Raw genomic sequence first — 247,177 nt, 5'->3', positions numbered from 1 at the left:
AACGTTCTTTACTTGTGTTTTTGTTATGTTTTGATAATGAATTTTTATGATATCGGACGTTCTTTCAGCAAAAAAGGATTTAACTGGCTTTAAAAGTTACAATGGATGTGTTGATTATTATCTTTTTTTCGGACGTCAAAGCGATTTAACAATTGCGGTTGTCCAATTATGTCATCTTTTAACTTTTATTTGGTCAAAATTTTATTTTAGAACGAATGCATGATCAACTTTAAAAAGTGTGCAAACACAAAACATATAGACAAAATATTATACTTCTTTCCTGTCTTTTTCGTACTTGCAAGTTATTAGACAGTAAAAAGGCTATTTGGATCAAGCCTTGTGAAATTTGCATTTACGTTTTTGAATAGGTACAGTCAAGTTTAGCGATTGATAATTCATTGATAACATTCTGGCGTATCACAAACAAACAACTTGTAACGTCTCATTTCATTGGCCGAAAGATTTAAATACAACAACAATTGTAGTGTGCACGCGAATCATGACACAGGTGACCGACAATGGAATGTACTACGTTACTACGAACGTAAAAAACAATGATTTTTGGTCGAAATAATTAAATAAGTATTTTGTGAATTTCAAATAGTGGGGTCGAAATATTATACTTATAATTTGTGTTAAGTAATATTCTTTATGCATGCAGCACTTGTACCGCACTATGAAAAATATAAGGATAAAATAAAATACATGTGCCGCTTTTATACGGATGAATGTATGAACCACTTTAATTTCTTTCATATTGACGCTAGGTTATTATCCTGACAATGTCGTAGTTACTTATAATAACTAAAGGATCTCATAATACTGATCCATTTCAAATTTATGATGGGTTGCACATTCCTCTTTTATTTTTTCATGCTATAAAACGAAAATAAAGTAGCTAAGCGTTTGGTCATTCAGAAATGACGTGTCATAAACGAGCAAATTGTCCCCGAAAGATCGTATCATGTGTGCACGTGAATAAAGATGTACTATGCAATGTACTATCATGGCCACCACGAAATTCAAATGAATTCAGTGAAGGCATGTTGGTATGACCGGACTATTTGGACTGTGCAGTGTGAAAATAGTTTTAAACAACATTTTATTTATTCAATTGTTTTAATGTATATTTAGGTTTATTATATTATTCTGAACTTTGTCGTAAATTTAGGCATAAGTGTTTTACACGGATTATGTGTCATAATCTTGGACAAAGGACTTAAATTCACTACTCTATTCATTTAATTATTTATTCTCTGTAACAGTTTAGACAATAATTTACTCATACGTGTCGGACATTAATTACTCTTCTAATCTATTGTTATTTCTATTTGGCATATGTTAATCTTCTTAATCCTTTAATTGCTTGTGCTTATATATATTGTTATTGTTTGTATGTTACTTTACATTTGGTTTGGAGTTTGTTGTTCGGTCTTGCCGGACTGCTAAAAATAAAAGTTTAAGGAGCGAAATATTCCTTCTTGATTTCCATTTAGCCGGAACGCCATTTTACCCGGCTATATTGGTGTAAAAAGGTTTGAAATGTTTCATCGGCGAAGATTTTATTTTTGCATGTGTGGAACTAAAAAATAAATAAATACTTGTGAGAAATGTCGTAGTTTATAAGGAACTATATAAATGTACTGTTTTCGATTTTAATTGGTTGAAAATTTATCCTTTAATTTCATACCGTAAGAATAGAGCTTTGCATAACATTGTTGAACTATCCGCCAAAGTAACGTGTGGCATGCGTGCGTATTAAAATGAAATACAAAATCATACATGTATGATAAACTTATAAACGAAATATTAAGAAATTAAGGATGACTACTGTAAAAGTATGTACAAAAATGGAGTCACCTTTTATCAATACATTTAGTGAATAACCACACTGTTTAAAACTGATTGTTTTCTATGATTTAATTTATGAGTTGTAAACACCAGCCAACTTTCAAAATCTGCCTTTGATATATTTAGCACTTTTCAAAATATGTTTATAATGGGTTTTTTATGCGAAGGAAGTCTGAATACCCAAAGTGAACTACCTACCTTTGACAGAAAAACAATTCCTGATATAATTGCTTGCACCAAGTTGACCATACAGAGACGCATGTATGGAAATACAGAAAATTTAATTTGAATCAACAGTATTTGTAGATTTTTATTTTTTTGGTTTAGTCTGTTTTGGTGGAGACATGAGTATTAATTAAAGTATTTTATTTTGGTAGAAAAAATACGTCGTATGCAATAATGGCACAGAGCAGACTGGGTTGGTGTGGTCTGCTTTCATGGTAATTCAAGTTATTCTTTAGTGCATTTTTTTCCACCTCAGAGCTATCAACTTTTTGATTTTACAGTTATCACTCAGATTTCATCTGAGGTTAAAGTGTTTCAGTCATCAATAACTTTGTCAAACCTTCATGGAATTTAAGGAAATTTGGACAGATTCTTTTTTAAGACCAAAAAACAGTATCCAGAGCAAAATTTTGAAATATTTATTTTTATTTTCCCGTATTTTACTGATAAATTGACATTTTTACAAATACATTCAGTCCGGGGTTAAAGATGGTAACACATTAATTAATTTGTCAAACCTTCATAAAATTTAATGAAATTTTAGCAGAGGTTTTTTTTTATGACATGGTTATTGCATTATACCATTAAAGGCACAAAATAATACTCTCTAAGTCCTCTGTTCAGAAATTCAACTGACGTCAGCATAAATTGCGTAGCACTCTGTTAGAATAGTCTAATATTATCCTTTGCCAATTAGAAACGTTAGATGCAATGGCGTTCGCAAAAAAAAATCGTTCTAAAAGGGTTCACTAAATCAAAATAAATTTTTGCGAATATTTTTATCTCTTTTTAAACTGTATAATATTCTTATGAGACTTCTGTATTGTTTAAGTTCATATTCTGGAGATAGTCAAATAATAATGGCAAAATAATTGTTACACACAGCAGAATGTACACGCATAAACTGAAAAAAAAGTTTAAATTTTCCACTTATATAGAATATCTCCAACGACCACAAAGATCAACAAAGAGCATACATAGTCACCATTTTCTCTAAATTCCAGCCTAGACAGAGTCTTGAATTTAGCCTCCTACCAAATATAATTAAAATTCGAACATCCTAACACCGGATATCTTCACCAAAATGGAATTAACCAGACAGAGTTCACTGAAATTGTAAGTAAGTTATTAACATCGACGTAATAATGTTACAGGACAATCAAGCGCTATTGCAATACAAACATACAGCTATTAATACTTGTATGCCTAGGCTATGTGCGTCAGATCTTTTGGTATTCTATGTTGACTTTATTCCCAACTTGTATGAATTAAGAGCTGGTCATACATGCGATAATCCATATTTCGAATCTGCAGGGTAATTTTGATTGAGGGTGAGGTAGTATATAATACTAAGTAATATATTTATGATATAACTAACTCATCCTGACATGATGGCAGTTATCGTAGCAAATGGAATTTTTTTTAAATGACTCCATGTTTTTTATTATGTTACACAATAAGAAGTTTTATTGCTGTAAAGAGCTATTCAGGTGACGAGTGGATTCGTATTGATCAATCAGGAGCGATGCTACAACATAGACTTGGTAGATAGTGAAATGGAAAACATTAATCTCGTATAGAAAGTAAAATACGATTTTTTGAAATAACTATTTTCAAGAGTGGGAGGAACGGTGTGTAATTTGCACTCATGGTTAGGTTTTTTGCAAAATAAACATACCCAATCTGGTACCATTGATCACTAGATTCCCTAAAAGTATATGTAAGCGTATTTTCTCCAGACGTCCAATTTTCGTCTTCACTGAAATCTGTACAGTAGAATTCCATAGTACCTATCTTTGCTGTGGAAAACCCACAGCCATCCAGGCATACCATGTCTCCTGTACCATCTCCAATAAGGTCATGGCTGTCTTTTGTACTTGCATCACATTGAGTATGCGTACTGAAATCACGACGCCATGATACTCTGAAAGTGATGCGAACCTGAAATAATCAAATATCGTTGATGATTGGTTAGTTGTATACCATTATGTATTTAGAAAAGGAAGGATTAAGAGGTGAGAGTATAAACATTTTGTTTATTTATGTATTACGCCTTTACTTTTCCTTAATCCTAGCTGCAGATATGGCCATTCGGTTAACGAGAGACATGGAGAAAGAAACAAACGAAATTGACTGAATTTTATTTTTGATAAATAAAATGAACCATCATTTGGTTTAAATGTATACTATAGATACAAAATTTATCTAAATTAAAAACCAACTTTTCAGAGAATAATTGAAGGTTTTTCCACATCACCTGTTGACACTCGATACCAAGACAGTGGTTACAACGCGTCTTGTGTAAATCACCATTACTACAACATGCTACAGAAGAGATGCAAAAGATACCAAAGGGACATTCAAACTCATAAGTCAAAAATAAACTGACAACGCCATGGCTAAAAAATAAAAGACAAACAGACAAACAACAGTACACAAAACACAACATTTAAAACTAAAGACTGAGCAACAAGAATATACAAACAAAAACTGGGGTTGATCTCATGTGTTCCGCAAGGGTAAGCAGATCCTGCTCCACGTGTGGCACCCGTCGTGTTATAAAAAAGAAGATATAGTATGATTGCCAATGAGACAACTCTCCACAAGAGACCAAATGACACAGAAATTAACACCTTTAGGTCACCGTACGGCCTTCAACAATGAGCAAAGCCCATACCGCATAGTCAGCTATAAAAGGCTCCGAAATGACAAATGTAAAACAATTCAAACGAGAACACTAACGGCCTGATTTATGTAAAAAATAATGTTGCTTATGTAAGTACAAAACCGGTATTAAGTCTGATTCGGTAGGTCACATTTTGGGAAAGGGTGGAGGGATTTTAGTTACGACAATTGGAATATATCCGCTATCATCTGTGAAACGGATATTCCATAACGGTCAACCAACTCATGATGGCCTCCGCAAAATTTACGAAGGGATGACATCAACTTTACTACTTGGAACTCTTGGTTTTAAATCTTCCTTGTGAGCAGCAAACCTCAATCAAGGAAATCATGATAGGAAATACAAGCCATAGAATGTCGTATCAACTGGGAGATATATACTCCGTATGCAGGCGCTGCTGGAATATTGCTACATAGAAATGGAAAGTTCACAATTGGGAAGCTGAAAGCATATCTTTTGTCGTAAAGTTTTGTTTTCAAACGGCCCTCATTGTCAATTTCTAGATTAAGTCAAGTTATGAGGCAGACTTAACTGTATCTGTTATATCCTTTATCTCAAGTTCGATGGGATAGATGCGTTCAACATAGTCACCAAATTTTGAGCTATTTAGTGAGATAGCATCATCTATATAGCGGAAAGTAAAGTTAAAGGAAAAGGAAACTGTTCACTTATTTTCTTTCTTCCTAAGAAGTTCCTGTATGAAATCAGTCTATGAATAAAGGAACAAGTCGGCAAGAAGATGAGCACAGTCGGTTCCCATGGGAATGATAATTGTTTGTTGAAAAACACGTCCTCCAAACGTAACAAATATGTTGTCAATCAAGAAATCAAGCACCTTGATAATGCCAGTTTCAGAGAATCTGTTATTAGAATCGAAGTGATTTTTTACAAAGAACGATTTACCCCCCTAAGACAAGATACTTGTATCTACGTTGGTCATTCTATTTTTATGAAACAAAACAGTGCCTACTCTTTCAGTTTGTCTTTAAGTTTGGAATGGGGTATACATGTGTAACGTGTAGAAAAGTCAAATGTTTTAAAACTTTTGCAATATGAAAGAGACTTCTGCTAGCTATTATTCGTGTGTTTCTTTGTCCTAATTGTTCTCCCATTTATTTGTATTGTGGTCCTGTCATGTGATGTTGTCGTTTTGGTGTTGTGTTTGATGTTGCCATAAAAGCGGGAGGTTTGGCATGCCACAAAACCAGGTTCAACCCACCATTTTTTTCTTAAAATGTCCTGTACCAAGTCAGGAAAAGGGCCATTGTTATATTATAGTTCGTTTCCGTGTGTGTTACATTTTAATGTTGTGTTTTTGTTGTGTCGTTGTTCTCCTCTTATATTTGATGCGTTTTCCTCAGTTTTAGTTTGTAAACCGGATTTGTTTTTATCTCTATCGATTTATGAGTTTCGAACAGCGGTATACTACTGTTGCCTTTATTTAGATTGTATGTGCTCTAAAAGATCTTTGGAATTCTTAGTATCCACATCTGATTCACGCCACTTCTAGGATAGGTAGTTTCACAATAAGTTTGAAGCCTGGCTTTGATTGCTGATAAAATTGATGTTAGTATTTAGAAAGAGGTTTCGTTGAGCACTTGGAAGGCTTAGCTTTATAACGTTGTTTGTAAGGACACTTATGTAGTTTGGGTATTCAATACAGTGATGGAAGATCCAGTTCTTCATTTTTGGTTTAAATTCCAAAGAAACATAGAACAGACCTAAGATAAACATTGAGGATTAACAACAAAGTCATAAAATCATAACGATGTCATAAACTATATTACAATGTGACGAATTTCGTTCAAACATTATTTATCTTTTAAAATTCGTTATCCAATAAGAAAGTTGTGTGTTTGTCACGCCTTTATAAATTGACGTTTTTTTTTTCAATATGGCCGTCAGTATTATTATTTTATTCTAACGTGATTTTTTTTGATATTTGTTAAGTTAGTTAATGCGTTTTACATGTCAGATGTCAGATAGGAAATTTTCTGCAAATGCCAAAATGCATGAAATATAGATATAAAAAACGAATACAATTTGTTTTGAAAAGTTTAAAAATTTTAATTGCCAACGTTTAGAACCTTAGAAATTTATATATATAGTTTTTCGCAAACCTTGTGCAAAACCCGCATGAATAGTCAAAGTCCATATATATCCCTCGTCGTTTTAAAGTTGTCTGAGGGTTGGCTACCAAATAACCGTGCTAATCATAATCTATAAAGTTAAAGCAACTGCCACAAACCCACCGTTTCATGTTGCTTCATTTCATGTTGCTCCATTTCATGTAGGACTCCAAAGTAAAAAAAAGTGCTAAAGGTTTAATTTGAACAATTAGATATAGATTTTGTTTAAACTGTTTCCGTTTCATTAATTTTAGAACATTTTAGCGTTATTTCATTTGGCATTTATCGTCAATCAGTCAATAAGCTTGTATTATCTGTGGTACAGATGTATAGTTATGTTGATTTTATAAATTTCCAATCAAGCTGTTCATAGCCGCGATCGTTTATTCGTTGGCAACGAAAGTCATTACGATGATATCAACAGTACGGAGTTTAAACCTTGTCTCCGGATTGAAAGTTTTCTTAGTAAATTTTTTTCAACCAAAATATTGTTTTAATCTTACAGGTATTATATAATTCATGTTCATATAATGGCGATGATTTTGTTTTTTTTTCCTGTCATTTCATTAGTTTTACGGTCGTGGCTTTTATATCACATTTTATTGAAATTAGAGTCCGTTCAATGTTGATGTGATGTATATTTGGACCATTTATAATCAAACAAAGAAAAATTGATTGATAGCATGATAAATTATCAAACTAAAACCATAACTAAGCATTTGCTTTGATGAAAAAGAACATTGAAAGTCCTTGTAAGTTCAAAGTGACAAGTGTAATGGGCATATGGATGTTTATTTTATCAAGGAATTGTACTGATATATACAATTCCTTGATTTTATAGTGGCTACAACTATTGTGTGAACACCACAATCGTATAAAGGTTCAGTTCATTATAATGATGTTAAGAATTGACCAATGTTCAAATTAAACATGACATTCGGAATAAACTCTTTTTTTTAAAGTGTTTAAGAAAATGTTTTATTTATTTTTTCTCTTGTTTCGGTGTCGTTCTATATTTTGATATTGCTATATTATTATATTTAAGAACGTTCAAATGTCAAACATAATCTTCTTTTTAAAAATAACACCTAAAATAAAACAAATCAAAAGAATTTGAGAAGAACGTGAACAAAACCAAGACATGATATTGATTACAGAAGCTAACTAAATTATGAACGAGTTTATTGTCACGAATAAACAATTAAGTGCTTCAAGAGTATAATTTAAATTTTACTTTATGTCAGCACACTTGGTTTAGTGCTTGCATGCATAGACTGAAGACTGTAATGATGTACGATGAAAATACACGCGAGTTCGAACCCTTCAAGTGAGACTCGTTTTTGAGATGATTAAAGATCGTAAGTAAAAAAGTTAAAAGTTATAATATAAGTTATCTTAAGTTAACACAGTGGACCAGTGGATTCTTAAAACATAATCTACTGATAGAACAATAGACTGACATCAGAGAAATGGGTTTTCTATATATAAAGAATTTTGATTATAGTATTATGAAGTTTTTTATTTTATCATTTCCTGTTTTTCCTAAATTTCCGAATAAAATTATATTCATGTTTAATGGAATTATTATTTATGGATGGTTATAAATCCAGTCACCGAGTCTTATCCACATATCTGCAATTTATGGCATGTCCAAAATAGCTTCAATCGCTTCATTGCAGAATGACCTTTTTCGCTTTGTTTTAACTTTATTAAAAAAAAATAGTGCCCAAGATTCTGTGTATTATTCCATACTGGAATAAATTATTTTGATTGGTAACTTATTTGTACCTCTTCGAAGAATTCTTGAAACCCTTTATATGAATTAAAATACATTTTATTCCTCATTTCTGTTTTCTGCTGGCTCCCATATTGTTAGTCCACCTATTTCTAATTGAATAAGACAAAATAAGAATCAAGAAATGCCTTCATATGCACTTACTTTTCAACAACAAATTCTCTAAATACTATTTATTTCTAAGCAACATTTCTTTATATCTTGCATTCTTTTTACAAATGTCATTGGAAAACATTTTATCTCTCTCATACAGTATTTAACACATATCTCAAGATCAAGGTTAAATTAAATAGCTTATTTTAAAATAATGACTCATGTGGACCAAAAATTAATCGACGAAGGCCGCTGTGAAACTGTAAATGGAAAATTTGATAGTTTTTAACTTCCGTGTCAAAATATTAGTTCAGTCAAAAATAAACGAAATGGACTGAATTAAATTCTAATATAAATTTGATTTCAGTTTCAATTCAGTTGTTTTTTATGCACAGAGTTAACTATTAGGAAATGGTATCTAATGTAATCTGCGAATAATTCCTGAAACCCTTTATTTTTATCAAAATACATTGTGTACCTCATTTCGGTTTTCTGTTGGTTCCCACATTATTATTCCACCTCTAAAATGCGACATTTGGATATAATCGAATTGATTGAAACAAAAAAGACACAGAAGTAATGCCTTCATTCTGACTTCCATTTTCCACCGCGGCAGACTTTGCAGGGGTACGACTAGTAGCAGGTAACGACTTTGCTAGATCAACCGTATAATCATTATAGCAATAAACGTGGGTGGATTATGTCATTTAATCGTTCATTAGAAGTTTTTGGAAAGTCGTCTATACATATATTCCCGATTGTCTCTATTTTTAAATTCTAGCGTTCTGATTGTCCCACTGCAAAAGTTCTGATTGTCTTACATTGTTTCACGATGTTAAATATTCTTAAATAACAATGTAATTGTTGATTGTTTTTCTCACATCAAAGTAAAATTAATCATTGATGAGCATATTGGTTGTTGATATCTTTAATTTTTCTAGTTCTTATTTAAATTTCAAATCATTAAATTCATTGATATATTCTCAAAAGTATCATGTTTAGCTAGTGTAACAGTACATTTTTTAAGGTTTCATTTTTAGAATTACAAAAAGGGTATTTAAAGGAGGTACTATTGTGATTTCTTTTCTTAAGATTAAATAATTGTAGGAATTCGAAGACCATCACTTTTTATTGAATAAATTCATTATCAACGTAAACCAGCTTTGAGAACGACTGACTAAAATACTGTAAAATGTGAAAGAATATTATTTCTCTATATATGCCTCTATACACATCCTGTATTATACCATCACATTTTTCAAATATATATTTGTTCAATTTATAATCTATCGTATTGGAGTCTTATTCTATATCTAATGTTTTGTATTATTTTTTACCGATGAACTACACTTTCTGAGAAAAAGAGATTGTTTTTCTTTTTCAAAGATGTAAAAATCAACCTTTCTTCGTGCTTACTTCAAATTGTATAATTTGTATTGATTAATTACTTGTATATATCTGCAGTCTACACTTACACAAATAAATTACTATCAAAACAATATCCGATTGTCCAACATTTAAACTTCCCAATTGTCCAAAAAACACCTTTTTGGTTGTCTAACATAATTTCATTACTTTTTCCCCATCAATTTTAAAAAGTGGGACAATTGGGAAGACATTAACTATACAGACTCTTTTATCGACACCCATCCCCTACGCTGACTAAGTTATACAGGGAGAGTATCAAAATATCGAGGTATGTTTCATGCTAAGCATTATCTGGCGTTACTTCTAATTATGTGAATGAACTTTCCTTTCTAATAGATTTCATCAAATATAAATAATCATTTGATAGGTTGATTGCAAAATAAAATAAAACAAAATTAGGTACAGTGCATTAGCCACTTATATTAGAGACACCTAAGTTTGACTCCTCCCTTTTAACATAAAACATCCTAAACTTTGTGTTTATATACTATATTTTTATTGCTACATCAACCTTTTAATATCTGTTTGGGTTACTCACCAAGTTTTGTCAATATAACGAAACTTTAAACAACTGTCGTACAAGTGGATGGTTTATCTAGCTAGGTTTAACCCACCACTTTCGTCGGAAAATGCAAATACCAAGTCAGGAATATGAAAGTTCGTTTTCTGTTCGTTCCGTTCTGTGGACAACATTTGATTTTATCGGATTTTATAGACTTCCCCTTTTTGAATTCTTCTTGATTTCGGTACTTTTGTTATAAAAGTAGAAAGTCATGTACGACAAGTTTTTGATAATTGCTAATTTTTTTCCAATATCTTTATAAATTGCAATTTTTAGTCATTTTGAGCATTCACAACTTGGTCAAACCTTCGAATATACGTGAAAAATAATCCTACACCCTATTTAAGTGTTTCAGAATAGAAGTTGTAAGAACGTTGTGTGGCTAATAAAGAATTATCAAACAAACAACAATCATAAAACAAAAACAAAACAAATCATATCTCGAAAGATTTAAAAATATACTCATTTTCCTTTTAAAATTATACATTCCTCCATTGGGTTGTTTTGCTATGGTCATTTTCTGTATTCTTGTCTTTTTTTTTTTGATTAAGTGCTTCGTCTATAGAGTGTCTATATGCCATTTTGTTTTTCTTTGTTGACTTTGATGTTTTATAGCGATTAAGATTATAAAAAACATGTTGACGGCTGTATCACTATTTTGGACATTTTTACCAATAACGTCTAAAATTGAGAATGGAAACGGGGAATGTATCAAAGAGACAACAACCCGACCAAAGAGCAAAAAACAGCCGAAGGCCACCAATGGGTCTTCAAAACAGCGAGAAATCCCGCATCCGGATGTAGGCTTCAGCTAGCCCCTAAACAAAAATGTGTACTAGTTCAGCAAAAATAGACGTCACACTAAACTCCGAAACATATTAATGGACCAAAGTTTAAAAAAAACGTAAAAGATTATTAAGGATGTTCACTCCTCTTTTTTTTGAATTTTTGTCAGATATTCGGAATCCTCTGGTTTTATCCATCTAGTACCCATTAAAAATTTTGCCCATTAAGCCCTACTTTTCTTTTCATAATTTTATTACATATAGTTTTAAAAGTCATATTTGAAAATCTTATAAAATCCTTGTTATTTTTTCATAGTTTTTGAAAGAAAATGCTGCCAATGTTAATTTTATGAAAAATCTAGAGAGAATCATTTCCCGCCAAATTTTCAATGGCTTATATCTCAAAAACAAGCACATGGACCTATCATTTTTTTCTTCTTTTTAAGTTCCGTTATAAATATACTATCAATTCATAACAGTCTTTTAAAAAGCTTGTTATTTTGAAAAAGAGTAGCAAACATCCTTAAAGGCCAGAGATTCCTGACTTGGGGCAGGCGCAAAAATGCGGCGGGGTTAAACATGTATTGTGAGATCTCAACCCTTCCACTATACCTCTAGCCAATGTAGAATAAACAAACATCCACTATTACGCACAGAAAAATTCAACTTAAAAGAAATCCGAGTCCGATGTTAAATCAAGTAACAGAAGAAACTAATCAAAATGTCACTGATGAACATGAATTAACAAATGGAATCAGTGGAAAAATGTTTTTATCAGATTCTCAGCTATTTTCAACATTTTTAACAGTTTTGTTTAATAAACTTTTTGAATTTAGTATATACCCCGATAATTTGATAGAAGGAATTGCTATACCTGTACCAAAGAAAGGGGATCTTTCAAAACCTAATACACTGAACTGCGGCCAAGCTTAGCGAAAGGTCGTACAACATAATCAGTCAAACAAACTTTATTAGATTAACTCGTTAAGGAACGATCGTTTTCATTGGTCAATTCAAACCTTCGACCTCACACCTGCGAAAATAGAACACGCGTACTATAAAGCTGAGTGGACTGATCAGTATTCACGTAGCCGGTCTAGGTCGTTAAAAACTTCCATCGTCGTATTCACGTAGATGATTGTGTTCTTGATTATCCCATGGCAATTCTAGCTTTTATACATGTGCATGTAAAATTTTAAACTTTAATCTTAACAGTCACGTCGAAATATTTAATTCAACTGTCTCCTCTCAATTGGTTCTGGATTAAGGGAGCTACCATTTTATTTTGATTGGGGGTGGGGGACTTGGATGAAACATTTTGTCCTGCATTTTTTTTTTAGTTGTTATCTCTGCCCTGTCTTTCTATTTTTCAGTCTGTTAGGTCCTGACTATATTTATTAGTTTATCCTGATTTTTTTTGTTACATAAATCGTCATCCTGCTTTTTTTTTTTGTCAAGTTGCTCACCCTGCCTTATCTTTTATTCAATGGACTTGATGAATTAACGTTGTACTTGAAATGAAACCGTACTTAACTACAAAAATAACCAAATTACATACTAAAGATATTGCTCGATTTTTATAGTAAATGGGTTTGTGTTATAAACTGTCATGTTCATTATTCATATTCTTTCATAAGTTTTAGGATAGTGTGATTTTTTTTCTGATTCAGTTTACTTGATTTTGAAAAAAAAATCCCGAAATTCTAAGTAAATTCAGAACATGTAACCAGCTATGCTTTGTTTAGAGAAAAAATGGAGATGGCAAACCATGGCACAGTGGAAGGAAATGTACTTTATAAACTCCAGCGATATACTTCCTTAATTTATAATTAACTGTTTTGCTATCCTCGGTTGAAAATTATATATTGTAAATATTTAAATAGTTGCATAGAAAACAATCAGTTTTAAACAGTGTGGTTATTCACTAAATGTATTGATAAAAGGTGACTCCATTTTTGTACATACTTTTACAGTAGTCATCCTTAATTTCTTAATATTTCGTTTATAAGTTTATCATACATGTATGATTTTGTATTTCATTTTAAATACACACGCATGCCACACGTTATTTTGGCGGATAGTTCAACAATGTTATGCAAAGCTCTATTCTTACGGTATGAAATTAAAGGATAAATTTTCAACCAATTAAAATCGAAAGCAGTACATTTATATAGTTCCTTATAAGCTACGACATTTCTCACAAGTATTTATTTATTTTTTAGTTCCACACATGCAAAAGAAAAAATCTTCGCCGATGAAACATTTCAATCCTTTTTACACCAACATGCCTTCACTGAATTCATTTGAATTTCGTGGTGACCATGATAGTACATTGCATAGTACATCTATATTCACGTGCACACATGATACGATCTTTCGGTGACAATTTGCTCGTTTATGACACGTTATTTCTGAATGACCAAACGCTTAGCTACTTTATTTTCGTTTTATAGCATGAAAACAATAAAAGAGGAATGTGCAACCCATCATAAATTTGAAATGGATCAGTATTATGAGATCCTTATTATAAGTAACTACGACATTGTCAGGATAATAACCTAGCCGCGTCAATATGAAAGAAATTAAAGTGGTTCATACATTCATCCGTATAAAAGCGGCACATGTATTTTATTTTATCCTTATATTTTTCATAGTGCGGTACAAGTGCTGCATGCATACAGAATATTACTTAACACAAATTATTAATATAATATTTCGACCCCACTACTTGAAATTCACAAAATATTTATTTAATTATTTCGACCAAAAATCATTGTTTTTTACGTTCGTAGTAACGTAGTACATTCCATTGTCGGTCACCTGTGTCAATTCACGTGCACACTACAATTGTTGTTGTATTTAAATCTTTCGGCCAATGAAATGAGACGTTACAAGTTGTTTGTTTGTGATACGCCAGAATGTTATCAATGAATTATCAATCGCTAAACTTGACTGCATTTCAGTGTAACTATAGGCCAATTATATTGATTAGTGTATTTTCAAAGATTTTTACTTCAATTTTGAATAACCGTCTACTAAGTTGGGCCGAAGATAACGAGATTCTTTTAGCAAACCAGTTTGGATTTCGCCGCCAAACATCAACCGTCGATGCTGTTTTCATTCTTCATGGAATAATATCAACAACCCTTTCACAAAAGGAAAAACTGTATTCAGCATTCGTAGACTCAGTTTTGTAAGGCTTTTGACAATGTCGACCGATGCATACTTTGGTATAAACTTTTAAATAGTGGAATTAGTAGCAAGTTTGTTTCCATGGTGCAATCAGTATATGCAACTGTTAATAATCGTGTTAAATGCGAGGGATTACTTTCAGATGTTTTTTCCAATAATATTGGCGTAAAACAGGGCGAACCCTTATCTCCTTTGCTTTTCATATTTTTAATAAATGACATTGCTGATGATCTACGTATGAATGATAATAAAACTAGTGATTACATAAACTTAAATGGTTATTTGATTTATTTGTTGTTATTCGCAGATGATACTGTGCTATTTGGAAAAACGCCGGAAGCTCTACAGTTTCTTTAAGATAAATTATTCGTCTACTGTACAAAATGGAAAATTGGAGTTAATAAGGAAAAAACAGAAGTTGTAGTTTTTCGTAAAGGATGACAAAGAGTAAATTATTCTTGGTATTATGACAATACGGAATTAAAAGTAGCCAATCAGTATGTATACCTTGGAGTGCTTCTACATTACAACGGTAAATTTCAACAAACTCAAAAACGCCTAGCAGAACAGGGTAGTAGAGCGCGTGCAGCACTGTTAAACACATTAAGATCTACTTATATATCACCAGAACAACAATGTACTATGTTTGACATTCTAGTTATGTCTATTTTAAACTACGCCTCTGAAGTATGGGGTTTTCATCATGCAAAAGAAATTGAATCTGTACATAATAAATTTTGTAGATTTGTTATTAACAAACTGTATTTATTACTACAAGTTCAAACAAAAACAGTTATTTACAATTTGATGTGTTTTTGTGTGAAAGTTGGAAACCTTGAACTTTCATATTAACGTAGTGTGGAGGTATAACGTCACTGTGAGAAAACCACCACTAACAAATATTATCCACTGTTTAAACATATTGATAGTTTAATCAATATTTGATTGGTTGAAACTATCCCACGTGTCATTGAACAAATCTTCATATTCCATTCTGAGGATCATATTCCCCTCTGAAATGTCGGGATTACTTCGTGCGACGTTACGCGCGGTTAATGTACATAACGTTTTGAACTTCTTATTCTTCTTCAAATAGCGATAGCAAAAATCATTATCATGTTCAAATTTATTTCAGACGATAAAACAAAAAGACTTATAATTAAATTTTGATCCTTACTGTTTATCAATGGGTATCTCGTGTTTAGCTTGACTTACAAAAACAAGCGGATAAGAAAAAAAAATGTATGCAAAATAATATTTAATGTATAGATAGTAAACAAAGCATAGGCAGTGGAATAAAACATTCATTTCCCTTTGCCTCGGGAGATTTGAAGATTTGCTCACCCTCGAAAAATCATATTTCCCTCGGGCAGAGCCCTCGTGAAATATGAATATTCTTGGGTGAACAAATCTTCATATCTCCCTCCGGCACGGGAAATAAATGTAAAGTGTTACGTCACATTTTGTAAACTTAATAAAAAGGTTTATTTCTATAAGTCAATCTGATTTAAATTCAGATTTATTGCATCAACTTATATGATTAAATTGAGAACGGAAACGGGGAATGCGTCAAATAGACAACACCCCAACCGAAGAGCAGAAAACACCCCGAGGTCACCAATGGGTCTTCAACACAGAGAGAGCATAACGAAATCAGAGATTTATGTCTTAAAAAGAGTGTTCTATAAGTCCATATGCTTTTTAGCTTTACATATGATGTATTAGTTAAAGCGTTTTATTAAGTCTTAGATAAATGATTTTTTTTTATTTCTAATTTGGTATTTGCTTTAAACAGCAACTGCGAGTGCTCTCAGATCTGTACTTTGTGTCTTTTGTGTTTATTATGGATTCTATTTATCGATCCGATGAGTTCAGCCATTTTCAACTGTTTTTTTAGAGTATTAAAATGTGTTGTACTGTTACACCAATGTCCCAGATTATGAGGAGGGTTTGGCACCTGTAACTCAGTGGTTGTCGTTTGTTGCTGTGTATCATATTTTTTTCTTGTATTGTGTTTATTGTTTTGTACATATATATTACATTTTACTGTGCTGTTGTTAAAGGAAGATGTCCGGTGTTTTTCTGTGGTTTACATGTTGAAATGTACTATTATATTGACTTATATGTTTCTCTGTGCTCTTGCGTTTGTTTGAACTGTATTCCTGTCACGTAGTGTTATCCTTTTAGCAATATTTTTTAACATTGTAATATAAGCGGGAGGTTTGGCTAGCCATAAAACCAGGTTCAACCCACCATTTTGTCTTAAAATATCCTGTACCAAGTAAGGAATATGGCAGTTGTTATCAAATAGTCCGTTTCTATGTATGTTGGCGTTTGTTTTTGTTGCACTTCAGTGCTTCTGTAGTTTCGTTGTTTTCCTCTTATAGATGATGTGTTTCCCTCGGTTTTAGTTTGTAACCCGGATTTGTTTTCTCTCAATCGATTTATGACTTTTGGACAGCGGTATACTACTGCTGCTTTTATTTATCAGGCCGTTAGTTTTCTAGTTTGAATTGTTTTACATTTGTCATGTCGTGGCCTTTTATGGCTTACAATGCAGTATGGGTTTTGTTCATTGCTGCAGGCCGTACGGTGACCTATAGTTATTAATTTCTGCGTCATGTGGTCTTTGGAAGAGAGTTGTCCCCTTCACAATCATAACACATCTGGAACTAATCACAAACCGCAACATTAAGTTTTAAATTTCTGTATATTTAATTTAAAAAAAAAAACATGAAAATTTTAGTAAAGAACCTATTTCTTACTATTATTTTCAATGGTGCATTATAAATCACATTTTTCAAATAAATATTTACTAAATACCAATCAATAATGCTGTACTACATTCTTTTTGTCACAAAACCTCACCAATGAAACTACTATCAATCTACAATGTATACTATGTGTAACATTGAAACACCTAATAATTAGAATGCAGTTATAAACATTCATGGATGGATGTATCGTTCCGATTTTTCTAAATGTTATTGTATTTTAATATGATTATATCTCTTTTGGAGTACCTTATTATCCAACTTTTTGTAAAGTCATACAACCAACCGCATTCAGTTAGAACTGTAACAGTTTTGACGACATAAATGTGTAAAATCAGAATCTTGTGTAAAATATTTAAGTTTTCATAATAAAATAAGTGACTTTAAAAGGATCAGTCTGGTTTTTTTTTCAATACGAAATGTATTATATAATTTTATCTGTGCTAGCTCTAGTCAGTGTATGTAAGCCAAAAGCAGTAAAGACATGTGCTGTATTATTAGATGCGCAAAGTCCTCAAAATATCCATACATTAGTAAACAGAAAGATCAGAAACAGTGTAAAACATTTATCATAAACGGCCAAAAAGTCGTACGATAGGTTAGCATGGTAGATTTAGAATATAATGTTCCTCAAAAATTTGTTAAATAATACATTTATATAAATTGAAAGTAATAGAATATAAGTCCTGTACGTAAATTCAGTTATCACGGTGTACCATATATGTTTTGTTTGGTTATTAGTGAGTTTAAGTATACCGAATCTCATTAGTGGTTACTGAACCTTAAAATCTGACGTCACGAGCCTTTTTCAATTTGGATCGAAGGAGTAAGACAGAAGACAATTTAGAATTATTTAAACCTTTGAAGTTATATTTGGTGGTTTTACTAACGAGGTGTTTCGTCATAAAGGGACGTCAATTATGAATTACTTTTTAACGTATGCTGACTGAAATACAGAAACACATGGCGACCACATGGAAAAAAGAAAAAAAAAATCATTTTTCGAAGTTTTTTACCAAGTTAATTTATTTGCCAGTATTGGGTTTTATTGATAGATTGGGCATCCTTTCGATAAACTATAGTTCCACACTTCTTATTCATCAGAAGTATTTCGACCATGCCCCACCCCCACCCCGAATTATTTTTTCACGAATTGTGTCTGTGTGAAATTTGTCGACGTATTAACCGGTTAATCAATTGGAAGTTTATCCAGGTAACCGCTTACGGCTTAGACAGAACTATTCAATTTTATATTTGATAAATACATTTGATTCCGGTCTACTACTACATTGTTGAAATGCAGAGTAGCATCCATCACGCAAGTACCAAATCACCCATTTAATAAAGTGATGTACATGTGTAGATTAAAATTATGATTTTTTTTGTAGACTACTCTAATAGATAAAATGTGACGCATTGTGAGGCTATTCTCGAATGCTTCTGCATCATAGATATTTGATATTTTTGTTGGTAAGCTGTTCCCTGCCTCTGACGATACGTGGAAATAATCTGTATGTGTGTGTGTTGGTTGATGCTAGATTTCTGAATTGATACATTGGTTGCCCTGTTTTGATGTTCTACATTATCTGGCATATTTATGGCTATTTAATGAGGTTATAATATTTATAGTGCCTTATGATACAGGCAGTGATTTTTGATTTTTACGTCTGGTTTCTTATGACTATCTCATTTCCTAAAGTATGGTAGTGATTGATACAGGTTCTGTACTGTATTAATGCTTATCGTCTTTGCACTATTTCAATCTTTTTATGAGATTTTCCTGGTATGGTACTATGGATCCGAAACACTTCTGGCATTTACTACATTTGGTCTTGCAATAACTTCAAACTTGGTATGCTTTATTTTCCTTTTTTTCCGGGAATTAATTGATATTTCTTCCCAGGAAGCCTAATGATTCATTTGCTTTAGCTACGATGTTAGTGATGTGTATATCTCGTGTGGGGTTGATGATGAATTGAAATCACATAAAAGGGGTTCGGTCTATCGGTATTTTCATATTGTAAGGTTAAATAATTAAAACAATTGATCTTGAATATATCTAAATTATGTTGTTTCCTTAAATTCTTTGACAAATTATGCCAGGAATTATTTAAATATTTAAATAGACCAGTAATAAACAAGGTCTAAGTGTAGAACCTTGTGGAACTCCAAAGTTACAGATATATAACCAGATTCAATTGTTCCTACTAACTTATTGCATTATCCGAATAAGTAAGAACGAAAGAAGTAAATAGCAGCAAGATTTCCATAATCCAGTACCTTGTACGACTGCATCATTTGTGATAGTTTTTAGTGGAAATTTAACATCATGGTTCATTTTAGATTTTACTTAGTTTTAAATTTCTCCAACTTGTGTGAGGATTTTGGATTAGATTCTCACTTTCTGTGCTAAATGATGAGTTTAGCAGTTTGCAATATCACATTAGGTTGCAAGACTCAATACGTTAACGAATTTTACAGTTTTTATCATTTATGACATCCATAAAATATTTTGCTTTTGTTTAAGCATTCATTAGTAGTCATTCAAATATGAATAAAATACAGAGTTTGTATATGTATGCATTCAATGCATTGCACATCACATTGTTTTGAATAAACAAATTAACTTATATTTATTTTAGTTTAATACAATATATGTTTAGTTTCGCTGTTCGTGTTGTATCCATTGCAATGAACTAAAATTGAGAATGGAAATGGGGAATGTGTCAAAAAGACAACAATCCGATCATCGAGCAGATCCACTACAAGATGTTTAACCCAGGATTGAAAAAAATACTAGTGGGCTTATATAGATTTTAATAGGCCAACTAAATGTGCTTTTAAAAGAAAAAAGAAAATAAATGAGAAACAAGCCTGTGGATGCAACATTCAATTGTGAGGATGACAAACATCATAAATTGATGGTTTTTGTTTTATCATTCATATCTACGGATGAGTTGTTTGTCATTATTGATTATTATTTCAAATTCAACATTGATAATTTGTTTCATGATATCATTGTATGTAAATGTATATTTGCATTACGGTAAGCTAGCAAAATGTATATCTCAAGAACTTATTTTTTTTTTGTAGTTATGAAGCAGTGTGTAATCTAGTGAACGAGACCAATAGAAAATTCACCCTTGTAAAAAGTTGAAAAAGTCAATAATAAAACAGTGCAGGTGACGCAACTATGTCTGCTAGGTCAGACAGTCGGCAAGAAAAAGCAAACTACACCAATAACTGTCAGTTGCAGCTTCTGTAAGAAAGTCAACAAAAGGCTAACAACTATATTGGTACCTGTACCACAGTTAAACAACAACTCCATCTGTTACAAATTGGGGCTACATAGTATTGCTATTTACCACATCAGACTTCTTCAACCGAATGTTAAATACAACTGCAGGGGTATACACCACTACAAGTACAGATGAAACTACGTATACTTTTACATTTTAACTCTGAAACCATTCGAGATCATTCATTAGGTAATGTTGCCTTATTCAGTCTTTTTAAATAACTAATGTTAGCATGCACACTATATAACTTTTAATGTTTCCAGAAACAAAAAAAAAACAAAAAAAAATTATAATATACATTTGTATGTATAAGTATATAGATAATTGACCAATGTGGACATTATTTTCAGAACTCCATTGAATGCTTGTATAATATAGCCACAGCAATAGACTAAATATTCTTATTGGGATCTAAAATAGTTTACATTTTGAGCAAAGCTGGTTAAAATTATAATAATGGGTTTTAATTGTATAAATAATGAGATTTTTAATATTACTGCTGATTTGGCAATGAAGGAAAAAGTGTTCCTCAGCATCTAAAACTTTGCAAACTTTGCACTCTCTATGTTCTCTTGGAATTTTCTTATATCGACCAAAGGTGGTTTTGTTGCTCATGCAAAGGCAATTGGTAAGTATATATTTTCAACTACAGAAGATTGGTATAGAAATATATGTATGATTAATTATCTAGCTTGTATAGATTAAGTTACATAAAAATGATTTTTAATTTTTCAGTTATTGACGCCACTTTATAATTTGATTTTAAGTTTGACATGTTTTGATTATTGGCTAATGTATTTGGCACACAGCTTGGCAGCGAATCCCCCATTTAATGGCGGTTGACAGTGTAACCAAGGTCTGGTTTCAATGTCAATTTGGCATAATTCGCTGCATCAAAAAACATTTCGTTTTATAAATAGCATCGTTCACTACAGATGAACAATGTAAGGTTTTTGATCCATCACCTGTGTTCCCACGGTGATCCAAATTGTTTTAATCTTATATTCAGTTACCACAATCTGTGGTAGTCATTATGTAAGGGTTTTGATCCATCACCTGTGTTCCCACGGTGATCCAAATTGTTTTAATCTTATATTCAGTTACCACAATCTGTGGTAGTCATTTATATTATATATTTGATAGTAAGGTTGCCATAATCAGCGATATGCCGGTAACCTCAGATTTCCAGATATACAAGTGACCGTTAAATTGCCAGCGATCTGCGGCACATACATACATTTTTACACAATATGTATAAATTAAATAATATTAAAGGCTGTGGACAAATACTGCCAATATGTTGTTGGGTTTTAACAAGCATCTGGGATAATAGAATTTAAGTCCTGTACGTAAATTCAGTTATCACGGTGTACCATATATGTTTTGTTTGGTTATTAGTGAGTTTAAGTACTAGTATACCGAATCTCATTGGTGGTTACTGATCCTTAAAATCTGACGTCACGAGCCCTTTTCAATTTGGATCCAAGGAGGAAGGCAGAAGACATTCAGCTAAAATATAAAATCAAAATTCAAGACTGTTTTCAGACAGTTCCTTCTATTCAATCTAGATTTAATTGAATGATGTGTAATAGTCGTTACAAAATATTTATGAAGAAGGTGTGTAACACTTTACTTTGATTACATTTTTGGCTGACAAGAACATTAATCTGAAGAAGTTTTAGTTTTTTGTTTGAAGTGGAAATTACTTTATCCTGCTTGAATTAATAAACAATTTTTCAATGTGTTTAAAATTCATTATTCTCTGCTCTATAGAGTTTTCAAAATTGCATCATTATAATAAGAAGTAAAATAACAGAAATTCCGAACTTCGAGGAAAATTCTTAACGGAAAGTCCCTAAGCAAATAGCAAAATCAAAAGCTCAAATACATCAAACAAATGAATAACAACGCACCGTATCGAATGTATTAAGTTAAAAGCAAATTTGAGATGTCAATTTGTAAAGTACTTCCAAAACTGTTACGCTTAGCATGCTACATGTATGTGTGGTAGACTGTCTAAATTTAAAGGAAATCAAGTACTACTAGCTTACACTGAGATAAATTGTCATGATAACAGGGCAGGATGTTATCCATCAGTATGTACTAGATGAATATGCATTAGCTCATTTTACACAGGTACTCCCCCCCCCCCCCCCCCCCCCAAACTAAAGCCGGGAAATCTCTCGTTGGCAGTCACATAAAATATTTGCACCTGGAATGCTAACTACACCAAATATCTATATATTAAGTAAACAACTTTATATTATGGTTTATCTGTGATTTCTATGTATTGAGGTATTTTTCATTGTGTCGTTCCATTTTTAATATTTTTTGTTGTTGTGCGAAATTTATCGCAGACCGAAACCGAATATGTGTTGATCAAGGATGGTTTGCGACTAAAGAATATTAATTAATCCCTGTATCAGCGGAGCGAAAATTTGATAATCGCCTAGGAAAACATTATGTTGTTGTAGTTGGCTTTGCGTCTTCGGAAGACAAGCTAAACAATTAAAGAATAACAAGTCGCTTAAAACAATCTCTGAATTTAAAAAAAAAATTCATTTAACATTCAATTCCTAAAGCGCAGTGGATTTGAAATGCTAGCCTGAAACATATTTATTATGAAAGCTATTTGTGAAAGTAAATAAGATATCAAGGAACAGTTGTGAAATAAAGATCAGATAAAAACAGTCAGAGGTAAAGTTGATAGCTCCGAAAATAGCATATCAACAAGTTACCATGAAAATCTACAAGACATTATTGCAATATCGAACAATAACGATCGAAGTCGAAATTATAACGGTCGTTGTCGTGATGAAGGTTTTCAGTACTCAACAGCTACAAAACTTTTTGAATCACTTGTTTGGTCTGAAATTGAATATGGGATAGGAAAGATTTACCATGTATCAATAGTGTGAAGAAAAGAACCATGCACTTTTTTGTGGTTGTCGGTGAAAATACACCTAATCTATCCTAATATGGTGATATGGGCCGGATGCAATTTAGTATTTAACAATGGAATTGTGTATTTAGAAACTGGTCCCGATTGACAGAAAAAAGGTGTTGCTATGGAATAAATCCTATTGAAAAGTTGAGAATACAAAATTGGCAATTAGAGTAAATACCAATTTTTAAAGTCTTGGAATGAAAAACCTATATAATACTAATAGTATTTTAAGGAAAAGTGATATCAAAGATATCGATAATGTATTATTTGAGAATTTTAAGCAGGATTGGTTTACAAAATTGATGTCTAATGATACAAGTAAATTACGAACTTATAGAGAATTTAAATGTATATATGGTGTTGAATATTATTTGATTAAGAATATGACAGGTAAATACAGGAGTACTATGTCTAAATGTCGGTGTGGCTTCACACCTATTCGAATAGAAACAGGGAGAAATGGAAAACATGTTTAGAAAAAGGATTGGGTTTTAATCGGAATGCAATTGAAGTTTAAAAACTTGTTCATGCAATGTCCAAAATATGCATATTTGGTTGTAACCTTTTTAATCGTGCTAGTCACTTTAACGATATTGTTTTGTTATCTATGATGATGAAAAATGCTTGTATAATGCATTACGTTTATGGTAATCTGTTTTAATCAGTGTCTCATTTCTCTTTTTAGAGTGGCTTATGTATATGATTTGGTTTACCTTTAATATATGTCTATTTAACAAAATGTCTTATGCTTGTACATGTATATACATTTCTTTTATGTACATGTGTTTTGATCAGTCTCTCGTAACTCTTTTTAGAGTGGCTTATGTATACACTATTTTACCTTATACATATATTTCTTTGTTTTGTATATATGTACATGAGGTGAGACTTTAATAAAGTATTTGTCTTGTCTATGTTTTTGGCAAATAGATAAATAACAAACAATTCAATCGATTCACTCAACATACAACAAATAAAAAAAATCAATGCTTTATAAAAGTTCATCATTAAAGATTCTAATTGAAACAAAAACATAGTTCATAACTATAAAGCAAATTTAATAAACACTATGTAAAACACGTTATTTGAAGCATTAAATGTAAAATTAGAAATTTCAAAATACCATATATATTTGAGAAAGTCAAATTACAATATATTTACAATGTCAAATACAATATATTTACAAAGTCACATTACAATATATTTACTAAGTCATAAATTACAATATATTCACAAAGCCATTCATTTCAATTGAAGTAGACAAGATGCTGCGTTAGAATATCACTCTGTATCGGCGTCTTTTCGGTGGACGAACTCCTTCTGCTTCATACCGGATAAATGTACATTCTGTTACTGCTTGGTCGTCTGAATTAGTTCGATTATCCCATATATGTTAGGGTAAGCAATGGCATGTGGACTCTTTTTTTCATCTTGTTGTTCTATCCTTCCAGTAGGGTAGGGGGTCCTTTGGTCAAGTTGTGGTTCAATAAACCGATATCTTTCAACCAAAGAACTGTGTCAAATAGTCAGTAACTGTTGTTGTATCGGGAATGTTGTCAGATGCTCCATCGTCTTCTAGTTTAAACAAGAAAATGCTAGCTTGGATGCAGAATACTGTTCACAGTATGTCATTTGTAAAGCTTTGCTACCGAACAGTTGCATTTTGTGTGATAATGTTTTGTTCTATTCTATATTAAATTTCAGAAAGAAGTAATTACAAAAAATTAACAATAAATAATGAGAATTTAAATTGCACTTTTTTTCGTGTTTCATCATTTTACTTTTTATATATACTTTTTGGGGGAATTTTATCAAAAACGTTTCAAAGTTTGATATTTTGTTAAATGATAAACATTTCTGTATATCTTGTTAAAAAATATTTGTCAAATTCAATGCACTTTCCTGGTGTCATTCTGGTTTGCCTACATTTAATTGCAGGTTAATAAAACGAGGTGTTTTGTTGATTTTAACAATTAAAGTTTATTCAAATAGAAAATTGGACAAAATAATTTGACCACTATCTGTGTTTTTCTTTTAAATACAAACAGTTAGTAATGTTAATTGTTGCATCTTAAACTGTAGGTACTTTTTACTTACAATTTTACATGTATTTCAACCAGAGGGACATCAGTCGTCGACTACAGCAAGTATGAACATGCCACCAGTTACATACAGAACCGTATAAAAGTATTATATTTGACACTCGCAATATACCTAATGAGTGGATAGCAGATGTAAAAAATAGTGGCGAAACTTATTCAGTTAGAATTATCAGGGATTAAATATTTAGAACTGGACAGTTATTCATGATAATAAACTCTAAACTTACTCAATGAAAAGTGGTTTTAATAATAAAGGTAGGAAAATGGGAAAACATACTTTGGTAGAACGATAATCTCAAGGTGCTGTGGAATGAAGTATGCGAAGCAGAACGAAAATGGAAAAGAAGCCATAACCAGGCTAAGAAAAACTTGCATCACATCTTCGTTAACAAACGTAATCTTTTTTTAAAAACTGCCAAAAGACATAAAGGCAATATTGATACCAAGGTCAAGATAAACTTTGGAATATATTGTGGAGGCGAGGGTATGGACTAAAGTGTATGCATTAAGCTTACCAAATAATTTTGACTGTCGTGAAAACTCGTACACACAAAGTGATAAGAAACGTCTGCTCAAGTTGGTGGTTAGGTAGTATGTTTATTGTACTGGTCTCTTGTGCTAGGGGACAACCGAAGTCTTGCAAGAATGATATCGGCTGTTTCCGTAATGGTTTGTAAATATAAAGGGCAGAAAGGGAAGTAAATACTGGAATGTTAACCTGGCTACGGCGTTCCACCCTTTCCTGAAAAAAACTACTAGTATCCATGTCTTTGAACAATCTCAAATGGGAGGCAATATGTAGTAGAGTAAATCTATTGGTTTGTTGGGTTGATCCTGAATTGTTTCCAGAAATTGCTGTTGTACTTTTACTAAGCAGATGCAGATTGTTGAACTAAATCCTAAGTCAATGTAGGCTTGTGTCTTCTTCGTGAATAGTGCAAAAATCTTCAAACATGGTATTTGTAAATTATTGTTGTGCTTCAATAAATATTATTCTTGAGGTTGTAGTGATGATTTTAAATGGCTAAGCAAAGGTATTTCAATCAAACATGAACAAAACTAGAATAAATCCCTCACAAATCATTTCTTAATTACATGCCAAAAATGCAATCTAAAGACAAGGTTTAATCATAAATAATATAACAATGACAACTATGACAACTATGACAAGCAGCTTTGCCTTGAACTCTCCTACTAGTCAACCCCTCATTTTTACTTTCTTCCGTAAGTTTCATTCACAGCTATCAATGAGCTCCTGGCAAAAACAAATCTATTTGGTTAATTGATCTGACATGATTAATACATATCGGTTGCCATTTTCACTTTCACTTTCATTAAATGTGCCAAAAATGTCCAAATTTAGGCTTTCTATTGGAGTTCCAGCAAGAAATTACCCTAATGCTTGCCAAGCATTTCTATTTAGTTTCTTGGTTTTTATTGCAGGTATTACAAGTTAAAACATTAGTGATATCACTTACTTTTGATGCCATATAAACGACTGTTTTACTCTGTGAAAAGCTTTAAATTTGCCTAAATGTGCAGCAACTTTATCATCATGAAAGTGTTCCAAAATTTCCTTTCGTAAGAATGCGGGGACTACCAAACATAGATTTTTTATCTATTCTTTCTATATACTTGTAACACAGGATTATGAAATTCTAAACAAAATCTACTCATCAATAAGAATCTTGTATTTGGACTACTTAATCTTAATAATGCTTGAGTTGGCTCTTGTCCTGTTTCTAACCATTGAATCACCTAGGATATGGCATCGTCTTCTTCTGTCATTCGCCTTATTTCTGTTGCTGAATATATAGGAAGCCAGTTACATGCGATTTGTTCATTGTCTTTCTCCATGTATGACCATGTAGCATCTTCGGTTTCTGCTTCCAAATAAAGTAACGTAGCGATATGATCTGCTTCTTTCAGTTGGGCGTGCAGCCCAGTTGGCGGTTTATTAATTTTTATCATTCTTACTACAGCTTCAGTTTCATGTCTCACTTCTTTCTTTGACAAAGAGATTACATCATCTACACCTATTTTTAATCTAGACTAAAGCTGGCTATGAGCTTGAGTGCAATATTTGCTCCTGCTCAGTAACATTCGTATACTAGTAGATCATCTGGAATTCTACTCATACCATCTGCATTTGCATGCTTTTTACCAGACCTAAAAAATGAAATAAGTTCCCGCTATAAATACAAAATAAATACCTTTGCAACATATTTCACAACGGAACATTTTCTTGTTACACTTAAATGATAATGCAAGCTGGATGATGGGTACATTTGCAATTGAAGGCATGACTGTAACACTAGGATGAAGAATAAAAATAAAACCGATGGTAATGTATCATAGTTTGTTTTTGTTTTTGTTTATGTTTTATGTGGTATTCCTCCTCGTTTCCTGTTAACTGTTATGGGTGTTCTAGTCATACTAAGGTCATGGCACATTTTCAAAATACTCTTGAGTTTGTCTCTTTCTTCTTCTTCTTTAAGTTTCTAGCGATTCTTCATTTATTGAAGATTATTCGCCGGGCGTCGACTTTAAAATGTGATTTATAAATTCACAAGGTAACCAGAAAAAAAACCCAAAACAAAATCGAAAATCAAAATAATATATGTATATTTGAAAAATAACATTTAGATAAGACTATGTACATTTGATAACAATAATAGTTAAGGGTAGAAAATGGGGAGGAGAGCAGATTTTGAGATCATAGTCTTGAATCTATTTACTGTACTGCATGAAAGTCCGAAACTATTTGTTGTGGCAAATGATTCTAATCTAACACTGTACGTGGATAAAATGAATATTTTATAACTGTCTTTAGATGTTTGTATTTGCCTAAATGAGTGTGGATTGCTATGTCTGGTTCTATTTTCTAATGGGATCATGAATGTAGGGACTGCAACAATTTCGTGTATAATTTTGTAGAAGAAAACGGTCTGCATCTTAAACGCCTAACTTCAAGTGGGTACCAATTTAAGCCTGTCATCATTTCAGTAGCTGAGCTGGTGTTATGGAAGCGGTTGCATGTAAAGCGGGCTGCTCTTCTCTGAACTTTTGCAATTTGTTAAATTTGCTGTTTTTGATGTGGATCCCAAATGGTTGAGCAGTACTCTAATTTTGGTCGGACAAGAGCTTTAAATGCATGATCTTTTACTTTAGGTGAGGCTATTTTAAGGTTTCTTTTGTCACTACATATTTTTAACTTAATTGATCAGTCACTACTTTGTCCTTTTCAACTTAGTACAAATATTCATCTTTAACAATATTTTCTTTCTGAGTGATTTTTCTTATTCTTCTCTTTCTGGCTCATTAGTGTAATTTAGGTATTTTTTTTATCGAGTATGTTATTAAACATTTGCTTTACTCCACAGGATTCATATTGGATTTTAAACTTTTTATTTATTACATTATTAATATAATACATGGTTTTATAATGTACTTGAATGATAACTTTAAACTCACTGATGACAAATGTTCAGTATTTAAGATAACTTGTATAACCAGTAGGTTTTCTGGTGGTATAATATCTTCTTTGAGGTTTAAGCACCATATGACTTGCATAACGAATAACATTTTCTTCTCCTTTCTCTATATGTAATAAATCAGCGCTTTAGAGTATTATATGAGGCGTAAGTGCCCTATATCAATTTTTCATCTGGTATTGAATAGGCTAAATAAGGTGCAGATGTTAGAGCTGTTGAAATGTTTCTTCATGGCGCGAAAGCCAGAAAAAGGCAGTTGTTGCATGTGCCAGTTCATATGAATAAAATATATAAAGGCAACAGTAGTATACCGGTGTTCAAAAGTCATAAATCGATTAAGATTAACAAATACGGGTTACAAACCATAACCGAGGGAAACACATCAAATATAAGAGGAAAACAAATGAACAACAGGAACACCGAAGTGCAACAAAAACAAACGCTAACACACATAGAAACGAACTAGTTGATATGGTATCTAAGATTGTTTGGAAATCCCCAAAAAATTACATTACCTCTTTGCTATTGGTTGCTCTAGGCCATTGCATTTCTGCATCAACTTTAGATGGTGCTATGGAGATTCCGTCTGCATTTACTAATTCTTCTAAAAATAGTTCTTCCTAAAATAATTCGCATTTTCTTGGTTTTAATTTAAGATTATGATCTCTTAACCTTTGAGCTTCCTCTACAAAAAAATAATTGGTCGCCGCGAAATAGCACACTAGTGCTAAAAGTGGCGTTAAACACCAATCGATCAATCTAGCGTTTGAAGAGCCTTCTGTAAGTGTTGTAATGCTTCGTTAAAATCTTTGCCCAGCACGCTGACATCATCTATATTCACTTATTCATCTTGATATTCCATGAGAACTTCTTCTAGTTTCAATTTCTGGTCATCGTTAAGCTTTTAAGAAGAATTTTGCCATGTTAGCAGGTAGTTCTGGTGTTGAGATTGTTGCTACTTTTGACTGCCTTACTTAAATTAAATTCTCTGATTGATCTATAACTTCTTCTATGGATTCAGCTTTCCCAATACATTTTCTTTGTTTAAGTTTGACTATAAGATTCAAGTCATTCATGTATTCATTACATGATAGTTTTCCTCTACCAATGGATGCTGATATCAAAACGATTTCGTTTACTGCATTGGGCTCTATGATGTAATCTCCTTCTTCTGGTCTTTTAAGTTTGAGAGGGATTACCATGATGAAATTCGAAAGGGCTGTTATAGTTTCAGGAACCGTAACTCTTGATATAGACAAACCTTTGTCTGTATTCGCAAAATTAAAAGGTACTGTTTTATCTGTAAGTGTAATTCTTTAAGATTTAATACTCCCTTCTGTGTCGATAAAAAATTCTAGTTCGAGCATTATTCTATCTATAACTTTAGTTGCACATACATCCCAGACAACTGCAAGTTTACCAATCTGTATCGCAACCTTTATAATTTATTTTCTTTATTTTTCCTTATTCCGAGACTTTTAAGCCTGATTTTTCTCTTGGCTCTCTTTCAATTGTTGTTCTGTAAACATACTGTTATCTGCTAAAGTAACCATTGCAGCTGTATCTACTGTTAGTAGTCTTAGTTTTATTAGATATGACAAGTATTATTAAATTTTGTCCTGCAGTTTGCATTACAAATATTTCTGGCTGTTCCGAAAGTACTTCGCATCTTTGAAAAGCGGCATGCGTTACTTCTGTAAGATTACTCTTTTCCTTAGTTTTGTTATCTTTGGATGATTCATTAATAAACGTTTTTTTTTATGTCGGGACTTTTAAAGCCGACTATACGGTATGGGTTTTTCTCATTGTTGAAGGCTGAACGGTTGCCTATTATTGATTTCATTCACTTTATTTGAAATTCGGTGGAAAGTTGTCTCAATGGCAATCATACCACATCTCCCTATTTTAATTTTGTATATTTACACTTTTGGCCCTTTTTTTCTTGGGCCAAACATCGGCTATCCTGTCTGACCCCTGTAACAACATAACATTTGTCTATTTGGCCTTCACTTTCCGGGACCAGATGTTAACCATCTTATCTGAAAACTGTTGGTTTAACTGTTCCAAGAGAAATTGCTTTACTTTGCCCAAAATAAGGTCTAGGTATTTTTTGTTCTCTCCGGTACATAGACTTGTCAGGTGAATAAAACTGTCGGCGATTTATTTGGTTTTTTTTGGACGGTTTCTCTGAAATCCATTGTTGTTTAGGCGTAGAACCGCTTAGTTGTCCTTCATATTGACCCCTATTTTGATTTTGTCCCCCGTACTGTGTTTTTCTCATTTGATATTGATATTGCTTATCGGTAGAATATTGACGTCCTACATACTAGGCCTGTCCTAATCCTCTATTAGGTGAAAATTGTTGTTTATCGTGTGAATACCAACCTGGTCTCAAATTAACCCCCTATGTTGGTGATCTATCACGGTTGTGGTAGGTGATGGGGAACGATATTGAGCGGTGACGCCTGTATTCAATGGTGATGATCTACAAGGAGACGTGTTGCCTGAAGTTGGTTATTTTGATCTTCGCTCCTCCGTTCTCTTTTCATTAGTTTCAATAATGCTACTATGTTTACCACTCAAAGTAGACAAATTCTTTATTTCATTTTCTAAGCAAGTTGACTGTCGAATTTTCATTGGTTTATTGTGTGTTGACTTCTCTGTATCTGAAAAAGTCACTTGTCGTTGAACGTACGCTGATATTTTCCCTGATCCTAAAATAGCTTTTTGATTAGCCACGGAAGTTTTTACATACTTCACTACTTTTGACAAAGACGTAAGATTTTTCCCCATTGCTTTCATAACTGTTTCTTTTTTCTCTACACCCTCTCTAGAAAGTTTCAACTGATGTATCTTCTAGTATTTCTTAGTCATTATTGTCAAAACCATGCATTGCCATCACATAAACTTAAAAACGTAAAATAACGAAAATATCGAACTCCAAGGAAAATTCAAAACGGAGAGTCCTTTAACAAATGGCAAAATCAAAAGCTCAAACACATCAAACGAATGGAAAACAACTTTCATATTCCTGACCTAGTACATGCATTTTTTATGTTATTATCTAGCTAAACCTCTCACTATGACAATCGCATAGAATTTCATTAGATTGGCGACAATGTGTGAGCAAAAAGGGGCCTCGGTGGCCGAGTGGTCTAAGTTGTCGAATTACTGTATCACTAGTCAACACTGAGGTTGTGAGTTCGAATCCCGCACGTGGCCGGTGCGCTCGACTCCAATCTTAATTGACTAGGATTGTCAGTTTTCCTACCGAAGGTTGGTGGTTCTCACTGGGCATTCCTGCTTCCTCCACCAATAAATAATGACCGCCACGGAATAGCACAATAGTGCTGGACGTGGCCTTAAACACCAATCAATCAATCAATCAATGATGTGCAAAATATTCTTAACTCTTATTTTCTTGTTGTTTAACATATTGCAATGGTTCTGACTTTTTACTAATATTTTTTTTTAATTTCTTCTTAAATGGTCATATTCATCATCGTTTTTAACTTTTCTTGCATACTCTACAGCAGTGTATTTGAAGCAATCCCAAAGTCTACATATCTTTTTCCTGTTACTTTATCTTCTACGGGTTGCTGTCCTCTCAAATTTGTAAATAAAAGATTTCCACGATGTTTATTTAATTCTATCAAATATACTAAGTAGTAAACTTTGGAATTTGAGGACCTCTTGAAGAATCAGTGGATGAGCTTATAAATTTGTCTGTATCATTAGACTCTGGGGATGAAGAATCCCGTGTTCAGGGGCGGAACCAGGATTTTTGAAAGGGGGCGTAGAATAGAATCTTTTGCCGAGCGTAGCGAGCCGAAAAATTTGTTTGACCTTTTTTTTTTGGCTAAAAAACATAAAATAAGTGTAAAATGCACTAATTTAACGGTTCAAGACGTGGGGCATGTATATTTTATAGTTAAAGTGTAAGGGTTTGACATTTTTGATGCCGTATTCTCCCCATTTACTATCTATTATAAATGATTGGATGGATCAAAAGCTATGTACCAATATATTTGATGTCGGATTTGTCAGTAAAAAATTGGACATGGAAAAATTCTCCCTAGCCATGTCAGTCACTGAAATAGAGGTCACAACTAGCATCTGAAGAATGCATTGCGAATTTGTGATTCGCACCCCAAGATGCATCTGATCATACATACTAATATAATTGATGTTTTACTTTATTCACTTATCAATAAAAAAAAATCCACAAAAACATTTATTGAGAGTTTCTAGTGATGACTCTAGTGAATTTGTGATTTGAGAAGCATCTTCCTCGGATTTCGTCGAGAAAAATCGTCAATGATTTATTCATAGTCAAGTTCAATGTTTTATGGACATACAAAAGTAACAGGGCATTTATACGTTCTTCTCCCATTGTACTGCGCGAGAAGGTTTTAATATACTTTAACGACTAGTTTGCACTTTCTGTGGAACTGGATGTTACGCTGGTCAATGAAAGTAAGCTCAGAACTTTAACGATGTTTGGAAAAATCGTGCTACACACTCTTGGGTCTGTTACGGTAGACTTTATTGTAGACGGTTTGTCGGTCTGGTCCAAATGTATGGTTGAAATGTTTCACGCAACAAGGGAAGTGAGTGGTTCCAAATCAACCAAAGGCTACGAATGAGTCTGAAATGACAATGAAGTTGTAAATGACGGTCGAGAAATGGAGACCTAAAGGTCACACCCAGCAGGCAGGTTGAAGTCGGTCCTTGAAAAAAGTACTCAGTATACCAGTTCGGCGAAATAGACATTCCGGTCACATCCCTCTCTTTAGTCTAATCTCCTTTTAAAAACATTAAGAAACACAAGAATAGTAATTCAAATACCAACAAGAGTTTAGGCACGGACCATTTGATTTTCTGAGGGTGGCCTGGGATTTTCATGCGAACCAAAAAAAAAAATTACGCCCGTATTTTATACATTTAATGCTAAATAATTTTGTTGGAAATTTTATTTTCTAATAGCAAAAAAGTGGGCAAGATTATTGTTTTCAACCCAGTTACGGCCAGATTTTTTTAAAAGCAAAAATCAGGGCCAGAATTTTTTTTCTATAAAATATCACAGACCCCCCCCCCCCCCCCGAAATTCAAATGGTCCGTACCTTAGACTTTTAATCTATCTAGAGATTACTGACTGGGGATCATTATTCAGCAATGTTATTAATGGGCTGGGGCGTGTGGGGTTAAACATGTTTTCGTAAGTAAATATTATAGCTGTGGAACTTTTTTTATCATGTGAGTGTAATAGTATTACCTTCTGTTGGGTGGGATTGTGAAATAGGAGTCAATACGTCCTTGCTCCATCCTTTATCGCTTTGAAGGCGTCATGCTTGTCATCCTCAGCCTCAGCAATGTGTTACTGTAATTTTAATTTCAAAATGACTGAGTACCGTTTTTTCGACGTACTCGTTAACTCCACGGTAGCGAATCACGTGACTTTGACATAATCAATGATATATTACACGTAAATACGAGCGATTAATATCTTTATAACTAATGAATTGTGGCATAAAATATACGGGAAATGGCAAAGTTAACGAAATCTAGTCTGATTAATCATTTTACAGTCTAAATTTAAAAAAAGTGCGCCCCCTCTGGATCCACCACTGGTGTTACTGTTCTCTTGACTGAACCTTTCCTTACTCCTGACGGTACTAATCGTGGACATGGTATTGACAACTTTTTTTTAGTCCTTTGCCTATCCTTTGATCTTGTTCCTGATTCATTGAATTGACATGTTTTTCTTTCCCTCTTTTGTTTCTTTATTTTCCTTTTCCCATGTTATACGGACTAGTTGAAGAGTAATCTTTGAAAAATGAGCCTTTATTTAACTTGGGGTACTAATTGTTGGACCATTAGATTGTTCATTAAATGAATTATTTGGTGGATGACGTATTCTCCATTAATTGATAACCTTTAGTAATTTTTCAGATCCTTTAGTTTGGACATTTTTATCTACTGTAGTGTTCGTCTGTGATTTGTTCTGTTCCGTATCACCTTTCATACATGCAAGTCCAGTCAGAATATTTCTGAATTCGATCTGTTTCTCCAAAATTGATCACAAGTTGCTATACATTTCTGATTGTTTTTCAAAATCTGTTTTGTTCATCCAATAGGATCTTTCGTATGAACAAGTTAGAGTTGACTTCATCTGAAATTTGTCTAAATTGCCGTTTAGTATCTTCTATCTGCTTTTCATTTTTCATTTCTATTGGACTGCATCTGATGTTTTAAATCTCCCATCTGATTGGAAAGATAATCTGTACACTTGGTTATTACAGTATTTACTTTATCCTTCAGTTTGATATAATTGTCATTTATTTTTACTCTGTATTTGTTTATTTGTACAATAGAAGTATGAATTTTAGATGAGGTACTTTGCATTACTTGTTCTCTTTGATCATTGACCTGCCTAGCTATGTCTTTTTTTCCAATCTGCGCCCACTTTTTCAAATTCTCTAAAAAAGAATTTTCTGAGGTATTAAATTTCGTTATCGTATTTAGTTGTTGTTTATTATCCAAATGCCCACAATTTCTTGCTTTAGACTTAACAACAGGTTGTTTTTAGGTACTTATATTTACATCCGATATCAAGTCTTTCTTTGACACTACTTGTTCAATGTTAATGGTTCCATCTATTGCTAATTGTTGAACATCTAGTCAAGTACATTCAGAATAAGTTTCTTCTGTTAAACAGTTCTCTTTTTATAAGTCTTCTTGCTTTTGATACATCTACCCCTTCTATGGTTTTTAATTTGTACATTGACTGAGGGTTTTGCTGCTATTTTAATAATTTATTAGTAATAATTCTTAAAATATATTTAATCTATTAGTAGATTCCAGATGGATGGTAACGTTTGATATTTACACAAATGCCAAACTTATAATACGATCAAGCGTGAAGCCTTAAATAAAACTTGTTTATATGTAGGAATATAAGAATTGTTTCATGGATGTATGTGGATATGTATGTGGTTTAGTCTCAATTCCTTGTTTATTGTGGAACTCTCAATTAACTTTTAATGATGATGCATGATAGATTTTTAAACTTATTATGTTGCTTATGTTATAGAATGTGAAACCTAAATAGGTGATTCTGCATGTCAGATATAGAATTTGCCAGTGCGGTTAATACACAAGTTATGTTAGGTGTAAAACCTAAACAGAGAATTACATCTTATATTAGTTGAAATCTTGCATGTACAAATCTTTCATACAAGTTGTTCTCATTTTCATGTTTTCAAAACCAAGAAAAAAATCATGATGACTGTATTTTATTTAATTGATTGAAGTGTTATCAGAGACATGAAGCCTTAATTTTGTTTCAAAATGCATCAAAATGTTGAAAAACATCATCGGCGGCTTGAGAATAAACAAAGTTGTTGTGATTGAAGATAATTTCCAGTAAACTAATACCAATAGATTCCGTACTATAGTTCAGCAATTTCTGACTTTCTTCTCAATCCAATTATTCAATACGGCGGATTGACTTAAATCGAAAATCTACGTTAACTCTCATGTAAAATCATAAATACAATAAATTTTCATATGACAACTTCATATACTCATGTCAAAACAGTAGTTGACTCATGAACTGCGTTTCACGTGATATTTTCACCGCGACGTAAACATTAAAAACAATTGACAATATGCAAACGTATTTTATTACGTTTGTCGACGACGTCATTTGTTGAAACGAGGGTAAGTGTAAAGCAAAATATTGTCCTATGAAATATTCTCCCACATGACAATATTTCATGACTATGTATCATGAAATATTGTCCTCATCTATGGAAAAATGTCCAGAGAAGGACAAATTTCCATTATGAAATTTTGCCTGTTTATAGAAAAAATAAGGAAAAAAATCGGTGCATCACGCATAAGAAAGAAATTTCAGCATGATATATTTAGTACCGATGTTTCAAATACTAGATATTCTGTAGTCGTAAATTTTACGAGATCCATGCATTGATTTCATTTGAATATGAAAACAGAGGAGTGATCAGGAGTTGTACGAGTGTAAGATTACATTGTACTTGCTTGAAACTATTGTGTATAAGAGGAAAGTTCTCTTTTGCAATAAAAGTCAGTAAAAACGTGCCTCTCTTTGTCAATTGAAATTTATACATTTTCGCTACGTGCGTGAATATATTTGGTTAAAGTGGCAATGCATTTCACACACTAGTCTTAGATGTTAATTTTTACTTAAAAACTCACGATGTCTTTTATGAACAAAAATGTGATAGATAAAAAATACCGTTTTCGTTAGATATTCTTCGGTGCAAAAAAGATGCGGACAATTTCCCCTGTATTTTGTTTTAACTTGCAAGCTAAATATCTAAAATTTTGCATCGTTAACCAAATTTAATTAGTTTTAATCCGAAAGACATTACATTATAAACCTTCTTTATCATGGTAAATTGGTAATAATTGTGTACTTTCGAACTTAATTCTTTGAATAAAGAAAGTCTGTGGTGTAATTTACATCGCAAAAAAAAATATGTTTGACTCGCATTTTTTATGTGCCTATCCCAAAGCAGGAGATTTTAATTTAGTGGTTGTCGTTCGTTGCTGTGTATCATATTTGTTACTCGTTTGTTGTTTTGAGCATAATTAAGGCTTTCGTTTTCTCGTTTGGAATGCTTTATATTTTGTTATGTCTGGGCCTTTTATGGTTTGCTTATTGCGGTATGGCTTTTGCTTATTGATGAAGGCCGTGCGATGACCTATAGTTGCTATTACATCTACGTTTTTTATCGGATATTTCTTTTAAATTCTATTTTAAAAGATATTGAATATCAAGATACAATCAATAAAGTGATTAATACGTTTAAAGGTCTATAATCAGTAGTGACAGAAGTGATATCCGTTTATTATGGGACAATCTAAAAGTCGAAATTAGGGACGAATCTATACTTTACTGTAAAAGAAAATCAAAGTTATCAAGGGAGACAACAAGAAAGTTGGAAAATGACTGAATTAGAGCAACTTTCGAAATTAAGAGATTAATAATTAAAGGAAGATGAAAAACTAACAAGTAATATAAAAACAATTAGAGGTGCAATTAGAAGCAATTTATGAATATAAAGCTAAGGGGGCTCAAATTAGATCAAGGGAAAAATGGGTAGAACTAGGGGTGAAGAATAACGCTTACTTTTCAGGATTAGAAAAGCAGCGACAAGTTAAAAAATCTATTAATAAGCTAAGAAACGATAAAAACGAAGTAACAACAAACCAGGAAGAAATTTTAGAAATGATAAAGAATTATTATAAACTATTATACACAACTACATGTCCAGATAAACATTTGCTACACACATACGTCATCTATCATTATTAAACGTAGATTTGAAAATACTCTCTCATGTTTTGGCACAGAGGCTTAAAAAACTGCTTCCTAAACTAATTTATGAAGATCAAACTGGATATGTAAAAAATCGTTTTATGAGATTCAATTTAAGGCAAATTCAAGACATAATCGACTATGCAGAACCATATGGAATAGATGGGGCTATTATATTTGTTGATTTTACTAAAGCTTTTGATTCTTTGGAATGGGAATTCATGTTAAACGTTCTAAAACATTTTGGTTTTAATGAATCATTTAAATCATGGGTGGAAACTTTATATAAGGGAATACAGACATGTGTAATAAATAATGGATGGGTATCTGAGATTTTTGCAAACTCTAGAGGAATCCGTCAAGGATGTCCTTTATCTGCCAGTAGAAATTATGGCTTTGCGATTACGACAAAGCCCCGACATTAAAGGTATTCGGATTACTATTGATAAAAAAAACATATAGCATAAAAATATCTCAATTGGCGGATGATACAACTCTTTTTTGTAGTTCAAAAACCGACATATCAAAAGCTATGAATGTAATCGAAACGTTTGGTTTTTTCTCTGGTCTGAGATTAAATCGTAGTAAAACAGAAGGAATCTGGATAGGGGCGCTTAAACATAGTATAGATAAAATTGAGGGCATACGCTGGACGGACAAACCAGTTAAAGCCTTAGGGATTTATTTCGGTCACAACACAAACGAATGTGAAAAGTTAATTTGGAAATCTAAAATAGATAAAATGAAATCCATACTTAAGACATGGAAAAAAAAGAAAACTAACTATAATTGGAAAAATATTCATTATAAAATCTTTGATGCTACCAAAATTTACATTTTTGGATAGGTAAAAATGACAAAGTAAAAAGAAATACACTTATCGGCGAATATAAAAAAAAAGAAGGGGGGGGGGGGGGTTAAAAATCGTTGATTTTGATAGCTATTTTACAGCACCGAAAGCTTCATGGGTTTCCAAATTAACTTCAACCACTCTGCCGAAATGGAAGATTATTTCTACCAAGTATTTCAACAATCTGGGTAAAATATTGAAATTATCTTCTCTTTAACATGAATTTAGATAATATTAAATCACTAAAAGAATTTGAAAAAATTCCGGACTTTTATTTGCAAATAATTTCAAGTTGGGTGAAAACAGGGGGAGGTTTAACAAAAAAGATCATTTTTCAAATATCAGAAAACAGATTATTTGGGGAAATAGATACATTAAACATTGCAACAAAAGCTTCTTCTTTCAAAACTGGGTAGCAAGTGGATTGATATATATTAACGACATACTGAATCGTGAGGGAAAGTTATCAGAGGTTTTTATTTTAGAAAAATTAAGCAATACTAGTAAACCAAATTGGATTGCAGAGTTTAAGATATTAAAATCCTCCATCCCGAAGGAATGGCAGCAAGTTCTGATTAAAGAAAAATCTATAGAGAGTAAAATCAGTATTTGCAAGGATAAATTGAGATGGGGAAATAAACAAATACAAACAAAAGATATCTATAATAAAATATTATATAATAGTTTAGTAGATCAAAAATATACACAGCCAATCGGTATCAATATGTGAACAAGATATTTAAAGTTAGATTACAGGCTACATATGTCATTCGTAAATTATTAAGAGAGAACAAGATGAAAATGTTTAGATGGAAACTGCTACATTATATTATTCCAACAAAGCAGTTGCTATTTAAATGGAAATTTCTAATAATAGTAAATGTAATTTTTGTAAAACAGAAGAGGAAGATTACTTAAATTTCTTTATTACATGTTCATTTTTAAAAGATTTTTGGGATAAAGTGGAACATCTTCTAACAATTTTTAAAAATAAAATATCAGTAAAACATATAGTATTTGGATACAAAATATCAGATCAGGGATATTATGTTTTTAACTATTTTTTGACAGTTTTAGGTTTTTGTATTTTCAAGTCGTACTATGTTTCAGAGCAAAAATTGAAATGCTTAGATGTGTATGAATTGTTTATAAAGGAATTAAGAAGGGTTATGAATGAAAGCAAAATGATTTCTCAAAATGTATTTTTCATAAATTTGAAGAAATTGATTTATAGAATAATTAATATATATTGTTATAGTTTATGTAAAGTTTTTTGTATTATATTCTGAGTATGTTCCTGGTCACTCAGAAGTATTTCACAGGAATACTCCACTGGCGCTTGGACAGTGAAGTATAATTGTAACAGGCAGTCTAAAGAATAAAGAATATATTTGTTGTTAAAAAGAAAAAAAAAAAGGATAATCACACCTATCACAGTGTTCTACGTTGCATCCCTGTGATCCATAGTGTTTTGGGGAATTATTTTAGCACCGCGTGCTTATAAATTGTATTGTGAACAATTTACTGGTAATTTGGTTAGACCACAGAGATTTTTACATGCTGAACAAAATAGTTTTTGTAAAAGTAGAAGCACCATTGATCGCTTAAGTACAATTACGTCTATTAATGAGACAAGGAAACTAAAAAAAACTGTTGCTGTCTTTATAGACTTCAAGAAAGCTTTTGATACATTTAACAGGAGTTTCTGGTTAGGAATTTAACTGGTCTTGGAATCGGTGTGCAATTAAATTGAATCGAAACATGATTGAGTGGTTCAAATTGAATATTAATTCAGGCTTAAAACAAGGATGTGTTTTATCACCTATAGTATTTAAAACTTTAACAATAGTTAAGTCGTAGACATCCAATGTCTGGATATCGGAATTGATATTGATGGTGATAATAGCGGTATTTATTTATTATATGGAGATAATATTGTATTAATTGCTGAAAATGAAAATTCTTTACAATTAATGTTATATATTCGTAATAATTCGCCTCTCTGTTAATACATGGTGTAAAAAACAAATTATTGAAAAGACAAGGATTGTTCATTTTAGAAATCCGTCTGTATAACCAACAAAAGTAATATTTTACTTCGTGAAAAACAATTATGTGTTGTATCAAATTATCGTAATGAGATGACGAAATCTGTAGCAAGGTCAGCAGTGAGAGCATCGTGTTTACGGATTGAAAAGAGGTTTTCACTTTGATATGTATACCAAACTTTTTGATAGCCTGGTCTTGTCAGTAATACTAGTAAGTTATAGTGCAGCCATCTGGGGCACTAGAGACTTTTCATGCATAATTGCTGTTCTGTATAGAGCTATCTGGTTTTATGGGTCTCGGTAAATATACACCCAGTGATGCCATTAATTGAGATATGGGTTTGAAACGACCATGTGTTAAGCAGTGGGGTTGTGGTTTTAGACACTGGGCTAGATGTAATGTTATGACAACAGATAGAGTGAATTATAAGGTATTTAGATGGGCTTTAAGAAATGATATTAATAAAACGAAAAACAGAATTATGACAAAATTGAAAATGCAATTTAGATTTATACACTGATTTAATGAATGTATTGCATGAAACTGATATAGAACAGTACGAAGGGTTTTCATTTTTTAAATATTAGGTAAATAGGCATAATTGAATTATATTGTGACAAAATGTAGGAAAAAATTACGGACTTTTAAATTGTTTAAAGATGTTTTTGAAACAGAGTTGTATTTGGATCTACTTTGATGAGCTGTACAATATACATGTACACTTATTTAACAGATGTTCATTGCTCAATGAAAGAAACGAAATTAATTTTTGTATATTGTGTAACTAATTTACCCCCTCTGAAACTAGCTTACGTGTAGCCGGATTTGAATTATTGTTTGACAACAATGTACCAAAATTAATATATAGACATTGTACAACTTTTTCTCAGATATTTTCAGAAACATTAAAAGCTTTATCAGTGTGCATGCTAACATTAGTTATTTGATAAAACTGACTAATTGTATTCAATGCCACTGGCATTGTAAAGTTTGAGGTAACATTACCTAATGATCTCGACTGGTTCTAGTGTTAAAAAGCAAAAGTACATGTAGTATCTTCTGTACTTGTGGTGGTGTATACATCTGCAGATGTATTTAACATTCGGTTGAAGAAGGCTGATGTGGTAACTGGCAATACTATGTACCCCCGATTTGTAACAGATGTAGTCGCTGTTTAACTGTGGTACAGGAACCAATATAGCTGTTAGCCTTTGGTTGACTTTCTTACAGAAGCTGCAACTGACAGTTATAGGTGTAGTTTGCTTTTTCTTGCTGACTGTCTGAGCTTAGCAGACATGATTGCTGAAAATTCAGAATTTTGTAACACAATATAAATATCAATTGGTATATTTTTTTTAATACTTCAAGTTGGAAATCGTGACAAAATATGATCTCCCCTGTAAACACTGAAAACTAGATCTTTTCAATGTTTTCCCCGTTTTAGCAAGGACTCTATCAATTATAAATAAGTTGAAATAAAAACAAAACTTCCAGTTAATGTTATTTCCCTCTGTAACTAGCAAACGACGAGTACAGCAAGCTATAGGAGCTTGAGGTAAAATTGGTTTAAAATGTAGCTATGCAAATAAATTCCCGGAGTACCAACTTCAATCTATTTTTCTACTGGCTGTATACCTCTCTGGAATATGATAATTATCCGTATATATATGCAGCTAGATCAGAAAAGTTCATGGAAAAAATTCTAAAGGAAATGATTAATATGCAGCAAGGATTAATACTTTGAAATAAGTTACTAAGCAAATTCAAATGGATCTTATCCTGATGTTAACATTGAATGTTAACATATCGAGACGACCTTTTCTTAAAAATGTATAAAAATTAGTAAAAAGATACCTACTTTATCAAAATTTTAAACTTTAATTTTTGAACCTGCACAGACAAACTTATAAATTGTTATATTCACGAAAAGACAATGTTTATATCGAATACTCACGTGACAAAAGCAGACCGGTGTACTCAAAAACTTAGGTGTGAAAAATAAGTATATTTGGGAAATTGTAACGTGCTTATGACTTTGTGGAACACTCCTAAAATGGGTGACCTGAAAAATCTTCAGATTTTGTATCAATATGCAGCGAAGATTAACATGTTTTAGACTTCAGTTTTACGAGCTTCTAATGCAATTAGCTCGATCTATACTGAACAAATACTTTCTTTAAAACATACAATAGTTTTTAAAAATAACTTTTGATCAGTATCGTCACCTGCATTGTTTTATTATTGATTTTCTAGACTTTTTAAAAGAAGGGTAAATTTTCTATTGTTCTCGTTCACTAGATTGCCGATTGCTTAATAACTACAAAAAAAATGTGATTTGCTCGTTAACAAAAATTACTAACACTTATAAAATTCTAAAGATTACATTTTGGTACCGATTGTTGCTTGCTTACCGTATACATATAATGAAATCATGAAACAAAATTGCATTGTAAAATTTGATAATAATCAATAATCACAAACAACTCATCCGTAAATATGAATTAGATAAAACAAAAACCATCTCTATATGATGTATGTCATCTTCACAGTTAAATGTTGCAGCCACAGGCAAGTGCTCATTTAATTATTTTGGTTTTCTTTCTTTTAAATGCATATTTAATTGGCCTATTAAATATCTATATTAGCTCAGTAGTAATTTTACAATCCTGGGTTGATCAGCTTGTAGTTAATCTTGAAAACTGAGAGATAGTAATGCGGTTCGTTGCAATAGATACAACACGAACACCAAAATTTAAACATATGCTGTATTTAAGAAATAATTCATGGAAATAGATTTGTTGGAAATTTACACATGGCCTGGGCCGTGATATTCGAATTTTATCCTGAGCGTTAACACGAAGAACAAGTCCTTACAAAGAAAGATGATATTGCAAACTGCTGAAATTATCATTTAGCACAGAAGGCGATAAGCTAATCCAAAATCATCACACAAGTTTTAATCTGAGAAATGCCAGATCTACGTAAAATCTAAAATGAACAATTATGTTAATTTTCCGCTAAAAACTGTCACAAATAATGAAGTCTTACACGGTACCGGACCATGGAAATCGTGCTGCTATTTTACTTCTATTATGTAAGATCGTTCATCCCAGCCCGTTCGGATAATGCAAAAAGTTAATAGGAACCATTGAATCTGGTTATATAGCTAACTTTGGAGTTCCACAAGGTTCTACACTTGGGCCTTTATTATTCCTGGTCTATTTAGACATTTAACTAAATAATTCCTGGAATAATTTGTCAAATCATTTTAAGAAAACAACATAATTTAGATATATTTAAGTTCAAATGTTAAAACTATTTAACCTTACAGAATGAAAATACCGATAAACCAAAACCCATATTTATAAGTTCCGTTCACCATCAACCTGACATGGGATATACACATCAATAACATCGTAGCTAAAGCAAATAAATCATTAGGCTTCCTGAGAAGAAATGTCAATAAATTCCCGGAAGAAAAAGAAATAAAAGTACATACTAAGTTATTGTAAGACCAAATGTAGTAGTGATCCATACCAGAAAAAAAAATCACATAAAAAAGATTGAAAAAGTGCAAAGAAGATCAGAGCGTTTCATTAAATATTAATACAGTAGAGAACCTGGATCAGTCACGACCATACTTTAGGAATTAAAATAATTTACCGTCATTTAAAACTAGACGAAGTATCAAAAAGCTCTGCCTGTTTCATAGAGCACAACTGTAACATCATAAAATAGCCATAAATATGCCAGATAATATAGAACATCAAAACAGGACAACAACCAATGTACATTCAGAAATCTTCCAACATCAACCAACACTCGCAAATACAGATTCTTTCTTCGTATCATCAAAGGCTAGAACAGCTTACCAACAAAACTATTAAATATAAAGGATGCAGATGCATTTAAGAATATCCCCACGTCTTATTTAATAGAGTAGTCACGCAAGAAAATAATAATTTTAATCTGCACATGTAAATCACCATATTGAATGGCTGATTTAGTACCTGCGTGATTGATAATAGACTCTACATTCAACGATGTAGTAGTAGACACAGGTGTATGACATAATAGTGTCCTGTGAAAAAGTGTCCACCTGGACAGTTTTTCATAGAAATTTGGTATTAAATAATGTCCATTGCCATGAAATATTGTCCCTCAAGTGGACAAGATTTTTACTGCAAAAATTATGAAATAGTGTCCACCCACAGGACAAGTTTTCATAGTAGTTTCTATCAAATTGTGTCCTCCAAAGGGAAGTAATACAAAGGTCATTATAAAGTTTTATTATACTTGAATTTTAATAAAATCTGAACGATTGATTAGAAATTGATTAATATACAAATGTAAACAAACAAATAATGGATGGAAGTGAATATAGAGACATTTAAGTTCTAAGAAATACCCAGCTAATGTTAATGACAATGCATGAAGAACAATAAGAAGGAAGTGTGTAAAGTATAAAATCAAATGTGAAGAACTTAATTATATTTATTATGAGTAGAAGGCAATAGAAAATATAGAATTTTGATAGTTATTTATGTCCATTGCCATGCAATATTGTCCCCCAAGTGAACAGCATTTTACAGCAACAGTTATGAAATATGGTCCACCTACAGGACAATTTTTCGTAGTAATTGTTATTAAATTGTGTCCTCCAAGGAAAATAATACTGAACAACATCTGTTACTTGTTTAAATTTAAATAATATACATGTATATATATTAAAAAATATAAATAAGAAGAAAAGGATGGTATCATATGAGTGCCAATGAGACAACTCTCTGTCAAAGTAACAATGCATTAAAGTTCGCAATTATAGGTTAAAATACGTCCAGTAATTACAAGGCAATGGATATCATTTAATACTTTAATCATATCAAAAAATGTCCTGTGAAAAAATGTCCACCTGGACAGAATTATAGTATTAAATAATGTCCATGTTCATGGACACTTTTTCATACCTGAGGACATATTTTCATAGGAAATTGTGTCCGGGACACATTTAAATAAGTAAATATTATCCATGGACAGTATTTACTATGAAATAATGTCCGTTGGACATTATTTCATGGGGGACATTATTAAATCCTACACAGGCACTTGTCTCAGAAAAAGAACTTCCTATATATACCTTAATATAACACAAGGTACTTAACTCGCATTTTTTGAAAAATGTCACCCGGTCGCGAAATTCTGTTATATTTCGATTTCTCGGATGTCAACCCCACTAAAACCTGTTATGCCGTAAATTTAAATTGATTTATCTACACAATGGTGTATATAACACGCCTACCTTTATTGTCGGAATCATTCGTAGCAGTCCTACCCAAGTATGTCAATCGTAATTATTTTGTCTACCAACACCCGATGGAAATATAAGACTCGCAGTAAATCATTAATTATAAAAAGTATTTAGAAAATAAATTGCTTCGCCGGGCGCAGCTGGATACGACCGCAGATTTCCAACCCTGATCAGTTGGGGCAAAAATAGACACAATATTCGCGCTTGATACAGGTCTGAATTTGGATTGTAATTAAATATTTGACACATAATGGGTTTCTGACACAGAATAACTGTAGTCAAAGAACTTAGAATTGGTTATATGATTTGAATTTATATTCAATTTTTTGCTTTTGTGCAATACACTGTGCCTGTGCGAATTGACCCCCCCCCCCCCCAAAAAAAAAAAAAAAAACTAAAAATTAACCCATTTATTTTTTGCTTTTGTGCAATACACTATGCTGTTGCGTATTGACCCCCCCCCTTTTATGTGAAGAAATTTTGTTTAATTTCTGAAATCTGAAATGAAAAAAAATTGCCCCCCCCCCCCTTTTTCAAAATAAAAATCTTTCCCTCAAGATATGGTCATAATCTCAATTCAAATTACCAATGGAGTTTGCAACCATAATTACCCATTTAAATACATCATAAAAGTCTTAAATAGATAATTTAAAAGCAGTGTAAGGGAGATATTCCAACATTGTACAATATTGAATTTGGATTACCTCCCTTACACTGCTTTTAAATTGTCCATTAACCAGGAAACCCTTGTTTTCCCCCCTTTTTTGCCCCTGATTCTTAAACGGTTTGAGCCATAACACCCCAAAGCCAATCCTAACCATCCCTTTGTGGTATGGAAACTTGCGGTATAATTTCAGAGAGATCCATACACTTAAGGTAGATCATAGGTATATATTTCTTGAGATAGAATTTTCTTATACTTTGCCAAAATGAAGATTTTACTATGCTTTTTTCAAAAATATAATAAAAAGTATGGGTCACCGTGCTATTTTCCAAGCTATGAGTCGTTGAAAATTGCCTAAATTTGGTTAGATTGTACATGAAAAAACACATTTGTGTGCATAAAAAAAATCTATTAGATAGAATTTTGAAATAAATTGTGAGTAGATAGGTTTTATATGTTTTAAGAAAATAAAAAGAAAAAATGGTGTCACCGAACTTGTTTTCTTGCTACAAGTAAAAATAAAAAATTTCCCTATCAGTCCAGAATATATTTTTTACTCAAAGAGTTATCTTCCCTGAAATGGCTTACTTGAAAAAATTGATTCTAAAAACACAAAATTTGATATTTGTTTAAATATTTTGAGTTATACAATAAATCACCAATTTTTATTTACATAAATAAACAGTCTAACCAATAAATTGTAAATCTGTCTCCAAATTTGCAGATTTAGGCAAATAACTAGACCGATTTTGTACTGGGATTGTACAATCCAAGATAGCGGTATACCATGAATCTACCTTAAACACAAGTTATTGTCTGGAAGTTACAAAAATGCTTATTTCTGGCCCCTTTTTGGCCCCTAATTCCTTAACTGTTGATACCATAACCCCCAAAATCAATCCCAACCTTCCTTTTGTGGTATTGAACCTTATGGTAAAATTTCATAGACATCCATTCACTTAAACTAAAGTTATTGTGCGAAAACAAATGTGTCTTCGGACGACGACGACGCCAACGTCATACCAATATACGACCGCAAAATTTGTTTGCGGTCGTATAAAAACTGTTAGTTTTTGTCTCAATAGAACTCATCATCCAGATAGTAAATTTGTAAAAGATTCCGTGAATAAAAATCTAACAAGTGTTATTTAAGGTATGTCTAATGAATTACGAGTTTCTTTATTTAGACTCTAATTTTCCCATTCCATCAATGTCATTCAGACTCTCTCTGGACTTTACATATGAAAAAAGATAAGATCAGATAACTCCGAGAAACATTTATTTTTAGCAATAGACCTTCCCATAAAATTTGACCAATTGGAAACCGAGATATATAAAGAGAGTGGAAAGATACCCTTTACTGCGAGTCTTATATTTCCAATCGAGTAGACGAAATAATTACGGTTGACATTTGACTTACTTAGGTAGGACTGCTACGAATGATTCAGACAACAAAGGTAGGCGTGTTATACACCATTGTGTAGATAAATCAAATTTAGATTTACGGCATAACAAGTTTTAGTGGGGTTGACAACCGAGAATTTTTCAAAAATGGAGTTAAGTACCTTGTGTTATATTAAGGTATATAGGAAAAAAATTTTCTGAGACAAGTGCCTGTGGTAGTAGACCTGAATCAAATGCATTTATCTAATGTTGTCAAATTGAACAGTTGTGTCTAAGCGGTTACTCGGATAATCTTTCGATTTCAAGAACGTCGACAAATTTCACACAGTTACAATTCGTGAATGAGAGAGAAAAAGTAATAGGGGGTGGGGGGTGGGAGCATGGGCGCAATACATCTGATGAATAAGAAGTATTGAACTATTTACTAGTTCATCTGCAAGAATGCCCAATCTATAAATAAAACCCTAAAGTCAAATAAATAAACTTTGTAATAAACTTCGAGAAATGATTTTTTTTTCTCTTCTTTTTTTCCATGCGATCGCCATGTGTTCTGTAATTCAGTCAGCACACGTTCAAAAATAATTATATAATTAACTTCCCTTTATGATGAACACCTCACTTGCATTAATAATACCGCCAAATATGACTTTAAAGGTTTAAATAATTCTAAATACTCCCTGAAAATATTAAAAATTATTAATTTCTTTTTGGTTTTATATAATATTTTAGTTCAATTGTCATCTGCCTTCCTCCGTGGATCCAAATTGAAAGGGGCTCTTTCCGTCAGATTTTAAGGTTCAGTAACCACCAATGAGATTATGGTCTTCTTGAGCTCACTAATAACCAAACAAAACATATATGGTACAACGCACCGTGATAACTGAATTTAAGTACAAGACTTAAATTCTATCATTTTAATCTTAAGTTTCATTATTTTACTCTTTTTTTCTCAGAATTACACCAATAATTTAAACATTTTGTTGATATTTCGTCAAAATAATAAACATTTCTGTATATATTGTTAACAAATATTTGTTAATTTCAATGCATTTTTCTGGAAAATTTATAAAATAGGATAATTCCAAAAAATTGCACAAATTCTGTAAATATATATTTTGCACCGTGATGACACTATTCAATAAGGCTTCCCTTGGTCACATCTTTGAGTCATAAAATTACTTTTTAACACTTTTGTCGATAAAAATATTCAATTCAAGTTACTAAAGATGATTTTCATTGTTTTCCTATTCTCAGGATTGAAAATTCATTTGGAATTTTCTTATAACCAGTTTTCAAGGCAAAGAGAAGGTTAAATAAGAGCAAATAACAAAAATTAACTGCGCTTTCATAACAGATTGAGAAATGTGCGGTGTTCAGCCTACCCATGTTCGATCAAATTTAATATGTATCTGAACGTATCTAGAATTAAGTTATAGATGTACATGTAACACGAAAACGAATATCCATACATGTAGGTCAAAGTATGATTTCCAATTCAGTGTGAATCAATGAGATTTTCAAATCCTACACACGATTGTGTTAAATCTGGCTTGTTTTAAAAGTGTTATGAAAAGTTTTGCATTTTTAAATTCATCTCACATATATGATAATGTCCCTTTATTGAAGCGATAAATTAACAAAACTTCACATTATTTGTTTCGAAAGTTAAAATGCGCGACTATGACGATTTTTTTGTATTTCAGTCTAATATACGGAGGGAAAGATTGTTTCTGCCTTAAGCCTATCAAAGATGTAACATTAAGAAATAAATTCACCAATTGGCAACAACAAACTATCAAACGAATTATCTGTTTAAGTAAATCATAGTTTGCATTTTTATCAATAAAAGTAATAACCTTACACAGGTCATTATTTTATGCCTTGAAGCATATTTCATTGAAACTTGGTATCGTCCGGGTTGATTCTTCGAAAGAATGACCTATCGTTCTGAAAGATCATAACTCCATATAGGTATATAATTAACAATGCATTATATGACCAATCAAAAGATCATTGCTACTATGACCACCAAATTAAAAAGGTCTAAGACCAGTAAATTTTTTAACGGACTATTAGATCGCAAAAAAAAACAACAGAAAATGAACAATAATCCGAATCATTATCCTAGAGGGAAAACTAAAGCCTTTTTTGTTTTATTAATGTAAAATAAATCAAACAAAAAGTATCCGAGACCCCCAAGAAAACAAAATTCTCCACATAAGTACAAACTATAAGATATGACAAAAGACACAAACAATTTTTTATCCTACACAAACTAAACATGTTTTGGCGTACAGTGATGCCATGTGGACACGTTTGGGGAATTGGACACGTTTGATGGGAAGGACACGTTACTGAGTGTTACATATGTACCCTGATAATGTACTCCTGGGACGGAAAAAATAAATTGTGGTAACCAATGATATACATATTGTCTATCATTTTTTATTTGAATGTTATAGAATAACGATTAGTGAAGACTGGATTTATACTAAGGATGTAACACGTTGGCCAATGGATGAAATGAAGTAATATTGTCAAACATTCTTGTTTCAGAAGAAGTCTATTTTCAGGATGTTTATCATCTTTTAACAAAAAATTACGGAAAAATTATCCATGACAGGGTGTTTTTATGTGTACTTAAATATGAAATTCTTAAGTCAACGATAGCAACTGTATTTGAGTTTTGAATTGCTTTTCAAAGTCTGCTGTGATTTCAATGGGATTATTTACTAAAAGTATTTGCTATAATAGCTCATTGACAAAATTTACTTTTTCCTCTGAAGAATACCTAATTTTAATATCCTAGAAGTTAGTAGATGATAGTTATTATATACTTTTTTTGTGTATTATATAATAGTTTTCATTTGTTCAGCCATGTGAGGATTTGTAACTGTCTAGTATTCCAGTATTCCTTCCTCTGGATACCATGGTATAATTTACGGGCAGTAAAATGGTTCCAGACTTTTCGATGTCCTCAATAGAGCAGAACGACTTGGATATTTAGTATTTAGTTGTCGAAGTCAGGATGATTCTTGCAGGTATATGGAAGAGGATCCCAGTTACACAGTTACAGGAATACAGTGACCCTTAATAAATCTACCATCCTTTAAATGGGATTTTGTACCGAGATGGAAATTGTGTAAAGATAGTTATATTTGTGGTATATTTAAAGGATATTCATTGTGAACTTTTAACTTATGTTCAATTTTATGTGATTCTGACATGTATAGGGTGGATTCTTTATGAAGTACTTCTTTCGCTTTAGAAACAAAGCCATGATCTAAGTCCAATAGAACATGAGTACAAAAAATTTCCTATATACCTTAATATAACACAAGGTACTTAACACCATTTTTGAAAAATATCACCCGGTCGCGAAATTCCGTTATGATTTCGATTTCTAGGTTGTCAACCCCACTAAAACTTGTTATGCCGTAAATCTAAATTTGATTTATCTACACAATGGTGTATAACACGCCTACCTTAATTTGTTGTCTGAATCATTCTTAGCAGGCCTACCTAAGTATGTCAAATGTCAACCGTAATTATTTCGTCTACTCGATTGGAAATATAAGACTCGCAGTAAAGGGTATCTTTCCACTCTCTTCATATATCTCGGTTTCCGATTGGTCAAATTTTATGGGAAGGTCTATTGCTAAAAATAAATGTTTCTCGGAGTTATCTGATCTTATCTCTTTTCATATGTAAAGTACAGAGAGAGTCTGAATGACATTGATGGAATGGGAAAATTAGAGTCTAAATATAGAAACTCGTAATTCATTAGACATACCTCAAATAATACTTGTTAGTTTTTTTTTTCACGGAATCTTTTACAAATTTACTATCTGGATGATGAGTTCTATTGAGACAAAAACTAAATTTTTTTCTAAATACTTTTTATAATTAATGATTTACTGCGAGTCTTATATTTCCAATCGAGTGTTGGTAGACGAAATAATTACGGATGACATACTTGGGTAGGACTGCTACGAATGATTCCGACATTAAAGGTAGGCGTGTTATACACCATTGTGTAGACAAATCAATTTAGATTTACGGCATAACAAGTTTTAGTGGGGTTGACAACCGAGAAATCGAAATATAACGGAATTTCGCGACCGGGTGACATTTTCAAAAATGCGAGATATGTTCCTTGTGTTATACCGGTATTAAGGTATATAGGAAATTCTTTTTCTGAGACAAGTGCTTGTGAACATGATCTGCGCGTGATTGACATTCACAATTGAATGCAACGTCTGGTGTATTTTAAACAACGCCGGAGATTAAAATAGAAATTTTTGTTGGTGTTGCTATCTAGGAAATTAAAATAAAATCATTCTTAAAGTAAGTTAATATGTATATGTTCATTTTTTTTTCATCGTGAAACGGTTCATTTCCTTTTACGTTTTTGCTTCATCAAATCAAAACGACCACCTTTCGAACGTTTCTCTTATGTCCGCTTCGAAGTCAAAAGTTCCAAATTTTCCTATAAGAATCGAAATAAGTAGCTTTGAAAAAAGATACATATGAGGGATGATGTGCTCTTTGTGGTCGAAATCAACTTTGAATAACATTCCGTGAATGGCATACGGTAGCATGTAACTTTTTGACGCTTAAATTAAACTATTAAGAGTTTTAGCTTATGTTGAAATGGAAAAAGAAATCTTTCCTTACTTGCAAATATTTTTAATGCTTTAAGTATATTCCCTACATTAGGTCATCTTATCTACAATAGTCAAATCCATTAAAATATATACACGTTACGACTTTTCTACTCGAAAGAATCCCGTATAACGTCTTTCTTTGTCTCGTCAGCACATGTTGTAAACTGTACCCAAGCATTTACAACCTGTTGCAAAGGGACTGTATCGTTTTTCGGCTCCATTAAAACAAAGTTTTGTCTAATCAGTTTCTCATTGTCTTGCCCAAATGCTTTGAAAGAAATGATTAGTTCTTCCACTGATATTTCTCTGTCAGCATTCGTGTCGAAGACGTTTAATATTGTACTGAAACATGTATTCATCTTCTGAACAAAGGCTTCTTTGTCGCTTTTGTATTCTTCTGCTAATTTCTCCAGAAAATTTTCCAGTGTAACAGTGGCATCCTTTGATGGCAAAATGAAAGTCGTCCACCATTTTTCTACATCACCTCTAATTTGCTCAATTTTCTCTGATGTTAGTTGGTTAAGCTCTAAAAATTTACGCTGACACTCTTTCACGTCGTCAAAAGAGACGCTTCCATCATGGTTGACATCGAGAGATCTGTACCACAAGGCCCATTTCTTCTTTAAATAGTCCATTTTCCTGTTCAAATATTCAATATTAAAATATGTACGTTACTTTTTGCACCCGTTTCGTGGTCAAAGTTTCTTTTTTGTCCACTTCTTTAACTTCAAGCTTTACATGTTGATTCATTGTAATATATGTATAATGAAATGTAATTTATGAACAATTAATATATGTGCTGTCTTGCTGTTCATCTTAATAACCACACTAAACTAAATCATTTAAAAACTTTATACACATTACAGGCAGTGGATTTTATCTGTTTCTTTTCCTTCCCAAAGTAAAGTAAATACAAGACAGAGGAGAAGGGACCAAACACCTATATAAAGTTTAACGGAAATAATTGAACATCCTATCAAAAATAAATTTATCTTGTTCAGAGTCAGCTGACAAATAACTTATCTTCACCTGAAAATTTAACAATGGAATTTAAGTCGCATTTCATACACCTATTAAAATCAAAGATGCTATAAATTTGATGAAAGAAGTAATTATGTATTTGTTTCTTTACAAAAACGGTTAATTTTAGGATACTCACCCAAAGTGTTCGTGTTGACTTCACCTGCTTAAGTGCGGATGTGCAAGTTAATTTGCAATTTGACCTCAGTATATCACTCATACTATCAGTTGACGTCATATTATATCATATCATTACCGATCACCAGATGTATGATCAACACAATGACCCACTGTTTGTCTGTCCTAAAATATTAAGGGAATTATATGTTATCAAATGTCTAGATGTTAGACGAAATGTAAATTAATATACGTAATGACGATGATAATTGTAATGATTTTATGGTTCTGGTCTTGCCTGGAATTAAATGTACTTGATTTATTTAAAATGAAGAAATATATGTACTAGTAGCTTTTTCTTGTCTATACCTATATGAACTTTTAATATTTCATTTCAATGTAAAAAAAAAAGATGATGTCATGCTGCCCATCAAGGGCCCTTGATTGGAATAATAAATATTCTTATTCTGTATTGTTTTCTAATATTATAGATATACCATTTTTTATTTTTCAAGTATAGATATCTTTTATAAAAATAACCCATAACAAAAGTTAAAAAAGGATGCGGAAGATATGATCAAAAGGGCATACAAAATTCAGACGTCGAAGAGAAGTACAAGTACAAGTAATAGCTTCTAAAAAACAAGACGTCTCTTAATTAATATTATAATCAATGTGAATTTAAGGAACTTCAATTAAAGACTAATTATAATGTTCATATTTTGGAAAATTACTGTAGTTATACAAACTTTCGTTATGATGCACGGGCATAGTTATCATTTAAGTCAGTTTTTTTTTCAAGTTATGCGTTGGTATCTCCAGCCTCTATTTTCGTATAGTTGCAAACGAATCAACTATCGATCAACTCCCAAAAAAGGGGGAAAATAAATCATCTTTTGAAAAGATACCGCGCGCCTTATTTATTTCGCTCGAATAAAACATAAAAAAGCAAATATAAGATGCTTGCTCCTGGGTTGCGACATGTACATATTTTAGTATGTGTCGTGTTAAATACATCAAACTATTTCATTCATTTTCCTTCTTTATTAAAATTCTGTATAAGAATTCAGTTTACCGTCTGGTAGTTAAAGAAATCTTACATTTTTTCAAACGCTAGAACAGTATGGTCTCAGTAATTTATTTTCAGATTTGCCGCACGGTTTCATTGACTGAGCGGCTGAGCTAGTGTAACAGTGGTTTGATTCCGCCAGTGTACTTTATCCGGCGGAAGAAAATCCCCAGTGATTTTTATCCACCGACGAAAATTCACTAGGTTTTTCTATCCGGGTCCAGTGTAAAACATCCACCAGTCATTATAAGGTTCTAAAAAGGGTTTTTTGAAGGGGAAATATATATGTTAAATGTGGCTTTACAGTTTTTAGTGTATTTGAAACTTGCATAGTTGATTTATGTAAAAAGTGGAGAGTTTTCATCCAAGGAATGTTCACACTAGTGTTTTTAAACAAGGAATGATTACACTAGTGATTTTGTACCGGAATGATTGCACTAGTAATTTTGTACCGGGATTAATTACACCAGTGTTTTAGATCCATACATTGATGAAGTGATTAGTACTCATTTTGAACGCACGATATAAACACAATAATGCTTATTAACGAATAAGATTTAAATAATTTTTCTATGCAAATCTATCAAATCATATGCTTTTAAATTGTCACTAATTGTAATATTTATTTTTACTGGATTGCCGAAGTTTTTCTGTGTATTTGCTTTTCGGTCGACTTGGATATAAAATCATATCTTCTATGTCAATATCAAAGGATGCTTCTATAATTGAAACTTTATGTAAGAACACATCTGCTCTTTAAATTTGGTTTATATCTTCAATGTCCTGTTTATTGATAAAGTATTTTGAGTTATAAAAACATCCTCCTCATTATCATCAATATTATTTACTAGATTGACTCAGATTAATTAAACTGGTTCCTTGAAAATCATTTTAATTTTAACCCATTTATTTATGTAAACAATAAACCGGTCTAATATCAACAAAACAACGATATCAAGATCGACGCTTTCACACTATTTACTAGTCCGAGATTACTCTGACGTCCAACGGCTGTTTTGCCACGGCCCCAGCTTGTCTGGCAAAACAGCCGTTGGACGTCAGAGTAATCTCGGACTAACTATTTACATCCAATATTCTCTAGTGAAAAACAGTTACCCGGAATAAATACACGGCGGAATGAAAGTACGCTTAGACTAGCTGTCTTTACTACTTCGACACCGGGGGATTGAAAGATTAGAATGAAACCTTTGAGGGACTTACGTATAGATATATCAAGGCCTGCTCCAAGGTTATATGTATATCCTGAGACTACTATAACACATGTGTTATAGTAGTCTCAGGTAACATATTACACAAATTGTTCTTTTTTTTAATTTCAATTAGTTTTGTCAGAGACATATATATTGTATTATATGTCTCTGGTTTTGTGTTTTTCTGTGTATTTATAAATAATTATACAAGAAACAACATTTGCTTTGGCAAAACAATATTGTCCTGTCCCAAGTACCTGTGAGTTTGTAAGTTTGCATTATTTCTATAGGTTCATTTTGCTGATTTGTACAATTAAAACTCAAATCGGTCTTTAGGGCATCGTTAATTAATTGGCGGGAAAGCACGTGCATGGTGGTACATCCAGTTCCTGTTTGGGTAGCAACGTTCAGATGTTATGAACGAACACTTGTCACCACTTCCAGTTCCAAACTATTCCTTCAAGGATCGTGAGAGTAGAAGAGACAAATACAGAAGACTTCGCTCACGAGGAAAAGATGTCCCACATGCTGATTTTATTCGTGGATTTGGGTTGTCATCACCAATTTCTACAGCTTCATTTATTTCTTCACATGAATATGATGAAAACGAAAGTAAGAGCAATTTATGCTATGAACAGGAATAATTTAAGTTTCTTGCAGAGTCGGATTTAGAATGGGATTGCCGCTCAATGATATGACCCAACCCATATAGAGCTATACTAAACTATCCTTTATCCAAAACCTTACCCTAACCCATACATAACACGTACTAGCCCGTACCCTAACACCTTAAAGAACATCCTCTAACACCTTAAAGGACATCCTCTAACACCTCAAAGAACATCCTCTAACATAACCATAACCATAATTAAATGAACCTGAACCCTAAAGTATAGGGACCTCTAAAGAAGAGTAAAATAATAGAAGGAAGAAAATAGAATTTGGTTTCTCCTAAATTCTGAAGTCTTGAAAGATTATTCTAATTTTTTGCTGTGATGCCTTCCTATGTATAACTTTGGACTGGGTTACCCTTACAAGAAAATTTAAAAAAGGTTGGCAGGCAGGAAAATCTTCCTTTTTTTCGAGAACATGGCACATGCAGTTTCATTCTACAGAGGAATTTTGCTTAACACTACCAACAGGAAATTCTTGAAAAATACTTGTCTTGATCTATACTGTGTTGTTTACATTTTTTAAGCAAGTATACTTTCGAAATGATAAATTAATAACTTTTTTAAGAAATTGTCAGACAATTAAAGTATTGTTGATCATTGTCTGAAAGTGTCTTGCTGTTTTACATCTGTTAAAAAAAAAGATTTGACCCAAAAATTTTTCCAAACATGGTTTATTTTGGAACTAAGAAAAAGGAATCTCAAAATTCAGGAAAGGTTTTTGAATTTTTTGAAACATAGAATGCATTTAAATTTTATTTGTCTAGTTCTTGTCATGTTAAAAACTTTTCTGAGTGCAAAAGTTTTTCTGATGTTGGTGTAAATGTTTAAAAAATGTTCTCTTCTGAATTTCATTCAGTTTAAGGTGAATACTGTAAAGCAGTTAATTTTACAAGGGATTTATTTGCATGACTTATAAGAACTTGAGAAGATGAAAAAATACAAAATAAATATGGAAAACTGAGACTTAAATCTAATAAGAATGATAGAAATTTCAGTATAATGAGATCAACATGGAGAAAAGTAGAGTTATCTGCCTTTGACCTTCAAATTCTATCTGTGTGATAAAGTTTACATCGAACAGTTATCACAGATCATTAACAAAGAATTTAACACAGTTTGAATTGTTGATGGGTAACAGATAGACCTTTACATTCTTGTAATTCACTCATTCTGTTAATTGATATAGCATTAATGTTCATAGTTTTCACAGTCGTCCTAAGGCTTTTTGGATTATAATTTGTTTGTTGCAACATGGAAGTTTGTTTATATGAGCCAAGTTTAGTACTTATTTTCAAAAAGAAACCCCAAGTTCAAATTATGTATCAGGTTCGGGTTAATTTTTTAGTTGACATGGTACATACTTTCTATTTTTAAGCTGTGGGCCATCTGCTCATCTGTCCGTTCATTTGGTCCTTCTCTCTCATTATTAATCCTATATATAATAATTTTTTGTAGAGTATATATATCAAAAGTAATAGTAAATAGTTAAAGCTATAATTTTTTATCAAACTTCTGACATATTATTGAAGTCATGAGTTGTGTAAGAAGTGTCTGCTAAATTATGAAATTCAAAAGTTAGATAGTTTGTCAATTAGAATAGACGTTCCCAGTTGTCTATTTGACAATTTGCAAATTACAAATTTTTAGCACAAGTTGCTTCCCTTTGCCTGGTTCTAACCTGGACACAATGTGTTACTGCCCATGCAAAGCAAGATAAGTTGAAATTGATGTACAGTATAGGCGTTTTAACCAATTTTTATTGAAAAAAGACTTGGTATCAAAAGTTTTTAGCTTAACAAAAGATTAGATGTTATTAAAACATTTGAAAAACTAAAAGATTACACACATTACGCACAGGTTAACATGATATACCCACTAGGTCTCATTGTTATGTTATGTCCCTCCTAAGGGAAACAACTCATACAAATAGATCTATAATTACAGGGTCACTTACTGAATTGGTAAATAGTCTGTTAAAATTCCTTTTTTGTCTTTAATTGTTTGTTGGTCATGTGACAGTTGTCAATCTTACTGATATTATATCAATATGTTTATGCTTACTTAATTACAATGACCAAACAAGCAATCACATTGATGAAACTAATGCCAGACACATCTCTAGATATATAACCCAAATTTTGAAGAAAAAAAAATCAAGTAAGGTCTTGGATGATTTGGATAATCAGTGCCAATTGATTCTTTTTAAAGGAGTTATGCTCCTTAGAAATTGAAATTATATGGAAAATTGCATTGTAAGCAACTCATACCTTCATTTTCTTGTAGGATATTCTTGAAAAATTAGAAAGAACCCCAAAAAATAATATTGAAATTATTGCCCTTGGACAGATAAGATATGTGCATTGGCGGAAGACGCTGGAATGCTGTTCTTTTATTCATCTTAGCAAATATAGCTTAACAGTAATATAAAACAGATCATTCAGCAATCTTATGTAATGGAGAAAATCTGATGCAGTTACCAGTATGTTAATTGATAACAATGATAGTATGTAATCTACTCTTAGTCTGCATTCTATAAGACAGTTACATTGTCAATATGTACTGCATAAAGTGATAGACTAATGGAAAATTGATCTTTGACAAAGACTAATGGGAAATTGCTTTTGACTACTTTACAAAGAATTGATTTTCATCACAACTTTTGTTGCTTGAGAAGACTGAAGTATGTAGCTATATTTTCTTAACACTAATTACAGTCTACCTCTACTTGTCTCATATATATCCTAGTTCTTTTACAGTGTTTTCAATTAATATAGTTATAGTTGAATGTAAGAAGTTAATAACTTTAGACCTTGTTTTGAAATTATTTACACAATCCTCCTAGTTTCTATAATCAAAGTTTTTTTTCATTATTTTAATCACCATCCCAATCTAGCCATGTGATCTATAGCCATCACCTTGAATGTGTTTTAAAAATTTGAGATGGGATTTGATCCATTAACAAACATGGCCACTGCTTCCAAAAATAGAACATGGTGGTGAGCTGCAGATTTTGCCTTATTTCTAAAAAACTAAAGCATTAAGAGCAAAATTGTCAAGGATAAATTGTTCAGCAGGTCAAGATATAGAAATTTTCACTAATGTTTAGCACCATTAGATATACAAATAAGTTGAAATGGCTGAAATCATCAATTGACTGCTTACAGGGGTTATTGCACTGAAAGAAGTACTGATTATAAGGTTGTCTGCATATTAATATTGTAAAATATCTGACAGCTGCAAGTCACAATATGAAGCTTTTTGTGGAGTGAGTGCAGCGAACGAGTTAAAAAAGGCATCATCTTGTGTCTGGTCAATTGATGATTTCAGCCATGTCAACTTATTTTTATATCTAATTGTGCTAAACATTAGTATGCAGACAACCAGATTATCTATTTATCAAGTCAAAATGACTAAAGTCATCAATGGACACCTTATAGGAGTTTACTTAAACAATGATTTTACACATGTTTTAAAGAAAATATAGCAGATAGAGAGAATCCTCTAATTGAAAAAAATGATAATCAAAATAAGATCTACACATCATGCATTCAACATGACAGAAATAGTGGACTGACCCCTCATAGGAGTTATTGCCCTTGAAAGACAATTTTTTTTCTATTTTTATGTTTTGGCAAAATCAATGATAAAGAAAAACTGTAAAAGGCAAAAATTTTAGCCCATTTCATTTTCAATTTCTGCTTATACAGAAACTTAGGCCAGCCAAAATGATGAGCAAGACTGATTTTGGTTTTCATAGTTTCAATTTAACACTCATAATCTTGCTGCATTGCATCAAATTATTTTTGGAAAAAATGCCAGGTGAGCAATACAGGCTCCTGGGAACCTCATGTTTCTGAGTAAAAAGTGGGGTTACATGAAACTACAGGTTGAGTTTAAGTTTATTTTATTTCACTTTCGATTGCTTCTGTAAAATAAATGGAGAAACACAGACCCAAATAGATCTACATTTTATTGGATGTTATGAGGATTATCTTCAATGTTGCTGATTTAAATTACATCATTTCAAAATTATTAATTATTTGCCTTTGATTTACCAAGTTTTAGTTTGATGATTTCCAGATTGTTAATAGAGAACACCCGTCAATCATAATGAGTTAAAATTACCTTGAGTTGTTGTGGCTGCTTAATAATTATATGTGATTTTCTGTGATTTTCGGCTAGGTGGAATGAGGTCCAAAACCTGCTTAAAGAATGGTGATGTTGGCGGGTAGATGGATTGGCAGGCTGGGTCTGGGAAAAATGGGTACCTAATTTGTGTAATCAACTTCTCCTATGTATAGTTTTCAACCCAGATCCCTGAAATTTCAAAAGAAGATTGCTATTATGGAATTTTTTGAGGAATTTTTTCCCATTTTTCCAGACTTTGACACTTAGTCATTTTTTCACCGAAGTTTATGAAAGAGGGTACAATTTTGTGTAGTCAACCTCTCCTACAGTTTTAAAGCCAGTTCCCTGAAACTTAATAAAAAGTTTGGACATATATGTTGAAGTTGTGCACCTGCTTTTATGGAATTATTTGAGGGATTTTTTCTCATTTTTCCAGACTTCGGAACATGATCATTTTTCAGCAAAATTTAGTCACAAATATTGCAACCTGATCATGTAAGACTGTGACCTTATTTCTTTTTATGGTTCCAGAGTTGTGGTCCTTGAAATCCCTCAGATTGTATTTTTATCTCACCTGGTTGTCGTTAACGTTTACAAAAATCTTCTCCTCTGAAACTACTCGGCCAAATTTAACCAAACTTGGCCACAATCATCATTGGAGTATTTAGTTTAAAAAATGTGTCCGATGAACCCGCCTGCTAACCAAGATGGCCAACATGGCTAAAAATAGAATTATGCTCTTCAACTTTTTACCTGTTTTGATTGAAGGGCTACTGATGAATCTTATGTAGAAGAAATGCTCGTCTGGCATTCCAAATTACAATCTTGGTATCATAAATGAGGTTTTACATTAGGTTACCAAATACATCAGGAGTCACTGTTATAGTTTCAAACAAATTGAAAATTTATCCCAAACTGATATATATTTTAAAGAGTTCTGCATTAAAAAGTTGGCATGCTGTTCAGATCAGCTTTGAAACTCAACTTTTCCTAATGATGTGCAGGTGATTTGGATAATGTTAAATACTGGCACTAGAATGCATGATTAAATATTTGTATTGGGATATTTTTCTTAGCGTTTTTGTGTATTTCCTGTATAAATATTAGTTATGTACAAACAAAGCAAATCAGATAAGTGAATTTGTCTACTAATATTATGAAGTAAATCACTCATGTCAGGTTGTTTTGCATGGGGAAAATGTTGCTAGAGCAATAAAATATACATAATATCTAATAATTGTTCAACCATTTGTTCATCAGTCTTTCTCTTGGTCAACCTGTTCAACCTACAATCTTGTCTGTTGGCGAATCCTGTCTTGCTTATGATTTCTTAAAGTCTAAAAATAGTTTTTGGTATTATTGGAGCCATGGCACGAGGAAATGTTACAAGTTGGTTTGAAATGCCTGTCTGCAAGGTCAAGGTGGGCGACCACTCCAACTGTTTCTGTGCAGTAAACTTATGAATATTCAACCAATGTTTTTCAAACTTTAAGATGATGTTACTGAGGACAAAACTGAGCTTAAAAATTTCACATTTGCTGCTCAGGAGTTATGGTCCTTGATTGTTCCAACAGTTCAACTTGTTGATCCAGGTAATCTGTGTCTGTGTCTGTGTCACAACTCATGATTTTTAGATGATGTCGAATTCTTAACTGTAGGCTTATATTTTAGTCTTAGATACATGATTATTTTATTAGTTGTTATTGACTTTGAACTTGCTGTCAGTAGCTGTGAGTACTCTCAGATCTGTACTTAGTGTCCTTTTAGTTGTTAGGGATGAGGGATGGATAAATACCCTGCCACGTTAGGTCTGTGTTCATGTTTTATGTTTTCTTCTTTGTATCGATTTGATTAGTTAAGCCTTTTTCAACTGAATTTTATAGTTTGTTCTTATGTTGTGCTGTAACACCACTGTCCCAGGTTAGGGGCAAGGTTGAGCGCTCACAAACATGTTTAACCCCGCCACATTCTTTATGTGCCTGTTCCAAGTCAGGAGCCTGTAGTTCAGTGGTTGTAGTTGGTTCATGTCTGTCATATTTGTTTTTCGTAAATTGTTTTGTTATGAATTAGGCCGTTAGTTTTCTCAATTGAATTGTTTCATATTTTTCATGTTGGGGCCTTTTATAGCTGACTATATTGTATGGGTAAGCCTATAATTGCTTAAATCCACTTCATTTGAACTTTGGTGGGTAGTTGTCTCATTGGCAATCATACCTCATCTCCTTATTTTTATGCCCCTGCCGTAGCGGAGGGGGCATTAAGTTTTACCCTTGTCCGTCCGTACATACCGAAGTTGGCTTCCGTTCTCTAACTTTAGTTTGCCTCAACCAAATGTTATGAAACTTATACACAATGCTTATTACCACAAAACACAGATCAAGTTTGAATTAACTTTATATGATATGCAAGCGGGGCATCATCTGTGTCCCATGGACACATTCTTCATTTATTATTATGATAAAACTAGAGTTTTATGATGTCTAAATAACTTTCTAAAAGTGTAAGACACCATTTTAATCATCTACTTCCAACTTTGACATTTAATTTGCCCATATATAAAAAAGGGTAGACCAGCAACTAAATGTTAAGTAAATACATTTGCATATGCAGTTCCTGTGTAAATCCAAATTCATAAAGGGCCGATGTGATCTATTGTTATCACAAGGCATCCACCTTCTGCCATTTGTTGTCTTTTTACATAAGCCATTATAAATATTGAAGTCAACTCAGTGGTCTGAACATTCATGATCCAGGTTTTACATCACAAGTGAATAAGTGAAAGATGATATTAAAGAAATTAGAGAAAACTGCTTGTTACTTAAAGCAAGCTCAAAATACTAAACCTTTGAAATGGAAATCATACCTTCCTACTTTTGAATATTTTAAAACAGCTTGCAGCTATTCTTCAGTTATCAGATTTCATATAGAACACCATGAACAGTGCTGGAAGACATGGTCTTGTGAAATTTATGCAGAATTTCAGTGAAATATTTTGTCTTGTTTCAAACAATAAAGAAGCAAATAGATATAAGTACAAAAATGCCAGATGCAACGATTAGACAACAGTTTTTTTGTCGAGCCTGCGACTTTTGTCGCAGAAAGCTCGACATAGAGATAGTGATCCGGCGGCTACGGCGGTGGCGGCGGCGTTAGCTAACTTCTTAAAAGCTTAATATTTTAGAGGGTGGAAGATCTGGATGCTTCATACTTTGTATATGGATGCCTATTGTTACGAAGTTTCCGTCAGTCACATGTCCAATGTCCTTGACCTCATTTTCATGGTTCAGTGACTACTTGAAAAAAAAGTTAAGATTTTTTGTAATGTTAAATTCTCTCTTATTATAAGTAATAGGATAACTATATTTGGTATGTGCGTACCTTGCAAGGTTCTCATGCCCGTCAGACAGTTTTCACTTGACCTCGACCTCATTTCATGGATCAATGAACAAGGTTAAATTTTCGTGGTCAAGTCCATATCTCAGATACTATAAGCAATAGGTCTAGTATATTCGGTGTATGGAAGGACTGTAAGGTGTACATGTCCAACTGGCAGGTGTCATCTGACCTTGACCTCATTTTCATGGTTCAGTGGTTATAGTTAAGTTTTTGTGTTTTGGTCTGTTTTTCTTATACTGTATGCATTATGTCTACTATATTTGGTGTAAGGAATGATTGTAAGGTGTACATGTCTAGCTGGCAGGTGTCATCTGACCTTGACCTCATTTTCATGGTTCAGTGGTTATAGTTAAGTTTTTGTGTTTTGGTCTGTTTTTCTTATACTGTATGCAATAGGTCTACTATATTTGGTGTATGGAATGATTGTAAGGTGTACATGTCTAGCTGGCAGGTGTCATCTGACCTTGACCTCATTTTCATGGTTCAGTGGTCAAAGTTAAGTTTTTGAGTTTTGGTCTTTTTTTCTAATACTGCATGCAATAGGTCTACTATATTTGGTGTATGGAATGATTGTAAGGTGTACATGTTTAGCTGGCAGGTGTCATCTTACCTTGACCTCATTTTCATGAATCAGTGGTCAAAGTTAAGTTTTTGAGTTTTGGTCTTTTTTTCTGATACTATATGCAATAGTTCAACTATATTTGGTGTATGGAAATATTTTATGATCTATATGTCAGTCACGCAGGTTTTATTTGACCTTGACCTCATTTTCAAGTCAACTATATTTGTTGTATGGAAGAATTGTTAGCTGTACATGCCTGCCTAGCATGGTTCATCTGACCTTGACCTCATTTTCATGGTTCATTGGTCAATGTTTAGTTTACTTGGTTAATGTTAAGTTTATGTGACAGTTGTAATAAAGCTTTATATTTAGGGCTATCAACATAATATCAATGATTAGTAAAGAAGGCGAGACATTTCAGCGTGTGCACCCTTGTTTTTAAACAGTTGGATAAATTTGTTACTTTATAAATGATAAATCTTCTGATTATATATATATATATATATATATACTGAAAAAAATCTATGCAATATTCATAATAGGTGTGAGCAGAATTTCAAATGCCAAAAAAAAAAAGGAAAATCCTGAAAAAAACATTTTCTACTTGACTCAAACTATAAGATTAGTGCCAAAAAATACCAGATGATTATTACTGAGCAGCAAGTCCTAAATCATAGCTCTCTGAATAGTATATCTTTTGATATGTACTGTTTTTTTGTCACTCATGCCCTAAATGTAATGATTCAGGGTTATAATGTAATTATGTGGTTGACAATATAAAAATTCGTAAGTGTTCTACGGAACCCGGTGTCTCGCCTACTTTTGCTGTTAGTCGCAGGCTCAACAAAAATGGGGAAAAAATTATTAATAATTTTCCTCTAGATACTATCTTTTGATTGTAAGAAGTTCTGTTCAAGTTTGGTAAAAATCCAAGAAGGTTTATGAATCTAATAAATGTTTTAAAAACTTTAACTGCAGACTGTACGTAATGTTAACTGGAATAAAACTTAGTCCATTTATAAGTAATATACGAAAAAACAGGAAATAAATTTTTGCAAAATTTCCTTCTAGATACTAGCTTTTGATCATAAACAAGCTTCTGTCCAAGTTTGGTACAAATCCAGGATAGTTTAAGAAAGTTATTAAAAATTTTAAAACTTTAACCACAGAGTGTATGTAATGTTAACTGGCAGAAAAACTTAAGTCCATTTATGAGTAAAATACGGATAAATAGGGTTTTTTTTACAAAATTTACTTCTGGATACTATCTTATGATCATAAACAAGCTTTTGTCCAAGTTTGGTTGAAATGCAGGATAGTTTAAGAAAGTTATTAAAATTTGAAAAACTTTAACCACAGAGTGAATATTTGTGGACGCTGCCGCCGACGACAAAGCCGACGGAATGCAGGATCGCTATGTCTCACTTTTGCGACAAAAAGGCAGATAAATGTTACAGTTTTCTGAAAAGGTTAAAGATCCTGTTATTTCATGTGTTTCTCATAGTAAATGAACAAGTGAGAGGTTTCGCTAGCTATAAAACCAGGTTTAATCCACCATTTTCTACATAAGGAAATGCCTGTACCAAGTCAAGAATATGAAAATTGTTTTCCATTTGTTTGATGTGTTTGAGCTTTTGATTTTTCCATTTGATAAGGGACTTTCCAATTTGAATTTTCCTTGGAGTTTGGTATTTTTGTTATTTTACTTTTTCCTTGTAGGTTCTAGTCTACTCAGAACTAAATATTCTAAACAGTTTTATATCACTAGTCTTTACAATGTTGATCAATGAGGAATTAGGTACTTGTACATTCTTTATAACTAGCTCAAAACTATACACCATATTTCTGCTTTGGGAAACTTTGCCTTCTAGACACCTACTGAATCCCAGCCTCGGTAAATATGATTCCTTAGTTACGTCTATGAGAGCACTACAGTATTATTTTTGGTATATTACTCATGCATTTCCATTAACTTGTTGCAAACAAATATGTAATTATTCAGTTATAGATTTTTGCATATGTGTGTGTTGATAAATAGATGTGTTTCATTTTTTTTAAAATTGAATGCTGAGAAGGTAAGCATTCTCTAATATGTTGTGTGCTATATTTAGATATAATTGGAAAACACCTAGCATTGCCAGTGAAGCAATGACTTTTATTGATGGGGAGTTTTTTTAATGCATTTTATTCTGATATAAGGTGGATAATCAACATCTCTCCTTACATTCAAAGGATTACATGATCCTTAAACCATGGATTTATGTTAACATTAGCCAAGCAGGCCTATATATATGCCAAAAAAGGAGAACTGCTTGCACTCATACGATTTAATTTGAATTTTGTGTTTTTCATATATTTACAGAAAAAAACATTCATTATCAGGTAAACATTATGTGTGTCTTGATAGAATTGAAGACTATAGTCATTTGGTAAATTGTGTCTGGAGCTATGCATTATCATATTAGTAACAATCCTGCAGTAAAGTCAATTGATGATTAAAATTGGAGATTCATAAAATATTTATTGTTTAAATTATTGACAGACGTTTTCTGTCTTAAAACATAATTCTTGACTTACTGGAATAGAAAAATTATAAGGATTTGTGATGATGGAATTAAATTAAAAGGATTTATGATGATGGAATTATTGGAGTGAATTGGATTTTTAACATGTATAGTAATAAAAAAACTTGATGATTTTTGTTAATGATTAGGATAGAATTATTACTGTATTTGTGTTAAAAGCACTGTCAGATTGATTTTCAAAATCAATATAACCTTAATGTGGTGTTTATTCTAGTCATTAATAATTGAATAAAGTGATGTATTTTATAAAGTAAAAGAATGATGTGATCATGTGGAAGTTATCGGCTGTGTACACCTGGAAACAATCATTCACCTGAATATCAAAGAACAAAACTATGGAGGAATATGACCGATCTAAAAAGTCTCCTGAGAAAAGTAAAATTCCAACTCTATTCAAAAAGTCTAAAACATTAAAGCAGAAAAAATCATCTCCTAAGCGTTCTTCAAAGGATGCTGCACATTCCAGAAGTGCTAGTTTGTCTCCCAGGCCACGGCACAGTAAACCAACTTCAGGACCAGTGTCACCATACAAATATTGTGGAGGTATATACATTTCAACTTTGTATTGTATTATAGGTTTGAAAAAAAAAGGTTTCTCTGAGTAAATATTAAAAAAAAAAAGTTTATACTAATATTTTGGTTATTTCAAAAATAAAAATTAATCATTTTTAAAAATCTAACAATATGAGCATAAAAGTGCATGCACTTGTATTTCCTACAAAAATAAAAACAAGTTATTTTGTAGACATTGAAACTAAGCAACATTTAAATCCTTTAACTGTACTGGAACAGTTGTCGAGATTTTACTCTTTGGTGTGTCATTTTAGTTTTTAAAACTTAATACACAAATTAATTGTATGAGACAAAATTCAACTCAAGTATGGTTGCCCCAGGACCCTAAGCATGTAATTATGTATATAAATTTGGATTTCAAACATTTTATGATGAACCAATCATAATTTAAGTTTGATGCATTTCAATAGATTGGATTCTAATGGCAGTATTGATGCCTCCTCCCTTGAAGAACATTAGACATTCCTAAGAGATTGATGTTATTTACAGGTAATGACACAGTCCTTAGTAATCCTCATTAATTTTACCTGCAGCACATGCAATCAATATTTGTTTCTTTGATCCAAATAGGTGAAACAGAACAGATAAGATAAATGCCAGTGATGACTTTGGTATATCTGTCTGATTTTTATGATAAAATATTGATTTATAAAGGAATTTCCAGACTCATTCTCTAATATGTGTCACCTTTGTCATTTGTATAAGATATACCCTTGAGGGCCATATTACTAAGGGGTATATCTAATTTACACTATGATATTATGATTAATACAAAATAATTTAGAAAAGGTTCTTACAGGAATTTGACCTTATTTTAGGATAAAGCATGATAAATGTCAGAATATCCAATTACATTTCATGACATCATTGTATAGCATAAGTTACTTAAAGCTTGATGGTACATGTAAGATTCCATCATTCTTTATTTTTATGCCCCTGCTGTAGCAGAGGGGGCATTAAGTTTTACCCTTGTCCGTCCGTACGTACGTACGTCCCAAAGTTGGTTTCTGTTCTCTAACTTTAGTTTGCCTCAACCAAATCTTATGAAAATTATACACAATGCTTATTACCACAAAACACACATTATGTTTGAATTTTGGAGGCGTCACCTTAGCTGTTCTTGAGTCATGCCCCTTTACGAATGGAAAAATTGCAGAATTTTTCGTTTCCGTTCTCTAACTTTAGTTTGCCTCAACCAAATGTTATGGAACTTATACACAATGCTTATTACCACAAAACACAGATGAAGTTTGAATGTTTAGGGTGTCACTTTTATTTTTAATTGAAAATACATCTATATATATATATATGTAAAGAGCCTAGAAAATCAACCTAACAATGTTGGAGTAGATCTGATTCTTTACTTCCTCCACCAATCCAGGCTGGAATATATATGTATATACATAACTTATGTCATCTTGAAATTTCTTTCAGGTTTTATATTTTAACATAACATGAAATGATGGACAAGTATAAAGAATAACAAACTTAATACTAAACTTCCTTCGAGTTCGGTATTTTTTTGTTATTTTACTTTCTTCTAGACAATTCATTTTCATACATTGTAATGAATTATCTCCAGCTTTGAAATGACCATCTGAAGATGATTGAAAGGGGGGTGCATATTTTTGACAGACATCAAAAGTAGAGCTAATATATAATTCATAGCTGCTTATAGATCCTAATAATTTGTATGCGACCAATTTATCAGTCATCTTATTGTCAATACCTATAGAAGGATAAAATACCAAGCGTGACTGCTTACAGAACATTGAAATCTTGACCGTCACAATATAGCCAATGGTCCTGAAGTGGCGTTAATCACCAACATTCATTCAGTTAATCAATAGAAATCTTGTGTTTCAACGTGGGACTCGTCAAATAAGTACGTAGGAAATTTTATGCTATACTAGTTGAAAAGTGTTCACAATTTCATGGAAATATGTGAAATTGAATTATATAATTATATTATTTGGAAATGAATTGCTAGAAAAAGTAATAATGTACTATGTGTAGAGTATCATGGCATTACTGGGAAAACTTATTTTGATTTAACATTAAACTAAACAGGATACCTATTAAGTGGAGTGTTTCCTAAAAGGAGATGTGTGGTATATATGTAGGACTCTAAAGTGCGATGGTACTATATAAAGTGCGATGGTCACGCTAAAGTGCGATGGTCTACGCTAAAGTATGATGGTGTCTCACGCTAAAGTGCGATGGTTGTTTGTTTGCTAAAGTACGATGGTATATCACGCTAAAGTGCAATGGACCAATTAGGGTAAGGTTCAAGGGATTAAAACGTTAAAGTACATGGATGTTAAAAAAATAGTCTTTTAGGAAAAGCTAGTATGCTAAGGTATAACATATAATTTACCTGTAGGTTTAAGTGATTGTTTCTAAATTTAGAAGACCGACCACGTAATAATTGCTAAAAAGATAATTTAGGTGTCACAAAATACTTTATTTCCTGTAAAATGAATTTTTAAAAGATCGGGTGTATTAAATATTTGGATAATTGGTGTAGCTTGCCGTTCACACAGTCTATCACTAATGTGAACACCTCCCTTACAGTCGTCATTGTAAATTACAAATACAAAATTCGTTCATTGTCGGAATATGTAAGATTTATTTGTGTGAGCTTTAATTTTAATGCGAGAGAAAGGCGAAGTTCGAGTACAAATACATGTTATAATTTCCTACACTGTACAAACTATGTTTTAGCCGACAATTTATAATTTACGCTTAAAATAGGTACCTTTATATTACTGACGTTACTTTTCAATAAAATCGACAATATTTTAACGGGGACCACAAAGTAAACTGCAACATAAACAATGATTTAAAATTAATGTATCCGTTCGCTTCCCATAGAAGCAGGATACAGGATACCTATGCGTATACTATTTTGTATCTATATAGTAAAATGGTCGGTTTAAAATTTGTCAATCAAATATTCTTAATTTGTCTTCAGGCATATTCATTTTTGGTTTGTATAAACGACTGTTAACGTCATAATCCAACTACGTTTCTTACGACTATACTTTCGCGGACCATCAGACTTTATCGTATGGAGGCATTGCACTTTAGCGCATACCATCGCACTTTAGCGTGACCATCATACTTTAGCGTCCCCATAGCACTTTAGAGTCCTACATATATGTCAATAAAACACACAACTGCAAACACTAAACAGCAACAATAATAAATGAATTCTAGATGTAAATTTTGGACTTTAATAGTTGATTGTTGTCCATAGAATATGCCAAATGCTAAAATGGGTTCTGAGTAGAAAAGTTTTGAATAACTTGAACAGAGGGTTTGAGACTACCAAAGATTTTACATCACCAAATAAACTAAAGAACAAAAATCTTTAAGATATGCTCATGACAACCATTGTGGTTGTTCCTGGCTTGGGACAGGCACATGAACATATGTCAAAATTAAACTTGGTATCTTTATAGATTTCAATCCCTCACCTTTGTAGTGATCAGTGGAATAGCCAAAGGAAGTAGGTAAACATCAGTTTAGAAAAAGCATTCCACTCTATTAAAAGCTCTTTCCAAAATCTTGCTTACAACCATTATCCAGTTTCTATGACAGAAACCATTATAATTACAGTAGGTCAGTATTGAAGAGCTACTTCAAAGTTCTGTATAAATTTACAAGCAGAATGAAATTACTGTTTTGAGTTCTGTATAGATTTTATTATGGAATAAAGCTATAGAAAAGAGTTATTATAAATAATTGCTGTAATTTGCCAGAGCTTTCTTTGAAGTATATTAAGAGTTCAGTTCAGTGTATTTTGTCTGATTTTAAACAGTTTTTATTCTATTCATTAACAAAGATTGGAATTGAGACAGAAGGTTTAAATAAAAGTTACAGAAGCTCTAATACTTCGCCAAAATATATATTTATCAAATTGAAACAAAAAGCATATTCAGTGACCTTGTTTTTATTGTCTCACCTGCGTCGAAAGTCTCGGAAGGCGAGACAGGTAATTTGCTTTACCAGTGACTTCGTCGTTGTTGGCATCAACAATTGTTAAGTTTTCTGCTTAAGTTAGTTTGATAGGAACAACTTGGGATAGATCAATGATATATTCTATAAATTTGCATTACTATCAGTACAATTATCAGTTTGACAACTATTTTGAGGCCCTGCACCCTAGGTCATGGTCCAGTTACTGAATTAATTCGAGGTTTTCAATGTTAAGTTTCCTGCTTTACAGTCAGTTTGATAGGAACTACTTATGATAGATTAATGATATTTTCTATAAGGTTGCATTACTATCAGTACATATCAGTTTGACGACTATTTTGACTCCCTGCCCCTGTAGGTCATAGTCCAGTGACTTTCTATTAATTACCAATTTTCAATGTTAAGTTTTCTGCGTAAGTTAGATTGATAGGAACTACTTGCAATAGACAACAATATTTTCTATAAAGTTACATTTCTGTCAGTACATCTCAGTTTGTTGACCATTTAGAGGCCCAGCCCACTAGTTCATGGTCCAGTGAATTAATTAGCAATGTTGCTGTCCATCAGATTGTATTTTTCTGATATTAATGCTGACAGGTGAAACATATCTCTGTGTCAAAAATTTATTCTTCAATATATTCAATATATTCAAAATTTCCTAATTTTGTCAGGATTATACAAAGAAAAGAAGAGAAGAAATTGTTATCCAAGTTTAGTGACCACTGACTTTGACACATTTAAGCTCATTTAATGAAAAAATGAATATCTCTAAAGAACTGCAGTTAAATGCTACTTTGTAATAGAGCTATATAAGATTTATCAATTTGTATTAATGTGTTCTTTAATAGGTTCTGAAAGAAAGTTTATCAGTACAAAGCAAATTATTGTTAATGCAAGAATTTGTTAAAAAAAGGTCACTATAAATGCAGAACATCAATAAAGGCATTTTTTCTTTGCTTTTGGTTTTCTCAAGTATTGTGTCATGAGTTAATTCACAACATTTCTTCTTTCCATTTAGATATTTACTGATTTTGAAAGGCATGTAACTTTTCCAATTTACACAGACTTTCTAGAATTGTAAATAGGTTTTCCTCATGCCATCATGTCCTAGTTTCTTCACTAAATCAAGTTTTCATTCTTTATTGGATTAGGTTTTCTTATAAACTGGGAGAAGTTGATAATTGTTGTTTCATTATTTATCAATTGAATGTTAATGTTATTTATATGTGCTATCTAGTGGTTCTAAATATAAAAATAAGGACATGTGGTATGATTGCCAATGATTGATAAGTGTCATGTTAAGTGTCATGTTGTATTTTATTTTTTATATTGAAATTCTACATGCAAATTTACATAGGCATGATTGAATTATTTATAGTTGAAATTGGACTTTGAACTATTTTTCAATTACTGCTACTCTGAGATGGCTGCTTTGTGTTTTTGTCTTATTAGATCTTTCCACTTTTCCCAGGAAAGACCTTTTGATTTTGTTCTAATTATTTTTTTTTTTTTTCTGCCTAATTTTTTTCTTGCACCTTGTTGTTTTAAAAATTGTGCTTAGATTTTTTGTATATGATATCGTACAGTTTATAGGCTTTTGAAACTGACCCTGTTTAAAGCGAAGGAGTAGTTATAACAAGTAAAACAGAGTAAGAGTTGTCTCTCCGGACACTGTTTTACTTGTTATAACTACTCCTTCGCAACCACAAAAGATAGCGACAAATTTAAAAAGGCGTGCGAAATTGATGATCTTTTCCGGTGAAAGACATGATTCCAGAAATGACGTATTTGTACATGATAAAGTCATATGATTTTTTGCATTAGGCTGTAAGACATATGACATTGAAAGGTCAACCGAAAATGACCTTGTATAAATCGGAAGAAGCCATTTTTTTTATTATCTTAATGTAAAATTTACTTGAACTTTATATTTTAGGAATCATTGTAAATTAAGGTTCATTCGATACCGGAAGTGGAATTTTGTAAACCGGAAGTACCTACTTATCTCCCTTATTTTGAGCACAAGTGTATACAAACCATATATTTTTGGAATCAGCGTAAATTAAGCTATCATCAGAAAGCAAAACTGACATTTTAAATCAGAATTGAATATTTTTCTATCAAAAGATGCACATTTGGGGTGGAAAGACCTTCAATTGTTCTGAGAACAGTTGGTTTTTAATTGTTTTCTGTTTTTGTGCTAAGAATGATCTATGAGTTTTTTTTTACAATGTGTCCTTATTGTGTTCCAGGTTAAGCTCTGGCAGACATGTTTAACTACATCATATTCTTTATGTATCGGTTCCAATTCAGCAACTCATTCCACAAAAAATCTTACAAGAAGATATACTTGCAAGTGATGAACATTTCAGTATAACTTTCAATCACTTTTTGTCATACAACTTTTTGTGAAAAGAACCCCAAAACCTTGTAATCTAGTGGTTGTTATATTACCGATAGTTTAAGGCTGTTGGTTTTCTCCTTAATGTGTTGTTCATATTTTGTCATCCTTGAGCATTTTATAGCTTCATGAACAGTAATGAGTATGAGTTTTGCTCATTGGTGTAGGGCTTTACAAATTCCTTTCAGAAGTTCACATATTTAGTGAATAGGTGTCTCATTAGTAATCCTGCCACATCTTATTTTTGCCTTGCAAACAAAGAAATTTTTTCTCCCTAGATGAGGCAAATTGATCACAGATTCAGTAATCAAAGTCTGAGCATCATCTACATGATATAGCATAAGAATTTGGAAATGTGGTATGATTGCCACTGAGACAACAATAACAGCCTTCAACAATGAGCAAATTCCATATGGTAAAGTATTTATAGTTTATCTTAGTAATTTTTGTCGAGCCTGCGACTTTTGTCGCAGAAAGCTCGACATAGGAATAGTGATGCTACGGCGGCGGCGCCGTTAGCTTACTTCTTAAAAGCTTTATATTTTAGAAGGTGGAAGACCTGGATGCTTCATACTTTGTATATAGATGCCTCATGTTACGAAGTTTACGTCAGTCACGTGTCCAATGTCCTTGACCTCATTTTCATGGTTCAGTGACTACTTGAAAAAAAAGTTAACATTTTTTGTAATGTTAAATTCTCTCTTATTATAAGTAGTAGGATAACTATATTTGGTATGTGCGTACCTTGCAAGGTCCTCATGCCCGTCAGACAGTTTTCACTTGACCTCGACCTCATTTCATGGATCAGTGAACAAGGTTAAGTTTTGGTGGTCAAGTCCATATCTCAGATACTATAAGCAATAGGTCTAGTATATTCGGTGTATGGAAGGACTGTAAGGTGTACATGTCCAACTGGCATGTGTCATTTGACCTTGACCTCATTTTCATGGTTCAGTGGTTATAGTTAAGTTTTTGTGTTTTGGTCTGTTTTTCTTATACTGTATGCAATAGGTCTACTATATTTGGTGTATGGAAAGATTGTAAGGTGTACATGTCTAGCTGGCAGGTGTCATTTGACCTTGACCTCATTTTCATGGTTCAGTGGTCAAAGTTATGATTTTGAGTTTTGGTCTTTTTTTCTAATACTATATGCAATAGGTCAAGTATATTTTGTGTATGGAAATATTTTATGATCTATATGTCAGTCGCGCAGGTTTTATTTGACCTTGACCTCATTTTCACAGTTCATTCCTCAGTGTTCAGATTTTGTGTTTTGGTCTGTTTTTCTTAAACTATAAGCAATAGGTCAACTATATTTGTTGTATGGAAGAATTGTTAGCTGTACATGCCTGCCTGGCATGGTTCATCTGACCTTGACCTCATTTTCATGGTTCATTGGTCAATGTTTAGTTTTCTTGGTTAATGTTAAGTTTATGTGACAGTTGTAATAAAACTTTATATTTAGGACTATCAACATAATATCAGTGATTAGTAAAGAAGGCGAGACATTTCAGTGTGTGCACTCTTGTTTGAGACAGTGATTCAAATGTGATTAACAAAATTTTACCATTAAATGTGACTTTTATGAACATTGGAGAGAAAAAAACTGCACATGGTTTGTTTACCCCTGAAATTTTCAAAGAAAAAGTATCTTCATAACTAAATTCTGCTATTTTGTTATGAATTTTGCTGATTTGACAATGTGTCTTAGTGCAGTGCAATGTCAAGAAAAACATTTGGCAAACTGTTTTTCTTGAAATATGAATAAAGCAAATGAAATGTAAGAGTTACGGTGCTATTTTGATTATTTCATTTTTTTAAATTTTGTGCAAAATACACTCAAATTATACCTTCCCCTTTAATCAAACACTAAGATACTTTGTAACTAATGAAATGTGACAGTATAACATGGCCTTGAACCTAGATTGACCCTGATCAGGTGAAATACTATAGTATAGCAGATGTTTATTTGTCAATTTAATATGGTTGAATTGATATATGATTTTAAAGTTATAAATTTAATAGCCTCGTGCAGTCAGTGTAAAGGTGTGAATATGTGTGGAGATGTACTATTATAAAAAATCTGTTGCATTGCTGCTTAATTTTTTGGGCCATTGTATTTAGAGCTATATTGAATTCATAATTTAATTTCTATATGTAATTTATGTGAGTAATTGAATTGGATGTAGTGATTGTATTGAGGCATAGAAAGGCTTAGAGACAGATGTTTAAAATGTCTTCTCCATGTAAGATATTAGCCATCAACTGGTGGCCGATATTAGAATTCTTGATAATTGGATTAGCTGACCATTTCTTTATATGGTCATTGAGATGATTCATTTGAACATATTCTGTTGACATTGTTGATGGATTATTGATGATTGATGTGCAAGTTCAACTGGTACAATTATTTTGTTATAGTTATTAACTTTGGATTGTTACAAATTTTAAATTTGGGGAATACTACCAAGAAAATATTGAGGGAAAAGCTTCAATTACTAATGTGTTAAAATAGTTACTTAACGGTGATAAAAAAGAAGAAACTGATGCATGATTTCCAAAAAGGATATGCTAAAAAATGTAATAGTAAATTAACTCTAGAATATGTGTCTTTATTTCTTTCTTATTGATCGGACTATAAATGACTTATTGAATAAAACAGTTATAGCTCCCAGGTGACAATTGAAAATACTAAGTAGAGTTCTGAATTACATTTGTGTGCCTATATCATTTAGTGATAGACATAATGTTGCTTATCTTCTATGATAGATCTATAACATATGATGTTGAGAATGTAGGATGAGTTGTCTGTCAAATCATGGATTTCACAAGAGGTAAGCAAATTACATTTTATCCCATTCAAGTTTAGAAATCATTAGCATTGATTGTGGGCTGTCCCATTATGACATGGGTTAGCAGCTATATTGTGGAAAATGTAGCAATGAAAGTAATTGAAATTTTCTGAAGTCTGAAATGTGATAGACAGATTGAATTTGACTTTGTTAAGATTTGGATTTAGAGACTTGTGTCATGTTTTGTGACTTGGAAGAGCTAAAAATGAGGATAAATTGTAACTATGCAATTTCTATAGCAAAAACTAAAACATTATTTCTTAATGTTACATTCAGTAAAAGTTTGGAGGCACTCTTAAGGCTTGAATTAGTGTATTAGTGTTTGTCTTGTGAGGTCAACTGTCAAGGACATTCACAGTATTGTAAAAATCTAACAATCAGCTTATGAAAAACTGAGTTTTTGCATTAGGTCAGAGTAAACTTAATATTCATGTTTTGAAGCTTAAAATTGGCTTTCAATTATCATTTTACCTGTGTCGCCGAAGGTCTGTCCGTCTGTCCAAAAGAAATCTTCTGTAAATGTTTTCTTGGCTTCTATGAAAGGGAATGATTAAATGGTTGGTCTGCAGCTTGATAATGTTGAGTTGTAGCGAGTAGGCAATCTTAACAATTGCAGTCTAGCCACTTCCTGTTTGCCATAGTTTGAAATTTTGCAACACTCATTGTACAAGAAAAGTTTTCGTGAAAGTTTTCTTGGCTTCAGGGAATGATCAGTTATGCTCCAGTATACATGTTAGCTCAATTAATAAATGCAGGGAGTTGCTGGTCCAGACCTAGTATTAGTCTTGTTTAAGATAGGCATATGGTGCATCAATATTTTATTGGATATCATGTACTTTTTTTTAGCTCATTATTTGCTAAAATATAGAAAGAGCAAATATCCTATTCACTGATTTTTGTTTTGCCTTGACGGAGTCAAAAAGCGAGACACATAGGTATGCTGTTTCCGGCATCAACAATGTATTAGTTTGTGATTAGGTCTAGTTTATGGTAAACCACTAGTGGTAGGTCAATGATATGCAGTTGTATTAGCATTGGCACATTTCATTACGATGGAGATTATTTGGCCCCTCCCCTCAGTCATGGTCTATTGACTTTGAAACTTTGCTTAGTTTACATGTATTAGTTTGTGATTAGGTCAGTTTATTGGGAACCACTATTGGTAGGTCAATGATATTTGGAATGCAGTTGTATAAGCATAGGCATATCTCATTTCCATGGAGATTTTTTGGCCCTGCCCCCTCAGTCATGGTCTATTGACTTTGAAACCTTTGCTTAGTTTTTGTCGAGCCTGCGACTTTTGTCGCAGAAAGATCGACATAGGGATAGTGATCCGGCGGCGGCGGCATCGGCGTTAGCTAACTTCTTAAAAGCTTTATATTTTAGAAGGTGGAAGATCTGGATGCTTCATACTTTGTATATGGATGCCTCATGTTACGAAGTTTCCGTCAGTCACATGTCCAATGTCCTTGACCTCATTTTCATGGTTCATTGACTACTTGAAAAAAAAGTTAAGATTTTTTGTAATGTTAAATTCTCTCTTATTATAAGTAATAGGATAACTATATTTGGTATGTGCGTACCTTGCAAGGTCCTCATGCCCGTCAGACAGTTTTCACTTGACCTCGACCTCATTTCATGGATCAGTGAACAAGGTTAAGTTTTGGTGGTCAAGTCCATATCTCAGATACTATAAGCAATAGGTCTAGTATATTCGGTGTATGGAAGGACTGTAAGGTGTACATGACCAACTGGCAGGTGCCATCTGACCTTGACCTCATTTTCATGGTTCAGTGGTTATAGTTAAGTTTTTGTGTTTTGGTCTGTTTTTCTTATACTGTATGTAATAGGTCTACTATATTTGGTGTATGGAATGATTGTAAGGTGTACATGTCTAGCTGGCAGGTGTCATCTGACCTTGACCTCATTTTCATGGTTCAGTGGTCAAAGTTAAGTTTTTGAGTTTTGGTCTTTTTTTCTAATACTGCATGCAATAGGTCTACTATATTTGGTGTATGGAATGATTGTAAGGTGTACATGTCTAGCTGGCAGGTGTCATCTGACCTTGACCTCATTTTCATGGTTCAGTGGTCAAAGTTAAGTTTTTGAGTTTTGGTCTTTTTTTCTAATACTATATGCAATAGTTCAACTATATTTGGTGTATGGAAATATTTTATGATCTATATGTCAGTCACGCAGGTTTTATTTGACCTTGACCTCATTTTCAAGGTTCATTGCTCAGTGTTAAGCTTTTGTGTTTTGGTCTGTTTTTCTTAAACTATAAGCAATAGGTCAACTATATTTGTTGTATGGAAGAATTGTTAGCTGTACATGCCTGCCTAGCATGGTTCATCTGACCTTGACCTCATTTTCATGGTTCATTGGTCAATGTTTAGTTTACTTGGTTAATGTTAAGTTTATGTGACAGTTGTAATAAAGCTTTATATTTAGGACTATCAACATAATATCAATGATTAGTAAAGAAGGCGAGACATTTCAGCGTGTGCACTCTTGTCATGTATTAGTTTGTTATTAGGTCAGTTTAAGGGGAACCGTTAGTGGTAGATAAATGATAATTGGTTTACAGTTGTATAAGCATTAGCACATCTCATTTCCATGGAGAATATTTGGTCTTTACCCCTCAGTCGTGGTCTATTGACTTTGAAACTTTTTCTTAGTTTACATGTATTAGTTTGTGATTAGGTCAGTTTATGATGAACCACTAATGTTAAGTCAATGATATTTGGTATGCAAATGTATTGGCATTTGCAAGTTTCATTTCCAGGAGATTATACAACCCCGCCCCCTCATTATGGTTTATTGACTTTGAAACTTTTACATAGTTTACAAGTTAATGTTTGTGTTTAGGTTATGCTTTGGTCTCATACCATCATTATACACCCATCTTATTTTCATATCTCCCTATTTTTCAAAATACAAAACCATGTTGTATGGAAAAGCTGTTAACTTTCACTGATCTGAGATCTATTATATGGGTCAATATCTTTAATTGTTCTTCCATAGGCGGTAATGGTAAGGTTTTTTCCTGTAGCTCAGTCCATATTGTAAACTTGGATATGTATGATAGCTCGTTTTGAAGCTGTGACATTTTCACATATGTGGTTAAATTTTCGGGGTACAATTTTAGTGTGATTACTTTTTCCGTAAATTAGCATACCCCGAACATCCTTTCGTGATGCGGCTCCTCATGGTAAAAAATCCCCTTTTTAGCACAATAAGTTTTTTGAAAATTTAATACTTTGAACACATTTAATAGCTCCATAGTTTTTACACATTTATTCTATGTTCCTCTACTTTCCTAATCACCACAAATGGTTAAGCTCAGTCATTTGTAAAAAATAGAAACATGTCCAATATCACTACTCAGAGATTTTTTGTTTACACACAACTTTTGAGTTCCTCATTTCGAGGCACATTAGGGATATTGACCCATATGTCTTAACATGTTTTATAGTGTTGTATTAGACTTTTTTGAAGAATAATGTAATAATGTTAGCCAATTTATTGACCTTTAAGATACACATATAACACCTTTTATCAAAGGATATAAATAAATCATTGCAAAGGTTATAATTACTCACAGAAAATTATTATTTTTCACCTTAGGTTCCAGATTATACCTTTATTTGAACTGATATTTATGTGTCAATATTTGATATTGATAAAGATAATAAACAAAACAATTTATGGATCAGACAAAATTTGTAATGTAAATAAAGACTCCAGAGTGACATTATTGAGGTATTATGGTAGTGTTATGATTATAATGATTTGTTAAATTGCTGTTTTAGCAGAATTTGTACACAATTTAGCTGGAAGGTAAAAGTTTCAATAACTTGTCCTTCTATCTATGAATTAAATACTAATTGTATACAAAAGTTTAGGTATGTTGTTATTTTGGTTATCATATCATCTGTTGTATTGTTTTTCACATGTTTTTTTATGCTCTGCCCTAGTGGTGGGGGTATTAAGTTTTACCCTTGTCCTTCTGTACGTACGTCCGTCCGTACGTCCCAAAATTGGTTTCCTTTCTATAACTTGAGTTTGCCTCAACCAAATGTTATGAAACTTATACATAATGCTTATTACAACAAAACACAGATCAAGTTTGAATTTTGGTGGCATCACTTCAACCGTTCTAGAGTTATGCCCTTTATAAATGGAAAAATTGCAAAACTTTTAGTTTCCGTTCTCTAACTTAAGTTTGCCTCAACCAAATGTTATGAAACTTATACACAATGCTTATTACCACAAACACAGATCAAGTTTGAATTTTGGTGGCTTCACTTTAACTGTTCTAGAGTTATTGCCCTTTATAAATGGAAAAATTGCAAAATTTTTATTTTCTTCTAAATGTCAAGTAATTTTAAAATTGGAGTTATCTTCCTTTGTCCATGATTATAATTGAATCAACTACAATCAATGCTTTATACAATGCAATGTTTAATTTTGACTTCCAGTGATAAAACACAGATCAAGTTGAATTTGGGTAGTGTCACTTTAACCATTATTGAGTTATGCCCCTTTATAATTCGAAAGATTGCAAAATTTTTAGTTTCCATTCTGTAACTTAAGTTTGCGCCAACCAAACATTATGAATCCTAACACAATATTCATTACCACAAAACTAAGATCAAGTACAAATTTTTTGTTTCCGTTTTCTAACTTTAGTTTGCCTCAACCAAATGTTATGAAACTTATACACAATGCTTATTACTACATAATACAGATTAAGTACGAAATTTGGTGGCGACACTTTTACCATTCTTGAGTTATGTCCCTTTATAAACATAAAAATTGCTGAATTTTTTAGTTTGTCTCAACCAAATGTTATAAACTTACACACAACCGTTCTAGAGTTATGCGTGTTTTATACAAATAGAAAAATTGCTGAATTTTTAGTTTCTGTTCTCTACTTAAGTTAGCCTCAACCAAATGTTATGAGACTTACACGCAATGCTTATTACCACATAAACTCAGATCAAGTTCAAATTTGGGTAGCGTCACTTTTATTGTTCTTCAGTTATGTCCCTTTATAACTATATGATATGCAAGCGGGGGCATCATCTGTGTCCACATGTGGACACTATCCACATTTATTTTATATTTATACCTAACCTACAACCATTTATTAAGTGAGTTTGTTTTTTAGTTGACCTGTTTAATGTCATTTGTTTCCAGCTAGCTTGTTTTTCAGTAATATTACTGGTACAGTACAAGTTATATTCCTGTTCACACCAAGATGATGTTAAATGAAATTAGATACACTGCATTTATCATGCTTTTCAATAAGGTATGGTTGAATTGCTGACAGACCCCCTCCAAAATTATTGAAAACTATCATTCTGGATTGACAATTATATCTTGGTGTAAATTAGATACACCCAATTGGGATAATGTGCTCATTGGTGTATCTAATACTTGTTGCTTGTATGAAGCACAAAACAAGATCGATTAGAGATTGAAACACTGTAACAGTTTTTTATTTAATTAAAAAGATTCTTACACTACTTGCAGTATTTTCAATCAGTTTTCAATTTTTATCAAGAACAACATCAAAATGATAAAATTGTCTATCATGTCAAGTTGGACACCATTACAAAACCATACAACAGTGAATTCAGTATTAAAGTAAAGTCATTTTTTCAAGTTATAAAATAAATATAAGAATATACAAATATTTTTATTGGCACAAACTCATTAACAATAAATGGTTAAGACCTATTGCATATATATAATTATATCAATTGACATGGTAGAATGAAAAGTTACATATTGATGTTTCATATTAGTTCACTATTCCTTATATTTAGACACTCTGATATGAAAGAGGAAGACAGTCTTAGTAATAATGCTGAGCTATTGTTAACCAATAGAGATATTTTTTCATCAGTGGTAATGTTACGCTGTATTTTAAATATAACATTTATTTTATTTTCTAATATTTCTCGTTTTGAGGTAAATCTATTACATTGTAATAAGAAATGTTGTTCATCTTCAATTTCCCCATTTTTACAGACAGGAAAGTATCTTTCCTCTCTAGGAATGTTAAGATGTCTTCCCCTTTCAATCATTAAAGAATGTGCACTTATGTGTATTTTGCATATTGCTGCTCTATCATTTAAATTGTTTAGTGAATCAACATATGATGGTCTTTGACCCATTTTGTAGACTTGACGAAAGAAACTGAGTTTAGAAGATTCCTGTATGTTTGCATTTTGATTCTGCAAGCACTGATCATAAATTCTTTGTTTTACTTGTTCCAAGTGCTGCTTTGTTAAACAACTTTTTTCTACAAGATATGAATATCCTAATTTTTGTAAGCTGCATTTAGTTTTTTTGATCCAGTAGTTTGAAAACCTTGTTGCACAGAAAATTTGATTTACAAGTGTATTTTCTGATGAAAGTATATGCTCTAAAAAATTTATGCTTGACAATACAATTTTACTTTTGAGTGGAATTCGACCAAGCTCAGCACGACAAGCATCATTTGAAGCCTTGCAATGAACACCAAGTGCTTCTTTGATAAAGTTAATGTGTAGTTTTTCAAAGGGTTCAGAGTCCCTTAAGGATGAGTAAATGCCCCAAATTTCACAACAGTACATAAGTATAGGTGATATTAATGTATCAAACAATTTTTCAAGTAGTCTACATGGATTATTCAGACCAACAGTTTTCTTTATTTTGAAATAGGCTTTTCTTGCCTTTTCCATAAGTAAGTATAAGAAAATGCTGTTTTACCTTATTTATTTAAAAGATCTATTATCTTTATAATTTGGTCTTTTAGTATAATACATTTGTGTTATCATTTACACCAAGATGTCGTTAAATGAAATTGGATACCCTGCATTGATCATATGGTCAAATCTCTGAAAGACCCCCCTCTCCAAAATTATGGACAACTATCATTCTGCATTGACAATAATATCTTGTTGTAAATTAGATACACCCAATCAGGCTAACACCCTCATAGATGTATCTAATACATGGAACTCTTGTTTTGAGATTTATAAACCTATTACTGTATTATCTTAGATTTTTAAGTTCTCACCATTATACACCTATTAAATGTTTATAGCTTAATTGATGACCACACACACATCCATTGATGACTATACCTAAACAAGATTTACATTCATGTGAAAAATGTATGTTCTTAAAAACCTTTGCACCTATACACTACACTTTCTATATAATTATACACAAATTGTGAATTAGTCCAAACATTAGTTGGCACTAAAAAAGTAATTTTCCTCCTGTAACTCACAATTTATCTTGGGTAAATGACAATCTTTTATTGGGTAATCTCTCCTCAGGAAATATGACTCTAGTCCTCTTGTAAGACACCATATAAGCACAGGGACTTAAAGCACAGGGACAGATCCATGATGTTCAAATCACTAGAATCAAACTCCATTCAAGCTAACTGTCATCACTAAGTGGCTTTAAGACCCCATTTACACTCAACGAAATTGAACCAATCTTTATTTGAATCTGTCTTAAAAAGACCAGTTCGCATTTACATTTGCACATGCAAGATCGATTGAGATCGATCTTATTAAATCTAGTGCATTTACACTGCGACATAAAAAGAACCGGTCTGACCTTATTACCTTGCATTTCATAAACAAATAATCGTAAAAATAGAATAGTAAAATAATTTTTGCATCTCACACGGACTATCAATCACTGCTAAATCATGGAGAAAATAGTTGGATCATTGGAATTTCGTACAGAAGACTATCACTTAAAAAAGAACGGTCAATGCGTTTGAAGATGAGGATTTGCAGCAAAGAAAAAGAATTTATCGATTCAGAAGAATGATCCAAAAACGGCGGAATCTATAAATTAAATTGAGAATGGAACAAGTGTAAACGGGGTCTAACACAAATATATACTTTTCTTATCCCATCCATCATTTTTGTCGAGCCTGCAACTTTTGTCGCAGAAAGCTCGACATAGGGATAGTGATCTGGCGGTGGCGTAAGCTAACTTCTTAAAAGCTTTGTATTTTAGAAGGTGGAAGACCTGGATGCTTCATACTTTGTATATAGATGCCTTATGTTACGAAGTTTCCGTCTGTCACATGTTCATTTTTGTAATGTTAATTTCTCTCTTATAATGAGTAATAGGATAACTATATTTGGTTTGTGCGTACCTTGCAAGGTCCTCATGCCCGTCAGACAGTTTTCACTTGACCTCGGCCTCATTTTATGGATCAGTGAACAAGGTTAAGTTTTGGTGGTCAAGTCCATATCTCAGATACTAGAAGCAATAGGTCTAGCATATTCGGTGTATGGAAGGACTGTAAGGTGTACATGTCCAACTGGCAGGTGTCATCTGACCTTGACCTCATTTTCATGGTTCAGTGGTTATAGTTAAGTTTTTGTGTTTTGGTCTGTTTTTCTTATACTGTATGCAATAGGTCTACTATATTTGGTGTATGGAATGATTGTAAGGTGTACATGTCTAGCTGGCAGCTGTCTTCTGACCTTGACCTCATTTTCATGGTTCAGCGTTCAACGTTAAATTTTTGAGTTTTGGTCTTTTTTTCTAATACTATATGCAATAGGTCAACTATATTTGGTGTATGGAAATATTTTATGATGTACATGTCAGTCTGGCCGGTTTTATTTGACCTTGACCTCATTTTCACGGTTCATAGCTCAGTGTTAAGTTTTTGTGTTTTGGTCTGTTTTTCTATTACTATAAGCAGATAGGTCAACTATATTTGTTGTATGGAAGGATTGCAAGCTATACATGTCTGCCAGGCATGGTTCATCTGACCTTGACCTCATTTTCATTGTTCATTAGTCAATGTTTAGTTTTCTTGGTTAAGTCTGTATCTTAGAAACTATAAGCAATAGGTCAACTATATTTAGTGTATTGAATGATTGTAAGGTGTACATGTATTTCTTGTTTGGTTTATATGACCTTGACCTCATTTTCTTGGATCATGTTAAGTTTATGTGATATTTGTAGTAAAGCTTTATATTTAGAACTATCAACATAATATCAATGATTAGTAAAGAAGGCGAGACATTTCAGTGTGTGCACTCTTGTTAAACGTGTGTTTTTGTCACCGAACATGCGCAGATGTATTTTAATATTTAAATATAACGTTCACTTGAAGAAAGATCGATCACGATCGATCTAAGCATTTTACACTTGAAGAAAGATCGATTCAATTAAGATCAATCTTTTTAAAACCACCTCTGGAGGTGGACTTTTTAAGTCCGATTGAAGATTGATCTTTCCCGTTTACATTAGACTAAAGATCGATCTTTTTAAGATCAATCTCAGGAAAGATCAATCTTTTTTACAAGTGTAAACGGGTTCTTATTCTCTTTTTAATATTATAATAACCCAACTGAACCAATTAAAAGGGCTTACATCTCTTTGATGCACATTTGCTAACCAATGTGTCACCTTGAAGATTTTTTGCAATTTATTTTTCATTGGATGCTGTTGAAAAATGAGTCAAAATCTTTTAAAGGGTGAAATTGACAAACAGAAACAGAATGTTCCTAAGAAATAGCTTTTCTTCTGATTTTGTCTGCCTGCGATGAAACATAGGTGTTGCTTTTCAATGTTAAGTTTTCTGCTGAAGTTTAAAGTTTGATTGGAATGACTTGTGGTAGATCAATGATATTTTCTATAAAGTTGCATTGTTATCGGTACATATTAGTTTGAAGACTGTTTCTAGGCCCTGCCCCCTTATCCAGCGACTTTCAATTAATAAGCAATTTTCAATGTTAAGTTTTCTGCCTCAGTTATTTTGATAGGTACTACTTGTGATAGATCAATGATATTTTCTATAAAGTTGCATTACTATCAGTACAAACCATTTGATAACAATTTCAAGCCCTGTTCCCTAAGTTCATGGTCCCAGCAACTTTGAATTAATTACAAATGTTGCTTTCTTATCAGTTTGTCTTTTTCTGAATTTTCTGCTGACAGGCTAGACATATCTCTTTGTCAACAGTTTTCTTTTTTCTTTTTTTGTACTTGAAAAAAAATTTCAGTAAGAAGTTCTTTAGCTGGAAAAATCGTATCTTTTTGGATGTCATTGATCTTTTTTCAGTTACAGTTAGATTAAAGTAAGGACAGATACGGGGCTAATAAAAAGTACCCTTTTCTTCAGTTATGCCAGCAATGATATCAACTGGAAAATGACCAGTTTGTTTCACAACTTGATCAGTTCCTGTTTGTCAATATCAGTAAATAAATGTTGTAATTTATTTAATTTGTACAGGTAAGTACTATAATTATCTAACTATTTAGATTTATTTGGTTTCCTGGTTTCTCTTGAAAGGGGGATTAAGTGGAATTTAAATGCTACAAAAATAGTTTACATTGTGTATTTTGATTTTATACCCTTTCTGTAAGGTTCCTGTATAAATAAGTGTAAGAGGTGATAAAAGAAGTTGATTTGATTCTTTAATGTCATGCCTCCTTTCGTTCAAATTTTGGGAGAGCAGATGATCCCTATTTGTCCATATGTATTTTCGCTATGTTTGTTATAGCCTCAGTCCGAAGGAGGGAGATTAACCTGTTAACATCTATATGTTTGTCTGTCCCATGAAATTTCATCACATTTTTCTTAAGAACTACAAATCAGGGCTTTCTGAAAATTATAATCAATCTTCATGGCTTTTGTATCAATAGCTCATTAATTTCCTGTTTACCTAATTCTTATAATGGGGGTACCATTAGTGAGCAATAGCTGATAGTTCAACCCCTGTTATTTGTATTTCCTTAGCTATGTCACTTCCTATTAATTGTGTCAATACATCCTGAATATACATGAAATATTTGTCCCTGAACATAAACTGGGACCAGCAATAAGTTTACTTTGTAATAATTTTTTTACTGTTACAAGAATGTCAGCTCATGTTTTCACTTTGATAAATGCTACCATTAAGATGTGAGCCTCTATAAGTTATGAAACTCTTTTTCTAATTGAAAATTTTAGTTTGCTTTTGGTGTTTTAGCAAAAAGTTGAAAATCTTTCAGCATTGCAGCTTTTACTGTTAGGGAATCGATGTCCATGAAATATGAAAAAAATTGCAAAATTGTTGGTTTTCAGTTCACTGTGAGTTTTCTTGTAATTAATTCCGTTTTATATTCAAGTAATCATATGATATAAAATGTAAAATGACCTTAAGTGTAAAGCAAGTACTCCTTTGGATACCACAAGTGTCATGTTGATGTGAAACTTTTAAAATGATTTGTCACATCAATTTGAATGTTTTTTTTTATTGTGAAGTGTTAACTGTGTATTGTTGTTCATGTTTAAACTCAGTTTCTAATCTCATACTAGCAGTAGAGGTGTTAGTGTTTTTCCTTTTCATACTGTATACACTTCAAAACATTGACATACATTTGTAACTCCAAAGTTAGACTTTCTGAAATTTGGTGTGAACAAATACACTTGGGTCATATAGACTTTTCCATTAGAACATTTATCGGTTTGTGTTCTGTGTTAACTTTATTGATCTTGTGGTTTATACAAGGAGTTTCTTCCCTTTATAAGTACATCTATAATTAACGTTTTTGCTCTTTAGTTCTATTTTGTTTACAGCAGTGTAGATTTTTGCTTTGAGCAGTTTCATTTAATGCACATAGGAAAAATCCATACTCTAGAAAATGACAGCTTTCTGGTGAAGGCACTCATTAGCTTGTAAGAACCATGTCCATTGATTAAAGTAAAGATCACCCAAATCCATTCTGACATGGAGGAAATCCATAAGAATTACAGAATTATATGTTACCATAGTAACTAATTTAAATAGAAGAATGTTTCATGATGACCATGTCAAGATGACTTTGGGAAGTGGTTTTTAAGTGCTTTTTTATTTGACATTTATGATAAGAAGATTATTTATTGTGGATACCTGTATGTGTTTTTATGCATGACCAAAGAAAGCATATAGTGGCATTTGATGATATCCTTGGTTATTCGATGACTGATTTTTTCGATCTCAACTTTTAACTAACTTCACCCCAAAACATTAGTTTACCTAAAATAGACATCTGAGGATCTGAAATCAGCTTCAAATTCTATAAATGGACAAAACTATGCTGTTGATGATTCCTGACAATAAATGACATCTTGGTGTAAATGACCTCAAACAATATGGTTAGAATTTTATTTATTTGACCCAGGAAAGTACTATATTATGTTTACTTTATCTAGCTGTGCATTTACATAAGAAATTTAAGGTGATTTCAGTAGAAATATAATTAATTTATAGATAAATCATTGTAACTGATTATGCACATGACAACAAAAAAAATCATAGAAATCAGGCAGGTTTTGATGGCAGGGAGCTTTTATTTATGTACTTGTGTACTTTCTTTTATGTGTATTCTGCTTCTAAAAAAAATTATAAAAAATAGCAAGTTGATATTAGTAACTTTATAATTTCTTGAAAACCATTACAGATACAAAACAAAAATTGGTGTGAACATGTTCAGAATGGAGATCTACTAGTTTAAATGACAATTTTAAGCTATTTTAGGTTTTTGATCTACTAATTAACTTGAAAATTTTAACTGTAGACAGCAAAATAATTAGTTATGTACACAAGATATATAAAAAGGGAAATAATTTGTAACAATTTGACTCCTTACAGGAGTAATTGCCCTTCAAGATTAATTGATTGTTGGTAGCTTAATGTCCAGTGGCAAGAGTTATTTTTTGTTAAGCAATATTACTGTTTCTGTCTATTATCTTGAAAAATCACACATAGAGATAATCTGCTTTTAACAGCAAAAATAATACACAAAAACTTTTTAAAATCTGCTAGTGTATATTTCTTTCATTTTGGCTTATATTATGGTGATGTTGGGCGGGCGGGTGTACAGGTTAAAGTAGGTACCTTATTTATGAAACGAACTTCTCCTACAGTTTTCAATCCAGATCTCTGAAACTTCACAGGAAGATAGAACATATGTTGAAGTTGATGCAGTTGCTATTATGGAATTGTTTGAGGAGTTTTTTTCTCATTTTTTCAGTCTTAGACCCTGTTCACACTTGGACATTTAGATCAATTTAAACTAAATCAGTTCACTTTAGAAGTACTGAAGTCCAGTGTAAATGCTTTTAATTGTTTTTAACTAAACTATTACACAAAAAGAGGTAGTTTAGTTTGAATTGATCTAATGTGAATCGATCTTATTTTAAATGTAAACTCAGAGATCGATCTTAACTAGTGATGTTCAGTAGTTGTCGTTTGTTGATGTGGTTCATAAGTGTTTCTCTTTTCTCGTTTTTTATATAGATTAGACCGTTGGTTTCCCATTTGAATGGTTTTACACTAGTAATTTTTTGGGGCCCTTTATAGCTTACTGTTCGGTGTGAGCCAAGGCTCCGTGTTGAAGACCGTACTGTGACCTATAATGGTTTACTTTTATAAATTTTGACTTGGATGGAGAGTTGTCTCATTGGCACTCATACCACATCTTCTTATATCTACTTTTGAATCGAAAATAAATTTTGTGCAAATATGGCGCCAAAACTACACATGCAATTTATCACAAAAACTGTAAGAATAGAGGTATCAACATTTGAACTTGTAATTCAAGTGAAACAATATTAGTAATTTCAGCCATTATTGTTTTGGAAGCATGTGCTACCCAATTCGTGGGAAATTAACACATTAATTTGATTAGATATTTTTATTTATACACAGTGTTTACAATTTCACTCGCAATAAGGTCAGATAGACTGCATGTTTACTTCAGTTTATACCTATTGAGATTGTTAGGATTAAAGATAATGTGAAGCTAACTGGTTTTATTTAGATCAATTTAAATTTAGATTGATTAAAAAAATCAAGTGTGAACGGGGTCATGGTCTTTATTCAACAAAATTTATTAAAGAGGGTACAAGTTTTGTGTAATCAACTGCTTTTACAGTTTTCAGCTTAGATCACTGAAACTTCACAGGAAGATTGCACATATATTGAAGTTGTTCACCTGTGATTTTGGAATTGTTTGAGAAATTTTTTCTCATTTTTCCAAACTGCAAAATAAACAAGAAAATCGCTTGACAATCGTTGTCTGTGTATTGCCAATTTTAGGATACAGAATTTGTAAATACTGGAAATTCAGAAATGCCTAATCTGTGCTTTTGTTATTGGGAATCACCACTGATTACTGGTAAAAATGCAAGATCTAATTAATGTGATTTCAAAAATTTGTAAAGGAATATATCTATCACTACTGAAATTATGTTTGCAAGTTTTTATTAAGGCAAACCAGATACTGTCACATTTTTCACATTATTAGTAAGAAAAAATGGCAATAATTACTGGGTTTACAGTACATATTGATCAGGATTTGAAATTAGCAGGGGCCCACTCGCCAATGGCCCCCTAAAATTTGGTGTGGGCTACTTAAATTTCTGCCTTTCTTGCATAGGACTATATATGTGGGCTACAAAATTTAAGTTGTGGGCTACCATTGCCAAAGTCTTAAGTTCAATCCCTGTTAATATGGCATTTGATTGCCAGATTTACATAGATATAAGAAGATGTGGTATGAGTGCCATTGAGACAACTCTCCATCCAAGTCACAATTTGTAAAAGTAAACCATTATAGGTCAAAGGATGGCCTTCAACACGGAGCCTTGGTTCACACCGAACAGCAATCTATATATCTATATGAGACATTTCCACCAGATGCGCCATTCAGGCTCCTAGTACCCTATTGTATTCATTCTAAGTATAATCCATTCATAGATATTAATGTAAATTACCCATTAAAATAAAAGAATTAACCGTGTTAATTTATAATAATAGTTAGGTGTCCCTGAATAACAACAATAGAAATTGAAAGTTTATGGGTGAGTTATATTGAATTGACATAACTATATAGGTTTAGATCTTTCCTTCATGTCTTCTAACTCCTTGTTACACTGCTTTGATCTCTTTATGGATGTTCTCTTGTCATTTGTCCATGTCTATGGTATTTTGATTGGAATTATTATCTGTAGTAAGTAAAGATAAAAATGTGTGAATCATACAACACCTGGTAGACTTGTGAAAGATTTCTGTCTTCCAGATGTGCTGCACTTACATGCTGTAGGCAGATAATTTGTTAACAAGAAGATGGATTGAATTTGTAGATTTTTTGCAAAATGTATACTTATCTCCCCTTGTAATTTGACACAGATTTGGTTCTTCAAGATCAATTTTTAATACCTCAGATTAATTCACTCATAATAAATAGTTTACCTCAGGTAACTTTTATTGGTGATCTGTTTATTAAAATTAAGTATAAACAATTTTTTGGCAACAAGGAAACATTTGGGGGTTCTGTATTTGCATTGGAGTATTTGCTATTCATTATTTCCACAGGTATATTAGAACCCTGATTGTGCAATAATTATATGGTACAATATCAAGTAATGCTATACATTGTAATTAGGATCTATGCTTAATACCAGTAAGCATAAAAAAAATGAAACCATCACAAACTTTTAGTATGACATCAAGACCACCATTCAACACCCTCAATTGGTGTGCCAATCTGTTTTTTGGTGGTCAGGACCGACAGGACCGCCAGTTTGCGGAGGAAACCACATGGTCTATTTGTTCATCTGCTTTATATCTTGTGTACTAGTAACTAGTATTTGCTATTGCAGAACCTCAAAAATAAATTTTTATAATTTTCACTTTTGTCCTTCAAGAGTTTTACTTTACTTTAAAAAATGTATTTTCCCTAAGGATTCATCTGATCCCTTAATTTGTCAGGAAATCTCTTGAGTTTGACAATCCAGCCCAGACATTGAGTGCACCAGCCACCAGGCATATAGTGGTTAACCATGTCCCTTCCTCATTTGGTACTTCTATTATTACAATCAAACCATTTGAAATTTAGATTATTTTTTGGTGTGAAATGATGAGATACAAATTGCATTTGAGTTTCCTTTCAGATTACTTATTTAACATGGAATTGTGGTCGATAGACATAGAAATTTCATGAAAATTGAATTTGGCAGTAGACATGGTATATGTGTCATCTTTACACATCTAGTATAAATGTACTGAATTATAATAGAAAGCATCCATTCAGATATGATTCAATTTGTGTTATGGAATTTTGTTCATCATAATTAGATATAAGATGTGGTACGAGTGCCAATGAGACAACTCTCCATAAGCATTTTTATATTGAACAGCTCAGAAGTGTTTTTAAGCCCCACCTACAAAAGTAGATGGGTCATTATGATTTTGGGTCTGTCTTTCACTTGGTCATTCTGTCAGTATGGTATGAGTTAAAGTTTTGGTTTAGGTAGTTTGTGGTCACATCAACATGAAACTTTGTACACATTTTTATTTTGCAATTGTCTGTTAAATATATATACCAAATTAGGGTTTTGAAAAAGCATTCATGGTTAACGGAATATGGAAATGCAGTGGCGGATCCAAAAGGGGGGGGTTGGAACCCCCCTTTTTTTGGACGATCAATGCATTTGAATGGGGACATATAGTTGGAACCCCCCTTTTTTTTGGACGATCAATGCATTTGAATGGGGACATATAGTTGGAATCCCCCCTTTATCCTGGGTTAGAACCCCCCCCCCCCCCTTTTAAAAGTGATAGTCAGGGAGAGGCCATGGTGTCATATGGACAATATTCTTGTTTTTTAATAAATCTTGTGATGTTGGAGTGGTGACATGAAAATAATTTTGATAGTTTTCTTATTTGCCATTCCACATTAGGGATCTTTATCTCCTAAAATTGGCAATTTTCAGATTTGCTTCAGCAAGGATTTGTATACAAATACAAATTCTTGGCTTCAGTAACTAATCATATGTATGAAAATGGCAATTTTATTTTAGAAGAAAGATGAAGGTTGTAAATTTGTGAAAAATATTACTCAGCTGTTCTGGTATGTTTGATAATAAAAATTGGGAGGAGAGTTATATAATTCTTACATCAGACATGCTTTATCTTCACCTGACCTATTATTGTCAAAATAATACTGTAGTGTTATGCAATCATAACAAGATAAAAACAATAAATTAACTGAAGAATTAATAATGGTTCTTTTGTTAATGAATATGAGCAGGCAGCTAGTGATGAAAATATGAAATTGAAAAGCAAGTGCATTTTCAGGATATAATTAAATTAAATAAAATTGGAAATTATAAAAAAAACAAGTTATTAATTGTTTGTACACCTTAGTGATTTGTAGATAAAACCAGAAAGTAATTACAATTTTATCCTATGTTTATTAAATTTGTGTAAGGTAGTGAAACAGGTACTTTTGGTTGACTTGTCTTACCCTGTTCTTATCCTCATATATGAAATGGCTCATAACAAACAAATTTATCTGTCCATGGTTCAGTAAGAACTATCAATGAAAAACATCAACAGAATGTGTATTACCTAATGTAAGTAATAGACACATGGATATATTATGTCTTCTCTACAAAATCAAGGTAATATTTCATCACTTTTTAAATACTTTTATCTCAATTGAGTTTCTCTGTTAAAGTATGTCATACCTTGAGAAAATCAAATATTAAAAATTAGATTCCAAATTATTTGTTTTAAATTTCTGCATTTTTTCTGTAGCTCTGTTTAAGCTGTTAACACCTCCATGGAGTTTTTTTAATGAGCCTTTGTAAACATCTCCAGTACGTTTACCTTCCTTTATATTTTTTTGACAACCTTCTCTATAAATGGTATAACAAGGTTACCTAAAGCCTTTGGCATGAATATGTATGCATATCACACTTCATAACTTAGTGCAGACTTTTATATTATCATAAATGTTTAATGTACTTTATAATTACACATTGGAAATCTCTTGGTATCAATATATAAAAAGATAAATAAAGTTGGTCCTGCCCATTTGTCAACAAGCCTATGATGATTGACAGTTTGTTGTTTCCCTCAGGTGTAAGGATCAGTAAGATAATCTTAATTGTAAAATTTATGATGTGTACTTGTGATTACAGGTGTTATACCTTTAGTAGGATTAGTGGATAATCTTTGACCTTAGACAAGAATGCAGAAAAGGTCAATTTCTGTCAAAATTGATATGTTATTTGTACAGTTAATGGATTGCTAGTTGTGCTGATACTTTTTGTCTGTCATCAGATTAGAACATATATCCCTATAATATGACCCTTGTTTGATCATTTGATATTATCTATTATATGAAAATAAGAATGCAATTCAGTGGATATAATTGTAAGTTTGGAGGTGTTATTCACAATCAAGGAAGGAGATGATAAGTTAACCTTGAAACACAAGTATGACAGGTAAACATTCTCATATAGTATTTAACTCTTATGTAATTCAACTTGGAGTACTATAACTATAATGTGACAGTAGTCTCTCATTTCATGTGAAAGAGGAACAATTTACCCTAAAATAGTATAAATCATTTTATAATTAATCCATCATTTATTCCATTTGGAATTAATAATATTTTACTATTTTTAAAGGTCTTCCAATCTAAAGCAATGTAATAAAATACTTCAATTTTATAAGTGAAATATATTTTTGAAGAAGATGTATGGATAATGAGTTAACTCCCTTCCAGCACATATTGTTACATTTCAAGAGAAATACAATTAGATTTTCTACCCATGTACATACTGTTTTCTAATTGATTTTAAAAGAAAAACACCCAAATAGGAAGTATTTTCACTCCATCTTTTTGTCTGTTAGTTAAATTATTATACAATTTATTTGAGTCTTGATTCATAAAGATGTCAAATTCTATCACACAATAATTTCACTGTCAGTTTATTCCTGGTGACAACTAGTGACAAGAATGATTGGCTATAAAAATTGTCTGGGGATTTCTCACTATTTTTTTTATGAATTATGGTTAAATAAATAAGCATAAGATGTGAATTCCCTTCTGTCTCTAGAAATTTGGTAACACAATTGTTTTACATCATTTTTGAATCCTGTTCAATAGGAAATAATTGTGGTTAAGTTCAACAAGATTAGGTTTAATATTGGTGCATGTAAACAAGTCCGCTATAAAATAAAATGGGATGGTAGTTTTTCCCTAGGAACTGAAATTTATACTATCAGGGTTTGAATTGTTTGTAGATGTAGAAAATATGATATATAACTGTAAAGTGTAAATTCAGAAATTATTGCAATGTTTTATTATTGGTAAAACGTATATACAAATGTATTTCTCATTTTATAGGCAGGGCAATATGGAAGGTTCATGTTTAATCTGAGGTTCATGTTTAATCAGAGGTTCAGGTTATATTCATTGAGGATGAGTGTGTGCATAATGTATATTTTATTTTATATTGTTTGTTTGGGAAAGTTAGTAGCTCTTGTTTCAGTGGGATTGAACTCATAGTTTTCAGTGGGGATAGGTTGTTGATAGTTGGGAGGTGCCACGAGTTGGCAATGGGGCAAGCTGTTACTTGGTTTACTTTATAAAATAGACAAATGGATTGAATCCAAACTTGGCAGAGATTTTACAAGGACTTGACAGTATGTTTCATATGATATCATGTTTTTAAACTTTTGAAATTGAAAACCAAAATAATATTGGACTGTAATAGGTGTAGAAACTTTTTTCTATGGAACGAACTGTTTTATTTTAATAAGTGAAATCCAAATATACTGTGGATTCATTACTATTCATTGGATACCAATTTTTCATGGATCTAGTGGGTACAGGGAAACCAAGAATTAAATGTTCAACGAATTACAAGTGTTCCATAAAGATATATGCTGACTAAAGCAAAACCACGAAATCAAATATCCACGAAAATGGATTTTTTTTCTCAATCCACAAAAATTTGTACCCACAAAACTGAATCCACAGTAGCTGAAATGTTCCATGTATGGTATACTGACTAATAATTGACTGCTGCAACTAGTCAGCACAGCCCTTTAATAGCCTCTGTCTCTCTGTCTGTCTGTCCGTCTGCCAACACTTTCATTGTTGTATAGTTCGTCAAGATTGCATCAGCCAATATCAATAATTTTATATATATCTTTTAAAAGGAAGGTTTTTTTGATTTTATGAATTTTCTATTGGCCTTATTGAGTTATGGAACTTCGTTCATTAAAACTATGCTAAATCAAAATTTTCTTAGCTGTACAAACACTTAAAAATGGGTGGGTCAATCCTCAACAGTTATTCAGTACAGGGATAAAATTGAGTATAGACATGTTATCTTTTGTGTTTAATGGTATTTATTTTTGCCAATTAAAAATTGGTTTGACCCATAGCATGCACTATATCTGGATACATTTACTGTCCAACTTATGGACCTACAACACTACTCATAAAGACATTTATAATGGTTGTCCTGGATATGTTTGGTATTCATACTTTGTATGCCCCACCTACTGTAGTAAGGGTGCATTATGTTTTCTGGTCTGTGTCCATTTGTCCATCCCTAATAAGGTTAAAGATTTTGATTATGGTAGTTTACAATGAAATTTTAGTCACATTAACTTGAAACTTAGTACATATTTTCATCATGATGTGCTTTTAAGCTCACCTGGCCCAAAGGGCCAAGTGAGCTTTTCTCATCACTTGGTGTCCGTCGTCGTCGTTAACTTTTTACATTTTGAACTTCTTCTAGAGAACCACTGAATGGAATGAAACCAAACATGGCATGAATGTTCCTTATGAGGTGCTGACCAAGTGGTGTTACTTTGAAGCCGATCCATCATCCAAGATGGCCGCCAGCGGGGGACTTAGTTTAACATAGGACCCTATGGAAAATACATACAAATATCTTCTTTTAGAGAACCACTGAATGGAATGAAACCAAACATGGCATGAATGTTCCTTATGAGGTGCTGACCAAGTGTTGTTACTTTGAAGCTGATCCATCATCCAAGATGGCCGCAAGTGGGGGACTTATTTTAACATAGGACCCTATGGGAAATACATACAAATGTCTTCTTTTAGAGAACCACTGAATGGAATGAAACCAAACATGGCATGAATGTTCCTTATGAGGTGCTGACCAAGTGTTGTTACTTTGAAGCCGATCCATAATCCAAGATGGCTGCCAACGGGGGACAATGTTTAACATAGGACCCTATGGGAAATACATACAAATGTCTTCTTTTAGAGAAACACTTAATGGAATGAAACCAAATATGGCATGAATGTTCCTTATGAGGTGTTGACCAAGTTTTGTTACTTTGAAGCCGATCCATACTCCAAGATGGCCGCCAGCGGGGGACTTAGTTCAACCTAGGACCCTATGGGAAATACATACAAATGTCTTCTTTTAGAGAACCACTGAATGGAATGAAACCAAACATGGCATGAATGTTCTTTATGAGGTGCTGACCAAGTGTTGTTACTTTTAAGCCGATCCATCATCCAAGATGGCCGCAAGTGGGGGACTTAGTTTAACATAGGACCCTATGGGAAATACATATGAATGTTCCCTATGATGTGTTGACCAAGTTTTGTTACTTTGAAGCCGATCCATCATCCAAGATGGCTGCAAGTGGGGGACTTAGTTTAACATAGGACCCTATGGGAAATACATACAAATGTCTTCTTTTAGAGAACCACTTAATGGAATGAAACCAAACATGGCATGAATGTTCCTTATGAGGTGTTGACCAAATTTTGTTACTTTGAAGCTGATCCATACTCCAAGATGGCCGCCAGCGGGGGACTTAGTTCAACCTAGGACCCTATGGGAAATACATACAAATGTCTTCTTTTAGAGAACCACTGAATGGAATGAAACTAAACATGGCATGAATGTTCCTTATGAGGTGCTGACCAAGTGTTGGTACTTTGAAGCCGATCCATCATCCAAGATGGCTGCCAGCGGTGGACTTAGTTTAACATAGGACCCTACAGGAAATACATACAAATGTCTTCTTTTAGAGAACCACTTAATGGAATGAAACCAAACATGGCATGAATGTTCCTTATGAGGTGTTGACCAAGTTTTGTTACTTTGAAGCTGATCCATACTCCAAGATGGCCGCCAGCGGGGGACTAAGTTCAACCTAGGACCTTATGGGAAATACATACAAATGTCTTCTTTTAGAGAACCACTGAATGGAATGAAACCAAACATGGCATGAATGTTCCTTATGAGGTGCTGATCAAGTGTTGTTACTTTGAAGCAGATCCATTATCCAAGATGGCCGCCAGCGGCGGACTTAGTTTAACCTAGGACCCTATGAGAAATATATACAAATGTCTTCTTTTCGAGAACCACTGAATGGAATGAAACCAAACATGGCATGAATGTTCCTTATGAGGTGTTGACCAAGTGTTGTTACTTTGAAGCCGATCCATAATCCAAGATGGCCGCCAGCAGGGGACTTAGTTTAACATAGGACCCTATGGGAAATACATACAAATGTCTTCTTTTAGAGAACCACTGAATGGAATGAAACCAAACATGGCATGAATATTCCTTATGAGGTGTTGACCAAGTGTTGCTACTTTGAAGCCGATCCATCATCCAAGATGGCTGCCAACGGGGGACAATGTTTAACAAAGGACCCTATGGACAATACATACAAATATCTTCTTTTAGAGAACCACTGAATGGAATGATACCAAACATGGCATGAATGTTCCTTATGAGGTGCTGACTAAGTGTTGTTATTTTGAAGCTGATCCTTCATCCAAGATGACCACCAGTGGGGGGATTTCCTTTAACATAAGACCCTAAGGGAAATACATACAAATGCTTATTCTTGGGGTTCACTGAATGCAATGAAACCAAACATGGCATAAATGTTTCTTATGAGGAGCTGATGAAGTGTTGCTACTTTGTTGCCGATTTACTGTTCAAGATGGCCACCAGGATTTTTTATTAAATTACAGGGCCAATATTAAACCAAATTTGGCCTCACTCATTATTAGGGTATCTGTTATGATTTTAATCTATTTTTACATGATTTCCAAAACCAAAGTAGAATCAGGTGAGCGACACAGACTCTTGAGAGCCTCTAGTTATATTATATGCCAAATTGTGGGGTTGAACCTGATTCCACAGGTAACTGGAAATGCGATAGTGATCAAAACATTCTCAGGTTAAAATTTTTGGTACACTAGGTCTACCATGAAGTTGTGGTCATATCAACTTGAAACTGAGTACACATGATCATTTATATGATGTGAACTTTTAATATTGCATACAAAACTAAGCTTGTGCATCTGATCTCATGGTTTACTGAACAGGAAATAAGATAGTGAGGTGGTGCACACAGAGACATATTCTATTTATTTTACAAACTAATTTGTAATTAACAGAATAATTCTACAATGTAATTTGTATGCTTTGAGATATGATTCAATTACTTTCTTTACCTTGTTGTTGAGTACCAATATCACATGTACTTGATTAGCCCCTAATGACTCTGTCTGTTTGTTGGTGACTATCAGCCAGTATGATAGGGTCCAAGGGAAAATGAAACAAAATATAGGGATCTGATTAAGAGGATCAATAAATAGATATATATTCAACAATTTTATTCCATAATTTTTTTCAGATTACACTGCCAGAAAGATATATGGAAGTGCTGAAAATATAAAGGGGAACAATTATGAGGATCTGGATAGTTTCTGGGATGTCTCTATGACTGGTATCCATGTCCGCAGTAAGTCACAGCCAAGATCTGCACCTGGATCTAATTCACTACAGAGGAAACAACAACCAGTGAAACAAGTGCCAAGGAGACATACTCTTGGAGGATCAGCTTTCAGACCTCCAGAGGACATTCCTATAAATGGAAATGGTAATGAAGTGAGTATACTGAGATGTGTCACAGTGGTATTGCACTTTTGTTTACCATTTAATTTTCCATTTCACATGTTTAATACATGCCAATATTGAACAAAGCAGTAGTGGTAAGTTTAAATAAAAATTTTTTAAAACAAGTTACTTTTCCCTGTTAGTTGTGTGCAGATAAACCAGTTAATCATGAATCAAATTTCTAGGGGAATGGAAGATCACAATAATATGTCAACACTATTGGTTGGAAAATTATTATGTAGTTGTGGTGTTAATTCTTGACTTTCTCCCTGTTGATCTATTGAATGTTTTCTATTGTAACACTGTATTGTAAGAATCAAGTATTTAGTGTGACCTTTTAGAATATTATTGTGTACAGTTTGTGTTCAAACAGAAAATGATTTATTGATTGGGATGAAGGCATGTGTTTTATTGATCTCCTAGTAATATACATTGATCTAAGACCTCATTCTACATTGAATAACATATTCAACATTGATCAGTACAATACAGTCTTATGTCAGTGGACTTTACAAATAGCCAGAATAATTTAATGGCAGTAGATTTTTTCAAGTACAAGTCATTTTTTATGTGCTTTTGTGTGGAATTCCTTTACTACTGGTAATATTGCACTTCGATAACAATGTATACTTATTAGTTTACAAGGACATCCTACTAAAGAGTGTAGATTGTAACCTCTATTTGTATTGTAGATGTCTTCCTTATATGATATATGACTGACACACATTTCAAGGATGTCTGACACAGTCATCTTTATTAAGATTTTTTTTTATAAGCTTTCTGCTGAATTTGATATCCTTTTAGCTAGTACCATTAATTGAAATCTTTCAGGCTATTTGCAAACTTATCAAAATTATATTTAGTATGATTATTCAGCATAAGCATGTTTGAGTTGCCTCCCAAATTTATAACCACATTAGCCCATTTTTGTCTCGCTTGACGGAGTCTAAAAGCGAGACATAGGTATGCTGTTTCCGGCGTTGGGGGCGGAGGCGTCAACAATGTATTAGTTTGTGATTAGGTCTAGTTTGTGGTGAACCACAAGTTGTAGGTCAATCATATTTGGTATACAGTTGTATTAGTATTGGCACATCTCATTTCAATGGAGATTATTTGGCCCTGCCCCCTCAGTCATGGTCTATTGACTTTGAAAATTTTGCTTAGTTAACATGTATTAGTTTGTGATTAGGTCAGTTCAAGGGGAACCATTAGTGGTAGGCCAATGTTAATTGGTATTCAGTTGTATAAGCATTAGCACATCTCATTTCAATGGAGAATATTTGGCCCCATCCCCTCAGTCATGGCTATTGACTTTGAAACTTTTGCTCAGTTTACATGTATTAGTTTGTGATAAGATCAGTTTTAGATGAACTGCTAATGTTAAGTCAATGATATTTGGTATGCAAATTTATTGGCTTTTGTAAGTATCGTTTCCATGGAGATTATTTAGCTCCACCCCCTCTTCATGGTTCATTGACTTTGAAACTTTTACATAGTTTACAAGTTAATGTTTGTGTTTAGGTCTGTTTAAAGGGAACAACTTGTAATAAGTCAATGATATTTGGTATTGCAGTTGTATTAGCATTGGCGCATCTCATTCACATGGAGATGGTTTAGCCATGAACCTCAGTCATGGTTCATTGACTTTGAATATTAGCCTAACTTGTTAAGTATTACCATTTTAATTTCAACATTTGCATAATCAAAAACAGAAAAGCGAGGCATATCTCTGTGATAACAGTTTATAGCAGGTATGATACAGTAGCATCATTTATTAATTCTCTACCCCATGCCCCATCTTTGATGTACTTTGTATGGCTCAATGATTGTGTATGTTAATTAAATACCATTGATGCAAGGGACTGTTTTGAATGTATCAATTTGTACTTTAGTCAAAAGAATTTGAAAGTCATAACAAACTTTTATATGGAAAGAGGAAGTAATTTAAAAAGAAGACAAGATAAAACAGAGAGAGAATCAGATATAAACTGTGTTGAATGTTTATTATGACCTTGAGCATTAATGCAGTTTTGGAACTTTCTTACAGTAAATAAGATTGATATGACTGTTTTATGAGAATGTATCATACCACGCTTATGAAAAATTATTTATTCTTGAGCATTCATGTTTTTATCAAGTTTACTCCACTTACATCACTCCTCCATTCCTAATGTATTGATCTTCAGAATCATACACAAATACATTTATGAATAAGACATTTATCTCTACTTTACATGTATATGTAAACATAAAAATGTTACGTGACCGCATGTTGACTTTGAACATGTTTTGTGAAGGGCTTCTTTACAATTTATTTTACTTAATGAATATATTGTGTGTTGTCTGACAATTTGACAAGATAGCATATTGTCTCAAAGGATTTATGATGTTGAAATTGATTATTATCTAAAAGCAGTAAGTTGTCCAATTTGTGTCTTATATTTTCTTAAAGTTTTGGGAAAAAATTATTCACTATAAATAAGTGTCTGCTAATATTATGTTCAATAACAAATAATATAGCAAAAGAAAATTTTCAATTTATTCTATGTTCAATGACGTAGTTTGAAGAAATTTTTTTTTTTATAGTTTTTACAGTCTTTGCACTTGAATGATGAAATTTTGGTAAGGAAAAAACATATAGATTCCTTATCATGCAAATTGTGGTTTTAAACCAATGCAAAAGATTTCAAACATAGGTTTTTGAGTTGACTGATCTTGTACTTGGTTTGAGAAATGAGTAAATATAATCTGTTTTGACTACCTAGAATATCAATTGATATTAAACTAGTTTATTTTGTTGAATCCTTGTTTTATATACACTTACCCTATTTCAAATGAGTTTTTTTCTGCATATTTCCAGCCTGTATTCATCAGGTGTTTACAATATCTAATAGACATGATAGTCTGTGGAGTATAAAGGTGATATTTTCCTAGTCAAATTGGTTTTGATAACAGTAGTTTGAGCAGTAATGAACTTTTAATTGGTACTATATTGGTATGATAGACATTCCTGTTGTCTAATGGTTTCAGTTATAAATGTAATATATGTATTAAAACATGTCTCCTGGTAGTTTATTTGGGTGATGTAAGATAGTAGTAAGCATTATTGTTACATCATTTTGAAATGGTTTATAATAGCATGAATAATTGTATGAATGTTTTCAATGAATATATCTGAGATCACATTATTGGTTGGAGAACCAACGTATTTAACGGATGTAGAAGTTAGCAGGGCTGTACCTTGTACTTTTACCTTCTTTTGTGCTGACAAGTACCACCCAAAGAAATATATTATAATATAAGGTAGTTATCAGTACATTTGTATTATATAAAAGTACCTGCTGAAAATTGAAAAAGTTCCATTCCTATTACAGAAAATGAAATCACAGGAAGTAACAAATACAAAATGTAATAAGTTTACTATTGTTTTAAGTCCTATAATATATATACAAAAACAAAAATAAACCTTTTGGATCAACTATTTAGAAAGAAGTTCTTCACTGTTTTCTTAATGTGAGCTATTGCTGCCATGTGAAGTGTTGCATCACTTTGAATCCATTATAGTTGTCAGTCATCGTCGTGTCTGTCATCATAAACTTTTTCAAAAATCTTCTCTGTAACCTCTGGACCAATATCAACAAAACTTAGGCTGAATAATTCAAATAAATATGAATTTTTGTTCCTCCCACTAAACCAACGTGCCACATTAGTTATGGTTTAATATCTATGAAAACCATAATAAATATAGAAAATCTGACAGCAAATATGATCAGGGTATCAAGATCTACCTTCTTTCCATTTTGTCCAAAATTGTCAGATGACTCCTTATAGTGGTTCTTGCACAGAAATGATGATTTTTTTTAACCAATTTTGCTTTTAATATAATTATCTTGAAAACTATAATAGAAAGAGAGCAACTGTAAACAGTAAAATTACCAGGAAACATTAGATGTACTAACAAGTCAATATATAACAGAAGTTGTCTATTCACTCCTTACAGGAGTTATTACCCTCAAATGATGATTTTTAACTCAATTATATAATGACAATAATATAATATATAATAAACAAGGTCAATAATGTAAACTAATGAGGCAAAAAATTTGAATGACATAGAAATAAACAAAAGACATCATATATAAAAAAAAAATAAGAAGTATATTTCAGGCAGAACCTGTTATATAGCAAAAGTGATCATGTTGTCCCAATATTTCAAACTATGAATGTTTCAAAACAAGATTTGAAGAGGATTCCTATTATTAGTAACAAACATTAATTGCCGTTTATGATGGGATGCAATTATTTATGCAAAGTACCCGAGAATTTAACAAACACATAGTTGAAATGATATTTTGACCATAGATGTTTTAATGAATAGAAGGTCATAGTTAACGTGACATGAGTCATGGGTGGTTTAATGTTTAATAATCAAAGTCATGGTATAATCTTTAAGAAAAACACATATTTTTGTGGAAAAATTATCTGAGTGAAAGAAAGCTTTCAACACAATACAAGTTAGATTAATTTTTTTAAGAATTTAAATAGGTGGGGGAAGGATTATACCTTTCCCTCATCTTATTATACCATCAATCATGTGAAAGTTCTTGCTGGTAAAACAAACTTATCCAAGTGTGGCTGAACTGTGGTGATTTCAGTCAATTGTTTAACATTTATCAGTTAATCTACAAAATTTATGGGAAATAAAACAAAGTTGTAGATAGAAACTGTAGGAGGAATTGCAACCATCAGCTATTGTATCATCTTGGACTAATACTTATCTATTGGTCCCAGGAATCTTTAAATAAGACAAAAAAGTCAACAATTTGGCTGTAGGATAATTTATTTTTATTATACTTCATGTCAAAATGCCAGATTTTGAATGGTTATTATGAGGGAGACAATTTACTCTATTCCATGGCAAATTCTCTATTACCCTTCACGGAGACGCTTGATCAATTGTGCGCTTTATCAAATATGGATGGTTGTTGTGTACAAGATGTACTAGTTTTTGTCGAGCCTGCGACTTTTGTCGCAGAAAGCTCGACATAGGGATAGTGATCCGGCGGCGGCGTTAGTTAACTTCTTAAAAGCTTTATATTTTAGAAGGTGGAAGATCTGGATGCTTCATACTTTCAAAGTGTATATGGATGCCTCATGTTACGAAGTTTCTGTCAGTCACATGTCCAATGTCCTTGACCTCATTTTCATGGTTCAGTGACTACTTGAAAAAAAAGTTAAGATTTTTTGTAATGTTAAATTCTCTCTTACTATAAGTAATAGGATAACTATATTTGGTATGTGCGTACCTTGCAAGGTCTTATGCCCGTCAGACAGTTTTCACTTGACCTCGACCTCATTTCATGGATCAGTGAACAAGGTTAAGTTTTGGTGGTCAAGTCCATATCTCAGATACTATAAGCAATAGGTCTCGTATATTCGGTGTATGGAAGGACTGTAAGGTGTACATGTCCAACTGGCAGGTGTCATCTGACCTTGACCTCATTTTCATGGTTCAGTGGTTATAGTTAAGTTTTTGTGTTTTGGTCTGTTTTTCTTATACTGTATGCAATAGGTCTACTATATTTGGTGTATGGAATGATTGTAAGGTGTACATGTCTAGCTGGCAGGTGTCATCTGACCTTGACCTCATTTTCATGGTTCAGTGGTCAAAGTTAAGTTTTTGAGTTTTGGTCTTTTTTTCTAATACTATATGCAATAGGTCAACTATATTTGGTGTATGGAAATATTTTATGATCTAAATGTCGTTCACGCAGGTTTTATTTGACCTTGACCTCATTTTCAAGGTTCATTGCTCAGTGTTAAGTTTTTGTGTTTTGGTCTGTTTTTCTTAAACTATAAGCAATAGGTCAACTATATTTGTTGTATATGCCTGCCTAGCATGGTTCATCTGACCTTGACCTCATTTTCATGGTTCATTGGTCAATGTTTAGTTTACTTGGTTAATGTTAAGTTTATGTGACAGTTGTAATAAAGCTTTATATTTAGGACTATCAACATAATATCATAATATCAATGATTAGTAAAGAAGGCGAGACATTTCAGTGTGTGCACGTTTGTTTTATATGACCGAAAAAAAAATTTTGCATAAAAAAAAGGGGGGGGGGGGGGGGTAAAAAGAAATTGTGGGGGGTCAATTTTTTCTCATTTCAGATTTCAGAAATTAAAAAGAAAAAATTCTTCAAATATTATTTTTTTTGCAAAAAAAATGTGTGGGGAAAAGGGGGGGGGGGGGGGGGTGTTAATACGCAACAGCATAGTGTATTGCACAAAAGCAAAAAAAAAAGGGGGGGGACATTTTTTAAATTTTTTTTTTTGTGGGGGAAGGGGGGGGTCAATTCGCAATAGCAAAGTGTATTGCACAAAAGCAAAAAATTGAATATAAATTCAAATCATATAACCAATTCTAAGTTCTTTGACTACAGTTATTCTGTGTCAGAAACCTTTTATGTGTCAAATATTTAATTACAATCCAAATTCAGAACTGTAACAAGCGCAAATATTGCGTCCATTTTTGCCCCAACTGTTCAGGGTTGGGCCTCTGGGGTCGTATCCAGCTGCACTCGGCGAAGCAATTTATTGAAAATTGAATAGACAGTAATAACAGAACATTCAGAATAATAAATTAAATAACACATAGCTCAGAGGGTGACAGAGCAGATTGTTACCCCTTGAAAAGACATTGTCAACCTAGGCTTTGCTGGGTTGACAATGTTTTCTCGGGGAACAATCTGCTCTATCACCCTCCCAGCTATATGTTAATTATATAAAGACTTAAATTCTAAAAATATGATCATCAATTATATATGTACAAAAAGGTATTAAGTGAAAAAAAGACTATAGGAAGAGTTGTAATGACTAGTAACACACATGAGGGGGTGGACAGCTTTTGAGGGAGGTGGCGGGAGGTGGGAGACAAAAAATAGGTTGAAGAGAAAAAAAGATTCTAAAAGTGGGAGGTGGGAGATAGGGGCAGGAGGTGGGAGAAGGGTACCCCCCTGTCCACCCCCTCACACATACACCTAATACGGACAAACCGAAAGGCGGATAGACAGGATAAGAAGAAGAATAAGTGTACCCCAAATTATTTTTGAGCTGCTATAAAAATTACATGAAAAAAATCCAGACAATTAAAAATGTTTTTGATGCTAGCTTTACAAACAAAATAAAAAAAGACAATGCTGTGGATAGTTAACTTTTGAATTGATAGTAAATAATAAATACATGTTAATATACTATATATATACACATATAGTATACTTATTTTAATGTAACACAGAAAAATGCAACAATAATTGTAATTAAAAGAAAACAAAAAATAACAGATTTTGGAAAAAAGGGGGAGAGTTAAAAAATTATCCTATCCCCAGGTACCTATGATAACAACCTAGACTGGGTACAGTATGATTGCCCAACTATTTATAAAGCACAGCTTGCAAACTTCCCCTAGAAATGAAAAGTAACGATCTTTTAAAAAATGTGTATACCATACAGCATACTGTAAATTGTGTATATACCAATAGTCAAGTTTGTTATCTCCCCTTAATTTCTAAAGAATGAATATTAAGTGAATGTTGACAAATAAAATTGTATTTTTACAAGCAATTTGCACAAAGAATTCAAATACTTTTTTAAAAGGTTTTAGGTAATTATTGGATCAGTTAATGTAATATTAATCAAGACTTTGTTGATACATTTTTTAATTTACACCATTGGAATATGGAAGATTAATTTAATATTAGAACAAGTGGAAACATGTGTGCATCTCTCTATCTATTATAGTTTAATTTATGCAACATGAACACATTAGTGTTCATAATATTAATCAAGTGTCAAAACAGATTATCTCACTAATCATATAAAGTGCTTTGAACCCCTCCACTAAAATGTAAAAGTGTTCTATACATGTAAAAGGAAATTTTATACATTATGATCATGGTCAAAATTAGAAAACAGGTTAATCTTGAAAACTAACTGAAAAAATATTCAGGTTGTCAAAATAAATATACCTTTTATTTTCATAAAAATTATCAGATGAATTCTTTGCCCAATAACATGCATTATCACTATTATAGATGGCCAGAAAATGTAAATAGCAAATATGATTAGTCTCAATTACAAGATTTAAAAATATACCAATGTGAATGAAACAATCATTTCACTCGATCAGTATAGCAGTTGTTTCCATTAAATGACTTTTTTTCTTATTTAAGTCAATTATCTTGAAAACTATAATAGATAGACTTAAACTATAAACAGAAAAAACGTTAAACAATACAGATCTACATACTAAAATTGTATATGACAATATTTGCCTATAATTTTGAAACTATTATAGAACGACAGAAGCTGTTAACAGTTTACAGCAGAAATTATCAGCTTTAAAAGTTCTACAAAATTGCAATTTATCAAGTGCCTAAGTATTTATGAACTCATGTACTTGCAGTAGAGATGTTATAACTTTTTAGCTCACCTGACCTGAAAGGTCAAGTGAGCTTTTCTCATCACTTTGCGTCCGTCGTCCGTAAACTTTTACAAAAATCTTCTCCTCTGAAACTACTGGGCCAAATTTGACCAAACTTGGCCACAATCATCATTGGGGTATCTAGTTTAAAAAATGTGTCCGATGACCCCGCCAACCAACCAAGATGGCCGCCATGGCTAAAAATAGAACATAGGGGTAAAATGTAGATTTTGGCTTATATCTCTGAAACCAAAGCATTTAGAGCAAATCTGACATGGGGTAAAATTGTTTATTAGGTCAAGATCTATCTGCCCTGAAATTTTCAGATGAATCAGACAACCCGTTGTTGGATTGCTGCCCCTGAATTGGTAATTTTAAGGAAATTTTGCCCATTTTGGTTATTATCTTGAATATTATTATAGATAGAGATAAACTGTAAACAGCAATAATGTTCAGCAAAGTATGATCTACAAATAAGTCAACTTGACCAAAATGGTCAGTTGACCCCTTAAGGAGTTATTGCCCTTTATAGTCAATTTTAACCATTTTTCGTAAATTTTTGTAATCTTTTACAAAAATCTTCTCCTCTGAAACTACTTAGACAAATTTAACCAAAATTGTCCACAATCATCATTAGGGTATCTAGTTTAAAAAATGTGTCCGATGACCCTGCCCGCAAACCAAGATGGCCGACATGGCAAAAAAATAAAACATAGGGTAAAATGCAGTTATTGGCTCATATCTCTGAAACCAAAGCATTTAGAGCAAATCTAATGGTATAAAATTGTTCATTAGGTCAAGATCTATCTGCCCTGAAATTTTCAGACCAATCAGGCAACATGTTAGGTTGCTGCCCCTGAATTGGTAATTTTAAGAAAATTTTGCCGTTTTTGGTTATTATCTTGAATATTATTATAGATAGAGATAAACTGTAAACAGCAATAATGTACAGCAAAGTTAGATCTACAAATAAGTCAACATGACCAAAATTGTCAATTGACCCCTTAAGGAGTTATTGCCCTTTATAGTCAATTTTTTACAATTTTCATAAATTTTGTAAATTTTTGTAAATTTTTACAAAATATTTTCCACTGTAACTACTGTGCCAAGTTCATTATAGATAGAGATAATAGTAAGGAGCAAGAATGTTCAGTAAAGTAAGATCTACAAACACATCACCATCACCAAAACACAATTTTGTCATGAATCCATCTGTGTCCATTGTTTAATATGCACATAGACCAAGGTGAGCGACACAGGCTCTTTAGAGCCTCTAGTTTTTTATAGTTCACCTGACCGAAAGACCAAGTGAGCTTTTCTCATCACTTGGTGTCTATTGTTCATTGTCGTCCATTAACTTTTACAAAAATCTTCTCCTCTGAAACTACTGGGCAAAATTTCACCAAACTTGGCCACAATCATTATTGGGGTATCTAGTTTAAAAAATGTGTCCGATGACTCCACCTGTCAACCATGAGGGCCGACATTGCTAAAAATAGTTTTGTCTATTATCTTGAAAAACTGCTTTGAATAGAGAAATCTGACAGGGGCAGAAATGTTAAAAATGTTGAAATTTACATGCTCTCCATTTGCATTTAAACTTTCAGACCACTTCTCATAGGAGTTATAACCCTTTAATGTCAAATTTTATCATTTGTTTTCATTTTTGCCTACTTTTTTGAAAACTATTATAGATGCAGAGAAATTTTTATTAGGAAAAACAATAATCAAGACAAGATCTATAAATAAGTCAACATGGCTGAAATCATCAGACAAGTCCTTAATAATTGGAGTTATTGCTCTTTAATGACGATTTTTACCATTATTTTGCATTTTTGCCTTATATCTTAAAAACTATAATAGATAAAAAGAATCTTCAAAATCCAAAATAATCAACAGGTCAAGATCTACAAATAAGTCATCATGAACGAAAATGTCAGTTGACTCCTTATTGAAGTTATTAACCTTTAATGACAGTTTATTCCAATTTTTTGCATTTTTGTCTATTATTTTGAAAACAATAATAGATAGATAGATACTCTGTATATCATAAATGATCAACAAGACAATATTTACGAATAAGCCATCATAGCTGAAATCTTAAGACAACTTGTTGTCAACATGACTGAAATTGTCAGTTTACTCTTTATAGATTTATTGCCCTTTCATGATGATTATTACTAAAAAAAATGGCTATTGTTGAGGATTTAGGTGAGTGATACAGGCTCTTTAGAGTATTTATTTTTTGTCTCGCCTGTTATGAAAGTCGCAGAAAGCGTGACATAGGGATTGCTTTTCTGGCGACGACGTCAACAATTGTTAAGTTTTCTGCTTAAGTCAGTTTGATAGGAACTACTTGTTATAGATCATTGATATTTTGTATGAAGATGCATTACTATCAGTATATATCAGTTTGATGACAATTTTGAGGCCTTGCCCCCTAGGCCATGGTCCAGTGACTTTGAATTAATTAGCAATTTTAAATGTTAAGTTTTATGCTTAAGTTAGATTGATAGGAACTACTTTTGATAGATTCATGATATTTTGTGTGTAGTTGCATTGCTATCAGTACATATCAGTTTGATGACTATTTTGAGGCCCTGCCCTCTAGGCCATGGTTCAGTGACTTTCAATTAATTAGCAATTTTCAATGACAAGTTTTCTGCTTAAGTTAGTTTGATATGAACTGCTTGCGATAGATCAATGATATTTTCTATAAAGTTGCATTACTATCAGTATATATCTGTTTGACCACTATTTCAAGGCTCTGCCCACTAGGTCATGGTCCAGTGACTTTCAATCAATTAACAATTTTCAATGTTAAGCTTTCCTATTAAGTTAGTTTGATGGGAACTAGCTAATGACAATAGACAATATTATCTATAAAGTTACATTGCTGTCTGTACATCTCAGTTTGTCAACCATTTCGAGGCCCTACCCACTAGTTGGTTCAGCAACTTTGAATTGATTAGCAATGTTGCTGTCCATCAGATTGTCTTTTTCTGAATTTTATGCCGACAGGCCAGACATATCTCAGTGTCAACAGTTTATTGGTATTTTTTTTTAACACTAAAAAAGGTACAAACATGAAGCATCCCAATTTTTATACCCCCGCTTTAAAAAAGTGGGGGTATACTGTTTTACCTCTGTCTGTCCGTCTATCCGTCAGTCCATCCGTCCCATGAATTTTTTTCGTCGCATTTTTCTCAGGAACTACATCATAAGAATTTTTGAAATTTGGTTTCAGGGTTTATATAAGTCAGCTATACTGTATGATGCTTTTTCAGATTCATCACTCAACAACTTCCTGTTTACCGAACACTTGTATTATTTTACACATGATGGCCAAGTTGAAAATTTCGTCACATTTTTCTCAGGAACTACAATACAAGGATTTCTGAAATTTGGTTTCAGGGTTTATATAAGTCAGCTCTACTGTGTGATGTGTTTTTAGATTCATTCAATTAACAACTTCCTGTTTACCGAACACTTGTATCATTTTACACATGATAGCCAAGTTGAAAATTTTCGTCACATTTTTCTCAGGAACTACAATACAAGGATTTCTGAAATTTGGTTTCAGGGTTTATATAAGTCAGCTATACCGTGTGTTGTGTTTTCAGATTCATCACTCTACAACTTCCTGGGCGGGCGGGGGTATCATCAGTGAGCAGTAGCTCGCAGTTTCACTTGTTTGTCTTACCTCAAAGAAATTTGCAGCCTGGACAATGAGTTAGTTTGTGATTTGGTCAGTTTATTTGGTATGCTGTTCTATTAGCATTGGTACATCTCGTTTCCATTGAGACTATTTGGCCCTGTCCACTCAATCATGGTCTATTGACTTTTTGCCAAGTTTACACGTATTAGTTTGTGATTAGATCAGTTTAGAGGGAACCAATAGCGGTAAGACAATGATATTTTGTATGCAGATGTATTAGCATTGGAACATCCCATTTTCATAATTATTTGGCCCCTCTCTTCAGTTATGGTCTATTGACTTTGAATGTTTTGCATAGTTTACATGTTTAAGTTTGTTATGAGATCAGTTTAAGATAAACAACTATTGTTCAGTCAATGAGATTTGGTATGCAGCTGTATGAGCATTTGAAAGTCTCATAGTTTGTCATGGAGATTATATGGCCCTGCCCCTCATCATCGTGCATTTACTTAGAAACTTTTGCATAGTGTACACATTAAAGTTTGTGTTTAGATTAGTTTTAAGGGAACCACTTATGATGTGTCAATGGTATTGGTATGCAGTTTTATAAGCATTGTCATTTCTCAATTCCATGGAAGTTATTTGGCCCTGCACCTTCAGCCATGGTTCATTGATTTTGATTATTTTGCATAGTTTACATGTTTTAATATTGCCATTTTAATTTCAACATTTACATCATACTATCAAAATTACAAAAAGCTGTAAACAGCAAAATTGTTCAGCCAGATATTAAGATCTATAAATAAATCAAATAAAGGGATATTGACTCACATGGCCCAAAGACACCTATTTTTGCACATACTGTTGTAGATAAAGAGAACTTATAAAAAGCAGAAAGGATGAGCAAATAAGACCAAATGGCTTAAAATGTTAGTCAACTCCTAATAGGAGTTATTGCCCTTAAATGAAAATTTCTACCCACATCTGTGCTTTTGCAGAAACAATGGTAGATAAAGAGAAACTTTGAATAACAAAAATGTGATTATCAAAAAATGCTATTTTACACCAAATTAAGCTCTTTTACAGGTCTGTAAAAGGGTACTTTTGGTAAGTCTTAGTTTGATATGCATATGTATTAGCTTTAGGACATGGCATTTCATGATAGGGATTAAAATTAAATACAGGCTAAACAATTCTGTGTCAACAGTAAGACTGACTGTTAGAGGGCTAAACAGCCAGTTCAAAAGTTAAAAGCCACCCAGTTAGTTTAATATCAACAGTTATATAAACTTTTCTTTCATCATTTGCATTGTGATCAACACCTCAGCTTTAAATAATGTCCAGATAATTATGTAGTATGGAAATAAATTATAATATTTTTTAATAAAGATCATCAATTTCTGTAGGTCCTTCTACCTCAATTACAGAATGATTTCACAATGTTAATCCAAGAAACAGTCTATGTATTGATCCGCTAACCTGATGATCTACAACAGACCATCACCTGTCACATTTATTTTTCCATCCTTTCCAGCAGAACATAACATCTGACCACTATTCCATTATCAGTATACAATACACCAGCCCTAATTAAGGTGAAAACTGTATTTTGTAAGGTAAGCTGGTAGTTTTGTGCCTGGAATAAGATAAAACAATTTATTTGTGTGCAATATTGATATTGACCAATGACAGTCAGGATCTTAGCAGGAAATCTTACTGCAATCTTCATGTTTATTGACCTTAAAATGAAAGTGTTGTGGTTGTATAATTCTAATTCCGACTAAATATTGGATTTCTGTGAATGGGAAAAGATTCATTATGGCAATGGCTGATGGGAAATCTTCAAAGTTGTGATTTGCTGAGTTAACATGGAGATTTATGGTTCAACAATATTGAGAGTTTTCTCAACAATTGTTGATATGCATATTAATTGATATTTATTTGTACAGAAAAAAGGTGATTAATATTTTAAGCTTACCTGTGTATTTATTGATTTGTTTGGATTTTGAATTGTAGTCTTAGAAGATAACATCATACACACTATTTTCTAAGATAATTTGAATCCCATTTTTTATGTTTTATATCAGGCATACAAAGTTTAATATTTGATATTTTTGTAATTATTTAAGATGAATATATTTCAAAAAGTTAGCAAAATTCAAACCGGAAAACAAGATAATAGACACATTAAAGCATGAATCTTATACATTCAATTTTCATCAAACATTGACAGCCATAATGAGGACATTTTATCATTGACTGCAAGAGCTAATAAATAACACCTCAGAATATCAAATATGAAGAAAAACAGTATTCATTTGAAAAGGCTTTATTTTGACCATAAATGTATATATATACATCTATGTTTTGACTGACCTGTGTCATATGGTCTTGACCTAATTTTCAGGTTTCAGTGGTCAGGTTTATAAAGTCTGTATATCAGGAACTTAAAACTTGACAGTACAGCTATTTTTTCGTTGTCGATTTGTTTTAATAAGAATTAGTCTGCCAGACATATGACTTGTTTGCACCTTGACATGAATTTCACCATCTTGGTAAGAATCGTTCTCCTGTTTCAGTTGATCTGGTTTCAGATTAAGTTCTCAGGTATCAGTTGACAGTGATCTCAACTTTAGAGTTCATAGTTCATATATTGCAGCAGACAACTAATAAAAGCTAGACATTTGGGGTGTCAATTTTCGTGCATTTTCAGACTAATTTCAGGACTTGTTACTTGATACTGTAAAGGCTTTGTTAATTGTTTTAGTATGAATCAGGATGTTTGTGTTCTCTTTTGACTTCCTGGATGCATTCTAACTTCTTGATACTTGGTCAGCTTCACACAAGTAAATAAGCATGTCATAGAGGTTAGCCATACCTTTGAATGTAATTTTATGTCTTCACCTGTCCAATTCATGTTTGCTGAAAAGTGATGTCCTGTAGTACAATGCACATTTTTTATCACTTTAATTCCCTGTAACAGCAAATATTCTTGGTACTTGCTGCTTCATCTATGTAAGTTTTACTGTATGTCTTTTTTACACACAAATTCCAAAGTTTTTTCCCTGTTTGTTTAAAACATGTTTCAGTGTTACCCAGAGACCAGGAACAGTTGAGTGATGTGCAAACAGTATATAGAACTCTGTTATGAAAATCCAAAGCCATGATCACTGCAAAATTACAGTGATTTTCAATTGTTTATTTGGCAGCAAAGATTACAGATGTGAGACTTAAATCAATGAAATATTCACAAAACATGCAATTAAAAGAGTATTTAATTTAACAGTTGTATAACTATGCATACGTAGTTTTAGTTTGCCATAGGGTAATATACTTGGAATAAGGACATTTAAGATTGTCCTTCAAATTCATTTTCCAGTATCAATTCCATCTGAATTTGTCCACAAAAAAATAATAGAGGAAACGCATTTGTTGCTGAGTCATTCTGAGTTAAACAAATCCCATTATTATGACACAGTTTTCATTTATTCTTGCATGAATATGAGGCTCAAAAAAGGGACCTTTGATGAAAAAAAATATCCAGTCTATAAAAGTCTTTTTCTCTTAGCTATTTGTTTTTAAGGAAATGCTGACTAGGTTTCTAGATTTATTTGGAGTTAAAAAATACTCCATGGGATAAACATTTTAGATAATGATATTTGCTTAAATCACATATTTGTCCCCAGGCATCAAGAAGACATTAACTGAATTTGAAAAGAAACTTGATCAGTATCCTTAATGAAATTCCTCCACATTACAAAAAACATTGATCTTGTTTGATGGATCCCAATGAAGAAAATCAATATCTGCTGCTAAATATAGCTATTTTACTGGGAATTAGGTACCAAACCTTTTTTTATTGTCAACACACCAAAGATGTATGATTAGTAAGGTAAATTATCATTTTATATCTCATTTGTAAATGGTCTGAATATCAACATAACTAGCTTTTTTGTTTAAAAGTACATTTATTTAACCAAAAGTGCAGGTCACACATGCCATTTAGAATGAATTGTTCAACATGAAAATTTGGTTCCAAGTTAAACATAGTAATTGGTTATAAATGCTAATAATGTTGAGAATCTTTACATGATTATAATTAGAACTAAAATTAAAAAGTTAATCAGGTCAGCAATTAAAAACTGCTTTTCAGAGAGCATACCTGGTGAAATTACTGTCTAATAGCATTTTCATTCTTGTTTTTTTGTGTTTTTTTACATCAGTTTTTCATTTAAAAGGTGATACTTAATTCAGATGACAGTTTTCTTTAAAGTAGAACACTTTTAAAAACTATGTTACATAACAAGTCAGCATTATAAAGAATAATTAAATGAGCCATTCATTTTCCAACCTTAACACTGACATCAGTTTGCAACAAATGGATGCCATGTGAAGCAAGAAATAATTCATTGATTTTCAAAATTTAATAAATCTAACTGATTTGATTTTTTGTTAAGAGATTTAAAAGAAGACTTTTTTTTACAATACACTTGAATTACTTTTAGGGTAGATAATTATTGATAATTTTGATTATAGATTTTTTTGTTATTTTCAAATACTTATATTGGGAATTTTTATAGTTGACTTTTTATGCAACTCAATAAAAAGTAGGAAATATACATATTGGGACCTTGGCACTCTGCAAGTCAAATGCCATTGTGTTTTCACTGACTACCTGTATTATATAACCTAACACCTTCCAAAGAAGACTCATAGTAGAAGTACTGGTCTCTTGGTTGCTGAATAACTTGTTTTGAATACTCTCTCTCTCTCTCTTTACCCTTCTTATAGAAATTCAGGTGCATATTTAAAGCCTATGGACTGAACAGTGTATACACAGATGTAATGTACATCTTTTAATTGTTTATTTACACTGTAGGCAATAAATGGTACAGCTGGCTAGGTCAATACTGACCAATGAATGGACATATCTATTGATCCATTATAGGGATTAAAGAATGTAAATATTGATTCATATATAATCATAATGGTCATTTGAAAGATTAACCATGTCAAATTATAGTTCTTTATTAGACAAAAAATGTTGTTTTTGTCCGACTTTTACTGGAATTTCAGTACTTGGAAAATAATCAGGTGAATCAGATTAAATTAGTCTTGGTTTTTATTTTTTAAGATAATGTTGGCCTCTTTTTAGCATTAACATTATTTGTGTGCATTAACAATAGAGGTGTATGATTGAAACCTCTGAACTTAAAGTGGACAGTCAGTTTCTGACTTAATTTAGAAATCATTATCATACTGATCAAAAGGTTTTCTGATATTGTTGTAAATGAACATTTTGATCTGTATTGAATTATAGGAATTTTACTACCGTGGTGACAGTTTGAGAGATTTCATTTTGTCTGGTGATTGGATATTGTTTGGACAACTTAAGTTTTTGAGAAGATTCATGGAAAACTGTGGATGACAATCTCTTGAAATCTAATTCCATCTTGTATTGACAGTTTAGTAGGATTTTGTACTCAATTATTTCCAAGGAATGTGATGTTTAGTTTGAGAAAAAGAATTAAGATTAAAGAAAATAAGATATTTTATTTGGGAACAAACATTTGCCAGCAATGACATTATTCTGTTTAGAGAAAATTGTTTTGATGAAAACATTCATCTATATGCTGATACAAATAATTTTTTGTAAACCATTTTATCATAGAAATTTCACCTCGTAATTGTGTGTGATTGAGAAGTTTTCTATGAGACAATTGAAAAGGAGGAAAGATATACATTAAAGACTACGAAGCATCGGAAGATTTGTCTCAAAGCTGATAATTATTCTGATGTTAGTAGCGCTGGACATAACATTTAGTATTGATCGTATGTCTTAATAAAGAATTTGCTGACTTAGCTGGAAATAAAGCTTTGGAATAATGACGACCACCTACGGTAAAATCTATGTGCTACAAATTGTAGATTTTTTAATTGGCATAGACATGGGTTTTGTTATGAAGAATACAGTGATGGAATTTTAGTGATTTTTGTGTTATACTAGTGTGACATTTTTGGATGATGTTATTTTCAAGCATTTGACATTTTCACTGTCTTTTCACAACTGGAAATTTAATTAATAGTGACTGTGACTTAATTACTACACCCACTGTGAAAAGACATTAAAGCATTTGGATATTCTCAAAGCTTTGAAAAATTATGACAATCAATGTATTATCTGCTGCAGCTAAAGGGAAAAATGCAAGAAAATTTGCAATTCTACAGATATCTATTATATTGTACTATGGGGTTGTTTAGAGATGTATCCAATGCAACAATCAAAATGTAATTAACATAGGTTCTAATTTGAGTGGTCCATGATTGACCAACTGGTGGACATTAACTTTATCAGTTAATTTATGTCTCTTCACATCTGCTTAATGTGAGATTGATCATTTAGGAGGAGACAATCTGTATTGTTGTTGTGTTGTAATGAGGCAAGATCAACACAAAATTAACACATTATCTTCTATACATAGCTCAATGTTTCATTCAATCAGTAAGAACTAGTTTGAATTTTATTTGATGTGGAATATATTTACCTCATTTGAAACTTTAGTTGAAGTCACCTGTAAAATTGGATTTTAACAGATTCAAAGTGTTCATGTTTGAAGTTTTTTGGAGTACTAATTTTTGAAGCATAGTTGTACCTTTAGGAAAGATAGATAATTAAATTATGTAAAAAATGTTGTAATGACAAGTTACATAAGACAGATTTGATATATTGTGACATTATGTCTTAATGACTCATGTTTTGTACTATGAAAGATGCAATTTTCGGTTGTATGTGGGGTCGACCTAATCCAAACGGCACACCAGACTCAAATCAAGATACGCTTGAGAAAAAGCCCTTTGCACAACATGTTCAAAGTCAAAAACAATCTGTAGGCTACATGCGAGCCCAATATAATCGAGGGAATAACACTGTATCAACACATTATGTACCTCATACATCACCACCAAAAAAGGGGTCCAGGCAAAGATCACCTGGACAGAGGAGGACACCAAGAGGATTATCACCCTATGACCGTGAAAGGTCACCACATAGACCCACTACACTATGTACATTCCCCTGCCAATATGCTTTACCTAGACCAGTAAGGAGTATATTGAAAAAACCTCAACGAGGACATTATTTGACTGAAGAGGATTATTTTGAGGTAAATTTTGTACCTTTGTTTGTTGTTGTGTTTATGTTGTTAGTTCATTGTGCAGTTTATAAGAGATAAAGAATTGAGGAACTACTTCATGATCCCTAAGTCATTTGATAATATTTTTAGACAGTGCATTTTGTATTTTAATTACTTCTGAAGTTTAAGTACTCTATGGTAAGGGTGAAGTCAATGATTAAGCTTAAAGTAACTTAAGCTGTGTTTCAGATTGGGCATTTCTAAGGTTATTATAAGGATTTAATATTTTTATATAAGATAATTTGACTGTAAATTCCAGGTTTGGATAGCAGTGATGTTTTAGGAATTGGTATCAAACTATTCTGTACCCTACACAGGTGAACTGTTACTGCATTGTTTATTTATATCTGATACATCCCCCAAGGTACAGCATTGCAGTATTTGTTTTCCTTAGTAATGATAATTGACCACTCATCTTTCATTGCTATAACAATAATAGTGTCAGACTGTCAATCAAATATTCTGTAAATTTCTGAGAAAATTGCCTTGGAATTAAAAGATAATTAGTTCACTGCAAAAGTAAATTTGTTCCAGTTAAATGTGGACAATTTTCCATTCATTAAAATTTAAGGTTTAGATAATGAGCTAAAGCAAAGTTTTTGAAAGCAATTATATAAGTATACAATGCTTTTCCTTTGAAGCCCTTTAATCTATCATCTAATCTATGTTTGTATTTTAAGTTATTAATTTCAAATAATGATCAACAACTTGGAAAGATTATCTTAGAAATCTATCTAAAGCAGTTAACAGTTATGATAATTTAAAAATATGTTATTATACCGAACGGTTCCGTAGGGTATAATGTTTTTGACCGTCTGTCTGTCCGTCAGTCCTGCTCTTGTCATCACAGCTCTTCTGAAACCACACAACAGAATTTCAGGAAGCTTTGTAGATAATAAGGACATACAATGTAGATGTGCATACCAGCAGGAAATTATGATTCAATTTTTGTCTCACCTTGACGGAGTCAAAAAGCGAGACTATAGGTATGCTGTTTCCGGCGGTGGTATCGGCGGCGTCAACCATGTATTAGTTTGTGATTAGGTCTAGTTTATGACAATGTGGGGTTGTGGGGTATGTGAGCGTGCTCACAAAGGTTCTTTAATTTATCTCTAATACATAATTTCATGCTTGCATCACAGCTGAAGATTGACCAATCAGATAATTAGATTGTATTTATCTATATAGATATTGGAGTTAAGGGGGGACAAATCTTGTTGTTTTACCATTGTATTTAAAAATCAATTTATTTTTTGTTGAATCACTAAAATTTAATTTGAGATCGATTTTGCAAATCTCTTGATCATATTAGACATGGGTTTATTAGTTACATAGTGTGCTAGTGACCTAATAGGATATATATGGGGTCAGTAAATTCCATATGGGGTGAGAGCGAAGCTCGAATCCCCACATGGAATTTACTGACCCCATATATATCTTATTAGATTACTAGCACACTATGTAACGAATTTATCTTGCCGACTATCTTAACATGTGTTGTTTAGACTAGTGGCCTAATCAAAGTGATCAAGTCTTCAATACCGTTAGTATTAAGAACCTACTTCCATTGGTCTATACAAAAAAAAATGCCAACAATAACAACTTGTTAGCTTTAAATGTGTTTTAAGAATTTATTTCAATCATTCATCAATTTCTTCGTCTGTTGAAACCTTTAAAATTTTCCCTCAACACCGTGTTGTTTTAATAAAGGGACGTAACACCACTACTAACCGTGTATTGAAATAAGCCCAGCCTACTAACCTAATATGGAATATACACGGTCTCCACACGGTTGCTTTTAACCAATCATATTCCTAGAAATGTATAGGAGGTAAGATAATAAAATATCTTTGTGATATCTTACCAAATTGTTTTAAATTGGAGTTAAAAATTGTGAATTCCCATTGAGTTTGAGGTTAAACCCTGAGAATCTCACCTCCTAGAAATTTAAAGTGCCAGGATGTTTTCGAAAGTATTTTAGTCTAAGGATTGTAGTATTTGAATCAATATTGAAGGACTCCAGACACTGATTATTAATACAAGAACAAAGTTCCATATACATATAAAAATTGTACCCATGAAGAAAGAAACTAGAATATGCCATCTGTGACTATGGCTTTCACATTTCGTAGGATCCCCTTGAATTCTTGAACAAGCCTCTACTACAGATATCTGTTCATTTTCTAAAGTTTGCAAGCATTTTTTGTTAAGATATAAGATAACCACATGTATGATGTAGCATACTGCTAAATCATGTAAATGTAACCCTGAGGACTCATTCACGATTTTGACTCAGAGTAAAAATCCTAGGAGACTTAATATTACAAAGGGCTTTGATTTATGACTAGCTTGTTTAGGACTTCAGTTGTAATTCATTCAGAGCTAAAAAGAATCACTACGTGCAGAAGATTTTAAGCATGGAAGGTAGTGCTAGCTGAACCTCAACTAGTAACTCGCCTTTCCATTTTATTTTGTTAATTGATACTACAGGAAGTAATAATGAAAAATGTAGATGTAGGGTTATATGTAAATGATACAGCAACCACATTGCAGCAGAAGTTTTACTGGAAAATAGCTATTGGGAGCAGTCAGTTTAAGTATAGCTTGTTTCCTTGGCCTGTTTGACAGAACATTTTCTATCTTTCCTTGCTTATTACGTAGTACAAATGTATATTAACTTTAATGAAATACACAATGTTTTCATTTAGATTTCTGAAATTAGTTGATAGAGAAATAAAATTTTTATTTTCTTTTAATACTTGAATATTGGATTTATAAATAGAAACAATCAATCAAAAAAAAACAAAAAGATGTGTCTGTGTGTGGTCAGTATAGTTGCCAAGAAGTATTTCCATTAAACATGCATGAAAAGCACTGGGTTTTACTGGGTTTTATTCAATATTTTATATAAATTCTATGTGAAGTAACTTCCTAGAGTATGAAGCAAATAAGTGTTTATTGTCTTGTTGCATGATTGTTAGACCCAGATGTCTTGTAAGGTTGGTGTTCATTATAGTAATTACCAAATAAACATAATGGATTGGCTTGTTTGTGTTAATAAAGGCTTAAATACATTGATAGGTGAAATGTTCAAAATCATACATCAATTTTAATGAACTTTAAGAGTCATACAAAGGGAGGTATCAATCTTTGAAGTCACCTTTGAAAGATATTTTTAGAATGTTTGATAGACTGGGAGAAGGATATTTTCTTCAAAAAACCTGTTAGACTTGTACATATCAAGTCAAAGTAATTTACTGCGATCTAATGAAAAATGATTTATTTGAGGTTTCACTTTAAGCTTATGACGTTGGAATAAAATCTTTGAAGTGAATTTTATTAATTATTTTTTGATTTTTTCAACTTCCAACGTAAGATTTAGGGAGTGTTAGTGAAAAATCAAACAAGTACATCTCCATATAATTTAGTTTGTTAAAAAAAAAAAACCTTAGACATGTTAGAAACATGGCCAAATAAATTTTTTTCCTGAAGACTTAATTCAGGGCACATAAAAAACTTTTTAATATACTTTAAACCTTATACCTTTGCTATATTTCCTTAGTTAACTGTTTGATACTGTGCTGCATTATAGCAGCATTAGAATTAAAATAAGGATAAGAGCTACCAAACTGTTTTGGCTATAGGGATATCTTTGATATGTGAGTATATGTCAAAAATTAGAGTTTTCTGAGGATAACTTAAGTTGTTTTGTCAGTATGTCTAATGACTTAAAATACAAGCACTTAATTGAACAATGCTCAGGTTTGTCTTGACCTAAAATACAAACACCTCATAGAATGGTACTCAGGTTTTACAACAGCACTAGTATCTGTAGTAATCAAACATTTCCTTCATTTTCATTTTGCCTTCTCTGTTAATAAGATCCCTGTCCTGTCATGCCTGTAAGAGATATCCAAGGAGAGCAGAATGAAATTACAATAGAGAAGACAATCTGTTGCCTGCACAGATGTATTTTTTTAATGATCTCAAATGTTTTTTAAATAAAGGGACATTATTAAAACCCAGATGGTAATAAATTGCAACTAATTTGTATATTTCTAAAATATTATTAAGAGTTGTATGAGTAAGGATGTTAACCATGTATTGAGTTAATACTTTATATTTTGCTTGGGTATTTCTTTACATTTTGACATTGTGATTGTGAAGTAATATAGTGTTATTAACTGGCTGTTTTTGTATTGGCCCTGTTATAGATTCAAGGTTAGGTGTATTGGACCCGAGACTCGCAGAGTCGAGGGCCATTTAATACAGCTGATCAAGAATCTATAAGAGGGCCAATATAGAAACAGCCAGTTCATAAAACTTTTATTAAATGATTTTAATTCTTTTAATTAGAATAAACTAAGAAACTTACCGTGAAGAAGATACATAATTTCATATCTGAACTTGTCTTTTCGCATTCACATCCATGGATATTTTGTCAACATTGCCAGATGTAATTTCTGATTTCTCGTCCAAGTACTTGATATTATGCTATTACAATTCATTTTATCTAGCAAATATAAAGTAGCTGGGAAGAATAAATCAGACAGTTTAACTATTCTTACTCTTGGATCATCTGCGTTCTGATGATTGATCAAAGGAAATGAAACAGTGTCAATAATCGAAAGTCGTACTCGAAAAGGCAGTGAAATATTTCCGTTTCAAGACTTCAAGAGGTCACAAAAAACACTGAACATCATTTAAACTTTTCATTTTATGATTTTAAGTTAAAAAGAAATATAATACAAATGTTTTTTATGCATAACAATATGTCCAAAGTTAAGTAAGGCATAAAAAAATTGAAACCGGAAGTGAACGTCCCATCCTGTATTAGCCCATGGGCCAATACGGCTTTTTTTTCTGTATTGGCCCTGTCCGAAAAGCAATATTTCCTCTTGATTTATATCGACAGGGCAACATCATCAGTATTGAACATGCTGATTTATCCATGTTAGGGCTGATTTGCTCATATCATTTAATAATTCTTTATATTTACTAATGTTGTTTAGTAGACTGTTTTTTTTGCTATTGTATGCGTTTGTATTTTGATATCAGAGTATTTTTTTAATTTTTTGTCTATTGTATGTCTCCATATTTTGCTTTTATCATATTAACAACTTGTATGTTTTATATTTTGCTACTGTATTGTATGTCTGAAATTTTGTTTTATAGGATACTTCTTTATATTTTGCCTTTGTATAATAAGACTTCATTGTTTTGTCATTAGTGATTTTACCATTAAGTTGTTGGACAGTAATGGACAGACTGTCAATATGACTCTTCCTTTTTAATCCCCTTCAGAAATTATTGTCTTTAAGTTCAACCATCCTTGGTCAATAAAGTGAAAAAACACATTGCTGAATAATATTTTGTTGCCTAGTTGCATTGCTGTTACACACTACCACTCAAGTCACCATCTTTAAATTTTAATTGTTTCTCTATAAGTAATGTTTCTTTATGAAGGCTCCAGTTTATACCTTTTTAGATTTTTTTATCTTGTTTATAGTTTTCTGTATAAGTATAAGGAGATTGGTATGATAGCAAAATGAGACAACTATCCATCAAAGACCCGAGGACAAGAATGTGAACAATTTCAGGTTATGATTAACTGTTTAATGGACTAGTGTTTTTTTTTGTGCGAATATTTCTTGACAGAAAAACAAAGGATATGGGTATCCATCCATGACACAAAATCAGTACATGCACAGCAAAAAACACACAAAAAGCAAAGGAACAGTGCTTTTATTGTTGTTCTTCATCTCAAAGTCACTGAGTGAGGCCTTCAACATGGAGCATTTAACAAACTCTCACCTCACTGCAAGTTTAAGACAGCCCTTGACCTCCTTTGACTTTTTTATTGCAGTCTTTAACTCCTATTAATACTATAAAGTGTAAAAACATTAGCAATGTAAAATGCTGTTCATATCTTATTTGGCTTATTATAGTCTGTTATGTGATTTTTTTCATGTCAGTAACAACATTAAAACTATAGAAGTTTAGTAAATCGGTACTAATAAAATTGAGTATGGAAATACGGAATGTGTCAAAGAGACAACAACCCGACCAAAGAGCAAAAAACAGCCCAATGCCTCCAATGGGGCTTCAACACATTGAGAAAATCCTGCACCTGGAGGCGGGCTTCAGCTGGCCCTAAACAAAAATGTGTACTAGTTCAGTGAAAATGGACGTCACAATAAACTCTGAAACATATAAATGAAAAACATACAGGACTATCAAAGGCCAGAGGCTCCTGACTTGGGACAGGCGCAAAAATGCGGCGGGGTTAAACATGTTTTGTGAGATATAAACCCTCCCCCTATACCTCTAGCCAATGTAGAATAAACAGCAATACTCATAGTAAAACTCAGTTTAAAAGAAGTCCAAGTCCGATGTCAGAATAGGTAACAGAAGAAACTAAGCAAAATGACAATGATACATAAATTAACAAAGGACTACTAGCAGTTACTGACATGCCAGCTCCAGACCTCAATTAAACTGATTGAAAGATTATGTCTTCATCATATAAATATTCTACAACTAATTTTAATGATTTCTGGATAAAAGATTTAAAGGAAAAAAAGCTAATGAAGCCATAAAAATTATGTTTGATTATTAAAGATAAAAAACACCCTGACCAAAAGAAAAATGAGTAAAAGACAATAATACTCAAAACAAAACACAGAAGAGTACTCAGATTGAACTCAAAAGAATCCCAAAAAAACCAGAGAAGAACTTATGCACTGAAGTTTCAAAGTGGTATATGAATTATTGTATTCAAGTCCTTGTATAGAATGAATTATTTAATATATGTGAAAAGGAAAACATTGAAAAAGTGTCCAAGAATATCTTATCAATTCTGTGTATAGGAAGTTCCTAAATCAAGCTGTAATTGTTCAGAAATTCATTATTTAATGTAATTACACATAAACCATTTCAACATGAACTTTACCATTCCATTTTACATTGTAAAACCCAGGAGAGTCAATTCATTATTGATAAAAGATTCAAAACACAATAAACAATCTTCAGGAGTTTCAGAGAATCAATTTTCAGAGGAAAATCTTAACTTTGAGGATTGTCTTAATAATACCCCATTTTCTGTAAAACAATATGAAAATACTTGTAGGTGGTTTCATTGAAATATAGACTTCTGTCATGATTAAAAGATATTGAATATTGCAAAAAAAAATCTTTTTAGTATGAAGTATTAATTTAGTTTGAATTTGCTTTGCTTCATAAAAAAAAAAAACCAACTCACCCAGTTGAGCATTTAAGGTGAATTTTACAATCAGAACAAATTCCATCATATTCTGTTTGCCACTTACTGTGTTACAATCCTGTGATATATAGATACAGATGATGGATGACAAAATATCCTATTCCTTCCAGTTCTTGACACTCCACTGTGTTTCACATAATAGTGTTGGTTTTTCTTGAGAAAAAAACATCAATACAGTTGCCTTTGAAAAATCTGGTAGAGGTTTTAGCAAATTTCTTTTATAACAATCATTAGGATTATTTGATACTAATGGTATGTAAAATTATGTTGTAATGTTTGCATGTTAGTAACTCATTCAACATGGGTATTTGAATATTGTATTTTTAACTCTCTGTTGCTTTCATTTTACTGATACTGTTAACTAAAGTATTGTAAATATAAATGGATTGAAGAAGAAAAAAGAGATAAAGCAGCAAATATACTACAATGCAATTCGAGATTTAATGGTTGATTTTCATGATGAAAAAAACGGGTCATTATTTTTACATTTATCTTCAAAAAGCACCACCATCCCTATTTTGTCTATTTCTGCTGTAAAAACTGGTTTATCTGCACAGTCATTCATATGTATGCATTACCTAATTTGTACCTATTAGAAATTTGACTTATAAGATCAATATTGTTGTCCCCTTGATAATAACTTTTTTCAAAAAGTACTGACAAATTAGGCTTAACTTTGACAAATTGTGGAATTTTTTAGGATGACTCTAGAAAGAGAGAAGCATTTATGGACATGTTGGCTAAAAGATATCCAAAGTATGCTGAAAAAATTAGTGGGACTTCAAGTGAAGATGGATACCCCATCCGACCACATGTATGTATTTATAATTGCGGTTTTTATCCAATGCAATCATAGGTTTGAACGTTGTTTTCAATTTAGACTTTTTTATAATTGCTATGATAGGCTTGTGTTAAACACCATGGTACCATTTCAATCCTCTGGACAAATATATATATATTCAGAACTTTTAATGAAAGATTCTGCACAGACAAAGAACATTTAATTGCCTGGATTGAAAGCTATATACATTTCATTGGGCTATCACATTAGAGAATCTGGGGCCTAGGTGCTCTGAGTGGTGTAAGTAGTCAAACTACTGTAACACTAGCCTGTCACCACTGAGGTGAGTTCGAATCCCCAAAGTGACTCCAATCTTATAATAATGACTACCCAGGATTGTCAGTTATCCTACCAAAGGTAGTGGTTCTCTCCAGGCACTCAGGCTTCCTCCGCCAATAAAAACTGACTGCCACAAAATAGCACAATAGTGCTGAAAGTGGCTTTAAAGACCAATCAATCAATCATTAGAGAATCTTGAATACCTTACAAAATACTTGTTCATAAAAGCCAGCTATTTTGTAGCAAAACCTTAATATATATATGAAGACATCTAACTAGATTTCTTATGTAGGATAGATTTATGAATATATGGTGGGATAATACCAAAAGCACTAAAACCAGTATAATAGACAACAAAACACAAATACAGGCCAAACAAATGTACCGTAATTGGCCTTGTATAGTTTGCACTGGTACATTGTTTGCACCCCCCTTCTCGCCATGAGAATTCAGGTAAAAAAACATTTTGTAACTGTTTTTGTAAACGTCTAATGAAACTCCGTTAATTTCAAATCCTGTGTGATCGTTTGCGCTATTTTCATGGAGAAATCCGTTTTCCATCATCAAATAGAAGTTGAAAATGCTTATAAATGATTCTAGAACACATCACAAGTGTTAAAATAAGTCAAAATCACAAAAAAAACAATTGAGAAACTTGTGTTTATTTAAACCGGAAGTTTGAATATCACACGTAAATGAAAATAAATACGGTGAGAGTGTACTGAAAATCCGTACTTAATAGATATCACTAGAATACGACTTTGAAAGTAAAACAGTTCCATCCTTAAGTAAAATAATGTCGAACATATTTATCACATTAATGAATGAAAGATCTGAAGGTAAAACAAAGCACATGCGTCAGTATGAAACACCAAAACAGAACAAATAACCGATTAAGTTTTGTAGTTTATACATTGTTATGCATAAGCTGGTTCCGGCTGACTTATACACTTTTTTCGTTCCATTAAATTCAAATGGATTCCAGTTTATTTTATGCAATGCAGTGAAAAGAAACAAGAAATTTGTAATGAAGCATTAAATTTTGAAATTTATCAGTTTATATTTGACATGTTTGATATTGAATAAAAATTGAATTAATATGGATTTGGTAAATTATAAGTTTTAAAAATGATAAGAGCACCCTCTACAATTTCAATAACAATATTATCTTATTTCTTGCTTATCATACTCTATAATCCACACCCCTGTCTGGCATGTTCAATTTTGGAGAATAAAACCGCGGACTATACAAGCCTTACTTCGGTAAACAATACTATATTTGAAGTATATTGCTGGCAGTTACTCAAAGCAAGCTCAAAGTACTCAACCTAGTACTGACAGGAAATCAAACTGTCCTTCTCTCTTATATTTGTGATTTCACTTCATACAAAATGTAGTAAAATACTATACAGCAGTGTGGTAATCAGTGCAGCAGGACACAATATTGTACAATGTCTTGAGTAAATTTGTATAAAATTTCAAATCCATTAAAAAAAGAAATTTGAGATTTGTTTTTAACTAAGAATTAAGAATTAATAACAAGTAAAAAAGTACAAGTTACAATGATAATACAATGAAAGATAATTATAACATTTATGTATAAGTATATCAAGCCTGAAGAAATATTTGAGGGACATTTCCTAATCTTGCTTTCTTTATGAATAACATTCTACTGGGTGTAGAATACCCTTTTTTTACCTCACCTGACATAAAATGGGAGCTTTCAACATCACTTGGTGTCCATTGTTGTTCTCTGCAATCTGTCATTTCTTCACTTTTCACATTTTCATCTTTTTTGTCTGAAATCTTGTCGCCAATTTCAACCAAACATGCTAAGAATTATGTATGACAAGTCTTTCACAACATCTTCTGATTCTGATTGGTCAATTAACAAAAACTTAACAATGAAATGTTTTGAAACTTTGTGTATTGACAATTGGAAGACTCTTGGGAAACCACCCTTATTTGATAATGCACAAAAAGGTAAACAGGAATCACAAAAATACTAGGCAGCATTTCAGACCACACCAACCACCAACACCTGACTCTTCTTAAAAAAATGACAGATATACAAACGTATACAAAAAATACATAAAACACTCCGCCCAGATAGCCAGTGACTTGATACAGAAATTCAAAATTATGTGGATTTAAGCAACCATAGAGTAGGTCACAGTATGGCCTTCAACAATGAGCAAAACCCATACTAACAGCAAACACTTACAGCATCCCTGCCAATTACCTGTGATTGATAAATTAACTCTTAGGCAAAAATCAGTAAACATTGTCTACTTCCCAAACGTTTCTTATATAATTATATGAATTATATGAATTTTATGAAACAATTCTTTTAACTGTGTGAATTTGATTTCAATCCATTTGTGGTTGCTTGATTACCATTATTTTGTATTTATAAGGTTGTTATATTTCATTGTGTTGCATTGGGGCCTCGGGAATAACTGTGTTACCCTCTTAAAATCAAGAACTATTATTACCATTATCATCATTCTTTTTTATTGACAAATGGTTAAGCAGAGAATCTGAAGGACTAGACATGCTCATCGGGGACCCATAATAAGAAGCCTTTGATACAGGAAGACTGACCTATGAAGCCTTTGATACAATGGACTGACCTATCTCTTGTCACAGATGTATTTAATTATCTTTGACATAATTCAGACTGTCATGGACCCCATGTAGACATGGCCTTTTACTATTTGTAATCTGTTTAAATCCCTACACTTGATTTCCAAGTCAGGTGTGCATGAACACCTTACAAGTCAATTAACATACCTGTATATCTACATATATTTCTAAAACACCTGTCAGTGATTATATCACCTTGTGTATTTAATTGTCCCTTCTGGCAGGTTTGATTGTGACAATAGAAACATTTTTGCTACCGGGAAATACTGATAATATTTACTAGACGTAACTGAATTTAAGATTTGATTGATCAATTTACAAGAAAAAATATTGATTTTGATCAATATAACCTGTTTTTATTTACTATGCCTCTTTCGGCATATTCATTTCTTTAATTCAAAAGATAAATTCTATTGTGAAATCAGGATATGAAATGATATTTGAAAAGGTTTAAAAGCAGTGTTTCAAACATTTAAATGGATTTACATGACTGAATCATAGGCTGTTGTTAGGTTTTTGTTTGTGATGAACTTTAAAAAACTGTCATATGTACAGGGGTACTTTTTAGGAATAGTGAGACCTTGTACCTCTGTGTTGAATTTGCATTTTTTCTTGGATTGATCATCATTCTGTAATCTGCATCTTTTTTTAATAAACAATGCAGAGGGGCCATGTGTTTTTACCACTTCAAAAAAGGATAATCTCATATGATCTGATATGCATCTGCATTCTGTTTTATAGCTTTGGAATTATATAAACCCATTAGGAACTAATTATAATTATTGGGAGACAACATACAAAGGAAATATAACAGGAAATTATGAATGGCAAATGGTTATTGCTGAATATAAATATCTAAGCTTTCATTGTGTTTGTTCAGTGCAACAGTTGGTTGATTTTCATATAAAATGTCGAAAATAATTAAATTCGGAAATAGCTATCTTGACCACTGTTATTAGGATGGATTTGGTGAACTGGAAAGTTTGTTTTAATTTATAACTTACTGAAATTTTGACAAAGAAAGACTTTATTGAATTTATGCATTTCTGCTTGAATGGCTTCTAAAAATTTGACAACTTTCTTACAATTTTTGTTCAAATATTTCTACAGAAGACAATGTAAACAGATTTTGTTATCAGCAGAAGACAAATTGATTAAGTTAATCATAGTCACCAGGATGTTTGATAAATTGAAAGGTGCAGTTTGTTTAATTTGTTAGATTTAAAGTGCAGTTTTAAAGACTTGAGTTTTAAACTAAAATACATGCTTTTTGGATTAAGATTTTAAATGAAACAGAACAGTTTTCCACCTAATTGTACATGGATTAAATTATAAGAGTTAAAAAAAAGAAGAATGAATCCAACAGAACAAGTGATTTGGAGACACCATAATAACAAGGTATATAACTTTGATGGATTGTAACTTTCTACATTCAATACTGGAATAATGGTCCATTTAGAAATGAAAGACTCTTATCTACAAATTTAATGATTTTCTTATTTTCATGATAAGATCAGTTTCTCAGTTACTTCAAGTAATAGATTACAAATGTATCTCTATTTAATTATAGAATGATTATAAGATGTACATTGTCCTTATGAGAAAGTTGATCTGATTTTGACCTCATTTTCATGGTTCATTGATCAATGATAATTAAAGGGTAACTGGGGTATAGTAATATTGTCACTTTGATCTTCTTCTGCTCAGTAGTAAAAAACTTGCCAAAGTAGGGAGTCCATTTGGCTGTCTGGATTTATAAGTTGGCAGCCATGTCTGGCCAGAATGGGGACATTTAATCTGATACCTTGTGAAGAGAGAATGCCACAATCTCTGCACTTCAAAGAATCCTTGCAACAACACTTTGAGGAGTCCATTGATGGCCTATTACAAGGCAAAATTTCTGCCCCTAACCATGCCTGTCGTTCCACCCTGCTGAACCTATCTATTGTATTAATTGTTGATAGTTTCTTGTAAGAGTATGCAGGAAATTGTATATGTATTGTTCAACAAAATATGATGTTCTAATGATTGTAAGGTGTGCATGTCAGTCTGAAAGGATTCATTTGACCTTGACTTCCTTTTCATGGATAAGTGATAATGTAAAATTTTTTAAATTCCTGTGCTAACCCTTTTGTTGAGCCTGTAACATTTATGTTGCAAAAGCAAGACATAGCTATCCTAGATTGCAGTGGTGTCTACATTTAGGTTCAGTCTGTCCTTTTAGATTTTTTTAGGTATCAATAACTATGTCAAACCTTTATGGAATTTTATGAAATTTGGACAGAAGCTTTTCTATGACCAAAAAGCCTGTATTCAGAGCAAACAATTTGAAATAATTATTTTCCTTTTTCCATATTTTTCTGATTCATCTATCACTTTTTAAACCTTTATGGAATTTTATGTGAGTTGGACAGAAGCTTTTTTATGATGAAAAGACATTACCCAAAGCAAAATAAAGAAAATATTTTCTTTATTTATTCTGTATTTTACTGATTAAAGGACTTAGTTTTTTACAGTTATCAAGTATACAGTCTGGGCTTTAGTTTGTTACACATCAATTACTTCGTCAAACCTTCATAGAATTAAATGAAACTTTGGCAGAAGCTTTTTTTATGATCAGACATAGTGTCTAAAGCAAAATTTTGAAAAGATTTTTTTTCTTTCGTTTTTCAGTATAATACTGAATTATGGACTCACTTTTTACAGTCAGTGTTACACTTTTACACTGACAGCAGCAATTGCAGGCCAGACACAGGGATCCATATGGAACACTTTACTGATTTTTAGATAAAATTAATTCTTAATTAGTAGAGCAGGTATTTAATTGTTCACTCTTGTTCTTAAATAAGAGGCCGAAAGAAACCATGTCAGATTTCCCATGAATAGATACAAAATCATCATAATATTTCTTAGACATGTTAGAGGGCTTTTTAGGAAGGGAATTCTCTCATACCAAAACCAGTAACTTCATCAAGGTTGTAGTTTTAAACTTTCCAAAGTTATATTTAAAAAAATGTGTTTGGGAAAAATGAAAACATGTTTTTTTTACCGTTTATAGACTTGTTACATAACAATACCTGTAGATAACGAAGTACACATTTAATATATGGATATGAGTCATATCTGTGGAAATCAATTAAATTCAAGGTACATGTTTGTCTGATATTAAGTGTAAAATAAATTTAAAACTTCTTTACACAATTTGTAATGGTTTTGTGAATACATGCATGCTAAAGTTGTAAAACAAAATGATTAATAGTGTTTATAATTAAAATGTTGGACATATACATGTACTTAAATTAAATTGCATAATATATATTAAGGAGGGTAATGATTAAGGGAAATCTGACCAGCGCAAATTTGAAAGGTCTTAATGTTAAAGTTGTAAGATGATTTTCTATTGATCAATAAGCCTCAAATATTGAAACACATTATGTTTTTGTATAAAGGCAATAAAGGCAATGCATTCAAAATGTTTGCCCAATTTATTTCTCAATGATTATTCCTCTGTCTGTTAGTCCTTCTATCTCACTTTTATATCTTTGTGATCTTTCACAGAATCTTACTTGCATCATGATGTACTTTTGCACCTCCTGTTTAATTTTACACCTGAATGATTTTTGAAACTTTTGAATGGCACTGTCTCCCTATCAGGATTGAAACCTTTGCAGTGTAAAGTGTTTTCTGTGAGGATGTAAACCATCAAATGTTGTAGACTATTGGAATTATACATATGGTATTTCTTCTTTCTACCTAAATTGAAATGGTCCCCTGAGAGAAGATAAATTACTGTGTTACTAATTCAGTTTGTAGAAATATTCAATAATATTAGGAAACTTTATGGGTTAATAAGATCTGTAAGGTTATTGATTTAATGTACACTACTCTATTAGAATTAATCTAATGCACTCAGTATTTTATTATAGAAATGAATAAAATGGACTAAATGGTAATGGCCTTATTTTCCCCCATACATGGAGTAAGAAAATTTTTTTTAAAATGCCATATTGAAGTAGTATATTGAAAATACTACTAGCTTCTGTTCTTATATTTTTATATGAAATCACAAGGAAGGGTTTAACAGTTCTGATGAAAATGATTAGTGATAAGATGCTATCCAGGATTTTGGAAAAGGGGTGCCCAGGGCCTCCGAACTAAGCAAATTTAGGAATGGGACATGTAAAAAGTCTATGCATTGACCATATATGTAGCTCCAGAAGGTGGGTGCCTGGGCCACTTCCTCCCAAATCTGCCTCTGGTGATGAGAAAAACACGCATTTTTATATCATAAGCATACCTGCTATAAAGGTTCATATCAGGTTTTCTGACCAATAGACATTTAACTGCTTTGCTTGATGTTAAATTTTTCAGATATTTTCTTGCCATTAACTATGTTGCCAATTGTTGTATATCACTCATAGGGGTTTTACTTTAAAGTTTCTCTGCAGGTCAAACATGGCATATTCTTCTTGCCTTATAAACCTACATTAATACTTAATGAACACAAATCCTAAGTAATGGACAATTGGGTAATTTTAAGTAATGGTCACTGGGTGTAGTAAATGCTAGAACTAGGATTAGATGGAATATTGGTACTGAAGGAAGTCAAGTGATGGGCTCTTCGAAAAACTCAAAAAAACGGTTATGGGCCCTGATGGAAGTCAGAGTGAGGGATACTAAAAATCTAATTTAATTTATTTAATGATAAAGCATAATCCAATTGCTTTGAATGACATCATGGTGTGGGAGGTGTAAAGCTCTATTAGGTTTTTGGCACTTATATATGTCTGAACCTGAGGTAAAACTACATGTCTGAAATGTCATAGATCTATACATCCATTAATCTATCATGGATGGTGTAAACTCTTTGGTCACATGTTATGCAAATTTAAAAAAACACCATATAGATCGTTCTATTGTCTGGCCTAGCAAGACATAGGGATTTTCCAATGACGGCGTCAACAATTGTTGAGTTTTCTGCTTAAGTTAGATTGATAGGAACTACTTGTGATAGATCAATGATATTTTGTATGAAGTTGCATTACTATCAGTATATATCAGTTTGAAGACAATTTTGAGACCCTGCCCACTAGGCCATGGTCCAGTGACTTTGAATTAATTAGCCATTTTCAATGTTAAGTTTTCTGCCTAAGTTAGATTGATAGGAACTACTTGTGATAGATCAATGATATTTTGTATGAAGTTGCATTACTATCAGTACATATCAGTTTGACGACTATTTTGAGGCCCTGCCCCCTAGGCCATGGTTCAGTGACTTTCAATTAATTAGCAATTTTCAATGTTAAGTTTGATGATTTAAGTTAGTTTGATAGGAACTACTTACAATAGACAATATTTTCTATAAAGTTACATTGCTGTTTGTCAACCATTTCGAGGCCCCACCCACTAGTAGGTCCAGCGACTTTGAATTAATTAGTAATGTTGCTGTCCATCAGATTGTCTTTTTCTGAATTTTATGCCGACAGGCGAGACATAACTCTGTGTCAACAGTTTATTTTTATTATAATTTCTTTGATTAATTATTCAAAAATATCAAAACTTTATGCTTAGCTTGAAAACAATACCGGTAATTTGAAATTAAAAAAGATTTCAATGCCAAATGAGGTGTCTTTGAGATTTTGCATATAAACATGTGACAAAAGAGTTTACAAAATTCATGACAGATTGATGGACTATAGATTTGACATTTGAGACATGCAGTTTTGCCTCAGGTTCAGACATAAAGCTGAGCATTACACCTCCCACACCATAATATCATTCAATGCAATTGGATTATGCTTTATCATTAAATAAGGTCAAATTTTTGTCTCGCCTTGACGGAGTCAAAAAGCGAGATATAGGTATGCTGTTTCTGGCCTCGGCGACGGCAGCGGCGTCAACAATGTATTAGTTTGTGATTAGGTCTAGTTCATGGTGAACCACTAGTGGTAGGTCAATGATATTTGGTATGCAGTTGTATTAGCATTGGCACATCTCATTACCATGGAGATTATTTGGCCCCGCCCCCTCAGTCAAGGTCTATTGACTTTGAAACTTTGCTTAGTTTACATGTATTAGTTTGTGATTAGGTCAGTTTATGAGGAACCACTAGTGGTAGGTCAATGATGTTTGGTATGCAGTTGTATTAGCATTGGCACATCTCATTACCATGGAGATTATTTGGCCCTGCCCTCTCAGTCAGGGTCTATTGACTTTGGAACTTTGCTTAGTTTACATGTATTAGTTTGTGATTAGGTCAGTTTATGGGGAACCACTAGTGGTAGGTCAGTGATATTTGGTATGCAGTTGTATAAGCATTAGCATATCTCATTTCTATGGAGATTATTTGACCCCGCCCCCTCAGTCATGGTCTATTGACTTTGAAACTTTTGCTTAGTTTTCATGTATTAGTTTGTGATTAGGGCAGTTTAAGGGGAACTGTTAGTGGTAGGTCAATGATAATTGGTATGCAGTTGTATAAGCATTAGCACATCTCATTTCAATGGAGAATATTTGGTCCTTACCCCTCAGTCATGGTCTATTGACTTTGAAACTTTTGCTTAGTTTTCATGTATTAGTTTGTGATTAGGTCAGTTTAAGGGGAACTGTTATTGGTAGGTCAATGATAATTGGTATGCAGTTGTATAAGCATTAGCACATCTCATTTCAATGGAGAATATTTGGTCCTTACCCCTCAGTCATGGTCTATTGACTTTGAAACTTTTGCTTAGTTTTCATGTATTTGTTTGTGATTAGGGCAGTTTAAGGGGAACTGTTAGTGGTAGGTCAATGATAATTGGTATGCAGTTGTATAAGCATTAGCACATCTCATTTCAATGGAGAATATTTGGTCCTTACCCCTCAGTCATGGTCTATTGACTTTGAAACTTTTGCTTAGTTTTCATGTATTAGTTTGTGATTAGGGCAGTTTAAGGGGAACTGTTAGTGGTAGGTCAATGATAATTGGTATGCAGTTGTATAAGCATTAGCACATCTCATTTCAATGGAGAATATTTGTTCCTTACCCCTCAGTCATGGTCTATTGACTTTGAAACTTTTGCTTAGTTTACATGTATTAGTTTGTGATTAGATCAGTTTAAGATGAACCACTTATGTTAAGTCAATGATATTCCCATTTGCAAGTTTCATTTCCATGGAGATTATATAACCCCACCCCTTAATTATGGTTCATTGACTTTGAAACTTTTACATAGTTTACAAGTTAATGTTTGTGTTTAGGTTTGTTTAAAGGGAACGACTTATGAGAAGTCAATAGTATTTGGTTTGCAGTTGTATTAGCTTTGGCACATCTCATTTCCATGGAGATTGTTTAGCCCTGTACCTTCAGTCATGGTTCATTGACTTTGAATATTTGCATAACTTACATGTTAAAGTATTGCTATTTTAATTTCAACATTTGCATTATCAAAATAACAAATAGGCGAGACATATCTCTGTGTTAACAGTTTATTGAAAGATACACCCCTTCTAAATTTTTGAAAGCTATCATTTTGCATTAACCATAATATCATGGTGTAAATAAGTTATACCACATGGAATTAACACTTTCAGAGGTTTATCTACTGGTAATTCTATTGATAATATTCCTGTCCACAGATTCACTTGTCCTTCGACTCAATTTGATCAGGATAAAAAAAGTTGTTTTTGTTTTGATTGAAATTGTTTTTGGATTGATTGAAAGGGTAATAAATCATGAATTAAAACATGTGTAATATATCACAATGTATGTACACTGATACATTTTATTGCAATCAGATAATTTTCATTACAAATTCCTCCATAACTAATGTAGAAAATGCAAATTCCTTTTTTTTTATAATTGAAAGTTCTAATTCAGTTGTTTGCACAAAAGCATAGAAGTAAGTAAATTGATTTATTTTTTTTGTTTTTCAGTTTCACTGTTCATGTATTCAATTTTTGGGGACTTAAAAATTATATATACAGATAGCAATCATGACGTGGATATTTGTGAAGGATTATCTTACTAGTAGTGTGTCTGTGATATAAATGTTTCACAATCTTAATGAAGTTTAAACTGGATGTAAACATTGTAATGGTACACTGTAACTCTGTACAAGAATTTAGATTTTAAATGCTGATTGATGTTGGTGTCTTTGTACAGTGTGACCACCTTGGTGGTCTCATGGTAGCATGCTGGCCTGGAGTATGAGATGTTGTTGGTTTGAATCCAAGCCTGGCCAATAAAGACTTGAAAATGGGTATTTGCTGCTTCTCTGTTGAGCACTCAGCATTTAGGAGGAAGACCAAACGCTGGTTGGCTCTGAGTTAGAATAATGTGTCCGAGAAAGGTGACTGAGTGAGGTCTTCCTGGGGACTGTTACCTTGTGAACTAGCACGTTAAAAATCTGAAAAGAATATAATTTATAACCAGGCAAACTAGTAGTTATATGATCACAAAATTTTTGAAGCCGTATGATGGTATGACGTTGTTGTTGTCATTGTAGTCATCCGAATACATTTGGTTTTAAGACAATAACTTGAGTATAATTGTATGGATCTTTATGAAATTGTACCACAAGGTTTCCATACCTAAAAGGAAGGTTGGGGTTACTTTTGAGGGTTATTGTCCTAACTGTTTTTGGAATTAGGGACCAAAAGGGGCCAAAACTAGCATTGTTCTTGTTTCAGGACAATAACTTGTGTATAAGTGTATGGAAGTTCCATATCTCAAAGAAAGGTTGGGATTGATTTTAGGGGCTATGGCCCTAACCTTTTGGCAAAAAAGGGGCCAAAAACAATACTTTCTATAGTAATACTTTGTATAAATTGCATATTTCTTGACTGCAATTTCATTGGTGTTTAATTAAAAGTCTTGAATTCTTGGGGTTTATTTCGTATGCTGAATCTTACCCTGGTTTTTAGATTTTGGAATTTGGGCCCCAATTTTAAAATGGCCCACATTCAGGTCCAAAGGATCAAAAATTAAACTTTGATATAAAGAAAAATTGATATGCTGAATCTAACTGTATTTAGAATTTTGATTTTGAACCCTGTTTTTAAATTGGTCCACAGTAAGGTCCAAAGGGTACAAAAATAAACTTAGTTTTATTTTATGAAATAATTGAATTTATAGGGTTCTTTGATATGCTGAATCTAAACATGTATGTATTTAGATTTTTGTTTTTTAGGACCATTAGTAAATATGAAACTTGATGAGCAACACTGTCTCCTTGGTGCCTCTAGTTGATCCTAATAGAGTTGCCGGGTTAACCCCATTAAATGTATTCATATATGTAAAAAAAAATAAAAACAACAGCTGTCCTAATTTCCTTGAGCAATCCAAAGAAAAAAAAAGAAGTGATTATTTTGAGATTGCATTTATTGATAGAATACTGCTATATTTACAGGCTCGTAGACCAAGAGATCCCCACAGAAGGGCTACGGTGGTGACCTATAACCCAGCCAATGTGAGAGATTATGAAGATTTCGAGACTATGTCCAATGTGGAAGGACCTGTCAGTTTTCAGAGAGGGAGTTTCATGAGGAATAGTTTACCTATTGTCCGATCTCCACCTAACACTTATGATAGAGCTATGGGTAAGTGAAGATCACCTATTAATCAAGGAGATGATATACTCACTTGATTTGTTTTTCTTAGCTCACCTTGGCCAAAGGGCTTTTCTTCTCACTTGGTGTTCATCTCATTGGTTTGAATAGAGACAATCTGACTGAATGTTGAGATCTGCCTACTGTCTGTTTACGTCAAAATTGTCAGATGTTTTCTTTAAAGAGTTATTGCCCTTAAATGTCAAATTTTACCATTTTTTTTTCATTTTTGCCTTTTATTTTGAAATCTGTAATAGATAGAGAGAAATTTTAATCATGAAAAATGATCAGCAAGACAAGATCTACGAAGCGGTCAATGGCTGAAATCGTCAGAGGACTCATTATTGGAGTAATTGCTCTTTAAAGATGATTCTTACCAATTTTTTAAATTTTTTCTTTTATCTTGAAGAGAATAATAGATACAAATGTAGGTAGAAACTTTAAAAAGCTAAAATGATTAGCAGGACAAGGTCTACAAAAACGTCTCCTTGTCTAAAATTGTCAGTTAACTCTTTATAGAGTTATTGCCTTTTCATGATGATTTTTACCAAAAAAGTAGCCATTGTTGAAGATGCAGGTGAGCGAAACTCTAGTTACAACTATTGCTTTATCCACAAAAATGAAAATATATCAAACTCATAAAGGGCCAATGACCCAATTGATAATTTCATCATATTCTGCATGTTTATGGTTTTATTTTATAGTTAAGAAAAAAAGTTTTTTCATTACTTTAATTGAAAATTATAATTACAATGAAAATTATAACATGGAGTATTTCAAAGCATCAGTCTTTGATTTGATGATTGGAAATAAGTGTTTTTCAGCTTTTAAACATGTTATCAGTAACTTAATTGAAATTCATCAAAGTTGTGATTGATGAAGGCAAACTATACATTTTATTTGCGAAGTTTTAAAATTTAAATCAAATGACACAAAATTGTAATACGATAGTTTTAATTAAGTAAGTTCACATTAATGCAACAGATTACTTTTGTACTAAAACTTCATTTGCAGTCACTTTTGTTCACTTAAAACAGTAGATCATGTCTTTTTCTATTGAGAGTTGCAGTTACTGTTATACTGTTGTTTCAAAAGTTTTAAAAAGATGGTATTGTCATAAAAATGAATAACCAAACTATATATCTCATGTATGTTATAGGTATGGTTTTCTTGGTGTATCAAGATGAAACAAAGAAATCTGATCTTCCTAATGAAATCACACACTTGGATACAGTCAGAGCTTTGTTTGTAAGATCCTTCCAAGAGAAACTCAATATGGAGTATTTGTCATCTCCAAAGAGAAAAATCTATATCCTAGACCCAAGGACCAGTATTTACTATCAGCTGGAAGATTTGAGGTAGGCCAATTGCAAGTTTGAATTTCCAGTGAAATGGAACTTGATTTTAGTACATGGTTCTCCAAAGTGTGAACCATATCAACTTAATCAGTTATAAAACTGAAAAAATCTAGTGAATATGTGCACAAAAACAACATTAAAATATATTTCCATATTGCATATGATACATTCTTGTGATGATTTGGGACCAGAGACAATAAGTTCCTGTTTCCTTGATAGTGCCTTTTTTTTTTTATCAGACCTGCTACATGATTGTATGAGGATTTCCAATCATCAAAACCATAAATGCGTTTGCTAATAAAAAAAAATCCCATTTTAATTACGTGGTTTGTGGTATGTGAGCTAGCACAATTTACTTTACTCACGTTTATACTGAATAACTTGGAAACCCATGCAGTGACCAAAAGTAAATGAAACTTGTTTAAAAGAACAATAGACATGCAATTAAGGGCATACAATACAGAAATGATCTCTCATTGATTTTTCCTTAAAATTTTGTCACAAAGTCAATTTTGATATGCACTATAGAAATATGCAAGTTTTGTTACAAAAAGTTAGCCTGTAAATGGATGTGATTTCAGAGATATTAAGGATAGAACAGTGTTGAAGTTACTGGAGAGTGATAGTGATAATCCCCAGAAAGTAAGGGAACTACCTCCAGAGAAACGAGGGAAAAGATCTGACCAGGGGATATATGAAACACCAGCAACAGCAATAACAGATCAAGTAAGCTTGAGCTTTATGTAAATAATCAAATTACATGTGTCAAATTCAGATCCTGTGTCAGCTTCACTTACAAGTTTCTGACAAAGTTTCTTTCTATTTTTGGTTTAGTTACTTTTCTTGATCCTCTGGTTTTGTCGCAGTGATACACCCCTTCAAACATTTTAATACCGAAATTTCATTGCTGATGTAACAATTTCCAGAACAGAAGATATACTGGAGCGTTTTCAAATAACAAATTAAGACACAGAGAGTTGTCGGATCCATGTTAGCAAAGCAAGAACATAGAATCTGTATTTTAATTAGATTGAATTTTTAAAAAAGAACAATTAAAAGATAAGCATTCTAACTGACCTAAATTTCTATGCTTGTCATGTATTGTTTTGGGGAAATTAATAAATTTGTTCTCTGTGAAATTAATACATATTGATTAATTTGAAAATGTGCAGTATATTTCAACTTTTTTAAGTTTAGCCAAAATATCAAATAATTCCTAAATACAGTAGCTGAGTAATATGTAAAGAAAATTATTGACAGACAAATGAATGGTCTGATGGCCAGACAAGGTTATTGCAGTATACTTCCCATGGTTTGATGGACAGACAAGGTCATTGCAGTAGACTTCCCACTTTGTATTTGGGGGTATAAACACATTTTTTTATAAGGAATGTTTTAGGAAAACTGTCTTGTAACTTTAATTCAACACATAACTGTACTTTCACATATTTTCATGTTATAATGAGAAAAAGTTATCAATAAGTTATAATTGAATTTACTTGGTAAAGTTTTTTAGTCCGTATTAAAATGAATAAGATACTGAACAATGAATCAGAGATTGGTAGATATTTTCAGAGCTTTCAGTATTATCTTATTCAGACAAGTATCAATGGAGACATCAGATATCGGCCATAGATGTGATATTTCCTCATCCTGCACTGTCACTGTTGCTATGTTGCTTTACCATTGCTTTGATATTGTATCAGACTTTATTTAATTGAAAGAAAAATGAAATGATACAAATTTTACCTGTTGAATTAAGTGTAAAGGATACATTTCTTACAGATTCCATTGGAAAACAAAATAGAAATAAACAATCCAATGAAAAATAATGTCAGAGTATTGAAAAATGTCTTCTGAAAAATTCATGCAACTTTGTAACAAAGTGTTGGCGACCAATTTATTGTTTACTGTCCAAATGTAATTTAATTGTAAATAAACAGTCATATGTAATTACCAGTTTTTGGAAAAATGCTGATATCAATTTAATATATATGTATTCCTTTATTTTTAGGTAAGAAAAGCCCAGACCTTGCCTGCTTCCATGTCACATTCCTACCCTGTTTACAGGGATCCTATTTATGCCAGTGATTATGATCTCTATAGATCTCCTACTCCAGATTTGACCAGAAGTGCCCCATCACATCATCAACCAGTCAACTATGCACACAATGCATTGTATGATTCACCAGACCGTATCCGTGGCGACCGAAGCACTCCTGATAGACACAACTTAGGACCAATCCCAGAAAATATACAGATGCAGAATGGTTATGTACCGGTACCACAATCTTACCAAGACCATGATGGACGAGGCAGACCAACATATCGTCAGCAGGGTCCACAAAGAGGTCCAGAACAGCATTATAGGTCAGTGTCTCCACCAGTACAAAGAAGCCAGCTACCTCCTGGTGATCCATTGAGGAGAACCTTGTCACCTACACCAGCAACTGGTATGCAGATCTATGACTACCTCCATGGACCAGGCGGAGCAGGTGCCCCTGGTGCTCCACCCCAGACTTACATTGCCAAAGGTGTCAGGGCGAATACGATGGTCTCCCCTTTAAGAGCTTCAGGTCCACCTCCTGATACAAGTAAGTTCCCTTTTATTCATAGATGTTTATACTGCAGACATATAAAAATCAAGTATTGAAAAATGTTTTTTTATTATAACATATAATGTTTTGTCACCATACAAAAGTTAAAGTCAATATTGGGTTGTGGTTTTAATTTAGAAATATTCTAGTTGACAAAGAATTTAAAATAATACTTATTATTATATAAATGAAACTTTTGTTACAACACACATGTGAACCTTTCATCTGGGAGGTATAAATCTCCAGATATTTAGTATGTATTCAATTAAACATTTTCATTTAGATTTTTAAAAAATCTTCCAGTTGAAAATGGTCTGATCACTGGGTTTGTTCCTTAATTTCTGTCAAAAATAAATGAAACTAGAAAAATTTCTTGCTCAGAATTCTATCATATATTATTGGCATCTGGAGAAGGGACAACTTTTACTCACATGAAATTGCAGGTATTTAAATTAGATTATGTCTATTTTCCTGACAATATTCAGATGATCAGCTGATATTATAAGTAATTCATAATTTTAAAGGAATGAGCTGAGAGGTTTTGGTCAAGTGCAATTGGACTTTGTTCTCTTTGATGTATACTCAACCTGTGATTGTTTCCTTACTTTGTTGCTTTAGTTTTGAATAGCCTGACAGGTGTGAGAGTTTAACCCTGTTTTTAGAAGAGTTACTCCTCTGTACTCCATAAGAACTGAGCTATTGATGTTTTTTTGCATCCTTTGGCAAATACTGTATGCATATATAATAATGAATTCAATTGGAAGGTTTGGAAAGGAGGTGGACAGGGATGAGAGGTATTTGGAAGGGTAAGCAATTATTTCTCAACTTGTTCCATCTGTTAACAAAACTGAACAACAGTGAATGAAAATCTAGTAATAAGTTGAATTCTGTGATGTTATAAATGGGAAAAAAAGAACACACTTCCAATACACAAATCAGTTTGTAGATTGATCTTCATAAATGTCGCGTTAAAATTGGTGAAATGTTTTATTTCAGGACATCAGCAAAATCGTCACTCCTTAGCATTCACACCAATGTCACCAAGATCAGCTGATCCAACCGTCCAGAGATCTCAGAGCTACAGGGTTACTCCAGAGAGAGAACAAGTACCTATGGTTCCTCCTCCTCCTCGCAGTATTACACCCTCACCTACAACTGACCCGGAAACCAGGTAAAACATAACTCTGTGATCATTATAGGATAACAAAGGTACTATACAAAAACTTGTGTATCATTATAGGATAACAAAGGTACTATACAAAAACTTGTGTATCATTATAGGATAACAAAGGTACTATACAAAAACTTGTGTATCATTATAGGATAACAAAGATACTATACAAAAACTTGTGTATCATTATAGGATAACAAAGATACTATACAAAAACTTGTGTATCATTATAGGATAACAAAGGTACTATACAAAAACTTGTGTATTATTATAGGATAACAAAGGTACTATACAAATACATGTGTAGAGAGCTTCTGATAAATGTAGAAAATTATGCAAAGCCAACTTTATTTAGTCATTTTACCAAAATAGATAATAAGGAAGGGCTTTTATGGACTTTTCTCAATCTGAAGCATAGTAATGTGCTTTTTAGCTCACCTGGCCCACAGGGCCAATGAGCTTTTCTCATCACTTGGCGTGTGTCGTCCAGCGTCCAGGTTTCTGACACAGAATAACTGTAGTCAAATGCTGTTGCGTATTGACCCCCCCACCCCCCCCCCCCCCCACCTTTTATTTTGCAAATATTTGAAGAAATTTTCTCTTTAATATCTGAAATGAGAAAAAATTGCCCCCCCCCCCCCCCCCCCTTTTTCCAAAAAAAAAAAAATCTTTCCCTCAAGATATGGTCATAATCTCAATTCAAATTTCCAAAAGAGTTTGCAACCATAATTACCAATTTAAATACATCATAAAAGTCTTGAAATAGAAAATGACATACATAATCATGGCTATTAAAATTCCTTTAATAGTAACTTCTAACAATTAATTGACAGCTAATCACCTCAAGACAATACAACATCTTTATGCATAATTTAAAAGCAATGTAAGGGAGGTAATCCAATTTTTTTTTTTAATACTTTAAATGTATTTGGATTACCTCCCTGACACTGCTTTTAAATTGTCCAATAACCAGGGGACCCTTGTTTTTCCCCCTTTTTTGCCCCTAATTCCTAAACGGTTTGAGTCATAACCATCCAAAGTCAATCCTAACCATCCCTTTGTGGTATGGAAACTTGTGGTATAATTTCAGAGAGATTCATACACCGTTCCACAAGTTATTGTCTGGAAACTAGAAAAATGCTTATTTGGGCCCTTTTTTGGCCCCTAATTTCTTAACTGTTGGTACCATAACCCCCAAAATCAATCCCAACCTTCCTTTTGTAGTATTGAACCTTATGGTAAAATTTCATAGAGATCCATTCACTTAAACTAAAGTTATTGTGGGAAAACCTATGTGTCTTCGGACAACGACGACGCCAACGTCATACCAATATATGACCGCAAAAATTGTTTGCGGTCGTATAAAAATGATCAGCAAGACAATCTACAAATAATCCATGACTGTAGATATCTTCAGTTGACTCTTTATTGGAGTTATTGATCTTTAATGATAATTTTTACCATTTTTTTAACCATTTTGCCTATTATCTTGAAAACTATAATAGATAACTAGAAACTTTAAAAAAGAAAAGTGATCGGCAGGATAAGATCTACAAATACGTCAAACATGGCTGAAATTGTCAGCTAACTCTTTAAATACTGTTATTCCTTTTAATGATGATTTTTACTCAAAAGTGGCAATTGTTGAAGATGCAGTTGAGCGCACAGGCTCTTTAGAGCCTCTAGTTTGACTTCAGGTCTGTTACATGTATTCAAAAATTACAAAATTTTTGACAATCTTGAACCAAATCAATGAGATAATTTTAAGCTGAATATATAAAGTTAGTGAATGAAGAATGAATTAATCTTTTGTTTCTTTTTTGTACTTCAGAGTACGCATGGAAAAAATGGAAGTGCAACTTGCAAATTTAACAGCCTGGGTGCAGACAGCAGTTGTAACAGGATCAAGTAGGGAAAGTAGTATAAGAAGTGGGGCTAGTACAACACCATCAGATTTAGGAGACTCTAAACCCCCAAGTGTTGTAGGAAGTAAGTTATGAAGTTATTGATGGTATTGGGGTTTAGATTAGGAATGGTTTACACTATATATAAGATTATTGATAACTTTGATGAGTTGATTTGAATTAATAGAGAGCTTTGTGTATTTTTTGGCTGTAGCACCTTATTACTAACAAAACTTTGAAACAGTCAAACCATGTTTATGATGAGGAATTTAAGAACATTGCATTACCTAGTACTTTTTCAGTTTCTAAATGGCTATCACTTACGATCCAAATTGTGTGTTAAGACAGTTTTACAAAAAAAAGTTCCTTTTGTCTATATAAGTAAATAATATATGAGTCATGAATTTGCTAATATTATTACATTAGAAAGCTAAAAATTTAATCTCACATTTATTAGGATAAAGTTTTACTTGAAATAATGTAACCCATCTTAAAATATACTTAGGTCCTTATTTTTGAGAACTTTTTGAAGTAAAAAGATTCTTACAAACAGTTTCTCTTGAATTTTTATTATTGTCCCCCTCGCAACGCGTTGTGGGGGACATAGAAATACCGGACATCCATCCATCCGTCCATCCAGTCTTGTTAGGGCTCTCATGTGTACAATTCTTGCCAGATTTTTATGAAACTTATATCATAGGTTTATAGCAGCACTGTCTTTGACAAATTCGAAAATCAGTGCCGATCAATAATTTTTAAAAGAGTTATGCCCCTTGGAAATATAAATTATAATGGAAATCACATTGCATTTGCTCTAAAGCCTACATTTCTCTAAGATATTAATAAAAAGTTTTAAAGAACAAAAAAAAAGTGCTTTTTTTAGTTATTGCCCTTGTACCTTGGATAGATAAAATATATGCAACGCGAGGGACATTGGAACTCTGTTCTTTCATTGTCTACTACATATCACCTGCCTGTTTCAATGATATTTTTTAGTTTTATAAACAACTGTACATTATTTATGTTATATGTATGATAGAGGCAAAGGTTAGGTTCTGTAAGTATAAATTGTTTATATTTTGCATTATTGCCTTAGGTCTAAGTTATTTTGGCATCCAGTTTGAGCTTAGGGTTTTTACACTCTTTTTATGCCAGTTGCCTTGGTCTTTTTCCAAGTATATATTTCTATTTGAAAATTATTTTCCAATGAATATGATATTCATATTGTCAAATAAAATTACTAACAGCATGGTTGCATTATTTGAGATAGCTTTTACCCAGAATGCACCTTTCTTGCAGAAGATGACGGAGACAAAGTCAATGGTGATAAAGGTATATTTATGACCTGCATTGCTTGTTTTGGTGTATGACATATTCTGCATGTTTATAATCACTGCTTGTTTCAGTATCATGCTGCACGTAGGGTCTGGGGATAATGAGATAAAAAATATGTGTTGGATTATTTCTCAGGTCAGTCGTGGGTAAAAATTCACTTTTCAGTTTTGATCATTGACAGGTAAAAATTAATAGATAATGTTCTAACAGACTCAACAACCAAGGTGGAATCTTGATTATGATGTATTCAGAATTTAACTGTTGCTGCAACATTCAAACCTTTCTTTCTTAAAATTGTTTGGCAACTGTTGTTTTTACTGAATTTAATGAATAGCAGCTTTGCATCAGATGAAAATTTTAAAGTAATTAATACATTTTGATGGAGGTTTTTGCGGTCGTATATTGGTATCACGTCGTCATCATCAGACATTTGGTTTCCGGACAATAACTTTAGTATAAGTGAATAGAAATCAAAGATATTTTAAAGCAAGGTTTATAACCACAAAAGGAAGGTTGGGATTGATTTTGGGGGTTATGGTCCTAACAGTTTAGGAATAAGGGGCCCAAATAAGCATTTTTCTAGTTTCCAGACAATCACTTGTGGAACGGTGTATGGATCTCTCTGAAATTATACCACAAGTTTCCATACCACATATGGATGGTTAGGATTGGCTTTGGGGGGTAATGGCTCAAACCGTTTAGGAATTAGGGGCAAAAAAGGGGGAAAAACAAGGGTTTCCTTGTTAATGGACAATTACTTTTTAAGTACAATGTTGATTTTGAATTACCTCCCTTACACTACTTTTAAATTATGTATAAAGAAATGTTGTATTGTCTTGAGGTGATTAGTTGTCAATTTATTTTTAGATGTTACTATTAAAAATGCTGATTAAGGAATATTAATTTTAGACATGATTATGTATGTCATTTTCTATTGGAAGACTTTTATGATGTATTTAAAAGCCTAAAAGGGTAATTATGGTTGCAAACTCCATTGGAAATGTGAATTGAGATAATGACCATATCTTGAGGGAAAGAATTTTTTTTTTTGGAAAAAGGGTAAGGGGGGGGAGGTGAAATAAAAAATTGTGGGGAGGGAGGAACTATTTTTTTTTCTCATTTCAAATTTTAGAAATTAAAAAGAATATTATTTTTATTTGCAACAGCATAGTGTATTGCACAAAAGCAAAAAAAAAAAATCCAAATTCAGACCTGTATCAAGCACGAATATTTTGTCCATTTTTGCCCCAACTGTTGAGGGTTGGACCTCTGCAGTTGTATCTAGCTGCGCTCGGCGAAGCAATTTAGCTATGAAGATCTGATAACTTTCATTTTAAACAAACATGATTTAACAGATAAAATCAACTGATTATTGCAGAATGAATTTTGATACATAGGAAAATTGAAGTTGATAATTTTTTTGTTAAAGATAATATAGAACATAGCTCCTCGGTGTAACCTATTTGCATACCTAAGGAATTAGATAGAGAAGAAAATAGATTGTATAACAACATTATATTAGCTCATTTACATGATTTTTTATGATGTGGAGTTATCAAAATGTAGATTTTTATGGATATATTTATTAATGTCTGTTTCATGCCTAAAATTTTGAAATTCTTTTTGGCTGAAAGTGTTTTGTCTATAAGCTCATAGACATAATTTTGTCATGTGACCGTGACATCACCAACGTTTTTTTTCAAAATTTACTCCTTCAAAATGGAATTTAGAATTAAATTATAAGGAATGACTGTAATATTTTTTCTGTCTATTTGAAATTACCTGAAAAATGTGGTGTACACTTTTAAATAACCTGCTACACTGGTTGTTCAGTGTGCACCACATTTTTTATGTTATTTCTTCATAGACAGATAAAATAATACAGTCATTCCTTAAATAATTCATATATGTTTACTGTAATACAACAAAATTGCCAACCACAATCAGTCCTAGAAATATGAATACAAATTGAATTTTGATTTTTTTCATTATCAAATTAACTGTTCAATCATATCAGTTTAATGTTAACTCTAAGTTCTAGCCAGTAACTCAATAATACTCTTGATATGATGGTTTGAAAGTTATGCATGTTTGTTGTCAATATAGCTTTAAAAAAATCATTTTGCAATTGTTGTGCAAAATTTGCGAAAGTAGATGTACAACTAAAATGATGAAACACAGCTAATGTACACCATTTAGAAAAAGTTTAGAAACTAGATACAACTTAAATACTGTGAAAGTACTTTTATTCGTGGGTATCAATTTCATGGTTTGAGCAAAAGTTACATGTGTTGGGTTCTTAAATTCATAGATTTATAAGAACCCTACAAAACAGATTAAAATTCATCTTTTATTTCGTATTTGAATGTGCCAAAATCAACCAAAGTCTTATATGTGCACTTGCACAAGGTCGATTTCTATCCGATGCTTCTCATATGTTGTTTAATAATGATTTGTGGACATTGCACTTACTTGTTCGTCTTTCATTTCTGACAACATTTCATCAAATTTTCAATAAAAAAATTGCTTTTAGAAATAAGATGATTCATCTATTCCTACACATTGTCTTGATTGATGGAAATTGCAAAGTAAACATTTTAATTGTTGCACACACATGTAATCAGAAATGATGACACTAATTAACCCGAGATCGAAGGATCAACAGATAAACGATCATCAATGGTGTTATTTGGGCCATATACATGTCTCTTAAAGAAAACAGTTACATAGAAAGAATGCTATGAGAATTATGAGGAGATAAATTGAACACTTCATCATCGCATATCATCACCGGAATTCTGACTTTCATTGATCAAAACTGATTTTTCATGAGAATTAAAAGGTTAAAAGTCATACAGTTTAGGCTTTTTAAAGTTAAATGCTTTTGGGTTAAATCCTGTCTAAAGTTGTATATAAAGCTCATAGTGCATTTTCTGATATTCAATGTATTCTGTAGATTATATGCCCATATCCATGTAGTCAAATCTATATGGGGATCTTTCTATGTCTTGATTTGGACAACAGTTGTTATACTTCGTTGGGCAATTAGATTAGTGGATAAAGCCATCCATGAAACCATGAAAATTGGAGTACTTTCACAGTAACATACTTGGCTGATTGTGCACCATTTGGCAAAAGTTGAGAAAGTATATGTATAACTTAACTCACGTATGCAGCTATATGTACACCATTTAGAAAAAGTTGAGAAAGTAGATGTATAACTTAAATCATGTATGCAGCTATATGTAAACCATTTAGCAAAAGTTGAGAAAGTAGATGTATAAAAATAACTAACACAGCTGAATGTACACATTTTCAACAAAAGTAGAGAAAAAGATGTTCACCAAAGATAATGTACGCAGTTGATTGTACATTATTTAGCAAAAGATGTACAACTTAAATGACATACACAGCTGATTGTACACCGAAGTAGAGAAAGTGAAAGTAAATGTACAACTTAAATATCATACAAAACTGTTGTAACAATTAGTTGAGTTTCATATGATTGAGCAGTCTCTTCTTTTTTATTTATTGTAAAGCAGAAGCTTCTTATGTTACGCCCATATGCTTATTTATAGAACAGAATTTATTACCTCAGTGACAACATATCTAGAATAACAAACCAATAAGAAGTTACAAACTTTTGACACTAAAAACCATAATAAAACTTTTATGGTTTTAAGAGGTATTCGTTAGGCTTGATAATCTGTTCTAACATTTTTGTAATGAGTGACCCGCAGTAGGTTTTATTAACTATTGTCATTTTAAAGTGAAATATTTTAGGTTTTGATTCTTCTCTATGTTGTTTACTTTGGATGCTTGAAATTTTTTTTAAATTTTTTTTTAATTGAAAATGAGTGAGGCCATAATAATGAAGTAAAGTTTTAGATTAAATGTGTTTCTTGAACCATATCTACAAAAGATAAAACCAAACAAAATAGTACAGATGTGTAAAAAAACATAACCTAAACAAATATTGTGTACTTCCATTTAAGGTTTTTCAGACATATCATCCCAGTCATCTCACCATACCATTGTTACACAGAGTATTAAAGATGGCATCCTAAATGTTGCCAGGCAAACATCAGATTTGAAAGTAGATTTAAAACATTTGCGAAGAATTCAGCAGCTTAATAATGAGTCAATGACTGATTCTATACAAGAAACTATCAAAAAGATTTCAGTGAGTAAAAGCTTTTAATATAAGAAAGTTTACGATTATTTTTATCTTCAGAAATAACTGGTTTGAGAAAATATTTTTTTTAACTGTCCTCACCCATGCCTTAAGCCTAAACCTTTGCTAGAGGTAATCTTTTTTTTTGTTTTGTCAGATTTTACCTTTCCTTTATTTGAATGTTTATATATGTATCTTCTAAATTTTTGATAAAATTATCATTGGGAGATAATGCTGGATGTGATAAGAAATGCAAAAGAATTTTTGACAGAGCTTTTGTATTAAAAACACTTTTTTTGTGAATGCTCTTGGTATATTGGATAAGAGTGTGTTTATTATTTGTAGAAGGTGCTAACAACAGTTCCTGGAGCTGAACACCAGGTACTTCGTCAACAACGATCAGATATAGACACACAATGTAAACATTACAAAGATGATGGCAGTAAAGTGTTAAGAGAATTGGGGTATGTTCTTTGTAAGGTGTTGTTGATAAAGGGTAATTTATTTGAATTATAAGATGATACACTGACAAGAGTTAGTAAAATCCTATAAAATAACTACTGAGATAATATGCTCATAATTATACCTTTTCAATAAAAAATGATCATACATAGATACTAACCAAAATTTGAGTAATTACCTGGGACAGTTTGCAGCATATTTAATCAAAAAGAAGAAAAACCAAGGTGATATACAGTGCATTTCCATATTATATAATTGTTTGATAAGTCAAAACTTTGTTAACAACTAAACAAACACTGTTTCAGTGCAGAAATAGAGCAATGTCATTAATAAACAGTAGCACACAATTTACAGTTTAAGAAAAGGTGGTGTAAGATTAATGTGGCAGACAAAATTAAGATAGCAAGCAGAACAAAACCAGGTATATAATCCATGCCTGCAGAGTTCTAATTAAATTCCATAAAGGTGTACTGTATATGAGAAAATACAGAAATTTTCTGAGCTAAATTGAAAGATATGTTGTTTAAATTTAAAATTTTCATTGGAAAGTTATTTCTTATTTTCACTTTGTTGGACAGATTTTCATGTGTGCTATGTGTATGGAAACTTAGAACACTGGCATATCAATGGGGACTGAGAGCTGTTTGATTTTATATATAATAAGATGAAAGTTAAGTGTGACAAGATGTATAAATTATGACTTGTTTTTGCAGAGATTTAGAATCATCAGTAGAAGAAATGAGAGAGGATGTGATATCTAGGCAATGTCGAGTTAATCTGGCTGATGTGGAAGGAATGGCTCTTGTTCTTAGTCATGTGACCAAACATCTTGGAGAACTTAGATGTATGTTGCTAGTTACAAACATAAGGCATAGAGTACTTTTGTTCTTCTCAATATATTTGTGTATCTCAATATTTTGTCTTTTTGCTAGGTGTGCTCTTCATTTTCAAAAGAAAATAGAACAAACTACTTTCAAAATGTAGAATTATCTTCTCATAAACTATATATATTAGGGATGTCAACGAGAACTCGAGTACTTGAGTATCGCTCGGTACTAAAATGATACTCGACTAATCGGTTTTCTGTTAGAATGTTGTTGCTTTCTTAAGCTTAAACAAAAATGTTTTTATTGAGAGCCCCTCCTAGGAAATTATATATTAATCAAAATTAATAAAAATAAAAATACGATTAGAATGTTTGCATTTAACTGTCATTTAAAATTCCCCCAAACAGAGATATGAACAAGAGCATTTTTTCCAAGGCTTTCACACTAGCTAATCTTAATCACTCCCCCACCTCTGTGCGTATATATTCATCGGCAGATCTGTTAATATACTTACAAATCTCCTGGTCACAGAAAAAGTTGAAAATTTACTTGAAGACAATATTTTTAAATAAATACAAATTCTTTGCACCTTATTTAGACCCTCAGAAAATGATTAATGACAAGTTCTAATCATCACCCCTTTATTGATCATTTAATGTGTTTTTATACGGTTCCCAAATACTGTTGTTTGAGTAATAATTTTTCTAAGATATTAACTAATTACTTGATTAGATTATTGCCAGTCAGTTTACATAATTAGTACATGTAGTAAATGAGCTATTAATTGTGGCCTCGGACTATTATCTAGTCCTAGGTAATAATGTTGAGGGTTTTACGATCATTAAACAACTACCCACAATATATAAAATGGGTATAATTTTGTAATTCCATTTAGTAAATGTTTTACCGAGCGAGTACTCGAGTATCGCTAGGTAAATCCAACGAGTAATCGATTAGTAAATCTTCACCGAGTTGACATCCCTAATATATATGATAGAATTTTACAAGAGTTTACCTCAAAAAATTTACTAATAGCGTATTTGTTATAGTAACTCTATTTACTAATTATTGAGATTTTTTTCAGGTCGTTTCCCAGGATTACAGGATCATATGAAGAAAGTAATGAGTGGTGAAATGGAAGTGGTCATCAATGAAGAAAAGTAAGTTATAAATTGAAACTTTTATGAAACAATGTTTACACATCTTGTTTGAATTAGGCTAAGAAATAGGTAAATATTTTGGCCTTCGTAACTCTTTCTGTGTAGTGAAAAAGATGGTTTTCAAAATGTCGCATGGAATGAGAAATATCTAATGTATTAAAATCCCAAGGTATAATCAAATTCAAAATCCTTTTCCACTTTTAAAAAGATAGGGTAAACAGAAAAGCCATACCTCCCAGCTGTCCTGATTTTCTTCTGAAATACTGCCAAAGGAGAAGGTATAAATATGAGCCTTTAGTTGGCCCCTGTATTTTCAAAAATAATAATCTTATTCAAGTCATTGAAAATTATATTAATTTTATTGATAAATGAACCAGTTGCTTTAATCTGCAAGTTTAGCCCAAAATTGTTACTTGTGACGTCATTATGACAGATAGGTAACAATTCACCAATTATCTTGTTGATTACCGGTTATAGCTTAAAAAGGGTGTCAAATTTCAAAGGAAATCAGGTAAGCTTGTTCTGAAGTTGTTTTCAAAATCACTTATTCTAATGTCAACAATTTGGATCTCAAAATTCATATCCTTGGTCAGAGAGAAACTAAATACACATATTTTTCATACGACCGCAAAAAAATTTCGGGTTGTATATTGCTATCACATCGTCGTCGGTGTCCTCCGAAGACATTTGATTTCCAGACAATAACTTTAGTTTAAGTGTATGGATCTCTTCGAAATTTAAGAAAAAGGTTCAATACCACAAAAGGAAATTTGGTATTAGTTTTGGGGGTGATGGTCCCAACCGTTTAGGAATTAAAGGGCCCAAAACAAGCATTTTTCTAGTTCTAGGACAACAACTTGTGTATAAGTATTTTGATTGCTCTAAAATTGTTCCACATGGTTCAATACCACAAGTAGAAGGTTGGGATTCATTTCGGGGGTAATTGCTCAAACCGTTCAGGAATTAGGGGCCAAAAAAGGGTCTTAAACAAGCATTTTTCTAGTTTTCTGACAATAACTTGTGTTTTGATATCTCTTAAATTGTACCACATTTTACAAAAAGAAAATTTCTTCAAATGTTTTTTTTTTGAAAAAGGGAGGGGTTGGGGGGTTAAAAATTATTTGGGTTTGGGGGGGGGGGGGGGGGCAATTTTTTCCTCAAGATTTAAGAAGTTGTCAATTTTCCAAAGAAAAATTGGAGGTCACAATTTATTTTGCTAATTCTTTGTATATAGTCTGAAAACAGATGTACTAAGTATTGCGCAACAGCACAGTATTGCACAAAAGCAAGAAATCTTCAATTGAATATAAATTCAAATCATAAAACCAATTTCAAGTTCTTTGACTACATTTATTCTGTATTAGAAACCTATAATGTGTCAAATATTTAATTACAATCCAAATTCAGACCTGTATCAAGCTTGAATATTGTGTCCATTTTTGCCCCAACTGTTCAGGGTTGGACTTCTGCAGTCATATCCAGCTGTGCTCGGCGAAGCAGTTTATTATTTAATCACTTTAGATAATATGAAAGTATAAAGATGTTAATATTAAGGTAGATAACTCTAACTATAAATGCTTAAATTCTGCTGGAAAAAGTTTGCACTAGTTTTAACGTGATATTTTTATGCCACCACCATAGTGGAGGGGGCATTAAGTTTTACCCTTGTCTGTCCGTCTGTCCGTCCGTACGTCCCAAAGTTGGTTACCATTCTCTAACTTTAGTTTGCCTCAACCAAATGTTATGAAACTTATACACAATGCTTATTACCACAAAGATCAAGTTTGAATTTTGGTGGCATCAATTTAACCGTTCTAGAGTTATGCCCCTTTACAAATGGAAAACTTGCTGAATTTTTCGTTTCCCTTTAACTTTAGTTTGCCTCCACCAAATGTTAATAAACTTATACACAATGCTTGTTACCAAAAAATACAGATCAAGTTTGAATTTTGGTGGTGTCACTTTATACTGTTCTAGAGTTATGCCTCTTTACAAATGGAAAAATAGCTGAATTTTTTGTTTCCGTTCTCAAACTTAAGTTATCCTCAACCAAATGTTATGAAACTTATACACAATGCTTATTACCACAAAATAAAGATCAAGTTTGAATTTTGGTGGTGTAACTTTTACTATTTTAGAGTTATGCCCCTTTACAAATGGAAAGATTGCTGAATTTTTCGTTTTCGTTCACTAACTTAAGTTAGCCTCAACCAAATATTATGAAACTTATACACAATACTTATTACTACAAAACTCAGACCAGTAACAAATTTGGGTAGTATCACTTTTACCATTCTTCAGTTATGTCCCTTTATAACTTGATATGATATGCAAGTGGGGACATCATCTGTGTCCCATGGACACATTCCCCATTTATTTAGCAAATTTTAGTACTTACAGGGCAAAGTTTTTTTCAAAGGAAAATGCCTCCTATTAAAAGTGTAGGTAAGATTTTTTTCAGGACAATCATACCAAATTTGTTTTTGATTTACACATATGTTTTCAATTTTTAATTAATGAAAAATACAACATTTGCATTTTTTTTTTGGTAATCTTAGCTTATTTAATCACTTGTGAAGTAATGTAGAATCAATTGTTAACATTTTTGACTTCTATTTGATGAAAGAAAGCAGATCTTTCCATGGAATTTCCTGGAACTACCATTTAAGACATAAAACTTGTGTGGTTTTTTCCTGAATTCTGGTAGTGAAAATTAAGAGTATGCTGGTTATAGATTGTACACAAATTGTTTTACGGTCGTTTTATTTGCATTAATACATTTTGATATTGATTGATTGGTGTTTGATGCTACTTTCAGCACTATTGTGCTATAACATGGAGGTCAGTTTTTATTGGTGGAGGAAGACTGAGTGCTAGAAGAGAACCATCAACCTACAGTAGGAAAACTGACAATCCTAGTCAATTAAGATTGGAGTCTAGCACACCTGCCACATGCAGGATTCGAACTCACAACCTCAGTGTTGACAGGCTAGTGATACATTAGTTTGACTACTTAGATCACTAGGCCACTGAGGCCCTGTTTTGATATTCATATTCTATTGATACTTCAGATTTCTTAAAGATGAACCAGATAGAATTGAAGAAGCTTTAAAGAGATGTAAAAGGTTAACTGGTACACTTTTTACTTTGAAAAGGTAAGATCTTTATCTGGATCTGACATAAGAATTAATAAAAGTTGGTAATAATTATGGTTTAATTAGAAGTAAGATTTTTTAATTGTTATACGCCCGTTTACAGGACGTATTATGGTATACCTCTGTCTGTCATCAACATGTCGGACAATAAATCAAAAAGCTTTAACCAATTTGCATGAAACTTTGGTGAATTTTTTATATCTGTTGACATGAACTCCCTTTCGATTTTTATAAATTTTAAATTCTCCCTTTTACAAATTATTGGGTTTTATTCATTAAAAAAGGGGGGTTTTCCAGTTTTCAGACAATAACTTGAAAACACTTTTACCAATTTGCAAGTAACTTTGATGAATTATTTATATATATTGATGTGAGCTCCCTTTTGATTTTTATGAATCTTAGATTTTACGTTTCCGAGTTATGGGGGTTTTATTCATTAAAAAAGGAGGATTTTCCAGTTTTCAGACAATAACTCAAAAATGCTTTGAGCAGTTTTCATGAAACTTTGGTGAATTGTTTATATCTATTGACGTAAGCTCCCTTTAGATTTATATAAATTTTATAGATTTTTTGTTTCCGAGTTATGGATTTTATTCATAAAAAAGGGGTGATTTTCCAGTTTTCAGACAAGTTAAGTGCTTTGAGCAGTAGTCGCAACTTTGGTTACTGGTTTATATCTATTAAGATAACCTCCCTTTAGTTTTTTATAAATTTCTGATATGACATTGAGAAGTTATTGAACTTTATTCTTTGAAAAAGCGATGGGCGTATCATGCGCTTATGGCGCAGATGTTTATAATAGATTGGAATGCTTTATTCAGATACCTCTGATAAACCCCCTTTATCAACAGGAATGAATTTTGGACCATGATGGGATGCCTTCCCATCCTTCAAAGATTTCAATAAATGATCAATCAATAATGAAAAATTGGAAATATATATGTATCCATAAAAGTTATATCATTAATTTAGTCATACCACTTAGTCATACCACTATCAGATACATACAGTAGTTTTGCAAACAGCTCCCATGATTTTGCCATATGAGGAAAATAAATTCGTATTGTGACAGTTCTACAATCGAAGTGTTATCAATAGATCAGTTCTTGACATGCAAGTTTTTCACTGAACTTCAGATAAGCTGTACTTAAGGAACTTAGTTAAATGCTGTCTGTAGACTATACAGTTCACAAAATGCAATGTATTGCTTAAACATAATCATATTTGATTTCAGATTTTTCTTTGTTACTCATCAGATTAAAAGAAAAAATCTTATTTCACAGTTAAAACATATTATTCCTTTTTTTTTAATGCCCCTGCCATAACGCAGGGGGCATTAAGGTTTACCCTTGTCCGTCCATACGTCCCGAAATTGGTTACCGTTCTCTAATTTTAGGGCTATCCCATTAAAATGTATGTGGGAGGGTAGGAAGGGAAGTTTAATTATTGAATGTGGGTCATGGGTCTTTTTTTCAGTATGCATCTATTACCATTATGCAAAACTATCTAAAAAATGGTTCTTGGTTGTAGGGATATTTTGAAAGTCCCTTCCTACCCTCCCACATACATTTTAATGGAATAGCCCTTAGTTTGTTTCGACCAAATGTTATGAAACTTATACACAATGCTTATTACAACAAAACTCAGATAAAGTTCGAATTTGGGTGGTGTCACTTTTACAGTTCTGGAGTTATGCCCCTTTATAATGTTATATGCAAGCGGGGTCATCATCTGTGTCCCATGGACACATTCTCAATATTCTAAAGAAATCCCTTTTTTAAGAATTTTATAATTTTTACAAAAGACAGATAAAATGTTTCACATGAAATGATTGTCTTTGTAAGTTTAAGAAATATCTTTCAGGTTAGCATCAGCTCAGGAACAACGTCCATTACATGTACCAAGTGGTGACAGGGTAGGAGGAAGGATAGCTACACATGTAGATAGAAAAGAATTATTAGACAATATACAGGCTGTTGTTCCTGATCATCAATCACGACTTCAAAGTATAAAGGTAATTCAAGGAAATCTTGTACTTGCCTACACAGTGAGACTGTTTGTAATAAAAAAAAAATGGATAAAAATTCTTTAGTTCAAAAATTTTCTATTTAATAATTGTATTCCAATTTCACATCCATACTGGAAAGAAAATGTTCCAGATGTTTCTCATATTTTTTCCTCTTGGTATAATGATCCATTAGATTTGAGAACATATAATGCATATACCTGACAATTTAAAAAAAAATGTTTGAAGTTGTTCCAGCAACAAAGAAAAATGGACATTTATCTTTAATAAGTATTAAGATAAATGTTCACATATGAATTGTCCATTCAGATTTCAAACGTATGCTTGATTTGAAGGATATATGTGTGAGTGTTATTGTTTAAACTATATTCTCTGTACAGCATTGAAAGTAACTATGGATACTGATACTGTTAGAGGTCCATCAGCCATTAGTCATTGTAGACATTATTATCTGTTCTGCTTGCCTATATTTTGTTGGTTTGCATGCTTATTTTCTCATTTCCAAAAATATGATTCAAAAGGTACCTGATAAAGCTCATTTGGTCTCTCGTCTGAGATAACAGAATTAAAAATATTTCTTTCTATTGATAAATCTTTGTGGATTTTTCAGAATCAAGCTGTGAGTATCATACTTGATATCCTGTAGCTATATATATTATTATTAAGCTTATGAATTGTCAGGTGTTGATGCAAAATTAACACACAAATTGCTAGCTTTACTATCCAATACTAACACTACTTCTGTAATCTGGATATTATTAGCTTGGCATGAAAATATAGGGCAAAATATCAATGGAACAAAATTAATACTGGTTGATATTTCACAGCTCCAGGAGATAAAAACTAGAATATTAAAGAAATTTTAAAAACAAATGGTTATGGTACCAACAGTTAAGGAATTAGGGGCCAAAAAGGGGTCAAAAATAAGCATTTTTCTAGTTTCCAGACAATAACTTGTGGAACGGTGTATGAATCTCTCTGAAATTATACCACAAGTTTCCATACCACAAAGGGATGGTTAGGATTTGCTTTGAGGGGTTATGGCTCAAACCGTTTAGGAATTAGGGGCAAAAAAGGGGGAAAAACAAGGGTGTCCTGGTTAATGCACAAATACTTTAGTACAAAACATAATTTTAAGCAGTGTAAGGGAGGTAATTCAAATACATCATTTGAATTACCTCCCTTACACTGCTTTTAAATTATGTATTAAGTAATGGTTAATGAACAATTAAGACAATTTAAAAGCAGTGTAAGGGAGATGTGTGTTAAAATACGCAACAGCATAGTGTATTGCACAAAAGCAAAAAAAAAAAAGGGGGGGGTAAATTTTTTTTTTTTTTTTTGTGGGGGGAGGGGGGGTCAATTCGCAACAGCAAAGTGTATTGCACAAAAGCAAAAAATTGAATATAAATTCAAATCATATAACCAATTCTAAGTTCTTTGACTACAGTTATTCTGTGTCAGAAACCTTTTATGTGTCAAATATTTAATTACAATCCAAATTCAGACCTGTATCAAGCGCGAATATTGCGTCCATTTTTGCCCCAACTCTTCAGGGTTGGACCTCTGCCGTCGTATCCAGCTGCTATCGGCAAAGCAATTTATTGTGAATTGCTAGTGGATATTTTAGGAAATGAATTCTGTATTTAAGGTTTAAAGATAGATAACTTAGAAAGTGTCTGCCAGCCTGACCAACCCTAATTTTAGGGGTATTTAGTTAAATATATTATTTATTAAAATAGAAATACTATCAGACATATGAATCCTATGGAGTACTGATTAATTGTAACTCCACAACATGCCAATGTGGTGTTGGATTACATCTGGGGCATGTCTGCCTTTTGGACGTCAGTCCATATTTGGTCAGGAGACTGACTGAAACCAATTGAAAGTTGGCTCTCAAGGTGACCGGTCACATGACTAATTAAGAAATTGTTTGAAGCAAAGTGCCCTCACTTCAGTTTCAATTTGGCGTGGCTGTGAGCAGCAAAGTTTATTTTGGTCATTTTGTATTTGTACTATTAAAGTCAGACTATTTCCCAGATTGAAACCAGTTTTAAAACTATTTGAAAAATAGAATTATATGCTTACCTACCCACCCTAATTTTTCAGCATGTTAGCACAAAATAAAGTGAAGTGAAGTGAACATTCATAAGATCCTTTCAACGCCTGTGTCAAACTGTATGAAAAATGTATATTCAGATTTTCAATTAACAATATGATGCAATGCAACTTTTGTCTTGAATTAGTGTAGTAACCCATGGTTTAAGGAAATTAAAATTGGCACCATTTTTACTTCCAAATGTTTGAATTGACAATGAAATTTATTTGCTCTTGCAAAGTTAGGATGAAATACATCTTATCTTTGAAATACTGAATGAATAAAAGGAGATGATGGGGGTATACAACAATCAATCAGCAACACAGCAGTATAAAATAAGCCAATAAGAGACATTATATGTGTAACAGAGTTCAACTTACTGTACGAGTCTAATAAATTAAGAATATTAAACAGAGACTACCAAAAATATGCGATCAATGCCAAATCTTTTAAAGAACAAAAACGCTAAAGATATATGGAAAGTGAACCACTTTGGAGGTTCCTTACTTTGGACAGACTTTATATATTTTGGGGTAAATCTAGTTTTTAGAGGGGGAAATATTCCACAAAGTACAATCAATCAATACAGTTTCTGTATTCGGTAAGAAAAATGTGTGTCAAACTAGAATTACTTTTAGAAATAGTCTGTTCGGTAAGAAAAATGTGTGTCAAACTAGAATTACTTTTAAAAATAGTCTGTTGTACTTCCATATCCATGCAAGTTTTTGAAATTAACATTGATATATGAAGCAAAACTCTACATGAAATATCTTGTTCATTATACATTCTTTTATGAAGGAACTACTTAAAAAAACAATCATGCTTAAAGTTGCATAGCAATATCCTCACGGAACTTATAATTGTAGTTTGTATATATGTGGATTATTTTGGTAATCATTTGATTTCCATTCATTTTAAAGCTTTGATACATGATGTTTGATGAATTTCAGGCTGCAGATGCTTCCAGAGAAAGAAAAAAGAAGATTATTACCCAGCAGGAAGCATTGAAATTTGGAAAATCATTAGAGAAAGCTTCAAAGGCATTAAAATCTGCTGCTGAGAAAGAATATGCTACTAAGCCAAAATCTAAAGTTGATACAGGTTGTGCTAGTAAAGGACAATGTGAAATTCAGGACTCTAAACCAGACCCATCATGTGTCATCAAACCTCAATCTACCTCAGAACCTCCATTAACAACGAAATTCTCTGTTCCACTGACTACTTCTACAACAGAAAAAATAGTTCTGTCTAGTTCAGCTAAAGGAAGTGATGGAGCTACTCAGCGAAAACAAATTGATGAAAAAATAGTGAGAACTACAAGTGATACAAAGGTACCACCTTCTTCATTGTCTTCTTCTGAAGAAGAAAATATCAAAAGGTCGGCTGCCAAATTGTCCATTCAGAAAAATGCAGCACGAGCAGCTTTCTTTAGTTCTCTTACAACACCCCCTACTTCACCATCAGAAGAAAAAAAGGCTGTATCTCCTGATTCAAGAGTCTCACCAACTCGAACGACAATGGACTACACTGTTCGTATTTCGCCATGTCGGTCAACTGTTTCAGGAGCTACTAAGTATATTGTTAAGGATAGTACTAACATCAAAAGTAGTTCATCAGCAACGCGTCCTACAGCAAAAGTTTCATTTTCATCACCATCGTCATCATCATCATCGAGTGATTCTAGTCCTTCACCAAACTCGCCTATTTTAGCAAGTGCTAGAGTTTCAAATATTCCTAGGCTTTCCGCTAGGCCAGAAACTGAATCTCGAGAAAAATTTACATATCAAAAAGAGGCAACTGTGCAAAAACCTTCAATTTTGAAAAGTTCTGGTACAAGAATTGACCAAAACAAATCGAAGGAGGTCACATTGACAGGAATTGATAAAGACAAATCTTTTGAAGATAAACCGGCAGAAAATTCAAGATCAAGTGAATTACTTCTTAAATTCAGTGATCAAGAAAAATCTAAGGAAATTTCTCACTCAAATGTACAAACTGTGCCAAGATCTCAGTCAGAAACAGTATCAAGTCCATCAAATAAACCTGATGTTCGACCAAAGAAAATCCCTCCTCCACCTCCACCAAGACGGAGTAGTAAACTTGTTAGGAGTGGCCCTGGACTTATGTCTCCTGTTGGTCAGGATGAAAGTAAATCTGACATTCATGATTCCAGCATCGTAGCTGGAAATAACGATGGTACAGTGAAATCTGCAACTACTTGTACTTCTACACCAAAACCTGCTATTCCTCAGAAACCTTCTAGAATTACTCGAGATAGACTCTTAACTGATCAGTCTAAACAGGCAATAGAAAAAAGTACAAATTTAAATGGTGCAGCCATTAAACCTAAATCATCAGTTGATGTGAAAAAAGATTCAGATGAGTTTGGACATGAAGATCCTGAAGGCAGCATAGATAGCAGTGCTAGTTCTAGTAGTAGTGAATCACAACAAAGTGTTGTAGAAAAAGACAGATCTACAACTACAACACCAAATGGGGGACCCTCAACGAGGAAACCTAAACCCCCACCACCTGTTAGAAAATCTAGTCTAGCTGACAGTTATGAAGAAAAATCAGACAGTGGTAAAACTGATGATGTAAATAAAAGTTGATGATTGTAATTAGTATTACCTTAAAAATCAGGGCTTTGTTGAAAATGTTTGTTCATATATATAAAGGCTTAAAACAGAGTGTCAGCATTGCTGTGTCATATTATTTTCTTTTAATACTCTAGCAGAATATTTTTTTTTAAATTGCCATGTGTTGCTTTCACGTAAGTTTTTGTTGTTGATGAAAATGGTTCAGACCCAGTTAGAATTCAGACTTTTCCCATTACTTTTAATCAGACTAAATTCATTCAAATATACAACACATTCAAAAGCTTAAAACAGAGTAGCTTTGCTTTAATTTATCTTTTTTTTGTTGCAATTTTCGTTTCAAGTTTGGTGAAAAATGTTTGTAGATATAAGTGAAGAATTAACTTCCGGAATTAATACATGTCTTCACACAAAAACCCTCATATCTTTGTATCAAAATAATGATTCAGATATATACAGTTTTGGTTATTAAACTTTTAATTTTCCTGCCAAAAAAATCCTGTATCTGCATTTTTGCAAGGATTTGGGTAATCAATACAATTACATGTCAGCCAAATCAATATTCTGAGCTAATATTCAAATTCATAAATCTTTATATCAATAAATTATTGTTTGATGTTTGTGTTGACAGCCAAAAAAGAGAATTTTAAAATAAACTGTTTTCAAGATGAACATATGCAAGGGCATTCCTTTTCAGCTACTGTTTTTGTCATGCTGCCTTAGCTATAGCTATACACGAACATCTATCATTTTCATAGATATATAACAGATATCATGCATTGAGATATCAAAAGTTCATATGCTGTGCATTTATTTCATATTTTAACATTTCACACTTCAATTAAAGGTATTAATGTTTTTACTTTTGATACATGTTATGTTTATTAAAGGTGCTTTTTGTGTAACTGGCATGTTATATATTTGTATTTTTTCTTGTTATGAACCAGAAGGGTTGTGAACTATTTATTTATACACAAAAGTTAGTGCAATATTGACTATTGGGTTGTTTCCCTTGTCATATATATATGTTAAATGTACTTATTAAAAAAAGGAAGAAATATACTTTGTTGTAGGTGAAAATTCACTTAATTTTTTTTCAAGTTCATAGTTTTATGTATGAAATGTATGTCATTGATTGGAACAATAATAATTGCTATACAACAGTAGTAAACTAAAGCTTTGAACATGACATTTATTATAGAATAACTTTCAGAAAATTGAGAGTATTAACTATTATTTTAACATTGTGAACAGTTATGCTAATTTACTCAGTATTCTTTGTTCCATTACTGTTATGCTAAAGGAATACATTAACAAAGAAGAAGGTACTTGTAGGGAATTATTTGGCCCTGTAATTTTAAGGAAATGTTAATATTGTCTAAGTTTTAAAGGCTTTTAAAGACTATTTGACTGTGTTTCTTAATTTAATTGTTAGGGAGAAAATAAGCTAATATCAGTTAAGGGATCACTATTATAATTTATTGCTAGCATGTAGATTAACATGGAAATATTGGTTTGCTTCCTCTAACAAACTATGTTTATGGTAATGTAAATTTTTAATTTAATTTTCTAAAAAAAATGTACTTTCATTGTAAAGTAATAGAAGTAATTGTGGTATGACCACAAAAATTTTAAATCTTGGTACTGGATAATTATAAAAATATTTCCAAGGTCATAAACACAGAAGTTTCTTTGTAACAATATATGTTAGGAAGGGCTATGGGTGATTACAGTTACAAAGTTTTTGATATCATGCTATTATAGATATTTTTTTGATCCACCACATTAGTGGCCAGTGTATATAGTTTAATACAACAGTTGTCATATCTGCAGATATTAAACAGATTTTTCAGTATGTAGTAGTATACTAAAGACTTACAGTTTTTGAATAGATTAAATTAAATTGAAAGGCCTAGGAACTTTGAAGAAATTTTGGGAAGTTGTATATGTTTTGCCTATTGATATTATTATTTTGATAATGGTGGGTTACAAATCAAGTTGACATTTCCTTCCATTTGACATACTTTTGATAAGAGGCTCTTAGACTCTATAAAATTGTACATGTTGAAACAATTTTGTATTTCTATTCTAAAACATGGTAGCAAAACTTGGGTATTCTGTTTCTGGTTTCAGCCGTGGCATCAACAATTTGTTAAATTTGATTAAGTCAGTATAAGGTAGAACTTTTAAGGTTTAATACTTTTCCAAAATTTAGTTGTATTAACATTGGCACATTCACCCTGTCAGTCATGGTCTGTTGACTTTGATAGTTTTGCATTGTTTGCATGTTAAAGTTTTTGATTAGGTCTGTTTAAGTCAACGTTATTTGATATGCAGATGTATTAGCATTGGTTCATATCATTTCTATGAAGGTTATTTTGTCTTGATTAAGGAGATTGATGCTGCTATGTTAATTTCAACATTTGCATCATACTATCAAAATTACAAACAGGCAGGACATAACTCTGTGTCAACAGTTTATTATTTTGTGGTGGCTAATATTGTCCTAATTTATAGTAGTAATAATGTTTTGTTCTGGTAGAACTTTTATTCTTCAAAACTATAGCCCTTAAACTTAAACTAAAGTCGTGGAATTGTACTGTTGGGGTATGAGTCCTTATTGTCTTTTTACTGTACCTTAAGGAGATGTTGAGCTGATTTTTTGTATGTTGTGACGTGTAATAGTGTATTGCAGTGCGACATTTGTTCTAGTTTTGAGAATATGATCCTTGATCTTCTCTTATTTCTGTGGCATTCTTTTTTAATTTTTTTTTTATTGGTAACAGTATCTTTTCAAGTTAACTTAATATATTTAAATCAATGATTTAAGCTGATTTCAGTTGTTTATGTTTTGATAGCTGTAGTAATATTATGCTATCCCAAAGTATTTTTTCTTTTAAAGTGTTATTATATTTTATGAGATATTACAATGTCAGGTTCACATGCCATGATTGTGGTGGATTACTATGTAAATCTATATGTCTTACATAATGTTGCTGGAGAAAAATACAAAAGAATGGAAATTAAAAATAATATTATTAAAAAGATTATGAAGCAAAATATCCCTGTATTTTAAGGAGATCAAATTATTGATATTGAAATTGTATGATGATGTCAGTGCTTTTTATGATTATGTACTTACAGAATAAGAAACTGTTGAAAGCATTTATGTTGTTGTTTTTATTACATTTATAGTACAAAAACACTGATGGAAAATAAGTAAAGACTGTCTCAATGTGGGATAATATTATGAAAAAGAAACTTGTATCACCAAAAGTTTTATATTTCATTCCCTATTTAGATTATCACTCCAACTGGCTGGTGCTTAACAGATCCTTATGAGATTCTTGGCATTGATTTTTGTTTGACCTCTTTTGAGGAATAATGAGCTGTTTCAATTCTTTCAATCAAATCAGTTTCGAATAGATCAGATATAATCACATTTTCTATTCCTTTCAAATAACAATTACTAAATTAACTGGGTAAAAAAGATACATGTATGGTCTGGAAGATTATGATATAAAGTCAATAAAACAGTTATATAAGTTCACTAAGGAAGGCATTAAGAGATGTCAGTCCAAGTATACATATATTGAACCAACTGAAAAATATACTTAATTAATAGATAAAAATGAGCCGACGTATCGTCATCAAGGAAAGGAAAATAAAGAATAGGAAAGGAAAAAATACCTGGATTGTCTTACGACGATCAGAATAAACATTTGATTCCAATAGAGTAAGTTTTAATAGGTGAATAATGTGGGTCATGAGTCATAACAATGATAATGCAATTGATGGCATGTTTAAGACCATGTAGGATTAAGATATTGAATAGCTTGGCAAGGATTGGGGTTTACTTAAGTGGATACAACAATATTACAACTGGATATTGATATCCTCTACAAAATAATTATACCCCACGCAACGAGTTGCGGAGGGTATTATGTTTTTGACCCGTCCGTCCGTCCGTCAGTCTGTCAGTCCTATTTCTTGTCATCGCAACTCCTCTCAAACCACACAACAGAATTTCACGAAACCTTTTTAGATAATAAGGACATACTATATAGTTGTGCATATCGACAGGAAATTACGATTCAATTTTTTTTCTAGGAGTTACGCCCCTTTGAACTTATTTGCCCAATATACTACTGCAACCTTTTGTCATCGCAACTCCTCTCAAACCACACAACAGAATTTCATGAAACCTTTTCAGATAATAAGGACATACTATGTAGATGTGCATATCGACAGGAAATTACGATTCAATTTTTTTTCCAGGAGTTACGCCCCTTTGAACTTATTTGCCCAATATACTACTGCAACCTTTTGTCATTGCAACTCCTCTCAAACCACACAACAGAATTTCATGAAACCTTTTCAGATAATAAGGACATACTACGTAGATGTGCATATCGACAGGAAATTACGATTCAATTTTTTTTCCAGGAGTTACGCTCCTTTGAACTTATTTGCCCAATATACTACTGCAACCTTTTGTCATCAACTCCTCTCAAACCACACAACAGAATTTCATGAAACCTTTTCAGATAATAAGGACATACTACGTAGATGTGCACATCGACAGGAAATTACGATTCAATTTTTTTTCCAGGAGTTACGCCCCTTTGAACTTATTTGCCCAATATACTTCTGCAACCTTTTGTCATCGCAACTCCTCTCAAACCACACAACAGAATTTCATGAAACCTTTTCAGATAATAAGGACATACTATGTAGATGTGCATATCGACAGGAAATTATGATTCAATTTTTTTTCCAGGAGTTACGCCCCTTTGAAATTATTTGCCCAATATACTACTGCAACCTTTTGTCATTGCAACTTCTCTCAAACCACAAAACAGAATTTCATGAAACTGTGTAGATAATAAGGACATACTATGTAGATGTGCATATTGACAGGAAATTATGATTCAATTTTTTTTTCATATACAATTTTTTTTCTTACACTTATTTTATTTCTCCAATGACAATGTGGGGACGTGGGGTATGTGAGCCCGCTCACTAAGGTTCTTTAATTAGTTAATGTACTAACTTGTTTGCCTTACTGCCAAGTAAATTTGATGATAATGGAAAAAAAAGAGGACGCAAACGATGCAATTGAATTCGCTGGACAAAACAAGTATAAAAATGGAGGCAGAATACAGGCTCAAAAGAGACTGCATTGCTAATTTCGATTTTACAGGTTTTTGTCTCACCTTGACAGTGGCTGGGGAGGCATCAACAATGTATTAGTTTGTGATTAGGTAAGTTTTGTGGTGAACCACTAGTTGTAGGTCAATGATATTTGGTATGCAGTTGTATTAGCATTGGCACATCTCATTTCCATGAAGTTTATTTGGCCTCGCTCCCTCAGTCGTGGTCTGTTGACTTCGAAACTTTTGCATAGTTTACATGTATTAGTTTGTGATTAGGTCAATTTATGGGAAACCACTTGTGGTAGATACATGACATTAAGTATGCAGTTATATTAACATTGGCACATTTCATTTCCATTGAGATTGTTTGGGCCCACCCCCTCAGTCTTGGTCTATCGACTTTGAAACTTTGCTTAGTTTACATGCATTAGTTTGTGATTAGGTCAGTTATTGGGAAACCACTAGTGGTAGTTCAGTGGTATTTGGTATGCATATTTACTAGCATTGGCACATCTCATTTCCATGGAGATTGTTTGGTCCTGTACCTTCAGTCATGGTTCATTGACTTTGAATATTTTGCATAACTTGCATGTTAAAGTATTGCTATTTTAATTTCAACATTTGCATTTTACTGTCAAAATAACAAAAAGTCAAGATATATCTCTGTATTAACAATTTATTGTATTAGTTTAATTAACCAATTAAAAATTCAACTGCTTCTGATAATTATAATTTTCTAGTGACCAGAATTGAATGAAAAAATTTCTCAGATATTATGCCAAGTTGGGCCAGACTGTTTAAGTAGTATTAGAGATGAAAATAGCTGTTGGGTTAAATGCTTATTGGGAATCAATGTGACACAATTACTGCCATACATGCTACTGAATCTATCACAACTGAGGAATCTTTGATAATTTTGGTTAGATACACATTACAGTTAAAGAAAAAAAGCTGAAGATGTAATCAGATAGTGTTCAGTGGAATCTATGGGGCAGCATACTACCATGAATTCTCCCTGATCTACATGAAACTTAAAGAATCGTCAGACATCAATCCTATTGGCTTTGTCGTTTCATAGGAAATGAAATTTCAAAACTGACCAATCCAGTAAGAATTGTCTCTTGCAGCTTTAGTTTTCACTCAAGTAGAACAAATGACCTTCCATATTTTATTCCTGCCAAGTTGTTTAGTTTGACCTATTGATGAAGTTATGTTTGAAGTCGCAGTAATCCTGGATTTTAGCCAGATCATGAAAGAAGTCATTTAGGAACATAAATGCTTTAACTGGTTCATAATGATCTTGCTCTTTTATCCAAAATACCCTGTTAATACCACCCAGCATTGATTGTCAGACACATACTCTTGCCCATTTGGTAAATGGCTAACAAAAGGACCAATTCGGTGCAAATAGGCTCTAGGATTGTAGAAAAAAAAAATCCATACAGGTTTTTGATTTATTAGCCTGTTGATTCAGGTGGTGACTCATAGCAACCAGCTTATCTGTCCATCTGTCTTATCACAATTCAATTTTGCTCTGTTCGGTTATGAAACTTGGCATGATTATTCACCACTGTGAAGCATTGTCATGTACAAGGAAGAAAACTGTATATTGAAAGTCATGATCAAAAGCTTAGCCTTTCACTTGGCATATGTACAAAAATCTTTTATGTTTTCTTTTAACTTGAAAACCCTTTGGAGTTCAGGGGTAAACTTGGCATTGTGTTTCACCACTACAAGAAGTATGTTTAGTGCACATAGAAGAAAACCCTACATTGATGATCCTTTCAAATAACACATAATATATTAATAAAACATGATAAAAACATTGGATGAACTTCAACACCCCTGCGAATTATGCATGTACAAAGAGGGCACCTTGACATGGTGAAAAAACATTGTGTACCAATTGATATTTAAATGTTAAACATTGTAACATAATTCCATATAAAAATTGAATGTCACTTACAAAAGTGGTGTGTCATTTAAATTTCTACCGTTCATGGGTATAAGCTTTGTTTAAATGGAATAACCCAGATTAAGTGCATCACAATTTTGGGATTGTAATACTTGTAGCGAGGTATTCTGTGATGGCTCCCATCATTATTTTCTAGCAGTATTTTTGATTTTTGTAACTTTTCAACCTTTCGTTTAAGTAATCTAGAGATAAAAAATTCAAAACTGCAAATTTTGTATCTTTATAAATTAAGGAGATGTGGTATGATTGCCAATGAGACAACTATCCACCAGATACAAAATGATGTAGAAGCTTGAGATCACTGTACAGCCTTCAAAAATGAGCAAAACCCATACCACATAGCAAGCTTTCAGAGACAGCAAAATGTCAAATTTATAACAATTGACACAAGAAAAGTAACTCTTGATTTATGTACAAACAATAAACAAAAAAAATATGATATAAACCAGGAATTATTTGAATCTGGAAAATTGATGAAAACAAACCCACTTATGAAGAGTTAACCATGCATGCTCTGAAATATCAGTGAAAGTAATTTCAACCTTAGCCATGCACACATGGCTAACCCTCTTTAGTGTGGTTAGTTTTCATCATACTTTTCTTATCAATTTTCCAGAATTCAAAATTATTCCAGTTTCAAAGAATTCCTTGTTGATACGGCAACAAACGACAACCAGTAAATTACAGGCTCCTGATTTGGGACAGGCACATACAGAATGTGGCGAGTGCCCAACCCTCCCCAACCTGGGACAGTGGTGCAACAGCACAACACAAGATCAAACTGTACACTGCCAAGGTTTACATGTCTGTCAGACAGGGTGTATAATAACTATTTGTATAATAAAGGTAGAAGACCTGGATACGTCATACCTTGTATACAAATGTCTTATATTCTGTAGTTTTGTCTGGCATGTCTGTTGTCTTTTACCTCATTTTCATTGATCAGTGACTGCTTAAACATGATTTTCACACTTATTATGTGGTATCACTGCCAATTTTGGTATACATGTCTGTCAGAAGGGTGTATCTGACCTTGAACTGAACTGAAATGTATTGAGTGAATTCTAGTGTACAAGTTTGTTTGGTAGGATCCATCTGACCTTGACCGTATTTTATAGATCATTAATAATGTTAAGTGTATATGATACCTGTAGTAAAACCTAAATCTGAAAGACTCAAAATAAAATTAAGTCATGATCACTAAAGCATGCCAGACATATCAGTGTGTGTCTCTCTTGTTGAGATATGAGCCAAAAACTGCAGTTATACCATATATATATATATATATATATTTTACCAAGGGTGGTCATGTTTGTTCACAAATCAAAATCTTTGAGACTTTGTAGAATGAACAAAATAAGGAACAATGACGAATTCACAAAAAGTTTGGTTTCAGAAGATTTGAGAAAGTTTACGCCAATGAAAGACAAAGGGATGGCAATAATTCACATTACCTTTTGGTCCAGGTGTGCTATAAGTGTTCACAGAAAAAGGCTAAAATATTATTTCATCACCAAAAACCACTGAAACAATTTTAATAATATCTGATGCAAGAAGGAAGATTTGTGATACATTCAATATTTTTTCTTAATTAATGGTAGATATTTTTTCTTCCATTAGATGAGCTTGAACCTTGAATCTCTTGAGGTACATTGTATATGCATATACATATATGTATAGTTAGAATTACACTTTGGGAACAATATAAATTTGCAAGAGCAAAAAAAGAAGTTCCTACATTGTTGGGCTAAATTTAAAGATAAATAAATGTGGATAGTGTCCACATGTGGACACAGATGATGCCCCCTCTTGCATATCATATAGTTATAAAGGGACATAACTGAAGAACGGTAAAAGTGACGCTACCCAAATTTGAACTTGATCTGAGTTTTGTGGTAATAAGCATTGTGTGTAAGTCTCATAACATTTGGTTGAGGCTTATTTAAGTAGAGAACAGAAACTAAAAATTCAGCAATTTTTCTATTTGCAAACTCAAATTCAACTTGATCTGTGTTTTATCAGTGGAAGTCAAAATTAAACATTGCATTGTATAAAGCATTGATTGTAGTTGATTCAACTATGATCATGGACAAAGGAAGATAACTCCAATTTTAAAAATTACTTGATATTTAGAAGAAAATAAAATTTTTGCAATTTTTCCATTTATAAAGGGCATAACTCTAGAATGGTTAAAGTGACGCCACCAAAATTCAAACTTGATCTGTTTTTTGTGGTAATAAGCATTGTGTATAAGTTTCATAACATTTGGTTGAGGCAAACTTAAGTTAGAGAACGGAAACTAAAAATTTTACAATTTTTCCATTTATAAAAGGGCATACCTGTAGAATGTTTAAAGTGACACCACCAAAATTCGATCTTGATCTGTGTTTTGTGGTAATAAGCATTGTGTATAAGTTTCATAACATTTGGTTGAGGCAAACTTAAGTTAGAGAACGGAAACTAAAAATTTTGTATTTTTTCCATTTATAAAGGGGCATAACTCTAGAACGTTTAAAGTGACGCCATCAATATTCAAACTTGATCTGTGTTTTGTGGTAATAAGCATTGTGTATAAGTTTCATAACATTTGGTTGAGGCAAACTCAAGTTCGAGAACGGAAACCAATTTTGGGACGTACGTACAGACGGACAAGGGTAAACTAAATGCCCCCACTGCTACTGTGGGGGCATAAAAAGTATATACATTAGTTTATTGGTGTATACTATTGCCTTAAATTGGTGTAATATTTTCTCTGATAACTTGATACACAACTAGTTTAATTCTTCTGTACATGTACAACAAAACATAATTATTAATAATTTTATTTATAAATATTTATACAGCAAAGTGTACGTGGTATTTGTTCTGGCACTATAACAAATGTTGAAATATATCTTTTCAACATTAACATCATCAAATATGACTATAAAACAAATGCTTTCCCTAAATTGTAACCCCATTATCTTTCATCTATCTACAACTGGTAAAGAAAAAAAATCGGTAAATATTACATTATTATAACTTGGGTCACCACCCTTAATTGCAGGCATAACTAAAAATTTAACATGAGACAGAATACAAAAGTAATGTCCAAATATTCAAACACTGCCAACCCCATTAAATTATCAATTTAATTAAAATTGAGAATGGAAATGGGGAATGTGTCAAAGAGACAACAACCCGACCAAAGAGCAAAAAACAGCCGAAGGCCCCCAATGGGTCTTCAACACAGCGAGAAAATCCCAAACCCGGTATGTGTTTAAATATATTAAATCATAAAACAGAGGTAAAATTATGAAAAAATTGTTCCAGAAAATATGTATGTGTACAATGAAACAGAGAGATAAAAAGGATTAAAATCGAAATTCTGTCCATAACTGGTGTTTACTGTACAATATATTTATCCATAGAATTCATTTTGCAAGAAAAGATATTCGATACCAAATGTTTCAACAGTTTTTGCTAATTAAATGAATTATATACATTAGCATACAATTAAAAAAAAAACATTGGTCCAGCCAATTGTTTCTATCCCACATCTTCTTCATACTGTTAGATTTATGATGTAAAGCCACTTCTGTAATTTTGCACCAAAATACAAGTTAAAACAAACTGTTCATCAATTCATCTTGAAAGTCTTGCCACTGAAATAAAACAAAAAAAAACATAATCTTTTTAATACTGGAGTTGGTTGCATTAATTTCAAAACCAAATTTGCCTCAAGTCACTAAATATCATCATTTAAGTTTTTTCTAAAATCATAGATACCAAATTTCTGACATATAAGTGATGACATCAATTTCAAAATGTGTCATTTGATTGACTATACAGGTTTCACTAATTCTCAGACAATTTATTCTTTCCCTGAGTGGTTGATCTTATTATTGTCCCCCGTGTAACGCGTTGCGGGGGACATGGAAATACCAGGCGTCCGTTCATGTGTCTGTCTGTCAGGTCTAGTTAGCACTCTCACAGGTACAATCCTTGCCAGATTTTTATAAAACTTATACTGTAGGTCAATATCAGCAATATCTCGGACAATTCTTTAATGGTGGCCGATCGACTTTTTTAAAAAGAGTTATGCCCCTTGGAAATATTAAATTTATGGAAAATGGCCTCGTTAGCGCTCTCATAGGTACAATTCTTGCCAGATTTTTATAAAACTTATACTAAAGGTCAATATCAGCAATATCTCGGACCATTTCTTTAATGGTAGCCGATCAACTTTTTTAAAAGAGTTATGCCCCTTGGAAATATTAAATTTATGGAAAATGGCCTCGTTAGCGCTCTCATGGGTACAATTCTTGCCAGATTTTTATAAAACTTATACTGTAGGTTAATTTTAGCAATATCTCGGACAAGTTCTATAATGGTGGACAATCGACTTTTTTTAAAAGAGTTATAACCCTTGGAAATATTAAATTTATGGAAAATGGCCTCGTTAGCACTCTCAAGGGTACAATTTTTTTATAAAACTTATAGAACACTATAAGTAATGCCCTTGAAGGTCTGTTTGAAATATTTAGAATATAATAAAAAAAAACTTTTTTGTCCCCGCGCACGCTTTTTATTTATAAATTGTTTTAAAGAACAACAAAAAAAAGTTTGGTTTTTTTTAGTTATTGCCCCTGGATAGATAAAATATGTGCAATCCAGGGGACATTGGAACTCTGTTCTTTTATCTTTTATAATCAAATCAACATGTGGTTTGTTAGATTTCAGTTCTTCAGTGGTCAAAATTTAATTATGAGTTGAAATTTTCTTGCTTTTATGTGATTTTGCTGTTGTGTAGTCATGAAAAAAGGTGACCATGTCCAACAATGTCACAAAGAAAGACCACATCTTTTTGCAGATCATTTGAAAAAAGGTATAGGTTTGCCTTTACATAAAACAGATTAAACCATAAGATCTTGTGCAATATCATATTTCTCAACTCTTGAAAGTTTAATTTCAAATATCTAAAAAGAATGGGAAGCCTGGCATTAAATTTCAAAATCTAGCTGTTGAGTTGAGAAATATTGTATCACACTTGAAGCAGTTGTAGAATCTATATTTCTCTAATTCTTCTGCATTTAAAGCAGTTCTGCCAGCTGGAATTATTTTGATAAACAACATGTTGTTTACCGGTAATTGTTTCACAGATGATGATGGATATGTTCCAACTGTCATAACTACAATCTGGTTCTCTTTTCCTCAAATGTGACCTATCAAATGAGACTTATCACCAGTGTTGTACTTACATGAGCAACATGTAGGTTGCCACGTGTGGCAGGATCTGCTTACTTTTCAGGAGCACTCTTTTAGATATGATTGATGTCAAAATTATTTTGGAATTACTTTTGTCATATGTTTTACTAGTAATTTGTAACATCAAATAACTATTTATGTTGCATTGCCAAGATTTCACAGATCACAAGTTTTTTTATTCATAGAGTATACTTACGTGATTGTTTTCTTTTCTTTCTGTTGATCTGGTCGAGCTCTGTTCAGTACTTTTAGAAAATCTGAAGTCTTTGCTCTCATTCTCGAATGGATATAGGCCTAAAAAATATAAACAATTATGTTGATCAAGTGGATTATCTTATGATAGTTTCTTTAATAATTCATGAATAAATGGAGAATGTGTCCATAGGACTTGCATATAATGTTATAAAGGGACATAACTAGAGAACTGTAAAAGTGACACCACCCAAATTCCAACTTGATCTGTGTTTCATTGTAATAAGCATTTTGTAGAAGTTTCATAACATTTAGTTGAGGCAAACAAAAGTTAAGAGAACAGAAACCAATTCTGGGATGTACAGACATACGGGCAGACAGGGGTAACACTTTATCCCCCCCTCGCCTAGAGGCCGGGGCATAAAAATGTGAATCTAGACACTTTCTAATCATAAGGAAAGTACAAAAGGATTCAATTCTTGAAGGATAAATTTTATCTCACATATCAACTGCAGTATATCTACTGTATATTTACATTATGGGTGTTGAATAAACATACTGTATGTGAGCCACAAGCTAGACTAATTTTTTTTTAAACTTAAAACATTCTAAACAAAATGCATGTATTTGTAATTGTCTTGAGATAAAAGAATTTTTTTATGCACCAAGTTTCATTTTTATAGAATAATCAATATTCTAAGTTCCATGACTTCCAAACTGTCTAGTATTGAAAAATAATTTACCTTAGAACACTTTATATGATAATGTAAATAATCCCTGAGTGTGTGGATTAAGTTGATCGTGTTATCACGTACTGCTGCACCAGTGTGACGAGGAAACAAAACTGTAATAACAAATAATTCATATATCAATAAAATATGTACCTACAAACCAGATATATGTTTCTTCCTTATCAACATTACCCAATATATTTTAAATTAGAAAAAAACTAGTTTAACATCTCCATGTGTTAATGTGAATCAGAACTTTAAATATGGTAAAGACAATTGTCTATAGTTGGAAGATCACGTTTCCCCCTTTTAATCTCTCTATTAGTTCTTTTTTCTCATTGAGTTGCTGTCTCATTGATGAACACGTATTTTTTTATTTCATGTGTAACATATTTATTTTAAAAAACACAACTGTCACAACTAGCAGTCAATTGCACATTTTTAACTAATGCAGTCTGTAATTGAATATTCTTTTAAAATATATTCTTTATTCCAATATAGCTTTACAGTGATGACTCGAATGACAGCTGACAAATAATTCATGCATAAAATTAAATACAATTATTCAAAACTAATCGTCAATACAACTAACCCTACACAAACAATCAATATATATCAAATGAAAAAAAAAATGAAATCCAGTTTTGATTTAAGACAACTTTGAATACATTTTTTATCAAAATTGAACAAATGAGTGTAGAAAATAATGAAGAAACAAACCTTTTTTAAGAGGCTTAATGAAACTTGATTACAAGACACTTCATATAACATGTGTATCTCTACACAAAAAGTCATACAGTTAGGAATGAAAAACCTACCAAAAGTAATATATCCTACATTATCCCCACCACGAGCATCCGTTCCTTTTAATTCCATTGGAGGTTCTTTGTGACTAAACAATACTTGTGGTGCTTGTTGGTAATTTCTTCTTCCTTCTTTAAATTCCTAAAATTTTTAGAACAGATTTTTACTTGCATGCCATACAAAATAAGTTTACTAGAGATCTTAAACCTCTTTGCTATCAACATAAGTGTAGGTTCTATCTGTTTAAATTATCTAAACTGCATTCTACTTCTGACTTATCTTGATTACATGTAACTTGACGAGTCAGAAGAATGGAGAATTAAGAAAATGTTAAGGTCTAGAAGATATCAGGTGATGGCAACATCTTATACTTTGAGCAAGAGAAATACCCAATTTTTCTATGAATTGCATGTATAAAATCAAATGAATTACTTTAACATTACAGTCCTTGATTATTTAAGATCAAAACTGCATGTAATTATAGATTTGCTCATAATCCTCGATAATAACCTTCCATCCATACAATATCTCATACCTATTCTGCCTGTGCTTCAGCTAGAAACTGAAAGGGGCAGGGTGACAGGGAAGGACAGGGCACTTTTTAGTGTTGGGAAAGTACACCTTTTTGTGTGAATCTAAATGATCCCAGGAAAGACAAAACCGGTAATAGTGTTTTATAATAGTCTGAGACTCCAGCACTGATATAAAAAAACAATTTTGAAATCACTGATAAAATTGATAACAGACCAATTTCCATAGTTTGACATTTTTTAGCGTATTTTCACACTAGAGTGAAGTCATATCAATAATTGCAGAATTTGTAAATATTGATTAATATGCTGTGATAAAAAGTTAAGCACAGCGACTAATTTAAAAGATGTGGTCTCTGAAGGCACTGTTAAGGATGTATTCTTCTGACATTTCAGTCTCGTTGAAATCACGTTCTGGAATTATTTCCAAAACATGTGGTACAAGTGAAAAATATCAATGAATTTAAAAAATATTGTAATCAAACTTAACTAATTGTGTATTTACAATAAGTAGTTTTTGAGGAATAAAATTTTCAAATTTTATAACCAATCAAGTCAGTCTCATTAGCCAAAATGTTGAGAAAATGGGTGAGGGGTACAAGAAATGATTTTACCAGATACATGTACATCCAATATCATTTTTTTCCTTTCAAATTTCTTAGATATGTATTTTTTCAATCATTTATAACAAAGAAGTTGAAATAATATGCTTTTTGTTCTAAAAAAAGAGAAAAACCCCAAATTTACAAAATTGACAACATGGTAAATTTGACACGAAAAAGCAACAAATTTTTATAAAACTTTATTATATTAACACCTACCTATAGTTTTTTTTAGGTTAAATTTATTCAGATTGGTCCACTTCATCTTTAGTGAAAGTATGAAAAAAAGTTTAATTGTGAAACTGTGATTTTTTTTATGATAATAGCCCAAAAATGGGTAAAAATTTATGAAAAATGGGAAAATCATCAAAATTGGGAACTTTCAAATGGCCATAGCAAAAATAGAAGTCCACAACCATATGATTTTTTCTTCACCAATTATTTTTTTACAGTCATATAAACCCAAAAATCAGGTTAAGAAAAAAAGTTTAATTCTAGAAGTTTTTGGTCCCTCAGAGGTGTACATCCTTACCATATATGGATTTGGAGGTCAGATATGTTTTGAGAACAAACTCACTTAATCATCATACTTGTGTACAGCAAATTGTAATATTAAGATGTCATTTATCCCTAATTTTCCAGATATTTGCCAACTGATATTAAACCTAAGAACTATATAAATGGCAAAGTAGACCATCTTATTTAAGAGAAAGAATCATGAGACAGACAAAACTAAACTTGAAGCCAGTTGCCTTTAAAATTAATATTTCTATATTTCATACCTGCATAAATAATTTTCCTATCACAATATCATCATCATCTTTAAACACTGTACTGAATATAACTGTCACTCTGTCTTTCTGTGCTTCAACATACCTATAATTTCATATTCAAAGTTAATTAGACTCAAAACACATTCATAATTGTAACACAATACTGTAGTATGTATGTCCAAGATGCTGAACAAACAATGTATACGTCTTGAAATCACATGATCTAGCTGTCCTCTAATTAACTATTCATATTTTTTACTCCGCTGCAACTAGTTGACCTCAACTTATTTATTGAGAGGTATATTCTAAATGTAAAATTAGGAATTAAATATTGTAACAAACAAATTGGATACCCATAGTTTCTTGTCATTCTGTAGTGTCAGTGGATTTGTGGCTCATATAAAACCAGTATCTATATGATTTACAGAATGATACATATCAACTCTATGAATACAGTATTATTGGTACAGGATTCCACATTAAATTTGACCAAACTTGTCCCTTCTTATAAGTGTCATTGAAGTTTCACTTGTAAAATGCTTAAAGCAATTGTCCAACTTTAAATGATCCAAAAATACCTTTTAAGGAATATACTAGCTTAAGACAACTATTCTACTGGAAGAGTGTACCACATATCTTTCGTTGTATCTCAACACTTTGATAACATTCATGGTACATTTCAATGATCTCTATGGATGTGATCACCATAGTTCAGTACTTAATAATGACATATTTTCATTAATAATTTTAGAAGAGAAGAAAAATGTGTATGTTTTCAATATTCTTTTTTTTTAATCTGATTAAGTCAGCAATATAAACTCAATTCATGGTTCCTTAATAACATGAATAAGCCATCAAAAATAGTGAGAACAGCTGATTGGTGAACTGAAATATACATAAACTAAAAATCATATTCTGATAAGCCATTATTATTAAATGATCTATAATAAGCAAAGGGAAATATGCACTAAAAATAAGTGAATTTGTCAATGTGGTCAATGCATATGACACCCAATGACATTATGTTTTTTTTTTTTATTTAACCCTCTAATTTTTTTAAGTAAAACCTTATGGTATAGAAAACTTACATAGTTTCATCATCTCTGTACTGTATGACAGCTCTTTTGGTACCAGTAACTCCCTTTTCCTGAAACTCAAAATATTTCTCAAACACTGATGCAAAACAGTTCCTTTTCAGTAAAGCTGCTTTCTTAACAATGTCTTCAAAATCATCAGGAATGCTATCTAAATTGTACTGAAGCGAAACACTGTAACCTAAAAATATATACAAAATATATATGTATATAAAAATACAACATATTTTACTTTAAAATACAGATAAGTGCTTTAAAATAAATTTAACATTACATTCTTAAAATCATAATTACCAATATCAAATATGCAATTCCAACAAAACTCCGGTAATATCAAGTAATCAATTTGAAAATGAAAATGCACGCAAAAATTCTGTACAGGAAAAATCTAAAACTATTCACAAAATTTAACCATTTTTTAGACTGGATACAAATTCATAGAAAAGTTCTGCCATTAAAAAATCACTATTAGTCCTAGCTGTCATGTTGAAATAATATCACAACAAAATTCTTTTTTTCTGATGAGGATATTGCCAAGCATGGGTAGGTAAATTATCATATTTGCTGCACACTTGCCAAAAAAAGGTTCACATTGCAGGTAGTGGCTAGTACTTTACTATATCATTGAGACGAAAACCTACTAGTATTTTACTATATCATTGAGGGGAAAACCTGATAGTATTTTACTATATCACTGAGAGGAAAACCTGATAGTATTTTACTATATCATTGAGGGGAAAACCTGATAGTATTTTACTATATCATTGAGAGGAAAACCTGATAGTATTTTACTATATCATTGAGGGGAAAACCTGATAGTATTTTACTTTATCACTGAGAGGAAAACCTGATAGTATTTTACTATATCATTGAGGGGAAAACCTGATAGTATTTTACTATATCTCTGAGAGGAAAACCTGATAGTATTTTACTATATCACTGAGAGGAAAACCTGATAGTATTTTACTTTATCACTGAGAGGAAAACCTGATAGTATTTTACTATATCATTGAGGGGAAAACCTGATAGTATTTTACTATATCACTGAGAGGAAAACCTGCTAGTATTTTACTATATCACTGAGAGGAAAACCTGATAGTATTTTACTATATCATTGAGAGGAAAACCTGATAGTATTTTACTATATCATTGAGAGGAAAACCTGATAGTATTTTACTATATCATTGAGAGGAAAACCTACTAGTATTTTACTATATCATTGAGAGGAAAACCTGATAGTATTTTACTATATCATTGAGAGGAAAACCTACTAGTATTTTACTATATCATTGAGAGGAAAACCTACTAGTACTTTACTATATCATTGAGAGGAAAACCTGATAGTATTTTACTATATCATTGAGAGGAAAACCTGATAGTATTTTACTATATCATTGAGAGGAAAACCTACTAGTATTTTACTATATCATTGAGAGGAAAACCTACTAGTATTTTACTATATCATTGAGAGGAAAACCTAATAGTATTTTACTATATCATTGAAAGGAAAACCTGATAGTATTTTACTATATCATTGAGAGGAAAACCTGATAGTATTTTACTATATCATTGAGAGGAAAACCTACTAGTATTTTACTATATCACTGAGAGGAAAACCTGATAGTATTTTACTATATCATTGAAAGGAAAACCTGATAGTATTTTACTATATCATTGAGAGGAAAACCTACTAGTATTTTACTATATCATTGAGAGGAAAACCTACTAGTATTTTACTATATCACTGAGAGGAAAACCTGATAGTATTTTACTATATCATTGAAAGGAAAACCTGATAGTATTTTACTATATCACTGAGAGGAAAACCTGATAGTATTTTACTATATCATTGAGAGGAAAACCTGATAGTATTTTACTATATCACTGAGAGGAAAACCTGATAGTATTTTACTATATCACTGAGAGGAAAACCTGATAGTATTTTACTATATCATTGAGAGGAAAACCTACTAGTATTTTACTATATCATTGAGAGGAAAACCTGATAGTATTTTACTATATCATTGAAAGGAAAACCTGATAGTATTTTACTATATCATTGAGAGGAAAACCTACTAGTATTTTACTATATTATTGAGAGGAAAACCTGATAGTATTTTACTATATCATTGAAAGGAAAACCTGATAGTATTTTACTATATCATTGAGAGGAAAACCTACTAGTATTTTACTATATCATTGAGAGGAAAACCTACTAGTATTTTACTATATCATTGAAAGGAAAACCTGATAGTATTTTACTATATCATTGAAAGGAAAACCTGATAGTATTTTACTATATCATTGAGAGGAAAACCTGATAGTATTTTACTATATCATTGAGAGGAAAACCTGATAGTATTTTACTATATCATTGAGAGGAAAACCTGATAGTATTTTACTATATCATTGAGAGGAAAACCTGATAGTATTTTACTATATCATTGAAAGGAAAACCTGATAGTATTTTACTATATCATTGAGAGGAAAACCTGATAGTATTTTACTATATCATTGAGAGGAAAACCTGATAGTATTTTACTATATCATTGAGAGGAAAACCTGATAGTATTTTACTATATGATTGAGAGGAAAACCTGATAGTATTTTACTATATCACTGAGAGGAAAACCTACTTGTACTTTACTATATCATTGAGAGGAAAACCTGATAGTATTTTACTATATCATTGAGAGGAAAACCTGATAGTATTTTACTATATCATTGAAAGGAAAACCTGATAGTATTTTACTATATCATTGAGAGGAAAACCTACTAGACTTTACTATATCATTGAGAGGAAAACCTGATAGTATTTTACTATATCAATGAAAGGAAAACCTGATAGTATTTTACTATATCATTGAGAGGAAAACCTGATAGTATTTTACTATATCATTGAGAGGAAAACCTACTAGTATTTTACTATATCATTGAGAGGAAAACCTACTAGTATTTTACTATATCATTGAGAGGAAAACCTACTAGTATTTTACTATATCATTGAGAGGAAAACCTACTAGTACTTTACTATATCATTGAGAGGAAAACCTGATAGTATTTTACTATATCACTGAGAGGAAAACCTACTAGTATTTTACTATATCATTGAGAGGAAAACCTACTAGTATTTTACTATATCATTGAGAGGAAAACCTGATAGTATTTTACTATATCACTGAGATTGAGAGGAAAACCTACTAGTATTTTACTATATCATTGAGAGGAAAACCTACTAGTATTTTACTATATCATTGAGGAAAACCTACTAGTATTTTACTATATCATTGAGAGGAAAACCTACTAGTACTTTACTATATCATTGAGAGGAAAACCTGATAGTATTTTACTATATCACTGAGAGGAAAACCTACTAGTATTTTACTATATCATTGAGAGGAAAACCTACTAGTATTTTACTATATCACTGAGAGGAAAACCTACTAGTATTTTACTATATCATTGAGAGGAAAACATGATAGTATTTTACTATATCATTGAGAGGAAAACCTGCTAGTATTTTACTATATCATTGAGAGGAAAACCTACTAGTATTTTACTATATCATTGAGAGGAAAACCTGATAGTATTTTACTATATCACGAAGAGGAAAACCTACTAGTATTTTACTATATCATTGAGAGGAAAACATGATAGTATTTTACTATATCATTGAGAGGAAAACCTGCTAGTATTTTACTATATCATTGAGAGGAAAACCTACTAGTATTTTACTATATCATTGAGAGGAAAACCTACTACTATTTTACTATATCATTGAGAGGAAAACCTGATAGTATTTACTATATCATTGAGAGGAAAACCTGCAAGTATTTTACTATATCATTGAGAGGAAAACCTACTAGTATTTTACTATATCATTGAGAGGAAAACCCGCTAGTATTTTACTATATCATTGAGAGGAAAACCTGATAGTATTTTACTATCTCATTGAGAGGAAAACCTACTAGTATTTTACTATATCATTGAGAGGAAAACCTGATAGTATTTTACTATATCATTGAGAGGAAAACCTACTAGTATTTTACTATATCATTGAGAGGAAAACCTACTAGTATTTTACTATATCATTGAGAGGAAAACCTACTAGTATTTTACTATATCATTGAGAGGAAAACCTGATAGTATTTTACTATATCATTGAGAGGAAAACCTACTAGTATTTTACTATATCATTGAGAGGAAAACCTGATAGTATTTCACTATATCATTGAGAGGAAAACCTGATAGTATTTCACTATATCATTGAAAGGAAAACCTGATAGTATTTTACTATATCATTGAAAGGAAAACCTGATAGTATTTTACTATATCATTGAGAGGAAAACCTGATAGTATTTTACTATATCATTGAAAGGAAAACCTGATAGTATTTTACTATATCATTGAGAGGAAAACCTACTAGTATTTTACTATATCATTGAGAGGAAAACCTACTAGTATTTTACTATATCATTGAGAGGAAAACCTGATAGTATTTTACTATATCATTGAGAGGAAAACCTAATAGTATTTTACTATATCATTGAGAGGAAAACCTGATAGTATTTTACTATATCATTGAAAGGAAAACCTGATAGTATTTTACTATATCATTGAGAGGAAAACCTGATAGTATTTTACTATATCAATGAAAGGAAACCCTGATTGTTTGTATTTATAAAGAATAATATCTTTCTAATAAATTTATAATTATTATTGGAGTAGTAGTTACCATCTTCTGCAGTAGTCATAAAGTCACCATATTCTCTTTTGATTAACTGAAATGAAATAATGTTTTATAACAATACATGTATCATCATTCCACAAAGGAAAAGTGGTAGTAACAAGTTGTTCATACATTTTCATTTCCTGTTTTAAAAGCAATATTTGGTATCATAAACCTTTTGTTTTTAACCTTGTGGAAAAAAAAAACATTGTGTATTATTGAGAAATCCAAATAAAACTAGACCTAACTTTTAAGACACCAGCTTCCAAGAAAAGCTCTTCACAATAAAAATTCGTAAGGGTTCCGCGGAACCCAGTGTCTCGCCTACTTTTTCTGTTAATCACAGGCTCAACAAAAATGAGGAAGTAAATCAATAAAAATATTTCTCTTGATACTATCTTTTGATTGTAAGAAGCTTCTGTCCAAGTTTGGTAAAAATCCAGGATAGTTTATGAATCTAATAAATGTTTAAAACTTTAACTGCAGACTGAATGTAACGTTAACTGGAAGAAAACAAAATTTCCTTCTAGATACTAGCATTTGATCATAAACAAGCTTCTGTCCAAGTTTGGTACAAATCCAAAATAGTATAAGAAAGTTATTAAAATTTTAAAAACTTTAACCACAGAGTGATGAATGTGTTGTTTCCTGGCAGAAAATCTAAGTCCATTTAAAAGTAAAATACGGAAAAAATGGATTTATTTTTTTACAAAATTTCCTTCTAGATACTAGCTTTTGATCATAAACAAGCTTCTGTCCAAGTTTGGTACAAATCCAAAATAGTATGAGAAAGTTATTAAAATTTTAAAAACTTTAACCACAGAGTGAATGTGTTGTTTCCTGGCAGAAAATCTAAGTCCATTTAAAAGTAAAATAAGGAAAAAATGTTTTTTTTTTTTTACAAAATTTACTTCTGGATACACTCTTATGATCATAAACAAGCTTCTGTCCAAGTTTGGTAGAAACCCAGGATAGTTTAAGAAAGTTATTAAAATTTTAAAAACTTTAACCACAGAGTGAATGTAATATTTCCCGGCAGAAAAACTAAGTCCATTTATAAGTAAAATACGGAAAAAATGGAATTTTATTTTTACAAAATTTACTTCTGGATACTATCTTATGATCATAAACAAGCTTCTGTCCAAGTTTGGTAGAAATCCAGGATAGTTTAAGAAAGTTATTAAAATTTCAAAAACTTTAACCACAGAGTGAATATTTGTGGACGCCGCCGACGACGACGACGACGACGACACCGACGCCGACGGAATGTAGGATCGCTATGTCTCGCTTTTTCGACTAAAGTCGAAGGCTCGACAAAAAACAACAAATATGAAAAGCTGAGTAAGAAGTACAAGAGATTGGTTCTAGAATTAAGAGATTGACATCTGATTCAAAAATTTAATAACACTTTAAGATATTTCGATGATTTATTGGCTCTCAATAATGACGACTTCAGTATGTACACTAAAGAGATTTATCCTGCCGAACTGACTTTAAATAAAGCTAATACTAACAATGAACACTGCCCTTTCCTGGATCTTGATATCTATATCTTTAACGGGAAGCTTAATACCAAAATTTATGATAAAAGAGATGATTTTTCATTTCCTATTGTTAATTATCCATTTTTAGATGGTGATGTTCCCTTGTCACCATCTTATGGTGTTTATATATCTCAACTTGTTCGATTCGCTCGTGTATGTAACAACGTATTTGATTTCAACGAAAGAAATCTCTGTATTACTGAAAAATTATTACAATAGGGTTTTTGATATCACAAACTAGTCAAAACAATTACTAAATTTTATCATCGGTACAAGGACATCATTCGTAAATATAAATCAATATGCAGACATCTTATACGTTCAGATATTTAACATCCAATCTTTTATGGTAATATTCTTTACAAAGCACAAAAATGTCGTCATTCACCTCAAAAGCTAACCAAACCTTTAAACAAACTTATTCAGAAGGGATATTGTTGCGAAACTGTTGTCAGATCATTAAGGATTGCATATTTTGGTATTAATATTGATTCACTCATAGGGTCTTTGCATCGGAAATAAACACATTTATTCTAAAACCAGTTGTTGGCATGATACGGGTTATGTTCTTCTCATATATTTTATGATGGTATGATACTAAACCCGTAACGGGAGGGATTGTACCTGATTTTCATATGATGAAGACATAATCTTTCAATCAGTTTAATTGAGGTCTGGAGCTGGCATGTCAGTAACTGCTAGTAGTCCTTTGTTAATTTATGTATCATTGTCATTTTGCTTAGTTTCTTTTGTTACCTATTCTGACATCGGACTCGGACTTCTTTTAAACTGAGTTTTACTGTGCATATTGCTATGTGTTTCTTTATTCTACATTGGCTAGAGGTATAAGGGGAGGGTTGAGATCTCACAAAACATGTTTAACCCCGCCGCATTTTTGTGCCTGTCCCAAGTCAGGAGCCTCTGGCCTTTGTTAGTCTTGTATGTTTTTTTTAATTTTAGTTCCTTTATATGTTTATGAGTTTAGTGTGACGTCTATTTTCACTGAACCAGTACACAATTTTATTTAGGGGCCAGCTGAGGACCACCTCCGGGTGCGGGATTTTCTCGCTGCGTTGAAGACCCATTGGTGGCCTTCGGCTGTTATCTGCTCTTTGGTCGGGTTGTTGTCTCTTTGACATATTCCCCATTTCCATTCTCAATTTTATTGTTTTGGTTCTAAAATTAACAGGTTAATGTTTTTAAACTAGTTGAATCTGAAATTAACAATTGACACTGTTAACCAACTAAACTACTTGAATGTGTACTATTACTGCATAACATTTAATTTTCAGTCAATCTTTTCTTACCAGTGTCCTGTTCCACGATTTGATTGGACAATAATAATAAATGTTACCAGCTTTTTTGATAAATAGTTAGAAAATTATATATTGATTTTATGGTCTACCCAAATAAGAAATCTAACTTATAAGTTCTTAAAACAATTACAAATCAGATATGCTGTACTATGAAAAACTGGAAATGTAGGGTGAAGCTTATGACAACCACAACTTTACCAAAATCTACAGGACAAAACATTGACATCATTAATGAACAATAAACGAATTGCCATTAATCAAGATTATGAATGTGTATTTTACACAAGCAACAGACGGTCTGGATTGACACCTAGCTCAGTAAATGTATGATGAAACAAGAATGTGTCCATAGTACATGGATGCCCCACTCGCACTATCATTTTCTATGTCAAGTGGACCGTGAAATTTGGGTCAAAACTCTAATTTGGCATTAAAATTAGAAAGATCATATCATAGGGTACATGTGTACTAAGTTTCAAGTTGATTGGACTTCAACTTCATCAAAAACTACCTTGACCAAAAACTTTAACCTGAAGCGGGACAGAAGGACGAAGAACAGACGCACAGACCGAAAAACATAATGCCCCTAGGTGGGGCATAAAAAATACACAAACATGTTCAACATTCATAATCTGCAAGAGACACACAAGTGGTTGAATATATTTCTAAAAAGGGTCAGAAAATCTAGGGGTAAGTAGTGCTCTTGACACAATAGGTATAGAGTATGGTCCAATTAAATCTTTTCAAAATTAAAAAAAAAATAATTGCACAATTTCTACTATACATGCAGTTATGGTAGAAACCATATTGGTAGGTGGAAAATAGTTTTGGGGAAAAAACCTATTAATATCATATCACTACCTTTACTCCCAGTTGTTTTTGTATTTAGTAGAGAATATTATATACCATTATTTAGTTTTACTACTGCATGTATTTTCTATTTATATTAATATGGGTATAAACATTTCATTTGTAAGTTGGGTATTCAACAAAAAATAAAAAGCCATCATCAGTGGGGTTACAAGAGAATCTGAGATGATAAGCTACGAGAGTGGCACTTCTTACAGCTGCTTTACTATTTTAAAATATATTTTACAGCTGATTTCAACGAGTGTGTAGCTAAAGGTAGAATCTTTGGTTAGCTTCCTTGCTAGCTCAACCATGAAATCATTATTAGGTAAGGCACATCCAGCCTTTGGGTGGAGTCAATAGTTAAGCAGAGAACCAATCAGAATTAAGTGACAGAATATAAACATTGTAAATCTAGTTTTACAAGTCAGTTTAAAAATAAGTTTTCAATCTAAATTTAAAATTTAGTGATAATTATAAGCTCATTCACAAGCATATATGTTGTAGGTGTGTTTGATTTGCCAAAATGATGAAAAGTTAACTGAAAGCTGAAATTCCTTATTTTTTTCTTCTTCGTCAGACATTACAAATAATAATATATTTAACTTGTCTGTTGAATTTGTTACATCAAGTTAATAAAATGTAGTTGGATATGATTGACAAGTGCTGACCGTATTCACTTTTACACATACACATATGTTTAAAATACACCCGGACAGGTAAAAAAGATTGGAAGGTGTCCAAAAGTACATATGACCTGATCATTCAATCTAGGTCAGATTAAAACTGAAGTAGAGACATAAAAATTGTTCTTCATGGCTGCATTATTAATCTAAAACTAATAAATAAGGTAATGTTAACGGACCAAGTGGATGTTCATAAACTCTGCAATATTTTCAATTCCAGACTGCAGTTGTTTGCTGTTCAAAGTTTTTTTTTGTTGCATTTTTAACTAAATGAAAGGTCCACAAATGCAACCGTGCATGATATTAAGTAGTATGATATTTTTTTTCTTTTCTGTGTGAATATAAAAGATTTTAGTTCTAAAAACTATGCATATTTATGAAGAAAAGACACCAAGACTATAACAATGTTTTTTTGCGTGCACATAAAGACACTTATTAACTAAACTGCCTATTCACGGCGTAAATATTTAAAAAAAAAACGTTACTCCGCTTCTAATTTATTGTAATAAAAAGATTTTTTAATTCCATCAAAGACTAAGAAATGAAATTTTATTTGCAAAGTAGTCTAGGTAAACCTTTGTATGAAACATACATATATTATAAAAAATAACCAGGCCATTGATATAAATGTTTTCATTGGATGATAAAATGGTGCTTTGCTCATCCAATCTTAAGGTAATAATCATTTCATGGTTGAGCTAGCAAGGAAGCTAACCAAAGATTCTACCTTTAGCTACACACTCGTTGGAATCGGCTGTAACCGTATATATTTATTGATACTTACATCCTCAGCACCATGCTCTTCTAAGTCCTTGTAAAATTTCAGTGAAATACTGACCTAAAATATAAACATTCATTTCTGAATATTATTACTCATTTCAAAATATATTCATCACCTGTTAGTCGATTGATACATACTAAAGTTGGTACAATGTAATAAGACAAGCAAAGGATGATACTTGGTCATACTAACTTATAAAGTTATAATAATTGGGTAAATGGGTTCAGATGATAAAATTTTTTAAAATTTTAACTGAAGACCAATAAAGTATATCATAATCTTATTTTTCATAAAATTAAAGTGATGCCTTTGTATGCAAATAGATAACCTATATTCTCTCATAAATTTTAATAGAGGATCCGATTTGGGGAGCCTGTGTTTCTGTGTATCTATTATAATTTACGAGATAATAGGAAAAAAATTTAACAAGACTGCACATGCTGAAATGTCTCGCCTGCTTCATTGACCATTGATTTTATGTTGATAGTCCTAAATATAAAGTTTTACTACAAGTATCACATTAACTTAACATGATCCAAGAAAATGAGGTCAAGGTCAGATAAACCAAGCCAGAAATACATGAACACCTTACAATCATTTCATACACTGAATATAGTTGACCCATTGTTTATAGTATACAAGAAACAGACCAAAACACAAAAACTTGACATTGAGCAATAAACCATGAAAATGAGGTCAAGGTAAAAAGTCCTGCCAGACTGACATGTTCATTGTAAAATATTTCTATACACCAACTATAGTTGACCTTTTGCATATAGTATTAGAAAAACACACCAAAACACAAAAACTTAACTTTAACCACTGAACCATGAAAATGAGGTCAAGGTCAGATATCATCTGCCAGTTGGACATGTACACCTTACAATCAATCCATATACCTAATATGGTAGACCTGTTGCTTATAGTATCGATCTGAGATATGGACTTGACCACGAAAACTTAACCTTGTTCACTGATCCATGAAATGAGGTCAAGGTCAAGTGAAAACTGTCTGACAGGCATGAGGACCTTGCAAGGTACACACATACCAAATATAGTTATCCAATTACTCATAATTAGAGAGAAATTAACATTACAAAAAATCTGAACTTTTTTTTCAAGTAGTCACTGAACCAAGAAAATGAGGTCAAGGACAATGAACATATGACAGACGGAAACTTCATAAGATAAGGCATATATATATACAAAGTATGAAGCATCCAGATCTTCTACCTTCTGAAATGTTAAGCTTTTAAGAATTTAATGAACGCCGCTGCCGCCACCGGATCACTATCCCCAAGTCGAGCTTTCTGCAACAAAAATGGTAAAATTCATCATTTCAGGGCAATAACTCCTATAAGAAGTCGTCTGACAGTTTTGACGTAAATGGACAATAGTTAGAGCTCAACATTCTTGAACATTTTTGCTCCTGTCAGAATTTCTCTATTTATAGCGGTTTCAAAATAATAAGCAAAATTTCATTTTGCCCCTATGTTCTATTTTTAGCCATGTCGGCCATCTTGGTTGACAGATGGGGTCATAAGACACATTTTTTAAACTAGATACACCAATGATGATTGTGGCCAAGTTTGCTTAAATTTGGACCCTTTGTTTTAGAGGAGAAGATTATTATAAAAGTTAATGGACAACGGCGATAAATGACAAGTGATGAGAAAAGCTAACATGGCCTTAAGGCCAAGTGAGCTATAAAGTTTGCTTACTTCTACTTAAATCTGTGGTGAGTTGTCTTATTGGCAATCATACCATATCTCCTATTTTTATATAAAGAAAGTCTACAATAATCTATCTTTTAAAGGAATGGGATTTCTGTTGTATATTAAGAAAAATTATTGATTAGGATTATGTGTTTTAGAACCATGTTGTTACATTGAGTCCTAGCTAGGTGTAAGCACATGTAACTTGTTTGATATCAACATTTTAACATGAGAAATTATCATCACCTTTTGACATTGCATTTCATGCTATATATTTCACCCAAAATTTTAAAAGTGTAAAAGTTTTGAATAAATTGCTTCGCCGGGCACAGCTGGATAGGACCACAGAGGTCCAACCCTGAAGTTGGTTCAAAAATGGACACAATATTCGCGCTTGATACAGGTCTGAATTTTGATTGTAATTAAATATTTGACACATAATAGGTTTCTGACACAGAATAACTGTAGTCAAAGAACTTAGAATTGGTATTGAATATGATTTGAATTTATATTCAATTTTTTGCTTTTGTGCAATACACTGTGCCTGTGCGAATTGACACCCCCCAAAAAATTAAAATAAAAATTAACCCCCTTTTTTGTTTGCTTTTATGCAATAAACTATGCTGTTGCGTAATCAACCCCCCAAAAAAAATACCAAAAAATGTGAAGAAATTTTGTTTAATTTCTGAAATCTGAAATGAGAAAATGCCTTTTTGGGCCTCTTTTTGGCCCCTAATTCCTAAACTGTTAGGATGATAATCCCCAAAATCAATCCCTACCTTCCTTTTGTGGTTATAAACCTTGTGTTAAAGTTTCATAGATTTCTATTGACTTATACTAAAGTTATTGTTCGGAAACTAACTGTCTTCGGACGACGACAATGTGATACCAATATACGACCACAAAATTTGTTTGCGGTCGTATAAAAATCAACCTGTTAACCAAATCCATGATGTCATTTTAGTACACACAACCTGTCTCTCAAGCAATCAGAGGTTTCTTATGGTACAAAAGGCTCAAAGCCGATATATAAGTTCACATATACATACTATTATTTTGGTTTTGTCATTTTCTGGGTTTGATATATGGTATAAAACTCCATCAAAATCTGTAAAACATAATTGAAACAAAATAATAACATAATAATTGTACCAAAACCTAATTCCACCAGTTACACTGTCATACAAATGTTACCTAGTATTCACAGTGGTTTTTTGGATAGGTGAAAATATAAAAGACAACAAAAATGCAATAATAATTAAATATTGGGTTTGTTTAACAGCAGTATTAAGTTTGTGTTCTTGTAAAATTAGCCATACTTTAAAACAAATAAAAAAGATTTCCTATTCATGGCTATTTATTGTTATTGTCAATGAATAATATAATGGTGTGCAAATTACACAGTTAAGTCATTTGAGTACTTATTGTTTTGGGGAAGGTTAACTTTCTGGTAGTAAGACCCGTCACGGGCAGGCTGGGAAATTGGGTAAACAAATGCTCACATAAAATCTGTACTGATACAGTGTGTTAAATGTCCTCCTTTACACCATAACCCATGGTGGTGCTCCTAATAAAGGAGGAAGATACAGAACATACATACATACTGTGGGAAATACTGGAGAAACCCAGGTTTTACTTGGTAATACGAAATTCTGACCTACATGAATATTTGTGATGAGAATCAGGGCTGTCAAACAATTATTCTTTGTTGGCAAAGAGTTCTATAAGTTCACTTTAACCTATATATGCTCTTTAATATAACATGTACATGTATGTATATATATATATATAGGATTGGAGGGCCTCGACTTTTGTAATTAAATATAAATCAGTGTTCCCGCCTGTCCTAAATAGAAGGGCGGCCCGCCCTTGGTGCCCTTACCCCCGCCCTTCTGCCCTCCAAAGTAAAAGAATGCACCCCTCTGCCTTTTCAAAAAAAAAAAATTTCAAATTTCATGCCTACCGGCGTTTCCGGTAAAATTGTTACCTGATTGTGTAACACTAATTAACTGACAATGGGATTAAGTTAAATACCTAGTGCTTTGGCAGTTTTATCACCTTTGTTAATGATTGTTTACTGCTAATTAGTGGATTTAAGATAATTGAACAAATACTAGATATTTAATACAGAATGAAATGTCCACATGTTATCCATTTGTAAAGTTTATGTACAGCATGTACACCTGAAACAATTTATCTCAGTAGGCATAACATAAAAAATAAAATCTTAAACAATTTTATAGGCATACATAGTTTTGACTTAATTGGTAAAAAATGTTTTGTTTTCATAACCATGAGTATGAAATTTAAAGAGGAATCAAAGAAATTTGTACTTTGAACATAACAAGATTCACTTCCTGTTTTTAATACTTCTTGTATTTTATAATCCTCCTGACATAGGAGCACTCAACAAAGTTATTTTTAACAATGATGGAGAAAAAAGTAAATGTTTATACCTTCTGCAATATATAATTGCATCAATATAAAATATGATTATCTCCTGTCTCACCTGTTATATTTATAAAACTCCTTACTGAGGAGCACTTTGGTGTGCACTTAAAAATAATTTTTTGTAACAATTCAAATGATAATAAATAACTCTCAATAACATATATACTATATGTTTGAACAAGTAATTTAAATGTAGATAATTTAATTACATTCAACATTCAATTTTGCATGTATAACTCCATCTTTCAAAACTACTTGTTTATTTTGGTATAAGTTATAAAACATTGACATTTCTGATGATTATTTTCCATACCAAATGTACAAGTTTGTTTAGATTAGCATCAAAATGATATGCTTTGCTTCATGGTATGATAATTTGATGGAAAAAAATTCTTACTGGAACCAACATCAAGAACACATTAATTTCTGAATATGGTTTAAATACAACTAATGTTCTCCAGCTGAGCCTTGCAATATTCAAGGTAATTTATACACTGTCCAACATTGCCCTTAAAATCTGGGTTATAACGCTAAAGTGCCCTTTCAGACAACTAGCACCCTTCTGCCCTGAGAATTAAGCTGGAACACTGCAAATGTTCCCTCCCAGAAAAGATATGATCAGACCTTGGACCAGCAATAATTTAAAACACTGTTCTGTGACATTCCCGCTTAGGGTTTTATTTAGCAATATGATTGTACATGTATGGTAATTAAATTTTACAGGACACTGAAATCACATTTTATACATCATGATAAGATTTGGCGAAATCAAATCAAGGAAAACTTTGAACTAAATGGTGAACTGTCATTAATGTTGAAATTTTGATTCATGTTTGTCTATATAAAACGTGTAAAATTTAGCTATTATAATAATATGAAACCAAAGTATGTCTTTTCCATTCTGTGTGAAACAATCTAGTGGTTGTCACAGGTTGCTGTCTTGATTTCTTCAATAATAAACAAAAAACTCACTTGTTCACCTAAAATCTTGTTTAGATCAAATTTTAATACATTTTGAAGTGTTCAAGAGGCCAGTTACATGTTATAATACCAAAGAAAAAAAATGAACTGATTCGTTTATTTGTATTTGAATAGAGGAAATAAATGGGGAATGTGTCCATGGGACACAGATGATGCCCCCGCTTGCATATAACTTTATAAAGGGATGTAACTCAAGAACGGTAAAAGTGACTCTATCCAAATTTGTACTTGAGTTTTGTGGTAATAAGCATTGTGCATAAGTTTCATAACATTTGGTTGAGGCAAACTCAAGTTAGAGAACAGAAATTAATATTTCAGGAATTTTTCCATTTGTAAAGGGGCATAACTCTAGCATGGTAAAAGTGGTGACCCCCCAAAATTCATACTTGACCTGTGTTTTGTGGTAAATTGGTAATAAGCATTGTGTAAAAGTTTCATAACATTTGTTTGAGGCAAACTAAAGTTAGAGAACGGAAACCAATTTTGGGACGTACGTACAGACAGACAAGGGTAAAACTTAATGCCCCCTCCGCTACGGCGGGAGCATAAAAATATTTTATTTGAAGCTTGATCTATGTAAAAGTTTTACTGTCACAAATATAGGTAAACTCAATTTGCGAAAGTAAAATTTTATGTAGGCAAAGATTTCAAATTCAATACAGTTATCTTTTAATTACATTATTATATTATATATATATCTATACATTGTTCTTTTCAAGGAGAAAGTGCAGAGCAGTATTTTTCTAGATTCTATTCATTTGTTATACACCTTTTGAATATATAAAAGGGTAAAATGTCCTCACTTATGATTTAGCAGATTCCATATATGAGATCAAATTGAAATGTAAATAACTTACCTGCAACAGTGACGTCAATGGATTCAGGTTTGATCCTAAAAAAAGAAAGCAAAAATAAAAATTGACAAAGACGATGCGCCAAAAGTAGGCTTGAATAAAGTGCAGCAAACATTACAGTGTGATTTACAGTATATAGAAGTCCATTTACTATGCGGAAACAGTATTTAAATGGGCTTTCACATACAACAACAGATGCAGTCAACAGTTTTTTTTAATAAATTATTTTGAAAGAAATATAATCAGTTTCTTGTTTTGCATTTAATTAACAAATAAAAAGGAACTTAAATCAGCATTGACCATGAACATTATATCTTAGCTGTCAGGACCCCCTTTTCTCTATGTATTTGTTTATACACATTTTTTTATACAATTTATAATATGAATACAAGTGTAAATTATTATTTTTAAAAAAAGGCATGGAAGGGGTAGTCAGCATGTTTTACTGTAAAATTAGGGTTAGAAAATCGATCTCGTTATGAGAAAGATATCTTTTCTTTTCCCAACAATCATTGAAATTCATTTAATCAGTTGTCATCCAATTATTTTTTTTATTAGTCACCTTGTTTCTGTACTTTTTGTATCCCATGAGTAAGGTCGCATTGTTTACTTTTACTCGTTATTTAGCCATGATGTGCTAAAATAAGCCCATCAGTTGTGGTCTGGTTAAATAAAGGACTTGTTGATCGGCCAATCAGGTTATTGGTATCAACTTACGAACAATACTTGGAATGACAACAACTGGTAACTACTATTGTTGCATTACTCTAATGGAGAAAATGACAGTGATCCTGTTTGCACATATACTAATACCCAACAAGGAAGTTTAATTTACAACACGGCAAGGTTAAAAATAGAACTATTGTAAACATATCGATCTCTCTCTAAAACATTTTTTTTGTGATTTTCAACATTATAATTTGGGAAAACGTACAATGTAGCTAGCTGATTTCTGTGCTATAGATGGAAAAAAACAAGATGGCTACCAGCTTCTATTGAAAGCCCTGAATTTGTAGATCTAAATTTGCTTGTTTCAATTTTACTTTATTTTGTTACAAGAGGCTGTAAAAATAGTTTCCCCAAAAAAATTTAGTAAATCCATAGCATATTGCAACTACAATACTCTCTATTACAGTTACGTGATAAATATTGATCAAGGTTTAAAACAACTTTTAACAAGCCTAGGGAAAAATAGCTTTGCAAGAATCCCCAAAATATGGAACAAGCTACCAGATAAAGTTATAAAAAGCTTCATCAATAAACGATTTTAAGAATAGACTGGCTAAGCACTGGGAATATGAAGAAATCTATTATTCTGATTATTGAGCTGAATTAATTATGAATTACCAGGAAGCAACAGAAATAATAGAGGTAATTCTCAATTTTACGTAAAAACATAATATATGAGTCTGGTGAAGAGGAACAGTGAGGATTCTGTACTGGAAAACAACATTAAGTAACATTAAGTTAGTAAGGTTTTTTTTCCATGATGATAGTTTTTGCTGTTTACACTTACTGTCTATTATTTTTGAAAATGACAAATCATAAACATGCTAAAAGTCAACCAAGGACTTTGTAATTATTGTCAATTTTGTAGATCTTGCATTGTAAATAATCTATGTTGTAAGTTGTATGCCAAGTAATGATATTATACTGGTAGGACTGATACTATGATACATCGAAAGAACACGGAAGCATGTACTATACCGGGTATATCCCATTATCTGTAAAGCCCCATTACTATGTCTCTATACAAATCTTAAATAATCTATTACCCTTCTTTTGCATTTCTAAATCTTAAAGTCAGTGTTTCTTCAACAATTCTATTATGAAATTCAAGCAAAATCATTTTTGCAGTGACTTTTTCCTCTGAAAAAGGGTGGGTTATTCCTTATTCCGGAACTGTTGTTTATTTCCAACATTACATTTCTGACACTTCTTTTCATTGGTCAATTTTTATACTGGTTGCCGATGACTTGTAAAATTCTTGTGTTTGCTCTATGTATGAAGCAAATAATTAACTCGCCAGATGGCAGTTTTTGATAAACGTAATTTTATTGGATAATCTATTTCTGATTTGAAAACAGCCGGGAAGACGGAAGTTGCTTTTATGGAACTTTTGAATGATAAAACCTATAAGTAAAATTTGGGTATACTAAAACAATAGGTATTTAACAGTAGACACACAATCGGCCCTTAAAATGATATATTAATAGTAGATAAAGAAAAATATCTAAGGGGCAGTTGAAGAATTCATTGTAAAAGACGCCCACAAACACAATCATAAAAAATTGTCAAATGCAGAACATTTAACACTGAAAACAGAAATATGTATCCTTTACTGTCCTCCACACCGTATTTACCTTTGCACAGTAAAAAGGTTAACAACACAAACATTTGTGCATGGTGAACTCTTTGACTTTTAAATTATTGATAAGATTGGTAGCTGGTATGCATCATTGACATTGAAGAATGAAGTGGGTCTAAGTGCGACATGCGATTGCCTGTTTTTTTAAGCGTGACACATGAAAGTCAAATTATTTTGCGTGAAAATTGGAAACGAAGTCGGGCGGGAAGTGAAATTACAAGAGCTATTATTGCAATGATAAGCGTGGAAGCAAGTTAACTTGTACCATTGCAAACTCATACCACGTCAACTCGTTCCAACTTTAATTCGTACCACTGCAAACTCGTACCATTAAAAAATATCTACAATATACGAATGTTTTATAATTTATTTTTTTTAATCTTTATAAAAAAAAGTTGAATTTCTTGAAATTTATACCAAAGTTTAATGAAAACATAGAAAATATACGATTGTTTTATGAATTGTTTTTGCAAATCTTTATAAAAAAATATATGAATTTCTTAATTACCATGTTAATTAATATGTTAAATTCCTTTGATTATGTGATAATTGTGTGATTATGTCTGTAGTTAACTAATCAACTTGTTTAATCCTATTATTAAATTATGATTGTTATCATATAATTTAACAGCTTGGAATTAATTGTATAATGTTTATTTTTAATCACGTTAAATTATAAAAACAAAGGGGATAAAAAAGACCTACCGTTAAAAGGCTTGTATAGTCCGCAGTTTTATTCTTCAAAATTGATCCTGACAGCAGGGGTGCGGACTATAGAGTACAATAAGCAAGATATTAGAGAGAAAATTTCAATTTCGCAATGTGGTTTGTTTACATTCCGCCATGTTTGTTATTGACATTGTAGAGGGCGCTCATCATTTTTCAAACCAATAATTTTACCCAATCCATATTAAGTTATTTTTATTCAATATCAAATTAATACTGATTAATTTAAAAATTAAATTTTTCATTACAAAATTCTCGTTTCTTTTCAATGCATTGCTAAATATAAACTGGTATCTGCTTGAATGAAATCGTACAAAAGAAGTAAAAAAAGACAACCGTAAACCAGCTTACGATGTGTAAACTACAAAACGTAATCGGTTATTATTCGTTCCGTTTTGGTGTTTCCTATTGACAAATATGTTTTGTATTAGCTTAAGACCCTTCAAACATTAATCTGATAGATATATTAAACACTGTTTTACATAAGGAGGGAACTGTTTTACTTTCAAAGTCGTATTATAGTGATATCTATTATGTACGGATTTCGACTCTCACCAGGTTTTTTCATCTTTTACATGTGCTTTTCAAACTCCCGATTTAAACAAACAAGTTTCTAAATTGTTTTTTGTGTGATTTAGACTTATTTTAACCAGCGTGAAGTGTTTTAGAACCATTTACATGCAGTTTCAGCTTCTGTTTGGTGATGGAAAATAGGTTTTTCCAAGAAAATACCACAAACGACCACACACAATTTAAAATTACCGAAGTTTCATTAGACCTTTTCTAACAGTTACAAAAAGTTTTTTTACCTGAAATTTCATGGGGAGAAGGGGGTGCGGACTATGTACCAGTGCGAACTATACAAGCCCGATTACAGTAAAACAATCGAGACCTATAAGCTTATTATGCTTTGATTATACATTAATAACTAAACTCTAGCTAAAAGATTATCTAAAATAATAAATAAATTGGTTGATATAAAACAAACAGGAGCGGGTGAAGACAGAATATATTTTTGATAATATTTTTTCGACTTTGGACATTCATGCCTAAATTGCTTGCCATGAAGAAAGGAAAGATGCCAAATGGCTACAGACGACTTTTCTCATCTACACAAAGCTTATATATACCTTACGTGTCCATGAAATTGAGGCACGGTCATCTAGTTCAGCAAGGAGTTGAATATTGTATATAAATAAATTTTATACTTTCTAAATTTTGGTCATAAACAATTTAAAACTTTTCAAAACAAGATAAATAAATTCTCTCAATAAATAAAATGCATTAAGAAACAATTATAAATACCAAAATCTATTCAATGTTTCTAATTTGTAATGAATAAAAATTAAATCAAATAGTTGTCAGTAAAAGTTAAATAATGGAACTGTTCAAGGGAGACAACAAAGCCAATCTGCCACAGTTTTTTTTATCCAATTATTCAGGGAAAAATCAGCTACAAATTGGTCATTGTCCTCAAATTATATACATATAACAGACTTAAGAGGTATTGAGCGAAATTTAAATATTTATTCATCATTAAACACATTCGAATACATTTAAATAAGTTGATACGAGTTTGCAATGGTACGAATTTACTGTGGTACGAGTTTGCAATGGTACGAATTTGCAGTGGTACGAGTTTGTTTTTAGTGGTACGAGTTAACATTAGTACGAGATAACTATAATTCGATAAGCGTGATATGGGATTCTGACAAAACAATAAGCAGGTTTCGGGATCAGACCCCCCAATGAGACCCCCATTGAAGTGCAAAATATCTTTATATACACCAATCTCAAGTTTTTTTTATAAATGAGTTGCACTGGTTGACCCTGTCATTTAACTATCAGTTCTTATACAGCAACGTAATAATACAAACATTTTGTGACATAGGAAATTTCGGGGAAAGTGCAAAAAGTCGTCTATTATTTATTTGATAGGGGCTCTTTGTAAGCCCACATGGCGATTGAAAATTATTATTATTTAAAATGAAATGATCCTGTATTTAGTGTAGTTTACAGAAACTCATATGTTTACCCAATCAGGATCTGTTTAAATGAACAACAATGCCAAAAACCAGTTTTGATACCTAGGCTATAAGTTTTTTTCGAAGCCTTGGATATTCACTCACTATTCGACTGATGAGAAGCTGAGGTTAGGCTAGGATCATCTGAATACGGACTGTGTTTTCACAACTTATTTTCATTTACACATGCATGTGTCAAACTCTTCTGGCTGTTCTATCTTATTAACCCTTTCACCGATAGCTGCCCAGACAAAAGCTACTCTGAGACGATGGCTTCCCAGGCTACTATTACTCAAGTGGGAGATCTTCATAATAAATGTTAATAAAAACTTGTCTGTAGTTATTTGTGTCTTTATTTCATTCACTAACACCATGTTCACAGTTTTGTTCATGTTTTGATAATTTTTTCTTCATAAAATATTCAAATTTTCAAATTTTCTGCATTATCTAGGTGAAATTCTCAAAATTCTGCTCTTTGACCCAAAATGGCAAAATTTTGAAAAATTTAATGAGGCTGTACAAATTCCTTACACTGAACGATGTCCATTCCAAGTGTTTTGTACATAAAACGACATTTTATGTCAAAAAAGTATACTAGTTTGGCTTCAATTCTTCCATATTCTTTCAAAAAAAATGTTCCCTCATTTCAAATTCTCGTAAATTCCGTAAATTTCCTCTGATTTTGACACGGTTTTCAACAAACGGAAGTGCCATGTTTACACTTTCATCCGGGTATTCAACAAAGAAAGATAACTCGTGTTTGCACTGTTTTGAGCGGGAAATATAAAAGAGGTATTCCGATCTCAGTAAAACGGGACTCATCGTCAGCTGTCTGAAGCGTGAATCCTGGTAAACCGGGACTCATCGGCGAAAGGGTTAACAGCTATTCTGTTATGCTGGCATGTTATGGTTTCTAACTTTGTTGTAGAAATATTTTGATCTGATCCTGTATACATGACCCCTGAGGGTATATTTGTCTCAGATTATATAAGCATATTAAAAAGATTTAAATGAAAATTGTTTTACTGTCTTAGATTATATATCCAAGATTTTGGTATATTTATTGATTTAAATGTCTTAATCTTATTTGTGCAGAATTTTCCATTACAGAATAAGTATTTTTCTTCTTGTTTTATTGCTATACCCCCATGGGTAGTCAAGGTCGTTAAACACCCCCCTATTAGTAGGTTTATCCTCGTATATTTTAAAGTCAAATGTATATTTCCGGGAATGTGTTGCCAGGCAAGCCTGAGCACACTCAGCAATCAGACTAAAATGCCATGTATTTGGTGAGTATAATGAACCATCCCCTCTTTTCTACTGATTCTAAACCATTAAAAAAAAATCCTGAATTAAAAAGAGCTGAATATTTTAAAGAATACATGTATGAGCAAGAGAAGTGATCATGACAATTTATGAAAGAATGGCAAACACAACCTTAACAATTATTATGAGAGTCATACAAGTTCCACTTTCTTAAGCCTTTTTTAAAGGGGTATTCATTTCTACAACTTTTTTTCTCTTTTTAATACTTGTTTTCTTTTCTATTATGACTTAATACCAGTGCAAACTCTAATTACAAAAGAAAATACATGTTAAGTTAACCATAAAAAAAATTTCAAGGTTAAAGAGCAATTCCAAAGAAATGCATTGTCCCTAGTATAGGAATGTATGAAAGTTAGAATTATACATTTATTTCCTTTCTTTAGACATGTTAGATTTTATTCAAATTTAGGAAAAGAGATTATTAATTCTGTAAAACATATTATTGCATTACTTTCTGTCTTAGTTTCCAATGATTATAGTTTATACACCACATATACATGTTATATTTTGATCTATCAAAATTTGATATTCTTTTTAATAAAGATTTATGCTGATTATTTGACTTTTCTTAAGCCTGTTTCTGTGTTACTTTCAATTGTTTTTTTTGTATGTGATTGTTAACATTTTTTTAATATTGCAGGTGACAATGGATACAAAGTTGACTTTCCTTGCAGCTTTTGATGACTTAATGAGGAATGCCAAGGTTCTTCAAGTTGGAATTGAGCCAGGTATAATCATATACAACATCCTTAGTCCTTACATGGGGCCGGCCAGGGGTGTTATTTACTACAGAGCTCTAGAAAATGACATAATGTATAAATGACTTTAAGCTAAAACAAATCATTTACAGCTACCATCTGAAACATCAAATCTGAACGAATAACAGATTATTCTTGGAGTTATGCAGTGCTATGAAATGATAGGAGAAATATTATATTTTTTTATTTATCAGTAAATGTTATGTATGAATAAAAAATGCATATAAATATTGATTTGGTAAATAAGTATTTAAAACAAATAAGGGCACCTCTTCAATGTCAAAAACAAACATGGTGTAATGTAAACAAAACATTGCTTGTAGTTTTCTATAATCCATACCCTTGCCTGACAAAGATGTATCCGGAAACATACCAACAATATCAGAAATGATATATATATATATTTGGAAAGAAATAAGCATTAAATATTGATGAAACATTTTTAAAAAGTAATATCTCTTTCAAATGTAGTTAAGAATAAGCCCTGATTTGTTTTTCAGTGTATTACTGCATTTGCAACTACACAGAAATTACATTTTTGTCGAGCCTTCGACTTTAGTCGAAAAAGCGAGACATAGCGATCCTACATTCCGTCGGCGGCGTCCACAAATATTCACTCTGTGGTTAAAGTTTTTGAAATTTTAATAACTTTCTTAAACTATACTGGATTTCTACCAAACTTGGACAGAAGCTTGTTTATGATCATAAGATAGTATCCAGAAGAAAATTTTGTAAAAATGAAATTCCTGTTTTTCCGTATTTTACTTGTAAATGGACTTAGTTTTTCTGCCGGGAAACATTACATTCACTCTGTGGTTAAAGTTTTTAAAATTTTAATAACTTTCTTAAACTATCCTGGATTTGTACCAAACTTGGACAGAAGCTTGTTTATGATCATAAGATAGTATCCAGAAGTAAATTTGTTCAATTTTTTTTTAATTTTTTCCGTATTTTACTTATAAATGGACTTAGTTTTTCTGCCGGGAAACATTACATTCACTCTGTGGTTAAAGTTTTTAAAATTTTAATAACTTTCTTAAACTATCCTGGATTTGTACCAAACTTGAACAGAAGCTTGTTTATGATCATAAGATAGTATCCAGAAGTAAATTTGATAAAAAAAAAAATTCATTTTTTCCTTATTTTACTTATAAATGGACTTAGTTTTTCTGCCAGGAAACAATACATTCACTCTGTGGTTAAAGTTTTTAAAATTTTAATTACTTTCTTAAACTATCCTGGATTTGTACCAAACTTGGACAGAAGCTTGTTTATGATCAAAAGCTAGTATCTAGACAGAAATTTTGTTAAAATTTTGTACCTGTTTATCCGTATTTTACTTATAAATGGACTTAGTTTTTCTTCCAGTTAACATTTAATACAGTCTGCAGTTAAAGTTTTTAAAACATTTATTAGATTCATAAACTATCATGGATTTATACCAAACTTTGACAGAAGCTTCTTACAATCAAAAGATAGTATCTAAAGGAATATTTTTATTGATTTTTTTTCATCATTTTTGTTGAGCCTGCGATTAACAGCAAAAGTAGGCGAGACACTGGGTTCCGCGGAACCCTTACGAATTTTTACATAACCAGTTCTCTGATTCATCACTTCAACAAATAATGGGATGTTAAGCAAACAACAATGAATCAACAACATGAACAATGTCTAATCAGTGATGCTTATTTAAAATACTGTAAGGGTGGCAAAATAACAATAAAACACGCTTTACCGTTTAAATTCATCAGGAAATTTATACATTACACTGATAATAGGTTTGTCTTCTACAATTCAATTCAAGTGTCCAGAAATAGCCAGGTGGTAGACTATTGGTATGTGCAAGTCTATTGCTGGGCTAACATTTTTTTTCAGGGCCCTTAAATTTACTTACTTAGGAGCCTACATGGCCTAGTTGGCTACTTCTGTCAAGATAATTTTAACCCCTGACGTTATGCACAATTGTAGTTTATTAAGAATTATATTATACCTTCATTTGCAAAAATGCAACTGGCCATCCTTGTCATAATAAGATATTTTAGAAAATAGTTTTATTTTTTTTTATGGTAATTTATTTTCAGAATTTAGAAGATTTGTTGGAAATCAACAAGAATGTCAAAGAAAATGGAGAGATGCTGAGGTGGAGCTGGACAGAATAAAGGAAAAAGTTAAAGCATTAGAGGAAGAAAACAGTTTATTAAAAACCAAGCTTAGACATGCACATGTCCAGATTGAAAGAGAAGCTGACGAAAGGAGGAGGATTGAACATAATAAATTGGAATTGGTTTGTTTTCATTAATGCAATTTACATACACGTCTCATGTATTCTATATGACAATATTTAATATGTATATAAGTTAAAGACTGCATAACGAACCATAGTTATTTGTTTACCTTTTTACTTCATTAAAATTTTAATTGGTCTGAATGAACTCGATGGGAACTAAACGAAGTATCTTTGTTTCTCTATGAAATTGACATCTTAATAAAAAGCAAACCAGAAACAGCATCAAATCAAATATATGCACATAATAGTATATCAAAACAAAAAGTACTTGAAAACATGATGGCAAAGTAACAAAGCAATATGGCACCTCTATTCAATAAAAATCTTACAAGGAAAATAACTTTTATGCATGAAAATTTTGGTATAACTGGTTACCTATTTAAATCATAAAGGAGTATTTCAAATTTGCACATCATGTTTGTAAATGCAGAAGGTAAAAAAAATATGAATGAATAACACAAGATTTTTTGTAGGTCAATATTGCACCTTTATCATGAAAATGAAAAAAAATGACAATGGAGTTTTCCATCCATATTTCCTTTGTTGAAACATTGTGCGCCTCCAAGAAACAACAAAATCATTATGTATAAACTTCATTATAGTTTTTTAAATAATCTCAGCAAATATAAAGTTGTTTTGGGGATATGCACATACTTTTCCAATCCAAACTATGCATAAAAAGAGGATGAAAAACGTGTAAAATCAATCAATTTAACAAAATGTGCAGATTTCGCCATGGATTGTTGCCATGGTAACTCATAAAATGTGGAGAGAAAAAATTTAAACACTTTGTTTAGTAAGGACAAATTAATGAAAACATGTGGTAACTTTTTAATTTGCACTAATATGTCTTCCTATGGACTTATACATTATGAACTAGCACTTCAAAAATGTAGCTCAGCATGACAGTCTTGTACATAGCAGGGTTCATATTCATATCATAGAAACATTTTCTTACATGACATGAATTCGATATTTTCCACTGGACACTAAACACTAATCAATCATGATAGTTTGTACATTTTTATGTAAAAAAAATGCTGGTTCTTGAATCCTAAAGCTTAATTTGAAAACACACACTGATCCTTTAAAGAAAAATTCCTAGATGGATTCTTGTAATATATAGTATATAGGGCATAGTAGTTAATCACTGTTTATTTTTCCAAACAGGACCAGCAGATTGGATTGGTAAGGGAATTGTTGTGTGATAAAAATAGTAAAAGTATGTTGCACGACCATGACAGAGAGAGACTTGCTTTCCTTAATACCTTTACACAACAGAAATCAAGGCTAGACACATCACCTTCTAGAAGGTAAGTAATCTCTTTATTTAAACCAATGCATAAAAAACAAAAATGCTTGTTGAACAGTACAGGATTTTGAAATAAACCCTTCTCTTTGGGAAGATTAATGACATTTTTATGCTCAGATCTATATTGCCTTATCAATAGAATACTTTCATCATCTCCATTTGCATTTGATTAGTTTCTAGTACAGAAACCTTTTTATTTGGGCAATAGTCAATACTTAGCTAACTTGATTTTTTAAATATATGCAAAAAAAAGAATGAAATAAGTAGGATACAAATGGCAAGATATGTCATTGTTATAACCAAACAAAATGCCACTTGGAACAAGCATTTCTCTTTTAAATCTCAACTTCTCCCTCTCATTTTAAAATGTGACTTCTCCCTTTGATTCTCAAGTAGTGTGAGCTCTGCAATTATAAAGCCATGATGACCAAGTAATGGCTTTTGAATAAGCTCAATTTTCTAGGATGTACACTCACTGTGAAACCTTTGTCTTTTAATAGAATTAATTTTTGTTATGCCTTATTTCAGATTAAATACAATAAATGAGTCAACACATTCTATTCTGTCTGACTCTGATTATGACAAGACAGAAGATGATTTACAAACAACATATCTCCGTAGTGGTCGAAAGTACAAACGGCCGTCAGCACCACCTATGGAGGAAGCTGAACCAAAAAGACGAAGAAGTGATGAAGAGGTATCAGGAATACATTTTTTGAAAGTACATTTATATATTGGTTATACAGTGTTTTCTTTTTGTTTTTGTCTGGCCTTGACACAGTTGCAAAGTTTAGACTAAAGCATGCTGTTTTCAATGATTGCAGCACCAACAATTTGTTAATTTATTAGGTCAGTTCAATGGGAAACATTAATGATAAGTCAATATTAAATGGAATGCAAGTATATTATCATTGACACATCTCATTTCCTTGAAGATTATTTGGCCCTTCAGTCATGGTCTTTTGACTGAAACTTTTTCTATGTTTAATTGTTAAAGTTTGTGATTAAGTCAATGTGAGGGGAACCACTAATTATGAATAAATGATATTTGGTATGCAGTTGTATAAGCAATGGCATATATCATTTCCATGAAGAGTAAACGTTATGTCATAGGCAGCGTGACGTCAACATGGGTTGGCTGCATAACTAGGTCAGTAGTCCTGTTCATTGACGACATGACGTGGTAGCCAAGTGATGCATTACTAAAATGAATGCCAATGATCAGCATAATAGGATAAAATCGTTAGTGGAATACATATTTAATGACAGACATCATGGATAATCTACAGAATTCAATTTTTCGCTGGGAACAACTACAGAACTAAGGATGTGATGTTCCCCAGGGTAATGGGTAGCAACGCCTGGGTATATGGTTTAGCAACACCCAGGGCTATGGGTTTTTAACGACAGCCATTAGCCAATCAAAATCCGAGAAATATACTAAGGTGGGGATAAAATACTTTATTATAAGTTTTCTTCTTTTTTCAAATAAACGATTTTTTGGAAAGCTAAATAAAAAAAAAATTACTAGACAAAGATTTTTATATTTTTATTTATGATGGAAAATTTGAATATTTGTTATAGAAAGAAAGTTCTCTGATCACAACAACAACAGTGACACTAGATGCAGTAGGTAAACCAATAGCTGCCACAACAAATGTTACTTCAGGTCCTCAAAGGAAACTAAACAAAAGTTTTAGTGAACCAGCTCTTGACAAGTATGGTTCCCCAACAACAAGAATGGCAGGTATAGTAAGATAAACTTTGTTAAATTCAGCTTATTCACCAGAAAGAAAAAAGTAGTTACTGTGGATTCATTATTATTCGTTGGATACCAATTTTCGTGGATTTCAAGGTTATATGTTAACCACGAAATTAAAAGTTCAACGAATGGCAAATTTACTATAGGCTTGTATGCAGACATTGTCAAAAACCACGAAATTAAATATCCACGAACATGTAAGTTTTCCTTAATCCACGAAAATTGGTATCCACGAAAATAAATGAATCCACAGTATTAAGTATATACTATACATGTCTATCCACAACTTATACAGCAGAAATGGCTATGTCAATGTTTATATATGAGAAACCCCAAAATTTAAAGAGCAGCAGCACAACTTCCTGTTCTGTATCTTAAACATAATAAGTATTTTCCAAGTTAACACATAGGATTTTCTCTAAAATTGATGTGCAAAATGAAACCAAATGTGTCAAAATGTATGGCTAGATCATATTCTATTAACAACAGCTGTACTGTCTATCAGGCAATGGAAGCTTTCACATTAAACTGTAGAATATGCAGATGGACTTCTGTTTCTAGTCCAGTTTCACCCCTTTTTGTCGAGCCTTCCACTTTTGTCGAAAAAGCGGGACATAGCGGTCCAACATTTCGTCTTCGTTGGCGGTGTCCACAAATATTCACTCTGTGGTTAAACTTTCTTAAACTATCCTGGATTTCTACTAAACTTGGACAGAAGCTTGTTTATGATCATAAGATAGTATCCAGAAGTAAATTTTGTAAAAAAAAATCCTGTTTTTCCGTATTTTACCTATAAATGGACTTAGTTTTTCTGACAGGAAACATTACATTCACTCTGTGGTTAAAGTTTTTAAATTTTGTATAACTTTCTTAAACTATCCTGGATTTGTACCAAATATGGACAGAAGCTTGTTTATGATCAAAAGCTAGTATCTAGAAGGAAATTTTGTAAAAAAAATTCCTGTTTTTCCGTATATTACTTATAAATGGACTTAGTTTTTCTTCCAGTTAACATTACATACAGTCTGCAGTTAAATTTTTTAAAACATTTATTAGATTCATAAACTATCCTGGATTTTTACCAAACTTGGACAGAAGCTTCTTACAATAAAAAAATTGTATCTAGAGGAATATTTTTATTAAATTTTTTCCTCATCTCATTTTTGTTGAGTCTGCGATTAACAGCAAAAGTAGGCGAGACACTGGGTTCCACGGAACCCTTACGAATTTTTCTTAATTACTTAATTTGGCTGCTGGCTTGATAACGAAATTGTCCGTTGTAGAAAGGACTGAGAGGTACTTTTGCATGTAAATACTTTAATACAAGAGAAACCTGTCCAGATAAGGGAGTGGCCATCCCTAAAAGGGGCTGTTTCATACAGGAACGACGTTATTAGTTCAGGGGTTGAATAAGAATTTTGATATGAGGCAGGTGTGCCTGTAAAAAAGGGCAAAGTCTGTATTATTTTCATGATACTTTTTTGGTAATCAGATATACAAATTTGCAGGGCATCATAAAGCTTTTTCAACAAGGAGGCCTCCATCAACATGAAAATGCGCAAGTGCAAATTTAAAAAAAATATTTAGTTGTAGATAAGACTCTGTTAATTTTTTTTACATTCACAGATAGTGAACCTGAATCCGATGATTCTTGTTATGCTACACCTGGCAACAGGAATAACAACAGACGCAAATCTAGAAGTAGAAGAACAACATCAACAGCAGAGTAAGTTACAGATTTAGATCAATTAGTCATTAGATTGCTCCTACTGCAATAATAGCGGAAAGAAAAACTTCTGTTCTCATTTTTGTGTAGTTTATTATACCCCCGCTTTAAAAAAGTGGGGGTATACTGTTTTACCTCTATCTGTCCGTCCATCCCATGAATATTTTTCGGCGCATCTTTCTCAGGAACAACATCATAAGGATTTCTGAAATTTGGTTTCATGGTTTATATAAGTCAGCTATGTCGTGAGATGCGTTTTCAGATTCATCAATCAACAACTTCCTGTTTACCGAAAACTTACATCATTTTACACATGACATCCAAGTAGTTGAAAATTTTCGTCATATTTATCTCAGGAACTACATTACAAGAATTTCTGAAATTTGGTTTCAGGGTTTATATGAGTCAGCTTTACCGTGTGATGCGTTTTCAGATTCATCACTCAACCACTTTCTGTTTACCGAACACTTACATTTGGGCGCTGGTATCATCAGTGAGCAGTAGCTCGCAGTTTCACTTGTTTACAACATATATTAACATCAATCTTTTAGTTGGAATTCTGAAAAAAAAATTAGGGATCAAAGTTTTATTTCTTGAGAGCGAGCCTAAAACATGTAATATGTTAAAGCTCTTTTCAGTGCATTATACATAAAACAATGTTACAATTGTTTTCATAAGGATACTTCGGACATTCTTCAATCTTGATTTCAAGGATGAATGATTTTACAATGCATTATACAGCTTCCTTTCATTTAATGTTTAATGTACATGTATAAAAAACCATGAAATTTGAAATAAATAATAGTTGTATGTGAATTGATTACAATACATGAATGAGATAAAACAAAATTAACAACACCAGTACATGGTCAATCAAGCAAAAACCATAGGTGAACAGGGAACACTAAAGGTGTGTGCCATATAAACTCCAAAAAAAGAAGAGTGCTGCTTTCACCCTTCTTTCAGTTGGTAGTTCTCTGCTTGGTGTTGTGTGCCCTTAAATGTCAAATGTGAAACTCAAGCATTATCCAGATAAGTAATAGTTGGTTGTATGTCTTTCTTATAGAATTGCAGATTATTTTTATGCCCCACCTAGGGGCATTATGTTTTTCAGTCTGTGCGTCCATTCGTCTGTCAGTCTATCCCGCTTCAGGTTAAAGTTTTTGGTCAAGGTAGTTTTTGATGAAGTTGAAGTCCAATCAACTTGAAACTTAGTACACATGTTCCCTATGATACTGTGGAATCATTTATTTTCGTGGGTACCAATTTTCGTGGATTGAGGAAAACTTGCATATTCGTGGATATTTAATTTCGTGGTTTTGGCCAAGTCTGCATACATTCCTTTAAAAAATTTGTAATTCGTTGAACATTTAAATTCGTGGTTCCCCTGTACCCACGAAATCCACGAAAATTAGTATCCAACGAATATTAATGAATCCACAGTAGGATCTTTCTAATTTTAATGCCAAATTAGAGTTTTGACCCCAATTTCACTATCCACTGAACATAGAAAAGGATAGTGCGAGTGGGGCATCCATGTACTTTGGTCACATTCTTATTTTTTATAAAATAAGATACAGTATTCATTTTTTTTCAGCACTCCTGGAATGAGAAAAGCTCTATCTGCCAGTAAAGGTCTAAATAGAGTACATTTCTTCATATCAAAAACAGTCATTAAACCAGAGACCTGTACACCAGTAAGTATACACATGTGTTACTAGTTATACACATGACTGTAAGTAAGTAAGTGTCTATGTCTTTTCACTGAAAGTGGTAAGATAGGCCAGCCTTATTTGTTATAGTTTGACGAAAAAGAACGACAAAATAGAAAAGATGTATTGAAGACTTTGAAATTTCTATAAGAACAAAGTCAGTGGCACCAAAATTTACCTGGAAGTGTTGATATACATGTAGGCAGACCTTTTATCTCCATTAATGGGCAAATAAAATTCACTGAAAAATTCTTAAGAAATGCAAGCGTGTGTGTGTGATTGGAAGGCATTTAACATTATTAAGTGAAAAATAAACATTAAAACTACTTTGTTCATGTGTATTTCTATAGGACATAAATGGATCATTTCCATAAACATACTTTTCATCTTGAATAATTTTCTTTTCAGTGTGGTAAAAGAATAGGGTTTGGAAGAATGGCAATGAAGTGTAAAGGTATGAAACGTTTTTTTTTAAACTTACAAGTGTTATCATTTATCAGCAAAAAAGTTCAGTATGTGGCAACAAACCAGACAAAAGCTGAGATAGTACAGCATTTCTTATTGCCATACAAAAGCAGTGATAAACTATCAATTTGATGACAGAAAAATAGATGCAATTCAATTCCATAACTATTAAACATCTTTTGAAAGTATTACTGCTATTTAAATCAAATGTAGTTGCCTCATGTCTTTGTATGTCACTCAGATATAAGACTTCATTTATTGCGAACCAAATGAAACTTTTCCACAGATTCATCTATTGTTCAAACTATCTAAACTTTTGTCAGTTCTATTGTCCCATTGAATAAATCCAATAGCTATTGTTCTCTGTGTAGTTTATTCACTTGGACCTTTAAATTTCTTCATCACTCATTGATTAATTTACCTGAGTAAAAAAATTGTCTTCTAAATAGATGAAAATACATGTTTTACACTCACAAAACTGCATGGGAATTTGTATTTATTCAAATCAATAATATATTTTCAATCTGTTGAATGTAAACAGTGATTCAAACATTAATAAAAGTTGATTTCTGACAAAATTTTCAACATTGTTTCTATTTAAATTTCTAATATAAAAGATACTATCAAACATGAACATTACTAATCTGATATCTTTGTAATGAATGACATTTCAGACTGTAGAGCTTCATGTCATCCTGATTGTAAAGACAGCTTACCACTTCCTTGTATACCTACAGCACCTAGTACACCTGGTGGTACGAAATTAAGTGGAGTAAGTCTCTCAGTAAACTTGCACATTATCTTACTCAACATTTAAGATTTTGCTGTATGTTTTAAAATTGAGGAGTCTCTGCAGTTTCAATTTATATTGTCATTTTTATGATTTTGATATATACGTAGTTAATCGAGATATAACATCATAAAATTAACCATAAGTTTCCATTTTTGTTTTACAGTTAATAGAGGTTCAAAATTGGGAATTTTTGATAATTTGTTGAAATGTTATGGCATGTTTAAGATTTTTAAAACCAGTATTTTTAGTAATAATGGAGCCAAATTTGATTTATTTAAAAAGCAATGATAAATGTGCATCAGCTAAAAATTAAATTATTAAAAACATGTCAGCAGATTTTTTCCATTTCTTGGGTGTAATTTTTGTGTTACTTCAAAAGTAAATTAAATGTTTGGAAATTTATTGAACAGTTACTTGGCTTTTGTATTGTATATTTTTTTTTTTTTTTTACATGACTCTGTGTTTATAGAGATTTTTGAAAAGATTACATAAATAGGATGTGTGAACATGCTAAGATTAGAAGAAACCCAAAAACGTACCTTGATAGCTTTTTTTTCCCAATTGTAGCCTCATATTTTGCAAGAAAACATTAAACAAAGCCTCCCACCAAATTCTAAATGCAAAGCTAAAATTACCATTAATTATTGAAAAAATAAATCATCTTTTTGACTTATAATTGACAAAGAATATCTTTGGTTACTTAATAGATGTAATATTTATTTATTTATTATGCAAATTTTAAGTCCTGAGATAAGATTCCATTATACAACGTCATCTAAAACACAACTAATAACAATGAGACAGTTAACATTCATTCACTCGTAAAAAATTATATCCCCTCACACTTTATCAACCCTCAAGAGTTTAGAAATGTGGTGATCTTACAGGCTATAACAGAAGAACAGTTTAATGAATTTTTAGATTGATTTTAAACTTATACAGATGGCGTTATGTAATTTAATCTTCATAATATGAGAAGATCTGTGGACATTACCCAGAGGTGATATCAGCAATGCTAATTTTCAACATTAATTATCAACATAATTTCATCTTTCAATAGAGACTGGCAAAAAAAAATCAGATTGTTTATTGCAGATTGTTTATGAATTCCCCAAAAATTTATTTATATGTTTCTTTAGTTTTCAGGGCTGGTTTTTGAGAATTTCATTTTTGTATGATTTTTTGTAGGGATTATTATCTGACTACACACCATTAGATCCACCATATATTCCAGGAATAGTCGTAAGTTTTTACTGTACAATCATGTGTACCATTTCTTAGACAAAAGCAAAACATGAAAAAGGTACGAGTTTGCAAGGATAGGAAAAGCTTCTGACATTTCAACTTATTTATACTTGCAGATCAGCATTGGTTCAATGTTGTCTCTTGAACATGGAAAACATGCACATTTTTGTTTGAAGCATCACTATGTGTAACTTAACATGCAATATTTCTGTAGCTGAAAATCCTACATATTTTAATTCACATGGCTAAATTGCCAGTGGGAGCTATTGCCATCACAGTTTCATCTGTTTCTGTTATAAAAAAAAAATAAAAAATTTCCTCTCAACCTTCCCCAAATTAAACCGAATCCTAGCAGTTATCCTTTTGGTTAGTAGATTAAAAAGAAATATGTGTTGTGCAACGGTTCAAAATTAAATGATATTTAAGACTTAAAATTGCCAAGTACTGAGGAATTGATCATACTGTATCACTAACGATTTGGAGTGAAAAATATCAACCAAAAGTTTCAAGTTGATTATAGATTGTAATATAATAAATGAATTTGATTAATGAAATGGGTTTGTTTTAACAGATCAAATGTAGAATATCTTCATAATTTTAAATAAAGACTAATAATTATAGAATAACTATTCAAAGAATTCAAATATTGAAAAATATTCAACAAGAGACCTAACAAAACATTAACTCTTGAATGCGGGTAGCGCATAAGTTAATTATCAGTGTTGTTCGGTCACAAAGTGAATATTTTTCGATATTTGAAATATTTGATTAGTTATTCGTTTTATTACATTGACAAAAAGTTTTTTAATGGAAATGAAATAGAAAATGCAAGGGACTATATCTTTTTCTACGCAATCATAATTTGTTTTGATGTAACATCATCGACAATGTCTTGACAACACTTATTGTTATATGACGTCAGAGGAGTGAAATTATCAAGTTTATTTCACATGTGAAATTATCAGTTTTTATTTCACTGGGAAATCACAGTAATTCATTGCAAACAATGTAATAAATGTGATTTAACATGATTTGTTAACTTTTTTACCCATGTTATTTGGCCTGAAATTATTGTGAATTCTAGGATTAAGCATTTAATCTTGTACTTGTTTGAAAAAGGGGCACTTGCATGCATTGGTATTGCGTAAAAAAAAAACCATGTTCACATTGTGAAAAATTAGTTTTTGGATTCTTATGAACTTAAAAAAAAATGATTTTAATCCTAAAATATTAATATATTTTCTGAAAATTTCTGTGTTTCTGTATGGACTGTGCTCTGACATCCCAAATTTCACGGCAAGTCCTAAAATGGGTGTTGGATGTCAGAGGAAAGTGTCAAGAGTGGAACTAAAAAAAATTATTTGTCAAAATTTTAAGAAATTGAGAGACCATAATTTGCCTATTCATACCATTAAAAAATCTATGAATATGTAAACAATATATAAATGATGTTGATTTGTATAACAGGTACACTGTGTTAATGAAGTAGAAGCTAGAGGCCTGAATGAAATTGGTTTATACAGAGTGCCTGGGTAAGTGTTAAAACATAAAACTAATAAATCAAAAAGTTTTATGAAAAATTATGAAAACTGGATAATATCATAAATTATTAAGGGAATCTCAATACTTTATTACTGATTGCACCAATAGGTAGTTGGCAGTTATGTAGTACAGATATCAGGTTTACAATAAACTTGGGTTGATTGTATAGAATATAATCTTCATTCTTACTTTGTACCTACTTGAAATTTCCTCTCAAATTATGTTTCAAATTGTCAAAATACCTTTGATAATACCTTTTTTATTCAAGGAATAACGAAAAACAGAAATTTTTATCAAGTAATGAAAAATATTGAAAAAATTGAAAAATAAGGGTAGCATCTGATATTTTTTTTTCCTCACTTTTCTGTATTTAGTCATTCCACAGGTGAAAAATATCTAAAACATTGTAACTTATTCTGTGGGTAATTTTTTGGGAATTCTTTTTTCAGAGTTATAGTCCCGTGTTGGGAATTTAAATTCCTTTATTATGACATAATTCATCAAAAACCAAACTAGTAACAATAGGATATTGAAGTTCATAATCGGGTCAACAGTTATCTCCCCTGAATATATATATCGACTCCCCAAAGAATTGTGAAATTATTTACAATTTGTTAACTGATATCTGTTTTAGATCTGACAGTCAAGTTAAAGAATTAAAGAAAGATTTCTTCAAAGGAAAGGGTATTCCAAATCTGGTAAGTTGTTTTTGCCTCGCCTCTGCAAGACATTTATGATAAAAAAAACTTAAAACATTCAGTTCTAATTAGTTTTATTTTATTTGTAAATTTATTCTTTTCTGTAGTGGTTTATTTTCTGGAATACAAAGAATGAGGGAGAACACACCACCCATGTATAACTTTTTATCCTAAATTGGAGATATATCTATTATTATATCTTTTATTTCAGTCGCATATAGATGATATACATGTAATATGTGGTTGCATCAAAGATTTTCTTCGAGGATTAAAAGAACCTCTAGTCACATATGGTCTATGGAAGGACTTTGTACATGCAGCAGGTAAATATACATATTTATGACAATGTCCTTGCCTATCCTGCAACAAAAGTCTATGCAAGATATAAAACATGCAAATTTGGCAGTGGCAATGCCCTAAACTATTTGTATAAAGCTTCATATTTCAGAAGGTAGAAGACCTGGATACTTCATACCTTGTATACAGTTCCTTATGTTCTAAAGTTTCAGTCTATCATATGACAATTGTCATTGACCTCATTTTCATGGTTCAATTGATGCCTTAAATAACTGTGTAGCTTTTCTGTCACTTTAATTCATCTTTTATTATGAGTTATTTGATAACCATATTTGGTAAAGGACTGATTATTGAAGGGTCTTTTTCTCGGATACTGTTAGCAATAGGTCAATTATATTTGTTGTATGGAATAACTATAAGGTGTACATGTCCACCTAGCAGGTTTCATCTGACCTTGATTCATTTACATAGATCATATGTAGTAAAAAATTTACCTTAAAGACGTTCAACATGAATTTAATCATAATTTATAAAGCAGGAAATACATTTCAGCATATGCACTCTTGTAAATAATATCCACCTCTGTCATTTCTGTATTATAAAGCTTAAAAAAATATTCAAAACATTTTCTTTAATCTAATCATGTAAAATGATGATATGATCTGTCAGAGCTAAACTAAATCTTAGCTAAGTTTATTTTAAAATTGTATAAAATAGCATATAATATTTGTTCTTTGTGTATTTAAGAGAACAGAGATAAATGTATGGGTGAATCAGAGGTCTACCAAGCCATCAGTAAATTGCCAACACCAAACAGAGACACACTAGCATTCCTTATACTACATCTGATACGGTAGAGTATTTTGGTCTAAAAGGTTTTTTATGTAGATCAATTGTGTTTGAGTCAAATATATATATGGGTTTAAGTAATGCTGTATGTATAATATAGGAAAGTAAACATTTCACAAGGTACAAATGATGGCACACACAAACCAGTTCATAGTGTAAGCCCTAAAGTAGATTTTTATGCCCCACCTAGGAGCATTATGTTTTTTGGTCTGTGCGTCCGTTTGTCCGTCCCGCTTCAGGTTAAAGTTTTTGGTCAAAGTAGTTTTTGGTGAAGTTAAAGTCCAATCAACTTGAAACTTGGTACACATGTTCCCTATGATATGATCTTTCTAATTTTAATGCCAAATTCGAGTTTTGACACCAATTTCACGGTCCACTGAACATAGAAAATGATAGAGCAAGTGGTCAGGTTAAAGTTTTTGGTCAAATAATAATAATAATGAGTGTAAGATGCCTTCCAGTAACCTTGCCAAAGTGTTTTGTCCAACAGTCATAGGATATTTATTTACATTACAGGGTATCTGAGTGTAAGCCGTGTAAGATGCCTTCCAGTAACCTTGCTAAAGTCTTTGGTCCAACAGTCATAGGATATTTATTTACATTACAGGGTATCTGAGTGTGAGGAGTGTAAGATGCCTTCCAGTAACCTGGCCAAAGTGTTTGGTCCAACAGTCATAGGATATTTATTTACATTACCAGTGATCTGGAAGGATTTTTTCTCTATGGGCCCAGGGCCCCATAAAATAAATTCAATGGGCCGTTTTTGTCGAGCCTGCGACTTTTGTCGCAGAAAGCTCGACATAGGGATAGTGATCCGGCGGCGGCGGCGGTGTTAGCTAACTTCTTAAAAGCTTTATATTTTAGAAGGTGGAAGGTCTGGATGCTTCATACTTTGTATATGGATGACTCATGTTACGAAGTTTCCGTCAGTCACATGTCCAATGTCCTTGACCTCATTTTCATGGTTCAGTGACTACTTGAAAAAAAAGTTCAGATTTTTTGTAATGTTAGATTCTCTCTTATTATAAGTAATAGGATAACTATATTTGGTATGTGCGTACCTTGCAAGGTCCTCATGCCCGTCAGACAGTTTTCACTTGACCTCAACCTCATTTCATGGATCAGTGAACAAGGTTAAGTTTTGGTGGTCAAGTCCATATCTCAGATACTATAAGCAATAGGTCTTGTATATTCGGTGTATGGAAGGACTGTAAGGTGTACATGTCCAACTGGCAGGTGTCATCTGACCTTGACCTCATTTTCATGGTTCAGTGGTTATAGGTAAGTTTTTGTGTTTTGGTCTGTTTTTCTTATACTGTATGCCATAGGTCTACTATATTTGGTGTACGGAATGATTGTAAGGTGTACATGTCTAGCGGGCAGGTGTCATCTGACCTTGACCTCATTTTCATGGTTCAGTGGTCAAAGTTAAGTTTTTGAGTTTTGGTCTTTTTTTCTAATACTATATGCAATAGTTCAACTATATTTGGTATGTGCGTACCTTGCAAGGTCCTCATGCCCGTCAGACAGTTTTCACTTGACCTCGACCTCATTTTATGGATCAGTGAACAAGGTTAAGTTTTGGTGGTCAAGTCCATATCTCAGATACTATAAGCAATAGGTCTTGTATATTCGGTGTATGGAAGGACTGTAAGGTGTACATGTCCAACTGGCAGGTGTCATCTGACCTTGACCTCATTTTCATGGTTCAGTGGTTATAGTTAAGTTTTTGTGTTTTGGTCTGTTTTTCTTATACTGTATGCCATAGGTCTACTATATTTGGTGTATGGAATGATTGTAAGGTGTACATGTCTAGCGGGCAGGTGTCATCTGACCATGACCTCATTTTCATGGTTCAGTGGTCAAAGTTAAGTTTTTTGAGTTTTGGTCTTTTTCTAATACTATATGCAATAGTTTAACTATATTTGGTGTATGGAAATATTTTATGATCTATTTGGCAGTCACGCAGGTTTTATTTGACCTTGACCTCATTTTCAAGGTCCATTGCTCAGTGTTAAGTTTTTGTGTTTTGGTCTGTTTTTCTTAAACTATAAGCAATAGGTCAACTATATTTGTTGTATGGAAGAATTGTTAGCTGTACATGCCTGCCTAGCATGGTTCATCTGACCTTGACCTCATTTTCATGGTTCATTGGTCAATGTTTAGTTTACTTGGTTAATGTTAAGTTTATGTGACAGTTGTAATAAAGCTTTATATTTAGGACTATCAACATAATATCAATGATTAGTAAAGAAGGCGAGACATTTCAGCGTGTGCACTCTTGTTAGAATTAATGGGCCATGTTGTCAAATGAGTGGGCAATTCGTTTACAATCAATAATAAAATGTATATTTCAGCAACGAGGCAGTGGTACTTACAGTACCTGTATGATTCTAATTGATATCATGGATATTGTTCCTGTGCTTTGTAATTTCAATTTCAATGAATAAACAATAATTTCTTCCAAACCGGGCAATATTTACGATAACATTTATTTACAACTGGTACTGTTGCCTTGTTCATGTTCATGTTTTTCTTTACATTAAAGTTGGGTCTTCGTCGATTGCCATACTTTATTCAAGACGTTCCGTATTAGAGGACATTTCTGGCATTTCCTCTGCACTTCTTGTATTATTATTACTTCATCGCGATGACAAGAATAACAGTAGAGAGTAACGTTAATTGATAAAACACAACAACAATTCGCTGAAGGCATGTTTACAAAATGTTCAAACAAGCCAAAGACCAAAAAATTGACAAGGACAGTTAAGCGCCTTTTATGGAAACAAATACTACATTCATAAAAAGGCTTTTGGGTTTTTCAATCGAAATAATAGCAAGCTTACTTAAAAGATTATAATTAGAGAAAAAATTTCGACTGTACTAGCCAAATTTCACAAATTTAAAGTTGTTTATAAAAATTTATATCATGAATGATGGTTTATTACGTATTTTGGGTAATCAGTTATACCGCATGTTGCTATTGTTTCCATAGAAAAAAACGCCCGAGACGTCCCAAAAATCAATAGGTGGTGCTCCTATCATTGGAGGGAACACTACACAGTTTTGTACACACACATGGCGACACGATTCACGATTGGAAATCCATTTTACGATATCTAAAGATTGAAAACGAAGTGAAAAATATCGTGCGCCATGTGGGCGCTTACATTTGTCACCCTATGCGACATATATGGTTGAAAAGCGCAATTGGCGCATGGCGCACGTCCTTCCCGATCACTGCATTACAGGGTATCTAAGTGTAAGGATTGTAAGATGCCTTCCAGTTACCTTGCCAAAGTGTTTGGTCCAACAGTCATAGGATATTTATTTACATTACAGGGTATCTGAGTGTGAGGAGTGTATTTAAAGATGCCTTCCAGTAACCTGGCCAAAGTGTTTGGTCCAACAGTCATAGGATATTCTCTATTTACATTACAGGGTATCTAAGTGTAAGGATTGTAAGATGCCTTCCAGTTACCTTGCCAAAGTGTTTGGTCCAAGAGTCATAGGATATTTATTTACATTACAGGGTATCTGAGTGTGAGGAGTGTATTTAAAGATGCCTTCCAGTAACCTGGCCAAAGTGTTTGGTCCAACAGTCATAGGATATTTATTTACATTACAGGGTATCTAAGTGTAAGGATTGTAAGATGCCTTCCAGTAACCTTGCTGAAGTGTTCGGGCCAACAGTCATAGGATATTTATTTACATTGCAGGGTATCTGAGTGTAAGGAGTGTAAGATGCCTTCCAGTAACCTTGCTAAAGTGTTTGGTCCAACAGTCATAGGATATTTATTTACATTACAGGGTATCTGAGTGTAAGGAGTGTAAGATGTCTTCCAGTAACCTTGCGAAAGTGTTTGGTCCAACAGTCATAGGATATTCTCTATTTACATTACAGGGTATCTGAGTGTAAGGAGTGTAAGATGCCTTCCAGTAACCTTGCTAAAGTGTTTGGTCCAACAGTCATAGGATATTTATTTACATTACAGGGTATCTGAGTGTAAGGAGTGTAAGATGCCTTCCAGTAACCTTGCTAAAGTGTTTGGTCCAACAGTCATAGGATATTTATTTACATTACAGGGTATCTGAGTGTAAGGAGTGTAAGATGCCTTCCAGTAACCTTGCTAAAGTGTTTGGTCCAACAGTCATAGGATATTTATTTACATTACAGGGTATCTGAGTGTAAAGAGTGTAAGATGCCTTCCACTAACCTTGCTAAAGTGTTTGGTCCAACAGTCATAGGATATTTATTTACATTACAGGGTATCTGAGTGTAAGGAGTGTAAGATGCCTTCCAGTAACCTTGCTAAAGTGTTTGGTCCAACAGTCATAGGATATTTATTTACATTACAGGGTATCTGAGTGTAAAGAGTGTAAGATGCCTTCCACTAACCTTGCTAAAGTGTTTGGTCCAACAGTCATAGGATATTTATTTACATTACAGGGTATCTGAGTGTAAGGAGTGTAAGATGCCTTCCAGTAACCTTGCTAAAGTGTTTGGTCCAACAGTCATAGGATATTTATTTACATTACAGGGTATCTGAGTGTAAAGAGTGTAAGATGCCTTCCACTAACCTTGCTAAAGTGTTTGGGCCAACAGTCATAGGATATTCAGTACCAGATCCTGAACCTTTACAGATGATTAATGAAACAAAATACCAAGCAATGGTAAGGGCTGTTGATTGGGTAAAGTATTGAAGCATTTCTTTCAAAAACTATGTTTCATTAAGGTCAGATTGTGTCTTCCAGAGAAATTTTTCAATAGGTTTGTTTTATTGAACGAAACTCATTAAGTAGATAAACTGTTTAAAAAGTTTTAAGTATTAAGGCACAAACAAACAAAATGATAAAGTTCAGTAGTAATTTTTACCTGCGTCACCTTATTTGTCTTGTAACCGCTCGACTCCGTCCGTCTGAAAGAAAACTTTAATGAAAGTTTTCTTGGCTTTTATAGAAGGGAATGATTTGATATTTGGTATGCAGCTTGATTACGTTGAGTTGTAGTGAGTAAGCAACTTTTACATCTGCCGCTTAGCCACTTCCTGTTTGCCGATAGTTTGAAATTTGACAACACTCATTGTACAAGAAAAGATTTTGTCAAAAGTTTTCTTTGCATCAGTGAATTGGAATCAGTTATGCTCCAGTATATATATTACTTCAATCAAATGCATGCAGTGATGCAGATCCAGACCCATTACTGGTCTTGTTCTCTGATGTAGGATTATTTATAAGAACTTGACAACTGGTGATGAAATAAAGGAAGAAATAAAAGCAGTTCTTAAAAAAAATCTAATATACTCCCACTATAAGAGTGAGGGCTATATTGCAATTACCTTGTCCGTTCTTTTTCCAACAAATATTTTCATCACTTTTGTCAGAAACATCTATACAGAGTGACTTCATATATGGTCAGCAGCATGACAGTGATCGGTTGTAACTTATGAGCATTTTTTTGGCTATTTCAGATTCAGATACATTTTTCCTGCTTGCAGATGCTTTGCCTTAGAAAAAGTGTTTTTTTTTTTTTTTTAATAGGTGATGGACAAGTTTTTTGAGATTCCAGAGAGTTACTGGGAGAAGTTCCTGAACATTGATGAAGAAAATTTATATCCAAATACATACAATACTCCAAAGACACCAGATGGTTTGTACTTTATGGGAGTACCTTATAGGGTTCATAGTAGATATGTATAGTCTTTTTATATGATCAATCTAATTGCAAAGCTTGAGCGGGGGCTTAAAAAAATACAAAATCGATTTTTTTTTTCTCTTACAGAAACCAAACAATTTGTTTTTATTTTGTTATGTTGTTTCACATGCTATAAATGTTTGGTGTAATGGGCATAAAGCTTATAACAATGAATTGAAGAAATAACATATAGTTATTAACTCTTATTAGTGTTTTTTATTTGTATATTGTGTTGGTCATATATTTAGCTTGAAAATGTTGTTCGTGCAAAATTTCCCCCTAAGCTGTCATAGTTGAGGGGGAGATCTCCCTCTTTGAAGGTTTCAGAGGTTGGCAGGTATGGGAGGAGAACATTTTTTTACCATAAAGTAATCTTATTCCAAAGTTCGGTTAATTGATGCTATTCAGGATTTTGATAAACTTTCATCAAATTGGAATGGCATCTTTTAACTCCCACAATGTAAAATACATTTGATGAATAATTAAACTTTACAATGAATCTTATTTATTTCAGAACGGTAAGGATTATAGGAACATACCTAATTGCTGAAAAAAAATCTTTTTTTTTTTACAGTTCCAAAGAGCTATCTAGGGCCAATTCATACACCAGAGACATATGAGAATAAGAGTAAGACCTGGGGAAAGAATGGAATGACTCCACGGTTAGTAGTCTTTCTGTGTATAGAATCCTTTTTTACTATGAATTACTAAAAAAAGTGGTTAAAAACAAATTCACAATAGTTTGTCCATTATTTCCTGTATGCCTCTCTGAATATACTTCCCATTGAGGACTATTCAAGAAATGAATTTTTGAGTAGGGAAATTTTATTTCTCTCATGCATAAAACTCATTTTAATTACATTGTATGTAGTTCTTTAATTTCAACTTCTAAATTAGGGCTATTCCATTAAAGAGGAGGTACTAGGGTCGGAAGGCAATTTTTAAGTACCCCCATGACCAAGAGGAATGTACCATGTATCTTAACACCAACCAACAGGAAGTCATTTCATGACAATACAAGAACCAACTGGAATATATCTAACATTTTTTACTGGCCCTTCAAAATTGAGAAGAAATTACCTCTTGGAATTGTAGATATATGTATACTCTATAAAAACATCTACATGAAATATCAACATTTATTAATGATAAAGAAAATTACTGTCACATTTCATTAGATTTTGACATGAAAATTTGTGAACTAAAAGTTATTCTGAGTTTCTGCATAAAATATTTCATGCTTTTTCTTTCTTTTCCATATATCTTTTGGTTTTCAATTCTAGTGTTTATATTTCATCATCATAGATGTATTTTGTCACCTGCCTGGAATTATTGTTTTTTTTATTGTATTTGATCGACGAACCTGGAATTACCCTTATCCGACCCCGGAATCTGATCCGGTATTGTAATCTTCATTTCCGGTTTATGGCTTCCATTGTTTTTCAATGTTGTTTTTGTCATACGATTTTTTCTCGTATTTACACATTACTTGTTGGCGATTTTCAGTATAAAGCTAGCGGATGAACAAAATTAGCATCGCTGTCATGAATAATAAAGATAAAAATAAATTTTGAGATCTTTTGGAAGTTTTGGTCCCAAATTGAAAATTGGGAAAAACGTAGGGTATTTGCCATTGCCAATAGGAATGGGTCCGGTATTTGGACCCTGTGGAATACTAGAAAAATCCCTGGAGGGGTATACGATCTCAATAGTAATATGGCTTTAAAATGACCATACTGATGGTTAAAAAGGTCGGCAAAGTTAATTTTTATTTTCTTTCAAATCGAAGGTCCTTTCATTAGAATATTGACATCAATCGGCATGTGCTTGTCATTAAAGGGAAGTAACTCTTGCACTTCCGGAACTGGTACCATAGGTAGATTACAACGTTGCGCCTGCCACTGCGTAAGTCTCGGGAACAGTTATGTTTTCCAAAATATCACGATATGAGCAGGAGACAAAAACAATCGGTTATATAAGTCCTTGCAAAAACAAATAATAATAAATAACGAAAAATAACACAATTAAACTGACAGTCACAAAAACTGACTGTCAAAGAAGACCAACAACCAACAATACTTCGTTTCTCTTAACACCAAGGACCACTGGCCATAAACTCTTCAACACATCAACAACCAACGGGATTTTTTATAATTGCCGTCCGACCCTGGTACATTCTTTTTAATGGAATAGCCCTTACCAACCATTCATGATATAAAAAAAATTGCCACCTGACCCCCCTTGTTTAAGTTGTACATTTGTTTCTAGAATAGTTCTCATTATGAAATGACTTTGAAACTCTTATTATAAATCTTAGCATGTTGTGTTTTTTCCTTCCTTTTCTTAAAGGGGCACTCGCTGTCAAATTCATGTTAAGGATTTGACTCAAATTCTCATATTTGATTTATAACAATGTAAAACATTCATCCAAATTATAAAAAGTCTAAAATAAACAATATAACGGGCATGGGCTCGATAATATGTAGCTTTGTTTCGTGTGTATTTTAGTCTAAACGCCATCTAGTTAACTGTCGAGTTGACCTCCGAAGACCTTCGATTGCCATATAAGCGATATAAACATAAATATAGATATAGATAGCAGACTCGTGCAATTGGATTTTTCTAGGTCTGTTTAATTTCATATTATAGATTAAAAATATATGTTAATCATCGTTTTTACCTGTATAGGATTGATTTTTTTGTGGATCGAATCAGTCAATCAAATGATTTACCTTTGTTTCACTTTCAATGTTGACATTCTTTTCCTTTAAATAATTGAACACGCACAATGCATGCAGTATCCATCTCTAGCTAAGGGGTTAAATTGAAGTTCACATGAATACGGTTTCAATGAGGTCAAATTTTTCACTTGCAAGTGAATAATTCATCAACAATGTTTCTTGGCTTATTTTAATAAAATTGAACCATACTGGCTGCTAAAATCGATTGAACAAAAAACATTAATATTTTATATTTTTATATATCTCGTAGCTAGTGCCCCTTTAAAGCACCTTAAATGACTTCCAAATTCTTTATGCATGATACAATGTTAAATATCTTGAATTGCAGCAGTGGATCAAGCAAATTTAACACATTTGGCTCACCTAGGTATTGTATAAATTTATCAAATGGATAGAAAGCATTTTGTGGCAGATTGAAAAAAAAATACTTGCATATCCGTTGTATATTAGTCCTATGTTTTCAGCTGACCTGGCTTGAGGCTGTGTGTGACTTTGACATCACTTTTGTGTTCATTAATGGTTCATACTTTGTACTTAAAATTTTTAAAGATCATCATTTGTCATACCAGTGTTCCAATTTAATCTCAATTTGACCTGAATCATCCTGGGGGTCACTTGTAACTATGATTTCAATGATACAACTGACAAACAGTATGGGCCCTGGAATAATTATAAGAACATACAGGTGAAAGTGGCATAGGTAATTTTTTGTGGCTTTCAACTTCTGGTTCAGTTTGCTTTAGAGAACAATGTTATAACTGAATGGTGAAAAAAAATCTCCATGAAAATGTAAGGGTCAGTAGAGAAACCTTAAACACACATACCGGTATGTTCTTATATGGCCCAACATGATTTGCCGTCATCCATGGTTGCCACAATAACTAAACAATAGAATATATGATATAAAACACCAAGGACCTTTGATATGCTGTCATCAAGCCTGCTTGGACAAAAATTTGTTGAAATGGTCTCATTGAAGAGGTAAATGTTCGTTGACTTAATCTAGAGCATATAGACTAGAGAGTTATACATAGAAATCAGGTGCATGATACAGTTTCCTCAAGGCTATAATTCTCTTTTCCATATCCTTTATTTACTCCATTGTTGAAAAATATAACTCAATCATTTTGATTGAAGATCTGTTCCTCACAAAATGGTTTCAATCAGCATGATATATATATTTGGAATATTGTGAACATGTATTTGCATCTTATATAAATCATAGCTTTTATAGGTTTGAACATATTTATATATACTTGCTTCTTGCACACATTTTGTAGATGGTTAAAATGCCTGGTTTTTTTTGTGATTGTAATATTTGGACATACTATAGTAGATAAGTGGTTGATGGGATTTAAAATGACTTAATTTCTGTCCTTGCTCAGGAAACCAACTATACAAAACCAAAGCATATAAAATTCACAAACTTTCATACAATGCATTATTGAAACACGCAAAATCAGAATGAGGATGAATAATTTAAAATATTCGATCTTGCATTGTTTTTCTTGCCATCTGTTAACATAATTAAAATAGAAAAAAAATTAACCTGTCAGGGAAAGTATAAATCCACTAAGAAACAGAGCTTGAATATTTATAAACATACAAATTACTTTTGAAAGAAAAAAAAAGAAACAGGATTTTATACTGTCATGACTGTACATGAAAAATAATCTGCTAGTGTTTTTTTTCAGTTTTAATTTTAATAAGATTATTCATTGCAAGTTGGATATGATGCTAGCAAGTCTTTTCTGTATAATTACATGACAAAATTTATGGACCTTTTTTTAGGATAAAATTTTTGGTATTGAAATTTATTCAAATGACACATAAATAAAGTATAAACTTAATTGCTCCATGTACCTTAAAAACATTAATTCTTCAATATAACTTACATCGGATACATTTAAAATAATTGAGAAGAACATTGGTAGAGAAAGACTTATTACTAATGGTAATATACATTCATACTGTTGAACCTCATTTCAAAACTAGCCCTGGCCTCAATTTCTTGTAAGTTTCGTATCTTAAATGAATATTTGTTGGTTGAAAATTCCAGAATGATAGGTTTTCTTCTTTAGCACACAACTATGATTGTGTTTAGTGACTTGACCTTTAATATTTCCTGGTCACCAAATATATAACTTATTCAACATTGTTCATCGGATAAATATCTGTTTTACATACATATATCAACAGCCTTCTATTCAACCACAATAAAGCAACGATGAAAATTACCATGTGCTTTCAAAAGTTAACAGTTTGAAACGATTAATTGAGGTTCAACTGTATTAACAATCTATTTGATGCTGACTTTATATTACATGTATATATCACAGCTAGTATCAACTTTAACAAGACTCAAGGCAAAGTCATTATATATGTATAAGATTGGCATGGGGATTACATAATATATATATTACATATGTAGTATGTTTTCTGTAAAAGTTTTTTGATGGAAAAATGAAAATTGTTTGAAATCAAATAATTGTGTGTAAAAAATATTTAAACTGTAATTATCTCTAAGGAAAATAGCACATATTTTTTGAAGATAGTATATGAATCTATTTCAAATAAAAGATATTTTAGAAGCTAAATTTGATACATTTAATGCAAGTGAAACAAACATTTTGTAAATATCTTCTGGAATTATTGATACATTTGTTCATGTTTATAGAAAGGGCAAAAAATCCAAACTTATGCCACCTCTAGTTCCATTCAGACGGTCTATAAGTGAGACAGCTATTTGAGATAATTCTCTATTATATCAGGTAGGCATCTGTAAGCCGTACAGATTGACAAAATAAATTTCAAGTATCTTTGTAAGTTGAGGGTTTTTGCTTGCCATATCTACTCTGATGTAAATACAGTCTTGGTATTGATTTTCTTTTAAAGCTTATTTTGTAAACAGTATTTTTGTGTTGTTGTCAACATGTATTGTATTTCCAGCATTGATGGCTACAGTGTTGACAATGTTTTTAAATTTCTGATTAAGTCACGTTAACAGGAACCAGGAACATACATGGTTGGGATCCACAACCTTTTGTCTGCATGACATTTACCAAAGAGATAGATTTCACATGACAAGAAGTTTTTAACCTTCACGTTAAACAGCCACTATACAGGGAAATACTGTATGATGAAAGTACAATATTAAAAATATAATTTTACAAAAGTACAAAATATAGATACATAAGCCTAATGGTGGAAAGTTCAATTACATGACTGTTACTGTTTATTTATATCAATGTTATAGTTGTATGATTGATAGTTTAGATACATGTTTAATGTTGTATATTAGGATGAAGTCTGTAAATATTCATGTCTTGTTGTTGTGTACTTTCATATATTTTTTTATTTCCACAAGTATCACCCTTCTCAAAATACACAGTGTCAACAGAAAAATAAAAAAATACCCATAATATAAAGTAATTTTCAATTTCAGAATCTAAAACGATAACAAGTTATTTCATTGTGTGTAATCCAACACAAAAATTAAAAATAATGATACTGGTTCAACATTCATTGAATTTCTATTTTGTAAGACTTTTTAGACATGTCGAAATGTTTTTTGGCATTTTTTTTAAATTATCATTTAAAATACTATAGATTGTAAAACAAATTATTTTATCAGTTAAAGGGAAGTCAAGTTCTTGTTGTACTGCCTGCTTCAGTAAATATTGATGGTGGAGACCATCTTACAGTTCATTCATCCTTCTATTTCACTCATGTATCCCAAGCTACTCCTTTAACCACTGGACAGAATTTTGTTAAACTCAACAAGAAAAGAAGAATTTGCTGGATTTCAAAACAAAGCTTTTATGTAATCACTTCCCTTGTAAAATTAGTTCCAGAACTTTAATATGTTAGAAATAAGACAAACAGGCAAATGTTATGATCATTTTGCTGCTGTTTACTTCATAAGTGTGATATTAAGGTATTGATTCTAAAATTTTACATTTATTGAAATATCAAGAATTTTGTACACATTTGAAAGTTAATATTATGTTTAAGACTTTTTTATTTTTATTTTCAGATTTGGTAACAAAAGTAGACAAGTGAACAAAAAGCCTAGCCATTTCTTCTCCTCACCTATGCTGAATTAGTGTACCCATATCACCATGTTACAGTCAATAATCATGATACTGATTACGTCTATGGCAATGTACTTATATACCAACAATTTTACATCTCATTACTGGATTAACTAAATTGTGTATTGTATATATTTTTGTGTGTACAATATGTTATTTTACAATATGTTTTTGTAGACATTTTTGAAAATGATAATTGATAATAGCACAGTAAATATGTGACTACTTATTCTTGCTTGATTTTCATATATTGAGGTAGTAAAAAGACTTGATTCAAGCTACTATGGCACTGAATTATGTGGTATTTAACAAATTTTTGAATTCCTAGGGTAAAATTTATATTGATTTAGAAGTTAAACACAGTACATAAGTTTACTTGATGTTATCTCTACATACACTGTCTGATTTCTCCCTTTTATTCATGTTAAATGAAATCCTTTCTACCTCAAATTTAGATTGTATATTGATCAGGTCTCCTATGGTAAAACTAAACTTTTTTATCTTAAAAGTTAATGAATTTATTGATTAACCAACTTTCAGACATGTATTATATTAAATTGATCCTTTTTCTACCATTTTACATTTTTAAAAAGATTTTAGATTGGTAATATATTGACAAGAATAAATATATATATATATATATATACACTTTTGACTAAAAAGCATGCTTATGTACATTACTTTCTTTCGCACTATGAGATCTAAATATTCATTGGATGTGACTGTGTAAATAACCATAAGTTTTCATTCTTCATTACTCACACTGGTGCTATATCCATGGTATGTACATAGGTCCAATTGTACATACGGTCTGTAGAAAGTGTAAATATGTGTTGTCAATGGTGTTAATATTTTTTTAAGATATTCAAAACTATATGTACATGTAGGTTTGTGTTTTATGTTATTTTTAATGTTTTATTGAATAAGTCTTTCATTTATTTGGGATGAAATTAACAATCAATATTAAAAAAGAAATAAGGTAAAAATTAGTAGTAGTGAAGAAAAACTTCGACAATGGATCAGATGTCCATCGAAAAATGAAGTAGTAAAGTAGATAAAATACAACACTCTTATACTGATGATAGGAATTAGAGAAACACCTATTGTTACCTGTTAGGATAAAATGTATTGTGTTGAAATGTTTAGCTATGAGATTGATATGGACTGAAAAGGTTTGTTTAACTTATAACTTGATTAACATAACAGACATGTAAGCAATGGTCATTGCTTTGCATGAGGTATGGACAAAGTGGTTTTAGGACTCAGAGCTAATAAAAGTTGACAGGTTTTTTTTTTTTTAATATTATTCTGTTTCATTTGTTTATTTTAAGGTACAATGTTGTATCAGTGACTAATTCAGTTCTAAAGAACAGTTAACCCCTTTCTGTGCCTTAGAACATAATAGAAGTAAAATATTTTAAAATTCAGATTTCAGACCCATGACATTAAGCAAACAACAATCAATCAATCTGATCCATGGCCAAAGCAACTGAGCCATGAATGTGTGATGAAAAATATAATAAATGCGCTGTTATTTCAACTACCGGAACATAAAATAATTTCAGGAAAAATTCTGCAAAACTTAGTAAGTGTAATACCAAAAAGCACTTTAAAACTAAATTTTGAATAGCTAGTAAAATTGACAATGAAAAACTATGTATGTTTTATGAATATCCTTCTGATACATTGTAATTCCTACATTTGATATTTTTATTAGTTATATTTAGTACTTTTTATCTTTTAGTTGTTATCCTTATTTTTCAGTTTCTTTTATTTGAACCTATACAAATATATCTGAATAGAACTTTTAAGATGGTATTTTGTGTTGTATCATTATTTTTATTCATTTAGTAGTTCAGTTATCCTAAATTATGTGTCTCCCCTTGTAATGTATAATTGGGCCAAAGTTTTGTAGTAATCGACTTGTTGGTCACAAATAATTTCCACTATATAACTTGAAAATCCCTTGGGAGTTGGATAACGTAACTTGGTATGATTTTTCCCACTTTTGGAAGATGTGTAGAATACAAGACGGAATACCGTACCATGATTGGAATGTTGCAAATAAGTTCAACTATGCATATGTACAAAAATCATTCCTGCTGTCTTACATTTAAACCCCTTGGAGTTGGATTTGAAACTTGACATGATTATCCACCACTTCTTAAAGGAGTGTCAGGTATAAAGAAGAAAACTTTACATTGCAGGTAAAGGTGAAAAACTTAGTTTAACTTATCTATCAATTTGCATCTGCTTCTCACTATCTTTAAATCATCTTTGAGTTTAGGGATGAATTAGTGGTGCATCAGTAAAATATCTGCCTCCCGTGGGTATAAGTGGTTAAATGGAATAACCCAGATTACGTTTTAAAATTGCATCTCAATTTACTTATATACTCAACTGGGGCCCTCTGTGATATCTCCATAACTATCCTTTAGTTATAAATTGCATCCCATTTTCCAAAAATTCCTATCTACAGCTTAGAAGACTAGAATATGTTGCTATGAAAAGAATGTGATTTAGGTCTCTTAGTATTGTCTACAAATAAAGGTAAATGTACACAATTTTTCATATATGTAAGAAAAAATTATTACATGTTACAACTATAAAGGTCACCGACTACATGGTTAATTTTGCATCATGGAACAGCTCCAGGACGCTTCATTGTGATTCTGTTATCTTGTAGATATAGTCAACTAGTTTGAGCAAAAACAGGGGGGGGGGGGGTGTTCCATCCCCTGGATATGCCACTGCTATCAGCTGTGGCTCTAAGACTATACACTAGAGGAACTCTTGAAAGCTAAGACATGACCCCAACATGAGAATAAATATTTAGATCATTTATATTTGTTGTGTATTATAATACAAACAGGACCTTAAAGGAAGTTTTTCACCTTGCCAAAAGGGAAATGTATAATGTAAGATTAGATTGAAATCAAACTCGACAGAAACTATCATAGTGCAGTAAAATTGACAATTATTTATGGCTGAAAAAACCTCAGTGTCCTGTCAGCAGATGAATTTAAGGAAATTATTTTTATCACTAAAAGCAGGGTATTAGCTTATTGAATAGGAAAAACGTTGACCTCATGTCTTTGTTGTTTGGCACTTAACTTGACGTGGTTGTTCAGAAAGCTAATATATATTTGAAATGTTAAATAATAAATAAAATGCAAATGATTCTCTTGTAACAATGGTAAATGATATCAGTATAAAAAAAGAAAATATCCTACATATGTACATTTAAGTTTGCAGTACTAATCAGAAAAAAAGTCTTGTCTTATTAAGAATAGGTAGTTCAAGGCCTATCCTACTGTAGTGTTTTAGTATCAGTCCCTGTTCAATATTGTGTAGAACAGTGACTCATAAAATTTGATATTGGGTTAATATGAACTCCCATAAACTTCTTTTTTTTTTTTTTTTTTTTTTTTGTGGTCTAATAAGTTTGCAGGAAGATATTGATGGCAACACTGATATAAAAAATTCAGTTCTGGTAACATTATATAACTCATATAAAGCCTTTTTCTCAAACAAGAAAGATAAATATGCTAGAAATACTTACTGGAGGTATGATGAGATGATTAAAGTCATAAATTTTCCCCTTGACAACATTTATGTTCATTTTGGCAAAAAAGTTTATTGACAGATTGTAGGTATTTCTATGGGCACCAATTGTGCCCCTCTAATAGCAGACTTGTTTCTATACTGTTATGAATCACAGTTTATGGCCAAACTCAGAAAAGACCCATCTAAATTTCATTTTTTTGATAAATTCAACAACACTTACTGTTATCTTCATGATATTTTTTCATTTAAATAATCAAGAATTCTCTATATATACTGCAGAAATTTACCCACAGGAACTTACCTTAGATAAATCAAATATTAACAGCGATAAGTGTCCTTTCGTAGATTTAGACATTTTAATTTTACACCAGAAATTCAACATAAAAATTTATAAAAGGGATGATTTTTCTTTCCCTATTGTTAATTTTCTTTTTTTGGATGGTGATGTTCCTCTGGCACCATCTTACGGTGTTTATATATCCCAATTCATTTGTTATGCCCATGTCTGTAGTGATGTTTTGGATTTCAATGAGTGTTATCTATATATTACTAGTAAATTATTAAGTTGGGGATTTCGTTACCACAAATTACTTAAAACCTTTACTAAATTCTTCCATAGACACAATGATTTGGTTTGTAAGTTTGGCTGTACCTGTAGAAAACTTATTATACCCCACGCAACGAGTTGCGGAGGGTATAATGTTTTTGACCCGTCTGTCCGTCCGTCAGTCTGTCAGTCCGTCAGTCCTATTTCTTGTCATCGCAACTCCTCTCAAACCACACAACAGAATTTCACGAAACCTTTTTAGATAATAAGGACATACTATGTAGTTGTGCATATCGACAGGAAATTACGATTCAATTTTTTTTCTAGGAGTTACGCCCCTTTGAACTTATTTACTTTAATGTACTACTGCAACAGTTTGTCATCGCAACTCCTCTCAAACCACACAACAGAATATCATGAAACCTTTTCAGATAATAAGGACATACTACGTAGATGTGCATATCGACAGGAAATTACGATTCAATTTTTTTCCCAGGAGTTACACCCCTTTGAACTTATTTGCCCAAAATACTACTGCAACCTTTTGTCATTGCAACTCCTCTCAAACCACACAACAGAATTTCATGAAACCTTTTCAGATAATAAGGACATACTACGTTGATGTGCATATCAACAGGAAATTACGATTTTTTTATTTTCTAGGAGTTATGCCCCTTTGAACTTATTTGCCCAATATACTACTGCAACCTTTTGTCATCGCAACTCCTCTCAAACCACACAACAGAATTTCATGAAACCTTTTCAGATAATAAGGACATACTACGTAGATGTGCATATCGACAGGAAATTACGATTCAATTTTTTTTCCAGGAGTTAGGCCCCTTTGAACTTATTTGCCCAATATACTACTGCAACCTTTTGTCATCACAACTCCTCTCAAACCACACAACAGAATTTCATGAAACTGTAGATAATAAGGACATACTATGTAGATGTGCATATTGACAGGAAATTATGATTCATTTTTTTTTCTGATACAATTTTTTTTTCTTACACTTATTTTATTTCTCCAATGACAATGTGGAAACGTGGGGTATGTGAGCGCGCTCACTAAGGTTCTTTAATTTCAGATGGAATAGCACACCCTAAATTTTACAGTGATGTTGTTTACGGAGCCCGGAAATTTAGATAGATCCGGGTGAACTTATCAATCCTTTAAATAAACTTATTCTAGAAGGTTACAAATTCAACACTATAATTAGGTCTTTGAATATTGTTTTTATTGGTATAAATATTGATTTTGTTATCAGTAAATTACTAAATAGTTTTGTTATACACATATGCACCTTAACGGTAAAATTTACTAGTTTCACATCATAGTACCTCCAGGAATGACATTTCCTCCAAAATTTGTTGGTTTGGATGTGACATTGACATTGACTTTCATGACATAATTTCTCATTGAAAGCACTTGTAAATTGAGAAATGAGAAGAGCCCACGGATTGATCAGTAGAAGACATACATTATTCAGCTTGTCTGTCACAAGCGCTAAATTTTAACCCCCTTCAAGTTTAGTAATGAACCTTGCTATGATTGTGATCGCCGGCCCACTACACTATGTGTCTCATACAAGAAAAAAAAAGACCAGTCAAAAATTAGTTTAACGTAGTTATCCCTGTGCTTGTGTACTAAAATCGTTTCTGCTTTTAAAAAAACCCTTTGAGGTCAGGATGAAACGACATGATTATTGACCACTAAAAGGTTAGCCGGATAGAAGGAAAAAAATCATGCTTTAAAATTCATGAACAAAAACTTAGTTCAACTTAGCCATCGCTGTGCATATGATATGTACAAAACTATTCAGCTTTAAAGCCCAATGCACTTATGGGTTGAATTCGTGGTGTGTCAGAAATGTTCTGCCTTCCATAGGTATATACTATGTTTAATCAAATAAAACCATTTACTTGTTTAACCTGAGTGGGACCATCAGTGACTGCTTCCATCACTATCTTCTAGTTTGTTTAATTCAGACCTGCATGGCACTTTTACAGACAAAACAAGAATAAAATGTAATTGCAAGAAATGCCACCCAAGAAGAATGAGAGCAGGACCCATAACCTGCCACTTGTCACAAATGAGGAGGGTAATTGAAAGAGTATATTTCACACAGTGCATAAAACATGTCAAAACAGTAATGCAGTATTTCGAATAACAGTTGCTAAACATGCATTCCTATGGTACTTTGAAAAACACCTGTACAGAAAGAAGATCATTGCTGTGTTGTCTTATATGCTGACACAATAGAAATACATTTTTCTTGTCACAAATAATGAGACTAGTTTTACGTTTCTGGTGAACATGCCATCTTTCAACACTGATGTTAGGTTTCTGTTGAACATGTCATCATTCAACAATGGTGTTGGGTTTCTGGTGAACATGTCATGTTTCAACGCGAATGTTTGGTTTCTGGCGAACATGTTATCATTCAACGCTAATGTTAGGTTTCTGGCGAACAACGCTAATGTTAGGTTTCTGGTGAACATGTCATCATTCAACACTAATGTTAGGTTTCTGGTGAACATGTCATCATTCAACACCAAAATTAGGTTTCTGGTGAACATGTCATCATGTAACGCTAAGGTTAGGTTTCTGGTGAACATATCATTCAACACTAATGTTTGGTTTATGGTGAAATTGTCATCATTCAACACCAATCTTAGGTTTCTGGTGAACATGTCTAATGTCAAGCAGATAATATCCTACCAGAACCAATCAAACTTCCCTGAAGATTGTATCCGACAATGTCATTATGGATTAGAGCAAATTGTAGACTTCATAACACGCAAGGACAATACTTACCTATCATTCAGAATTTAAACTACGTTGCAAACCATTACTACAAATAGGAAACAGTGCCCATGATATCGTCCTACTAGATTTGGCATGTAAACCATTTAAACCAAATCAAGCCAGTGAGAATGAAAATATATTTATGGAAGAAATCAGAAAAACACCAATAGACAAAAATGTTGAATTTATGTGGCAAGCATTAAAAAAACAAATCAAAACATCATAGACAAGAGAGTTCCAACAAACATGAGGCAAGAAAAACACACCCATCCACGTATAAACACCACAATTAGACGGAAAATAACTCAGAAAAAATAGCCCACATAACCACAATGGCCAGGAAAACAAAAAGAAAAGAGACATCATGGATACGTATAACGTGAGGGTACCCACGGCGGCCAGTTTGCACATATTTTGACAGTTTTTTCCCCCTTAATTTGTTTCTGAAACAGACAAAAGTTCCATCCAGTCTGTATTGATTTTGTAGACGTGTCATTATTTTCTATATAGTTTCACAAAATTAATTTTGAATCCATACTGAATCATAGAAAATTGGGATTGAAGCAACCTCCAAACGACCCAAGATCCTGTAATTAGGAGTAAGTACCTAAATTTCATCCATGGTTAACTACACATGCGTAAATACAGAAAAAACTGATCTTATTTTATTTCAAGCTCCCCTTTTTTTTAACAATTTGACCGTTTTTAGTCCATGCTTTCCAAAATTTGTGAGATATGGATGCCTGAGACATTTTAATTGCCCATTTTTAAAGTCGACTAGCCGTAGACGTCATATTTAACGTCACAGTACATAATTGCTCTCATTCAGCAAAAAATAGCAGCGGAAATCTTACTTCTTAGAGACTAAACAATTTGTATTTTTATGATTTGACATTAATTAGATATAAGAAGATATGGTATGAGTGCCAATGAGACATTAACTCTCCATCCAATTCACAATTTGTAAAAGTAAACCATTATAGGTCAAAGTACGGCCTTCAACACGGAGCCTTGGCTCACACCGAACAGTAAGCTATAAAGGGCCCCAAAAATGACTAGTGTAAAACCATTCAAACAGGAAAACCAACGGTCTAATCTATATAAAAAACGAGAAACACTTATGAATCACATCAACAAACGACAACCACTGAACATCAGGTTCCTTACTTAGGACAGGTGCAAACAAATGCAGCGGGTTTAAACGTTTAAATATTATACATAAAACGTTCACAACTTATATATATCAACAGATGAAGTATGCACTGGAAAAGTAAAATTTACGGAAACGTGGCCATTCGACGTCCACATAATGTCATTTAGTAGCAACAAACAAAAGAACTATGTCAATTGGACATGCTTTGATACTATATCTGCCCTTGAATTTTTACTTGATAACATTTTTGTTCGCTTTGGAGATTCCGTATATCGTCAAGTTATCGGAATTCCAATGGGGACTAACTGTGCACCACTTATTGCGGACCTGTTTTTGTATTGTTATGAGTTACAATTTATGACTAAAATCAACAAAGACCCATCGAAACAACATCTGATACAAAAATTTAACAATACTTTTAGATATTTGGATAATATATTGGCTCTCAATAATGACGACTTCAGTATGTATACTAAAGAAATTTATTCTGTTGAACTTACTTTAAATAAAGCTAATACTAACAATGACCACTGTCCTTTCCTCGATCTTGATATCTATATCATTAACGGGAAGCTTAATACAAAAATTTATGATAAAAGAGATGATTTTTCATTTCCTATCGTTAATTATCCATTTTTAGATGGTGACGTTCCCTTGTCACCATCTTATGGTGTTTATATATCTCAACTTGTACGATTCGCTCGTGTATGTAACAACGTATTAGATTTTAGCGAGAGAAATTTATGTATTACTGAAAAATTATTACACCAGGGTTTTCGATATCATAAACTAGTCAAAACATTTACTAAATTGTATCATCGGTACAAGGACATCATTCGTAAATATAACTCAACATGCAGACATCTTATACGTTCGGGTATTTCACATCCAATCTTTTATGGTAATATTCTTTACAAAGCACAAAAATGTCAGTATTCACCTCAAAAGCTAACAAAACCTTTAAACAGACTTATTAAGAAGGGATATAGTTACGATACTGTTGTCAGGTCATTAAAGATTGCATATTTTGGCTTTAATATTGATTCACTTATAGGGTCTTTGCATCGGAATTAAACACATTTATTCTAAAACCAGTTGTTGGCATGACACGGGTTATGTTTTTCTCATATATTTTATGACGGTATAATACTAAACCCCTAACAGGAGGGATTGTGCCTGATATTCATATGATGAAGACATAATCTTTCAATCAGTTTAATTGAGGTCTGGAGCTGGCATGTCAGTAACGGCTAGTAGTCTGTTGTTATTTATGTATTATTGTCATTTTGTTTATTTTCTTTTGTTTCCTATTCTGACATCGGACTCGGACTTCTCTTATACTGAGTTTTACTGTGCGTACTGTTGTGCGTTTGTTTTTACTACATTGGCTAGAGGTATAGGGGGAGGGTTGAGATCTCAAAAAACATGTTTAACCCCGCCGCATTTTTGCGCCTGTCCCAAGTCAGGAGCCTCTGGCCTTTGTTAGTCTTGTATCATTTTTAATTTTAGTTTCCTGTGTATAATTTGGAGTTTAGTATGACGTCCATTATCACTGAACTAGTATACATATTTGTTTAGGGGCCAGCTGAAGGACGCCTCCGGGTGCGGGAGTTTCTCGCTGCATTGAAGACCCATTGGTGGCCTTCGGCTGTTGTCTGCTCTATGGTCGGGTCGTTGTCTCTTTGACACATTCCCCATTTCCATTCTCAATTTTAACTATTAAAAATAAGCAATTAAAATATGTTGCAGGCATTCATTAAAAAAAAAGAATAGTAAGCATGGACCTTTGTCAAATTATTCTAAATATTTGGAGAATTACGGATGTGAATTTAAGTATCCATGGCTGCAATTTGGGTATTCCTCATTTACGTATCATGGATCGTTTGGTGGTCGGTTCAAACCAATTTTCCTATGATTCAAAATTAAATTGTTGAAACTAAATAGTATATAAGGATACATCTATACAAAATAAACACAGAATGGAAACTTTTGTCTGAATCATAATAATAAATAAACGTAGGTGAAAAAAAAACTGTCAAAATAGGTGCAATTTGGGTACCCCAACGTTAGCTATGTTGAAAGACGTGCATATTAATCATAAATGATAAAAGAAACACTATAAGATATTGGCTTGGGGGCACTTCCTATATATACAAGGTGATAGGACGTGCCGCTGGAATAGGTCACATTTTCCAACTTAAACATAATGTGAATAGGTGGGGAAAACTATCAGAAATATATGATAAGGTCAATACACAGAAAATAGCTGCCTACTCTTTATTGTCCCGATGTGGAAAAGGATTTTTTTTAATCAGATAGGCGTGAAGACTAAAAAACATCTGACACTTCAATTTCTCTTTGCCGAAAAAAAAAGAAAATGCCACCTACCTACCCACTGTCTCCACCTTTGGGTAGGGTTTGGGCAAACCAAAATATTTTCAAGTGTGGCCTGAAGTGCGGACGGATTCAACGTGGAGTTTATAAAATGTTCCTGTATGTTATTGATTTTTTTTTAGTTTTTTCACTAAAGTAATGAATAATAAATGTGGATAGTGTCCACATGTGGACACAGATGATGCCCCCGCTTGCATATCATATAGTTATAAAGGGACATAACTTACCTTACCTTACCTCTGTATCTTTAACCCCCTTTGTAGAGGAACCATACGCTAGTATGTAGAACTTGTGCTCCGCAATTTCTATGTACAGTGATGCCTCCACCAATGTTGCAGTGCTCTATATTTACAGTGAAATCCTACACACACACACTTATATTAAAAATCCTACGATGGTTAAAAGTCAGTCACTATAAAATATAAAATTCCTTTCTTTCTTTATATATATATACACACATGTTACACATTTGTTTTCGGTTCCCCTAACCGTTTTGTATACGTAGCTAGATATGCTTTAAAAGTTGAACTCATTTCTGTAAGATATCGATAACATTATTCCATAAAATCATTTGTTTTCGTATCACGGTAAGATGATAAAAGAATGGGTGCCTCTTTCTCATGATTTAAAAGATATATAGTAAAGTATTGTCTAAAAGTTATATTCGGTTCTTCTAAAAAGTCCTTTATATAATCCATATATTGTTTAAAATTCTGTTGGCTATATATAATTTAAGATAATTTCGATATAAGATCGCACACTTTAGTAAAGTGTCACCACTAGTATGTATATATGTAAAATAGGTTCATTATTGTTCACTCTGTAAATTGACTAGTATATATGAGTTTTGTGGCAAAGATATTGTTTCTTCTGTTATGGTAGTGGTTAGCTTTTCCCTTTAAAGTCATTATCCTTATTATTATCAACCGCATACTATCTTATAACGGGCTATATGTAGCTGGTATATCAAGCGTCTAGTAAGGCGTTCTACTTTTGCTACACTGGCTGGAGAGAGTTTTCTTGATGTTGCAACCGGTGTGATGTCCAGAATTATTTGCAACTTTTCATTGTCCAAAAGTTCATTAAATTTGATTCCAAGACTGTCTAGTACAACAACTGTTTCTAGTAGTATCTTATTCCTTACATTACGGAGTTGTTCACATTTTAATATGAAATGGGTCACAGTTTCATCATCCTTTGAGCATAGTAGGCATTTCGGATCGGTTTCGTCCTTGTACATCTTTATTCGTTTGCTTTGTAGTATATAGGATCCAGTAAGCAGCTTAAGTTTAACTGGTAGTCTTGTTGTATCTATGGCTGAATGGCAGTTAATTTTGAACAGAGGATGAATTTTCCCTTTTTCCAGGTTTCCTGTTGTGAGATGGTTCAGTCCAATATATAGTGGCAGTAGTTGCACTATTGATTTACTCCAGTAGTTATGTACTGTTCTCTTGATGTTCGAGGTCCATAAGGATTTTTTTACGGGGTTATCCAGATACCATGTAGCCTCTTGTAGATCGTACTTCCTGAGCATATGTTTTATAGCGACAAACCAACTAGAACTTTGGTTGTTTTTTAGGATAAGTTGTCGTCTAGCTAGCGATTTTTCTATGCTTTCTTCGGGCTGATTACAGATGTTGTTGAATAGTCCAAGTGCTCAGATATGTAGTTGGGCTTCTATTGGTAGTATTCCGGTTAAGATGTTAATAGTTATATCTGCTACGCAAGTTGGTAATGAAAGTATTTGCTTAAGTAGCTTTTTTTGGAAGTTTTCGACTAGTGCTAATGAGCTTGTTGTTGGTAATACTAGCTCTAGACCATAGAGAAGTACTGGAGATACATATATTTTATATAGATGCACCATTGTCTCTACATCTAATCCGTTATGACCATGAAATCCTCCTCCAAAGAGGCTATATGCGCTTCTCCTTACTTTTTTTTATATTTTCCTCCACGTTAGCAGTCATGTTTTCTTTTTGTGACGTGGTTCTGATGATTCCTAAGTGAGTGGCACTCTTCACTGATGGCATTTCGTGGGGGCCCATGGTAAAGGTTGTTGTTACGGGGTCCTGTTTTCGCTTCCTGTTGGTTACGTTGAGGACTACACTTTTGGTAGGTTGTAATTGGTAGCCTTTCATATATGCATAATCACATGCCATGTTTATAAGCAGTTGCGCTTGGTCTGGTTCTTCACTAATTAGTGCGATGTCATCTGCACATGCAGTACTATTTACACTTATGTTTCCTATTCTATATCCTGCCTCAGTTGTTTCGTACATGTTTAATAGCTGGTGGATGTATATTTTGTAGAGATTGGTGCTAAGTATACCTTCTTGTCGCACTACCTGGTTAACGTTGAATGGCTGCGAGATGTTTCCTTTCCATTTAATAGCACTTTTAGCGTTTTCGTGTAGATCTT

The 247,177-nt window shown here is 32.2% G+C and overlaps 3 protein-coding genes and 1 long non-coding RNA gene across 10 annotated transcripts; 2 read left to right on the top strand and 2 right to left on the bottom strand.

Annotated features, from left to right (window-relative positions):
• Positions 1-65,536: 65,536 nt before the first annotated feature.
• Positions 65,537-223,516, bottom strand: LOC127730430 (uncharacterized). Of its 2 annotated transcripts, none has more exons than XR_007995105.1 (3): positions 223,450-223,516; positions 80,014-80,160; positions 65,537-65,752 (listed from the first exon to the last, which is right to left on the bottom strand). It is a non-coding gene; the product is annotated as an uncharacterized LOC127730430 (long non-coding RNA). The 2 variants fall into 2 exon arrangements; XR_007995104.1 differs by lacking the exon at positions 223,450-223,516 and adding an exon at positions 86,610-86,683.
• Positions 77,968-168,210, top strand: LOC127730413 (coiled-coil domain-containing protein CG32809-like). Of its 4 annotated transcripts, none has more exons than XM_052238816.1 (18): positions 77,968-78,219; positions 101,757-102,010; positions 129,335-129,448; positions 141,790-141,979; positions 143,148-143,346; positions 143,928-144,072; positions 145,361-145,940; positions 146,940-147,114; positions 148,946-149,103; positions 150,318-150,350; positions 154,349-154,536; positions 154,873-154,991; positions 155,703-155,833; positions 156,901-156,976; positions 160,048-160,131; positions 161,995-162,145; positions 162,768-162,776; positions 165,209-168,210. In XM_052238816.1, the coding sequence occupies exons 1-18, from the start codon at positions 78,204-78,206 to the stop codon at positions 166,868-166,870; spliced, it is 4,284 nt and encodes a 1,427-aa protein (XP_052094776.1). In that variant the 5' UTR covers positions 77,968-78,203; the 3' UTR covers positions 166,871-168,210. The 4 variants fall into 4 exon arrangements, with proteins under 4 accessions (XP_052094776.1, XP_052094775.1, XP_052094777.1 ...); XM_052238815.1 differs by lacking the exon at positions 77,968-78,219 and adding an exon at positions 95,619-95,713; XM_052238817.1 differs by lacking the exon at positions 77,968-78,219 and adding an exon at positions 96,170-96,541.
• Positions 176,793-201,795, bottom strand: LOC127730419 (actin-related protein 2/3 complex subunit 2-like). The gene is made up of 11 exons (XM_052238831.1): positions 201,641-201,795; positions 199,869-199,903; positions 196,629-196,687; positions 193,868-193,921; positions 188,695-188,740; positions 183,954-184,140; positions 182,875-182,968; positions 180,975-181,101; positions 180,169-180,269; positions 179,430-179,527; positions 176,793-177,630 (listed from the first exon to the last, which is right to left on the bottom strand). Exons 1-11 carry the CDS (start codon positions 201,712-201,714, stop codon positions 177,606-177,608), a joined length of 900 nt encoding a protein of 299 aa, XP_052094791.1. The 5' UTR covers positions 201,715-201,795; the 3' UTR covers positions 176,793-177,605.
• LOC127730415 (rac GTPase-activating protein 1-like) lies at positions 201,925-236,103 on the top strand. 3 transcript variants are annotated; one of them, XM_052238821.1, is made up of 21 exons: positions 201,925-202,032; positions 206,950-207,037; positions 209,149-209,351; positions 210,525-210,667; positions 211,195-211,363; positions 212,251-212,413; positions 214,055-214,154; positions 215,752-215,851; positions 216,275-216,320; positions 217,006-217,103; positions 218,313-218,366; positions 219,837-219,901; positions 220,546-220,609; positions 220,821-220,932; positions 221,654-221,759; positions 226,297-226,429; positions 227,297-227,405; positions 228,025-228,112; positions 230,520-230,558; positions 232,869-232,962; positions 234,228-236,103. In XM_052238821.1, the coding sequence occupies exons 2-20, from the start codon at positions 206,956-206,958 to the stop codon at positions 232,939-232,941; spliced, it is 1,947 nt and encodes a 648-aa protein (XP_052094781.1). In that variant the 5' UTR covers positions 201,925-202,032; positions 206,950-206,955; the 3' UTR covers positions 232,942-232,962; positions 234,228-236,103. The 3 variants fall into 3 exon arrangements, with proteins under 3 accessions (XP_052094781.1, XP_052094782.1, XP_052094783.1); XM_052238822.1 differs by lacking the exon at positions 232,869-232,962; XM_052238823.1 differs by lacking the exons at positions 230,520-230,558; positions 232,869-232,962.
• Positions 236,104-247,177: the final 11,074 nt, after the last annotated feature.

The sequence above is a fragment of the Mytilus californianus genome, unplaced genomic scaffold (genome assembly GCF_021869535.1).
Source record: "Mytilus californianus isolate M0D057914Y unplaced genomic scaffold, xbMytCali1.0.p SCAF_2, whole genome shotgun sequence".
Lineage (NCBI taxonomy): Eukaryota > Metazoa > Mollusca > Bivalvia > Mytilida > Mytilidae > Mytilus > Mytilus californianus.
This window is presented reverse-complemented; position numbering and strand designations above follow the sequence as displayed.

What these genes read in the sequence shown, in the direction of transcription:
- LOC127730413 (XM_052238815.1), top strand. Translation starts at nt 95,692, where the DNA reads ATGTCTTCTCTACAAAATCAAG. An exon ending in AGGTCCACCTCCTGATACAA is followed by an intron (nt 145,941 to 146,939) that starts GTAAGTTCCCTT and finishes GTTTTATTTCAG; the next exon opens with GACATCAGCAAAATCGTCAC. An exon ending in GTGGTCATCAATGAAGAAAA is followed by an intron (nt 156,977 to 160,047) that starts GTAAGTTATAAA and finishes TTGATACTTCAG; the next exon opens with ATTTCTTAAAGATGAACCAG.
- LOC127730419 (XM_052238831.1), bottom strand. Translation starts at nt 201,714, where the DNA reads ATGATTTTGCTTGAATTTCATAATAGAATTGTTGAAGAAACACTGACT. An exon ending in CATTGACGTCACTGTTGCAG is followed by an intron (nt 196,688 to 199,868) that starts GTAAGTTATTTA and finishes TATGTTTTACAG; the next exon opens with ATTTTGATGGAGTTTTATAC. An exon ending in TACAGAGATGATGAAACTAT is followed by an intron (nt 182,969 to 183,953) that starts GTAAGTTTTCTA and finishes ATGAAATTATAG; the next exon opens with GTATGTTGAAGCACAGAAAG.
- LOC127730415 (XM_052238821.1), top strand. Translation starts at nt 206,956, where the DNA reads ATGGATACAAAGTTGACTTTCCTTGCAGCTTTTGATGACTTAATGAGG. An exon ending in AATGGCAATGAAGTGTAAAG is followed by an intron (nt 216,321 to 217,005) that starts GTATGAAACGTT and finishes ATGACATTTCAG; the next exon opens with ACTGTAGAGCTTCATGTCAT. An exon ending in AAACAAAATACCAAGCAATG is followed by an intron (nt 226,430 to 227,296) that starts GTAAGGGCTGTT and finishes TTTTTTTAATAG; the next exon opens with GTGATGGACAAGTTTTTTGA.